At 43.9% G+C, this 288,358-nt stretch overlaps 3 protein-coding genes and 1 long non-coding RNA gene across 15 annotated transcripts; 1 reads left to right on the top strand and 3 right to left on the bottom strand.

The window, feature by feature from the left end:
- Nucleotides 1-24,218: 24,218 nt before the first annotated feature.
- LOC128342152 (uncharacterized) lies at nucleotides 24,219-26,666 on the bottom strand. Its single transcript, XR_008314806.1, has 3 exons — nucleotides 26,540-26,666; nucleotides 25,126-25,253; nucleotides 24,219-24,489 (listed from the first exon to the last, which is right to left on the bottom strand). It is a non-coding gene; the product is annotated as an uncharacterized LOC128342152 (long non-coding RNA).
- Nucleotides 26,667-71,533: 44,867 nt separating this feature from the next.
- Nucleotides 71,534-72,975, top strand: LOC128342150 (testis-specific serine/threonine-protein kinase 6-like). The gene has a single exon (XM_053289079.1). It carries the CDS (start codon nucleotides 71,650-71,652, stop codon nucleotides 72,499-72,501), a length of 852 nt encoding a protein of 283 aa, XP_053145054.1. The 5' UTR covers nucleotides 71,534-71,649; the 3' UTR covers nucleotides 72,502-72,975.
- Nucleotides 72,976-87,646: 14,671 nt separating this feature from the next.
- LOC128347617 (uncharacterized) lies at nucleotides 87,647-92,347 on the bottom strand. Of its 2 annotated transcripts, XM_053302550.1 has the most exons (7): nucleotides 92,130-92,347; nucleotides 91,661-91,684; nucleotides 90,962-90,990; nucleotides 89,765-90,295; nucleotides 89,250-89,584; nucleotides 88,935-89,165; nucleotides 87,647-87,974 (listed from the first exon to the last, which is right to left on the bottom strand). In XM_053302550.1, the coding sequence occupies exons 1-5, from the start codon at nucleotides 92,159-92,161 to the stop codon at nucleotides 89,436-89,438; spliced, it is 765 nt and encodes a 254-aa protein (XP_053158525.1). In that variant the 5' UTR covers nucleotides 92,162-92,347; the 3' UTR covers nucleotides 87,647-87,974; nucleotides 88,935-89,165; nucleotides 89,250-89,435. The 2 variants fall into 2 exon arrangements, with proteins under 2 accessions (XP_053158525.1, XP_053158518.1); XM_053302543.1 differs by having other exon boundaries at nucleotides 88,935-89,584.
- Nucleotides 92,348-116,482: 24,135 nt separating this feature from the next.
- On the bottom strand, nucleotides 116,483-286,609 carry MYO1B (myosin IB). Of its 11 annotated transcripts, none has more exons than XM_053273726.1 (31): nucleotides 286,373-286,609; nucleotides 254,117-254,260; nucleotides 228,072-228,187; nucleotides 200,774-200,868; nucleotides 195,829-195,933; nucleotides 191,285-191,331; nucleotides 185,764-185,827; nucleotides 171,270-171,368; nucleotides 170,978-171,081; nucleotides 167,298-167,445; nucleotides 166,249-166,367; nucleotides 165,359-165,445; nucleotides 164,574-164,639; nucleotides 160,270-160,374; nucleotides 155,287-155,349; nucleotides 151,078-151,278; nucleotides 150,443-150,669; nucleotides 147,777-147,977; nucleotides 146,520-146,613; nucleotides 145,347-145,496; nucleotides 143,016-143,084; nucleotides 141,154-141,240; nucleotides 140,803-140,889; nucleotides 136,999-137,085; nucleotides 134,298-134,372; nucleotides 133,258-133,392; nucleotides 132,199-132,305; nucleotides 128,145-128,277; nucleotides 127,471-127,623; nucleotides 127,144-127,271; nucleotides 116,483-118,208 (listed from the first exon to the last, which is right to left on the bottom strand). In XM_053273726.1, exons 2-31 carry the CDS (start codon nucleotides 254,249-254,251, stop codon nucleotides 118,085-118,087), a joined length of 3,411 nt encoding a protein of 1,136 aa, XP_053129701.1. In that variant the 5' UTR covers nucleotides 254,252-254,260; nucleotides 286,373-286,609; the 3' UTR covers nucleotides 116,483-118,084. The 11 variants fall into 11 exon arrangements, with proteins under 11 accessions (XP_053129701.1, XP_053129711.1, XP_053129722.1 ...); XM_053273736.1 differs by lacking the exon at nucleotides 286,373-286,609 and adding an exon at nucleotides 285,812-286,122; XM_053273747.1 differs by lacking the exon at nucleotides 286,373-286,609 and adding an exon at nucleotides 264,112-264,208.
- Between the last annotated feature and the right edge of the window lie 1,749 nt (nucleotides 286,610-288,358).

Raw genomic sequence — 288,358 nt, 5'->3', positions numbered from 1 at the left:
TACGTTTCATGCAAATGTATGTAAAGAGACCCAACACTGTTTTGTTTTGAAGGAAAGCTGTTTGAGAGGTGGAACTGAGAGCAGAAAAGTGTGTGTGTGTGTGGTGCATACCATTTCTCTGCCCACTTTAATCCAGGGATGTAGCTATAATTGAGCCAATGGGTTCAAAGAACCCGGCCCCCAAGCTTCTGAGGGCCCCTCAGCACTACCCCTTCCTGTTTCCTTCATTATCTCCATCACTCCGAGGGGCCGCTGGAAAGAGGGACAAACTTGGGCCCCCTCTCCCCTAGCTACGGCCCTGCTTAACCTTCACCCTGCCTGTCATTTCTCTGCTCCAAATTGCACTCCCTCCAGTCTGCTCTCCTCCTGATGGATATTATTTGCTGATTAGGGATTGCTGAGAGAACTTTAATAGTTGTATTAAAAGGAAATATTTTCTTCCCCCACCCTAAAATTTTGGTCTCTCTTTGCAATGGCAGCCCTTCCATGAGGTGAGGTAAGACAGTCACCTCAGGCAGCAAATTACTGGGACACTAGCCAGGGGGCAAAATGCCCCCCACTGCTTCAATCATAGCAGGCCTCTCCATTGGAAGCTGCTTTATACAGAGTCAGACCATTGGTCCATCCAGCTCAGTACCGTCTATACTGACTAGCAGCAGCTCTCCGAGGTTTCAGGCAGGAGTCTCTCCCCACCCTACCTGGAGATGCCAGGGAATTAACCTGGGACCTTCTGCATGCAAAGCAGATGCTCTTCCACTGGTTATGGCCTCATCCCCAATCAGACCCTTACAAGGAGCATCTATCCTCACACTCCTTGCACAGCCTGCAAGAAGCATGAGAGGAGAGGAGAGGAGAGGAGAGGAGGCGGCTGGCTATCATCCCTCCTCCCACCCTCCTCACCAATCATCCCTCCTCCTACCCTCCTCGCCAATCATCCCTCCTCCCACCCTCCGCGCTACTTGCAAGGGTTGGGTTTGAAAGGAGGCTGGACCCCACCAGGGGCTTCGGGTAAGTCAACGTTTGGCCCTCTCCTCAGGTAAAGCTTTGTCTTGGACCACCAGTGTCTCTTTGCTATAACTGCATATTGTAGTATGCACATAACTGGAATTATGCTGCTGATATAGCATGGAAAGAGTATCGATGGGCAGGTATGGACATATATGGATGGCCCAGAGAAAAATGGGCTGGGAGGCAGTGGGCTGTAAAGATGGCAGCTGGCTGTGTATGCTGAATGTTTTGTCGAACCACTGACTATTACAATATGTACTGCTTTTAAAGTGTCAAAATATTCATTTTTAAACAATCAGGTATGGCATCTCCCATAACCACTGCACTCTGGTGGAAAAACCTCACCTGGAAAAATTCTCCCTTCAGGCCAATTATTCAAGGTACCGATGACTTCTCAGGTATGGGCCTGGTGAGCTTATTTTCTTTCTGTGGATGAATTATTTTTATTCTTCTCTAATCATTCTAGCTGTTTGTTGCTTGTTTGCCTTGTTTTCATATTATATTGGGGAGGTGTTATTAAAGAAGTTAGTCATGTTTGTTACCAAACAAAACTTCCGACAGTTATATAACTATGCTTCCTCAGTTATTTAGAGTCATAGGATGATTGCTGCTTGTTTTCTGGAAATCACCTAGCCAAACATCCTCTGGAAGGGCAGTTCTGTATGAACAATAGGATACACAAAGAGAATGGCCCCCTTTACTGAAAGGAACATAGGGCTCCTTGTGATATAAGTAGGAAATGTGCATATCAGAGTCTCTTGCAAAACATGAATTATGTTGTTGCTGGAGCATGCAGAAGGTTGAGGTGAGTGGGTAGAAGATAGACTGGGATCTGGGCTGTGGGGAAAGGCCTACTGAGACTGTAATTTCTAACCTACTTTCCAGTAGGCTTATGAGATCACCTGGCAGTGTGTGTGTGTGTGCGTGTGTGTCCGTGTGTCTGTCCATATGTCCTCCCGTATCAACTTTGCAATGCCTGAACCAATATGAACCAAACTGGGTACAATTGTAGAGACACCTCAACAACGTAGTTTGTGATTATGTCATCCACTCCAATCCAAAATGGCGAACGTGTAAATTTTTCAGGCACAAGTAGGCTAACCGATTTGAACCAAATTTGCTACAGCTGTAGGGACACATAGGGATGCCCTAATGACGTGGTGTGTGGTGATGTCATCCACTCCAATTCAAAATGGTGGCCACACGAACACTTGAGGTGCAAGCAGGCTAATTTGTGGACTGCCTAACCCATTTGAACCAAATTGGGTACAATTGTTTTGTTTGTTTGTTTGTTTGTTTGTTACATTTATATCCCGCTCTTCCTCCAAGGAGCCCAGAGTGGTGTACTACATACTTAAGTTTCTCCTCACAACAACCCTGTGAAGTAGGTTAAGCTGGGAGATAAGTGACTGGCCCAGAGTCACCCAGCAAGTCTCATGGCTGAATGGGGATTTGAACTCGGGTCTCCCCAGTCCTAGTCCAGCACTCAGGGACATCTCAATGACATCATTTGTGATGATGTCATCCACACGAATTCAAGATGGCAGACATGTAAACTTTGGAGGCGCAAGTGGGCTAACTTGTGAACCACTTAAGCAATTTGAACTAAATTTGCTACAGCTGTAGGGACACAGAGGGATGCCCCAATGGTCTAGTAGTTTATGATGATGTCATCCACCCCAGTCCAAGATGGTGGATGTATGAACATTTGAGGTGCAAGAAATCTAACTTGTGGACCTCTATCTGAACCAAATTTAGTCCAGTTATAGAGACAGCGAAAGGAAAGTAGGCTGATTTGTTCTCACTAGAACAACTTGTTTTGAATCACATCTGTCTGCTGAATGTTTTGTCAAACTACTGGATTAACAAAAAATGAATTAAACACATATTGGTTTTAAAATAGCAAATAAAATGTTTATTTTTAAAAAATCTGGTAAGACTTTTTCCATAATTCCAGCACTTTGATGGGGAAAGCCTTATCTGGCAAACAAAATAAAATAAATTGCTATGGCCAATCACTTTAATCAAGCCATTTTTGTTTCAGGTTTATCATTTTCTCTGAAGGCTCAAGCTAGAAAAGTGCAAGAACATACCTGATAACTAAAGCCTTGATAAGTTAATATTTATTACTTGATACTTGAGAGAAGTCTTTGATAAGTAAAATATGTATTCTTGGCAGCCACCGAATGAATGGGGGAAATGTTTTCCTAAATACGATGCATGTGTCCGATTTGGGGAAACATATAGCTCACACTGCCCATATGTCTATAAATGCCCATTGCCCACTAAAGCCCTGTGTACTTTTGCCTGGCTCTGGTGTATTTTGAAACTGATGATCTTTGTTAAACTTACATGACCTGACTTGTCCTTAGCGTAACAACTGATGAAAAGATGGTGGATTCTGCAAAGGCACACACAGGAGCCAAAACAAAGCTTATCAGTGAGATCTAGCCAGTAAACTAGTGAGGCACCGACAGGAAGTCTCTCATCAAGTGTGCCTAGGGAGTTAGCCCTGTGTTTTGTTGCTGTAGACGTTTGATCAGCAGGAATCTCCTGTTAGCGCCAGGGCTTGCAGTCTTTCTTTAATCAACCAACCCCTTTTTCAGCGTTCAGGCCACCTATGGCTTCCTCTTTCTCATGCACTCCTTCAAACACCATTAGCACACCAGATAGACAGAGGTGGCCTTCCACTTCTCAGTGGCCATTGTCTGTTCTGCCCACTTGCTCTCACCCAGGTTTGTGATGCTGCAGTGGGGAAAGCACAAAGAAAACCCAGGCAGCTACAGACTTCCGGAGAGGAGAGCTGGTCTTGTGGTAGCAAGCATGACTTGTCCCCTTAGCTAAGCAGGGTCTGCCCTGGTTGCATATGAATGCATATGAAACTGCCCTGAGCCATTTTGGAAGGGCGGTATACAAATCAAATAAATAATAATAATAATAATGGGAGACTTGATGTGTGAGCACTGCAGGATATTCCCCTCAGGGGATGGAGTCGCTCTGGGAAGAGCAGAAGGTTCCAAGTTCCCTCCCTGGCAGCATCTCCAAGATAGGGCTGAGAGAGATCCCCACCTGAAACCTTGGAGAAGCTGCTGCCAGTCTGCATAGACAATACTGAGCTAGATAGACCAATGGTCTGACTCAGTATTAGGCAGCTTCCTATGTTCTTATGTTATTAACCATTGTGCCCTAATTTGACAAGCAGCACAGAGTAGTGGTTAGAGCACTGGACTTGAATCAGAGAGACCTGGGTTCAACTCCCTGTTCAGCCATGATAGTTTTAGAAAACAGGGGCATGTTGGCAGGTATGTCTTGCACTCGCCCAAGGAAGAGAGGAGGACTTAATTAAGGTTGACCTTGGACTACTCACAGCTTCTCAGACTAGCCTCTCTGACAGGGTTGTTGTGAAGATAAAATGGGATTGCCCTGGGAACATTCCCTGTGCTCCACAGAGGAAAGGTAGGAAACTAGCTAATTTGCCTGCCATCCTTACCAAAGGGGTCTTGAAAAGTCCTTTGTTAATGTTCCCTATTGGCTGACATTCTGACTAAATCTGCTTGAGGAAGTTCCACTGAAATTAAACCGACAAGCTACGCATAGTACCTAACTTGTCCATTAAATTTCAGTGGAAATTCCCCAAGTAGATTCAGTCAGGATGTCAGCAATTGCACGGAACACCTAATGCTAAGACCATTCTCAGATCTTGATAGGCTTTGGGCTTCTGACTAAAAATAAGAACTGGGGAAATTAGTAGGAGGCCGAGTGAAAAAAGGAAGTGAGGGTGGCTTGTGGGCTGTTTCCATTCAAGCACTAAAAAGTGAGGGTGAGTCAAAAGATGCTCTGCCTTCCATCACTTTCCCCACATCAGTAGCTATATGGGGCATGTAAGAAGTGGCTTAGCGATGTGATGAGGTGCTAACAGCTCTGCCCAGGAAAAGACACATACCAAATAAGCAGGGGCTAAGGGCAACTGGATGAGGTGCATTTCAATCAGGATTGTAATGGGGGAAATGATTAAACGCCCCCTCCCTCCGTGCTGCCGCCCTGATGCCATTGCCTCTCACTTCAACCACTCTTCCCTAAGAGAGTACAGACCACATAAAGAGCCTTTGATCTCACAGAGGAGGCAAAAGTAGGGGTGTGTGTGTGTGTGTGTGTGTGTGTGTGTGTGTTGTGCAAATACGATTGCCCGCTGTGAAAAACAGCCTCTGATTTGGCCATTTTTATTTTTATTTTTTTTGCATAGGGGCATGAAAGCAGACCAGTGCATTTGCCCATGATGCAGGGGTGGCTACTGGCCAAGGGGCAATAGATGGAACTGCCGTGGCACAGCAAGAGGGCAGGGGAAGTGCCAGATGGCCTGGCAGTGGTTCCCCTCCCTCTCTCCTCCCTCCCTCCTCTCCTCCCAAATAGCCATTCAGAGTGAGGGCAATGCAGCACAGGAAGCTTTGTTTGCCCTCAGTGACATTATCACATAGCAAGTCTCAACTGGCTACATGGCCTCATCCTATCATCACAGTGACTACATGATCCTGATTGAGTGGGATCACTCCAGGAAGCAGCAGAGCTCACACAATGCGCCAAAGAAGCAGCCCAGGGGAACAATGGCTATAAAGAGTGCCAAAGAAGATTAAAACACAAGGACTCACAGCCTGACTAGCATTGCCCTCCCGGAAGTACTTTCAACTCACAAAAGGGGGAGGGGGGAGTGCAAATATATGGGCAAGGAGTGTGGGCATACTAAACATGTGTGATCCTAAACATGCATGTCAACACACTACAATATCATCCAAACAGTAGCTATACCCAAATGAAGAGTTGGCATGGGAGGTGTTTCCTGGCATGCACAGAGGAGAAAAGTAGTTTTTAGCAATTCTGCAGCTGCCTGTGCCTCCTCAAAATACATGCCTGAGGGACCCTTCAACCTTCATGGTCATATTTTTGAGGCAAATCAGGGGGCAGCACTGGGAAAGGGGGATCCATGAAAATAACTTCTAGTGCGGGTAGAAACCATACCTGCCAACAAGTCCCTATTTCCCCATTCAGGTGAAAGGGGAAATAGGGACATATTGGCAGGTATGGGAAAGTACTGCTAAGAGCATCATGTTAGCCAGGATGTGAGCCAATGTTCCCCTCCACCCAGCTGCAAGGACCATTTTTGGCTCTCTCAAAAGGGCAACTTTAATCCTGTTTGAAGGTTAGTACAGCTACTTTTCTGTTTAATTCAAGGAGGCTTAATAAGACAAAGTCTGAAGAACCATGAGCATCTGTAGCGGGTGGTGGGGGGAGCATTTGCACCCCCATTATCTTCCAGTGACACAGCAAAAGGTACATTCGGTTCTCTAATGTCCATTCCCTTAACATAGTACTATTATGTACTTCCCCTCACTAGGCATGAGGCTAGCCCCACCCCCCAGTGATATTGGCCTAGCTTGTACTACAAAATTGGCTGAGAAGGCAGCTACTAGGCTTGATTACATAGTTACTCCATAGCTCAGGGTTGCTCAACTTTGGCCCGCCTGCACATGTTTGCCTACAACTCCCATAATCCCTAGCTATTGGCCACTGTGGCTAGGGATTATGGGAGTTGTAGTCCAAAATAAGCTAGGGGCCTAAGTTGAGCAGGCCTGCTACAGCTCTATAATTCAGAGCAATGATAATTTTAAAAGGAGAAGCCAGCAAAAAGTATAATGCAACAGGTATTTAATGAAATCTCTAAGCAACTAAATAAATTGGATGCATGTGACCCACACAGCTCAGCAGTGGAAGGACTGAAGCTTACATATTATGTCATATTATACCATTTAAAATACTCAGTGTTGCACCCAGTTACTGACACTCTGTGCAAGACCATATTGAGAACCAATATTGTTGAAGACCATTGATTCCAGATTTGCTTTTTGTTGGAGGGGGGATTTCTAAGTAAATCAGCATAACTCCTATTAGCTGTTTTTACATGTCTGTCCAGCTACTCTGACTCTGATACACATCAGGCCTGTTCACCAAGTCATCAGCATTGGCGGGAGAAGATGTTGTACCCTGATTGTATGAGCTCACTGAAATTCCTCCAACCCAAGCTGCTGAAAGCAGGGTAGCCCTGCTTCTATACCCTGCTCTTAACTAAGATAGGAGGAGAGGAGAGCTCTAGGGATGTGTCGGAGCGCGATTCAGAAAGCCAAATCACATGCACCTCCCTTTAAAATTGAGGGCTTACACAGCCCCTTTAAAGCAGAGGAGAGCAGGTCTGTGCCGGTTCCTCCTCCGCCTGTGGCCATTGCTGCCATCCCAGTGCTCCCCCCAGCTATACCCGCACACTAGTGGGGCATCTCCCAGCTGTCCTTGTGTGGCGCCGGCACAAACATGGCCTCTCCATATGGCCTCTGTGTTTTGGCACATCCCTAGAGAACTCTCCTATCTTGCTTTCCTGATCACACAGAAGCCATGTTCCGGCATTATGTTTTACAAATTTACAGATGTCTGTACACAGGTACGTGGTTTTTGGGTGAATGACTGTACCTGCGTTCATTTTAAATGTGAACCTTGATTGTTGTATTGGACATATTTGTTACTTCTATTTTTGCTGGCCAATGGCTGTAATAGAATTGATGATGATGTGAACCTGCATGTCGGCCCCTCCAATACATGGTACAGATAGGAAGTGTACAGCTGTACTTGCATTCAACATAACTTGTGAATAACTCTACCTGTGTACAGATCTTACCTGTGTACACTGTACACTCGTATGAGTGTTCAATGTAATGCATGAATAGGACTGTTCGGACCATTTTGAGTGGGCAACCTCACAGCAAGGAATTATTTTTATCACATTCTGAAGGCCTTACTGGTAGGTTAGGGACGAAAACTAATCCTTTGGTGCAAAATCAAAATGAGTTTCTTGGTATGATGGTCTTGCATAGTGCAGCCTGCAGCCTGCTGCGAAACATTAATTTGATCAAGATATCCAGTGCTGGTTTGCAGGCAAACTACAGTTTGTGCAAACCACAATTTGTCCACTTTGAATATAACAGCAAACTATGGTTTGCTGCAACAGAGGAAACTGCCTGAGGGAATCAGAGTGCACAGATGGGAGGGGGTACAAGCTCCAAGTTTAGACATGAAACTACAGCTGTGACTTTACTAAGGCATTAACAACTATGACTCTGCTAAAGCACCTTCAACTCTCTGAGAAAAACCTGTATCTAGCTTTACAGCAGTGGTTTTCAAATTGTGTTTCAGGGAACCCTGGAGTTCCTTGGAAGATGATCAAGAGTCAGCAACGATGGATGTGCTTCCCTGAAAGAGAGCTTGCTGTCTACCCCCACTCATCTCTCCTGGAATGCACAGCTACAGGAGAACATTGGGTGTGTTCTAGGGTGTACTCTCTGTTTATATTATGCATTGGTGGGAAGCCAGTGAGATGACCAGCACTTTGTATGAGCTGTCTGTACATCCTAGTACACACGTCAGTGACCTCTTGTTTATGATGAGAATAGCAAAACAAGTCTTTCCCTCAACCACATGTTTTGTTTAATCACAGGAAAATGTAGCAATGTAATTAAAACTGTGCCACCGTGGCTTCAACACCATGCATGCTTTGAGCCAAACTACATGTCATTTAAAATGTCCTTAGCCTTGACAGGCTTAATTTTTCTTTAGTAACTAGCAACCATGGAATGATAGGGGGAGCAGAAGGGTTTCAACTCTACCCTCACCCCACTGCAGTCCTGATCCTTTGTGGCCTCCAATCCAGCTGTCTACATCAGCAATGGCTTCCCATTGGCTCCATTTTAAACTCCTTGGGACTTACTTCTGAGAGCAAAAAGAACCATGCTGTTTGGTGCTCTTGTCAAATGGCTCACACTTTGTCCATGGGGAATGGAGACACTTTCCTATCTGAACATGGCAAATTGACTGACTTGTGTTGGCACATTTATGAGTATGAGATAAAGAATTAAAACCAATGTTAGGAAGTGCAGACAGCAGCAAGATAATCCAGCAGAGATTACACACTCAGACATAACAAATCAACCGTGTCTTATTGTTATAATTTATGAGAATGCACCACAGTGAGCCTTGGGTGTGCAATCTTCACTCACCCCACTCCTGGTTTGTTAGCTGTGGTTTGTACAAACTACTGTTTCCTGTATTCAGGCGGAACAGGAAATGGTGGGTTGTTACAAACTGCCAATGGAAAATTTACATGTCCTCCCCATGCATTAAAAAGAGGGGGGAATACAGAAGCCCAAGACTTGTCACAGTGCATTTTCATGGCAAACCATAGTTTGTTGATACATCTGAATGTGACCAAAGAATTATTCAAGACTAAGCTATTGTCCTCCTTCTGACAGACAGATAAGGAGGCTCTTCTCACGATCCGTGAGACGAGCCTGGGGAGGGTTTGCGAAGAGAGTGGGCTAAGCCCTCTTTACCCGCAGATGAGCAGCAGTCTGCTTTGGGCGTCTGCAGCGGCCGCTCACACAACTGCCAGCTCCATCACGGAGCCGGCAGGGGCTGGGGACTTCAGGGGCTGCACGGCCCCCGGAAACTTCAGCATGCCCAGCATGCCTTGCTTTTCAGCCTCCTGGTCAGGGGTCTCCTTGTGAGTAGCCACAGCATGGAGCCGTGCCACAGCTACTCACAATTTTAAAAAATTGGTTTCCGAAGCGCTTGCTCCGCAAACCCAGTTTAAGGGTAGGGGTAGTTTGGTGGGTTAACTGCCTGCGAGCCCATTGGTTCTCACAGTCAGGCGAAATTGGGCTAGGCTCCCCTAGCCTGATTTTGCCTGATCGTGGGAATAGCCTCAAGAACTGTTTGATAACATTATTTCACACACTCACACACACACACACACACACACACACACACACACACACACACCCCTCGTTCACACAATTGTTTGAATCTCAGTTTAATGTGGGTTTGCAACATTTGCATGATAGTGTGACCCATGCCAAGGCAGGAATCTCAGGCTATAAATCACCCTGGCATGGGTTCACAAGATCATTTCAGTGTTGGTAACCCACATTAAACCTAGATTCAAATGATTGTATGAACCAGGCCACTGTTTCCTATTCCCACCTGTTAAGAAGGACTAACGGTTTTGATCTTCCACAGTGATTCAATGTAATAGACCAACTCTACTCTGTGCCTTCACTGATTATCAAATGAAGGGGAGGTTGTTTTGGAACATGCTATCAGAATCAATAATACAAATTTGGTATTTCAATTTATGCACTTCATTTTAGCAGCAATTAAAAATTGTGCATAATTTGTTTGGATAAAGGCTAAGGATGGGGGAAAGAAGAAAGGAAAAAAGATGGAGATGTAAGCAGATTTGGGAGCTCTGTGTTCTCCCAATTTTCTCTTGTTTTGGAGAATATTGCAAAGAATGTTGGACCTTGACCTGATTCACCAAGGCACTTATCTTCTTAAACAAGAACACATACCCAGGAATCTCTTAATACAGATTAGTTGTGCGTTCACTGTTAAAAGATGCTGAGTATACATTGTAAAATTAACACACTGATGGACCACCAATGGTGAGGTTTTAGTAAAAACAAACAAAAGAAACAAACAAAAACAGTATAGTAGTAGAACATCAGCAGGATAGGAGTAGCAGCAATGGCAGACCACGCAAGATGAAAATCAGTCCACACCACATAACCATCCAGAAATCAATGCCTGCTATCAAAACCATATAATATCCAGTTACTTTCTACTTCAGTATTGGATCATGAAATTCAGATAGAGTGACATATTGTTAAGATCTAGCAACTGTTCTGAGATGGTCCTAGTTTGATGACTGATCTAGGGCCTAGTTGTTGACATTAATCCAAATGTCCAAGAGGGCTGCCTTTGACCCAAACATACATTAAAGAGAAATTCTGACAAGTACAGGCCCTCAGATGAGGCCGAAGCAAGATATTGCCCCAACATTGCTTACCTAGGAACAGTGTGCATTTTCTGTGCTTTATACCACCACCCAATATTTTTTCTGAAAAGTCCTAGAACATGAAGGCTGTCGTTCTCCTAGATACAGAGGCTGTTCTGATACGCAACCTAACCCAAGATGGATTTGGCTGTGTGTGAGAACAGCCAGGATTGGGCCTGATCCCAGTGGGGCAGCACAGCCTAGCCCGGCTTTAAGCCCTGATGTTAACCGACTTAACCTGGGCTTGCTGCTTGTGTGCGGGTTGGGCTGCATCCAGCCCGGCCATACACAGAGACGAGCGCCTAGAGCAAGATGGTGTGCAGTGAACTGTGGGATTACCGGAGGCTGGGACATGTCATCCCGGCCTCTGGAGCTCTGTGCTGCAGCACACCGTGTGGATTGTCTGGGAGCACAGTCTGCACCCCCAGAAGCAACCAGAACTCATCTGGGGGAAAGGTGAGTACAACCAGCCTTCTCTCTCTCTCTCTCTCTCTCTCTCTCACACACACGCCTGCCCGTGTGAACAACCTCACACTTTCTCAGAAGCAAACCTCATTGAATATAGTGGGGTTCACTCCTGAGTAAACAGACAGAAAGGCTAACGATGCAATCCAAAACATTTTTGACTGGGAATAATTCTTGCTGAACACAGTGGCTGACCTCCTGATTAAGCCAGCATCCCAGAGCACTGGGAAGATATGTCCATGATGCAGAAGGCATCCAGAATACTACAGTACAGAGCATGTTTTTCATATATCTCTGCTTCCCCTGCACCACCCGAAAATATGTCCCTGAAGGCTGCATGATACCCCCCACTCCCACACACACACACACACACCCCAACCCTGCACGCTTGGTGCTGCAGAGCTAAAAAGGCTCTCTACGGTGCGGACGTGTCCTCCCACGGCAATGACACTGGCTGAGTCAGGATGTCATCCAATGAGAGTGACTCTAAATGAACATGCAGAGGATTGTCCATGCACATGAGCATGACATCCTGAGCATGCATAGGATTGTCCAACATAAGAAATTGTAATACCATATTAAAAAGATCTCTCTGAGTTTCTGATTAGGGATGGCATACACTGAAGAAGGGATAAGCAGTGCCATCTACAGCATGCAATTATACTGCACTTAGCTTGCATTTTTTAAGTCTGTTTGGAATTTGGAAACTGTTTATGGGCATTAGGGATGTGCGGTTCGGTCCGGATTCGGACCGGTTCGTCCCGAACCGGTCCGGATCCGGCGGCTCGATCCCGGACCGAATCGGGCCCTTCCGGGACCGAGCCGGACCGAATTCGAGCCGGTTCGGTACCGAACCGGCTCGGGTTTCCCGAACCGGTCCGGGAATGAAATTGAGTCTCTGGAGTGTCTCTTTAAAGTTCCAAGTGTGTCCTCCATTTTGTGTCTCCTTCCCGAAACTTTTGCTCCTCCTTGCATCCATTTTGTGATGCTATTTCCAGGCATTGTATTGGCTGCGCTATTGATCCTTGATTGGCCAGAATGAGTCCTTTGGTCTGGTAGGCTGCTTGGCTGTTGCACTGTTGAGAGCTGGCACCCTGTTGGCCGTGGGGGGAGTGCAAAGGTGGGGGCTCCCAAAGGAGGGAATTTCAAACCTATATAAACCCAAGCCTCTTCTCTGGAAACTTCTCTTGGCTGCAGTTGTGGGATCATCTCTGAGACCTGCTTGCCCTTTGCTGGCTGCTCTGGTGTCTCTGTGAGTCCTGACTGTGTCCTGTGTCTCTCTGTGTGTGCTCTGTCTAATCCTTTGTCCACCTGCCCTTTGTGACTCTCTGTGTGTCTCCTCTCTCTGTCTGTCTCTTGTCTGTATACTGTGTGTTACTTCACTTTACTTTCTTCTTAATTTCCCCCAATTTTCCCTGTTCCTTGTCTGTCTGCTTTTCTCCCCCCCTCCCCCACTTTCCCTTCTCATCCTTTGGGCCTACCCTCCCCCTCCCCCACTCCCACCCACTGCATCCTCATTGCTTTAAAACTTCTTCCATTAATTATTGCTCTTTGTCCTGCCTTGTTTTTGTCCAACTTTTTGATTTTCACATTGCATTGCATTGGTTTCATTTATATATTGCTTGCTGGTTTTGCTTAAATTGTACCATTTTGTTTGTTTCTGCTGACTGCTGCTGCCCTGCGAGTTGGTTCCCTGAATCCCTCCCCCCCCACCCCCAGAGGATTCTGTTGTTGTTTCTTGTTGTCCCATATAATCAGTTTTGGTTCCCTGCTCCCAACTTGCCCCTCCAAGTCCAACCACACCCCACCCCAACCCCACCCCATCCAGCCTTCTCCCAAGTTTGCTGCTGCCAAACAGAGTCCAGTTTTCTTTGCTTGGTTCCACTTATTCATTTGCTATTATTAATTTGCAGCAATTGTGGTTTCATTGTCTCTGTTCACTTAGTGGCCCCCCTCAGAGTCTGTGTTTGGTTCCCCCTCCCCACACCCCCACCCCCAAGTTTTTTCTGCTGGTTATAGTCTTTCTTTTCATATTTTTTTTTAAACTTCTGGCTTGTGTTCTCTTGATATATATTGCTTTATATATTTTGCTACCCTCCTCCTCCTCCTCCCCCCCTGCCTGCCCCCCCACCCTCCCTCCTCCCAGACCCTAGCCCAGGCCCAGCTCCTCCCCCAACCATCCCATCCAGCCTAATCGCTGCTGCTGCCCGAGTTGTTCCAGTTTCTCCTTTGCTGTTTGTTGTTGCCCCCTCCCCTTCCCCCCAACACCCCTCTGCCACACACTAGCCCCCAACCACACACACCCTCTCTGCTCCCCCCACCCCACCTCTTTTTCTCCTTGCCCCTGACTCTCTCCACTTACCCCAGGCCCCCTGCCACACACTAGCCCCCAACCACACACACCCTCTCTGCTCCCCCCACCTCTTTGGACCGCTGCTACTGCTGTGTCCTCCCCCCACACCTGAATCCCCCCTCCCTGCTGCGCTGCGCTTCTCCTCTCTCCTCTTTCTCTCTCTCCTCTCTATTTCTCCTCTCTCTCTCTTTCTTTTCTCTCTCTCTCCTCTCTTTCTCTTTGTCCCTGCCCCCCCTCTTTTCTCTCTCTCTTAGTCTTTTCTCTCTCTGCTCCCCTTCACTTTCCACCTCCTCTCCCACAGCTGCAGCCGCACACAGTAGCCTACCCACCTGGCGGCTGCCATCGTTTTTTTTCTTTTCTTTTTATAGTTTTTGGTTGATTTTGTCTCTGCTTGGGGGTGAGTTGAGCGACACAAATAGTGTTGTCTCCTCACTTCTGCCCCTCCATCGTTGTTGAACTACCCCGGTCGCCTGTGTGCCTCGTGCGGCCGCCCTGCTGTGTCTCAGCCCAGGGTGGCTGGCTGGCGGCGGCGAATCCGTGACCAGCAGTGAGCGGCAGGAGAAGGACCGGAAGAAGAGGGGTTAGTGCGTGTGCGATTGTGCACCTTTTGTTGCCCCTTTCTCTCCCTAGCTGGCGGTTTTAAATAGGGACACCCCATTCTGAAATGCATTTGGGTGTGGGGAGGAGGGAGGGAACCTTGGAGAGGAGATGTACTGTTGTAAAACTTGTGTCTTCATGCCCATGCCCAATAAAGAAATTGCTGCTGTGTGTTGTGTTGCATTGCATGCGTCTTGCAGGTGGTTTTTGAACAGGTGCCTTCCAGAGTGCTTCCTTGCCTCTGGGGCAGTCTGAGTGGGGTCCAGGGTTCTGATGCGATGCTGCCACTACATGCTGGGCCCATGCCATGCCAGAGTGCTTCCTTGCCTCTGGGGCAGTCTGAGTGGGGTCCTGGCTGGGCTCTGATGCTGCCACTACATGCTGGGCCCATGCCATGCCAGAGTGCTTCCTTGCCTCTGGGGCAGTCTGAGTGGGGTCCTGGCTGGGCTCTGATGCTGCCACTACATGCTGGGCCATTACACACGTATGATGATGATCATGATGTTCAATCCATGAGGCTGCCATCAAGTGTTTGCTGCTGCTTGCTTGCCATGGCATTGGGCAGGCATAGTCACAGAGTGGGTGGGTTCAACCTCTGTGTTGGTGTGACTGGGTTCTGGTTTTGGTTGTGTGCAATTTAGAGTCACTAAATAGGCTGCATTGAGTTTGATGCTCCCCCCACAGGAGCATTACTTGAGAACCACCCCCCAGAACCCACACTTTGTGTTCAAGTTCACTAAATAAGGGTTTCCTCCTTTGATCTGCAGGTTCCCAAGCGTTGACTGCATCCCTCCCCCACCCCTGGTAGGTGCTGTGCCCTCCCCCCATCCACTCTCCCCCCCAAAAAAAGTTAAAAACTTGCCACCCACACCACAACTACTCCACCCAACTGCCCGTGCCACCCTCCCACACTGGGGTTCCACCCTTTAACCCCCTATTTTTCTAAAAAAAACCCTCCCAGACCCATCTCCCCAATTGGCTTGGTGGTTGACTCCCAAAAGGACACCCTCCCCCTCACTTCGATTGGCTTCCCCCCCCATATCAAAAAGTCTTCCTTTCCCCCCAATTGGCTTCCTTTTTTGAAAACAAACTCCCCCCCCCGCCGCCTCCAAATCAGCTACCTTTTTTTTGGCCCCTAAGCCCCTCCAAATTATTTTTTTGACCCTGTCTGGCCTTCCTCCTAAAGTCTCCCTCCTTCTGACCTAGCAGCATGTCTGAGCGCCGTGTGGCGGGCAGGGCTCGCTCAAGGCTGGCAGGCAGAGGTGGGAGAGGCCAGGTGCGGGGTGCGCCTGCGGCACGGGGAGGGAGAGGACGCGGGGAGCCTGAGGACACCCCAGTTCTCCCCATTGGAGAATTCTTTGCTCCGGCCCCATCTTTGGTGCGCAGGATTCAGTTCCCCACGCCTGCTGCCGCCAATCGCGGCAGAGGCAGAGGCACTGTTAGGGCTGTGGCGGGTCCCTCCTCGCCGGCGGCACCAGGTGCTGCTGAGCTACCGCCAGTTGTTGAGGTGGAGGAGACTGTGGAGTTGGAAGAGCAGGTAGAGGGCGGTGAGGACCGTGCGGCTGGCAGCGATGCAGCCAGGTTCTCCCTCCCTCTGGGGCCTCTTCCCCCTATCCTTTCACCGCTCAGTGGGGCCCCCCCTCGTGAAGCCCGACACTCTGGTGGGGAGCGGTCTGGCGAGGTGGTGGAGGAGAGGCCTGCCTCCGATGCCAGTTCAGCCGGGCCCTTCCTCCGCTGTGGAGGGCGGAAGGGGCGGGTTGGGTGGCAGCAGTGGGCAGGCAGCGGCGGCCGCCCCCCCCTAGGACTGCAGCCACCCTGCGAGAAACGGCCTAGGACGGCGCCCAGGGCGCAGGAGGCCAAGGGCAGTGGTGCATGGGTGCATTTTGAGGTCCCTCAAGATGGCCCATTCCACGCCCGCTGTGTCCACTGCAGGATGCTTGTCAGCCGTGGAAGGGACCCTGCGCACCTGGGTACGACGCCTATGTGGAGACACCTAGAGCGTCACCACCCAGGTCTCAGGGGACAGGCTGGCAGCGCTAGTGCGCCTTGTGCATCTGCCACTAGGGCGGGCAGCGGCAGTGTGCCAGCCAGCAGGCAGGCTACACTGCCCGTCCAGCGGTGGACGCAGTCCTCGGGCAGCCAGCGTATTGTTCGCGTGGACCATCATCACCTCACCCGCCTCATAGGGGAGATGATTTCCACCGATGACCAGCCGTTTCAGGTGGTCGAGAACAACGGCTTCCGCCGGATTCTCCAATACCTGGTTCCTGAATATGTCATCCCCTCAAGGACCACGTTCAGCCGGAACGTGGTCCCCTCCCTGTACCGCCGGTGCAGGGAGCTCGTGTCGGCCGAGCTGCGTGCAGCTCCGGCCGGGACAAGTGTGCATTTCACGACTGACCTCTGGACCAGTGTCAGTGGGATGCACGCTTCTTTCCTGGCCCTCACTGCCCACTGGTGGGGACCGGAGAGTGAGGGGACCTCCGCGGGCGATGCTTCCGGGTCCGGCGCGGCTCCCGCTGCACTACGGCACAGGTGGGCCGTCCTGCATGTGGAGACGATGGACACGAGGCACACCGCGGAGGAGGTGGCGGCCGTACTCGACCGCCAGATAGAGGAGTGGATTGGCGGGTGTCCACACCTCTCCCGCGGCTTCATTGTCACCGACAATGGAGCCAACGTTACCGCCGCTGTCGAGACAGTCATGGACTGTGTGAACATACGGTGTATGGCACACACGCTCCATCTGACCGTCAGGGACGCCCTTGGCCTTAAGGAGCTGAAGGCGTCCCAGGAGAAGGGGGCCCGCCCCATCCCAGCTGCTGTTGCTGCCACGGCCACGCTTGTGGATAAGTCCCGCAAGCTGGCCGCCCACTTCCACCGCAGCGAGAAGTCCAGGAGACTGCTTCGCCAGAAGCAGGATGACCTTGGCCTTCCTCGCCATCTCATCCCTACGGATGTGGAGACGCGGTGGAACTCCACCTTCCTCCTGTTCCAGCGCCTGTTGGAGCAGGAGAGAGCCCTTGTCGCCCTGGCGAGGGACGAGTCCTTGGATGTCTGCGACTTCTCGAACGCAGAGTGGAAGCAGATGTCCGAGGCGGTGTCGGCACTCGAGCCCTTCCAGCTTGCCACGAAGGGCTTGTGTGGCGACACCACTCCCTTGAGCCAGGCGCTGCCCACAGCTGTTGGTCTCGAGAAGCTGATGGGTGGACTCCATATCTCTCTGACCACGCCAGAGGGTCGTGCTCTGGCTGGGAGGCTGAGGTCTGGGGTTGACAAGCGGCTCGTTGATGTGCTGGGAGACAGGGAGGAGTATGTCCTCGCTTGTCTCTGTCACCCAGCCCTCAAGGGCAATGCCGTGAGTGCCGACGACTTGCCCAGGTGGAAGGGCATCCTGGTCAAGAAGGTTAGGGAGGAGGAGGCCGCTAGGGCCCGCAGAGACCAGGGTGTTGGTAGTGGTGCGGGGGCAGCCCTCGCGGCCCAACCCGCACCTAGCAGCAGCATGGGCGGCCAGCCGGCGTCAGCTTCCCCTTCCCCTCCCTCTTCCCAGTCCAGCAGCGCGGCATCCCAGGCGGCGCCATCGCAGCAGCCATTTGCTACCGACTCGAGATCCGCCCAGTGGTTTCAGCGGTTCTGCTATGGCGCCATGCCTGGTATGGGGGAGGCTCGACCTGCCAGGCCCCCCTCCAGTGCTGAGCAATGCGTTGCGCAGTACTTGGAGGAGCCTGTGGAGGGAGACGGCGTGGACTGCGCACAGTTCTGGGCGAGCCGCCGCCAAGTCTGGCCGGACCTGGCGGTGGTGGCTGTGCGCCTCCTCTCCTGCCCCCCAACCAGTGTCCAGAGCGAGCGGGTGTTTTCACGTGCCGGGGACGTGGTGACACCCTCTCGCTCCCGCTTGGACCCTGGTCTGGTGGAGCAGCTGGTCTTCCTTAAGGTGAACCTCCCCCTGTTGGGCTACCCCAAGCTGCAGTTTGAGCCGGGCGAGTGATTACCGTGGGTTGCCCCATGGTTGGTCACCTGCCTGGCTCGACCTCTGTGCTTATCCCTACCCTCCCTCCTTCCACCTCTAGCTGAGCTGACGTGACAGATGCTGAGCTGTGCCAGCCAGTCGCAGCGTGTAGTGTGCCCACACAGAGATGCAGTTGTAGTAGTAGTTGTAGTGCTGCGACTGGCCAGATGTTTACAATGCCCACGCCCACCTAAAAAGAAACCCAATGCTGACCAGCACAGGCCCTTTATCTATCCACCTGTCAGCATTTGGGGACCTGGCGTGGGCACGGCACACCCCCCCAAAGTAGCACAGCCCACGGAGTACTAGACTTAGCGGCAGCGGCGGGTATACGTTCTAAAATGCAGTGTAGATATGTAAATACTGTATGTAAATAAACATGTAAATAATTTTTTCTTTAAAAACCCCATGTCAAAATCAAGCCTCAAAATTATGCAAAAGAAAGAAAAAAAGGTGACAGAGGGAGAACAAAATGATGAATGCCAAATGAATTGATTTGATTGAAAATGTTACCAGAAATCATGTGTGGGGGGCTTGGTTTACATGGAGAAAATGATTGGGTGATTTTTTCAAATGAAACGAATGAATTATTATCATCTTATGTTCATCTTGATTGTGGTCACTGTTGATGTTGGCTGATGGCAAAAAACCCAAAACCATCAGAATAGCAATGAACTGGCTGCCAACACAACATATTGATTGATAACTGTGCAGGGGGGGAATTGGGTCTGTGTGTGTGTGTGTGGTGCAGGCGCAGTCTGTCTCTTCCTGTTGTGTGTCTGTCTGTCGGTGTGAATGGATGCCTAGCACTGTCTCTGTGTGTGGATGCTTTCTGTGTGTAGTGTGGTGTGTGTGTCTGTCTACATGTTTTTTTCCCTCCCCCCCATGCCTCCCTCCATCCTTCCCCTCTCATCCTCTCCCCTTCCTCTTCACCACCTTCCATCCTCCCTCCCTTCCAGCCCACCACCGCCTCACCTGCCCCCAACCCCGGTCTGGCAGATGATGAGAGTCTGGTCTCTCCCACCGAAGCACACACGTGAGCACGTGTGTGCACAAATATGTGGCTGACCAACTCTGAGCCGGACCCTCCCCCCTTCAATCCCCTCTACATCCCTCTCCCCCTCCCCTTTTCCTCCCCCCTGCCTCCCTGCCTCCCTGCCTCCCTCCCTGCCTCCCTCCCCCCTCCTAGCTAGCAGCGCACACATACACACACAAAACACCTGTGGTGGCAAACACCACCAGCACACATGCACTCACACTGGTGCCACCACCTCTGCCTTGGGCCTCTGTGTCCTTGAGCAGATATGTGGTGGTGGACCAGAGAAGCATTTCTTTCCAGCAAGGCAAAAGGCATGCACTCACTGCACACACACACACACACACACACACACACACACACACACACACAAAGAGGTGAAAAGACAAGAAGAGGCAACTTCTAGAACCAGCAGCAGCAGGTGAGTGTCGTGTAATTGTGTTGCTTCCCAAGGCCACTGCCCATGCTCAATGCTCAGTCTGCTGAAACTAAAGAACTAGCTACAATCACCCTTCCTCACACGCAGCTCAGCTCAGCTCAGCTGCACAGCACACTGACTAACTAGACACTACAGCTGGTGGTAGAAAAAACAGAAGTCTAGATTCTAGAAGATGTCCTGGTGGATTTTAAACTTTCAAATCTGTGCTAGGATTGCCTCGCCCGCCTCCTCCTCCTCCTCCTCCTCCTGCCTGTAATTGTGCCCTCTCCCCTTGCAGTTGCGCCGTCGTGATGGGTTGGTGATGTGCGTGCGCCGTCTACTTGTTAGCTCTCTCCTCCTCATGTTGGCTGGGCTTGCCAGGCACTGGCTGGCAGCAGCTGTTGGCTGTGTGCTAGGCTCAGGCTGTGGCACGCGTGACTGGACTGGGAATGTTATTGTAGCGGCAACACTGGTTGTGGTGGTAGCAGTAGTAGCTGTTGTTGTTGCTGGGCTGGTGGCTGCTGGCCTGTGCTGACTCTGCGCACTTGGTCTGGTCTGGTAATTTGGATGCAGATGTAGGGTGTGTGTGCATCATCCATGGGGAGCAGCAGAGCAGAGCAGAGCAGGTTGGCTGGCTTCTGTCTGTCGGGCCTAGTCAGTGGCAGGCACTGAGTGAGGCGGTGGTTTCTTTGGGGGTCACATCACCCATCATGCAGAGCGGCAGGTCTGCTGCTCTGCTGCTCTGCCTCCTGCTTCTTCTCTGTGTGTGCTGCTCTTGTGCTTAGTGTGCTGCTCCGCTGCTGCTGCTGTGCTGGCAGGCAGCACAGCAGTGGCCTTTTTGTTAGATCAGAGAGTGGGTGTTGTCTCTCTGAGTGTCCTCCTCTTACTTGCTTGGATAGGAGTGGCGGTAGTAGGTAGGCATTAAGATGGACTGACTAGGTGTTACGTGTTAGGGCGCCCAGAGAGAGGGGCCAAAAAGATGGGGTGGCAATTGTTGGGTTGCTCCTAGTATTATTGGTGAATTTTTGAAGAAAAATTTTTTTCCATTGGCTAGAATGGGGGTTTGGGGCTGCCCCAGACCCGCCTCTGTGGGGTGGCAGCACCGCCAAAGTGGGTCCGGGGCCATGGCAGAAATGCCCTCAGTCCCTCCCAGCAATCCCCGTAGAGATAGGAGTGATGGTTCTGTTGTTTTTCTGAGGTGAGTGAGTGTGGATTCTGTGATAGCAAATGAGAGTGGATTCATGGTGTCTCATTGGAAATCTCATAAGCTATCATAGAATCTACACTCAGAACACCTCATAAAAACAACAGAACCATCACTCCTATCTCTACGGGGATTGCAGGGAGGGACTGAGGGCATTTTTGCCATGGCCCCGGACCCACTTTGGGGGTGCTGCCACCCCACAGAGGCGGGTCTGGGGCAGCCCCAAACCCCCATTCTAGCCAATGGGAAAAAAATTTTCTTCAAAAATTCACCAATAATACTAGGAGCAACCAATTGCCTTGGGATTTTTGGGGTGGAGGACACCCATGGGTGGCTACCACCCACCCCAGCTTTTTTGCCCCTAAGGGCTCCACATTGTGAGTTATGGGCAAGAATTAATTTTTTAAAAAAAATTTGTAAAAAATCAGAGGAAGGTCCAATCGACTTGAAATTTGGGTGGCAGGTAGAACACAATGTCCCCTTCAAAACCAGCCACTTTTTGTGATCCGAACCAGTTCGGTTCGGATCCGAACCGGTTCGGAACCGGACCGGGGGGGTGGTCCGGCAAAACCAAAACCGAACCTCCCCGGTCCGGTCCGGACCCGATTCGGACCCGAACCGAACCGGGAGAACCGGTTTTATGCACATCCCTAATGGGCATACCTATGGTCCAAAACTAGTTTGTTATCCCTTGCCTCAAGGAACCCTGGGAACTGTAGTTTTCCCAAGGGGGCTAGGGATATCTGATTGAGAATTCTCAGAACCATAGATCTTGTTAATGAAATATTTCCTTTCTTCCGTTTCCTTATTTATGCATCTTCTCAGTTCCTTTTCTTGAACAGGTTTCCTTGCCTCCAGGATTTTGTATATACCTTAGATGTGGCTAAATGTCTAGTTATGCTTACCTTTCCCTTGAACAGCTGCAGAACAACATGGAATAGAGCAGGTGGAGTGTTTCCCAGCATGGAGAAATTGTGATGAAACTGAAGCCTGGAAATGGAAGGACCAACAAAAGGAAATGCTTTTTCTCGCTACGCGTAATTAATCTATGGAATTCTCTGCCAAAGGATGTGGTCGTGACCACTAGCTTGGATGGCTTTAAAAGGGTCTTAGACAAATTCATAGAGGACAGGCCTATCAATGGCTACTAGTCTGGTGGCTATAGGCCTCCTCTAGCCTCAGAGGCAAGATGCCTCTACATACCAGTTGCAGGGGAGCAACAGCAGGAAAGAGGACATGCCCTCATCTCTTGCCTGTGGGCTTCTCAGAGGCATCTGATGGGCCATGGTGTGAAACAGGATGTTGGACTAGATGGGTCTGGGCCTGTGATGGGATCATTTCACCAGCTAAATTCCTGCCTTCTTGCAGCTTTTTAAAAGGTATGTGAGTCCTGCCAAGAAAAAAAGTTAGTTACCTTATCTGTAGATACATTTTAATGCTTTCTATGTTGAATATTTCACACTGGTTTTTTCCGGGCAATTACCTCTTTGTATCTCAATTTCACTGTGCCTATCATAGCAGCTTATTCTGCAGACAACAAGGTGACTATGGACCGGACCCAGGTTTAATGGGTGAGCGGGAAGAGCGGGCTAAGCCCGCTCTCCCCGCTCACGAGCGGGCAGGGAGCCCTGGGCAGCCGGATCGGCCGCCCACACAATGGCTGGCCCCGAGACGGAGACGGCGGGGGGTGGGGGGAGCTGGGGCCGCATGGCCCCCGCAAGCCCCAGTATGCCCTACGCGCGCACGCAGGGCATCCTGGGGAGACCCCCGAGTCGGGAGGCTGCTTTTAAGCCTCCCAGCCGGGGGTCTAGTCATGAGTAGGCGCAGTGCGAAGGTGCGCCGCGGCTACTCACGATAGCAAAAAGCCGGTTTGCAGGAGCGCTCGCTCCGCAAACCTGCTTTTTACGAGGGGTTCTCGAGCGGGTTTGCCGCTCCAGAACCACTGGGCTCAGCTGCAAGCCCGGTGGTTCTGACAGTCAAAAAAAATCGTGCTAGCCTCTGCTAGTCCAATTTTTGTTGATCGTGAGAAGCGCCCCTATATGTATTTATTATTATTTATTTATGTATTTATTAGATTTTTACACCACCTCACCCAAATGGCTCTAGTGGTTCACAAATAATAAAAAAATAGATTAAAACAAACAACTCATTAAAACAAAATTAAAACCAGTTTAAAATCATTTCAGTGCTCACTAAAGGCCAGGCTAAAAAGATATGTTTTTAGGGCTCCTATAAAGACTGCTAAAACTCTTAAGCCTCTAATATCCATAGGGAGCACGTTCCAGAGCCCAGAGCAGCTACAGAGCCAGTAAAGCTACAGAGAAGCTTTACCAATCAAGCGGCTGTTAAAGACCCAGGAAGAGGCCAAACCAGGCCAGAACTTTTTCTGATAGTCAGTTGAGAATCTTATTTGTCTGTTGTTTCTCTGTGTAAACTGCCCTGAGCCATTTTTGGAAGGGCGGTATAGAACTCAAATGAATAAAATAAAATAAAATAAAATAAAATAAAAATCAGGGTCTCCAACTTTGTCCTGATTTTTCCATTTGACACTCCTTTGGGTTTTTTTTTTTTTAATCAGCACTGAAGTTTTCTTTTTCTCTTCCCTCTTGCCAAATTGACTTTCTCCTTTATATTCATCTCCTTGTATCTTCTGCAAGCCTATGTGCATGGGGAAAAGAACTGCCTTCAGGGAAAAGAAAGGCTATCCTTTTTATTTTGTGCCTATGCAAAACAACTGTTTTAGAACAGTTTGTCTTCCTTTGTCATTTCTCTCTGCTTTTTATCTGAGCTGTGCTGCTGTCCTTTCTTAATCTGAATTGTACACTCCATCCAAAATAGTGGGGCAGTGTTTTTTTCCTATGCCTCTCCAACCTATTACAAAAAGGAATAGGTCTGTGAATCACATCTATTTTGTCCTCATCTATTTGTTGTACCACCCCCTCAAATATTTGCCTTCATATATAACTTTAATGGGAAAATTTTCATATCTGGATTTTCTTTTCTGTTAGATTATAGAATGGAGTGGGGAGGGCTTCTATTCACAACTTCAGTTGAAAAGAAATTTCTTGTATCTCTGAGGCTCATATTTTGTTGTTCATCTCCTAAAAGGATTTAGAGGCTGCCTTTAGTGAAAATAAAGAGCACAAGTAGCTCAAGGTTAAGTGCTTGTTTATTTTTCTTAATTGAAAAAGTGTCTTCCATTTGGCATAAGAACAGATTAACCAAGATACTGACAGGATATATTATTCTGGCTGTATGCTCTTCCTGTTACATGCAAATATAATGGCTCAGTACAGTATTGCCAGATGCTAGGTTCCCCAATGACAATAGCCCTCAAACTACAGTGGTTCCTAATAGTCCTGACGCAACAGGATTGTGCATTTGTTTTTTCTGATCTGGTCCAACTGGTTTTTGTGCAGACTTCTGTTGCAAGAGCCAAAACCAGCTCCCGGCAGCATGCATCGGACCTTCCTGCAATAGGTAAAGTAAAAGGTAATGTGTGCTGTCAAGTCGGTGTTGACTTCTGGAGCCCACAGAGCCCTGTGGTTGTCTTTGGTAGAATACAGGAGGCGTTTACCATTGCCTCCTCCTGCGCAGCATGAGATGATGCCTTTCAGCATCTTCCTGTATCACTGCTGCCTGATAAAAGTGTTTCCCATAGTCTGGAAAACATACCAGCAGGGATTCGAACCGGCAACCTCTGGCTTGCTAGTCAAGTCATTTCCCTGCTGTGCCATTAGGTGCCTACTCCTGCAGCAGAGGTCTGCACAATTTAGTAGAACAGTCAAAGACTATTATTAGCCCTCTCCATAAAAGTAAGAGAGAGATCTCACTTCAGAATAGGCATCAGGGAAGTTGGAAAGAGCAAGAGAGTGCAGTGCTGCTGCTTCTCTCCAAAAATGAGCACAAAATGTGGGGCAAATGAGGGAGCCTGGTAAGTTCTTGTGTGTACCAGAATGCTTGGGGGCAGAATTTACCTTTTGTATCAAAGTGGATGCCCAGCATACCCTCCTCTGTCACACAGATCACTCTAGGGAGAACCAGGATCTCTCTTTGCTCTGGGCACCTGGGCAAAGTGGATTTCATGCAAGGGGCTGTGTGGATTACCTTTGTGTTGCCTCTGATCCAGAACGGCTCAGATGTCCAGATCCCTTTCCTGTCTCTGGGCCCAGCAAATCCCCAGCCTCTCCAGCCAGGGAAATTTTTCATGGCCACACACTGACCACAAGACAAACCTGTCAATAAAATTAGTTCCCACTCAAGTGCTTGCTGAATCTTCAAGGCCATATTTGGCTTTTCTGACTCATGTCGGTGCCCCTTCTGGTTTGGTTTTGTCTTGTAGCATTTTTTTTTAAACCATTTTTTTTAAAAAAAAATTATTTTCAACAAATACAGGATGTACACCACTTTGGGCATCTGCTGAAAATTGGTCTACACATGTTTAATACATAATAATAAACATTGCCTTATCTTAAAACGAAAGATTTGTCAGAGGACTGGACCTTTCAAAGTCAAGGATGAAAATACATGTACTAGTGCTTTCCATGCAACCTTTGGAAGTATATTTAATATCAGCACAAAGTTTCAGCAAGTCTACATATTAAACATATATATTTTGCACAAATGAATTAATGGATCAAGGGCTCTAAAGCTTAAGAGTTCAAAAACGCAGTCTGTTTGTCATGGACAGTGGGAAGCTGAACTTTTTGCTGCAGTGCTCAACTTTAACACTGTTATCTTCCACACAACAATGGGTTTAGGAAGCTAGTGAGAGAAAGATGGCCATAGGGATCATATAGTGTTGAGAAACTGATTCCATTACCAGATGCCAGTGCTTACTTTTGAAACCAGTGGTGCCAGGGCCCCTGGTTGGAAAGAAGCCATATTCTTTGTCCCCAGAACCCCATTTCCCAGTTTCAGCCATCTTACAGCTTGTTGCGATTACTTAGTGGTGAAGGGAAGGCATTCTGCATATGCTCAAATATGGTCATTCATTATTTATTTATTATTATCTCTTGTTTACACAGTCAGACAGGTGTTATTGACTGGTTTGTTTTTATCCAGACATCGAGTCCTTCCCAAGGACCTGGGATGGCTGAATTTTATTGTCAGTGTTGTTGCTGTTGTTATAGATCGTAGCAGAATATAGGCTGTTCCCAGTAAAGTTGCTTTTTGTAATTGGCTGATGGTGATTTCTGTGGCCCCTATGGTGTTGAGGTGCTCTTCAAGGTCTTTTGGGACTGCACCCAGGGCGCCAATTACCACTGGGATTATTTTGGTATTATTATTATTATTTCTCATGTTCAAGAATTAGCTTTAGCAAAGCTGAAAGTCCACTTAAGATCTCAGTTGCAATAAGCAAACCACATTTGAAATGAAAGCACAACTGGGCTCTGCTAGAAGTGGGAACTGCTGCGGTGAAAACGTCAGAGCAAAATGTCCGGTTTTGTTATTCTGCATCTCACAGAAGGCAAAACCACAAAGGATTCAAAGAACTACGCAACTGCTTGTGTGTACCTACTCTGTGTAGGAGCTTTAGGTTTCTGTCTGTCAAACAGCACCGTCTCCCTCATACCATCTGGTAAGCTTCTTTAGAAATGGAGGGAATTTCCAAAAGCCGTTTGTAATATGGCATGATGATCTACTGCTAAAAAAAAGAAATCAAAGACACCATTGGGCATGTCCAAACTCTCTTTTGCTGGTTATTATCTGTATCTTAATGTCTGTTTTCCCCAGGTGCTTTTGCAGGTATTTGTTTGTGCTTAGCACCCAGAAGTCAACTGTCAACATTACTGATCACTGTACTAACTCCTGCACATTCAAATGTACTATCAGCATTGGCATAGGGTGAACAAAATCAGCTTATGGGGGCGAAAACCACAGGGCTCTGTGGGTGCCAGGAGTCACACTTTACCTTTAGAATAACATCTCTCTCTGTCAAAGATCACTTTCTATTTGCTTCCTTGTTTAGACAGAAAGCTAAGAAAGTGCTGAAGTGTCACACAGCCTAAAACTTCTGGCACCAAATTGAAAAGCCACCATTTGGGTGGTAGGATGGTCGAAGAGAACGGCAAGTGGGGGGAAGTTGCTTTACTTACTCCATCTCTCTATGATGCATAACTGGAAACAGGAAGTTCTATAACAGGAGCAATGACAACCCCACCGTAAAACTCCTACTTTCCAAGGAAGCATCACTGACACTGTAGCAACCCAAGATGTCTCCTCATTGGAATTTGTGCAACATCCAGTAGAGTGCATAAAGTTCTCTGTTGCCTCATCTTTGATTAATGCAGTGAGGACTACAGGTTGAGTATCCCTTATCCAGACTGCTTGGGACCAGAAGTGTTCCGGATTACAGATTTTGGAATATTTGCATAATGAGATATCTTGGCCATGGGATCCAGAGCGCCCAAAGAGATGCCAACAGATCAGGCGCCAAACTGCAGGGAGTGGAGGAGGGGGGCTTTCCCCTTTCCCTCTAGCGCCAAAACAAGAACATCAAAAACATTAAAAAGCTTCACAATAAAAACAGAGCTGCAACTAGAGAGAATTACAGACAAAACCCCGCTCACTAACAGCCTTCTGAAATAAGTAAGTTTTGACTGCATGTTTAAAAGCAGCAAAATTGGGAATCTGTGAGTGAGTATGCTGAGGTGTTTTGTTTTTTGTTTTTGTTATGGCGTTGTGTCCGGATTTTGGAGCATTCCGGCTTTCAGATGTCCGGACAAGGGATACTTAACCTACATTTATAATGCCCGTGGAGTAGACCATAAACACAAAGCAGACATTGGCTGAAGCTGCTCACACAAACCTATTAGTCTTATCTTTAATATCTTTTTCTCCCCTGGATTATAGAAGTTTATAAATTATATTTCCTCCCCAATCCCACACCCCAGCTCTGATTCATCTTGTATTATAATGCAATCAAAATCAAGTCTTTGGCAAATCCTCTTCTTTAGAACTCCTGTTCAGGACACTCACTCCTCAATTTTCATTATCTTTTCGCCTTGCTCATTATGCTGAAACCTAATAAGAGGGAGGAAATGTACCTTCGTTTTAACCATTTTACTTACACACACACACACATACACACACCCCTTTCTCTCTGCATTTTAATATTGAAAACATACTTCAGGCTCCAGTCTGTCTCCATTTAAACATCTTGCATTCCCATTGTGTCCTTGTAAATACTGTTATTATGTAGAAATGATTGATTTTGTTTAATGCCTTCTTCAAATAGTCTACAGAGATGTCTACGCTTGCAGAGTGTCACTCTTGAACTTTAATTATAGTTTTAATCAGCTCTGATCTTCCGCTTGTTTGTCCTGTACGCTAATTATTTCTTGCCATCACCAAGCACTGGGAACTATGACTTAGTGTTAATAACGTTTATTGTTAAACAGATCTGCACATTGCTGCCCTTCCCTTGCTCAAGAGGGAGGAAACAGATCTGGATTTTCAAAGCCCCCTGCTGAAAAACAAACTATTCTCTAAATAGAAAAGCCTTCCTCCCAACACACATTCATGATTTTCTATATTACCATCTTCAATTTTGTACTCCTATTAATAAGGAGTTCTGGGCCTCTGCACTTAGAAACTGCCTGCAGAGGAGGCAAGGGGGTAGCAAGATTGGAGTGGGCCCCAAAACCAAAAGGGAAGGTCCCCATCCTGGAGCTCCCCTTCTTTCCTCTCCCTTCCTCGCCCAGTTCTTTGCTGCAGGAGAACAGCAAGGACATCATAACAACAAAACGTTCTCGGCACACCCCTGCTCTCACTCCTCCTGTGCAAATAATATCGCACACTTCCCACGCGCACAGAGACTTTCACACTCACATTTGTGCACACACATCCCCCTGGCTCAGAAATGTATGTTTTAATATATACACCTACTACAGTATATTCAAACATCAGCAACATTTGTGTCTTTCTTATTCACCCATTCACGCTGTCTCCCCCGCCACCCAGACCCCACCCCCACCCTGCACACATCCCAGTCAAAGTTTTCCATGGGAAACAATCCCAGATTTCGTCCCTGGATTTATGGGTAAACTGAATCCAGTTGCTCAGGAATGTTTTTGGAAAGGCTGGAGGGGTGGGGAGGAGTATTATGATTCTATCCTGTCTTTTTAATGTGGGCAGGATTCAAAAAGGGTCCCTACACTCTTTTAATTGAAGATGCTTTCTGCTCTGTCTTAGCGTTGGGTGGGAAGGTATGACAGGTCACATCCCTTCCCTCCTCCTTTCCTTTTGACTGCCTGGCTGATATATTTCCCTGGCTGTTAAATCTGTCAGTCAGGCTGGGGAAGGGGAGCGGTGGGCTGAACCCAAGCACTAGTTAGATAGCGGAGAGGAGAGGAGGAGGGAGAGACACTGACCCACACTACTACCATCACCTCTTCCTCCTCCCCCTCCCAGAGAGGCCTCCTCCCCCTTGAAGCCAAGATGAGTCCTCTGCTCATGCCAGTAAGTAGTAGCGGTGGGAGAGGAGAGCAAGGAGCAAGCTGTCACTTAACCAGTGGGGTGGCTCTCGCTTGGAGGGCAGGGACATTTGTCTCCCGACTTTGTTCAATTATAGCTGTGCCCCTGGATGGGAGACAACTTGAGACCCATATGAAAAGTGCTCCGAGGACTTCGGGACCCATATGAAAAGTACCTCCGAGGAGGTAGAGTACCATATAAGGCTATTCACATTCAACATAATGTGTGAATATTTATTTTATTTAATAGCCTTATATTTAATAGCCTTTTATCCACACATTATGTTCAACACTCGTACAGTCTAGCCCTATTCACTAATCTAGGCCTTTTCACAACGTATGTACAGCATACTCAGGTAAAAATCTGTACACAGGTACAGTGATTCACACATTATGTTGAACACAGGTATAGCAGTACACTTCCCATGCATTTGAGGGGCCAGTACCCAAGTTCACTTTCAAAATGAATACAGGTATAGGGGCCATTCACACAACTGGCAGGTGGGGGGGAGGAAGGCTAGTGCAACTCACACACACACACACCGACAATCGCTGTAATGTTGCTGGGAGCATGGACCGCAATCCCAGACAATCCATGCTGCGCCACTGGAGGTTGGGATGACACATCCCAGCCTCCAGATATCCCACAATGCACTGCATGACATGCATGGTGCATTAGGGGATTCCCCCAGGAGATGGGCGCTCTAGGCACTTGTCTCTGTGTCCGCTGGGGCTGAACACAACCTCAGCGAAAACACGATTCCCAGGTTAAGGACTAGCTTGAACCTTAATTCTCCCTAAGAGCCAGGTTGAAAAGCTGGGCTAGGCAGTACTCAATGGAGACTCTTGCCTCAGTGGAAGGGGGGCATTTTATCCCAGATGGCTGCCCTCAAAGTCCTTCAGTTCTGCTCAAGCAGATTGCTCCTCCAGCTGTAGAACATCTGGACTCTTTTTGGAGATTCAATGAGCCTGTCTCTGGATCATACTTATTCTTCTGCTTCTTCTGCGCCAACCAACTAAAAGCAAAAGTGGAGTTCCAAAAGGAAGACCAAAAAATAAATAAAAATGGTGAGTGAGCCACTGGTTTAAAGCCAAAGAGTTGCAACGAAATACTTACCAAGTAGATGTTGTGGAACTCTTGTTCTTTGCTCTGGATTGCTTTAGGAGCAGGTTGACTTTGCTGCATCCAGCCAAGTCATTGGCCTCGTGTTGCCCATTGCTGAGACAAGTTCAAGCTTTGGTCTCTTTAGAATCCTTCAGAGCCAGTTCCAGTGGCTTCAAAGATGCAAAGAGATCAGTCTGGTCTTGCCTGGGTAGAAATGGCCCAAAAGTACCATTGCCTTTCCATTTCTGAAGAAGGCAGGGAAACACATTCCGCAGCAGTTGAAGTGGTTGCTAGAGATTTTCTCCATAACTTAACACTCAAGTCTGCTTTCTGGCTCCTTCTTTGCCTTTTTATTTATCTTTGGGCATTTCGCCCAAGGATAAGGCACTGAGCCTATTCACACAAGCAGCCTAACCTGGGTAGGGATGCTCATGTGCAGTGCCAGGATCGAGCCCAATCCTGGCGCTGCCTTCCCACCCAACCCAACTTTTTTATCCCGGCCTTTAACCAGGATTAAGGATGCAAGTGCGCCCTTTACCCTGGCACTGGGGTCATGTGTATGCTCATGCTGCATATAGCCCAAGCATACACAGAGCCGGGCGGCAAGAGTGCTTGGCACAGGGAGGATCCCTCAATGCACTTCATTCCTGGCACAGCGCATTGAGGGATGCTGAAGGACTTCCTCCTCCGGCTCTTTGCTCTGCTACTCGCCCTGGCACTGATTGTGTGTCAGGTGAGCAGCAGAGCCTGCAAACTGAATCCAATTGCCTGCAATCCCCAGCCCTTTGCCCCACTGGGTATGTTGGCCATGTGCATAACCTTACTGGGTCCTCCCCCCAGAGAGGATAAGCAGAGATAACAGCTGTGCTTCAATGATACCTCAGTGCCAAAGGCAATGTCATATTTTTTTAATCCAGTCGCAATGCCTTGAGGCAAATGCTGCACCCCAAGGGGTAGAAAAACCAGATACTCACTGTCCAATCTATTGCTTTTTTTAAAAGGAGGGTCTTAATGAACCCAGCTTGGAAGTTCAAATGATTTAAATATATAAATATAAATATAAATATAAATATAAATATATAGAAAACCTTCAGCCAAGGTTTAGTTTCCTTTGCATGAAAAGCACGGAAAGAATTACAGCATCTTCATCATATCCGTTTTATTTTCAAGTACACAAGTAGAGCATGATGGAAGTAAATGGTCCCCCAAAAGCAGTCAGGATAGCGACTAATCTGGTACCAAAGAGCAGGTGTTGCAACCCCCAAAGGATGCACTCCAGTTTTAACTAGTTCCAGCTAATCGTTTTCATCTCTCTGACTCTCAGAATTGAAACTGCAGAGCTGGCTCCAGATTGCTTCTCTGCCCCTTCCAGTAACTTGAGGATGTCACCTCCCAAAGGCAATAGAGAGATTCCAGACCAGGGTTTCTTAACCTTGGGCCCCCAGATGTTGTTGAACTAAAACTCCCAGAATCCCCAGCCACAAAGGCCATGTCTGGGGATTCTGGGAGTTGTAGTCCAACAACACCTGGGGGCCCAAGGTTATGAAAACCTGTTCCAGACCTTCAAGAAAAAGATCCACAGTCCACTAACACTAAGGTTATTTTGTTAATGTGTGACTACTAATCAGTTGCCCATTAGCAGCAATAGGCAATTCAAAGTAACCAGAATGTCCAAACTCACAACAAAATGAAGCAAACTTGTGTTAACAACTAAAATCAGGCAGACTCCTTCACATAGCCTGAAATTAACCTCTTATCCCAACATAGACTCTCCTCTACCCAACTTGTTCAGGTACAAATTTGTGAACGGGTTCCTGTATGCCTAACAGATTTAGCTCAGGTTTCCCCCACCCTTAAAAATGTTTTTCAGAAATATATTTATCACCCCCCAGAAGGCAAGCAAACCACTTAACAAAGGATAATTTTTGAATGGTGTGTTTGTGTGTGTGTGATTCCAAAAGGCATGTAGACACAAAATGCTTAATAGCAATGGGTGGACAAATAAAGCATCAAGAGATGATTTTCACCATTTTTACGGAAGTATTTCCTAGGCGTAGAGACACTGCTGTGAATACCCTTGTAAGGTTAATTATTGGTAAATAACCCGGGTAGAGATTTTAACAGACCTCTGTAAGTAAAATATCTCTACAAAGTCTACAGGAAGAATGATAAAATGCAGCTTCCAGGTTGCTGAATACATTCTCTTATCACATTCTCTTATCTTGGGGTAAATTTAAGCTTGCCCTGTTGGCACTTTTAAAATGCCACATTTTAGTGGAAAGCAGAGTTTTGAAAATATCTAAAAGTCCCTTCATAAGATTCTGTTCAAAGTAGTGTTCTTAACTGCTTTCGGTCAACCTCCTGCCTCTTTGGCCTTCTGCAAAACCATAAAGGAATCTAATTTTGCCACCCTCTTTACTATACTTTTTAGGGGGAAAATCACAGGAACTTCTTTTTTAAAGCCAGCTGAGAGCAAATGAGCTTTACAAAATAGAAGGTGAGCTAATACTTGCCAGACTTCAGTTGCCAACAAATTCACCAAATGATAGCGTGTATAGCTTTTACCATTTTTATGACTGTTACATATTTCTAATGATACTTTCTAATCAATAGAAGAAATACTAGCATATCTTATTTACTTCATATTAATATGCTGAATGAGTTTTTCCAAACAGGTGTCAGTTTTTACAATCTATATTTCAGGGCACTTTTGCATTAAAAATATTTTATTTATCTATCAAATTTGTATACTGCCCCAAACTTTCATCTCTGGGCGGTTTGTGGCTGACCTGTTTCGTTAAACTGCTGCAGTAATTGTTCAACCCTGCTGAGAATACACACACACACACACACACACACACACACCCCTGAAATGGCATCTCTGTAGTAACTTCAGAGCCCCACATAACTTCTATCTGTAAATCCCCAATGCATGATATACCCCTGATGCATGATCATTCAAAGTGGACTAAGGCTCAGTGGCAGAGCAAATGTTCTGCATGTGGAAAGTCCAATGGACAATCTCTAGCAACTCCAGATAGAAAGCACCTCAGGTAACAGAACATCTTCCTGAGACTTTAAAGAGATTCTGGTTGTCCCTGAGCTGACCCTACTAGGCTAGGCGGATCAATGGTCTGGCTTAGTATAAAGGCAACTTCATATTATTTAAAATATTTATACCCTGCCCCTCCAGTGCACCACTGCTTGGGGTGGCTTCCAACATTAGTAAAATCTAGAACATAGAACAAAAAAATAATAAAATTTTAAAAAGTTAAAAAGCCACACTAAAACTTTTAGATTGTGAGGGCTTCGAGGACAAGGGACCATCTTATTTGTATATTGTTTATTTTTCTATGTAAACCGCTTTGAGAACTTTGGTTGAAGAGCGGTATATAAATATTTGTTCTCAAAGTAGTAGTAGTAAAACCACAATTAAAATGACAAATATATGCTTACTCTTTGGTTCATATACTTGTTTTGGTTTGAGTAGTACTGATTAAATTGCAAAAGTATTTGCTTTTTGCCTACTTTCCTCAAGGAAAGCAATGTAAGCTTTATAAGATCACCCAGTATTCTGTGTATGTGTGTCCCCCATGTGTATGCCCCGCCAATTCACTTCACAATGTCTGGACCATATGAACCAAATTGGGTACAGTTGTAGGGACACATAGGGAAACCTCAACAGTATAGTTTGTGATGATGTCATCCACCCCAACTCAAGATAGCAGAAGCATAAGTTTTTGAGGCGCAAGTGGGCTAACTTGTGAACCACCTAACCAATTTGAACCAAATTTGCTACAGCTGTAGAGACACTTCAATGGCATAATTTGTGATTATGTCATTCTCCCCCCAGCCCCTGATTCAAGATGGTGGACACATGAACGTTTGAGGTGCAAGTGGGCTAACTTGTGAATTGCCTAACCAATTTGGACCAAATTTAGTCCAGTTGTAGGAAGTAGGCAGATTAGTTCTTATCAGAACAACTTATTTAAATGAATTCCCCTCAATCTCAGCTGCCTCTATGCCTTTCTGGGGAGGTCGAGTCGAAGCCTTCTAAACAATATACTGAAGTTAGTAGTCCATTATCATCATCATCATCATCTCACATGCCCACACCTACCTATGTTAGATCTGTGGCACACTGATGGGCCAAAAATTAATGGCAGGGGCAGGGGGCAACGGGAACCAATTCCCTTTCAGTGTACAAAAGCTTCTTTGTCTGGTTGTTGGGAGACACTTATTACTTGCTATGAGAGAAGAGAGGTGAGTGGCTGTTTACAAACCTGTTCTGTGTCATCCATCCTCCAAATAAAAGAACATGAATTTACTTGAGAATTATGCACACATACACACAAACACATGCATATTTTGTAGCTGCTTCCCTCACAAACACCAACTAATCTTATATAGATTTAACTAAAGGTTTGTTCAGAAACAACTCCATTTTTTCCTTCCCCAACCTTTTCCTTTCTCACTCCACCCCGCAACACTCTCTACAGGGTCCCCAGGGACAAACTTCTAAACCACAGAACATAAAAGATTACTAGACAGGATACAACAATGCACATACATTCCAACAATCACCCATTACTGGCATACCTGCCAACATGTCCCCATGTTTCTCACCTGAATGGGAAAATAGAGACATATTGGCAGGCATGACTACTGGTGCCACAATTTTTAGCCTGCTTTCCAGTAGGCTTATAAGATCACCCAGCTTTCTGTGTGTGTGTGTGTGTCTGTGTCCATGTGTCTGTCTGTGTGTCCCCCCTATCAACTTCGCAGTGCCTGGACCAGTATGAACCAAATCGGGTACAGCTGTAGGGACACATAGGAACACCTCAATGGCATAGTTTATGATGATGTCATCCACCCCGATTCAAGATGGTAGACACGTGAACTCTGGAGGTGCAAGTGGGCTAACATACAAACTGCTTAATCAATCTGAACCAAATTTGCTGCAGCTGTAGGAAAACATAGGGACACCTCAACAGTGTAGATTGTGATGAGGTCATCCAACCCAATTCAAGATGGTGGACATGTAAATGTTTGAGGCACAAGTACACTAATTTGAGGGCTGTCTAACCGATCTGAACCAAATTTGGTACAGTTGTAGTGAGTGACACACAGGGAAACCTCAATGGTGTCGTTTGTAATGATGTCATTCACTCTGATCCAAGATGGTGGGCACATGAACATTTGAGATGCAAGATATCTAACTTGTGGACCTCAATTTGAACCAAATTTAGTCCAGTTGTAGAGACAGTGAAAGGAAAGTAGGCTAATTAGTTCTTACTAGAACAACTTGTTGAACATTGATTTAGTGCCAAAGATTGCAAGGGCACTATATGGAACAACAGTTCCTGTCCAGAGAGCTAAATATTTGCTTGTATATCTGCAAATAAAACAAAGAGGCTATTCACACAATGGGATGAAATCGGGCTAGTGGAGCTAGCCCGATTTCATCCCATCGTGTGACTCACCAGGCTTGGCTGCGAGCCCGGTGGTTCCTAAGTGAGTAACCCGCCAAACTATCCCTGCCCTTAAACCAGGCTTGCAGAGCGAGCGCTCCACAAACCCGGTTTTAACAATCGTGAGTAGCCGTGGCGTGGCTCCGTGGTATGGCTACTCATGAGGAGACCCCTGGAGGGGAGGCAAAAAGCCGCCTCCCAGCTCCGGGGGTCTCACCAGCATGCCCTGCGCACTTGTACAGGGCATGCTGGAGCTTCCGGTGGCCGATTGGCCCCTGCTCCCCCCAGCACCTGCCAGCTCTGTAATGGAGCCGGCAGTCATGTGGGCGGCCGCTTCGGCCGCCCAGAGCAGGCTGTCTGCTCATGTGCTGGGAGAGCAGGCTAAGCCCGCTCTCCCCGCTCACCCTCCCCAGGCAGGTCTCATTGATCGTGAGACCCGCCTCAGAGAGTACCATGGGCTGGTTGATATACCTACAAACCCTGGTAAATGAATGATCACCAGAAAGCATTGGGTTCATGGGCCGCCTCCTCCCCACTCCCCTTAGCTTCATGGTCTCATCACTGAGATTTTCAGCTCTGCTCTCTTTAAATTGTGGCTGTTTGGCTCATGAGAAGCTGGGAACTGTGATTTAACTCTGGCTTCCAAACCAGGCTGTGAAACCAACTTCAAACTCTGGTTTCACTTTCTGGTTTGGAAGTCAGAGTTAAATCTCTGTTAAACCACTTCTGCACCAGCCACGGAGCCGTGGTTTAAGGAAACTGGGATTCCTGGCCACGGGAGCAGAGGAGGTACGGGGCAGGGGAAAGAACTAGGGAGCACATGACTGCACAGCTCTCCAGTGCGAATAGTGGGGAACTTTGGTGACATCTGAACCAGCTTCATAACAAGCCAGCGCTTTCTCATCCAAAGTAAACTAAATCCTATATATATTGCAATACATGGGAACATAAAGCTTCTGTTCTGCCACCACCCAAAGGGCACTTGAGGACAAGAAGGCCTGTTGTCAGCTAGAAGCTAATTCCAGCTAATCAAGATCGTATCATTCTTTCCAAGTTTACAGAAGGAATTTCCTACATTGTTGTTTTGGAGTTCAGAAGCAAAAGAATTTTAACTCAGGAGAGAGACTGACCTTCAGATACAGGAACCTGGACTTCACCCAGAGATTTAAAACACATCAATCCTTTCCTTTTCAAGGCACTGAATCCTGGCTCATGGTATATGAAACCACAATTGGACAGTGTGCCGTTTGCAGAATGTTAATGTTATTTATACTTTTTTAGATATCTTGCTGATGATGTCTAAAAAATGAAGAATAAACATGGAGATCATTCACACAATGAAAAACTGTGTCGTACCCAGGTTTGGGAGCTTTGTGTGCTCCCAATTTTTGATTGTGTGGGTGCAAACAATGAGGTAGGGAGAAGGGATTGTATGAAATCAAGGTAGGAGGAAAATCAAGAGTTATTTTTACGTTATTAGTATGTACTGCTTCTGGTGTTGTAAACTTGAATTGGCAATCTCCCCCACTAAGTCTGGTTATATAAAATATTATGTTTACATACATACAATTACCCCAAACCAGCAAAGGAGATCCATGTATAAAAATAGACTTCCATATCTGGATCCCCTGCTAACTGGGCCAAGATGCACCATTTAAAGTGGTGCGTTCCTTAATATTTAGCAGGGAGGGAGCAATTGCCCCTTCAACCCAGCACAGCATCCCTCCAGTGGCTGCTGCTGGTGGCTCCCTTGTGTTTCTTTTTACACTGTGAGCCCGTGGTGGAACTTTATTCTCATCACTTTTGCTACGCAAACTATGCTGAGAACTTTTTATTGTTGATAAGCATTATATCATGGGTTTCAGCTGTCCCTTTTTTCCTGGAACCTGTCCCTGGTAAATCACTATCCCTATTTTGTCTCTATTTATGCCTCTTGGGGATGCCTTGTACAGTTCTTTAACCCCGTGTAAGTTGCTAGAGTTGCCATTCAACTCAGTCCCTAGAAATCAGATCTCCCAGTGGCTGGGCAGATGCATCATGTCTCGAATACTAAGGCATTATAGTATTCCAGGTTACCTTAGAGCAGGGTTTCTCAACGTGTGGGTCCCCAGATGTTATTGGACTTCAACTCCCATAATCCCCAGCCCCAGTGGCCTTTGGTTGGGAATTATGGGAGTTGAAGTCCAATTACATCTGGGGACCCACATGCTGAGAAACCCTGCCTTAGAGAGTGCCTTCTTCTGCATGATCCCCACCGCACGTTAAGGTCATCTGAGAAGGTCCGTCTCCAGCTATCCCCGGTGCGTCTGGTGGCGACTCAGAGGCGGGCCTTCTCCGTAGCTGCCCCTGGGCTGTGGAATGCACTCCTGGCAGAAATCCGTAATCTGAATTTATTATTGGTCTTCAGGAGAGCCCTCAAAACCTATCTGTTTGGTCTGGCCTTCCATGGTTTTTAAATTATTGTGAATGTTTTTAATCTGCTGTAACCTGGGGTTAAAGGGTTTTTAAACTGTGTTGAATGTTTTAATTGTTAATTGTTCTATGGTATTTTATAGTCTCTGTTTTTAACTGTTAATTGATTTTAATTGTTTTGTATTAATGTAAACCACCCTGAGCCATAGAAATTGAATAAATGAATGAATGAATGACTAATGCAGTGCACAGCATTTGGCAGGGGGAATCCCATCTTCAGCAATGTGTAATAGGGTGGAGGGTGGGGACTAAGATAGTAAACCTTGGCCTGTTGCAAGTGTATCCCTATTTGCATCTGCAAAATGTTGGAGGGGGATGATACATTAACATTTTAGATGAAAATGGTGATACTTGATCCAGTGATTGGAGCTGTGTGTAGAGTTCCCGGTGCTGGATGGTCATTTACAGTGCAAAAAACATGGTCAATGCAGATCAGATCTGCATCCATGTTCTAATGCACACCCACTGCATGTCATTCCTATCAGCACTGCACAACATCGATGAGAACGTCACTTTCTACCCATCTTGCACTGCAGATGGCTCTACACATTTCCACAACTTTGATTATATGTTATTAAAATATTGCCATCACTATACACCTCCATTGTTTATTTTTATTTCTTAAAAGCTCACATCCCACGTCTCTCCTAATGCATCTGAAGTAGCTAACGGCAACCAAGTCAATAGAACATCACAATATGAAAACTATAAACACAAAAGGCAGAAGGGGAAGCATACATAAGTGCAACAGCCCAAGTACAATCCGAGCAGCAGAATTCAGTCCAACGGCCTCAAAAGACCAGAAAGATCAAGCAACATTAAAGATTTCCCGGAACAGCCAGGTTTCATAAGCTCGTCCCTACCCAACCAACTCTGGGCTGACATGCTCAGAAAAAACACGTTTCCCACTTGTATTCTCCAAGACAAGTAGATCACTTTTGTTTAGCTGGCTTAATTCTTTCCTATGACCTTGACCAAATGGTATCACAGATTACTTGTGATCTTTTACTTGACCGTGAACAGGAGTGACGGAAAGGAATGTTTCAGTCATACAGGCAGTGTAGCCTTGGCAACCAACCAGCTTCAGCCATGGGCTTTGCATAAAAGCAGGCCAGCCTGAAGTGCAACGCTTTGGTACACTTTTAACATATTATTTACATGTGTAACCAAACTTGATCTCTAGCCTGGATGAACATTTCACTCCCTTCCTCTTCTGTCCTGTAGAAGAGCTTTATATCGTGAAAAAGATTATACTCGTAGATTTATACATCAGGATTCCTCAGTGTTCCTGAGCAGCTGCCTTGGGGGCCCTCACCTGCAGCATTCACCTCTTGCCACACCCCAGTCCTGGCGCTTCTTTAGGATGCTGTGTATGCGGGCAGGCCACATGCAGGTATATCTAGCATCATAAAGAAACATGGGGGCCGACGAGAGTACCAGCAGCTGCTGCAAGGAGCAGAGAAAGTGGCAAGGGCAATGGGGATGAATGGAGTTCGACACATCCCCAGTCCAGGGCCCATAAAGGTGTTGCTGGCTAAGCAAAGGCAGCCAAAAAATATGGCCCATGGGTGGCTTGGTGGCATGGCTGTAAATGGAGAGGAAGAATTTACCTAGAAGACCCATCACGACCCAGCAAGCTCTGGGTCAGAAGGGGCAATATCCTGATTTTCTGGGAGACAATCGAAAAAGCAAGTTCTTGAGAGAAATATCGGGCCGCAGAAAAGCTCAAATTCCAGAACTCCTGTGCTTTCACCTCCAGCTGCCAAGCTACCCATACACACGCTCATCATTAGTTTGGTCCCTATCCCCACCAACTCTTGCTTTACTTTCTTTGGTTTCTGCTGAAGAGGGGAGAAGTCTCTCTGCGCTTGCTGCATTGTGGCTCTCTAGGCAGGGATCCACGGACCATTTCCATGGGTCATTTCTCCCTTCCTTTCCTGATTGAATGGCAGAGGAAAGGGGAGGCCTTCCGTCTCCAGACGTGCTACCCAGTTTTTATAATTCTCAATTTTTAGCTTTTTAATTAACTTTTCATTTGGAATGTAATTCCGATTGTGGTTTCAGCCTTGTTCACTTAATTTGGTTAATTGTATTAGTTTTATTTTATATTGGATCTATTTTATTGTTGTGAACCGCCCCGAGCAGTAGTGTACTGGAGGGGCAGGGTGCAAATATTTTAAATAAAAATAATTCTGTATGCAAGCACCACCACACAGTCTGTGATAACTGAACCAGCATGACAAATATTTATATGATGAATATTTATGTGCCGCTTTTTGACAAAAGTTCCCAAAGCAGTGTACGGAAATATAAGTAAATAAATCAAATGGCTCCCTGTCCCCAAAGGGCGCACAATCTAAAAAGAACATAAGACAGACACCAGCAACAGCCACTGGAGGGATGCTGTGCTGAGGATGGATACATCCAGTTGCTCTCCTCCTGCTAAATAAAGAGAATCACCACTTTTAAAAGGTGCTTCTTTGCTCTGTTAGCAGGGGCCTCTTTGCTCTGTTAACTGGTGTGGTGAGGTGGCTGGACTGGGGCCAAGGTGATCTGGGTTCAAAGCTCCATGCAGTCATGAAGCTCACTGAGTGTCCTTGGACCAGTTACTTACTAGCTCTCAACCTAGCCTACCTCACAGGGTTGTTGTGAGGATAAAAGACAGGGAGAAAGAACCATGTGCTGAACTCCTTGGAGAAAGGGTGGAATATAAACATAATACATAAAAATAAATACTTGTCAGAATGTGTTCATACCTGTGATTGACTGCACATTTGGTTAAGGGGCAAGGCAGAGTTCCACAAGCAACTGAGCTGCTCATTCTGTATCTGCAGTTCATACAAGCAAAGAACATTGTAGGAAGTATTGTTCTATTCGCAGCCTGCTGGGTCAAGTTGATTTGAAAATAGGCCTACTAATGGCAAGTAAACAGTCCAGTCTTTGAAGAACATGGTGAGGAAGACAAGATCTCTTGGCAAAGAGGCACCGTTTAACGTGGTGATTCTCTTTAGTTAGCAGGGGGAGAGTAACTGGCCCTATCCACCGCCAGCACAGTACCTCCAGTGACTGTTGCTGGTGTCTGTCTTATGTTTCTTTTTAGATTGTCAGCCCTTTGGGGACAGGGATCCATCTTGTTTGTTTGTTTGTTTGTTTGTTTGTTATTTCTCTGTGTAACTGCCCTGAGCCATTTTTGGAAGGGCGGTATAGAAATCAATCAAACAAACAAACAAATAAATCTTTTAAATAAGATTCTCCAACTCTCCCACGACAAAAGCCAGGAGAGCAAGCCTTTATCAGGATGCTGACTGCCCCACCAGCTATTCTTGGAGCAAAATGTTAGCAAAACAGCCAATAGAGGCCACACTAGGAACACAGGAACCTAGAAAGCTGCCATATACTGAGTCAGACCATTGGTCTATCTAGCTCAGTATTGTCTTCACAGACTGACAGCGGCTTCTCCAAGGTTGCAGGCAGGAATCTCTCTCAGCCCTATCTTAAAACCTGATTTAGAACGTAAACGCTACAAACACCGCACTTCACAGTACTTGTTGCAACCCGATCACCCTATCGCTCTCTTTAAAGAGAAAAAAGTCCCTTTCCATTTATGGGAAACAAGGTGGCGCTTATACCATCAAGTACTACCACTTAATGCGGCTAAGCCATGGCTCCCAGAGGACCAGCAAGAGTGCCCTAAGATCACCTGCAAACAGAAAGCTAGTGAGCTAGGCAAAACATTCAGGGAAACCCACTCACATTTCTTAAAAGAGTGTGTGGTAGCCAAAAGAGTGTGGCAGGGAGTAAGCAAGCTGTTAGAGTGGCCTGATTTGGAAAAACAGACTTGGGAAGAACTAACCTTGGGTTTGAGCAATAGAACCTCCTTTCGAGGTCCCAGAAAGAAACCTTCAAGGAAACAGGACGGAACGGGTGCCCCCATACTAGGGAATTGGAACGTTCCCCTTCTCGTAATCAGGTTAGTAAACTTGTATGTCATTTATGCAATGCTCGTGCATAGGAATAGGGAGGGAAGACGCGACCAAGAGGTTCATGCAGATGAGACAGTAAATCTTTTCTGGAAAAGTTTGTATGGTTATGTGCAAAAAGACAGGAGTATCTCTTCTAAACAGCAATGGGACAAATTGTGGAAATGGACGTCGGACGTAACCCCCCCCCCCGATTACCTGATGTGCCTTGTAATCCCCCACCCCCGAGTTACAGTACTACCTGCATATACTTCATAACTTGTGTGTTTCCAAATTCTTGTGTGTAAATCTTTGTAGATATATCATGTACAAACAACCACTTTGTATATAATTGTGCTTTGGCAACATACTGTATGCTTTGGTAGTTTGTTGGTTCAATAAAAAAATCTTGTCCTATTAAAAAAAAAACAAAACTTGTCCTATCTTGGAGGAGCCAGGGAGGGAACTTGGGAACTTCTGCTCTTCCCAGAGCAGCTCCACCCCCTGAGGGGAATATCTTACAGTACTCACACATCAAGTTTCTCTTTCATATGCAACCAGGGTGGACCCTGCTTAGCTAACAGGACAAGTCATGCTTGCTACCATAAGACCAGCTCTCTTCTCCAAAAAAATATACCAGCAGGGATTCAAACCAGCAACCTTCTGCTTGTTGGTCAAGCATTTCCCAACTGTGCCACTTAAGGTGACTCTTATAGATAGCTAATCACTGTAGTCCAAATCACAATAGCCAGAGAAGCAGATTGGTGTTTAGGAGACAACATTCAAATGTATACTAAACTAGGACTAAAGTATGTCGCTGAGATAAGAACAGGGCACGTGAAATGTAATTTCGCACTGAGAGAGCACGCTGGATTTTCATATAAGATGGCTGAAGGAGCTAATGGGGATGACTTTAAAGCCTTAACAAAAAATCAAATGGAGCAGCAAAAGACTTCCATCCGTATCATTAAGGTCACCAAAACCTCCAGCAATCTGCCAAGCCTGAAAGCTATCAAAGCTACACTTCCATTAGCTTCTTTTGAATGCTTAAGAAAAGATTCCCAGGAGGATTTACAGTCAGGGCTTCTATCCCGAATCTCCTTCAGAAGAGAGTGTGTGCATTTACACACCAGCCAAACCTATCCTCAAAGTCCCATCAAGATCCTTGGACCCACTCCACACACAAATCGGGCTTTGTCCTGCAAATTCTAGCTTATCTCGAGATATTTCCAGGTTTTTAAAATGCTGGTTTTAAGCGACTTTTTCTGAAAAAGTTGGAGCAAATAGGGAGAGGCACTGATGTAGAATCATTACCATGATAAGAGGGACACTCTCTTTAGAAATGCAGATGTAGCTCTTTTGAAATCTCTCTCCCCCTCCCCATTGGCTAGGAGGAAAACACAGAGGCATGCCATGAGAACTTGCAAAAAAACCAAAAACCCGAGAGCAGAGGGGAGGGGCTGCTTCCCTCAATGCCATGAGTGTGATTCGAAGTGGCTTCACTCAACATTTACCCCGCAGCATGAAGCCATGTGCAAATAACTCCCTGCTCACAATACAGAGGGGTAAAACAAGGGAACTGCCCCCAGGAGCCATCCTCTTTAACTCTGCCCTGGCATCCTTCAGACTCTCCTTTTGACAACAGGGAAAGGGGAGAGAGGGTGATAGAGTGCTCCAGTCCCACAAGCACACTGAGTAGGGACCTGAAGAATTTGTGCAGGTATACAAAATACTAATTGCATCTACTGTTAAAAACATTTGTTTCTTACTGAGGCTACCTCCGTGGAGAGTTTTTGCAGCAGACTTTGGTGTTCGTGAGGCAGAATAGTTCCTTCTTCAACTTGCAGGTCTATTTGCTTTTCTCTCATTTCATCCAATAATTAAACGGAAGACTGGCAGGAACCTCCCCTCTCCTCAACCAGCAGAATCAACATGTATTACTAAAATGTGTAATAAGTAGTTGACTTGGCAATATCTCACTAGGAAATGTGGTTTGTAAGGGACATCTGCCCCCAAGAGGGCAGAGGCAATAATGATTTTATCATATGGACTGTATGAACACCCAGGCCAAGATCCAAAGAGCTACTTAAGTACTCGTAATGGCTTGAGTACCCGGTGTGATTTTTAACATTTTCCTTCTGAATGGCCAGCCTTTGGTCTTTTGAAACACAACTCAGTTGTAAAATCAGTTTTCCTTGTGGTATGGAGAAACTATTTGAGAAAAACAAGCTCAAAGCCCCACTGAGCATCCAGACTTGACTGTGTAGCTCTTTGGATCCCAGAAAATATTCGAAAATATTCTAATCTTTAAATATCTGGGCTTTTATTAAATTTGTTTAGTTTGTCAGATTTGTAGATCGCCCCAAACTTCTGTCTCTGGCCGGTTTACAACAACATAAAACAGATGAATAATGAAAACCTTACAGCTATTTAAAACCACAGTCAACTTTAAAAGCTTGGGTGAAAAAACAAGTTTTTTAAGACTTCTAAAAAGTTGTCAGAGATGGTGAGGCTCTTATTTCAGCAGGGAGCACATTCCAGAGTCTCGGGGCAGCAACACACATCCTGTGTAGCCACCAGATGAGCTGGTGGCAACTGCAGACAAACCTTTCCAGATGATCTCAATGGGCGGTGGGGCTCACGATGAAGAAGATGTTCTCTTAAACACCCAGGGCCTAAGCTGTTTAGGGCTTTATAGGTTATAGCCAGCATCTTGTATTTTCCCCAGAAACTTATTGGGAGACAGTGTAGCTCTTTTAATATAGGAGTAATATGGTCTCTCTGAGATGACTCGGAGACTAAAGATGTGTGAACCGGTTTGGAGGTTCTAAGGTTTAATGTATATATATAACGCGCGCGTGTGTGTGTGTGTGTGTGTGTGTGTGTGTGTGTGAATATGAGTCATAGATAGATAGATAGATAGATAGATAGATAGATAGATAGATAGATAGATAGATGACTCACCGCCGTGTCCACTGTTGCTGCTGAGACCATGGGAGGGTCTCTGCCATCTCCCCCTTTCCCTGCCAGCCTCCCCCCACTCTTCAAAGGGCCATTTCAACCCATTTGGGGGGCATTCTGTAAACCTGGCTGCCGCATTCTGTACCAACTGTAGTTTCCGGACTATGTACAAAGGCAGCCCCACATAGAATGCATTGCAGTAGTCAAATCTGGAGGTAACCAGCATATGTACCACTGTTCTTAGGTCATTTATCTCAAGAAACAGATGTAGCTGGCATAGCAGCCAAAGCTGATAGAAAACACCTCTGGCCATCACCTCAACCTTGAACACTAGGGAGAGATTTAGATCCAGAAGCACGCCCAGACAGTATACCTGTTCCTTCTAGGGAAGTATGACCCCATCGAGAACTGGCAGATCAAAATTGTTTCCTGAGTTCCAAACCCACACAATAAGTACCTCCATCTTATCTGGATTCAGTTTCAGTTTGTTATCCCTCATCCAGCTCATCACCGCCTTCAAGCAGGCATTTAGGGAGGTTATGCTAGCCCTTTTATTTGGGTTTGATCTGCATTTCTTGGGGGTTTCATCATGACATTGCCATGAATTCATCAGCCTGGTGCAAAAGAGTTTGACAGCAATCCCTAGCAAAAGGGAGCAGCAGCTAGCAAAATTCCTTGGAGTTTCCAAACAGTCAAGTACAGGGGTTAGCCCCTACCAAGCCCACATAAGGAATGTCCCAGCTTCAGTGATTCTGAATTCTACAGTCCAGGGTTTCAACCTTAGCCAATGACTCAAAAGACAAAACATAAGTAGAAATTATCTAGCACAGAACTTAGAGGAGATGTGTGGGTGGATGGTTATTAGGCTGGATCTCGAGATAAATGGCTTTATTGTGCCAGGTCTGAGCAGCTGCCTGAAAGCTGACTTTGCATTTTAGGATGGGGCTCTCCAAATTCCCAGAGATGGTTCAAGAGCCTTGCTTTGCCTTGCCAGAAACTCTGGCTTCCTTAGGAACACAAGGAACGTATGTCACCTTCCCAGGCTGCTTTGCCCCTACTCAAGTTTGCTTGATGTTGCTGTTTGCTCCACCCTGAGGTTGCTTCCCTCCTGGCATCAAATGTTTATCTATGCAGGAGTTTTGCTCAGTCTTGCTCAGGTCAGAAACCAACACTTACAGGAAAAGTGTGGTCGGGCAGAAGGCCAGATGGAAACAGTTGCTTCATTCTCGGAAACCATAGTCACAAATTAAATGCAAAATTGTTTTACCAACTATGTATGCTGGCCTTGGGCCGAAATAAACAAATAAACAAACAAAAATACCAACTATGTTGTTGTCAACTGAGGAGAGCAGATCTCTAATGACGTTTTGTCATTTCAGGTTATCTACAATATAGTTTCTTTGGCTATCTGAGGTCCATTTGCTCTGCAACTCTAACATTTTCGTTTTCTAGTTATTACCCAGAAGAATTAGAGGATCTTTTCAATTGCAACATTAATGTCATACACATGTTTGTTAGCATTCCAAGTTTTTATTTAGCTCTGGAATGCATGTTAAATGTATAAATATAATATACTGGATCTCTTGAGTCATCAAATGAGTCCCTAGTCATCTTTCAAAAAGATTTATAGAACTATGGTCCATTGGTTTGTTTTCCTGGCTGTCCCTGGTATCCTCAAAAGTCTTCTCCAACACCAAAGTTGGAAAGCGTCAATACTTTTTCTGTCTTGCTTCTTCAAGCTTTTTACCCAACTTTTTACCCCAGCCTTTAACTGAGGTTAAGGCACAGGCATGCCCTTAACCCTGGTGCTGGGGTCATGTGACCCCTTGGGCTGCTTGCAGCCTGAGCAGACACAGAGACGGGTGCCAAGAGTGCTCTCGTCACACAGGGGTATCCCCCAATGCACTGCGCTCATCACATGGTGCATGGTAGGATATGTTGATGAGGCCAGGATGCATCATCCCAGCCTCCGGAGATCTGCACTGTGTGGGATCGTCTGGGGAATCGTAGGTTTTCTGCAGCCTTCTCCCCCCGCCCACTTGCCCACCCGCCCACGTTGCCTCCCAGTCATGTGAACAGCCTTTGAAGTCTTCTCTCACAGTAAGGAATCGGGCAGACTCATTAGGACTCAGAGAAGACAACTAACTTTATTATTCGCAACAAGGGAATTTGTAACGTGGACAGAGGAAGCAGAGAGAGGTTTGCAGGGGTGTTGCCCAAGGTACTGCGGTGCTTGAACCGAGGCACCCAATGCTGCTTTGCACTATGCTGCTGGCGGGGGCCAGCCCTCCTTCAGAGTGGACCCTTGCAAACACTGGACGTGATGCAAAGCAGTGGGGAGGAGGGGAGGTTGTTAGCTGCCTCCTCTCCTCTCCTTGTGCTGCTTGCACCAGGGGCGTAACAAGGCTGGAGCAGGCCCAGAGACAAAATGTTAAAATGGGCCCCTCGTTGATACACACACACACACACACACACACACACACACACACACTTTTCACAATATATAGTCATGTGACTTGCCTCGGGGGGGGGGCCCTCGTGGCATGGGGGCCCCCAGGCAGCCACCTCCCCTTGCCTAATGGTAGTTATGCCCCTGGCTTGCACAGGGTGTGCAGAGAGGTGCTCCTTACTAAACTTGCAGGGGTCAGATTGGTCCCAAAGAACTGCTCTTACTACAGCCACAGGGTGGTGGTGGGGATCTTGCTGCCCTGCTGAATAATCTGCTGACTGAGGCCACTGCCTTGCCTTGTGGAAGGGCCACTCCTGGAGCACTGGGTAGGCATGAGAGGAAATGGGCTGTTGCAGTCTTTCTTAAAGGGATAGGCCAAAATATCACACTAGATGACCCTTCATTAGTGGATGAAGTAGTGATGGCCAATATACCCTGGGGCAAATGTGAGGAAATTTGCTCATTTCTTAAAGATGTACTAAAGTGCTGCAACAGAGACAACTGTGTTGATTGAATTATAGCCTTAAACGTTTATTCACAATATTAATGGTATAGTTGGCATTCATTTCCCGTGCTGTAAAAAAGCATATTCCTTTACTCACATGCATCCTCCATTAGGTGCATCTTCCATCCTCCTCAGAGGGTAGGCTCAACCATGTTTTGGTCATTTCTCATTGCCAGAGTTAGTGCAGAGGTCATTTTAAAGGTAGCGATAGAAATGCATTGGCATGAAGAAAACAAGCAAGGGCCCTCCCCCCCCCACACACCCCCTCTCTTGATATGTCCGATTGTGTTGAAAGTTCAGATAGCTCAACAAAACAGGAAGGAAGAATTTATGTTTAGGACATCCTACAGGGTATGAGTTTCTAATATTTGGCCAATGAATGTTGCTTTTTGCCATTTATTATACAGATATCACTATCCTATTCATTCCTTATTGTATTATTTTTAGCTTTTACATTTCATTCCATATGGTGAAGGGGCTGGATTGTAATGCATATATTAAAACACCAGAGGGCAGCAAATGAGCGAGAAAAGGAAAGGCACCATTAATGAGCACATAAAACAGAGTAATTCTTTATTCAAATCATTAAATAAACTACTGGTAAAAATGCCTGTTTCCCACTGCAGATTAATTTGATGTTCCTTAGACTTAGAATGAAAATAATATGTACAACAACTAGACCAGGAAGATGATGTCGGTACTACAAACCAGAACACAGCAAATACACTGACTTAAACACTGACAATCCACCATTCATCCCAAAGCACTCCAATTTAATGTTTAAGGCAATGGCACTGTGCCAGGGTCATTTATCTGTGGACGGCAACCCTAAGCTTAGATTCTTGGATCTTGGCAAAAGTTCATTCCACAAAACGTACCTTTGTCATAAAGGCTTTGGTTCAATCCCTCACAGTCCTTCTCCTCAACTCAAAGTATGTGGAAATACATTTGCTCGCCCTCTGCCCTTAAGTATTTCCAAGCGGAGGACTATTCCGTGGCATGAGCTGCCATGGGCACTAGTGGCTCGTTCTAATGAGCTAGGGAAGCGGCAAATGAGAAGCATCGGCCTCTGCTTCCCAGCAGCCCCAGCTGCACCCATCCTGTCCCGCCCTGGTGTTAACAGAGGCCATGCTGTCTGCAGGGTGGCCATTCATCAGGTAGTGCTGCACCAGCTGGTCAATGTTTAACCAGCCTGCACAGCTCTACTTGACAAATGGCTGGCCAGCCTGCGGGCAGCATGGCTCTTGTTAATGTTGAGGTAGGACAAGATGTGAGGGAGAGGTGCAACCAGGGCTGCCAGAAACCAGAGGCAGCTGTGCCTTGTTTGCTACCCACCCACCCACCCCCGGCTCACTAGATGAGGCACCACAGGCAATGAGTTACCGCAATTGTTCCTCTTTCCGTCTGCCTGATTGTCCCCCTTCATGACTAGAATGAGAAATCACCAAAATGCTCATAACTGGTTTGTGGCCCGGGCCATGCAGAGGCCAAGTGTGCAGGTGCACGGGCTCCATAATGGCCACTGCGCTGCCGGGTGAAGGCCGAAAACCAGCCAGGGGGGGGCATGAGGTGGGGAGAGGGGGACCTCTGTGACACCAAAGGTTCACCAGGTTTCACCAAAGTTTCACCATGTTTTGTCAAGGTAAACCAGAAGTGAACCCTGTCCTGAATGACAGGCTGGTGAACTCCATAGCTCAGTCAATCAGCACACCTAGTGGGACCTAGAGAGCCATGAGGAGGAAGAGAAGGTCTCTTTGTTAGAAGAAGCTGGCTGGGAGTGCAGAGAGGAGAACACGTGGCCATGAGCTGCAGGAAAATCTCTCTGCAGGTCTGGGGAAATCCAGGAGGGCACGAAACTTGAATCCTCTACCATGGTTTTGGTGAGTTCAAGAGGGAAGTCAGGGTTTCTGGGCTTCTAAAAGTTAGTATAGGGGAAAGTTTGTTTAGTCAGACTGTGCGTTTGTTTGTTTTTGTGTGCTTTGCATATCCCTGAAACTGTTCTATTTTTATTTACCTGTAATGCAACTAAGTGAAGAAAAGAAAAGCTTGTGCCCATTCAGCTAGGGCGTTGCAAAAGACTGTAAACTTTTAAAGGTGTTTTTGTATGTTCTTTCATCCATGTTCTTTGCAACTGGGTAACCAGAATTTTTAAAGTGTGCCACCCCAGTATCATCTGGGATGCTTTTTGAAGTATTCTTGTAACCACTGAGTATTGCTTTTGTTTACCTGTAACTAAAAGCTGAGAGAGCTTCAGTATGGAAGCTGTCTGTAGTATTTTGAATAAAGTGTGTGGGGGGGAGTTGTTCCTTGCATTTTAAAAGCCTCTCTGAGTGGATTTTTGACTCAGACAAAAGGAGGCTGGAAGGGGGTCTTGCTCTGGTGCACACACACATGCTTCAGGAGCTTGTCAGCTGTTAGTTTTCTCCCCATGTGTAGGTTTGCACGTGGAAGGTTTTTGTATACCTTTCCAGTACAGAGGCGTAACTATAGGGGGGGCAGGGGGGCACGTGCCCCGGGCGCCATCTTTTCTGGTCACGTGGGGGGCGCCGCCATGACCAATTTTTTTTTAAATTTTTAATTTTTTGTTAATACAAATGTTTCCTGCTCAGTGCAGCAGCGCTGCAGCAGTCAAGGGAGAGCGTCGGTGCCCCCTTCCCCACAAGGGGTCCCTTCTGAGCCGCCTGTGCCCCCCCCCCATTGCTTTGCTGGCACCTGGCGGCCAGTCAGTGGCCTGGCTTGGCGGCGGTGGCGGGCGATTGTGAGGAAAAACCTAAGTATAATGTAGTATGTTAGGGGGGCGGGGGGGCGCCATTTCAGTGCTTGCCCCGGGCGCCGTTTTCCCTAGTTACGCCTCTGTTCCAGTAGCAAAAGTAGGAGAGTTTCTCTCGGATTCCCACCCAAGCCCTGGGGGCAGGGGATTTAAACGCTGCCGATAAGTGGGTGGTGGAGGCAGCCATTTTTGAAACTACTAGAAGTACAAGAAAGTTTAAAGGGAGAAGCATTTGCTCGGAAAGCATAGAAGGGATGATTCAGCATGTTTCTTCCCCTCACATGGACTTGCTCTTAGACAAAGGCTGGTAATCCACTACAATGTGGGACAGAGAGAAGCGGAGAAGAAAAAGAGAGATAGGAGCAGAGAGAGAGAGCACGTGCAAGAAGAGGAGAGAGAGAGGCAGAGGCAAGAGAGGAGGGTAGAGAATTTCCCCCACCCTGTTTCTCCAGTCCACCCACTCCCAGCACATGCCAAGGCACCAGCGTTTCTCATCACTTGCTGTTACTTCACTTACTTTCCTCCTGAGGCCGCTGTTTCTTTCCTCCCCACCTCACACCCTGGAGCTGGGGTGGAGGCATTTCTCCTTCCTCTCCTCCCTACCCCCAGCATGTGTGGAGGCAGCAACATTCCTCCCTGCTTGCTTGCTTTCCTTCCTTGTGCCGCCAATGTTTCTCTCCTCCCCACCCCACACCCAAAAGTGTTTTCTCCTTCCTCTTCCCCTCCACCAAGGCACCAAGTTTCTTCCCGCCAAAGAGGTGCTGAGTTACCCCCACCCCCACCCCAGCACTGAGAAGCAGCGGAGTGCCAAGAAGCAGAAGCAGAGGTGAGCGAGAGAGAGTCTACCTGTGCCATGTTCCTTCCCACTTGCTATTTCCTCTCCTCTCCCTCCTCCTGCTGCTGTTGGAGGGCTGGAGAGGTGTTGAGAATTCTCTCTGGTAGGAGAAACCCTTTTTCATTATAGCAGAGTGCACAGAGGCACAACACAGTGGAATTTAGTTAAGGCATGCGTGTTTTGCTCCCGTGGCCATGTTTAAGCTGTGAGCTCCACATATGGGTTTGTCGTCGCCACAGCGCTCACAGCCACTTGCCTCCCGCTGCTTCTCTTTCACAGCCAAGACTGGGCTTAGCTGCCTTAGCCCACTCTTAGCTGCTCGTGAGAGCAGCCTCAACTTGTAGTTTGACCCTCATTTGCCAAACAGCAGGACATTTGCATTCTGTTGTTTTTTAAAAAAAATAAAATAAAGAAGCGAGTCTCACGATCGGTAAGACTCACCAAAACGGGGTTTGCTGGGAGAGCGGGCTTAGCCCGCTCTCCCCGCAGACGATCCCCGGACAGCCCTGGGTGGCCAGATCAGCCGCCCACACGACTGCCGGCTCTGTCACAGAGCCAGTGGAGGCTGCGGGGATCGGGGGCCGTGTGGCCCCCAGAAGTTTCAGAATGCCCCACATGAGTGTGCGGGGCATCCTGGAAAGACCCCCAAAGTCAGGAGGCTTGTTTCAGCCTCCTGGCGGGGGTCTCCTCATGTGTTGCTGTGGCACAGGGCCACGCCGCGGCAATACACGATCAAATAGACGGGGGTAGCAGTGTGCTTGCTCCGCTAACCTCGTCTAAGGGGAGGGGGAATTAGGAGGGTTTGCTACCGGGAGCTGCATGGCTCCCGTTGCAGCAGATGATCGATCGGCAAAAAGCAGGCTAGGCTCCCTTAGCCCGCTTTTTGCCGATCGTGAGAATCTCCTCAAAATGTCTTTGGCAGTAGTTTTTCCAAAGCAAAGTATTATTCTTAAAGTTGACTTTTAAAAAATTAAGTAACAGGCAAGTGATTAAGGTGCAAAACCGTTCTGACCTTTGTTTTGGTTTGAGTTCCGTTTGCTGTGCTGAATAACAATTGGTACTTCAGAGACCAATTAGTCAACTGACATTGCTTTCCCATGATCTAGAAACTCAATGAAAAGGAAGCTGCTGCAAAACACAGTACACAGAAATGTTTGATGAATCTGATCTGTGAGTCTGAGGCTGCTGTTGAATTTCCTGCAATGAGCTCAATCCACGGGGTGATCTTGTTATTAAATGGAGCCATATCCCGCCCAGCTCTGAAAGCAGTTTCCCTGGAATACGATTATGGCGATGACCCACTGCAGACCATTTAAACATCCTGCTCAGATACACAAAAAGAGCCATCCAATTATATTCCCAACCTTTTCAAATCTCCCCTGTCCTTCAGCCTGCTCTTAGGTCAAATGAGCTTAAAGGAGGCTTGAATCAAAAGCTGTTATCTTCCATGTGTGCCTACAGGGAATTTTGCACATATACAGAGAGGTATACACAGAGATTGTCACACACTGACCTTAAAGCACATTTGTGGAACTAGGAAGGTAATTTTCTATTTACTAAAAGAAAACAAGAGGCTGAGACAGCTAGGATCTGATCCCAGAGGTGTTTGTCAAACTGGGATGTAAATCTTCCTAAGAACAAAAAAAAAAATTATATACCCCATTTCAACAAAAGGTTCCAAAGCAGTTTACGTAGAGAAAAGATAGATAGATAGATAGATAGATAGATAGATAGATAGATAGATAGATAGATAAGATGGATCCATGTCCCCAAAGGGCTCACACTCTAAAAAGAAACATGAGATAGACACCAGCAACAGTCACTGGAGGTACTGTGCTGGGGGTGGATAGGGCCAGTTACTCTCCCCCTGCTAAATAAAGAGAATCGCCATGTTAAAAAGGTGCCTCTTTGCCCAGTTAGCAGAGGACTTTCTAGGAAGACTCACATACCCTCCAGTGGTACTGATTTGTCTGGCGCAGTTCCAAAGTTTTGGAGTTACTCACATACCAAGCACCAGTAATCAAATTGGGCACCTGCTATGCCAGAAGCACCATCGAACTCTGAGCTCCCACACAGCTCTTGATGTGGTAGGTTGGCAGGAAATAAGATCCTTTTAGCAAAGTCTTGTGGCATGCTAAAAACGAACACATTTATTGTAACACAAGCTTTGGTGGTCTTCGGTCCAGTGCATCAGACGCATGAAGTGAAATCTTCTGTTTGGCAGGTGTGTATGTGTATACACACATACACACAGAAAAGATATCTCCTCAGTCAGTTTAGAGGGGGCACTATTTCACTGCTTCATGCCTTTAGGCATTTGACAATAAAAGGAACAGAACAATCAACCAAAACAGCAACAGATAGCAACTATTTTCATTGAGTTGTTAAAGTTTGTATGATTACGTCTTCATCTCTGACCTTCTGAAATGTGAGACCTAGAGCCAAGCCAGGAGTAACTCCAGCGTTAAATATCCTGGGGTAATATTGAAGGAAAGTTTAGGTTTCTCACTCAGTATCTGCAGCCTTTCCCTGGAATCTATCAGACATTTTCTTCTAATGGGCTTTTTGCCCTTTGAACTCTGCTGTGCATCTTGGAGTCTTACAACAAGGCAGATGTTTGGGTGATTTTCCACAGAAGAATTCTGTCCACTCCCACCACAAGCAACAAGGATAATGCTAGGCAGGACAGGAGCTGGGGAATCAGGCTTCCCACAGCCGTGCATGTTTGCCTACAGGGAACTGGACTCACAAAATGCCCATTGTAACAAAGCCTTGTTGTGAAACAGAGTGCCATAAACCAGCAAAGCCCTGTAGGTGCTGCTCTCAGAAGGAGCTCTGCACACACAGAGAGAGCTTTATCTCCCTGCCCCCAGACGATGCTGGAGGGGGGAAAGGCAAAGGGGGCTCCCCAAGTCATGCAAATCTAGGCAGTCATTGCCACTGTGCAATGATTAGCTTGGTCACCTCTGGCAACTAGGAAATACCTCCAGCCAACCAGGCAAGGGAGCTTTTATGTATGGGAGGAGAGCGGAGTCTTCTCTTTCTGCAAGTCATTTCAGTATAGGGGTGAGCAGAAAAATGTTTTTGAAGTGTTGTAGAATTTTTGTGAATTTTCTTTTTAAGTATGTGTTATCAAGCTCTTAGAGGTATATTAGGCTCACTTGGATTATATGAGATCTAAATCCTATTTCTCACCATAATGCTAACTTTCTGCAACAGGTCAGGCGTAGCTATAATTGAGTGAAAGGGTTCAAAGAACACAGGGGCCCCCAGCTCCTGAGGGCCCTCCAGCTCCACCCCTCCCTATTTTCTGCATTATCTCCCTCACACTGGGGGGCTGCCAGAGAGGGGGATGAACATGGGCCCCCTCTCCCCTAGCTACGCCCAGAGGCGTAACTATAGGGGGGGCAGGAGGGGCAGGTGCCCTGGGCACCATCTTTTCGGGTCACATGGGGGGCGCCGCCATGACCAATTTTTTTAAATTTTTTAATACACATTTCTCCTGCTCAGTGCAGCAGCGCTGCAGCAGTCAAGGGAGCGTGTCGGCGCCCCCTCCCCCATGAGCAGTCCCTTCCGCGCCGCCCACACCCCCCCCATTGCTTTGCTGGCAGCCAGTCAGTGGCCTGGCTTGGCGGCGGCGGGCGCCGCGGCGGGCGCCTTTAATGCTGCTCACTGCGCCTGCCCTTGGCTGAGGCTCGCTCGCTCCGTCGCTCGCTTAGTCTGGAACAGCCAGAAAGAGGCCCTCTAGTGGCTTGCCAGCCAGAGGGTCTCTAGTCAGTGACGCACGCACGACTCGGCCTGCGTGCCGAGTCGCGCTGCGCATGCGTGCGGTGCGTCCATTCTCTGTTCGCCTGCACATGGTGGCGCGGTCGCCGTCACGGAGGAAAGCGTCGTTGCTGGGGCTGGGGCTGCACTGCAGCAGGCACAGGCAGGACGACGAGGACACACACGGACACCCGGCACGGAAGAAAGGATTCGGCGGTGGGCGGGTGGAAGCAGCAGACCAAGTGTCAGGGTAAGAATGAGTTGCAAAAACTACAGAAGCCACATGTGGGGGGGAAAACATATTAAAGAATCAGGCTTTTATTTAGCTGCCCAACTATGGTCTCAGGTGCCTAACAGGTGTTAATGTTTGCATTATACGCTCCTTTTTCCGCCCCAAAAGAAAGAAAAACAATCATAAAGATTCTTTGGCACTCAATCTTAAATGCATGCATGTATATGGAACTGAGAGTCAATTTCCACAGCCTGGGTAGTACAGCAGTGTGAGTTGACTCAAGCAGTGTAACATAGCTGCCTGTGCATTGTTACAAGGTGTTTCAAGAGAGTTTTACCATGAGTTCTGCTTGCTGGCATGCTCGTTTTTGCACTGTGAAAGCTTGCCTTGTGATCTCAGTTTACGCTGAAGTGCTCCTATAACAGTTCCATCTCAGAAAAACCTGCAGTGTTAGCTTTAACAAGTGCCTGTGGTATCCTGCTAAAGACACAAAGTTTGGCAAGAAAAATGGGGGAGGGGGTTATATGCCAGGACCTTTGGAGATTGTCTCTTGCTTGTGAGGAAAAACCTAAGTATAATGTGGTGTGTATCATCATTGCATCATAATTCTCTTGTTTGATATACAAGCCAACTCTACAGGGTTGTTGCTTGTGAGGAAAAACCTAAGTATGTAGTGCACCACTCTGGGCTACTTGGAGGGAGAGTTCGCATTTTGGGTTATTTATTGCATTTTTGGTTATTTATCGCAATTTGAAATTTTTGGTAATTTTTGTAATTTTTCTAATTTTTAAAATAAAAGTTTTCTGAAACGTGTGTCAGTCAGATGTATGCTGGGGGGGCGGGGGGGCGCGGCTGGGGGGGCAATTTCAGTGCTTGCCCCGGGCGCCGTTTTCCCTAGTTACGCCTCTGGCTACGCCCCTCCAATACACAGGCTAGGCACCTGGGTTGGCACTGAGTAGCTGAAAAGCAGCAAAAAGAGGGTATGATTTGCAGCCCCAAAATCAGTGAATGAGAGGGATTCCTCTGCCAGATGCTTTTTCTTCATGATGAAGCAAATACGTGATCAAAAAACCCTGTTGGGGTTACAGGGGTAAAGTGGCAAGAGACGACAGGGCTAAGCACCCCCTTTCTACTGCTCCTCTCTACAGCAAATAATGCCAGGAGGAACCAGGAGGACATCACACACACCCTCCTTCACTGTTATGCACCTGTCTTGGAAAAACCCAGATCTGCCACTGAACATTTAGCTCTGCCACAATTTGTCCCAATGATATACTGTTGTTCTTCATAAGCATTTAGATAGTAATTTTACAGCTCAGACCTATGTGTGTTTACTCAGAAGGAAGTCCCATTGAGTTCTGTTGGGCTAGCTCCCATGTCATAAGAACATAAGTACAGCCCTGCTGGATCAGGCCCAAGGTCCATCTAGTCCAGCATCCTGTTTCACACAGTGATGCAACAGATGCCAGTGGAAGCCTACAGGCAGGAGTTGAGGAGTTACTCCCCTGCAACTGGTATTCAGAGGCATCCTGCCTTTGAGGCTGGAGGTGGCTTATAGCCTTCCGTTGATAGTAGCCATTGATAGATCTCTCCTCCATGAAGTTATCAAACCCCTCTTAAAGCCATCCAGATTGTTGGCTGTCACCACATCTTGTAGCAGAGAATTCCACAAGTTGATTATGCATATGATCATACATGCATATGATTACTGTCTTAGTATACAAAGGGCTACACAATCATTGAGTTGGTTCTCTGGCTGGCCCAATCACATGTCGTAAGAGCACGTGTGCTCTCAGCAATGATCCAAGACATTTTGCTGCATGAGGCGGAGGACAATATGGTGCCACCCCCATCTGAGGGTGAGGGCTCAGCATTCCCAGGCCTTGTTGGTAAACATTCCCAGGCCATGTTGGGAAATGAACAGCATGCTCCAGTGGGGTGAGGAAGGGCAGTGGCAGCAAGTGGCAGGGAGACCCATGGGGCGGCAGTCGAGGTGGTGGTATAGTGCTTTCTGCCCCTGCGCTCTTCCTCATGTCCACACATGAAGTCACTGTCTCACCTTGCCTCATGGAAGGTTCACTTCCATGTGAGCCATGAGTGCTCACATCCTTTCCTCCACAATGTGCCAGAGCTCCTTTCCTGTGTGAATCAGAGGGTGATTTACTACTACTACTACTATTAATATTATGTAGTAGTAGTTCAGACAAATAGTAATAGTCCAAATATCAACAACAACTACTACTACAAACTTCTCTTCTACACATGCTATGCATGTTAAAAAAAGTGGATGAACCCCTCCCCCACATGATTAAGGAAAGGCACTCTGTCATGCTGGCTGGGGGCAGGGGGTATTATATGTGGCTACTGCAAACACATGGCCTGATCACATGTGGTTGAGCCAGTCAGAGAAGTATCATCTAGAGCAGAGTTTCTCAACGTGTGGGTCCACAGATGTAATTGGACTTCAACTCCCATAATTGCAAACCAAAGGTCACTGGGGCTGGGGATTATGGGAGTTGAAGTCCAATAACATCTGGGGACCCACACGTTGAGAAACCCTGATCTAGAGTATGATCTCCCCCAGCCTCACAATATTTTAAGGAATGCTAACGTTATTCCCATTTTACACATGGGGAATTGACAATCTTAGCACGTGTGTGGAGAGAACCATAGAGACAGAGATGCCCGTTTCGGAGGTTTGCACACCACACTGTTTGTAAAGCAGTAGGGATGGACTGACTTTTTTGTTTTTTCTTAGAACCACCATGGCCCAATATATGGTTTGAATTTGCAGAGAAGGAGTGCTCAGAGAGGTACTCTAACATTTACTGCAAGTCACCACGAATCCATATTAAGTAGCCCTAAATACTTGAGTGTGTTACATAGGCTGCACTAGCATGGAGCAGGGGGAGGTTCAAATTCCCAATCAGCCATGAAGCTCATAGGGACATAGGAAGCTGTCTTATACTGAATCAGGCCATTGGTCCAATATTGTCCACACAGCGAGGCTCTACACACAATCAGTGTGTAGAGCCAGGAGGGGTTTAGTGGGGAGAGCGGGTCAAGCCCGCTCTCCCCTCACAGGAGTGGCTAGCCTGCCCTGGGTGGCCAGATCAGCCACTCACAGAATTACTGGCTCCGTCATGGAGCTGATAGGAGTGGCGGGGATCGGGGGCCACGTGGCCACCGGAAGTCCCAGGATGCCCCGCGAGAGTGCAAAGGGCATGCTGGGGAGACCCCCAACACAGGGAGGCTTGCTGTCACCGCCCAGTTGGGGGTTTCCTTGTGAGTTTCCTTGGGGGTTTCCTTGCCACGGCGCAGAGTCCCGCTGTGGTGACTCACAATTTAAAAAAACAGGGTTAATGGAGCACTCGCTCTGCTAACCTCGTTTAAGGGGAGGGATACTTTGGCGGGCTAGCCGCCATTGAATGACCAGGCTCGCCCGCGAGCCCAATGGTTCTCACGATGGGGGAAAAACAGGCTGGGGTCCCTTAGCCCAGTTTTCCCCCATCGTGAGAATAGCCTCGGCTTCTCCAATATTTCTGGCAGCAGCTTCTTCAGTATTTCAGGCAGGAGTAAGTCTGAACCCTAACTGGAGATGCCCGGGATTGAACCTGGGACTTTCAAACAGATGCTCTGCTACTGAGCTACGGCCCCATTTGGATAAACTTGGCCCAGTTGCTGTTTCTTAGCCTAACCTAACCCACAGGATAACATGTGACGGTTCGCTTGTATATAGCAGGGAGAGAGCAACAATCCCCATAGAATGATGAACACCATGAGCAGGGGCGTATCTAGGGTAGGGCAGGCAGGGCACGTGCCCCGGGCACCACTTGAAGGGGGGGCACCATTTTTTTTAAATTAAAAAATTTTTAAACAAGGGCCACCGAAAACAAAATGGTCCCTGTGCATGCTCAAATGGCCTCTGTGAGGCCCTAGGCCAGGGGTGGGGAACCTTGGCACTCCAGCTGTTGTTGAACTACAACTCCCATCATCCCCAGCCACAATTACTGGGGACGGTGGGAGATGTAGTTCAAAAACAGCTGAAGTGCCAAGGTTTCCCACCCCTGCCCTAGGCCATGCCAGGCCTCGCAGAGGCCATTTGAGCATGCATGGCAGCCATTTTGTTTTCAGCAGCCATATATATATATATATATATATATATATATATATATATATATATATAAAAATGGCCACCACACATGCTCAAATGGTCCCTGCAAATCCCTAGAGGCCAGCGAGGGGAGGGGAACCTTTTCAGACCCACCCCACAGCCTTTAGGAAGCCCCCGAAGGGGCTAGAGGTATTTTTTTTTTAATTAATATAATATAAGTCACTGTACACATATTCAGTTTGGCACTATGTACAGACAATCAGGGCTTGTGAATAATGAGCTGAAGCTTATGAGCTAGGATTGTATTCATTTGCTCTTACTTTGCTTCTTGTGATAAATGAGTTAAATGTGATGTCTTAATAATATGGCTATTAATGATTTTGTCTTTGAATCAGTGTGAAATCCTTAGTATTAAGGCCCACTGGGAGTTTCTTGCTCTCTTTCTCTCATTTTAACTCTCTTTCTGAAATATTAGAATATATTCCAAGCAGTGACACAGTTTACTCTGCATATCCTTTAATTATTTTCAGAGTATCTGGGAAAAGTCAAATTCTCCATTTATTTTTAAAACTTATGTAATAGTGATGCTACAATGCATAGCAGAGAATTAGACAGGCACTTCTGTTTAGTTTTCCAAGTACACCTCCACATAGTATTTGGGTATTTCATGAGCCCCAGCATACTGAAATTTGTAGTTTTCCAGCACTTTTTGGTCTGGCTGCATCCACAACTAAATAGTTTTTGAAATATTAAAAGATTAACTAGCTTGACTTGTATTTTTGAGCTGATATGGTAAAGTTATCTGCAAGATGGGTGTTGGATGTTTGGACAGGGGGCGCAATTTCAGTGCTTGCCCTAGGTGCTATTTTCCCTAGATACGCCTCTGACCATGAGCATCCTTCCTTTGCTAGCATTCTTCCAGTGGCTGTTGCTGGTGTCTGCTTTGTGAGTCTTTCTAGACTGTGAGCCCTTTGGAGGCAGGGGACCACCACCATTCCCTCCTCTTCTTTCCCTTCTATGTAAACCGCTTTGAGGGGTTTTTGCTGCTGTTGAAAAGTGATGTATAAACATTCCTAAATAAATAAATAAAATAAAATAAAGTCATGTTGATTTCATTGGAAGAGACTGACATGTGTTTCAACTCTACAAATAAGACTGAAAAGGGCTTAACTCTGGCTGGATTGTCCCCATTATAAATGACTTGGAAACTGCCGTCACAGGACTGAAAAAAAGAAGTAGACATGTTGGCAGTTGTGCTAAAAGTGAGAGGGCCACCAAAGGGCTGAATGATTCAGGTACTTCATTAGGAGAGCCAGCATGATGTACTAGTTAGAGAGATGGACAAGAAGGAGGGAGACCGAGGTTCAAATCCCCACTCAGTCATGAAGTTCTCTGGGTGACCCTAGACCAATCACTAACTCCCAGTTTAACTTACCTCGCAGGGTTGTTTTACGGAAAAAAGACATAGGCCATCCTGAGCTTCTTCGTGGGGGTAGCGGGGGAGCAAAATATATGCAATAAATAAATTCCTTTCCTAGATCAGTATCAACCCACTTTATGAAGGCAAAATGTGTACCATGGCTTGCACAATGTGAGTGAAAGGGTCGAAACCAGATTCAGGTTAGAAAAAGGGTAGAAAACAGATTCACTGGCATATTTGTATGCTAATGAAGTTAGGAACAGATGATAAGGCAACAAAGGTTTCCTATTTCAGTGCTGCCAACACACAGCAGAGAAAGATGAGCTCACAACTCTTTCCTGCTGCTGTTGCCCCAAACAGAATAAATCCTTCATTCATTCCTCTAGCTAGAGATCTCCAATCCAGAGCTTTTTCTCGGAAAATGTCACATTCCCATATTGCAAACCATGAATCAGAGAACACACTGAGAACTGAGCTGCAGGATTTCTCGAGACAAATAATGTAATGTTTGGCTTTACAGGATGTGGGGGCTTTTTTCCTCCAAAGGGTTGAATTACATGTTACCTTGAAAATGTGTATATTCAAGCTTGCCAAGAAGATACCAATGTGGTTGCAAGGAGGCAGCATTGGCAGGGAAGAATGCTAAGCCTGCACTGTACTGTCTTGTTGATCTTCCCTTGTAAATGTCCCCCTTGCTTTTTATTTGTTTATATCCCACCTTTCTTTCATGCTGCAAATGTAGGCAGTTACACAGAGTTCCTAGGCTGTCACCCATCCAGACACTGACCAGATATAGACCTGCTTTGCTTCAGCAAGGTAGCTTCCTCACATGCCTTCAGAGCAGACCCGGAGACTGATTGTTTCCCCCAGCCACTCCTCCTACTTCTGGTTCTGAAGACTGACTAGGGGAAAATATATTAGAACAGCCTGGGAGTTATTCACATGTGCCTTCATGCCCCAGGGTATCTGAAGAGTGAATCTGCTTTGCAACAGATTCGCATGATGTTTAATTTGAGGATTTAAAGGGACAGTTCACATAGGCTCGGCTACTCTCTGCAATCCCTGGCAGATCTTTTTCCTGTGCGTTCCCACTGGCTTAGTCTGGGTTTTTCTTCCAACCAATCACAACTCACATCAGAGAGAAGGAGATCCAGAGAGCTGTTTTGTTGCTGTTAAGTTGACAGCTACAGAGGAGGAGTGGAAGACCAGCATTGGAGGCTTCACTGCTGCCTGATGGACGATGGAGCGTGGTCCACAGAAGAGGTCTGCAGCAGAAGAGAGCCAGCCCACACGTCTCCACAACACAATCAGTCCCTCCCTCCCTATGCAGGCATGTGCGGAGCATGGGGAGCTCTGGGCATTTTAGGACTGCTTGCTTTCCTTTTTGTGCTTCCTGCCCTACAACGAGAAGCGGGGAGCGGGGTGGGGGAGAAGACAGGGATCCAAGCCTGGCACACGTGTGGTGTTGTTGATTTTGAGTTTGCAAGATGCAGTTGAATGATGGGCTGCAGTGTGTATTTGCTTCCATCCCATGCTTGTGAGGACAGCTGCCACATGCTTGTGTGTGTGTGGGGTGGGGGGGTCTTTTTGAGAGGAATGGGATGTGATGTGACACTTTGCTAGGCACCTGTTTGTTACTGCTGCTGCTGCTGCTGCTGCTGCTTCTGAGCCTCCCTGCTCCCTGTGGGAATGAACCACAGCACCTTCTTGCCGGAAGAGCAGGCACCGGAGGGTTAAGTGGCAGTCGTCCCAGGGGGCTGGTCATGGAGAGAAGGGGCTGCTGAAATGCACGGAAGCTTCTGTGCAACTTTCTCTCTTTCTGCCTCTCTCGACCTGTGCTACTGCAAGGGGAGGAGGAGGAGGCTGGGGAGAGGAGGAGGAGGAGGAAGAGGAAGAAGAAGAAGAAGAAGACGCTTCATGAGGGAAATTTCTGCTTGTGAGCTGAGAAGCCAGCATAGGCGGCGTGCAGCCTGTCTGGACAAAGATCTATTATTTAGAGCTCAGAGACTTTAGTGGGAAGAAGCAGCTGCTCCCCCACTGAATCTTTTGCAGAAAACTTGCATCTTCCCTGGTGTCTCCAACCCCACCCCCCCCCCCCCCCGAGATCACACACTGCCTAGTAATGCAGAACCAGCATCTTGCATGCTCCCCCCCCACTCTTGCTCCACAGCAGCAGCAGCAGCGAATCCTCTGAGGAAGGAGGGGGGCATTCCCCCCCCTCCCAGCCTCCTGGCTTGGCTTTCAGTTGGATTCAGACACCGTTTTGCTCAGTGCTTGGGAGATGGGGAGTAATGATAGCTGGCACCTGAACTGAATTCTGTGTCCCCCACCTTCCTGCCCCCAGCACTCACAAATGCAAATCACTCAGATCAGATGACATAGCTGTCAAACTCTCCTTCGCTGTGTTTTGAAAAAAGCCGAATTACTGCCAGTGGCCATTCCACGTATCTCAGGAGAAGCGGCAGGGAATACTAGAAAGCTCAGCTTTTAAAAAAGAAAGAAAGAAAGAAAAAGCTGCTGCAAATAGAGGATTTTTTAATACCCTGGACATAATTTGGGCCAAGCAAGAATGTGCAGTAATTCTGAACAGTAATTCGAGGAAAAGCAGAGTCAGGTGTGTACTCATCTCCGATAGGCCACAGGGACGTCAGGGTAAATAAAACTAATATGTGGACTGGCACACTCCAATCCGGAGTGGATTCAAATTAAAAGCCCTCTCTGTAAAGCCTCCTGCAGAGATATCTGTAGAGCAGAATTGGAGTGCTGATAGTGGATGGGTTAAGCAGACTGCCAGTTCTCCCTTGCAAATGCTATCACCACCCATCCATTCCTATTTACTTTACAAGTTCACCACAGGATTTGTTTTCCTCCAATGTGTAGCTAGCTTCACCTTCCGTGTCAGCAATGTGTCTGTCCAAGTGTGTAGCCATAACAGCTCTTTCCCACATCTCTAGCCAGGACCATTCTTTCCCAACAACTCCCTCAATTAATCTTTGCCTTTCATAAATGCCATAGACAGGAGGATATGTTGCCACAGTCCCACACAGGTACGTCGCTACGGGAGAGTGGCTACTGTGTGACATTATAAGCAGGGGTCATGCTCAGCACCCAGAAGGGCCTGCATGGCCCTCAGGAGCTCATTTCCCAGCCAGCTTTGTTGTTGGCTGGGTGTTTTCTTCATTCTCTCCCTCACTCGAGCAGAGAACAAAGAAAACACCCAGTCAACAGCAAAGCTGGCTGGGAATGAGGCTGGCTGGAGCATTTCCGAAGCAACAGTGAAGTGAAGGAACGGGTAGCATGGATGCAGGAAGAGACAACAACTCCGTCCAACTTGCAGCTGTTGGAAGTTAAAGGACTTTGCGCTGTCTCTTTGCCTCAGACAGTGGAGGACAGATTAGTAAATCAGAGGGCTAGAGAGTCAAGACATTTGTCATCCCTTCTCCACTGCTCTGATGCTATCCCTTTGAAATGTAGATTGCTACTCTTAGGGGATTCAACTTCCTTCCTTCTCTCTCCTCTTCCTACCTGCCTGCCTACCTTGCAACATGGCAAGCTCCTCTCCCTGCACCATGTGTGCAGAGAGGATGCAGAATCCATCTGAATCCAGCTAGATAGATAGATAGATTAGAGATCCTAACTCCTCACTTTCCTATCTAGAATGGAGTTCCTTAATAAATGCCTTTTATATTGATTTGAAACTATGAATTGGCTCCAAGTTACTTTACTCTCAGCACACACGCATGCTTAACTAATCCGCTGTGTTGTGCCTCTGTGCACTCTGCTATAATGAGAAAGGGATTCTCTCACCACAGAGAATTTCCAACAGCAGCAACTCCATTCACATGACTGGGTGGGTGGGTGGGGAGAAGGCTGGCTCAACTCACTTTCCCCTCAGACGAGTGCCTGACTGTTGCTGGGAGCACGGATTGCGCAACCAAATGATCCACACTGCATGGCGCAAAGTAGAACTCCAGAGACTGGGACGATGCATCTCAGTCTCCAGATATCCCACAATGCACTGCATGACATGCACAGTGCATTGGGGGATTCCCCCAGGAGACGGACACTCTAGGTGCCCATCTCTGTGTCCGCTGGGACTGGACATAGCCCCAGTCTGGGTTAAGGGCTCGCTCGAGCCCTTAATCCTGCTAAGAGCTGGGTTTGAAAACTGGGCTTGGCGGCGCTGCACTGCCAGAATTGGGCCCAATCCTGGTGGCTCTCACAAGCAACCTAACCCAGGCAGGCCTTCCCTAGCCTGTGTTAAGGTGTATGTGAGAACAGCCTCAGGGGTTAAAGAAGGAATACCAGGGACCTCTGCCTATTTTAAAGACACAAACACCTTTGACATTGATTTTTATCAACTGCCACCCAGCACTTTCTATTAAGGTTCCTAGATCACCTTTTACAAAATAACCTCATAGGACTCCAAAAATTATGGGGCAATCCAAAATACCTTACAAAGAATCTCCTTCAACTATGGAAAGTACAAACTCCTTTGTAGCATGAGCACCAGCAGTGATATGCGTAAGAATTTATTGCCAGACACATGTTTATAGTGATAAAAAGTTGTTAAAAAATGTGAATTTAAGGAAACCAGACTTTACAGGTATTTAAAAAGTTAAAAGATGGCAAGATAGAGTCTAATTTCCAAGTGGGTTAGTTGTTCACACTCCAAAACCCATACATCTCCTCACCTTCCAAGACTTTTAAGGGTTCAGAAAACTCAAGCCCTGACATGCCCTCCATCCTTCTATAGAAAACCAGCAGCACTTCAGAAGCAGAATCACCTTTATTGACACTTGAAATAAGTGCCTTTCCATTTGATTGTCATGATGATGTTGGGCACAGCATTTTAATCCACGATTTTCAAGTTGTGCTGCTTCAGAACAGAGAACAGTTACTCTGCTAGAACCACTATTTTCCTCATATGTGCATTTCTCACAGCATCTCTGTCCTGTGAGCAAGAACAGTATTTCCACATTTCTCAAGGGAAACAGTCAAGGTGAGGGGAATCCTGGCCTACCAAACAAGAACCAGGGAAAACGCCTCCCCCAACTATTCAGATCTGCTTTCTCAGCAAGCCTCACACTATTCATTCATGCTGAGAAGGGCACCTTGATGCTCGTCTGAAGTCGCTGTGGTTATGATTCATAGCAAGCGCCTGGAATTAATAAGCTGCCCACAGAAGTAAATGGCTTCCTACAACTGGCCAATTGCTGGATTTCTCCTGTGCAGAAATCATTGCTTTCGTGGCATAGAGCTCTTAGCGAGACTCAAATTCTCAATTTAACAATTTTGGAAGTGGATTCTTTGTTCTCTGCTCCTTTTCATCTGTTTTGGTTTTAATTATTGGCTTTGGTAAAATTTAGCTGCCTGTTTCTTCCATGTCTCGAATCTCTCCTACCACCCCTCCCCCCACACTTCCCATCATTCAGTGAAGCCAGGAAATTGAACAAATGCCTCTGCAAAAAGACATTTATGACTAAGCCACTTCAAGAGAAACACTAGGATTTAACCAAATGGAAAGATTCTGTGGGCCTGGTTTTACATGGGATGGATGTGTTGTCGGACAGGATACTAGCAAACTTCTCCATACTCTTTCTATGCAGATATAGCAAGCAAGCTTTATTAAGCCTGACTGCTTCCTTAGGGATTATCAGCGGGGTAAGCTTGGTTATAGGCAGCCTAGAAAGGCTGCAGGCTGGGACCAGAATCTGAGGGCGACTGAGTAGGTGGGGTATAGCAACCTGGCAGACAGTGCTGGTGCCAGATGCATGTGGACCTTTGGCCAAGCGACATCATGGGGGATGGGCCCTTAGCAGCTGCGGGGGGGGGGGGGGGGCGGAGTGTCAGTCATGCTGGCAACCCCTGTTTTTGTTCAGCAATAATACAATGCACTCTTCCCTACTGTTGTGCCTAGTGACACAACCGCAGGGATGAGAGCATTGCATTGTAGGTAAACTATGATTGCAGCTGCCAGAGAGAGTACTTCAAATCACCACTGCTACTAAAATAGGAAGCTTACTTTGACAGGGGTGAGAGCACTTTGGTGCCTGCCATTTTTGTTTACCCGTCATACAAAGCACTTGTCCCTGCAGCTGCATCATGGACCACAGTGATGGGGACAAGCACACTGCATAATTGGTAAACAAAGCTGGTGGGTGCCAGCAGCACAGCTACCGAAGAGCATTCTGGGCTACTGCTGCTACTGGGGTAACGCCTGAAAAGGTTACATCAGTTTACCCTAGTTACATACATCAGTTACCTACTAACTGATTTACTGAGTAACTGAGTTACATCAGTTACCTAGAAGCGAGTAACTAATAGGAGAGGACCCTTTTTGGTGGTTGCACCCCATTTATGGAATAGCCTCCCCAATCAAGTTTGCCTTGCTTCATCACTTTGTTTTTTTAGATGCCAGGTAAGGACCTTTTTGGTCACTCAGGCCTTCTAAATTTTAAATTTTGATCTGATTTTAAATGACTTTTAAATGGTTTTGTATTGTATTTTGTATTTTCTTTCTCCCACTTTTTTAGTGTGTTATGATTTAATGTGTTGTGTGTTTTTTATCTCATGTTTTAATGAGGTGTAGGAAGCCACCCAGAGAACAATCTGTTATGAGGTGGATAACAAATAAAGTTTGTTTGTTTGTTTGTTTGTTTGTTATTACTGAGAGAATCCTGGGAATTGTAGGTTGGTGGTGGGGGAATTCTGTTAGAGATTCCTAGTCCCTCTGAATGGAATTACAGTTCTTGGGGTTCCCTAGGGAGAGGAAACAGCAGCTAGGCCAGTTTAAGTCTGTAGTGTAGATGTGTGCCCACTAATTTTTTGCTGTGAGGCAATTACTCATTGCTGTATTCTTTCAAGCAGTTAAAGGCTGCCTGGACATTTTTTCTTAATAATGTGGATTCCGGTGCTAGAGTCCTGATTAATGCCCCAATTCTAAGCACAATCTGGAAGCAAAACTCATTGAAATTAATAATACTTCCATATAAGAAAATGTAACTAGAATCAGAGTTTGAATTTCCAACTTGGAGAACTAGCTTTAGTAGTTCTCCAAGTAGTAGTGAGCCAGCGTGGTGTAGTGGTTAGAGTGCTGGACTAGGACCGGGGAGACCCGAGTTCAAATCCCCATTCAGCCATGATACTAGCTGGGTGACTCTGGGCCAGTCACTTCTCTCTCAGCCTAACCTACTTCACAGGGTTGTTGTGAAAGAGAAACTCAAGTATGTAGTACTTCCTCTGGGCTCCTTGGAGGAAGAGTGGGATATAAATGTAATAATAGTAATAGTAAATCATTTAGTAGTAGTAAATCATTTGTTTTATTTCAGAAGCTCAATTTATTGTGTTTTAGGTTGTTCTTCTATATTACATATGAATTTTAATCAATTTAGCCATGATATGCAGTGAGTAAAATTAGGGTGGCCAGCTACATTATAATTTTCTAGTGAGCAACACCAAAGCTCATGTTTGTCAGCAATCTCTGTTTTGCATAGGTAATGAATTCATAAACTGGAAAAAAACATCTGAAGATCTAAGTCCCCTGCACTGAGACAAGATCTTCCATATACTCCGTATTCTGTCATTTAGGACCGGAGTAACCAACATGCAAGGTGTCTGAGATGTCTGTAAAACATTAATAATAATAATAATAATAATAATAATAATAATAATAATAATAATTCGATTTCCATACCACCCTTCCAAAAATGGCTCAGGGTGGTTTACACAGAGAAATAACAAACACATAAGCTGGATCCCTGTTCCCAAAGGGCTCACATTATAAAAAGAAACATAAGATGGACACCAGCAACAGTCACTGGAAGTACTGTGCTGGGGGTGGATAGGGCCAGGTACTCTCCCCCTGCTAAATAAAGAGAATCGCCATGTTAGAAAGGTGCCTCTTTGCCCAGTTAGCAGGGGTAACATAACTTAAATTAAGAAGTATTCATAAAGCACAATTTAGTTGTGCCTCACAATATTATGCAGGTTCATAGCATCCAAGTTCACTAGCCAACTTTGCTTCCTAACTCCACTTTGGGGGATCTTTGGTCCTTCAAGTGAAATCAAACTAAATCTCTAAAACAGTTTTTATTTTCTATTTAGAATTTAGTACATCCTGATATAGGACACCTCGTTTCTAAATTTAGCAAGAAAAAAATGGTAGCGGACAATAACCATTCCCAGGTCCAATTATCTCATGCTTGAACTAGATAAGCTACCTAACCCTGGATATATCAAGAATCCAGCTGCAGCAGATCTGCAAATCATTCCCGGAAGAATTGCTCCGAAACCTATTGGTCAGATATTAGAATGCAGCAATGTTCCACCACAGGTTCAAAGGCTTTTCCAGTGTTGTAGATTGCTGAGCATGTAGAGGCCAGATGCAAAAAGCTTCAGCACATGTATGGCATGATTTGCAACATCAATTAAAACACCAGAATCCATTTGATTCTGGGAAACTCTGTGACAGAATCAAGTCTCTGGACTGTTTTCCTAGAAGTTATTTATTTGTTTATATATCAGATTTGTACATTGCCCCAAACTTTAGTCTCTGGGTGGTTAACAACAACATAAAACAAGTTAAAACATACACGACAATTTTAAAACAATTAAGGGAATCTAAAAATTAAAAACAGGTTAAAACTTAAAAATTTAAAAAGCCGGAAAAGCTTGGCTGAAAAGGTGGGTTTTCAAGTGCTTAAAAAAAATTGTCAGAGTTGGGGAGGATTGTATTTCAGTAAGGAGCACATTCCACAGTCTCAAAAGAATCTAACTGTACAATCTGATACTTACATGTTCTTTCCAGAGAACTCAGTAGTTCTGGCCATCTCTGGCCATAGTGCAAAATTAAAATAAATCAAATAATAATCTTAATAAATTTATCCCGCTCATGAACACAGTAGTACCTTTTCTTTCTTAACATTTCCAGGGAGGCTATTTATCTTCTCAAATAATTTTTAATATCCTTTCTGTGACAAAGATATCTACATGTCTCATGCCTCATTGAGCTATTGCAGATAGGTGCGTGCTCTCTCTCTGATTTTTGTGGGAAGGAAGGAAGGAAGGAAGGAAGGAGCTCTCAAGTACATCTAAAATACTGTAAATCATTTAAACATTATAATATAATCACATGCGAGCACTCAGTTTGCATGAATGGCCATAAATACCTTTAAATATTTCAAACAGAATTCCTACTTCTCTGCATAAAATAAAATTTACTCCAAAAGTGTTTTTGATTCTGAACTGATCCTAGACATGTCTAAAATAGTTTTAAAAAATAAATAGAAAGAAGCAAACTTTATATGAATGTCATATAAAAATAAATGAATTCCCCCCATGGTTCCTTTCTGAGCAAAAATGTCAGTTTATAGAGATTCACCTATGTTATCAAAAATTAAATAGAACAATATTTAAGGAATCAAAGTCATTGTGGCTCTGTAGGTTATAAAGCTATCAGGCTGACTTTAATCTGAACAGATAGAGAAACCTTATACTCAGACTATTTGTCTATCTAACCCAGTATGGTCCACTCTGACCACAGGTCTCCAGGGGTTCAAAAGGGGGGTGTTTCCAACTCTACTACCTGACAGTTTAAAATGGAGATGCCAGAGATTAAATATGGTACCTTCTGCTTGCAAAACATATGCTCATACCATGAATTATGGCTGCTCCCCATCTGTCTGGTTTCTTTTGAAGGATACGTATAGGATAGGATGCTATCCAGAATGTTTGCGCTAAAGCCCTTATTTCCATATTGCCTTAACCCCATACCTAAGTAAAAGAAGTACAGTGGTAAATGTCGGAAATTATCTCTAGGAGTCCCTTATATTTGTGCATGTCCCAATGGGTAGATGAAATGAAGGAAGTAAATACAACAGCCTTGGCAACTCAAAGAGGGAGTGACCCATGACACCCTTAGCACATCACAATACCTGGGTAGGTTGTATAATGCTCCTGCTTTAAGCAGTCAGTGTGAACATGGGGGGGATGAAGATTAACATCTACCACACACAATGGGTTAAAGCCTTCAATCCCAGCTTTAAAATCTAAGGCCCGGTCAAACCCATCAGAGCTCTCCGAGTCACCCTGCACCATGTCGAAGAGTTCTGGAGGGGACAGATGGCTGAGTGAGCTTGGCTACAAGTTGGGCCAAACTCTAGGTGAGGGGAGCTATTCCAAGGTGAGGGTGGCCACCTCAGCCAAGTACAAAGGCCCACTAGCCATCAAGGTGGTAGACCGACGCCGGGCACCCCCTGACTTTGTACACAAGTTCCTTCCCCGAGAGCTCTCCATCTTACGGGCAATTCGTCATCCAAACATCGTACGAGTCTTTGAATTCATTGAAGTTTGCAATGGGAAACTTTACATAGTGATGGAAGCAGCTTCCACTGACTTGCTACAACTGGTGCAACAATTGGGGAAGCTGCCATGTGTCCCAGAAGCTCGGGACATCTTTATGCAGGTCGTGGGAGCTGTGCGCTACTTACATGACCGGAATTTGGTGCACCGGGACCTCAAGTGCGAGAACGTGCTGCTCACTTCAGATGGCCGCCGAGCAAAGCTAACTGACTTTGGCTTTGGAAGGGAGTCACGTGGGTATCCGGACCTGAGCACCACTTACTGTGGATCAGCTGCCTATGCCTCCCCTGAGGTGCTGTTGGGCATTCCCTATGACCCCAAGAAGTATGATGTGTGGAGTCTGGGTGTAGTACTTTATGTGATGGTTACTGGCTGCATGCCCTTTGATGACTCTCACATCCACAGTATGCCACGTCGCCAAAAGAAGGGGGTCTTCTACCCAGATGGCCTCCCTGCCTTACCTGATCCCTGCAAAGCCCTTATTGCCCAACTGCTGCAGTTTAGTCCAGCATCCCGACCTGGAGTGGGGCAGATAGCCAAGAACAGTTGGCTCAAAGGCGGGGTCAAAGACACTTCTACCAGATAGCCCAGCTCTAGGATCAGTTAATACAGTTGGAATTTTGTCTCAATGGAGCGGTTGTGGGGGAAGAAAGGATGCCAGAGCGATATTGAGAAGGTGGAGCTACAGAATAGTCCAGGGTCATGAAGAAGAACAGGAGCCATACTGCAGCATTCAGAGACATCACAACCGGGTATTATGGGAGAAAGCTTTTGAAGGAACCAGATGAAGGTGCAGGGAACTGGATTCAAGGATTTTCATGACTTTGTATTCCAGCAGCTCTAGACGAGAGTGGACAAGTTTAATTGCATGTTACATACAGAATATGCAGCAGTGGTACAACCTGTAACAAAAAAAGAAGAGAGCTGTGATCCTTTCCAAAGGACCTGGGCTTCATCACAGAATCTAAGTTTGCCAATGTGCAGGTGAGACAGTGAGACATACCTCTGCAAAGTGTTGTCTGAAGTCTAATGCACAAATAAACCCTGAAGCTCCCATCTAGCACCTTCTCTGTGCCTTTAGTCCTTCCCTTTTAGACCTATCTGAAAATGCCACTTTACTGTCTCAGACTTGTGATCTCCTTGAGGGCCTTCATCCTAAAAGGAGACATCATAATCTGGGAACCCTCTGATGGCAGTGGCCAGTGTTGTGGGTTTGGATGAGGGGAAACTCAGGTTCAACATTTTGCTCAGCTCCAAAGCTCACTATGGTGATAGATGAGTCATTCTCTCAAAGCCTAACCTACCTCAAAGTAGGGATGTGCACGAACCAGTTCGGCGGTCCTTTTCCAGACCGCCGGACCAGTTCGGACGATTGGCTGGGGTTTTTTTTGGGGGGGGGGTACATTTAAGGAGCAGGGAGGGTGTCCTTACCCTGCCTACCACCGCGTCTTCCATGCCGGCACTCTCGCCAAAATCGCTGGTGTGGGGCGGCAGCATACCTCCTTGCTGCCCCGGTCAGTGTCAAACTAGAAGTGTCCAACGTGCACACTGACAGGGGCAGCAAGGAGGTATGCTGCTGCCCTGCACTAGCAAGTTTGGCAAGAGTGCCAACAGGGAAAACAAGGGGTGGGGGGCGGGCGGGTTAAGGACACAATCCCTGTTCCTTAAAGGTAATCCCCCTGCTGCCGAATTGGCCAAACGCCAGACCATGCACATCCCTACCTCAAAGGGTTATTGCGAGATTCAGATGCTGCTCTGAGTCCTTCAGAGGAAGGTTAGGAAAGAGAGGTAATGGAATAAACTAAAGTTCTAGATTCGAAGAACTTTGTGGAGTGCTGAACCCAGAAGGAGACAAATAGAAGAGGCTGAAGCTGCAAGTCTATGAGGTCATTTACACAATCAACAGCTGTGTTCTACCTGGGTTTGGGAGCTGTGTGTGCTCCCACCTTTTGGTTGTGTGCAAGCAAAGTAGGAGGAAAACCTGAGTAGCTTTTCCTCCCACCTTGCTTCCATACAATCACTTCTACCCAGGCTTTCCTCTTACCTTGCTTCCACACAAGCAAAAATTGGGAGCACACACAGCTCCCAAACCTGGGTATAGCACAGTTTCTGATTGTGTGAATAACTTCTAGGTATACTTATACGAAAGTAAATCTCACTGAGTGGAACCTACTGAGTAAATGTGAATAGGATCTGGCTGCAAGTCACATGTCTGAATCAAACTACTCTGTGAGTGACTTACATCCAAATCTGTGATTGAGCTTCTCTTTGAACCTAATGAACAAGTCATCTAGCACAGCTGTATAGCTGGAAATACGAATGTGATCTTGCTTTCTCCAGAGAAATGCTGACCAAACAGTTCAATTTGATCTTGTTTCTTTTTTAAGTCTGCATTTTAAAATAATCATTAGTTGCACAGAAGATTCAAATAGAAGGTATTAACCAGCCTAAGCCTAAGGGCCTATGGGCATGATTCAGCCAAATTAAGCAAAATGTCCCATTGATCAATAGGAGAGTTAAGCACAAATATCTCCATTGGATAAGATCTGTAAAGGTTGTTTCAGATGGCACTAAGCAGCTCTTTGAAAGAGTTTGCAAGTAAATTGAAGGCAAGGGCTTACTCAGCATCCACAAACTCCCACAGACTTCGGTTGGCTCTTCAAGTGGGGTCACACAGCCAGCAGTGACTTTCTACAGCTCCATCTGCTGGTCAGCTCTTGCTTTCTGATTAACTCCCCTTTCCTCCTATTCATCAGGAAGGTCGTAGTGGAAAGTGGTGGGCTGGTCACAGAAAGCAAGATGGTGTCATGCCATTTCCACAACACCATCTGCCAGCCAGCTCTTGCTTTCTGTGACCAGCCCACCACTTTCCACTATGATCTTCCTGATGAATAGGAGGAAAGGGGAGTTAATCAGAAAGCAAGAGCTGGCCAGCAGATGGAGCTGTAGAAAGTACATGAGTTCTCTGCTGGCTGTGTGTCCTGTGCTTGAGATCCTGCTGGAAACGCTGACAGAAGTGTTTGGAGTGTGTGGATGCTGAGTAAGTTCTTCCCTTCAATTTATGCACAAGCTCTTTTCACAGCTCTGCTTCTTGTTGTCTGGAGAAGCACAAAAATCTCCTCGGTGGTTTCTTGTTGCATATACATTTGGTGGCAAATCTTGAGTTTGCTGCCATTTAATATATGAAATGGATGTTAGGGTAAGGTGGGCAGGAAATCTGGACAAAGCATATGTTTCACATTCCTGATTATTTCAGTATTTATCCTTGAGGAAGAAAGAAAATGTGGGGTCCACCACTGATATCACAAGACAGCAGCAGAGAATTAAAGAAATCAAAAGCTTCTGCTTTGTAAAAAATAGTAATGTTTTGTACCTTGGCTCAAAATGCACCCTGGCAGGGGCGGAAGGAGGCCAGCAGTGGCCCCCTAGCCCCGCTCCTGCATCTGATGGCAGATGTTAAGCCATGCCCCCTGTGTCTGATGTCAGATGTAGCGGGCGTAGCCGTGCTTGCAAATGGGGCCATGCGGCCCCGTTTGCAGGCAAAATCCCCGGCCAGCACCACAGTCACAGTGCAGCCAGAGTGGCTCTCCCTGCCTAAAAGGCAGGGAGAATTTCTCCCAGCTGCACTGCAAATGTGGCACTGGCCAGAGATTGAGCACGCAAACAGGGCCACGCGTCCCTGTTTGTGAGCTAACCCAGCGCCACTTTTAAGGGAAAGGAACTGGCCATCAGAGAATCCAACACCAGAGAATCCACATGTGTTGGATTCTTTGATGTCACATACGGGGATCTCAAATTAATCAGACTGTTTAAAAATGTTTATTCATTTATTCCATACTGGGAGATTGCCCCCTTTTGATGTGCACAAGCATTCACGCAGGCTCAAAATGAGGGGCCAATTTTAAAAGCTCATCTCCGGGCCCACTCCAACCTGGGTACTCCCCTGAGCAGAAAAGTAAGTGCACCAACCAAGAATGACTGGACTGCAGTACCTGAAGGCTGCGGTGCAGTACCTGAAGGGTACTGCACACTGTGCATTAGAGATTCCAGCAAGCAGCACCCCCAGACTAGTGGGATACATGCACGCAGACTGGGCTGAAGACAACGCTGATCGAAAGTCCACCTGTTTTTTTATGGAGATGGAGCCATAAGTTGGACTAGCCAGAAGCAGTCACTTGTTGCACTCTCAACCAAAGAAGCAGAGTACATATCAGTCACTGAAGCTGCATGGATACACAAGCTACTGCTGGACTTTGCAATTGAAGAACCAAAGCCTACCGAGATGCTTGAAGACAACCAAAGTTGTATTCAGCTCTCACTTATGCAGATAGTCAAGTCTCAAACAAAGTACATTGACACAAAGCACCATTTTGTTTGAGATGCACAAGAGAAAGAGCTAGTCAACTTAAAGTACTGCCCAAATGAAGAGATGGTGGCAGATGAACTAACCAAGCCACTACCAAGAGATCAGTTCCAGATGTTTCGTGAGAAGATGGGAGTCGTGAACTGGTGCGACAGGTGTTGAGAAGGGGTGTTGGAGATCCAGCTCTAGGTAGCATCGACCTTCTGCACTAGTAGCCCTAATGACCACTGGGGCATTGGGCGTAGAGATAAATAGTTAGGGTCTCCTTCTCTTTCCTGTTCATCTTTGCCTGTATGACACCTCTACTGATAGAATGTACTCAAGAACTTCCTGGGAGTGACTTCTTCCTCCTCCTCCTCCTCCTCCTCCTCCAACTACTTCAACTTCAACTTCAACTTCTTCCTCTTCCTCTTCCCAGAATGCTTCTAGCTCTCTCTCTGAGTAGCATGCTTCTATAGGGCTCTCTCTGGTCACCATGGAGCCATTGGTTAAATATAGGTCTTTCCTATCATCATGGACTTCTGAATAAAGTAGATTAGTTTAACCTTACATGATTCTCCATACTTATCATTTACAAGCAGTTGCCACAGAGACTCTGTTAACTTCTGCTGTAATGTGAGTGAGTTAGCTCCTGAAATACTCTGATATAAGTAAGGTAAACGTAAAGTTGTGCCGTCGAGTTGTTGTCGACTCCTGGCAACCACAGAACCATGTGGGGTTTTTTTTTGGTAGAATACAGGAGGGGTTTACAATTGCCTCCTTCCACGCAGTATGAGATGATGCCTTTCAGCATCTTCCTATATCGCTGCTGCCCAATATACCCTGTTTCCCCGAAAGTAAGACCTAGCAGTAATTTCTGATGTACCGCTAATTGCCCTAGTGCATTTTTTGGGGCTAAAATTAATATAAGACAGTGTCTTATTTTGGGGGAAACATGGTAGTTGCTATATAAGTAATTACCCCCCAAAAATAGATCAGCCCAGATTGATAACTATATATTCCCCAAGAGAGGAACTGGAAGTTGTTAAAATGGATTTACCACCTGATATTTCTAAAGCTAGACCCTTAGTGACTACTGAAAGTGAATTGGCTAGTAGGAACTGGGGAGAAAACAGAGGGCTCAACTGTAGTCTCCAGGATCAGTAATGAGCCCTTCTGATGGCCCTGTGCCCTCAGCAGCTGCTCAGCAATACTGACCCCTGGTGCCAGCCCTGGAAGTACTGGTCATACAGAGAATCTTTCAACTTAAAAGCAGCAGAAAATGAAAACCAGTTAGCTGGTTTCTTTGAGGGAGCTGCAGCAGCATTTTGGAGTGAACAAGCAGAACTACAAGGATGGTGTACGGCATGGCTGGCTCAGTGATATCACAAGAAGGATATTGGGTGAAGGAGAAAGTGTCAGCTCACACCCGGCCCACCCTGCAGTCCCCAACCAGATTGAGCCCCTTGTGACTGTTTTGTTTATTAAAAAGGGACATTTCCGTCCCACTTCCAGTATTAACCCTGCCAATTAACAATGGGCTTAGTGTAACCTATAGTTTGGCCCTGAGGCTGGCATGAGAAGAGAAGCATCTGTAGGGAAGTGTTAAAACAAGCAGCCCATCCCTCTGGCAAAATATTCAACTGACCTAGACAGGCCCACACAATCCCAATCTCAATCCATCACTCTGGGGCCCAGCAGTTTTGGGAGGGAGGGTTAGAAGCAGAGTCCAAATGTATATTTACCTAAATTGCTTGCTTGCTTGCTTGCTTTTGACTAGGCAAGGGGAATTGGCCTTGCCTCTTCAATTTTTGGCAGCTGGGTTTATTTTTCAGGGCCAGCATAGCATGACTGAACACAGCATTGTCAGACAACCTTGGTTCAGTTCATTTTGACCCAGTCCTGAGACTTTCTTATTTGTAAACAGAGGTGTAGCGATAATTGAGCAGATGAGTTCAAAGAACCCATGTCCCCTCAGCTCCACTCCTCCCCATTTTCTTCATAATCTCCCTCACTCCGAGGAGCTGCTGGGGAGAGGGGCAAACATGGACGCCTTTCCCCTCACTATGCCCCCTGCTTGTAAACACTACCTCGGGTTAAGGAGCTCAGACCATGGCAGTAGATTCAAGGGAGCAAAACCCTCCTGGGTCTGTCTGAATGATGGAGCTTCTGGGGGCAGACAGAGGAAGGTTGTGGGGCTGCCCTCCACTACAAAGACCTCCATATAGATATGAACCCAGCAAGGTCATGTATGCAAAACAAACAAAATCTGAAAATAGCTTACAATTACAGCATTGCCTCTAATCACTGTAAGAAAAATGCAGATGGAGCAATCACGCTTATTTAGGCTATCATGTCATCAGGAGAAATCAAGGGTTTTATAATGAAAGGAACTGCAAGATGCAAAATGATCCAACCAACTTTGTTTTGGATATATCCAGATAGCAGCTTCCCAGAGTATCACTCTGGCATATTAGTAGATATACGGGAAATGGAAAACCCAGGTACCAGGGCACTTTCCAGTCTAGCTGTTCAAAAGCAATAAAATGCTTCTGTTCAGGCAAGTCGCATTCGAAACGTAAACAGCAGGGGGAGCAGTCTCATGGAAACGAACAACCCCCAAAACCCAGCAACTTCCTTACGCTGGATATACGGTGTCCTACCGTAGCTCTATATCGCAGCGATTAAATTCGAAACAAGGCATTGGAAATGTGAACGCCACCCTGCTGTCCACGTAGGGACTGCAGTGTCACAACGCAGGAAGTGTGGAAACACACTTCCAAGATCCACGGTGACCCCATTGTAGGGTCTAATCTGGAAAGCACCCTGGAGAGAAAAAAGTACTTCCTCAAATATGCTGAGAACACCTATCTTGCTGCACTGTCTGAATATTCCAGGTTGTTCTTAAGTGCCTTTATTTGCAGCAAGGACTGGCAGCAGAATTAATGCACACTGCAGTAGTAGATTGTAGAATGTGTAGATTGTGGAGGCTAGATTTATGCTGGTTATACTGTACATTATTGACATAATCAGATGGCAACACATCCTTTACTTCCAATAGTTGGGTGTTAGTAGTAGTAGTTGTTGTAGTAGTAGTAGTAATGTGCAACATAATGTGTAACAAATTATGTGCAAATGGAATATACAAAATCTGAACAATTTTTGGAATTCATACTTGCCTGCATCATCATCATCATCATCATCATCATCATTGCAGGCACGTATGAATTCCAGAAATTGTTGAGATTTTGCATATTCCATCTGCACATAATTTGTTTCCAGGGTGTTTTTTTTAAAACTACTTAACTACACCCTTAAAAAGCTAGCGCTTTTAATCTATTCAACAACAAACTGATGTTGCATCTGTTGAGAAAAACGGGAACGATGGAACATGTGGCTTATGTTTCAAGAGGATGTTCCCCCTTGAGAAGCTTGGGAAAGCAGCTGGGGTTAAAAGGACAAGGAGACACATGAGGCTTGATACCCCACAGCACTCTCTTTGAAACAGATGGTAATCTCGGAAGGTCACTTGTTAATGGTATGAGAGTGCTGGAGTGGGATAGAAAGGCAGGGAGGGGAGATGACAAAAAATAAAAACTGTTACAAATTCCCTCTCTACAAACCTTTAAATGTTCCCCCCAAAATACCCCAACAACCCACCCACAAACCCTCACATTTAAAACACAGAAACACATTGAGCTCTGTTTATGAAAAATAAATTCCTTCTTGTTTTCAGCCATTGTATGATCTTAATTTCTTCACCACTCCCTTCACACCTGCTCCTCTCTTACACAGAGCACTTCAGTCAGCCGTGCCTAAGTCCCCTTATGTTTCTCTCTGTGGGAATGAAGTCATGGCTAATTTTTGATGGATTGTGCCCAAAGTATTGGCTGCACCGACCACCACAATCCAATAGAGAATCAAGCATGTTTAAACCCACTGAAATCAATAAATCTGATCCAAGTCCATGCCTGCCTTCTCGCCCACCCACCCACCCACCCGCCCGCTATTTTGGTTGTGTGCACAACCTCCTTGTTTGTTATGAAAGTCATGCTGACAAACAGCCGCAGGCTTTCATTTAATACTGATTACTTCTTGCCTCCCTTTCCTCCTAAGGCTGTGCCTGCATTCCCCGTTAGTGCTACTTAGAGACAGAGACTACTTTTATGCTTTCTTCATAGGTTTTCTATGCCAGCCAAATAGGTAATGGAACTTGAAGAGTTAACGGAGAGTCCAATAATCAGCTAGCAGGATCTTGGACTGCTAATGAAGATGGTATGACAGGGTAATCATTCCTTGGATGTTCACACGGATTCCATTCCTTTTGTCTCTGTCACTTCTGGTCAAACAAATGTGGCAGGATTTTGAAGCACCACCTGCACGATACCACTGTGGGATGAGTTGATACACCACAAGCAGTGGTGCTTGGCTCATATCACCTTCAGCTTCCTGGAGCTTTCCCAGTCAGCTGGCTTTACCATGGGTTTTCTGTAAGGCTTTACTGTGAGTTCGAAGTAAACCAAAAACTGACACAAAAAGTGGACTTTTTTTAACCCCAAATATAAATCAGGCTACACTCTAATAACGATAAAAACCCGAATTGTGTGTGAAGTGCTCCCTGGTAGCTCTCAGGGACTTTGGAGTAAATTTGGCAACGCAGTAGGAGATAAAAACTAAAAGCCAGGTGTGGAAAAAAATTCCTGGTGCCTTTTTTTTTCATTTAAAAATGTCCAACCTTGCATGAATTGGTCATCACCAATTTCCCCCTGCGTCAGATTTCCTACATACTCCACCAGCAAAGAGTTAGAAGTTAGCTTTAACTCATTTAGGACCAACAAGATTAAAGGTGGGAGGTGCCAAGATGGGCAGTTACTGGGTGCTTGGTAACAGGACAAAAGAGGGCTAATACTGAAAGCTGTAATTATGAAAAGGCTAATGAATTCAAGCTGAATGAGGTATATAGTTGCTTATTTGCTTATATCAACGGCTCAGAGCTATTGCTGCCAAAAGGAGGCAGGGTTACCTAAGAACGCCTGCTATCTACTTGACTAATAAAAGCTGCCTGCACACTGCCTGCCGTTCTGTCTTTCCAGCCTTGATGTAAAACTCTGGCTCCTAATGCAGAACATCAAGTATCTGATTACTTAAAAGTGGTTTTCCCACCATTCATGCATATACTTTTCAGTATCCAGAAGACTTTAGGAAACAAATCCAAAGCTTATCACTCATTTCAATCATGCCCTGAAAACCTTAAAGCCAAATTTTATGTAGCTAGAATTCTTGGTCATTTGTTTGTTTGTTTGTTTTTGAGTGGGGTGTAGGGCTAGAAATGTTGTATCCACCCCAATGCAGCTGAATTTGGAATAGCAAACATTAGGACTTCAAATTAAGGCAGGCTTAGCAATATTGACCAATAGAGAGGCCCTCTAGAATGATCATGTCAACCCACCATCTACAACACCAGCTTGAAAGCTGCACATGCATGAAGTTACCATATATTTTGTATGGTGTCCATCAGGGCTTCGTATTGTCTCTGATGTTGTTTAACATCTATATGAAACCACTGGGAGAGATCATCAGGAGATTTGGTGCAGGGTGCTATCAGTATGCTGATGACACCCAAATCTACTTCTCCATGTTAACATCATTGGGAGGGGGCATAACCTCCCTAAATGCCTGTCTGGAGGAAGTAATGGGCTGGATGAGGGATAGCAAACTGAGACTGAATCCAGATAAGATGGAGGTACTTATTGTGCAGGGTCGAAACTCGGGAGATGAGTTTGATCTGCCTGTTCTAGATGGGGTCACACTTCCCCAGAAGGAACAGGTGTGCAGTCTAGGGTGCTTCTGGAGCCAAGCCTCTCCTTGGTCTCCCAAGTTGAGGCAGTAGCCAGAATTGCCTTCTATCAGCTTTGGATGATACGCCAGCTGCGTCCGTTTCTTGAGATAAACGACCTCAGAACAGTGGTACGTATGCTGGTAGCCTCCAGACTGGATTACTGTAACACACTTTATGTGGGGTTGCCCTTGTGTGTAGTCTGGAAACTACAGCTGGTTCAGAATGTGGTAGCCAGGGTCTAACATGGTCTCTGGGTCATCTCGGACAGACCATATTACTCCTGTATTGAAAGACCTACACTGGCTGCCGATAAGTTTCTGGGCAAAATACAAGGTGCTGTTTATAACCTATAAAGCCCTAAACGGCTTGGGCCCTGGGTATTTAAGAGAACGTCTTCTTTATCATGAACCCCACCGCCCATTGAGATAATCAGGAGAGGTCCGTCTGCAGTCGCCACCGGCTCGTTTGGTGGCTGCTTAGGAACGGGCCTTCTCTGCTGCTGCCCCAGAGCTTTGGAATATGCTCCCTGCTGAAATAAGAGCTTCCCCATCTCTGACAACTTTTTAAAAGTCTTTAAACACACACCTATTCACCCAGACTTTTAAGTAAATATTGTTTAACAGTTTTATCATTGTTTTAAAATGTGGTTTAAAAAAATTTAATGGTTGTATGTTTTAACTTTTACTATGTCATTTATTTTGTTTTAACTGTTTTAAGTTTTTTGTTGTCATTTATTTTAATGTTTTAGCTTTTTGTTTGTTGTAAACCGCCCAGAGATGTGAGTTTTGGGTGGTAATTAATTAATTAATAATTAAGGAGTCAGACCTTTAGTCTATGTAACTCAGTATTGTTTAGCACCAGCTCTCCAGGGTGCAGACAGGAGTCTTTCCCAGTCCTACCTGAAGATAGCAGGGCCTGAACCTAGGACCTTCTCCATCCATGCAAAGCTGGTGCTCTATCACTGAACTACAGCCGTTCCCATCTTTGTTCTTGGAAGGTTTCAACTCCTACATGCAGTTTTCCTTAAATACTAACCAAAGGGGAACATCCTTATCCTCAGAGCAATTGAGCATCATGATACTAATTGATTTCACAAGGATATGCATTCGTAGAGTCTGTCAAGTAATGGGCATCATGCTCAAGCGTAGCAGAGTGCAGGATTACTTTGGTTTAAACATAGTTATGCTCAAAGTCCCAAGTAAGTGTCTTAGGAATGCAGCCTTATAGCCAAATCCTATACATGCTTTCTCAAGAGTAAAAACCCACCAAGAGATTAAGGCACAGCAGGGAAGCAACCTGCCTAGAGAGCAGGAGGCTGCTGGTTCGAATCCCTGCTGGTGTGTTTCCCAGAATATGGGAAACTCCTATATCGGGCCGTAGTGATAGAAGGTGTTGAAAAGCATCATCTCATTTTGTGCAGGAGATGGCAATGGTAAATCTCTCCTATATTCTACCAAGAAAACCACAAGGCTCTGAGGTTGCCAGGAGTCAACACCGACTCGACAGCACAACCTTTTCTTTCCTTTAACTATTTTTAGGACTGCAGTCTCTACAAAATGGGGAATCTAGAAGGAGATAACTTTACTGTGTGGAGAATGCACCTTAGAAGCCAAAGGAAGACTCAACATGATTTCCAGTGGTCAAGAAATCTTCAGTATAGAACCAGAGGCGTATCTAGGGAAAATAGCGCCTAGGGCAAGCACTGAAATTGCGCCCTTGTCCAAACAGGAATGATGGGACTTGTAGTCAACAATATCTGGAAATCCCTGTTAAAAGGGACACTGTACCATCTAGGCATGGTTGTTGATCAAAACCTGAAAACATGAGCCATCTCTGTAAAAGACTTAGAACAACAGTCAGGAGTTATGTGAGGATTCCAAGTGTCATTTTCTCTGTCTCATATCATGCTTTTTTAAAAACATGACTTTGTCCTAGACTAGAGGATCACCTGCCCATATAGCCACTAGCAAAATAGGGGAAGAAGAAGGTGGTGGTGGTGGTGGTGGTGTGTGTGTGTCTATAAACCAGTGAATGATTCCTGCCAGCCTTTGTCTTATGATGACTATTGGCTCATGATGGGGTATATGTGCATTCACCACACTAGTGCTTACTTTGACACCAGGAGGGAGGAGGATACATTAGTTTGCCACACTAGATAGAGGAATTTTCAACAGGAGCAGACAGCCAAGTTCTGCCAGGGCCAAAACAAGCCCCTGCCAGACTAAGAAATCATTGTAATTTGCCCCTTCCCATCACAAGCAGTGTGCTGTTCTTTTATTATTGATTCTAAATCTCAGATATCCCAGTCATGGATGGAAAATTCAAGGTCAGTTTACAAGAGACACATTTTCTACATGGAAGTTTCTTCTGTGCAGGTGTTGTGCAGAAACCCATGTGTAGTGACTGCCAGGGGCATAGCAAGGTTGGAATGGGCCAAGATGAGATTTTAAAATGGGCCACCAGCCCCTCAATGTCCAGGGTCTCCACGCACCCCAGGCCCCCAAGGATTTAAGTCTGATATTTCAAAATAAGTATGCTGCCTGGAAATACATTTCACTGAATACACACACGGACACTTCACAATATATAGTGATATACATCAAGTACTATATATTTGTGCTACTTTTAATGCCTAGAACACACCAGAAACACTAATTATTAAAATGGCCCCCTCGCTGCAGATTAGCAAAGGAGACTTTCAACCATGCAGGGTGAGCCTATGTTTGTTTTCTCAGAATTCTGAACAAATTCAGTCAAGTTTGATTGCAGGAGGTTTTTCACAGGAGGCTTTTAAAGCCCTTTAACACACATCTCCTCTGGAATGGAGGTGCTGCATTCACATGTTGGCCAGATGTACCCTGAAGTCCTGTGAGTTATTGGAGAGCAGTTCACACACAAGAAAAATAAAATAAAATAAAATAAAATAAAAGCACAACACATGCTTCACAGTTCTCACTCAGACCTTCTGGGTTGCAAAACAACTTGAACATAAGTGCATTTAGACATGAATGAATGAATATAATATTGTTTGTTCCAGAGGTTTTTGTAATTTTCTGCCATGAAACAAGCAACAGGCCTTTTTAGATAGTAAAAAGCCAGAAATTTAAAGCCAGAAATTTTTCAATCTGTTTTAAATTAAATATTCAGAGACTTCTCAGTCTCCCCCCCCCCCCCGCCCCTATATCAAAGCCCTATGGCACGCAGATCCCTATATACCTGGGGTGGGTGGGGGGTAACCACAAAAAGGAATTCACAGTCTACCTTGCAAAAGCTGTGTTGGGTGGTCTGGGCAGAGAGTCTGCTGCAGAGAACTCTTCCATCCTGCCTCCTTCCCGGCTTGCGGGGGAATGCCAAGTCCAGGCTTCAGGGAGGCCTACGCAGAGACCTCTCTGGAAGCCCCGCCCACCTGCCAATCAGCTGAGAGGCGGGGAGAAAAGAAGAGCTCTCTGCAGTTTGCAGGCCGCTCGGATCCTAGGCCAGAGCCGGAGGGCAAGGCAAGCAGGATGGCAAGTGGCTGAGGGGCCCTGGGGCCGGGCCGGTGGGCAATGGGGTGGGGGTGGCAGGAACTGGTGTGGTGCCCCCTCCTCAGTGGCGCCTAGGGCACGTGCCCTGCCTGCTGCCCCCTTCACCAAGTTCCACCCTTGAATGCAGGGGGTGTGCCTTTCTCTTGACAAGATGCATCCTTTCTTGCCTCCTTGCAGGCACTGTCATGGTTAGGTGTGCAGTGGCTTGTGATATCCATGTTGAGCTCTGATTTGGCAATTTTGCTGAGCCAAGGCAAAGGGAAGTGTATTAGTTGCTAGTCAACAGCAAGGGACTTTCAGCTGCTGTTTTGTTGGCTCCCCGACCCCTGGGCCAAATATCCCATTTACTTTTGGAGTTGGCCCTGGGCTGGCATATATTGATACAGATATGAAATATTCTCTATCAGAAGGAGAGAGAGAGAGAGAGAGAGAGAAACTATTTGCTAAATGTGCTTTCAAAATTCAGCCATCTGGTCTTGGCAAAATAAGGAAATTCTATAAAAGTAGTTCCATTTTTATTAAGGGGCATCCAAAACAGTCATATCTCCTGGAGCTGTTTATTTCTCTTGAGTTAAAACAATTAGTAGACTAAATGTTGGTCACTCTGGCCAGGAAATTGAATCCTTTTAAGAAAATCAATGTATGACCATCCAGTTAGCATAATGTTAATAAAATGTAATAATGGTGTCAGGATTACAGAAACTCTCTCTTCACTTTTAAAAGGAAACTGACCTTGAAGATTGGATGATATTCCTGAATCATTGCCAGAGGATCAAGCTTGTTGCCTAGAGCTGTCTGAATCAGGCGCACCATTTGTCTGAAACATCACCTCTTTGCATTACTGCATTCATGGGCACAGCACTCCCATGGTGATGTGTTGTTCTAGGTGCAAACACTCAGCCCAATGTATCCCATTAAGAAGGCATCTTCTGTTGATTCTAATGATTCTTCTCAGTGCATGCACAATGAGCCTCAAGAGCAAACATATTCTTGTCCTTACACTTGACCATCTTTAAGGGCTCTTAGAGATGGTCAAGGACAGGCATTCGACCACTGAGTTGTGTAGCTAATGCAGTGTTCCCTGCATTGCTGTCTTATTTCATTGTCATATCAAATCTAACATCTGCAGTGACAAGTGCTCTTTTTCAGGCTTTCCTTCTTCTCTGGCAGAAAAACAGCCTGGAGGCTAAAGGTCTAATCTCATTGCTGATCCTGCATTTGGGAGGGGGCCTGCTATGTAGGGGGCCTCTTCATTCTCTTTCCCTGAAGTATCAGCAGGGATGGATTGCCCTGGGTGGAGGTCTGATACAGAGCTCTCATGATATAAAGGTGGTCTCCTTGGGTTCTTCTGCCAGAGTACAAGCAAGGCTGGAAGGTCCTGGGAGGTGGCCTGATATGGAGGCTGCCTTTTTTGGTTCTTTCCTGTCATGTTCTACACAGATCCACCCCCACGGCTTTTCTTCCTGCAAAGGAAATGGAGGTGCCACCTCCTAGCTGTTCCCCCAGGGCCAATTCAGTCACTCAGTTTGACTCCGCCTGGATCTAAGCCTCCAGCTGCTGCTTTGGCTCTTGGTGGAAAATAAGAGGGCTGGAGAATAACATTTGGCCTCGAACTTGGGCCTTCCAGCTGTTGTTTGATTACAGCTCCCATAGTCCCCTGTAGTCGCAGTAGCCAATAGTCAGGGTTGATGGGAACTGTAGCCAAACAGCAGCTGGAGGGCTGGAGTTGTGCAGCCCTGCCCTAAATCAAGCTTCCTCTTCCGCATCACCATTCCATCCTCTTCCACACGGGGCAGATCCCTCTTCAGGGCCAAAATCCAGCCTCCTAGCCATACATGTTGGGGCAGACAAGCTCTGTATGAGCCTCCTGGCAAAGAACTGTCTATCTTGAGCTACATCTTGAACCTCTCAAACATCTCTTGGCCCTGAGTGGACTGGCCAAGAAAGTCTTTTCTGTAGCTGAATTTGACCCAAAGACTTTTTTACCCAACTCTACCCAAAGAATATTCAAAGCAAGACAAATGTATTTTCTTTAAAATAAAACATTTTAATTTTTTAAACAATAAATATGCTAGTTTTATTGCTGTTCTATCTCTACATCCTATTAAAACAAATATTTAATTTTTTAAAAATATATACACAGCATTTTATTTCTACTTATGTAAATAGTAGCACAGTTGTCTCTTTTAATTTGCCTTCCCCTTCTTCCTCAGCAACGTCCAGCTCCCTTGGAGGAACCACGATCCTCATAGTGGCTTCCACCCTGGCCAGTCTGCTCCTTAGCCGCCTCTATTGTCCCCTCAGTGCCTTGAAGCTTTGTAAGCATTCCTGGCAGCTGCGGAGGTCTCTTTGGCCTTGAAGGAGAGAAAACAAACAGGGTGAAGGGGCCTGTCCTCCACCATGTCAGTCCCTGCACGGACTTCTAGTCGCCTTCCATGCCCAGCACAGACTCCTCCTCTCTGTCTTGAAAACCCTCCATGGCTATGTACCACCCCCCCCCCGGTGAACTTGCACCTCGTCAGGTTGATTTTTGCTCTTCCAGCTTCTCTGTCTTCAGGAGCCACCTGAAGGTCTCCTGCTCTCTAAAACAACTCTTTCTCTTCCCTCTCGCTGACCCTTGGGTCTGGAACAGCCACTCAGATGTGGACCCTCATCTTCCTCCTATCCCTCCAATGATACCTGAAAACCCATCTCCACTGCGCAGCCTTTGGCGTAATGCCTCAGTAGAGGCAGCTCCATCGGCTTGAATTGAATGCCCCTTATGCTTTCCTCTCCCATTCCTCCTCTTCCTCACTTCTCTCTCCAAAGCCCAACTTTAGACTGTATGCTCCTGGTGGCAGGGAACTTTTGCCCATGTACATTGATGACACTATAAGGAGAGGATTTGCAATATGCACAATTGTATATCATCCTCCTTGGTTTCCTGTTTCATCTCAGCTTAAACTCAAAAGGGCTGATATTTGTTTTCCTTTTAGCATTCATATTCTGCTCTTCCTCAAGCAGCTCAGGGAGGTTTATACATGGTTATTTTTTCCTCACAATAACCCTAAGAGGTAAGTTAGGCTGTGGGACAAGTGACTGGCCCCAAGTCACCCAGAGAGTTTCATGACTGGATGAGAATTCAAACCTGGGTCTCCCTGGTCCTAAGGAGGTGCAGCTGAAATACATACACATCTTTCCCCCACCTCAGCTTCCCTCTACTTCTTGTATTGTATCCATGCCTCTGTTTTTAGACTATAAGTTTTTTAGATTGTAAAATCACAATGAGGATGGAAAAGGTAGAGGTTATGGAGTGTTGCCTCTGTGAGACTTACGGTCACACAGCTGATGGACCGGCATCTCTACCAAACTCTGCAGAGTTTCTTTCACATTGCTGAGGTCCGGCTCCAGAGGAGGTGGGGAAGGAGGAGGAGGTGGAGAGGGATGCAGGAGGAGGGAAGAGGTGGAGGTGGAGGGTGGGATGGAGGCAACCGCAAGGGAGGCAGAGGACAATGATGAATTAGACCCAGTGGGCTGGAGAAGTGCAGCAGGGCCTGCAGGAACATCTGCAAGAGAGAAGAAGAAGCAGGAGGTTAGCTGCAAAGGCTGACATCCTACCACACCCACCATCACTTGCCCTCACTGCTCACTCTGAGAAGCTGCTTGGATTACAGGCACTGGAGCTTGGACACATGAAAGACAGAAAACGAAGGAACACTTCAGCAAGCACTGACAACCAAGTCACAGGCCTCCCCCCTGAAACCTTAGATGCAGACTCAAATCAAGCATTTCAACATGAAATAAACAAAAGAGCCGTTCTTAGCCCAGCAGCAATTTCAGGGGCATGTTGTGAACATACCTTCCCTTTCCCACCGCTGCAGCCGAACTTCACTGCGGATGAGCCTTGTCCACATGTGTCCAATTTGCAGGATGATGGCCCGGAGAGAACGAGGGAACTGTTGGAAAATGCGGCGAACCCTCAGTTCTACAACAAAGAGAACAAAAAGGAACAAATGTTGTATGTGCTGACCAGGCTGAGTGCTGGTGACTTGCAAAAAGGGCAGTGTTAGGGCTTAGTCCATCATCTGGGCTGGGTATCAAAACTGCAGCTGATCTTTGTGCTGGGTGTATATGCAAAAGGTTTCTGAGGTGTTGCAATACTTACGCTGCTGGACATAGTCATGCTGTAACCCTTTGAGGAGTTCTACTTCTTGCTGAAGATAATTATCAGCAATGGAAGGCTCTAGTAAGGACTCCGACACAGAAGCTGCTTCCTTTGGAGTGTCTGTGAGGATGGAAGGATGTGGCACTGAGGTATCCTCAATGAGCACTTTCCCCAGTAGGTCATTGGTGATGCAAGGTGTTGGAAGGGGCCCTGGCATAGAGGTTTCCTCAATGAGCACTTCGCCCAGGATGTCATTGGTCATGCGAGGTGCTGGAAGGGGTTCTGGCACGGATGGTTCCTCAGTGAGCTCTTCCCCCTGGATGTTGTTGGTGATGCGAGGTGCTTGAAGGGGTTCTGGCATGGAGGGTTCCTCAATGAGCGCTTCCCCCAGGATGTCATTGGTGATGTGAGGTGCTGGAAGGGGTTCTGGCATGGAGGATTCCTCAATGAGCTCTTTCCCTAGAGTGTCCCCCAAAACATTGGGGAGTCCCCCAGAAAATGGTGCAACATGGGTTGGGTTTCTGGGATGACCTGAAAGAGAGGAAATAAGGCAGGAATCATGAAATAGAAATGGCCTCCCTTTTCTGCCTAATTTAGCCAGCATAAGCAGGAAGCATAGCTGCGATCTCAGGAATGCAGGCCTGGCTCCTAGAGGTAGAAAACTGTGGTCGGAGAAAGAAAGAGGCTCTTTGGTCCAAGCTCAGAGCGCATTGGCCAGGAAATGTTGCCCTTTTTTTCAGGTGATCCTCCAATTCCATCTTGACCCATGTAATTGTCAAAAAATGAGATACTTTGGAAACAATTAGCTTCCTCTTCTTGAAGGCAGGGAGAAAAAGACCCAGAGGATGTCTTTGGGCTGGGTATGGGCAAAGGGTTCTCGCAGGACTTTTTCAGAAGTACACCACCTCTAAAGGACAATGACCAAACCTACCTGCCTGCTGCCACAGCCCTTTCCCCACCTCCTCCTCGAATGGAGGATAGCTAGATGTGACTCACAGAGCACCCGCCCCCCCAGTCTCCTCTAACACTTTTGGCTGCATCAACAGCAAAGGATAGAGGTGGCTGAACCTGCCCTCCTGCTATCCATCCATCTGCCCATCTCTCTCCATTGTCTAAGAGAAACAGTTCTCCAAGGAGGCTTTCCCTGGGGGGCTGGGGAGCCCTGAGGAGAAGCAGGCACTCTCATCATCCACTTACCTGTCAGTGCCCCCTCTTCATCTTCATCCCTGCAGAGATAAGGAGAAATATTCTTAGTAGCAAATCACAGGAAAGAGAGGGTCTCCTCCCTCAGTAATACTAGGGGTATTACTAGGGGTATTACTAGTATGTGCCCTCCCTCTAATTTTAATTCACATGCAGCCAAGTATGTCCTCTCCCCTAATCCTTCTAGCTGGCCCTGCTAATTTTGCATGATTCCATAGCTGGGAGCAGTGAATGTAATTGCCGTTGAATGTCACTCACTGCATTTTGCTCAGAGTATTTTTCATTGAGGATTGACTGGTTGTGGCTGGGCGGGGGGTGGGCCTGCTCTCGTAGTTCACAGTCATGAGGCCAGCTTTCCCACCCCTCTCCAGTGTAGTTTCCCCACTTTTTAAAAATCCCCCCCCAAAGGACACATACATGCTTTTTTGTTTTTTTAAATAGGAGGGAGGCAGCCTGCCAAAGGTATCAAGGGGACAGTTGACGAAATTGGCATTTGATTCAGCAGCCAATTACTGGCATTCTGAACATGGAAAGGAGATGGGCTCACCTTGATGAGGCAATATATGCCACACCTGGGTTTGGGCTATGTCTGAACACCTCCCCCTCATCACTCCCCACCCCCATCCCTTCAGCTGGCCACACCAGAGCCAAAAGCATTAAGAGGAGTCAAGGGTAGAGAAGAGAGCAACTCACTTTGGTTCTGCCTCTGGGTGAGACCTATGGGAACATGAAAGAAGAAAAGGTTAGGCATGTTCTTGGAAATAACATGGGGGTGCTGGGGGGCAGCTTTTGAAGTCAGCTTCAACTGGTGGGCAGGATTTCCCCACAACCCTCCAAGTGGGCCCACAGGAGCCAGCCAGTAGCTCCTGAGTGATACAGCTTCACCGGTCTAGGACCTCCAAGCTTAAGAAACACAGTGGAAGTCAGCCAAACAGGTGACCTTCGAGGGCCGCCTGCATTTCAAGGAGAAGCTGTGTGGTGTGAATAGTGGTGGTGAACTTGTGACCACTGAAGTTCCCACAGGGAGCGCAAACACGTGTGAACACAGCAGGCTGGGCTTCAGTTCTCTGCCCAGACAGGCTAAAACAACGGAAGGGTATCTTTAAAAACCAAGTCCACACCGCCATTAGATTTTGCTTCACCCACCATGCCAGAGACTTACCTGCAGGCCACACATGACCAACAGCCACCCATCTTGACAACTAAGCTGATAAGCTGCTAATAAACTGACAGCCGAAGACAGCCAATTTATCGAAGATGCTTCAGCTAATCTAAAACGCTGCCAAGTGAGCCTGCTGCAGAATCTTTGCAGGTTTCCAAGGGGAACCATGATGGCAGAATTCTGTGGCTGACTGTGAAGTCACAAGTTACTGTTACTGGTCATGCTGGCTCTGGTTTGAATCCAAACACTCTCTTGGGGGTGCAGCTCAAAGTGTCAGAGCACCAGGGGCGAGTCATCCCAGTCCTGCCCTCCCTGCTCCCCACATGTCACTTTCTATTCATTTGGCTTTCCCCTTCTGTTAACAAATTCTGAAGGAAGGGGATGCTTGTGGATAGGGGTGGGCTGCAGCCGCTGCTTGTGCAGTTGGACACAAAGTTTATAATAAGCCTTGCATGAATCCTCTATAACATGTAAGAGGGCAAAGGCAACAGCCACATCCATTGCATGTCCCCAGCTAATTTCCCACCTAATCACTTAGATTAGATTTCCACCTAATCACTTGATGAAGTCCTTTAGCTAGGAAATTCCTCTAAATCACATTCAGTACTGAGGCCCGTCTCTGTTCAGAATACACAAAAAGAAAGCCAGTTAACTTGTGGAACTCACCACCTCTAGATGCGGTGATGACCACTGGCTTAGATGGGCTTGAAAGGGGGTTAGAAACATTCACGGAGGAGGAGAGGTCCCTCTGTGGCTATTAGTCATGATGGCTATAGAGAACCTCCCGGTGCACAGGCTGAATCCCAGATGCTGGGGACATGCAATGGGTGCGGCTGTTGCCTTTGCATTCTTACATGTTACAGAGGAAGCATGCAGGTTTATTATAAACTTTGTGTCCAACTGCACAAGCAGCGGCTGCAGCCCACCCCTACCCACAAGCATCCCCTTCCTTCAGAATTTGCTTACAGAAGGAAAAAGGCGAATGAATCGAAAGTGACCGAGAGCGAGGGAGGGGAAATGAGAAGGACAAAGAAAGAGGGGAAGCACAAAAAATGAAGATGGCCCACAAAGAATGAGAGAGTGCAACAGAAGGCTGTAATGTACTTTTTGTATAAGGTTATGACAATGGAAAGCAAACAATTGTCCCCGCCCCCTCTGTTTCTTCTTAGGAAACAACCCACATCCTTATTAAACTCAGTAGGCCCAACTGTACAAAATCTTAGTTTCTGCTGCATATAGTTTGATGTACTGCGCATTAAAATGAACATTGGACAAAGGGACCTCCTCTCTGTCCTCTCAAAAGACCCACCATGGTAGCTCATGGCCCCACAGGGGATGGATGAATCCCGCTAAGGATGCTACGCTTACATTTTTAGGCATTCTAGCGATTGCCTCCTTACAGCTATTATTTCTGCCACTATAGTTAAACCATATGTTGTTGTTGGAAGTGCTTTTGCTTAATGTTTTGTTGACATTCTGTCAGCTGGTATGTATCCCTCACTTCCTGCCCCTCTGGCTGCTGCCGCCACCAACAGCACTGCAATTACTCTCCAGTATATTATTCTATCAGGAAGCAAAAAGGTGTCACATAGAAATACGGAAGCACTCAGTTGCTGTTGAAAGTCACTGTGCTCAGAGTGTTTTTTGCTCAGAATGTTTTTCCTTGAGGATGGACTGGTTGGTAGGGCGGAGGGGGGCAGAGGTGCTCTTACCCCCGGACATTGGGGCCCTGGTCCATGGCCTCCAAGGGCAGACTCCAAATGGTCAGGGGGGGGGGCCTCCTGCAACCACCTGTGCCCACCTCGCCACACCGTACCTCCGGTGTGTTTGTTTTGTATAATTTAAGCGAGGAGTGGCAGCTGGGGAGTGAGCTTAGCAAGACTTGCCTGCCTGCTCCCCCGGTGTTGTCCGAAGTGACCGCTGGGCTTGTCTATTCAGCCCAGTGGCTCTTGATAACTGCGAGGCGCTCCAGCGCGTGGCATCATGGGCTTGTGGCAATCTATTTTGACTGCACCGGTGCGCTGTAGCGCCTCGCAGTAAACAAGAGCCTCTGGGCCGAATGGACAGGCCGAGTGGTCACTCCAGCCACCACCACCGGAGGGTGGGAGGCAAGTCCTGCTCAGCTCACCCCCCCACCGGCCCACCCCTCAGCCACACACATGCCATGGTGGCTTGAATTATGCAAAAACAAAAACCCAAAAAACAAAAAAAACCAGAGGTGTGGCGGATGCAGGGTGGCTGCTGGAGGCACCCCAATTGCCTAGGTGCATCCCTGGCACGGGGAAGGGCGGACCTGCTCTCATAGTTTACAGTCATGAGGCCAACTTTCCCACCCCTCTCCACAGAAGTTTTTCAACTTTTTAAAGAGTCCCCCCCACAAAAAATAAATAAAAATAAAGGACATGTTTCAGGTGAAAGAATGGCAACAAAAAGAAGAAGGACCTAGGTGAGTCCAATAGAAACTCTATATTGCACCACAAGAACCCACCCACACAAAACCTTTGCTGTATGCAATATTAAATAAATCTGTGAAAAGACATTAAGGGGACACATTCAACTGCCACCTAATATTGTAAGGATTTTTCTCAAAACATACCAAAGGATGAAAGTTGCTGGATATTTAATATATACTGTTTTAGAATTACTCACATATATACTCAAATCAATACATAAATCCTTAAAATCATCAAAATTCACAGATACATACACATTAAAATAACCAATAATACCCATTATGTTAATATTTCATATGGGCTAATACAGAGAATCTAAAAGCACCCAACTATTCTTTCAATAATCCCTTCGTTTTATAGCTTCATGAGTTCCAAACTTCCAAAAGGTGCACAAATGCAAAGAAGGGGTCACAAAACTCGATATGGACTTCTTGTACCACATGTGCTGATGTTTTAAAATCCACATCCAGACACATCCTCTGTCTCAAAAAGGTGATAAAACCAGCTCCACATTCTACAATGCATGTGCAAGCACTCCTTTCTGTACTGAGCTGAAAATGCCATCAGATTATAAATTCTGATTTTCTTTATATCTATAGCCCTATTCAGATGTTAGATTATGTTCATATGTTACAGATGCTACACATGTGCACATTTTTCTGTGAATGCTTGTCCATGGATTCATTTAAAAGCTGGACCTGGGTACAGGCCCCTCAAACACAGGCTACAGATATGGAGTGTACCATTGTTTGTGCATTGAACGTAACTTGTGAATAGGGCTTATTTGTACACATAATATGCTTCCAAGGACACTGATTCCAAGTATGCTTACATGGCAGTCCAAGGAGCACACTTCAATTTCCTTAAAAGGAAACAGCACTAGCATTTTATGCTGTTTTTGTAATATCTTTTATTGACCGACCAATCAATCAAACTATATCAGGGGCTGTCAATGGCCAGTTATGGAGAAGATGGCATGATTCTGTCATGAATACAATGTAGCAACACATGTATTTTGCCATAGGAATGTTTACAAAATATATAATGCATAAAGGTGGCATAAAGGCCCTGGTTGATACCAATGCTGACAAGGCACATGTGAATCCATGTCAGCATCCAGACTGCTGCTGCTCCATCGCACTCGTGGGGGGAGACTGTCCAATGACAGTCAAAATGAACATTTTGACTTCCCCTTCCCTCTGAAGCCCACTGTGTGTCCCCAAAAGATGTCCCTGAGGGTTTCACAACCCTTTGGAACATATTTTTCTGATGCACAAGGGGCTTCATAAGGTAGGGGTGATTGTCAAATACTGCTGCTTCCCCCATGCACAAAATGACACAGTGGTACTCTGGATCTTCAAATTTCAACAAATATTTATATACCATTTTTTAACAAAAGTGTTCAAAGTGGTTTACGTAGAGAAATAACAAACAAACAAGATGGATCCCTGTCCCCAAAGGGCTCACAATCTAAAAAGAAATATAAGATAGACACCAGCAACAGTCACTGGAGGGGTACTGTGCTGTGGGTCGATAGGGCCAGTTGCTCTCCCCCTGCTAAATAAAGAGAATCACCATGTTTTAAAAGTGCCTCTTTGCCTAGTTAGCAGGGGTTAACTAGGCAAAGAGTTAATCCTGGCACTGCTGCATAAGCACAGTGCTAGTCAGGATGTCAGCCTCTGTTAAGAAACTTATCAAGTATATGTGTGTGTGTGTGTGTGTGTGTGTGTGTGTGTGTGTGTGTGTGTGAATAAAAATCCAAAAACCTTCAACCTGAATACATTATTTTAAGCAAATGCACAGGAGAAACATGCAGGAGAAAGCCCACTGGCTAAGGAGAAAGCCCACCAGCTGCGGCTTTCTCCACATCTGAGCAGCTGTTTGGGTCCAATCTGACCCTTGTGATCTTTTGCAAGAAGTTACTGTCCTCACATTCCTTGAAAAGCTTGCAATATGCCCGAGGAAAGAAGAGGAGGCTGCTGGCAACCTGGGTGCTGTTGGGAATTCTCTCTGGTAAGAGAATCCCTTTTTCATTATAGCAGAGTGCACAGAGGCACAACACAGCGGAATTTGGTTAGGCATGCGTGTATGCTGAGAGTAAAGTAACTTGGAGCCAGTTCATAGTTTCAAATCAATATATATGGCATTTATTAGAGAACTCCATTCTAGATAGGAAAGTGAGGAGTAGGATCTCTAATCTAGCTAGCTGGCTAGATGCAGATGGATTCTGCATCTCTGCACACATGGTGCAGGGGAGAGGAGCTTGCATGTTGCAAGATAGAAGGAACAGGAAGAGAAGGGAAGGAGGAAGTGCAAAACAGGAAGGAAAGAAGGAAGTTAGTCCCTAAGAGTAGCAATCTACATTCCAAAGGGATAGTGTCAGAGCAGTAGAGAAGGGATGACCAATGTCTTGACCCTCTAGCCCTCTGACTCACTAGTCTGCCCTCCTATGTCACTGAGACAAGAGACAGCGCAAAGTCCTTCACTTCCAACAGGTGCCACAGGTAAGCATGATGATCACCAGTCATGATGTTTATGGCACTGTCCCCCTCCAGACAAACAGTGCTGTAAGCATGGTTGTTGCGTGCAGGGAGGATGAGTGACAGCAGGGGGCAGAACATCCTCCCTGCTTCCCCACTCATGAGCAGTGCTCAGTTATGATTCATAAAGTCTGAAGAGGGCTAGTGACAGCTGCTTTTGTTGGAGTTGCAGCTCCAGTGGCATCGTCTGTTTGCACCTTTTGTCCTAGTTCCCACTAGCACCATTAGGAATACAGAGAGTAAGCAGGGGTCTCACTCTTTGTCTCCCGCCCCCATTTCTGGCATCTCTTTGCTCTGCCTTCTGATTGGTACACCCAATTGGTATTGGTATTACCCCCCCCCCCCCCGCGCCCGTGTGTCAGGTGGAGTCAGAAAGGGAAAGGAGGAGAAGAAAATGGAGTTGTTGCTGAATAAACTCTTAGTTAAATCTATATAAGATGACTTTGTGTTTGTGAGGGAAGCAGCTATAACAATTGCCAATGAGATTTTGAACCAGCTAAGAGTGTGAGCCTGCAAAGCTTGTGAATGTTCCTGCAACTTCGTTTCATTGCATTACTGAGCCTGCACTGCTTTCTGCTGTTACTGCTGCTGATTGTTTCTCTAGCTTCCCGTCCTGCACAATCCCTGAAGGTACTTTCCCCTTATCAATCATAGACTCCGTTGTTCCCTGGATGTCCACCATATAGAACATTCCCTGTGACTAGCATAAGGTTATGTACATCTACTTGGGAGTAAGCTTCAATGAACACAATGGAACTTACTTCTGAGTTAAAGTGCACAGGTGTAGACCATGTATCATGCAAAATAAGTAGATATAAATAAATGTATTTAACTGAATAATGCATGCAAATAAATTCCATTGTTCATAGTTCAGCGCTTAGTTAAACTTATTTTGTTGGCTGATGATGCTTTTTATTTCAGCATCTTACAGCACATTGTAAGGGTAATGTTCTGTAGATAAGGCTGGTGGGCTGCAAATTACAATACAGTGGTCCCTCAACTTACGAAGCACTCGACATCCGGAGATTTCGACATACGAACGACAAAAAATACCGGAAGTCGTTGCCGGTTTAGATGCGGCTTCCTCGACCTACGAATTTTTAGATGCGGTTTCCTCGACTTACGAGTGTTCCGGACCTCCGTGGATGCGCTTTTCGACTTACGAAAATTCCGACCTACGAACGTGCGTTCGGATCGGATTATCTTCGTAAGTTGAGGGACCACTGTATGCTAAGCCATAAAATGTGTTTCTAGGAAGTATAAATGGTGCAGGAAAATGCTGTGGCAATGAAAGACTGCACAGGAGAAAACCTTAAGTAAATGAATGGGATTGCAAGTGGCAATATGAATATACAATCAGTTGCAGGGACTTGAAAATGATTTTAAAAAATCAAGACTCACTGAAACATTGAGATTTGGGTCCTTGCCAAGATTTACACATTCCTGTGCTTGCTATTTCCGCCTTGCATAAATAGCTTAGCAATGCAGACAACTCAAAACAGATTCGACAGCATCATCTTTAATTAGATCAATGTCCAAAGGAAAAAAATACTTTAGATTACGGGAAGGAAAAATATGCATCAGTACCTTCTAGGGCAATATGTGCGATATGCTTTGCTTTATTTTAGCATTTTCTCAAATCCCAGAGAGATTTAGGTTTTTGTTCTCTTACCCACAATTCTAATACAGTCAACCCCTATCCAACGGCTCCAGCGCACAAAACACCTCATGACTGCCATTAACTTCAGCAGCAGGGAATAAGATGTAGAACTGGACATTGGGAATGTATCCCTATTTCCCCCCCTCATTTATTTCATTAAAACATTTCTACCCCAGCTCTCCAGTCCTCCAATTTGAGGCAGCTTACAACAAAAACAACAATGATAAAATATGACAAAAATAATAAAACGTGACAAAAACATAAAATTGCAACAAAAAATTGAAAACAATCATACAGAGGTTAACATTGTTTAAACTGGGAAACTGACTAAAACTGGATTTAAAATGGCTCTCAAAAGAGGAGGGTTTTCAAGCATCTGTTAAGGTCCTTCCCATTCCGTTTCTCCGCTTCCATTTTAGCATGGAAGTGCTAAGCCACAGGCAAAGTGGCCATCTGGGAAGGCTTTGATTTCAGTCCCAAGAAATACATGAACAACCCTGAGCTCTGGCTCATACATTCAGCTGAAGGCTGCACTGGAATAGCAAACTGGGTGCACAGAGGGGTGGAGCCCATTAGGGGTGTACACAAATCTGGGTTGCCTGGTTCAGTCCGAGTCTGGACCAGACTCGAACCGGACTGGGCATGTTCAGTATTGTGCATCCTAACCGCCCCCTCCCCCCCCGGTTCAGTTTGGGGGCTTCACTCACTGCCACCACTGGCGGGGGGGGGGGCTTCTCAGAGGCTGTGGGGGATTCTCTGGAGGTTCCCCCTCCCCCGCCGGCCTCTATTTATGTCCAAATCGATAATGAGCCATCGAACTGAACTGGAATCAAACCTGTTCACACATCCCTAGGACCTATGCCTCTAGATCCCATTCTGCATAGGTTTCAGTCATGCAGTCTGTGCCTCAGGAAACGGCAGATTGCCCCACTATGTACAGTAGATGTTGTGGTAGATGCATGGATGTCAAGTGCAAGGAAGATTTTGTGATCCTCCCCTTCCCCAGCCAAACATCTCCCATAAGATTGCAGAAGACCTGTCATGAATGACCAACTATGTGGTGGCTCGGTTCACATAGTATTTCCCCTTTGCAGAAAGTCATGTAAGCTGGCCCACTGTATGATCAGCCCTCAAAAGGAGGACTTGGTTCTCCCTGCAGGCTGTTTGATGGAAGGGAGAAGCTCAACACTTCTCCTCCATCATTCTGTTCCAGCACCACCCCGGCTGAATATCTGAACTGGTGCTGAGAACGCCAGCGTTTTGAACTGGCAACCATAACAAATATCCTATGACCTCTTTTTTGGCCTATGCTTGTTATCCAGTGCACTACTTTGGGAAAGTAATTACTAGAGTAGACAAATAATTGCCATGGCAGTTTAAAAGCCAGATCATTGTAGGCAGGATTTCACCGCTGGACTGGTGACAGCAAAAGAAAGTTGCATAGATTATTCCGCAAAAATGGGTTTTCATCATTGAACGGGTAAGTATACATGATGTTCTTAATGTGAGAACAAAAAGGCAGTGTGCAAAATAAGGGCCTTGAAAAGAGAGAGGGAATCAAACATAGCATGGATGTACATTTAGTATTCAAGAGCCATTTAGAGAAAGCTCGTATGTCCATGGACTTCTGATGCTTTTATGAGAGAAGGGAAAATTCCACATAACAGCCATTTCTCAGGGTAGGATTGTATGAAGAAGCTCCAATCTAGGGCAGGTGCTCTGACCACAACTCACCTATTGTTATCAAGGCCCTTTTTAGGGGAGGACAAGGGGGCAAGTGCCCCAAGCCCCACATGTGGAGGGGGCCCCGTCCAAAGTATGGCTGGATATTTGAAAGGATCAGAGTGACCCTTTTCATTCAAGGCAGTCAAATGAATCAGTTAAAATACAACAGCAGGCTCAAGGGTTATTTCAGTATTTGGGATTATTACATTGTCACTGGATGCAGTGGCTGACATACTGCACAGCGTTACACACACAGGGGAACATAACATTGGAGCAGTTATGCAAGCACAATTTTTTGCACTGGTGCAACAGTGCTTTTATGCAATTGCACAAACATTATATTCCACCATGTGTGCAACATTACATGGTATGTGCCGGGGCCGGGGGTGGCTCAAATGGACATTCTGCCCCCAGACTTCTCAGATTCTTAAAAAGCCCCTTGTTGCTATGGCTTTGTGCATCTGCATGCTCCTTCAATGCATCTGCATGCTTGTTTATTTGGTATAAAACAATGAATGCAGTGGACTGATTTAGACCATAATAAGGGAAGGGGACTTAAACCCTTTGCCCGCCCGCCCCCCGTCTTAATCCAGATTTCCCCCTTGCACATGCCATTTGGCTGAGGGAATAGCTCCCATTAGTGCAGCTTTCCACAGGTCAAGTAGCACCTGCAGGCAGCCCTGGTGTGGAATGGGCCCATAGTGAGTGCAAAGGGTTTACGCACCCCTGATGTTCCAATCCAAATTAGGTCTGCATGTACATGCTATTTTATACAGGAAAAAAGCCCAAACATGCAGCTGCATAGCATGTGCTTAAAGTGACATTTGATTTGACCCTAACACTAATACTGGATGAAATATAATTTGACTGGTGACAAATGTCTTTATGGAAATGCAGAGTTACAACCAATGTTTGCATGCCACCAGGAATGCTGATCACATGCATTGCTCAGATCACCAGTGCTATTTTCCAACACTTTCCTTTTGCTAACATTTTGGGCTATTGCAAAAGTTGGAGCCAATGTGTAGAACAGGATGGAAACCCATCATTAAACAAGATAATCTGGTTATGAAGTAACTTCTGCCACTGCTTAAACAGGTGCTCTTTGTTATCCACAGAGGTTCCATTCTCGCCTACAAGTGTGGATAAAGAGATAGTGAGCTTCTTCTCAAGATCAGTGAGAAGGGCTAGAGGGCGGTCTGTGGGGAAGGCAGGCTAAACTTACCTTCCCTTGTTGGAAGTTAAAGGACTTTGCGCTGTCTCTTGTCTCAGACAGTGGAGGACAGACTAGTAAATCAGAGGGCTAGAGGGTCAAGACATTGGTCATCCCTTCTCCACTGCTCTGACACTATCCCTTTGAAATGTAGATTGCTACTCTTAGGGATTAACTTCCTTCCTCTTCTCTCTTCCCTACCTGCCCTTCTACCTTGCAACATGGCAAGCTTCTCTCCCTGCACCATGTGTGCAGAGAAGATGCAGAATCCATCTGCATCCAGCTAGCTAGCTAGATTAGAGATCCTAACTCCTCACTTTCCTATCTAGAATGGAGTTCCTTAATAAATGCCTTATATATTGATTTGAAACTATGAATTGGCTCCACGTTACTTTACTCTCAACATACACGCATGCCTAACTAAACTGTGTTGTGCCTCTGTGCGCTCTGCTATAATGAGAAAGGGATTCTCTAACCACAGAGAATTTCCAACACCCTGCAGACAATTGAGCTGGCATTGCTGGGCACGCTCACCATACACCCAGACAAATCCCTGTGCCGAGACAGCAGGGAGGGTTGAGGGTAGTAGTGTGCATGGTTCAGTTCGGGCACAACTGAAAAGCCCTCCGGACCGGTTCGGAATTCCGGCGGTCCGGCGGTTCGGAAGGGCGGGGGAGTGTCTCTTTAAGGGGGGGTAGTACTTACCACCACCCCCCGCCGCTCTTCCCCCTCTGGCGCTGGTGCTTTTAAAAATCTTCTTGGGGCGGCAGAGTTCCTCCCTGCCGCCCCTGCCCCCATCGTTGTCCTTCTAACCCTTAAACGGAGAAGAGCTAGCGGCGCGCATGCGCCCTGCGCAGCACACGCACTCATTTCCACTGCTGGTGCGTGTGGCGCACACACGGCAGTGGCGGAGACAAGCACGCGCCGTGCAGGGCGCATGTGCACCGCTAGCTCTTCTCCGTTTAAGGGTTAGAAGGACAACGACGGGGGCAGGGGTGGCAGGGAGGAACTCTGCCGCCCCAAGAAGATTTTTAAAAGCACCAGCGCCGGAGGGGGAAGAGCGGCGGGGGGAGTAAGTACTACCACCCCCCCCCTAAAGAGACAATCCCCCCAGTGCCAGACCATGCTTCTGTGGTTCTGTGCACATCCCTAGTTGAGGGCTGGGATGTGTCATCCCAGCCCCCGGGAATACAATGATGCATCACACTAGTGCGCAGTGCATCATGGGGATCTCCCCTCCCAAAGCTCCCCGCAGTGTGGCAGCTATGGCTGTAAGCAGCCGTGACTGCCACATGATCAAGAAAATGGGGTTAAGGGAACTTAGGAACATAGGAAACTGCCATATACTGAGTCAGACCATTGGTCTATCTAGCTCAGTATTGTCTTCACAGACTGGCAGCGGCTTCTCCAAGCTTGCAGGCAGGAATCTCTCTCAGCCCTATCTTGGAGAAGCCAGGGTGGGAACTTGAAACCTTCTGCTCTTCCCAGAGCGGCTTCATCCCGAGGGGAATATCTTGCAGTGCTCACACATCAAGTCTCCCATTCAGATGCAACCAGGGCAGACCCTGCTTAGCTACGGGGACAAGTCATGCTTGCTACCACAAGACCAGCTCTCCACTCACTTCCTTAACCTCATTTTAAAAGGTGGCTACAGAGATGGGTTTGCCACTGTGTTGCCACCAGGATTGGGCCCAATCCTGGCATTTAAAGTGTGTGCAAAACTGGGCTGGGCTCCCTCAGCCCGGTTTTGCATGGGTGTGTGAATTGCCTCCTTGAGTGAATGAGAATTGGGGGGTTAGGTTCCCAGAGGTGGGGAAAAGGCAAAAATAAGACCAATAAAGTAATGTACCGTGCTCTCCGGGTCTCCAGCTGTCTAGCAATGTCCCCTAAAACCCCCAATGCTGTTGATTTACTACAAAAAATAGTGGGGTGGGGGGAGGGTTTAAAAGAGAGAGCCAAAAAATGGCTCAGTTCAGCAAACATGTGGCCAGAAATGATCTCTGAGGTCATTTCTGGCCACCTAGGAATGGTGGATTTCTATTATGAAATTAGAAAGGCAAATTTCAACTATTTTTAGGATAACGAGGATAACGAGGCTGGGTGTATATGGCCCAGTCGCGGATATGCGAAACCGTGGGTTCCAATGAGAGCCACCTTCCAGAGGGTGTCCACTATAGTCTGTAGTAGCAAAAATAGCGAAGAGTCTTGTGACACCTTAAAGACGAATACATTTATTATGCCATTATTTTTGTAGACTAGAACCCACAGATTCTGTCTACATATGCATCTGACTGTAGGATCAGATACATATGAAGCATTCTCACTGTGCAGTGAGGAGGGGAGGGAGTGACGGATGGACAGACAGACAGACACACACACTTCTAGCTGAGTACCATACAGACAAATGAGAGAGTCAAATTCAAGAGAGCCAGCGTGGTGTAGTGGTTAGAGTGCTGGACTAGGGCCGGGGAGACCCGAGTTCAAATCCCCATTCAGCCATGAGACTTGCTGGGTGACTCTGGGCCAGTCACTTCCCTCTCAGCCTAACCTACTTCACAGGGTTGTTGTGAGGAGAAACTAAAGTATGTAGTACACTGCTCTGGGCTCCTTGGAGGAAGAGGGGAATATAAAATTAAATAAATAAATAAATAACTAAGAGACCTATTTCTTCCTGCATTTAACTATTCAGCTTTTAGTCCCCCACTCTGTTCTCAAGTTTATATGCAGCCTGTTGCACTGATGCTGTGACATTGTGTGTGCTGTATTGTGCACATAGAACAGAATCCTTATATACATTCATTCATTCATTCATTTGATTTCTATATCGCCCTTCCAAAAATGACTCAGGGAGGTTTACAGAGAGAAATAAGATGGGATCCATGGGATTCCACATTGGTTTTAATGGGTGAAGTCATTCCACACAAGCTTATGAATGTACAACTCTGTTTAAATGCACAAGGAGTTACCCTAGGCCAGGCCTGCTCAACATCGACCTTTCTGCAGATGTTGGCCTACAACTGCCACAGTGGCGGATTAACAGGGAGGCAGAGTAGGCATTTGCCTATGGTGGCATAATTTGAGGAGCAGCCAATTTTGCCCCTCCTCAAATTTTGCCACCCCTCTCTGTGGGCAGCGGCTACTGCAGCATGGGTGGAGTGGATGAGGAGAAAGTCCCCCCCTTTATCTTATTTTTTAAAAAGGCAAATCTTTTTTGTTTACTGTAAAACGGTGGCAAAGGCCTTTTTGCCTATGGGTGGCAAAAAGCTTAATCCGCCCCTGAACTCCCATAATCCCTGGCAATTGGCTGCTGTGGCTGGGAACTGTAGTCCCCAAACAGCTGGAGGGCCGAAGTTGAGCAGCCCTGCCCTAGGCAGTCACCCTGTGGCTCAGAGCTCACATGCATGAAACAGATCTCTGGACTGGAGCATACGCCCTCAGTCCCAAAAGTACTTAATTCTGGACGAATCCCCTTACAGTCCACAGAGCTAAGCGGTTAGACGACAGGAATATCAACATCCTCGCTATTTACTTCCATGCAAAAACGAATGTTGAAAAAAGTGGTGGTCCAGCTATAAAGTCTGGCTCAGTCGAGCACTGTTCTGCAAGACTTTCCTAGCATGTCATTGCCCTGTGAGTTTTACCTAAGCACAGAGCATATTTCTCTATAAGCTTTGGAGGAGTTGAAAAGAACATTACTTGGAGAGGGCAGAAAAAGTAGAGGATGTAAACAAGGAACTGAGGATCAGTGGAAGGTTGCAAGAGCAGAGAACCAGCACATTCTGTCAAAAGAAAGTTCAGCAACTTTCCCAGCAAACTGAATTGTGAGAACTTCTGTTTTACCAGGGAATAGCTGCGCTATTTTTAACGTTTTTATTATACAGCTTGTCACAAGCTGTCTCAGGAGACTATCAACAATCTGTTTCAAACAAAAATCCAACCCTAAACATTTATCCACTTGCGATGTAGAACATCTGGCGTGAAGGAGCATGCTTTCAAGAGGCTGCTTATTTATTGGTTCTGGTTTTACGTCTATTCAGTTCACACATGTAAAACTGAGTTGTAGAAGCTGAGCAGTTGAACGTACTCCTTAAATGAGGTAAAATTGCTGTTTCTGAGGAGAAAGCAACCCTATTACCACAACCTCCCTGCTAGTGAAAAGAATTTTTGGTCCAATCAGCATACTGCTGAATTCCTAACCATTGCCACACAATTTCTCCAAAGATGGGATTTAAAATGTTGAAGCTGGAAAGAAGCCAGCAGGCACCACCATCCAGAATGCTCATATAAACATTACATCTGCAAACCCTCAAAAGAACTACAGTATGTCTGCGCCTATGCAATGCCCCAGCTGTAGTCACCACACCCTCTCACTCACCCAAGAAAAAGGCTGGCTTCATGACGGCTTCAAATATTTCTCCAACATGCTGTCATTTTTATTCACCTCTAGCCCTGCTCTACCACCCTCAGCGCTACCCATTCCTGGTTTGTATAAGGTTGATGGAACATTACAGGATTCTTGTCGTGAATGTGGCTGCTTCTTGGTGTTGGACACCCAATCCATTCTGATAGGCATTGTTGTTGTTTTGCATGATGTGTTATAAACCACCTTGATTGCCAATACTGGGAGAAAGGCATTATACAGAGCTTTATTTACAATGTTGTGCTGCACATATAGGATCATATTTCAGTGTTTGTGCTTATGCAGCAATTCTATGAGCCCATTCTCACGATTGGAGAATGGGCTGGGATGGGATGATGGGAGGAAGCTGTGAAAAGCTTATCTCCCCCGGAGACGATCCTGTCTATGTTGCTGGGTGGTCATATCGGCTGCCCAGATGATTGCCAGCTTCTTTCAGTAGTAGGGAGGGAGTAGGGAGGTTTGGGGGCCGGGAGACCCCCGTGTGAGTGCACAGTGCATTATGGAGAGCCTCCCAATGCTGGTTGTGAGGCTACGTGTGTGTAGGTACCGCGTGAAGCCACGTGGTATGACACATGGACATTTAGCCCACTTTTTGGGCACCCTTACGCCCCAAACCCAGGCTATGCAGTGGGCTTGCTGCCATGCCACTGAGGAAAGCCATGTGGCTCCTGGTGGTATAGACGTGCTCTGAAAACCAGGCTGGGCTTCCTCAGCCTGGTTTTCGGTACTCGTGTGAATAGCTTCTATACATCAGAAGCAAACCCCCACTGGGTTACATAGGCTTACTTTCAGATTAGTGTGCATTGGACTGCAGTCTTAGGATATGTCTACATCAGAGCTGCACTAGTGTATTTTTCCCCCCTTTCTTTCCTTTTTGTCCTTATCTCTCTGTATTTAAGCAAAGGGGAAAGAGCCAAACCAAATGCATGGCACCATTTTATTTGTTTATTTTTCTGTTCATTTGTTTGTTTTTGAAACTTTGGTTGAAAAGCCATATATAAATATGCATAGTAGTAGTTTTTGAGCTAAAAAGTAAACAGATGAGGTTAACTTTGAACAGGTGCAAGAAAAACTTTGGGCTTGCTCGTAGTGTTTTGATAAAGTCTTCACTGAGGTAACAGGAATGCAAACTCAAGGGGTGGACATCACCATTTTGTGACACATTTTTTAAAAAACTGAGTACAAAATAAAACACGTACAATAGCATACAATAAAGAAACAGGTCATGTAACAAATGTAAGGATTCCTTTTTAGAATGCAAGTTGTCAGCAGACTGGAACATCAGAGATACATGTATCTAATTCCACATGTGTGATTCTTAAGAGTGATTATTCTAATCTTCAAATGTACTCAGATGCTCAGACCCACTGCCTAGTGAGCTAACTATATGAATACAAGCAGCAGAAGAGTTAGAAGAAAAGTGGAGACAAGCTATTTTGTGTGCCTAAAGTAAAGTTGTGCCCTCAAGTCGGTGTTGACTCCTGGCGAACACAGAGCCCTGTGGTTTTCTTTGGTAGAATACAGGAAGAGTTTACCATTGCCATCTCCCGCTCAGTGTGAGATGATGCCTTTCAGTATCTTCCTATATCGCTGCTGCCTGATATAGGTGTTTCCCATAGTCTGGGAAACATACCAGCAGGGATTTGAACTGGCAACCTCTGGCTTGCTAGTCAAGTCATTTCCCCACTGTGCCATTAAAACAAATGTGGTGGTGTGCTACTTTAAGTCAGTGCCCAGCTTTTTGCAAGGAAATCTGTGGAGTTAGCACTAGTGGCTGAGGCTTTGCAGAAAAGTTAGTACCCATGTAATGAAGCCAAAATCTAGAAATAAAGCAAGCTGTCACCCGTCCAGGGATGGAGCTTTCATTTACTCGCGCACGCACACACACACACACACACACACACACACACACACACACAGAGCTGCTGTAAATATATTTTGATTCATATGTATTTGCTCACAAGATGACAGCTTTATATTTTGCAGTCTTTCAGAGCAGACACACTTGGAGTAATTTGCAAAAGTAGGGTTTCCTACTCCCAATAGTTTCACAATAACATCAGTAAAAAGGGGGGTTTCTCTGCTGGGGAGGAGAAGTCCAAAGTAAATCCTGAAGTGGATTTTTGTGTGAAGAAACTGCAAGGTCAGTTCTAGTAACTGGAAACAAGTTCTTGGGCTGCACATATGGTCCAAAGCTTCTTAATTCTAAGTGTATGCCCACCTGCCCCATGCCAAGCCCCTCAGAAGTGACCCAAGACATTTTGCTGCCTGCACCTCCATGCTGCCTCCTCCCATTTGCTACCAGTCCCTTACCTGGCTGGGGCATCAACAGGTAGGCATGTTACATCCAGCAGGCAGGCAGAATCCATCCATCAGTATGTCTAAGCCTATACGATGTTGCCACACAGCTGCATCCATTGTGATGCAAAAATTCTCCTTACCACCTGACCTGGGGGAAGTATATAAACAAAGCCACCTCTGGATTGAAAGTACACTCACCCTGGGACAGTTTGGTTGTTTGGACTCACAATGAACATTTTATTGGGCACGTGAAAACAGCAATATCAGAAGGTCCCTTCTGAGAAACAATTTGATGTTTTAACTCTGTGGGGGAAACCCAGTTCATAAAACTTAAGGTTGTTGAAAAAACAAGCACAATTTACCTAAGTATTATCCAGGGGCGTAGCTAGGGGAGAGGGGGCCCGTGTTCATCTCTCTCTCTGGCAGCCCCCCCCCTGAGTGAGGGAGATAATGAAGAAAATAGGGAGGGATGGAGCTGGAGGGCCCTCAGGAGCTGGGGGCCCGTGTTCTTTGAACCCTTTTGCTCAATTATAGCTACGACCCTGGCTATTATCTCTTGTTTCTAGCCCATCTGACCTACGGCAGTATAAGCCCCTGAGGAAATCATACGAGTCCAACCACTCACACAGACTTCTGCTGAAAAACTGAAAAGTTTCCTCACTACTCATCTAGTACCTTAGTTCCCAAAGCTTCTCTTAGAGGCAGTAGACAACAGATTGCCATGTTGTCACAGCACAATTGGGGACTTGTTGCAGATTTATTGTTGTCACAATGTTTATGTTTAGAGAAGAACATTTTGTACACCATCCTGAGTCTGTGGATTGGGCGTTATAGTAAATAAGAACATAAGAACAGCCCTTCTGGATCAGGCCGAAGGCCCATCCAGTCCAGCATCCTGTTTCTCACAATGGCCCACCAGATGCCTCTGGAAGCCCACAGGCAGGAGTTGAGGGCATGCCCTCTCTCCTGCTGTTATTCCTCTGCAACTGGTACTCAGAGGCATCTTGCCTCTGAGGTTGCAGGTGGCCTATAGCCCTCCGACTAGTAGCCGTTGATAGACCTCTCCTCCGTGAAGTTATCCAAACCCTTTTTAAAGCCATCCAGGTTTAAATCTTTTAATAAACAAATTTATCTCATGTTTCTTCCTGCAAAGAATTGTGTCTCATAAAAAGAAACACAACCACACACAAATATTGTACTATGTGCTAAATTTTAAGAAGCAATTGGAAGCAACCTGCACTCTGAATCCAAAAGCATATTAAGGTTGGCTGGTAGAAATGGAACACTAGGAACAGTGAAAGAGATGTGTGCTGAGCAAGATTCAAGTGGGAGAACAGAGCAATAGAATCCTTAGCAATTTATAAGCATCTAAACTTGCCGCACTTGAGTGACTTGTATCATCACGACAAAATTATATACTTGGCACTTCACCCATCACTTTGTGCAAAGATGAGTGGCTGTTGGCAGAGGAATGATACTCAGGAATCAGTCCTGCAAAGCCTTCTCTCATCTTCTCGGAAGGGGATGGGGCCGAAACTCAGTGGTAGAGCATCTGCTCCCAGGTTCAATCCCTGGAATCTCCAGGTAGGGCTAGGAACGGTGGCATTGCTAGGTATTTACAAGGTCTGCCGCCTGGGCCTGAATCATCTCCTCCCCCGCCCCTTTCTTCTGTAATTCAAATTGATGGCTGAATTTGAAGTCGCCCTATCCTAACATGGATCCCCAGCTTTCTTAAAAAAAAAAAAAAAAAAAGCTAAGCTCTAGTCCTTGTAGAAGTGGAGTTATGGAACAAAATGTGCAGTCATTTTTTTTCAAATGTTTGGATTCTTTGGTGTATAATAACTTTTCCTTATAATAAATCCCTATGAGGATTCATTGCACATCTTCATTTCTTCTGTTCATTTTGACTGTCATTGGACACAGTGCCAATTGTCAACTACCATGTGTCAATTACACCCACCAAACACCCACACACCGAGGTACTCAGTTTATTATTTTAGGAATTTTTGAAGTGTTTAGATTCTTTTGTGTCTTCATTACACACCTTCATTTCTTCTGTTCATTTTTACCCCACTGTTTTGCAGGTGGAGGTGGGTAATTAGTGGCATCTCACGTGCCAACTACTCCCCAACCCACAAGCCACTGGGTACTCAGTTTATATTTTAGGAATGCATGAGGCGTTTAGACTCTTTGGTGTGTAATGAATCCTCATAGGGATTCATTATGAGGAAAGGTTATTAGACACCAAAGCGCCTAAACACTTGAAAAAATTCCTAGAACATAAACTGAACAGTACCTCTCTGCCTTGCAGGTGGGAGGGGGGTGTAGTTTTCACCTGGCAGTTGGCACTGTCCAAAAGACAGTCAGAATGAATAGAAGAAATGAAGGTGTGTAATGAATCCTCATAGGGATTCTTTGAGGGAGTTATTATACACCAAAGAATCCAAACACTTGAAAAATAGTGACCACACATTTTGTTCCATAACTCCACTTCTACAAGGGCTAGAGCTTAGTAGTAGTTGTTTTTAATGAAATCTGGGAAAATTAATAGGAGGGATTCGAATCCTGAATCAATTTGAATCGAATCAGGCATGATTTGATTTGTACCCATATCTAGCCAATGGACCACAGGGGTGATTTGTTTTGTCTCCAAATCACCCAAATCAGCTAGATTTGGGTGCAAATCAATTTGTACTCAAATCTATTTGCACATCCCTAGTAGACAATACTGATGGACCAAGGGTCTGACTCAGTATAAGGCAGCTTCCTGTGTTCCTATGAGAACGTCCCACCCTGGAAACTACAAACATTCTCAGGACTTCTGAAGCTAACTTGAACAATTTGTCTCAAAGAATGCCAGGAGCAACCTTGCTCCAGCTTTCCCCTACAGTCACAGAGGGTAGTTGAGGTCAGTGAGTAACGAGCAGGATAACTCTATTCGCTCTCGTAGTGTTAAATACGAAGAAGGGGGCGAGAATGAACTACAGAATTCCCCAATGATCGGTCCTTTCCCAGTCCGTAGCATTCCACACCCACAGACTAAACTGAAGAGACATCAAGCATGTAAATTCCATGGATTATCAGCTTGCCTCCAAGAATACTGGAAGATGCAACAATCTATGCTACTAGAGTGGTCATAGAAGGACCCAATCAGACATGTTAGAGATCTGCCATTAGAATTCTGGATGTCTTCCTTTCTAAAATATTTGTTGCGTGGGGTGGGGGAATGGGGAGATGCCAATTACAATCAAGCCTGTAGTGGTGAAGTTTGCCCCTGTGCCTCAGCCACAATTCAGCCCTTCCCCAATTATTTGTCTGGAAATGATCTCATCCATTTATAGTCTTATCAGATAACCACAATAGTGTGGTAACACCATTCTTCAACAGAAGCAGCAGTCAGCAGATACCATCAGGACTAGTAGCTGGCAAGAGAAAAGTTTCTGCTTGCGCAAGGGTGTGCATATGAATATTCCTAAACTCTCTTCCTTCTGCAGTCCCTGCACCCCTCAAAATGTCCCCAGTTGCTCAGGGACATGGGGGGGGGCACTGGGGACTGAGAAGGAAGGGGAAGAATTGGTAAAATTTGCTCCTCTCCTCCCTTGTGCAAGCAGAAGAATTGCTCTTGTGCTACTGGAAGTTCTTCTTGACAATGTTTTTGTAATGTAGAAAGCAAACTTTTTGCTGTTCCTCTGGAAGGACCACTCTCTGCATACAGCATGAAATGTAAAAGCTCTCTCTGTATTTCATAATTTCATTCTGGGTTCTGTTTCATAGCCACAGGAATATATCTAAAATCCACTCCCTCCTTTTGATAGATACCACCAAAATGGTAGTTTACACTTCTTTCCTACTTTATTCTTGTTGTTCTTCTTGCTTCTACTCTTAGGTCTTTAAAGGTTGCTGCTTGCTTGATTATTCTCTGCTCATCAAATATTACAAAAAGTAATATTTTGACCATATTACTCATTTGTACTGTTCTCTTGAGCCACCTTAAGTGGCGCAGCAGGGAAATGCTTGACTAACAAGCAGAAGGTTGCTGGTACTATATTGGGCAGCAGCGATATAGGAAGATGCTCAAAGGTATCATCTCATACAGCGTGGGAGGCGGCAATGATAAACCCCTCCTGTATTCTACCAAAAACAACCACAGGGCTCTGTGGGCGCCAGGAGTCAAAATTGACTTGACGGTACACTTTACCTTTACTGTTCTCTCACCTATCTTCACTTTAAGCTTCTAATACTTTTAAATGTCTCTTTGGTCTTCTCTTTTTGCTCCTCATGCTCCTCCCCAGACCCTTCACTCTACAGATATTGATCTTCTTGTTCAGCCTAAGATTTCCATATCGATCTCTATCCAACTGAACAGCAGGCTCTCTTTCCTCTGTGTTTACACTCAAGCACTTCCTTACAATCCATCAGTTTAACTTAGCTTATCCCTAGTGATCCTCCTCCACATTTACTTTCCTTCCTCAAAAAATGTCTTATTTTTAGAGTGCAAATCCTATTTTTAAAAAGCTTTTATACAGCACTAATAATAAGAACTTTTCAATATAGATCTCTATAAACTAGTAGCTATATAGTAGCAATTTAAATACTGTAGTTACTATTATATATACATAGCTGCTAAGATGCGCTACTAAAATCGCAGGGGCGAGGGGCCTATTAGAATGGTCCGCCCGAAGAGGTTACTGGATCCGGTAGGATTCCAAGAAGACTTGGAGAGATTTAATTTTGGCTCTGCTGGTGATCCTGTTGATGCCCTGGTTGAGAACTGGAACAACTTGCTCACCAGGGCAGTAGACACGATTGCTCCTAAGCGTCCCCTCCGACCTGCTTCAAAATTGGCCCCTTGGTATACGGAAGAGTTATGTGGGCAGAAGCGGCAAGGTAGGCGACTGGAGCACCAGTGGAGAAAAACCCGACTCGAATCCGACAGATTACGACATGGAGCACATTTAAAGATCTATGCTCAGGTGATACGTGCAGCAAAGAAGCGGTTCTTTTCTGCCCGTATTGCCTCTGCGAGTTCACGTCCGGCGGAGTTGTTCAGGGTTGTGAGGGGACTAGTATCTGCTCCCTCTCCCTTGGACCAGGATTTGGAGGCATCAGTTACCCGCTGTGGTGTGTTTAATGAATTTTTTGCAGACAAAATCTCTCGGATTCGGGCCGACCTAGATGGAGACTCCACAATTAATTTGATGTCTGAACTGGAGGTGTCCGACAACTCATACGATTCGACTGGATCAATTTCAGTTTGTGACTCCTGATGATGTGGACAAGCTGCTTGGAGCGGTGAGGCCTACCACTTGTCCTCTTGATCCTTGTCCAACATGGAAATCATAAATGCTTCTCTGAGGGAGGGCAGGATGCCTCCTTGTCTTAAGGAGGCAATTATTAGACCTCTTCTAAAGAAGCCTGCATTAGATCCCTCAGAGTTGAGCAATTATAGGCCAGTTTCCAATCTCCCATGGCTGGGCAAGGTAATTGAGAGGGTGGTGGCCTCTCAGCTCCAGGCAGTCCTGGAGAAAACTGATTATCTAGACCCATTTCAAACTGGTTTTCGGGAGGGCTATGGGGTGAAGACTGCCTTGGTCGGCCTGATGGATGATCTCCAATTGGCAATGGACAGAGAAAGTGTGACTCTGTTGGCCCTCTTGGATCTCTCGGCGGCTTTCGATACTATTGACCACAGTATCCTTCTGGAACGTCTGAGGGGGTTGGGTGTGGGAGGCACTGTTTTACAGTGGTTCCGCTCCTACCTCTTGGACAGATTCCAGATGGTGTCGATTGGAGATTGTTGCTCTTCAAAATCTGAGCTTAAGTATGGTGTTCCTCAAGGATCCATACTCTCTCCAATGCTTTTTAACATCTACATGAAACCGCTGGGAGAGATCATCAGGGGATTTGGAGCTGGGTGTTACCAGTATGCTGATGACACCCAGATCTACTTCTCCATGTCAACTTCTTCAGGAGTTGGCATATCCTCCCTAAATGCCTGCCTGGAAGCAGTAATGGGCTGGATGAGGGAGAATAAACTGAAGCTGAATCCAGATAAGATGGAGGTACTTATTGTGCGGGGTCAGAACTCTAGAGACGATTTTGATCTGCCTGTTCTAGATGGGGTCACACTTCCCCAAAAGGTACAGGTTCGCAGTCTGGGAGTACTTCTGGATCAACGTCTCTCCTTGGTTTCTCAGGTTGAGGCGGTGGCCAGGGGTGCTTTCTATCACCTCCAGCTGATACGCCAGCTGCGCCCGTTTCTCGAGATCAATGACCTCAAAACACTAGTACATTTGTTGGTAACCTCCAGACTGGACTTCTGTAATGCGCTCTAAGTGGGGCTGCCTTTGTACGTAGTCCGGAAACTTCAGTTGGTTCAGAATGCGGCAGCCAGGTTGGGCTCTGGGTCATCTCGGAGAGACCACATTACTCCTCTGTTGATGGAGTTACACTGGCTGCCAATAGGTTTCCGGGCAAAATACAAAGTGCTAGTTATAACTTATAATGCCCTAAATGGCTTAGGCCCTGGGTATTAAAGAGAGCATCTTCTTCACTATGAGCCCCACCGGCCGTTGAAGTCACTTGAGGAGGTCCGTCTCCAGTTGCCACCAACTCGTTTGGTGGCTACACAGAGACGGGCCTTCTCGGCTGCTGCCCCGAGATTGTGGAATGCGCTCCCTGCTGAGATACGATCCTCCCCATCTCTGGCAATTTTCAGAAAACACCTGAAAACACATCTCTTCAACCAGGCTTTCTCAGCTTTTTAATACTTGTTTTTAAATTGTTCTGATTATTTAATTGTTGTTTTATGATGTTTTTAATGGTTAATCATTGTTTTATGCTTTATAATTTTTGTTTTAATTATTAACTGATTTTAATGGTGTTTTAATGTAAACCGCCCTGAGCCTTTTGGAAGGGCGGTATAAAAGTTTTAATAATAAATAAATAAATAAATAAATAAATAAACAAACAAATGTGGTTCAATTGCAACATCATCATATGTGTACACTGTGGTTTCAAACAGTTTCATACACTGAGAGCAGTATCCTGGGGCAAAACAGGAAAGGTACTATGCACTACAGGTTGAGCATCCCTTATCCGGACTTCCAAAATCCAGAATGCTATAAAATCTGGACACCACGCTGTAACAAAAACAAAAAACAAAGCGCCTCAGCTCTCTTGCTTGCAGATTCCCAATTCTGCTGCTTTTAAACATGCAGTCAAAACTTACTTATTTAAGAAGGCTGTTAGTGACCGGGGTTTTGTCTGTAATTCTCTCTAGCTGCAGCTCTTGTTTTTATTGTGAAGCTTTTTAATGTTTTTGATGTTCGCGCTTTGGCGCTAGAGGGAAAAGGGAAAGCCCCCCTCTTCCACTCCCTGCTCAGTTTGGCGCCTGCTCTGTTGGCGTCTGTTTTGGCGCTCTGGATCCCATGCCCAAGATATCTCATTATGCAAATAATGAGCCAGTGTGGAGTAGTGGTTAGAGTGCTGGACTAGGACCGGGGAGACCCGAGTTCAAATCCCCATTCAGCCACGATACTAGCTGGGTGACTTTGGGCCAGTCACTTCTCTCTCAGCCTAACCTACTTCACAGGGTTCTTGTGAGGAGAAACTCAAGTATGTAGTACACTGCTCTGGGCTCCTTGGAGAAAGAGCGGGATATAAATGTAAAAATAAAATAAAATATTCCAAAATCTGGAAGAATCTGAAATCCAGAACACTTCTGGTCCCAAGCAGTCTGGATAAGGGATACTTAACCTGTATAACTCTACAGTTTCTGTAATATGTATGAGGTCGTGCTGTAACTGAAAGAGCAAGTTGTAATTTACAAAGATCTTCTAAAACATTTTCATCCAAGATCAAATAGGACAGAATTTGAATTGCAGATGCAGCAGCAGTGATTTTAATGTAAGAAATCCATATGAAAAAGTAAGATGCTATTAATGGATCAGTTCCCGCCAATGCAGTTAATTTTTCTACTGTGAATGTAAAAGAAAGCTTCTTGATACTTGATAAATAACCTGAGCCCAACTACAAGTAGTAATTGCTTCAAAGCTTTTCTTTATTTATACTGGGGCTTTTAGCATTGCACATCTTGTGCAGTAACCTTTCCTTGAAGGCAAGTTCTTGCATCAGACTGAGAAAACAATAAGTCTAAAACCATCCTTACATCAACAAAATCAAAACAGTCACATTCAACAATCTTCTTTAGATAACTTCTGTCTAAACACTAGAATACAGAACTCCATAAATCAATGTTTTCAGCGAATTCTCCTGGTTTATACAAGGCTTTAAGTTGCAATCTGTACTCAGAAAGTTTAAAAGGCAGTTCTTGATTGTAAAGTGTTCCTGTGCACACGTTACATATCAGGCACACAAACGTATATAAAATGGATTGAAATACAAAAATATGGTTATCACAAGAGTACTAAACAGCACAGAATTAGAACAATTATTTATCATTAATATCAAATTTATGTACATCATCCCTCCCACCAAAATGATTTCCCCCCGAAGTGAGAAATGCAGTGTATTTCCAGAATGCCCCACCCGCCCGCCACTCTTCAAATTAACACAGCACAAACCTAACCAGTTTCAGTCCTTAACAACAAATATGCAGGATGTCCCAACCATCTCTGTTACCCACCGAAGTTATTATAAATAATGTTCCACAAGTTTGATGAATGCTTTATTGCACATTGTACAGCACATGCCAATGTCTGGAAAACAATTCTATCCCTTCATTTGACAAGTAGTTAAAATACCGTGCGCTTGATTTTCCCCATGCAAACAATTGCATATTATGGAGTTTTAACATTTAAGGATAATTTTATAGGAGAGGGACCTCCCCACCACCACAGAACAGAATACACACCTTGAGCTGCATTGGCTACTGTAACTACATAAAATGCTTGTTGCCTCTTTAATGGACTCATTCTGCTTCTTACTCTTATAAAGTAATTAAGAGCTGACAATTAAAAAGTCTGCTGCAAAACAACAGCTATGTTTTTCTTTCTTTTTTTAAACTGTAAATAAAAAAATTATGCAGCTGCTGCATATGCAGTCAAACATTCCTTCTGCTTTGCAGAATTAGGGTTTCCTGCCCTATATTCCACTAAAGATCAAATTACATAGTGCTCTATGCGGTTTGCAATTAACCGGGTAACTGCTTCAGAATTTTGCCAGACTCGCCAATCTTGGTTTATGATTAACCTTTTGGACTAAGCTTTGCCACAGAACACCATCAGGAGGCAACAGATGCAACAAACAACATCCAAGATTTTCTGGAACAGTCTATATAGATTGAGTGTAGGATTCTAGCCTAACGGAAAGAATGGATTTTTAAAAAGCATATGGATTTATGATACACAGCACTAAAAAAAAGTGAGGAACAACGAATTAAATGCTTAACAAGACAGTGCCTGTTTATAACATGTAATCAGCAGACAAAGCCTGTATATTAACCGTAACAATCATACAAAGTCAAACATGTGTTTCGATAAATTAGTTGATTCTTTTAGCAAGGGTTTCCCAAAGCTATCAGCAGAATGTCCTTCCTTCTCCCAAACAGTGTCCCCACAAACTGCTAAAATTGCACCTTGACAAAGAAACGTGTCCATGTAAGGTAGGAGAGAATATATAATTAAGGTACAGCAACTTCGAGAAGTCGGTTGTTTTTTCGCTTGCAAGTTGGAATACTGCCATTTTTCTGGTTGCCTTGCACAAACTTCACGCACACTTTGTCTTGTCTAAACTGAACGAGGAACCTAGGAGATGCAATAAAATAGGTTTCAATTAACGACAACCACTACACTTAACAAGCTGAACTTCATATAATTCCTTATCACGTTAGGTGAAATAGCAAGGAAAACACAAGAAGCTCCGACACTTTCCCAATCCACTTTAAATGTGGTTAATAAAAACAGACTAATGAAGTGTATTTAATATTTTCCCTTTCGTTTCATATACTTTCTTGCCTTCCGATTATTTTCTATAGTTCAAAGCATGTGGGACACCTCAAGAGTTAGCTTATATCAGGGCAAGTTGGGAAAAGTGAAGGAGAGTGACTTCAGCCAGCAGATACAGGGGCCTACAAAAGGATAGCAAATTAACACTTAGGGTGTTTTGTTTTTCTAATTATCTGACAGGGTTGAAGGAGATTGGGTGTTCAGATTTTCTGCCTCCAGCCTCAAACATCTTGGAATGGCCCTTGCTTATGTAGTTCTAGACCACTTGAAAGACCAAGTTTGTTTGTTTGAAAGAGGCTAAACAATCATAAAAAGTATTCAAGAACACATTTCCCATTCTGATATAAAGGACTGTGCACCAGTAGTACTAGGACCCAATCTCTGCTCCACAAATGTTGCTGTCTTGTTCTCTGCTGCTATGCAAGGACAGTTATGCTATTCTAGAAGGAAGACAGACAGAAGAGGCAGGATCTCTCTGGCTTCCTTTTATATCACACTATGGGATCTTGACCCACAGAAGGATTTCTGCCCACCATGATATCTATTTCTAAGGCAGGGGCTAGGGCTTTCCTGACAAGCAGAACAGATTCCGGTGCCCCAGGGGCCATCACTAGATTGCACTCGTTTCCATTCCATTAGCAGAATAAATGAAATCTCAAAAGGACAAAAGGTTGCTTTCTTAATTTGAACACTCAAGTATAATAGCAAAGTCCCCAAACCTTAAAGTTATAATTGCTCCAAGAACCTGTGTTCCAACTTCAGCTAAAACTTGGGGGATATTCATACAACAGTCCACAGAGCAATAGAAAGAGCTCAGAGCACTGGCAAGTCAACCAACCCTGCGCATCTGCCATACAAACACAATTCATAATTTTTTTAAATGTGCTGGATCGGACCAAGGTCCATCTAGTCCAGCTTCCTGTTTCACACAGCAATGAACCAGATGCCTCTGGGAAGAGCACAAGATGGACATCAGCCCACCTCCACTACTGCCCTCTCCCTTAAGCAACCAGCACTCAGAACACATGGCCTCAGAACCTAAAGCTTCCCTTGACGCCTTCTGGCTCACAGCCATTGGCAGACCTCTCTTCCACATGAATCTTTCATATCCTCTTTTAAAACCATCACTATGTTTCATGGCAGCAGATGCCGAACAGTGATACACTAATGCTGCATTGTGTGAAAATGTCCACTCTTTTCTTGGTCCTGAAGCGACTGCCAAATAATTTCACTGGGTGACCGCAAGTTCAGTTCTAGTGTTATGTGACCGGGGGGGGGGGGGATGAGAGTGCTCTCTCAAGCTTTTGAAGTTTCATTACCATAATTCAAAAAAACACAAAACAAGTGAACAAACAAACAAACACCAAGCACCCACAAACATTTGCAATGGGATGCCAGAAACTGAATTGTGTGTGTGTGGTGGCAGACACCAGAGGCGCTCTTACCCCTGGACTTTGGGTCCAAAGTCCAGGGCCTCCACACCCCCTGGGGCCCCCCAAATCCTCTTTAGTCTCTCCTGGGTGGTGTAGTTTGTGTCCTCAAGAACCTACGTGTTAAAAAATGATGCTTAACTTGCAACAGGGGCAGTGGGGCTCTAAAAGTCTTTAGGCAGAGGCATAGCTATAATTGAGTGGATGGGTTCAAAGAACCCAGGCCCCTGAGCTTCTGAGGGCCTCCCAGCTCCACCCCATCCTATTTTCTTCATGATCTCTCTCACTCCGAGGGGCTGCCAGGGAGAGGGGTGAACATGGGACTCCTCTCCCCTAGCTGCACCCCTGCCTTTAAGTCTAGCTCCAAAATTACCTAGATGCACCTTTGGCAGCCACACATGACTGGCATTTGGTAATCCTTTGCAGGTATTATTATTATTAATAATTATTATTTATTTTTATTATTATTTCTTGTTTACACAGTCAGACAGGTGTTATTGACTGGTTTGTTTTATCCAGACATCAAGTCCTTCCCAAGGACCTGGGGTGCCAGAATTTTATTGTCAATGGTTATAGATATCGTCGCAGAATATAGGCTGTTCCCAGTAAAGCTGCTTTTTGTAATTGGCTGGTGGTGATTTCTGTGGCCCCTATGGTGTTGAGGTGCTCTTCAAGGTCTTTTGGAACTGCACCCAGGGCGCCAATTACCACTGGGATTATTTTGGTCTTCTTCTGCCACAGCCTTTCAATTTCAATTTGTAGATCTTTGTATTTTCTTATTTTTTCTATTTCTTTTTCTTCTATTCTGCTATCCCCTGGTATTGCTATGTCGATTATTTTGACTTGTTTTTCTTTCTTCTCGACTACAGTGATATCTGGTGTATTGTGTGGCAGATGTTTGTCTGTTTGTAGTCAGAAGTCCCATAATATTTTTACATCTTCATTTTCTTCAACTTTTTCAATTTTATGGTCCCACCAATTCTTGGCTACAGGTAGCTTGTATTTTTTGCAGATGTTCCAGTGTATCATCCCTGCTACCTTGTCATGCCTTTGTTTGTAGTCAGTCTGTGCGATCTTTTTACAACAGCTGATTAGGTGGTCCACGGTTTCATCTGCTTCTTTACAAAGGCGGCTCTTGCTGTTTGTGGTGGATTTTTTGACTTTTGCTCTTATTGCATTTGTTCTTAGTGCCTGTTCTTGTGCAGCCAGTATTAAACCCTCTGTTTCTTTCTTCAAGTTGCCATTCTTAAGCCATTGCCAGGTCTTGGTGATGTCTGATTATTATTATTATTATTATTATTTACATTTTATATCCCGCACTTACTCCAAAGAGCCCAGAGTGGTGTACTACATACTTAAGTTTCTCCTCACAAACCTGTGAAGTAGGTTAGGCTGAGAAAGAAGTGACTGGCCCAGAATCACCCAGCAAGTATTATGGCTGAATGGGGATTTGAATTCGGGTCTTCCTGGTCCTAGTCCAGCACTCTAACCACTACACCACGCTGGCTCTCTGTGTATTTCTGTGCATATGGGCTAACCCTGGTTGACACACTTATTGTGATTTGCATGGCTTCGGCTAGTGCGCCAGCTGCTTACCTTTCTCGAGAAGGCAGATCTGGCCACAGTTAGCCATGCCTTAGTCACGTCACGGCTGGATTACTGTAACATGCTCTACGTGGGGCTGCCCTTGAAGAATATCCGGAAACTGAAGCTAGTGCAAAATGCGGCAGCTAGGTTTTTATTTGGAGCCACCCAGTGGGAGCACATCACACCCATTCTGAAAGAGTTGCACTGGCTACCAGTTTGTTTCCGGGTCCAATTTAAGGTGCTGTTTTTGACCTTTAAAGCCCTTAATGGTTTGGGCCCGGGATACCTGAGGGACTGCTTGCTCCCAAGGGTTGCTGCCCACTTGACGAGGTCATCTGAGGGGGCCCTGCTCCAGGTGCCGACAATGAGAGAGGCCCGGCTGTCATGCACTCGGGACAGGCCCTTCTCTGTTGCTGCCCCCAGACTCTGGAATGCTCTCACAGTGGTTATTTGCTCCTCGGTCTCCATCACAGCTTTTAGAAAGCATGTTAAATTGTGGCTTTTTACCCAGGCTTTTATTTGATTGTCTCTGCTGCTGCTCTTTGTATTTTGTATTGCTTTTATGCTTGTGTTTTAAATTTTTAATCAGATTTGTTTTATATTTTTAGCTTAATATTTTAATTGTGTCTTTTTTACAATCTTGTATTTAAATTTTGCTGTAAACCGCCTTGGGATTGTTTTAATGAAAGGTGGTATATAAATCTAACAAATAAATAAATAAATAAATGTCCTACAGCATTTAGCATGCTTTAGTTTTTGTTTTTATTTTAAGTGCAATGGAAAAGACATGGATGTCGAACTTTGACTTTACTTTCAAGTTTGACTCAACATGGTATGCAGAAGTTCTACCACTGGCTGAAACAATGAGAAATTTGGCTTCAGCTATATTTGAGCCCTCACCACATTTAGTACCAAGAGTTCCCCCCGCCACTCAGTGCAAGGAAATAAATTCAAACACATTTGAATTTTCAATAGTCTACTTTGTTGTTATTTTTAATACCTTCTCTTCTAGGTGTGTACTATTCACTGATGGAAGCCTCGGATACTCTTCATAGCACTATTATAATGCATGGAATCTTATTTTAGCTTCCTGGGGGCAAAATGGACGAATTCCACAAATCTCATTTTATGGAAGCAGGAATATACAAGGGAATTCATTAATTCTCCTCTTGCACAAGAAAGTAATGTTCTAATTGCACACTGCCCATTTACAGATCCATATTTTCATTCATGAAATCACTGCTAGCCAATGTATTCTGGGATGAGGTTATTTTACCCTCCAAGGCAGCTTATTAACACTCTCTTTCTAATGAGGGGATGGTTTACTAGCCCTATAAACAAAAAAAGGTAGTAGCCCATCTTTCCTATAAACTGTTCACTTTTTCTGCGGGGTCAATAGTAGAGGCTCCAGCTGATCTCCAGAATTTCAACGTAGTCTCTCATCTCTGTTCCTCTTTTTATATATGCCCATCCATCCCTGAACTCACTTCAGCCTTTCTAATACTTTGATATATCAGCTACTCACACATCCGTCTTTGCAGAGACCTGCTCCCCTTTCCCCCCCTCTGTTTCCTATCCTCTTCCCTGTTGGAGGAGAGAGACTCCCTAAACAGTCCCTCATCACCTGTAGCCTGAAATATTATAGGACTCTCTGCTCTACAGACCAAGCCCCGTCCTCCTGACGAGAGTAACTATGGGTAGAATCCTGTCAAAATTAATCATATTTAAAATCCTTTTGAGTTGTGCCTAACTCTCTCCCATTGGCATCAATACATCTTGGACTGTTCAAACCTGGCTGCATCATGCCCTAAATGTATAAGTACATGCTGTCATTTTATAGTTGTGTTTGGGGATTCTTTTTGGACACACAGTACAATGATGTTTTCAGAGTTCTCTCAGTCATGTGAAGAACTTCAAGCTTCCTTTTAAAATGTTCTGGTTTTTTTTTTTTTTTTTAATTAATGCTAAGGAACATCTTTGTTCTTAGGTAGAACTTTTCAACCTACTACAACACAACTGGGCAACTTAGTATATACACAGATATGAATAGATCTATGAATAGTTAAGGTTTATTTTAAATCTATTTAATTTCATTGCAAGTCTAAAATCCTCTTTCATATTGTTCTTATTTTCACAGAGCTCTCTGTTTATATCAAGTGCATTTCTTATGCAGCCCTCTCCAAGTTTTAGAACTGCCTGTTGAAGTATACCCATCTCTCCTTGGCTCTATAATATGGTTCTTGAAGCTGTCCATTTCCTAGTGTGTATAGGCAGGATTCCCAGTGGCTTGCAGATAATTAAAGCATTCTTGAATACTTCCCCTCACTCAAATATCTTCTATAGGAGCACCGGAAACAATAAAGATAGCATCTTAACTCTGACAGCACCCATTGGTAAAGAAACAGGGAAACACACTGCATTTTAGGAGAGACAGCCTCTCTATCTAGCATTTTATCTTGAGGGAAGCTTCCAACAGAAACTCAACACACTTCAAAAGGATTTTGGCCTTAAACCAAAAACTACAAATCCAATGAACTGCACTGTTCCTGGGAGAAAGTAGCCTGCACTTTTCAGATCTTTTACAGAGTACATATTTCCCGCTATTCAGCTTGAATCCCAGATGAGTTACTAACCCAGCGCTTCCACAGCAGCAGTGGCTTCTCTTGAAGATTTGACCTGAAGGGGCATTTCTTCACCTGCTCTCCTTTCTTCCCCCTCACACACTCTGCCATTCAGCACATCCACAGAGTGAAAAAACCAGCATTAGGCTGCAATGGACAGCATCATAAACATTGGGGCACACACCCTGAGTTAAAACAACCAGTGACCAACCATGGCTAATGGTCTGCAGGATTGTACCAATATTCTGCAATGTCCTTCAATCACCACTGATACAAAGTGAACATTTATTCAAAGTTCATTGTGCTCTACCTTCCAAAGAACTCGGAGAAGATGATGATTGCTAGAGCAACGATGAACATTAGAATAATACAGGGTGACACAAATAAAATGGATCCAGCTGTTGCTAAACAAGACATTATTTATTGTTAACTAGTAACTAATCTGAATTGCAGTTGTTACAATAAGTTACAAAAGATGTTGGAAATGTCTTCCATTCGCTTCCAGGCATGATTCAACTCTTTTCACTAATCTTCCTGAGACTTCCCCTCGCAAAAAATTTGTGGAGTAATTTTGAATACAGTACTGAAGATATTGTGGAGTTCATTCAGTTTTTCAGTACTCCAGTAAAAATGGTTTGGGGAATTATGGTATACAGGAGAACCTCATTATTTGTGGAACTGCTATTTGCGGTTCTGTGTATCCACAGGGTGTCTTATTGACACCCGTTTCCAGTATCCACAGATACTAATGGGTTAAAACCCATGTATCCACAGTTCCTAGAGGGCCAGAAATGATCATGGAGGTCACTTCCAGCTGCCATTTTGTCTCGTGGAAGCCAGGAAGAGACAGGTAGAGCCATTTTTTGGCAGATTTCTGGGGGGAAACTGACTTTCCCCTGTCGTTTTGGGGGGCATCCCTGGGCACATGGGGGACCCAGGGAGCACATCACAGTAGGTTCTGGCCCATTTGGGGGCTTTTAAAATTTTCCCCCTCCACCCTGGAACCTAACCCCACTTTCCTCATAGACCTAATGCCTCGTTACCCACAGTTCCTTACTCACGGTAGCAGGCAAGGAACAGAATCCCCACGAGTAACAAGGTTCTCCTGTAGTCCGATACAAGCTTAATCAGTGATGAATGTTAGGTCCCTCACATTTTCATCCATCAGATTTTGCTGGAACCAGTGGCAAAATGCCACGTGTTTTGCAGGCAGGCAGCCTTTAATGCATGGGATGACACTCATCTTGTATGGTTTTAACGCAATTATTTAAAGTGCTCTTCAGTAAGATTCCCTATTTACACTCAACTGTTTCACTAATATTTGAGCAGATGTCTTGAGACTACATTTGAAACCCACATGGATTTCATTTAACTTCTCGTCATTCACAGGCTAATTCAGTTTTGGTGGGATAACTGATTCTGTGGTGTGAAATCTTATTCTTAATCTTAACCTGGGTCTGTCTTATTTGTGTCACCCTGTATAACATCATTCTTGGGCAAAAATCTAATGCTTGGTTTTGGTCCTTCTCCTCAGTTACGGGTAGTAGATGTCTGGCAGCCATAACAGCTGCTAAATCATTTTCAGAGCTTTAACATTCTCCACTGTGCAATTTCCTTGTGTGTGGCTGGTAGAGGCAGAGTGGCAGGTCTGAATAAAGGAGTGTGTGTGCGTGTATATATATATATACATATACATTCATATTCTCTCTCTCTTTCTCTCTCTCGTTCTTCTCCCCCACACACACACTTTTTTTAAAGGGCAGGCTCAAATGCACCCCTGCTATTGATGGGCCATGACTATCAATGGACTTTTGAGGTGGAAAGTTTACACACTCTTGCCAACAATCACAAACAACTGTTATGGCTCATAGTGAGAAAAGCCCCCGTTACCATCTCAAGTAATATTAGACTGATAATAATCATAACCTAGGCTATAATGATAGACTAGCCTATGATTTATTAGACAAAATACTTGTAGGGTGACATGTCATTATTACTAGCGCTGCTTCACTCAGGATCCCCATGGATGCATGTAAAGGGAGGCACAGATTGGCAATGGATTACAGAACAACATAGAGAGACAGAATTATCACATGTGATGGTGTGCGCATGGGGCCCAATGCAATTTCCTACATGCAAGTGATCAATCTGCATAAAAGACTTGACTTCTCATTATTAGAGACATTAAAGAAAGAAACCAGACCAGACCTCTGTACTAAATACTGGTCAAGCACAGCCATATTTGATTATAGTAAGCATGCATCTCTCTGCTAAACACTAAACCAGACTTCAAATAGGATGTCTCATGCCTTTAGATGTAAAGGACAGACAATTAAGCTTCAGTAAATTAAGGGCACTTTTATTATATTAAGAAATTAAGCGTTCCCCTTCAAATACACACCCTGACATTTCTGCTTATGCCAAAAATACAACATCTAAATATGTGCAAGTATCCGTTTCTTCCAGACCCTCCTGCAAGCAACCAATTTTATAGCCATAAAACGGAGTGAGAAAGTGATGGAATGTATAAGACTCAGTTTTACAAGAACACACACTATGATTATTAGGAGAGTTTGATTTTATCGTCTCTTATTCACAGGAAGAATGACTGCTTGAGCAATGGAATTATTACTAACATGGGCAGCTGAGCTACAGTGGTTAGGCTTTAAATAGGATTAGGGTGCTGGATACAGGACAATGGCTGGCAGAAGTTCCTTTGTGAAAACTAGCTTGGCCTAGGGAGGAACCTCAACTTTTGCTGCTGCACTTACAACCTCCGTCAGGCTAGGTGAGAAAATGGAGGCACAAAGCAGGGCCTTCTCTAGGGTGGCACTCCATGCCCAGCAAGCTATATCAAAGTTAACTCCTTACATAGTTTCTGAAAGCAGTGGAAGTCTTCCTTGTTTTAATGTGCTTTCTTGATGGTTTGTTTTTCAGCAGCTATCTGAGTTTAGTGTCAAGTTTTTACTTACATGTATTAGATTTTATTTACGTGTGTTTTAATATTTTGATGGTAAATTATTTTTGAATAGAAGCATTTTAAAAGAGGCATTTTTGAATAGAAGCATTTTAAAAGAGGCAAAGCATAAACCATACTCATCAGATATTTCAATGTTGAGCTTCTGCTTGGTTTGGCTGAGTGTAGTACGATAAAGCTTGGTAGCCATTTCAATAAGATGATCACTGCTGAACAGGAAGTCCCCCTTTCCAGCTGCTCCAGATCCCTGGCACAAAAAGGAGAACTAGTGATTGAGAAAAATTACTCAAAGGAATTGGGGCACATACGTACACACATATATATATGTGCATACAGACAGATACCAGTAACCTTCTCTTCATTCCAAATAGATTGCAATTATGGTATTAGCATTACTGTTCTGAATAACATACATCATTTTTCACCACACAGTATTTGATACCCACCTCTCTGAGATGCACAGCAAAGAAGCCATCATTCTGGGAGCTCATAGACACTTTAGTGACATCCCCCAGAGGAACTTCTGATTTGATTTGCCCTGACTTCTGATCGGCAAGAAGGACATTATTTTTTGTGAGCAAGAAAATCCTAGCAGTGCACTGAGAAAGAACAACAACAACTTCTGAGCTCATCAGAGTACCAGTTAAACAGTAAACAAGTCTTCAAGTAGATACATGTGTCAACATTTTTTAAGTCTGGGGGACTAAAGGTGGCACTAATCTGGTACAATGAATAAAGTGTAAAAAGTAGACGTTTCAGGCTAACTTCCTGTTTGTAAAATGGAATTTAATTACCAGTGATTTGGAGAATATTATGAGGAAAAAGCTACTTAGGGTCAAGACAGGTTACAAATCTGATTGATGCTCATGGGTTTAAATATGGTATCACCCACAAGGACAACTATTCTAAATACAACATTAAAGCTAATTTGATTACATATAACATCAGAAATAATTGATTATTAAATGCAACTTGTTTTGCTATCTCTTCAAATGGAGAAAGAGAGTAGAAATCTTATGAATCAAAGAAATTAAATTGGACCAAACAAGAAATCATGATATGCTTTAGGAAAAGTAAATTCTATGACACATCAAGATCCTTCTTCATTGTGTATACAAACCTTCCCATTTGCCCTGTTGATTTTGTTTACTACTTCAGCAATAATAATTTTTTCCTCCACGGCATCTTTAAGTTTCTTGTACTTGGGGTTCTTGCTGATTTCGAGGTAAGCTCCTTGAAAAGGCTGCCCAACGCTTTAGGGGACAAACAAAATGAAGGGTGACTGAAGTTAATAAGGGATTAATAAAAAGAGGAATTTGGGATCACACCAACATATCTCCAAGCAGGCTCTCAAATAGCCACAACTTGGGGCATTTAATAACTCCATTCATGTGATCAAGCAGAGAAGTGTTTGTAAACTGGAAAAGTGTGTTCATGTTTTCCTCTCTTTCAGATCATGAATTGTGCAGCAAGTGACTAATTTAAGTATACAAGGATGGACCCGCTACAAAATGTTGCACTACATTCCTGGTGTACATGTGTTACCTGAGCTGTGGCTGAGCATGGTGGAAAAAACGGAAGAGCTAGCAACAAAGGCAGGAGTCCTTGCTCTAGTTTGGATCTAACTTCAGGTGCAAATTTTACTTTTTCTGTTTTCTTGATGGGGGGAGGATATTGGTGCTCAGTGCCAGTGTTTTTTCATTCAGCCCTTATTGTTAAGCAGCAGGACTCTTCAGTTTTGTGGAATTGCTACAGAGTGGCCTAAGGCCATTTCTTCTGTTAAGTCTTATTGTGTTTATTTGAATCCCTAGAGTGTCCCCATAAAGCTGGGGAGCTGTGAGGAAATGTTCTCAAAATCTGCCCACCAGCACCTGGGAGGGCAATACTTGATAATATTGAGAGATTTTAACTGTCAGACTCATTCCTCTGCAGAAATAGAAGAGGGCTACCTGACTGGTGAGAAAGCCACAGAGTTTCAGCATTTTCTTCTGTGGAGACTATTAAAGAGCTTTTCCCCTCAGAAGAAGGGTTGTTCAAGCTGAGGGGTTTCCTGCTCTTTTTGCTGAAGCCCTCCTTTCCCCACTCCTTGCCACTGAATCCCATCAGATCCACCCATCTTGCTTGCCTTAACTGTCTGAGTTAATGAACATTCTGTTCCACTGACTAACATGTGGGCAATCTGGGTTTGTTTTTTTACTACCACCCCTTAGGGGTATTCTCCCTTCCAATTTTTTTGTGAAACAGATGCATCTGCAAGTCACCCCAAGCCTGCTGGTTTCCTCCATATGCCTGCAAGCACTCCAGTTTTCCATCCATAAGGCCTGTAACATTTCCAGTTCTTTCAGAAATACTATATAAATATTCCCTACTGAAATACGATCCTCACCATCTCTGACTATTTTTAAAAAGCACTTGAAAACCCACCACCCAAGCTTTTTCAGCTTTTAATTTTTTTTAGTTTTAATCTGTTTTTGATATTTAGATTGCCTAAATTGTTTTAAGATTTGTATGTATGTTTTAACTTGTTTTATGTAATTGTTAACTGCCCAGAGACAAATGTTTGGGGTGGTGTACAAATAAATAAATGTGAACATATTTGTGGGCTAATTTTAGATTAGTTTGAGAGAGAGAGAAACATCACAAGACCACTCTTGAACTTCAATAGTTTCACACTTGAAGGGGATGAAACAATGATGCTTGGCACTTCCTGAGCTGGCAGTCCAGTTTTTATGTTTTGCAGTACTCTGTGTGATGCTAGAGCATCATCTCTGGCTACCTTCCCCTCAGATTCAAACCGTGATATGAACGCACAACACACAGTCTTTCGTAAAAAAAAAAATCCAAATGTCCTAGCCACTTGGCCACATTTTAGAGAACACTCCCAACAAACCAAGAGACACACAAAAATATAACAAAATGCCACCAGATAAGTCTTAACTGAAGAGAGACTAACATCTCTCAAAGCAATCATCCCTTAATTTTTTTTTTTAAATTATGTTTATCATATTTATCACATTGGCTAAAGATGCCTGCCTCCAAAGGGAAAAAAAGAAGAACTGTAGCCTGTGTTACAACCTCCTTAAGCAATATGAACTATGTATTCCCCCTTTCTGGAACAAACAGTGCTGGCTGAGATTCATCAGAACACACGCAGACAGGCTTCTACCTGTCCGAGAAACTGATAAGATAAAGCAACAGTCATATAACCAAGTTAAGAACTTGGGTGGTGGGTGGGCGGGGAAATACCCAAGTAGGTATCGGTAGCTGATCCAAACCCACTCCCCACAGATCCACTGGTTTTTATATGCACCCTACATCTTATTTATCTCAAAATTTATGCTGCTGTGCTTTCTACAGAACAGCCTTCCTGCAGTCTACAGCACTAGACAGTGGAACGTGGCCAATGGACATTGCTTTGCTCTGCTGCAGGGTCCAAACAAAACCTCGTGCTATCATCTTTTCCTTGCTCCTCTCTACTACTGCTAGAAGCAGCCAGATGCTGAGGGAGTCTGAGCAGGCAAACAAGCAGGGAGCAGTGCTGGGGAAGAAACGGAACAGAGCTCTCTGCAGGCGGTTACAGCAAGCACTGGAAATCGCTCCTCCAGCCACCAGGAAGCTTCTGATCACATGGAGACTCATCCTTAGTCTCGTGTGAGAACTGCCCCTTCGTTGTTAGCTCAGTGGTGGCAACTGCTGGTCTGTAGACCAAACCCAACTCTTTCCCATCAGGCTTCTTGCAAGTTTGCTGTGGCCTCTAAAACTTAATTCCACACTTCACTGCTTTAGATCCAGGCCCAAGCCCAGCCAGTCAAGCAGCAGTGAATATCTGATTAAAACCTGAGCAAAGGCTGGCTCAGGAAAGAAAACAACAACCATGTAAAGCAGAGCCGGAAGCTTCTGGATGGATTCCCAAAATGCTAAGTTTACTTTATCTCCCCTGAGAACTTAAGTTTCTAAATCAACTCATTACATTTTTTTAAAAAAACCTGCTATAGCTAGGCAGGAAAGGAAAGTGGGTACCTATTTGGTTTCAATACAGCTTTTGGGCATCAGAGGTAAAGAAAAAGGAGGAGACAATACAGGCAAATCTCTTTATTCACGGGGGTTCCATTCCTTGCCGACTACTGTGAGTAATGAGGCATTATGCCTCATAGGGGAAAATGTGGGGTAGGTTCCAGAACGTGAAAAAATAGTAAAAAACCCTTGCTAAAAAAAAAGAAGTGAAAATAATGTGAACTGTTTACTGTACCATGCTCCCATGTGCTCAGGAATGCCTCTCAAAACCACGAGGTGGGGGAGGGTTTAAAAAAAGAAAAGAAATGAGGCACAAAATGGCTCCTCCTCACAAAATGGTGGCCAGAAGTGACCTCCACTGTCACTTCTGGCCCTCTAGGAACTGCGGATACGTGGATTTTAATTCATTAGTATTTGCGGATAATGAAAACAGCTATCAGTTAGATACCCGCAAATTGCAGTTCCGCAAATAATGAGGTTCTACTGTAAGTGCCATATCATATCATCATCTGTCTATGAAATGCAGACTTTCCAAGCACGGATTGCCCCATTTTTACATGGACTGTGCCATTCAATAGTCTATAACAATATGTCCATATTGAACCTCTGCTGAATGAAACCTTCAGCTTGAGGTGCTTTTAAAAAGCAGATCTTCCTTAGAATGATGTTTGTGTGAATGGGCTGAGAGTGGCAGAGCAGGCTGTGCAAATGCAAAACAAAACAGACAAACCTACAACCTGTGAGATTGACACAATTTTAAAATGCAGTCCTTAGAAAGGATCCTCACTCCCAATTCTGGATAATGCTTTTCCTCACACATTATGATGAGATGCTGTGCAAGCAACATCCACTTTTATTCTCCATACTACCTGAATTTAGTGGTCTCATATATGGGCTTTTCAGTGTGCCTACCCAAATTAGCTTTCAATTTTCTGGTGTAAAACCATGGAAGGAATTTTATTAAGCCAATAATCCATGCAATATAAAATAAATTCTCAAGGCAGGGCATTGGGAATAAGCAATTTGATGAAGTGCTAAAATGGGCAGCATCTGCTAGCAGAGATAAGTAAGGTTTTCTAGCAAATTTCCCCCAATCTATGTAAATGAGGCCATTTTATCTTGTAGCCTCAGCAGAGACACCTGAATAATTGGCTCATTACCTGGCTGGATATAAAGCTTTCTTGTCCTTGAAAAGTTCGCTAGCTTCCAGTTTTTCTTCATACACAAGCTTCTTCTGATCCGTGAACTGGTCTCTGTACTTTTTACACTACAAAAGGTGTAACAGATTAGTCACAAAACTACTCCTTGAAATGAGCTTCAAGAGAGGATCATGTCTGCTATAATTCACTTAGTGCTCCAGATACACATTTTAATGCTGTTCCAGATTGATGCAGTGATCCATGCAATTATGAACACAGCAATCAGCAGCAGCAGAAACACCTCATTTTCTACCTACTCTACCGTATTTCTCTGAACAAGCTTGCTACAGAACAGGCAAGACAAGTTGGTGTAAAAAGTCTCAAATTCTTCTGTCTGCATCTGCTGCTTAAGTAACTACTCAGGCTAAAACTCATTTGATACACAAAAAAGCGAACAGTGGTGACAGTTACATTTATGAACTTGTCAGCTACCTCATTTGCAGTTCTGAAAGTAATTATTAGCATACATACCAGGTATACAGCAGGAGTAAATTCCAGAGATTGGATAAAGCACACATTAATTGGAAAATGTGGTAACTGCCCTACATTTGTTATACTTCTCAATTTAATTCAGCCATCTTAAATGACAATTTAAATTCTTAAACGGAATTGTATGATGTATACATCACATATTAGTAAGCAGAGACACAAATATTCCAGCGTCAACCAACCCGCCTAGGTAATTCTAAAACTGTCCAGGTAACGTGTACATGTTGCTCAAGTTGGACTTTGCTTTACTTATTTTAAAGTCAGACACATTTTAAGCTTTTGTAAACAGGATTTAATAGAAAACTCACAAGATTAATGGCCATACAAGAACTGCTGAGACAATTTTCACAGGGAAACCAACCTGGACTCCCCTCCTAAGAAATGGGATCTAAGAGCAACTCATTCTCTTTGGAATGGACCCACTCTATGACAATGAAATATTCTTCACAGTCACTAGAGAACACATTTTTCTTCCTAAAAAGAACCCACTTCATGAAAACAACAACATAATCTCTTGAATAATGCTGTTACCCTCCACAGGTGGAATATCCTCTTTAGTTCCTTATGAGTTGAGTCCAAGAACAGATAAGGCCTTGCTGGCCAGTTTTTGTCTATTGGTGATAAAGAAGGCATCTTATTCTTCATTTCCAAAAAATATTTTTGCATCTATGTTAAGAACAATTAAGAAAGGTGTTTCAATTCATCAATTATTAATACTGAATGATTCAAACAGGCTTCATATGACTCAAATCACTTTGAAAATATTTTTGTTGAATGTTCTTCAATATGAATGTTCTTGACAATATGCAATATGTTGGCTCAAGGAAAATCCACTTTGACCTCTTAAAGAAGCTGAAATATGTGATGTTGAACCTTTAACAGGGAACATAAAGGTTCAACATCACATATTTCAGCTTCTTTAGAGGTCAAAGTGGATTTTCCTTGAGCCAACATATTGCATATTATCAAGAACATTCATATTGAAGAACATTCAACAAAAATATTTTCAAAGTGATTTGCAAAGCAAAAGAAATGAAGATGGCTCCCTGCCCCCCAAAGGGTGCACAAATGCAGGGAAATTCTCATAGCCCCTGAAAGAGTTGCCTTTTGTATTTTCAGCTTAGGAGCTAAGGCTTATGTTTCTGGCACTAAGGGATATTTATTTCCACTTCTAACCTTTGCAAAATTATGCAGGGTCAAATCAGACAATATGTGAGGCAATACAATGAAAAAACTTCAGTAGAATGAATTCTCTGATAGATTCAAGGAGGCAGTTTCATGCTATAGCTTCAAAAGTTAAATTATTTTTGTTTAATACAGGAAAACATGTTGTTCTTTAAATTTGTTACATTCCAGGTACATGCAAAAGAGCACCGTATGTACTGTTTATGTCAGTAGCATAATAATCTAGGTAATTAGAAGCACAAGTGCTACTTTCTAAGTACTATAAAAACAGTAGATTCTTCAAACCATCCATTTTATGTATAATGAGAAATATTTCATGTACCAAGTTTATTATTCTTTTCAAATGAATGGATATAGAACAAAGTTATTGCTGTGGAAATACGTACAATTTTCTGAAGTATAAATTCATAAATTTTCCTTCCAGCATTGGCACGGAAAAATTTCCTGTATTCTCTACGGACCTGGCAAATCAAAATCTCAGAGTAAATAACCAGTTTATTTTATTTTTAACTCACAAGCATAATGCAGGCACTGAATTACAAATAGATGAATTTTCAGGAGTGTTCTGTAAAAGTCAGCATAATCTGGGTTCTCTAGATACAGAAAACAGGATAAACACAGGCAAAGTACAACTACTCCTCAATGATACAAGGCATTCTCAGGCTTACTTCTCTCTGTTGCTGAGCCTGTGCTGTACCATTTCAGACTACAGATAGTCTGCAGACGCAGCTCTTGCCTGTGGGCTTCTCAGAGGCATCTGTTGGGCCACTGTATGAAACAGGATGCTGGACTAAGCCTTGGGCCTCATCCAGCAGGGCTGTTGTTATGAGTCCTCACTTGATTGCACGGTTCTCTATAAATAAAAGTCCCTGCATGTGCACTAGTTTTCTACCTGCAGGAAATTTTGTTTCTTATGGAGGAAAATTCAGCTATGTGATACCCCATTTACAGTGTCTGAAGTGGTACAGTCCGGACATAGATGTGCCATATCAATGAGTACTAGGCCTTGTCACAATTAATGCTGCCAGACAGCATCATATTTATAAGACGTTGGAGACCCTTTCAAGCAATGATCTTCATAGTACTTGGAATTAACTAATTAGCTCAAAATCTACTTTTTCCAGATACAGATTTGATCCCTCTATTCAAATACTTGGAAAAAGTCCATTGTTAGGGAACAGTGAAGTTCACCATTAGTTAGTTCACCTGAATGAGTCACAAACACACAGATAATCATAGATTGGTGATAACCTTTGAGTGGCTTGCTTGTATGCCAGCAAGAGTCAGCAGCATATGCATAAATCTTATTCATTACACAAATATATAGCGGCCAATGGCAAAACTCTCAATGACTTTAATGAAGTAGAAGTGCATGCTTGGTGGACTGGCACCCATTCCCAGCTCTGCCAACAAAATTACCTACCTGTAAATTGTGTTCTTTAAGCACGGCCTATACATAATTTCACTTTCGGTTGTGGCAGGAGGCCTCACTAATAAGTTAAGACTTTTCTAGAAAGCAATAATAGAGAGCTCAAAGCAAGTCCCCTCCCACCTCATCCAACAGCAACAAGACTTTGCCACATCAGCAGGGAGCAGATTACCCCCTCTTCAGTTCAAAATATCCAACCATCCAAAGAGCAAAGACATAGCAATATAAGCCACAAGCAAGTATGTGCATGAGTCAACTCTCAAAGAACAGCCGTTACAGGCTAAGCAACTGTTTTAGCCACTGAACATCTACACACATCCCCACTTCTGGTTGTCTAACACCACTGACCTTCCACTCTGTTACCAATTTTACCTCAAACACAAAATTCCTAAGTGTACTCAAACTAAGTATAAATTGATCCCTAGAAGAAAAGCCCTTAAAAGAAATATGTGGCTGCTTTTACCTCAGAATAATAAAATCTCCTGAGGATAGAAATGTTTTACTACCAAAAATAGTTGCTTGGAGAGTAGCTCCCTTACAGCATATGGAGCTGTGTTCCTTGATGTGGCAAAAGTGTTCTGAGTGGGTGGGTGGGGCTCCTTGAACTGGACCACTGCTTTCTGCAGAAGTCTGGAGGGGCTGGAGGCCACTCCTGTGGATGGGATCCTATTTGAACTCGTAAAAATTGTCAGTTGCAAAAGATACAATGCTTCAGCTCAGATTCAACACACTAAAAAAGGTTTCCTTAAAGGAAAGTGATATCCTAGTTTTTTGTATCACTTTCTCCTGCATATCAATAAATTAAATACACCTTCAAATGCAGACCTGTCCCAATCACATATAAAGTGTGTGTGTGGTGGGGGGAGTCACAGCAGCCCCAGAGCTGTGCCAGGCTCACACGGTGGTGTTGTCCTGTGTGTCAATTCACTTCTTCAGTTGGAAACATTCCTGTGTGACTGCTGCAATTTGTGTGATCACAGCCAAGTGGGAAGTGCTGAAGCAAACTCACAAATTGTATGCAGCCCCCATGTGGAACCACCAGTTCACACAAATGAACATGACTCAGTTACTAGTCTGCTACTGGCCCTGCAGGTTTCTCAGGCGCTGGTCTAGAAGCACCATCCTGCCAGGATCCAGCCTCACTGGAACACTCTGAAGGGAAACGGACAATCCTCTATGCTTAGAAATGCTGGGCTGTAATGTACCAGCAAGGGCAAAGAAAGCTATAAGCACAACCCTTTCCTACAGCAGCAAGGGGAAAGGAAGAAGAGGAACACCCAAAGTCACTTCCTCCAACGGTGTGGCCAACACAGGTAAAAGTCACTAATTGTGACTGCATCCCTTTAATTAAAAACTATTTGGGGCAATTTATTGTCTCAATGACAGTCCACACTCTGGGCAAGATTAGCAATCTCTTCAGACCAAAAAGAGCCACATAATATATTAAAAACAAAAAACCCACACTCATTTAACACAATTTCATACATTCAGTGCAATGGTTTTTTGGATTTGTTTGTTTTCAAGGTCCATGGGAAAAAATAATTTACTTAAAGATCATGCTTGCTTTAGCAACCCCAGAGCACCAGAAGTGTATTATGTGTTAGTAGATGCCACGCTTTATTGAGTTCATTGTTGACACAAGGGAGTTGAGAAAGTACCTTTAGTCCAAGCCAGTAAGCCCAAATGACTGCAACAGCATGCTTGCGCCTAGCCTCCTCCTTCAAGCGTTTCAACTCCCTTCGAGCCTAAAACGTTTAGATAGTGAATCACAGAGACAGCCTGATGCAGACAGCACAATGACCAGAAAGAAGATTCTCTCATTGACAGAGCAGCTGATATAGGAAGATGGCAGACCAGGAGGCAACCTTTAACACCAATAGCTTGTCAGTGCAAAGACAGAGTCAGAGTACAGCTGATAAAGCTGCATATAAAGGACTATAAGTGGCAGAAGTTCTCTTGGTGCTAGCACTCATCGATGGCATGTTAAGTCGGTCAGTCATAGAGGCTGATTGGTTCTGGATTTTAATGGAAAGCTTCCTTCACAGTTGCAGCCCTTAGGAATGTTAATTCAAATCAAGCAGTAGAAGCCAGCCTATATATTCAGTTCAGCAACAGCAGGTATCTGAAGCACAAAGAGACTCAGCCAAGGGTTGAATATAAGTATCATACATGTGATCCCTGATTAGGGCATATCCATCAATCTACAATTTTATACTATTCCAAGAACTTTTATGCCAATGCAGTTTCTTCCAAGATCTTGTAAATGAGTTTGCTTGTTTTTTTCTTTATTGCCACATTAAATTCATGGGTGAATGTCACAGAAACATGACTTCAGGATGTCACAAACTTTACATCACAGAAACATGACTTCACTATGTCATGTTTCACACCACAGAAACATGATTTCAGTATGCCATGAGAAGGGGGGGAAAGGGGAAACAAACTTTTTTTAAAAGCAAAAAAATAAATAAATCAATGCATTCATTGCAGGCATGACTTTGTTATTTTTTTTCCTGGTATTTTTGTATTAGTAAAGGACAGACATCTATCATATCTAAACTGTTGAATAAAAAACATTACAAACAGCAGCTATAGCTATGCACCTGCAGCATTAACACCTTGTATTTATCATAGGTTTGTCTTGCAAATTTTACTATTTGAAAGATCTCCAAAAAGCATGGCCTGTTATTTAGATCTTTATTTAAACAAGAGATCATACAAGGAAGCACACTTAAGTTCTTAGCAGAGGACATAATGATATTGAAATGAATTGCAGTGTACTTGTCCTAGTGTGTTTTGATCAAGAAGAAACAGAATGCCTCACAGCTCCATCCTTTTATCATCATTCTGCAAACAGTGACAGTTCCTTATAAAGGCTTATTGACCTATAGGATTCCTCTCCATGACTGACATCCAGAGAAGCAGCCCGAGGATGCAGAAGGAGCTGCATACTCACAGACAGAGACAGCTCCTAATGCAGCCAGAGACTTCCTGAGCAGCAAAGCATGACATGGGAGGGGGAGGGATTTTTTTTTTAACTGATCTCTCCTGCCTCCAGAAGTATTGTTCACCTTCCAGAAATATGTCCCTGAGGGCTGTGTAACCCTTAGGTAGATAGTTAAGTAGGTCAGTCTGTGTCTCACTCACTTACTCACTCAGCATTGCTGGTTACATGGTGGTGGGACAGCCAAATGATACGACTACCTTTGAGTCACTTCACGGTCAAAGATTCATGTCAAGCCTCCTTTATCTAAATCACCTGAACCTATAAGTCAGTCAAACCTATTTATTTGTTACTTAACATACAGGAAGTATGTTAATCCAGTTCCAAGAAAGACTACCTATGGCTTTATCCAATGCCATTTTCCTTTAGTAATAAAGTAGAACCTTGTTATTCATGGAACTGCTATTCATGGTTCCACATATCCGTGGGGTGTCCTATTGACACCCGTTTTCAGTATCAGTGGATATGACAGGGTTAAAACCCATGTATCAGCAAATCCTAGAGGGCTGGAAGTGACCGTGGAGGTCACTTCGGGGCACCATTTTGTCCGTCAGAGCAATTTTGTGGCTCATTTCTTGGGAAAAGACACTTTCCCAACAATTTTCCATGGTTGGGGGTGGGGGCATTTCACAGCTTTCGGGGTATTCCTGGACATACGGAGCATGGTACAGTATGGAATTTCATAATCCCCCCCCCACACACACACACTTTTAAGCACTTTCCCTCCATACTGAAACTTAACCCTCAGTTTCCCATAGGAATAATGCCTCATTACTCATGGTTCTGTTCCTCACAGTAGTAGGCGAGGAACAGAACCCCTGTGAATAACGGGGTTCTCCTGTATGCTTTACCTGATTCTTTAGACCTGCAACCCTCAAGTAACCTTTTCTGGTATATCACCACTGAAATCTAGATTTCACCTAAGTGAAATTTAAAAATAAATAAATGTATAGCCAGGCTACTGGTGAAATTTTTCTTCCTGAGCAAGTCACTTTTGGCTCATTACAATTAGCAGTTATCTCAAATATCTCAAAACGTGCAAAGTATCCAACTACACCCTACGGATTAGCAACAAGTCTTACACCAGGGGTCTGAAAAAAGGGACATCTACCCAGGCTCTTGGACTACCAAAGCTCCTGATATCAAATGAAGATGCTTTATATGGAGTCAGCTCATTAGTCCACCTATTCTTGAGCTTTCTATGTGGCTCATCATCAGCTCTGCAAAGTCTCACAAAAAGGTATTTTCCAACATGGGACTTTCTGCATGCAAAGCATGGCTCTACTACTGAACTATGGCCCTCCCACAATATAAGCCAATGAGTTCTAGGGTGGGCTCACTGGTGATGGCACAGCAGCTCCGTGATAGACAATAGTACATGTTTTACATGCATGATTTTTCATTGCCAAGCACCACTAGCTTTGATGGGGGATGAGGACCAGCAGTTAGTTTCTTAAACTCCCCCTCCCCCCCACATCAATGTCTCACCTCCTCCCTCTTCTTTCTTGTCAAAAGCTCTTCAGCACTACCAGCAACAGATCCTCCCTCCCCATCAGAGCACTCACCTACACCTTGTAGCTTCCCGACTATACCCCCTGTTCTGTGCCATTGCTTAATTGTCAGAATTCCCTCACATGCAAAAAGGGAGAGCTGTCCCCTAACCTGTGAGCCTGAGCCCTTTTCTATGGACCAATGCCACCATCACGCCATTTCACAACTTTCTCCTATGCTGCAAGTTGCATGTTACACACACTCCAAATTTCTTGACCCCTGCCTGGCTAATTTAAATGGAATTTATAGAGAGAATGATGCTGTGGCAAGCAGTAGCAGCCTTTAGTAGGCCAGCACCTTTGAGCTACTGAGGACTAGAAAGGATATCCTTAAGATGGTTCAACAGCTTGTGGTTATGAAGGAGTGCTGCAGGCCACCTAAAGGGCAGGTCCCTGGGTCTTAAGTTTCAGAGTCTTAACTTATAGTGTCCAATGGAGGAAACGATGTCATAAGTGTTGGGATGAAAAAATCCACACCTGTTGTAAAATGTGAAGTATTGAGGCATGGTTAGAACATACGTGCGCTGCTATGACTATAATTAGATTGAAAAAAGTTCAATTAAACAGTGCAGGAATCTATTAAAAATTACTGCATGTGCATGCTAATAATGATCTTTTGTTCGAAGACATGCAAGTTTAGTTGAATGCATTTTAGAGCTAGAGTCTAATCATTTTCAATCTTGATCTTGAATGGCTCATTAGCAAGCAGTTAGTGTCATACGCTGGGCATGCCTAGAATTTTTTAGTATAGAAATTTTTCAGGTTTAGTGTGACAAAGATGGAAATGAAAGGTTATCAATGATCACATGCTTACATTGACTAAGCTGGTAAAAATGATTCAAGTCTTGCTTTTTTACTACTGATGAGGTTGGATAAAGAAGGGGGCACATGACACTTGCATGTAGTACCTTAAATCCAAGCCAGTAAGCCCAAATAACAGCAATAGCAAGTTTATTCCTAGCCTCCTCCTTCAGCCGCCTCAGTTCCCTTCGCGCCTGTGGTGTATTTGAAAAGGAATTACAGAAAACTTTGAGAAAAGGCTGTTTCAGCTTCCCAATGGACAAAGAAGGAAGAAAGAAACCACATCATTTCATACAGCAAAAATGAAAATGTGTACTGGATTTCGAGACTGAAACCTCTCAAGCATACAGCCTCAAGAAAGAGAAATGCCAACCAAGTAGCCAAAGTTAAACTGAAAAGGTGATCTTTGCTCCATGCAGTGGCTCTGAAACAACAAAAGTCTGTGTGTCTTTTCTTACCTGAGCACCATGCCAGTAGGCTGCAATCGTGGTTACGGCTTCTTGACAGCGCTTCTGGTGCTTCAGTTCTCGAAGAAGCTTCCGAGCCTGTTATCACCCAACCCCAAAGAAAGAGTTAAATACTAACAATACAGCTCTATAAAGGATATGAGTTATTGGATGCCCACCTACCCGCCCCGCCCCCATTAGGAGGGACAAATACTTGGGTATTCTTTAATTGAAAATATAATTCAGTTCTGTCCAGCATTTTCCTGGGCAGATGCTTCCACCCATTAATATACAGTGTTGCACAATCAATGGGAGCAAAATAGCATTCATTTCCTCCGAGTTATTATTGGTACACAAGTAGGTCTGGAGCCTAAATTAGCTTTCCCAGACCTCTCTAATTCTGATCATGACTCAGGATTTGAAGCTACAACCAATCCTGTTTTTAAAATATTCAACAGATGCATGCAATGCAGATTCTAGAGAAAGCTTAAGTTCAACAAGACTTTTGGAGGGGTGGGGGAGATTAGAAGATTTTAAGCATAATAATCCAAACAACATTCCGGTAACCCACAATGCTCTTAACTAGTTTTGCATATTATATTATTTTGGCACAGGCACAGTATAAATTGGTACACTGCTGTCCGGTTTGTTTAAAGAACATTAAGACTAGAACTACATTTTGAACATCAGGGCCTGGCCCCCCTCTAATATTGAAAGATGAGTTCCATTCTAATTGGTGTAAGAGCCTTCATGATAAAATGAGTAGGGATGTGCAAACTGGTTTGGGGGTTCAGTACTTCCTAGTCCCTTCGGGGGGCTTCCTAAAGGCCGTGGGTATGTGTGTCCCGCAAAGGTTCCCCCTCCCCCCGCCAGCCTTGTTTATCACCATCATGGTCTGTAAAATAATCCTTTTTGCCAGGCCTCGCAGAGGCCATTTGAGCATGCACGGCAGCAGGAAAAATGGCCGTTGCGCCAAATAACAGAGGCCTGAACAGGCCAAAAAGGATTATTTGACGGGCCATGTCAGTGATAAATGAGGCCGGTGGGCTTTAGGAAGCCCCCCAAAGGGGCTAGGAGGTACTAATATTTTTAATTTTTTAAAAATTGTGAACCCACCCCCGCAGACCGAAGTGGACTGGACTGAACTGGCCTGGTTTGAGTGCAGTTTGCATTCAAACCGAACCAGGCCAGCCAGTTCTGTGCACACCCTTAAAAATGAGCAGATATGGCCTCTCTCCACAATATCTACTCTCAGTGGGATATGATGCCACCAAAGAAATTATTAAACAACATATTGTGGATATAGAAAAGCAATCTGATTTAAGTTTTGTTAACCTTCGTAGCATTCCAGGTGGCTTCTCAAACTTCCCTCAGCCAGTGGCATACCTTACAAATTTGACCACTCTAAATCAGAGGAGAGCATTCTCATTGGAGCAGTTTAATGCCCTGCCTTCTGCCATTTTAGATGGCAGCTCAGGAACCAGCTATATCCATGAGGTTCAGGCAATATTGAGTCCATCTCACATACAAGTTGATGTTGTCATCTAAGAAGCTGTGTGTACTTTGTACACATCAACATTCTCTGCCCCAAGAAGAGAAGAGGCACAATGTTCCAACATGTTCCATGGAAAGTAACAGCAGAGAGTTATTCCTGAACAGCTTCTGTCTATGTACAGGTGCCACTTATGCGCATTCTTGATCATGATGGTGGTGGAACTGATACCCCGCCCCCCAGCAATAACTAACACCAGGTTATTTCTGACAGAAGGCTTTGGATTCTAGCTTTGAATACTTGGAAGTCTCAATGGATCTCCAGTGCTAAAATCACAAAAGAAAAGGGGAATGGGCAAACTCATACTATTAACCATACTCACCTTCCATCCCCTGATATAAGACTGTACTACGATGGCAGAGCTCTTAATCTGTTGGTATTTCTTTTGTTGCTGTATTGAAAACAAATGTGTGCAAATATCAAATCTGGATTTTTTAAATTTTTAAATCAGAATACTAAAATCACAAGTCATTCTTGCAAATCAGTCTTTGCAAGTATATGTTATTCATTATTTCATTCTATTTCTATACCCCCCAGACACAAATAGCTCAGGGCAGCTCACAGTCAAAAATAAAACCATTTAAAATATTAACATAAAACATGCCAGGCTGAAGAGATGGGTCTTTATGGTTCTCCTGAAGTCCTCCAGGATGATAAACCTCTTATACCCACAGGGAGGACATTCCACAACCAAGGAGTGGCTACTGAGAAGGCCCGGGCCCAGGCTGACACCAAAAGAACTGATGGCACCCAAAGATGGACCTCTCCTGATGATCTGAAGTGGTGGGGCTCTTGCAAAGATAGACGCTCTCTCAGGTAACCTGAACCTAAGCTGCTATATCTTTAAAGGTAATAATCAGCACTTTATATTTTGCCCAGAAACACACTGGCAGCCAATGCAGCTCTTTGTATGCAAGAAACTAACAGGAACCTATGCATATGTATAAAAGAATGGCACTTTTGCATCTCCAGCTTGATGAAGGTGAGAAATATCGGTATACAGAAAATGCTGCAGAAACCTTTTAAAACAATTAAATTAACAGTTTGGTACTACTGCGAGAAGTAGTACCAGAGAAGTACCCAGGAAGTCTGGTACTTACAGAGAAGAAGAGGGCGACCAGCAGCAAGGTGGACGGACTCGATTACGACAGCAATGAATGCACCACTAAGAGACCTTAAAGGCCAAGTGGAAAACAGATCATCCTGGAGGAAATCTACAGGTGAAACTCGGAAAATTAGAATATCGTGCAAAAGTCCATTAATTTCAGTAATGCAAATTAAAAGGTGAAACTGATATATGAGACAGACGCATTACATGCAAAGCAAGATAAGACAAGCCTTAACTTGTTATAATTGTGATGATCATGGCGTACAGCTCATGAAAACCCCAAATCCACAATCCCAGAAAATTAGAATATTACATGGAACCAAGAAGACAAGGATTGAAGAATAGAACAATATCGGACCTCTGAAAAGTATAAGCATGCATATGTATTCAGTACTTGGTTTGGGCCCCTTTTGCAGCAATTACTGCCTCAATGTGGCGTGGCATGGATGCTATCAGCCTCTGGCACTGATGAGGTATTATGGAAGACTAGGATGCTTCATTAGCGGCCTTCAGCAATTCTGCATTGTTTGGTCTCATGTCTCTCATCCTTCTCTTGGCAATGCCCCATAGATTCTCTATGGGGTCAGGTCAGGCGAGTTTGCTGGCCAATCAAGCACAGTACACTGTATACTTTTCAGAGGTCCGATATTGTTCTATTCTTCAATCCTTGTCTTATTGGTTCCATGTAATATTCTAATTTTCTGAGATTGTGGATTTGGGGTTTTCATGAGCTGTACGCCATGATCATCACAATTATAACAAATTAAGGCTTGACTTATCTCACTTTGCATGTAATGCGTCTGTCTCATATATCAGTTTCACCTTTTAATTTGCATTACTGAAATTAATGGACTTTTGCACGGTATTCTAATTTTCCGAGTTTCACCTGTATGTCTGTGGTCGCTAAGAGTCGACACCGACTTGATGGCACTTAATCAAATTAATCAATCACTACTGCGATGCATGCTACATGAGACTACCCTCGATAACTTGCGCACAATGCATGTTCTCATCTCCTAATGGGGACTGATGAAACACTTCAAGATCATAAGCTTAACCACAGCTTTTTTTAGTAGGTAGGACAATAGAAAGAAAGAACGGAAATGGTTAATGCTAACCATGATTAGGTTAGCATAGGGTCCCAGGGCTGTAATGCTATCTCTACAGCTTGTCAAGTTCAATTCAAAGTACTGTTTTGACCTCCAAAGGGTATGCAGAGAGGCACTCAATTGGTGGCCTACATTTGTATTTTCTCTGCTGCAGCAAAATTATAAAAGTCCAAGTCTGAATATTTTCTAAGAATATTTACAATAAAATCAGAGTGCAGAAAAGCAGAAATATTTCCCCCAGTGGGAATTTAAATGAATGATGAATATTGTGTTTCTGTTTTCAAAGTATGTATGTATGTATGTATGTATGTATGTATTTATTTATTTTATCTATAAACTGCCCCATCCAAAAGTTCTGGCTCTGAACGATTGCTAATTGCATTTAGCTCTTGAGATGGGACTTACAAGAGCCTAAATAAATAAAATCATGTCTTACTGCATATCTCCTGTACCAGGCAGATATCACAATTTGACTCTTCTTCATGAGAAGGAAATGTGTCCGGCACTTCCAGCCTCTGTAGATCTTCTGGATTAGCGTCGCTAAATCTTCAAGGCGCTGTTTCCTCAGGTCTTCTAATTTGAAGAGCTATGAAGATTAGTGGCAGTGGAGAGAAAGAGAAGAACAACAAAATATTATTTTACCTCTTAGGTTCTTACTCACCAAAGAAAATAATGTTGTAGAGTGGCTAGAGTACTGGGTTGCAAAGTGGACAACATGGGTTCAAATCTTTGCTCAGCAATAAAGCTCATTGTGTGGCTTTGGGCAAGTCACTCTCTTTCAGCTTAATCTATTTCACAGAGTTGTTATGATATAGTTCTGGTGGAAGAATGGGATGCAACTTCAGTTTTAAGAAGTTGGAGGTTTATTGTCTACAGTTCACAAGTAATGTTTTGATGAATGTTTGCTAAGCTCAGCAGATAGCATGATACTACATTAACTACTACTTATTTTACAGATACTGGCTCAAATCTGGACTGCCCAAGGGGGCATGGAACAGAGCGCTGCACACCTGATTCAGCAACCTTCACCATTAAGGCTACACCCAACATGCAGTGGGGAGAATGAATTTCAGAGCTCCTTCCCCTCAGATCTCTCTGTAACTGGTAGAAATATGTCCCTGAGGATCACACAGCCCTCAAGGACATACTTCCATTTGTAACAGAGCACTTCTGGGGAAGAGTAAAGAGTAACATCTGAACCCCCTCACTGATCTTTATCCCAGAAGCACTTTTTGACACACAGAAGTATGCCCCTGAGGGCTGAATGACCCTCAGGGACATATTTCTACAAGTTGCAGGGAGATCTGAAGGGAAGGAAGCAACACCAAAATTCACCCTTCTCACTGCATGGTAGGCAAAGTACAATTAGTTCTAGCCCTCTGAAGTGGGCACACAACTCACATTATACAACCATGTCGGTTGTATAGATGTGAACCACTTTCCTTTTCCAAATGTGCTAAATTGTAGCCCTTCATTACTTATCATGCTGAGTTTAGCTTAAGGTTAATAGAATACTCTGGTGTCTTATTAAAAACACAGATATTTTCAAATTGACCTTAATTGGTTAATTCAAGCTGCTCTTAACTGGTTAAAAAGTCAGTTAACTTACTGTTCTTGGATTGCGGATGAATATTTTTGATCTACCCAAGGAATATTCCTCTTCTGGAATTTCCAGCTCACTGAACAGTACTTCTACACCAGCTCTAAAAACAAAACACAAAAATTTCAAGCTTCTGCAGCAGCCCCTACACATGTCCAGTTTAACACTTAAACTATATTAAACAGAAAGAACAATATTAGCATGGGCATTGGATTAAAGAGAAAACCCAATAATGTTTTCCATTCAGTTTACAGAACCTCAAAACTCCAGATGTGAAAGTAGTATACAAGTTAAAAGACATTTTTGCTCTGATAAAGTGATTACAAATTAGATAATGCAAATCAGATTATGAAATTGCCAAAGCAACCAAGGAACATTGCTTTGTGGTTTAGCACCTTTTGTAGCACCTACCACAGGTATGAACTATTTCTACAATCACAGAAGGAACACAGCTGCAAATTTAAAATAGTGAAGGTTGGCCCATATCCCATAAGCAATTTTTCATACAATTCAAAAAGCAAGAGAGGTGGTGTCAAAATCTAACTTTTAATTTTCTAATCTTTTCATCTTTCATTAACATTTGTAGAACAAGTATGCACAATGTAATTATGACTGAACTCCCCATAACACTTGCACATGATCCCATGACTACTTTGTACCTGACAGGATATCTTTCTGGCACTGCCTGCATTTCATTACAGTCATGGGCAAATAAGGGTTATCTAATTCCCCAGGAAGAGAGACCACAATTTTGCACACTTCTTCAACTCATGTAAGAAACCTTTATAGCAACATGCAAAATCATGGTTTATGCTCAGAAAGAATAATGCAACAGTTTGTTCTCATTCACACTTTGCCTCTCAGGAAGGCAAAATATGGGAAGGTGGCAGTCTACAGTATGTAGAGGTCAATTATTTGGCTCTCACTGGGCCAATGCAGGTCTAGCACTGCCTAAGCATAGTTAAGTACGTTGGCCTGGGCTGCAGGATTGTACATTCCTTTCCCCTCCATATCCTGGAACACAAAGTTCTCCACACAGAGCTTAGCCACAGTTAAGAGGCTTCCTGTTACATCAGCAGCAATGTTAAACATGGTAGAGCTAGCTTGGATCCTCAATTTATCCGGTATCGGGAACCAAGGTTTGACGCTGGAAAGAGAAGGCAATCTCGCAGCCTGGTCATGACTGCTCAGTTACAGGTAACAGAATTAGACTGACACCATTCCTTTTTAATTCATTAGGATGCAAGTAGTTTTAATAGCTTTTACCTCGCAGGGCCTCTCCAATGTGGCCAGGTCTGTTTACAGAGCATTTTGTATCTTTCTAGGCAAGGCTCATAAGGTTGCCTGAATGCATATCCTGCCCTTCTGACACGGACATTTTCCAGAAGGCCCAAGTAGCGAACCTGATGACAAACTAAAGCCTCATTGAAGGTATGTGCTGCTTTTTTGTCATTGGGCTTAATGCACCTGCAAGTAAAAGCAGCAATCCTTACATTGTACATTAATTTCAACTGCATAACAGAAAGCTGCCCCACCCCCAATCCATTTTTCAACAATAGATTTCAGTTTCAGGTGAATAACTAAAATGAAAGCATCTGTAAAGGTAAAGGGTGTGAAAGCATCTGTACAAATACGATAAAAAATAATTCACAAGATATTACAATATATTAAAACTAATTTCATTCACAATATTAAAACTATTCACAATATTAATTCACAATATTCACAATATTAAAACTCATTAAAACATTATTTATATTACTTTTTTCAACAGTAATTCATCCTCGTATATAAGAACATAAGACAAGCCCTGCTGGATCAGATCCATGGCCTATCTAGTCCTGCATCCAGCTTCACACAGTGGCCCACCAGATGCCTCTGGGAAGTCCACAGGCAAGAGCTGAGAGCATAACCTCTCTCCTACTGTTACTCCACTGCAACTAGTATTCAGAGGCATCTTGCCTCTGAGGATGGAGGTAGCCTATAGCCCTCAGACCTCTTCTCCATGAATTTATCTAAATCCCTCTTAAAGCCATCCAGGTTGGTGGCTGTCACCACATCTTGTGGCAGAGAATTCCATAGGCTGATTATACATTGTGTGAAAAAGTACTTCCTTTTGTTGGTCCTAAATTTCTTGACAATCAAGTTTTGAACTTCATAGAAGAAGTTCCATTTGGGCAATGAGGAAGGGGGGTGATTTCCCTCCATGCCAATGGCAGCCCCTGAAATTCTGCGCCTGAGGTTGGGGAACCTGAAGCCAATTCTCGGGGGATGCAGAGGGAGGATGAATGAAAACTTTATATGCATAACATATAAAACTGTGTCCAAGTAAATATAAAAATCTACAAGATCATTCAAAATATAAAGCTGAGGAGTAAATTTTTCCATAATAGCAATGACCCATATTTTCAAAAACCATAATGTTCCGTTCATGACTGAGGTTTCTCCACTGCTGTGCTATTACTGCCTTGGTTGCCATAAGAAGATGGACTGTAAGCTCCTCATGAAGCAGTTCTATATTTTGCACAATTTCAAGCCTATTAAAAAAACATTGTGTGTGTCTTACAGAGTGGCACTATCAGTGGACTGCTACAGATCCTGTTAAAGTTGCCGAAGCCTTCCTGCCCTCTTCCTAAAGCTGGTGGGAGGGAGGCTCCCACAGAAATCCATTAAACTACTTGGCAAAATGAGTGCCAGGCAACTTCCATAGTTTCCTAAGGAAGACTCTTCTCCAAACTTTGCAAATCTCTCAGAGTGTGAGCAAGGTTGGTGCCAGGGGCTGGCACTATGGGGCAGTTGCTTAAGGCCCTCAGAAGAGCCCAGTGCTGATGCTAGGCCCTGAGGCCACCTCTGTGCCATACCTGTCATGTGGTGATGACAGGGAGAGGGGCTTCCTAGAGGCCCACCAAACTAGGGGGCGGCCCAACTGCAGTTTGCCAAGGGCCCTCTGACCCTTGGGTCACTCCTGAGGGCAAGGAACAACACTTCAAATAGATTAAACAAGCTGGTGGGTATCTGTAAGCAGATGAAGGCAACATGTCTACATTTTAAGGTGCCAAAGCCCAGGGTGCATATAACAATTTTGGCTTGCATGCAAGGGGCTTCTCTTGGGTGCCTCTTGTGACTAAATGCTGCTAGGAGCTGGCTTCAACTCAGCCACCCCCAAAACACTAATAATCAGTTCCAAATCTTTTCTTCTCTCTTGCAGCACATTTAAATATATTTTAGCCAAATCTCTTATGGGATAATGTTTGGCACTTGAGGACTATGGGGGCATGTTTTGAGTCAACACTAATTTTGAACCAAGCCTTGGCACCACAGTGACCCACAATACATTAAAGTTGCTATTAGGAAACAAATTTGTTTCGGGTATCAGACATCACCCAAACTGGTCCAAGTCAGTGTTGTTCACTGCTATCAGGTGCATTGAATTGACCAAGTGCAACAGTATTATTAGCCAAGCAGTAAGTTCTGTGAGAACATGGGAGAATGATTTCATAACCAAAGACACTCATATCATTCTTTTTTTTAGGAAGCAGCACTTGTGGGATTTGCACAAGATAAAGGTTTTAATTCCTGATAAAGTGATGCAAGAGTAGTATTAATTTCATTTACAGAGCACCATCAACTTTGGAAACAGGAAAAAGATTCAACAAATTCACAGAATATACTCCCCTCAACTGCAGGTTCCCGTACAAAAGCTCTGAATACCAATATATGAAGGAAGATTCTGTGTAGCTTGAAGATCCCTTCCAGCAAACTTAATTGCACTTGGTCCAAATAAAATATTCTTGCTTTTAGTTCCCCCAGGCCAATGTTCAAGTAAAAAGGATCCTTCCCCTCTTTAATGCCATCCTCGAAATCTACCAACAGCTTTTCCTCAACTGAATTGAAAAGAGCCGCTATCTAAAGCATTCATTCTTTGAGTTTACCTGATGTAGTTGGGATTTTTTGTTTGCAGGTTCTTCATCAAGGTTGCCACAGAAGCCTTGAATTGTGAACCTGCTGTTGGAGGTCTCTTTAAGTTAATCTTGGCAGGGTTTCCTTCTGGGAATAGTGATTTAATGAGGGAGTGGTTAGCCTTCCACATGGCTTGGGACAGATCACGGTAAAGCAAATCATTATTCTTGTCGACAAATCCTTCTACCTGGTACATCACCTAAAAGGGCAGACCAGGAGTCTCAATAAACAAGAGGCAAATAAATAAATAAAATCAAGAACCAATTGTTCTCATCCCCCAAATGCTCTTTTTGCATACTCATCATTGAGCTATATTCATACTCACAAGTTTCCTTCATTTTGAGCCTAGCATTTTGAACTGCAAAATGAGACAAGCCCCTTTAAACCACACTTTGGATTGTTTCTTCTGCATTGGAACTGTCGCAGTGATCAGGAAGGAAAACTGTGGCTGCCCATGGTTCTCTCTCACCTTCTTAGGATCTTGGGCTCATACCTTTTGCTCGGAGTTTCAAAAGCAACCATGTTTCCAACTGTTCGGTGTGGAAGTGTTAACACTGCATTCCAACAATACAGATAAGACACCCCACATGTACTTCGAATACATTACCTTTCCAGCATAATGCTGAATTCTGAAGCAACAGTGTGGCAGGGAAGTATCATTTAAGAAACGTGAACATTTGCTCATCCTGCTCTCAAAATGCTGGTGTGTAGCACAGATTTGGTTCAGTTTTTCCAGGAAGGTGTCATCAGTTACAGCCCCAGGCCTCAAGCACTCTTCATCCAGCATAGCGAGTATTCCATTCTGATTCTGTCATTTAACGAACAGGTTGATTACATCACTTGACCATAAATAGAACATACTGTACTTAGGATTAATAAGGCAACGACCAAATGACCCCCACATTTTAACAAGGCAAGATCTCCAATCTTAAAGCAGGCTAGAATTAACGGGGGAAGGGTGGGGGGTGGGAGGAAGAAAGCCTGCTTGTACTTCTACGATTCACAGTTATCACCATGTTATTACAACTTGATCTCAACTCAATATGTTGATGAGGACAAACTTTTGTAAATCGGATTCACCTGAAAAGAAGCTCCTCAATTCTATTATAAAAACCTACATAGTAAGCTAGATTGACAGGGATATTTCTCTCTCTCTTTCTCTTTAAAAGCTAACCACTCCTAATTTCCTAGAAATTCCTTATTTTCAACCAAGACACCTGCAATAATGTTCCAGATGTCTGTGAGGGAATCTGAGCGTGTCCATTTGGTGCTTCTAAACCCAAACCTCCTGTATGGGCAAGAGGCATATGTTGGCCTGGTTCAGATTTGACAGGACCCCATAGATTCCCTCAATGAGAACAAGCTTGTCTGCACTCCTCCCCCCCATCTTTCATGTGCAAGAGGAGGAGGAGCACCAAATGCCAGCCCCCAATCTTCCGACACAGGCATACTTGTTTCCTGCCCCCTTACCTGGTATCAGTAACTAGGTGAAGAATGCCAGTAGTTAACTAGGTGAGTGGCGGAACACTGTTGCTATTTGTGCCAGCTGATTGGTCAATGACCATAATAAAGGATCTGCTCTGTTCCTGCCACACTGCCTCTGTTCTTAACTTCTGTGTCAGTAGAGACACACAGTGCTGCTGTGCTTGGTAGCCACAGAGGAGGGAGAGGAAGCAGGAGAAGGAAGGTCTTCCACTCAGAGAGGTGGCTTAGAGTGGTGTCACCTACAGAGCTGGGTTTTCTACAATTGTGCCACTGTCCACAAAAAAGGTAAGTGAGCAGAGATGGCTCCAAAACAGCTTCTCCTCCAACTTCATCACCTGAGAAGACTCACTTTGCCCTGCTGCATGGTAGAGTCAGCCCTGAGTTCAAAGCACAGTTGGAGACCAAACTGGAATCTGAATGCCTTGTACGATACGATACGATAAATCTTTATTGTCATTGTCCTGTACAGAACAACGAGATTAAAAGAATCTACAACAACCTCTACAGGACCTAACAAACAATAGCTGAATATATCCCAATATACCACCCCCCCATCATGCAGAACTATGATTTAGATAAAACTGAAAACAAATGCTCTTCCTTTCCTCCCCCCTCTTACACAAAAGAGGACAAAGGGGTACATGGGAGTCCATAACAATCCCACGCTTGTTCTTGTAGTATAAAATCTCAGTTTTCTGCTGCATCTGAACCTGCCCATACTGACAGAAAGCATGGTAGGGAAGATCAACTCATGAAAGACTTTGGGACTTTTTGCTAGGGAGGAAGCCCCCTCAAATTCCCCATCACTCTAAAAATAGCAGTCAGGAAAAGGCTCTCTCGGTACAAAGGAAGTGCTTGGTGAGAGCAGCACTCAGCAGATAAATCCTCTTCTAAAAATACCAAACTGCTGGAAATGCAGTTTCTACAAGAACGCCTGCCAGCCAGCAGATCTTAGAGCTGGTTTATATCATGCTATACTGAGAGTAAATGTTTGCTCATGCAAGTGATGTAGTTGTGTGAGCAGTGCAATTCCACAGGAGGGACTTTGAACAGGATTACAACTCCTGACCCATGATTTAAAACAAACTATGAGGTAATATGAGCAGGAATCTGTCCTGCTATTAATATTACCTAACTCTTAGTCTTATGTCAGTTCTGGAGCAGGCAAGGAACCCACTTGATCTAAAAACTGTAGGTAGCTATCTTGGTCCATTAGAGGAAAAACCCCAAATGAAAAGTGGGGTAATATCTTTATTAGGACCAATTAATACAAAGTAGTCAGCAAGCTTTCGAGTTCTCCAAAACTCTTCTTCAGGCAGGATATTTTGCAAAACAGTAATGGGGGGGGCAGAGAGAAAAAGCTGGACAAAATGTTGAAACCCCAAACTTTGCAGTTTATAACCATCTTAGGATACCGTGCAGGAAAAGTTACGCAATTCAAAAGTTACGCAATTCATCATACTTCAGTTCATTGTACTAGATGTTAGCTATAAAATGACCTAACACACTGATATTGTCATGCTTAAAAAAACCCAACAACATCAACAAAGAACAGTGGGCTAAGTCAGCCTGAGGAAAGGGGAAATTGCAGCTAGTGATCACATACAGCCATCTTTATGGCCATGTTTCCATATAAATTCAAAACCTTTGACAGGCATCCTGCTAATCATCATCAGCTCAACATTTTTCACAAATGATTCACTAGAACACCAGATGAATATCAAGAATTTACACACAAACACCTGCAATTTAGGATACAGGAACATAGATACAGGAACATTTGGGATACAGGAACATAGGAAGCTGCCATATACTAAGTCAGACCATTGGTCTATCTAGCTCAGTATTGTCTTCACAGACTGGCAGCAGCTTCTTCTCCAAGGTTAAGAACATAAGAACAGCCCTGCTGGATCAGGCCCAAGGCCCATCTAGTCCAGCATCCTGTTTTGCACAGTGGCCCACCAGATGCCTCTGGAAGCCACAGGCTGGAGTTGAGGTTGCAGGCAGGAATCTCTCTCAGCCCTATCTTGGAGATGCCAGGGAGGGAACTTGAAACCTTCTGCTCTTCCCAGAGTGGCTCCACCCCCTGAGGGGAATATCTTACAGTGCTCAGACCTCTAGTCTTTCATTCATATGCAACCAGGGTGGACCCTGCTTAGCTAAGGGGACGAGTCATGCTTGCTACCACAAGACCAGATCTGTTCTCTGTAAGCATGCAGTTGCTCTTCACAGAGCAGCCCCATCCCCTAAGGGGAATATTTTACAGTGCTCGCATGCAGCTTCCCATCCAAATGCAAACCAGGGTGGACCCTGTTTAGCAAAGAGACAATTCATGCTTGCCACCACAAGACCAGCTGGTATCTACAGGTCAATATATCTTACAAATTCCCACCATGTATTACTACTAGCATTCTTGATTTTCAAACTTTTAAAGCCAAAATAATTGTTTTCTAAAAACATTCTCAGAGATTATTTTGCCCTTAACATAAGCAATAGGTTCATTAACAGCTGGGGAAAAGCAGAACAGCGCTTGAAGGTTTTTAGCGGGGTGGGTGGGGAATGCACTGCAGATGAACAATACAGATAAAAGCTCTTACATGTATCCACAAATATCAAACTGCTTCACAACAGAAGGGTTCTCCCTTTTGCACAAAAGGAACATCATGTTTACAAGACCACCACTTCAGATTCCAGGGACAGAGGGAAGGCCCCACGACAGGTTAGGAAAGTTCACAAATTATGAAAACGGGGGTACATTTTAGAAAATCAACAGACAAATCAATTTAGACTGGAGGAATCTGACAGAAGTAGAGTCTGGCCAAAATGTCTACTGCACAGAGGAACACAGGCCGTGCCCTGGAAACAGAAAATGGTTCCCATTATGCATCTGATTGTACATACCCCCTTCTGAAAAGGAGCAGCGGGAGCCCTTCTGTCTGTCGGAAGCAAACCTGAGGGGGCGATTCATACTCCATGCAGGAACACGAGAGCTGCTTCTCTGTGTTAGGATTCAAGAGGTTCTACGAACACATGCATGAAGGAGCCACGTGAATGGCTCTCCTTCCTACACAACTGCCACCTTGCTGGGAGGAGAGGCAAAACGTGTGTAAGAAGGAACCATGCCATCCACACTGCTAACAAGGGCACTTCAATCACACACTTTTTAGAACACCATGGGGTTGCAATGCAAGTAAGCTGCTCTCACACCACTGCCAGGAAATGTGGATTATTTCCAATAGTTCTAAGTAAAAGAGGTGAAATGCTCAAAGTAGAAGGGAATTCCAGAAAAGCAGGTAACACATTTCAAATTTAGAAAACAATGACGACTTACGTTTTCTATTAGGTCACAAATTATAGCATTGTTGAAATATTCGATATGGGTCCACTCGATACCCTATAAAAATAAAATACAGAAACTGAGGGAAATATTGGCAGAAGTACTCTTTATGGGCAACCTGAGACATATAAGGTAATCTTAAGCACTTTTACTCAGAAGATAAGTTCCACTGAGTTCCAGGGGAATTACTCCGAAGCAAGTGTTCATCAGACTGAAGTTTTAAATTGTGACTAAATATAAGAGGAACAATAGAATGAAGTCACTGAGAAGAAAATATAGGTTTTTTAAATGGTGTGTTGTTCATTAACATGTCAAATTGATAAGAGCAGCAAAAAAAGAAAGGTTGACCAAAGGTTATATCTGCTAAAAAATCTTGTATCACATTTTCTCTGAGCTATGGGTTGAATGCCAATCTTGTATCAAGTCAAACTGTTGGGAAAAGTCTCAATAGTCCATATGGATCCCAACCCTTTCCAAAACAGATAGTTTTGTTCATCAGTGTAATGTGCTAACCTCTTAATTGTTAGGTTCTGGTTTTTATACATCCTATTTGGGCTTTAATCTGGTAAATTAGCCTGGTAAATCTTTTCTGACTTGACCACTCAGGGTTAAACATTGCATGTAATCCAAGAGCTGACACTTTTGCCCCCTTATTTGGTGTTCGTAGCTGGACCAATGCCCCTGCCCAGGTAGAAAGTTGGCAAAAGGCAGTAAGAGATGGTTGTGCAATATTTCTGCTTGTAGGAGTCATGAGCCTAGCTATTCAAAGTATGAATGAGCATTTTCCCCCACCCCACCTCTTACAGGGAATGGAGTTCCTAGGATTTCCTTCTAGAAGGCATTCTGATGAGTCACAAGAATAGCAGCTTACCCTCTGGCAGCCTTAACAACACCACTCCAAAGCATCCAGGGATTTTTGACCTAAGTGGCAAATCAGCATAACTGCATACCAAAAAAACGAAAAAGGACAAGCTCTTGCCCAAGCATGCACCTGCCAGCTATACCCCACAACCCAAATAACTCTGAACTTTAAGAAGAGGTCTTAAAGTGGTCCAGCTGTACCCACCCCATTAACAGGTAGGAAGCCCTTTCCAGACACTCATAAAGAGCACCCACCTTGAGTAGCCCCTTTCTATCCTTTGTAATTCCATGGGGAGACAAGGTATATAGGTATATTTCCCTGAGGTCCTCCAAAAAGCAGGGAGCCACATGGCCTTTATCAAGTAGTAAAACCAAATGTTGTCCGATACTCACTTATGTAACAAACTGTTGGTATAGCAAGAGCAGTACATTATTTCCATTTAGAAGGCAAAGGCCTTGGTGTCCCTCCTGAAACCCCACAGGGAAAAAGGCACGGGGGCGGGGGAGGTACCGCTAACCCCTGCTAACTGGGCAAAGAGGCACCTTTTAATGTGGTGATTCTCTTTATTTAGCAGGCGGAGAGTAAATGGCCCTATCCGCCCCCAGCACAGTACCTCCAGTGACTGTTGCTGGTGCCTGTCTCATGTTTCTTTTTAGATTGTGAGCCCTTTGGGGACAGGGATCCATCTTATTTATTTATTATTTCTCTGTGTAAACTGTCCTGAGCCATTTTTGGAAGAGCAGTATAGAAATCGAATGAATTAATGAATGAATAAGTGGGAGAGGCTGCTCAAGCGCAATGATGCAATAGTGTCAACTGTCTTTGCCATTTCCTCATTTCAGAGATTGACAAGGATGTCAACAAAGCTGCCAGTAACAGTAACAGAGAAATCTCCTACAGTCATCAGGAAACTATTTTCTTTTATTCCTGTCCTAATACTCCAGTCTCTACCTACTAAAACACACTACGAAAATACCATTGAATTTATTTATTTATTACATTTTATATCCCGCTCTTCCTCTAAGGAGCTCAGAGCGGTGTACTACATAATTAAGTTTTCTCCTCACAACAACCCTGTGAAGTAGGTTAGGCTGAGAGAGAAGAGACTGGCCCAGTCATCCAGCAAGTATTATGGCTGAATGGGGATTTGAACTCAGGGCTTCCCGGTCCTAGTCCAGCACTCTAACCACTACACCACACTGGCTCAATTAAAGATATAGATCCAGAGGATCCTGAAAATCCTATTTGGAGGATCACAGAGGAAGAAGATCTCACAGAATCTCACAGTTCTTTCCCCCTTTCCCCTATGCACACCAGAAGGAGCTTTCAATACTAAACCATAGAACACCATTGTTTGCAGTTTCATCCAACCATGGCCCTAAAACCAGGATAGACCTTAGTTTGGGATAATGGTTTGAGGGCATATAGTATTTTTTGCAAATTGGTTTGTTGCATTCAGAGAAAATGGCAAACTGTGGTTTGTCAATAACTAGAAGTGGAAGTAAAGGAAGGAGAGAAGGAACATGGGATCTTTTGGCTTGTCACTATTCATCCTAATAATAACTAACCATTAGGGATTTGCAGATCGGTCCGGTGGTCCAGTCCGGGGGTCCAGTCTGGGGTTGAACCGACCCCCCCCCCCGGTTCTGTCAGACCGGGACCGGACTGCTGGGTCTAGTCTGGCCGGTCTGCGGATTTTTTGGTTTTTTTAAAAAAAATTAAATTCGATAATAAGTACCTTTAGCCCCTTTAGGGGGGCTTGCTGAGGCTGCGGGTGTGTGTGTGTGTGTTTCACACGGGTTCCCTCTCCCCCCGCCGGACTTCCTGATCGCCGCGGCCGGGTAACTTGAGAATTTTTGGCCCTTTCAGGCCTCCGTAAGAGCGTGCGGCCGCCGCGCATGTGCCAATGAATGTCCGGCCTCGAATGTCCGGCAGTCCGGCCTCAAACTGAACCGGGCCAGACGGTTCCGTGCACACCCCTACAAACCATGGCTTGTCATTACATCGAAATTTAGTCTCTCTGAATTAATTGCTTTTCACCTAGCAAGCCTTAGGTTGCTCCAGGGATTATTATCCAATTAAAGGTTACAAGGAATTAAGGGCTAATGGGAAACACCATAGGAACCCCTCAGACAGGATTATGTACAACTGATAGTTTCTTCTCCCTTTCTGAGAAGTAGTGTGCTGTAATAACAGTGATTTAAAGAATTCTGAAGTTGGTAGGAGGTGTTTAGAAAAGAGGAAGGGTCTTGTTCAAAACCCCTCTCTGCCTAACAATATAGAACTGTGGTCTTAGCATTTTGTTAAAGAATTCAATATCCCTTCATGTTGCTAAAGTAAATGAGCATCCTTGAAAGGCTGCCAGATATGCTTTCCATTCCATTCTCCCATCCGTGTCAATTTCCCATGCACTTAATTGAAACAGAGCCAAATCCTTGGGTCAGTAATGCTTTGTGCATCCTGCAGAGTTTGTAAGAAAACAATTTAACTGGAAGAACTCCTGAGATTGTTCTGCATTTAATCTTTTTTTGAGGAGGAAAGGTGCTACATTTAGAAGCAACTGTTTGAACAGAATACCATCCAGTTCAGTGGCCATCAACCTTTGTGGCAAGCATGTCAAAACAAGCAGCAACACACAGTGAACTGAGGGTAGCACCTTGCAGTGATTTTGCCTGCAACATTTTGAGTCAGGGAGCAGGTAGCACTGGGAAAGTTACGTAAGTAGTTTGGGAGCTTTTATGAAGCAGTGGCATCTTACGCCAAAGAGCAGATCATCTTCCATTTCCATTCAGTTCAACCAGGTCCTCTTAATCCTCATTATGCAGCACTGGGGAGGTAGTCAAGGTGTTGGCCTGGTTAAAACACAGCTGGGACCAGGGATACTCCCGGGCCTCTCTAGGGGTACCGCAAACTCCTTCTGCCTACTTCACACATTGAACACCCATGCTGTATTTGGTCCTCAGGTGTTTCTAACAGCCTATTAGCAACAGTATAGCAAAAAAGCACAGTGTACATATGACTAGAGAAAAATCCATCAAATATTAATAACTATAACACACAGCTGGTAAATAGCTGTAATTCAATTATGACAATCCACACTGCCAACTTGCTATCTAAAATTGTAATATTTAGGATATTCTCCCTATCAATATAAAATCGCTGACTAGTGAAGGTACAAACTAACATTTTTCTTAAATATGTTTCTTAAAATGTTCAAAACTACTGATATAAAGTATTAATATGCATTAACATTATTTGCATATTGTAGAATTCTGTCTAGTTATGGGGAGAGGCAAGGAAATTGGGAGCAAGGGGGAAGAAAGATGAGCATGGAGGTAGCAGGTAAAGAGCAGAAAACGATGCAGTAGTGGGTAGAAGAGGCAAAAAGAGAGGGATAGAGGACTTCTCTTCCCCCTTTTACCACCATCCCCGATCCTCCCCTGGGCAATTTATGGGACCTCACTTCTATTTTAAAAAATAACAACAACAAAGAATTACAGAAATAAATCCCTTTCTAACCTTATAGGTTGACAAACATATTCTTCATATGTTAGCATAAAGCTGCAGTGTTTAGCTGCAGTAAGTGTCATTTTTCAAGGGTTGGACTGTGGAAGATCCTGTTGCCCCAAGCTGCACCACTATGACAAGAGAGGTTGGAAAATGTGTCACTTTTCTTCTTGCTAAAGTTCCTTTCCTATTAAGTGGACTTTTCCTACAGAAGCGCTACTCAGTCAAACAGGGCGCAGGAACCAAGCTCCCCAGCAAACCTCGCTTCTACGTGTACCCTTTGAGAGCTGTCTCCCACTCCACAAACACTCGTGTCCGGAGGACATTCTTGCAAGCAGGAGTACACATTTCTCTTTCACTTTATTGGGTACCTTTTCATCCATGTATTTGGTTTCAGGGCTACTAACACTCATGCTCCATTAAGAGCACATCAATATAATAGCTCAGTTTCATAGTTGACAAGACCGTCACAGCCGGCAAGGAAAAACATGTTAAAAGCTATTAAACTCAATAGCAACAAAGAGATACATACTGCATGCAAGGACTGGATTCTGGGCAAATGGAGCCGCAACAGAAAGTGAAATGAAAGACACGTAAATGAGTAATACCTCTCGTATGTACTCTTCTTGCTCTTCCTTCAAGGTGAGCTCAATGAAAATCTGCTGCAGTTTCTCGTTGCAGTAGTTAATAATGAACTGTTCAAAGCTGTTATCCTACAAAACAAAAACAAGACAACTGCCACTAATCACACCCAGAGGACTTACAGTAAATTTATCCACAGATATCTACAGCCTGCAAGCAGATTTTACAATTTAACTCTTGTCTTGATTTAGACTAGATGTATATATTCTATCCACACTTGTGATGCTCAGTATAATCACCATCATGGGCATCATCTTTATTTGTTAGCCACCCCATAACAAATTGTTCTCTGGGCATGTTACAAGATCGCTTACACTTCTCAGACAATCTTTGCATTTGGCACTTGGTTAGATGTCCCTGCAGAGTTCCTGTGTCTGCAAGTAGTCCTGCAGACAGGGGACGTGGTACTTTTTGCCCCTTCAGGGAACCAAAATTTCCTTTAACACTTGCCCAGCATGAGGAGCTCCCTGCACAGAAATAAAATGAGCACATCGGTTCATAGTGCACATCCCCATGTTTATGTGGATAGACAAAAGTCAATACCTTTCCCATCCAGTCAGAAGTGATCGCCATGGTGGTCAGAAAGAAACTGAAAGAGGGATGCCTAACTGCTGATATAAGATGACACGGAGCATGCGCAGTAGGCAGTTGGGCGTGTCTCGAGGAGCTAATGAATTTAACCTGGTGGTCTGCGCAGGCGCAGAACCCATTATTCATAACTGTTGTGGGATCACTATCTAGATTAGTGAAATGGACCTATTGTTTAGTGTATTATTAATGTTACATCTGTTGTACCTTGAAAACAAAATTAAAGCCTTGAAAATAGTTTTCAAAATGACCCAATTAAAATCATATTTTAATGTAATATAGATATACTGAAGTCTATACTCAGTCCCTTTAAACTAAACCCATGACCTCCTATTAGACACATCTGAGAGAAAGCCTAATGTTCAATGTAGAAGATGTGCATATCTCAAGGACAAGACACAATAGGTCATGAATTTCAAATGGAGTATCTGGATTGTGACACTCTATGGATGCGAAAGCTGGACTTTGAAGAAGCAAAGAGAAAAGCTTTTGAACTTTGGTGCTGGAGAAGACTTTTGAGGATACCATGGACAGCCAGGAAAACAAACAAATGGAACATAGAACAAATCAATCCAGAATTCTCACTTGAGGCACAAATGACCAGGCTCAAACTAGCATACTTTGAACACATTATGAGAAAACCCAGCTCCCTTGAGAAGTCCATAATGCTGGGGAAAGTTGAAGGAAAGAGAAGAAGAGGACAACCAGCAGCAAGGTGGAGGGACTCGATTACGACAGCAATGAATGCACCACTGAGAGGCCAAGTTGAAGACAGATCATCCTGCCTGGAGAGAATCTATGTTGTCACTAAGAGTCACCACCAATCTGCCCTCATTTGCATTTGAATGGGAGACTACATGTGTGAGCAGAGTAAGCTATTCCCCTCAGGGAACTGGGCTGCTCTGGGAAGAGCACCTGCATGCTTGCATACAGAAGGTTCCAAGTTCTCTCCCTGGCTTCTCCATGAAAGGGCTGAAAGAGATTCCTGCCTGCAACCTTGGAGAAACCGCTGCCAGTCTGTATAGACAATACTAAGCTAGATGGACCAAGGGTCTGACTCAGTATAAGGCAGCTTCCTATGTTCCTATGTAATCCTGCTCAGCACTACCACCACCTAGTTAGTTACAATCCATTTTATCCTTTAGGCATCATATTCTTCTTCTGTGTTGGTTACAATTCACACTTGTCTTGCCCTTCCTGAATTTCAGTATATTAAGCCACTCCCTACTGCCGTATTTCGTGGTAAAGTGGTGGACGGAGTTGTGCACCCGGCTCAACTGACAGGCATGGGGGCCGCCATCTTGTCATCGTCCCCGCCCCATGGCATGTGACAGTGGCTGGCCAATGGGTGCTGGGCTAGAGGGTGTTAAGGTGAGTTGGGAGCAGAGGAACAGCCTTTGCGAGTTTTGTGGCCCTTGGGCTGGGATCTGCTTCTACTCAGAGGCTGGCTTGGGCCCACCACTCAGAGTTTTGCAGCCTGGGTTGGAGTGGGTCTGGCTGGCCTCCTCAGCGGGGTTAAAGCCTTGTGGTTGTGATGATGTCCAGACTTGGTGCTGGGCTGAACCAACAGTCAGACCTTCGCCCTATTGTGGGCAGTCCTCCTTATGAGACACACATGGATGGAACCCAAACACTAGTTAGTAAGTTCCTCGTTGCAGGTTCATTGTACTTGTATTAATAAAGTGGTCCTAGTTTCTCCAATTACACGTGTCTTTATTGGGGCCTGGGTGTGCAAATGCTTGATTAGTTCTCAAGTTCAGCAATATCATTTTGCATTATGTTTTTTTATTTGTTCTACCTATCCAGGGATTTGCTCAAGGAATCAAGAAACATTATTTTTTTTGCCCGTTTTAACCATCTCTGAGAAACTGCCCTTCTAGAGATGATTAACAAACAAAAACCTAGCCATGTAAAAATATTTTGAATGAGACATTGTGTGACTCTGCAACCTTAAACAGATACACCTGAATTTAAAGAGCTACACTGTACTTAAAAAAGAATGAGGAAGATTTCATATGGCAGAAACTAGATAAAGCTAAATATTCCTAGCATAATGGCCTTGGGCAGAAGTAAATCATCCTGACACTTCTCCTTGATAAGGACTGTAAGGCATATTTTGTTCTCAAGCTAAGTATATCCTTAATTCTAAAACAGAATACCTTCCAAAGGGCATTTGAATATAGATCTACATGAAGAATACTACATTAATTCAAAATTCTATGTAAGACACACACACACTTTTGAAAAGGTTAGCAATGCTTCTCTAGTTTGTTTTCTTATGGTTCACGATACATAAGGATAAAAACCCTGAGCTAATTCACTTTTTAGCCCTCTATATCAGAACAGCAACTATTAATAGTACATGATTAATCTAATAAAGAATCGATTAGGGATGTGCATGAAAAACGATTCAGGAACTGAATCACAGCACATCCCTTTAATACGGAGAAGAACAGATCCATACCTGCTCCTCCTCTGTTTGCCACCACTTCTGTAATCCCAGCACTCCCCACACCTATGCTCACTCTCCAGTGGGGCATCTCCCAGCTGCCTATGCAATGCCAGCATGCTCTTGGGCTCCGTGCATGCAGAGTCTTACAGCTTGCTGTTCCTTCCAATGTTTTATGGCATGTCATTTTGGGAATGGGCCATAATGCTTTGTATACAGATTAGATCAGAGAGCAAGGAAGAGAAAGCAGAGGTTGCATTCCTTCCCTCCAAACAAACATAAAGAAGTCAGCAAAGTTCAGACTTACCAACAGCCAGCCTGCTCTCTAACCAGAATAATGATTGGATTCTTCTGAGTGGCTAAAAGAAAAAAAAGACTTCCCCACCCTCTGGAAACTCTTGATTGGCTGTGTGAGAAGTCAATCAGCCTAGTTCTTCTCTGATTGGTTTATAGGGAAGTCCTAGGATTGACCACTATGCAAAAATCAAAGTGAGCATGCTTATTGACTCCTGCCTTATTAATATTATTTTTTAAAAAAAGATCTGGAGCTTTTTATTTGTTCTGTGGCCCACTCTCACAACTCTTAAAGCAGCAGCAGGCTGCAGGCAAGAGTATCAGGAAACAACAGAGGGAGACAATAGCCACACAAAATGGCTGACTGAGAAATTTAAGGTGAGTGCCGCCCACTTTGCCCATAGTTCAGACTGGCTGCACCTGTGGTAGTTACTGCCCCCGGAGCATGGGCTTGTCCCACTACCTCTACTTCTGTTGCAAGTTCCTGTATACTGAGATTCATGGATTTGGATGACATGACTAATACCCAGAATGTTGGGGGGCAATATGCTAAATCATTGTAAACCGCTTAGAGAGCTTCCAGCTATAGAGCGGTATATAAATGTAAGTGCTATTGCTAAGTGCTATCAGCATATCCTGTTCTACTTCTCTGTAATGGTGATTCCGATGTTGGGTTCCCTGAGGAAAGACAGACAGGATATGCCAAGACTGGTGGGCTCAGATGACATGGCTAATCTTGGCATATCAGAACCTACAACAGAAGTAGAGGCTCACACTGGGGTGGGATAGGAATGTTTGCCCCCAAGGTGGTGGCAACCTCAGGGGCTGTTATATCTGAACCCACCCTATATAGCTACATAAAATTGCAGCTAGTAATCCTATACTTGGCAATAGATGCAGCACGTCTTGAACATATACATTACATGTAAAAGAACATACCTCAAAAATTTCAAACCCATAGATGTCCAAAACGCCCATGACTTTCTTCCTTACTTTTGTTTGTGCCTTAAAAAAAGAAAGAAAACACTATTATTCCTTGCAACATTTTTTTAAAAAGTGAAGATTCATTAAAATCACTGAACATTAATACTGTAACAGATATTTTCCTGAATTAAAGAACAGAAAAAGTAACTCATATCAGAATATCTATTATTATCTATAGGTGTACCCTTTATCTGCAGGGGTTCCGTTCCCCCAGGTTTCCGGGGGTAATGGAATTGCAGGTAACGAGGCATTGGGGCAATGGGAATCAGAGGGGGCTAGGTTCCTGCATGGGGGGGAAAGATGGAAAAGGGGCAAAAATAATGGAAATAAAGTGCTGCACCATGCTCTATGGGTCTCCATCTGTCCAGCAATGCCCCCTCAAACCATCAATTTTCCATGAAGAATTGCGGGGAAAAACCATTTCCCCCTCAACAGAAGAGCCACAAAATGGCTCCTTTAAATAAAACGGTGGTGGGAAATCACTTCCAGCCAACTAGGAACCACAAATATGCGGGTATTGACCCTTTCTGTACCTCCGTATGCAGAGGTCAGGTGCCTATTTACACAAAACTGTGAATAGTGGTACTGCATATAGCAAGGTCCACATGTATTGACATCTCTACTGACACAGACATACTGAATATTTATGAACAACTCTGCATTACTATGCTAGAAGCTGATAAACAAACTGTTTTACTGTGCTTATTCTATTCTGATCCAAACATCAGAGAAAATATTACCTTAATGCTCTCGTTGATTCTGGTCACAAGCCAGGAAAATAGTCTACTGTAAAGATTCTTTGCCAGAGCATCCCGAGCATAGTAAGCCTAATAAGAGACATACAAATATTAGAAATATTTGGGACTGTGTTTACTTTCTCCCTCCGGCACAATATAAGGTAGAGACAGTCCATGACTGTGTTCTGTACTGGGTTACAAGTCTAGGCAAGGAGAGGTGTTTTATGAGAACAACATGCAAGGGAATTTCCCAATAAAACATTTTTTGTCATTATGAAGTCATTTTGTGCTATATCAGCAAAAAATAGTCTGTTACAATGTTACAATGGAGCATTGCATTGAATGAACATTTAAACACAAATAAAGCCCAAGTTCTGTGTGCCTTGGAAGACCACAGACCCCTTCAAATACACAACCAGCAGTACAGGAGTCAATTCAGTATAGTGCTGTAGATAATTATGTGTCAACAATGCAAGTACAGGGCCACTCATGTGAGTCTGTCCCAGGCAATCTGTTCTCTGCAGAAGGAGAGTGATGATATGCAGGAGACCCACATAAATTGTCCACAAACACACCTACAGCATGCAAAAGTGGCTCCTATATTGCTGTTACTTGTGTGAAGGGGACATCAGAAAGCTACAGAATGTGTGATATTCAGATATGAATTCTGGAAAGCATTTTCATATAGTTGAGTGTGACCAGAATTAAAGATATAGTACCCCACCTTGGGCTGGAAGTTGGCAAGCTTACCTAGGAACTACCTGAAACAGGTAATTATTTTTTTTTGGGGGGGGGGCTATTTAAAGGCCACATTTAATTTGTTGAGACAACAAGGAAATTCTTAATTCTTACAGAAAGAAAAAGATGCATGCACAATAATAATCTGATATTACCTGGGCCACATTTAGAGTTGTAGACACTTTCTCCTGCTTGGCTTCAACTGTACGGAAGCTAAAGGCTCTTTCTAGAACTGACTGATCAATACCTGTCAGCTCACATATTTCTTTGAGCTCTATGGAAGCAAAGAAACTAGTTTGTTTGTTTTTAAATACTTGGTGCATTAACTCAACAACCCCAGAATAATGTTTGAGCCAACAGATTCATGAGCAAATGACTTAACACACTTCAGGGCTAATATCTCAGGGCTGCGACACACATCACATTCAGAGTGGAGACAGTGCCAAGAATGGCCATTCTGTGGAATCTGATCTTCACCAAACAGTCTCTCCATGGAAACCAATTCTCTCCAAGCCCATATTGTGTGGAGCTTGGCCATAATTGTGTGAGTCTTTACACCTCCTCTGGTGACCATAAGATACATGGAACAGGTGAAGATAACATGCATTAATATTTCAAGCCATATGGAGATGAGTTTCCATAGGGAGACTCTTTCAGCAGTACTCCTATGATGACTAATATATGCTTCAGCCCTAAGTCATAGCTGTCTACTGTGAGTAGAGTTTCCCACTACTCTCAACTTCTGGGGGTGGGGGGCAACCTTCAAACCTATACATACTGATCTCAACAGAATTCTATGCAAGACAGAAACATTAATGTGAAAGACTAACTTTTGGATCAAAGTGCACAAGTAACTCGAAGCCTGTTCCTATGCATGTTTACCCAGAAGTATGCCTTACTAAGCTCAGTGGAGCTTGCTCCTTGGTAAGAGTGAACAGGATTACAGCCTAAGAGTTATGGAATACTGCAAAGTCTCAAAATCTGAGGAGGAAAGCTATACAGTAGTTACTTAAAGTAATCAAATGCTTTACATTTATCATTTTAATAAAATAAATATGTAATTTTGAAAATCATTTTCTAAAAAACAGCACTCAGATACTGTTTTCATCTACCTAGTCAACAAATACATTTAAAACCAAAAATAATTGAATCAATCATCAAAGTGTAGTCAAATCTTAGGAGACAAAAAATGTATTTGTATTACCATTTTTATCTTTGATTTTACTTTCATCTAAACCATTCACTCGTGATTCAGGTTTGAACTCAATGTTTCCCAACTTTAAGACGGCTGCTACAACTTCAAAAACGGATTGTGTTTCATGGTCCATAAATCCCACAATCTGCATGGCATTCTAGAAAAGATAAATCAAGTTTGTTTATTAATTTTTTATTCCACCTTCTTCCAAGGAGCTCAGGGCAGTGTTATGGTGGTTTTCTTTCCTACCCGCTTCACATTTTATTTTATCCTCATAACCACTCTGAAGTAGGTTAGGCTGAAAAATCACCTCAGACCCAAGGGGTTTCCTGAGTAGCTGGAATCGAAACCCACAACTCTCTAGTCAGAGTTTACACTCTATCCACACTGGCTCTCACTACCCGTACTGTAATGCAGGGGTCTTAAACTCAATTTACTGTAACACCAGTACCATTACTTAAATCCAACTAGTGAGTCTTCATGACAGGCTGCTGTGAGGTCATACTAAAACTAAGTTTGCATGGTTTTTATTCAGGTTAAGTTAATTCAATAATGAACACAAAATTGGCTAATTTTGGCCATGGTATTGTCTGTGCGTATCAGTACACGTTGGATGTGGAGTATGCGTTGGAATTCCAGAAGGGCCTTTTTGATCGCTCAGAGCCCTAGCAAGTTGATGCTGTGTTGTTTTTCGTCCACCAACCACCTTCCTTGAGCCAATTTGTGGTGGCAGTGGGGAGCCCCACCCATGCTTGCTTGCGTCCGCGGTGACGATGACCCATGGAGAGTCTAGGAACTCCTTTCCCACTGAGAGGTGTGGGGCTGCCATCCACCAATTCAGGAATTGAAATACTCGCTGTGGCAGAGTCATCTGTCTGTTGGATTTCACAGCAATCTCTGGGTGAAAAGGTAGCAGGAACCATTGTAAGGGCCTTAGATGAAAGCATGCCCACAGGACCAATTCCAAGGTTGCCACCAACAGACCCAGGATACTGGATAGGGAGAGCAATGGCAGCGATTTCCATACCAGAGCCTGTTATACTTCTTCCTCCAGGGTGGCTCTGCACTCTGGTGGTAAGAAGAGCTTATTCCTTTGCATGTCTATCATGACGCCCAGATGTAGCAGTTGGTGAGATGAATAGAACTGGCTTGCTGTTTAGTCTGCTTGTTCTGGGTGGTGAAGGCTGCCCTATTTCCAAACCCCTGTATGGAAGGCCTGGATCTGCTCCAGTAGGGTTGTTGCAACCTGAAACCTTGGTCCCTGCCACCAAAGGAAGAGCAAAAAGGTAGGAAAAAATGCCTCCCCTGTGGGTGCTCCTGCTTCCGCTATGAGGAGGGCATAGCTTTCTTTTTATCTTTTGATTCCACAAGGATTTCTTTTAAAGCTGTACCCCCCAAACATTTTTCCCCATCAAAGGCACGGCAACTAGGTTGTTCTTAGAGGTAGCATCCACTTGCCAATACTTTAAGCACAGGTTTCGGTGGCCCAGCACCAAAGCAGCTCCCGCCCGTGATGCAAATCTAATGGGAGTCAAGGGTGGAGTCAGAAATAAAGGCCTGTGCTTTGTGTAATTTTATCAGCGTTTGCTTCAAACAAACAGGGTCTGAGGTGGGGTCCTGGATTAAATTGTCTAGCCAGATGAGATATGCTCTGGCCACCATAGAGGCAGCTGCTGAAGCCCTCATTGCTAAGGTCGCTGAGTCATGTGATCTTTCCATGGCCCCTTCCATGCACTTGTCAGCAGGGTCTTTAAGGGCGCATTCCCCATCCCGGGATAGGATCAATCCGGAGATCATGGCCACCAACGGTGTATCAGTGGGAGTGTATTTAAAATCTTTCCCCCTTCGTGCTGGAAGTAATACCATTTGTTGGCTACTGCCACCACCTTTCTATTAGAAGTGAAAAATTTCCATTCCCCCTTAGAAGTCTCCACAAAGTGCTTCAGAATTAGGAGTGTCAAAACAAGAGCACCAGGCATGTGGCCTATCAGAAGGTATTTGGTTAAGAGACTGTAGCGCTGGAGTAGACTGGGAAAAACTGGATCCCCCTGAGGGCCCTGGGGCAGAGGGTGTAGTAGTAACAGAAGGCCCAGCATGGGCTAAGTTCACCAATTGTGCACCAGCTCCTGCTGCTGTGCTCCTGGTAGCCATGCTCTGAGTAGCGGTGGAGGTCTTTGTTGTTCCCTGGCCCGATCCTGCACTCCCTGCCGCTGCTGCTATGTGGGAAGCAACACAGCGCTTGCTGGGTGCCGCGCTCTGCAGGCCGCTTGAAGAGGTCAGGCCCAGCTGCCACATGCTTTGCAAGGCTTCGGGGAGCAGGCGAAAGCAGCGGCGCTGTTGTTGAAAAGGGCACTCTGCCCAGGGATCTGAGGGTGGGCAGGGACGAGGTTGGGGCCTGGTCCATTCTCCTGGTCTCCAAAATGCCCGATAGAGCGGGCACAAGCTCCGGAACGCCACCTATCAGCTGCTGAGTGAGGCACACGTGCTGCTCAGAGCTCCCTCCTGAAGGCTCGGCTCTGCAGCCTCAGGCGTGCCGTGCCAGCTGCCTGTAGGGCCTTCGGCTGGCCTAGCTGAGACTTCCCCTTTGGTACCCTTACATGGATCACACGACTGCCATGGTCCATGCAGCTGAGGGGAAGAAAAGGCACGGGGGGAAAAAGCCCAGCAGGACCAAGAGGAGAAGAAGGGAGGGGGATGGGGGGGGAGGGAGAAACGAGAAGCAACGCCAAAAAGGCTTTCTAGATGGATGGATGGATGGATAGATTGATTTAAGGAAAATAAAACAACACAGGCAAGAAGAGATCCAGGAAGAAGGAAGCCTGTAAAGGAAAGGAGGGGAAAGGAAGGATTAGTCAGTGAGAGAGGAGCTGAAAAGAACTGCCTTGGAGCCACGCAGGGCTAAAAGAAGTGAGTGGGGCCATGCTTCTCCAGGTCTTAAAGATTTGACCCAATGTATATAGTCCTGCCTTTAGAGAGCCACGTGGAGAAGCAAAACCCACTCAAGAGATGCACCTGGATTGCAGCAGCAGAGAATGAGCAGCAGCAACAAGATGAACCCCAAACTGGTGAAGTTCAGCTGCCTCCCCAACACAAACACATGTCTGGTTTAGTCTTTTCCATTTTTCTTCATCTGAAGAGACACACTGGAGCAGGGGCAATGAGACAGACCATGAGCAGACAAAGCAGCCAGATACAGAAGCTGCTACAGCATGAACAGCACTGGCGGGCAGAGCACACCCAAAGAGGGGAAGGAGGAAGAGGGGTGCTATCAGGGGGTAAGGCAGGGAGCAGGCAGCACTTTGTGCATTGCTTCAGGCGGTCAACTGCATTGGCCAGCACTGTCAAGGTGCTTCCTAAAGTAAGAATGAATTACATTTAAACAGTATAATTGCCGCACTATGTGTGGGCCTTGTTAACTTTTGCAAAATGTTGTGTGGCCTGGACTGTGGAATGGCGAGGGCTATAGGTGGCCTACAGGCCATGTGCTTGATACCTCTGCTGTAGTGGGACTAGAAATTTTCTCTTTCTGCATTACAGGCAAATGCATTAAGCCAGTAAGTTGCAACAACAGAACATAATAGTTCTTTATTGCCCAGAAGCTAATTTAGGAATAGTGTAAATAAGGCATGTTGCACTTCAAACATAGGTTGATGTGGTCCTGAACTCAGCAGAAACACACCAATACTTACCCTAACTGTCCTGAAGTTTGCAGCATCATCCACTCCATTTACTTTTGCAGAGTCCAAGCTCAAATAGTTGTATTGGCTAAAATCACGCTCCAGTTTAAATTTTTCTAATAAAATGAAAACGTCTTGTTAATAGCAAAGTTTGCTTCTCAGTAGTAGCATTAAGAATGATGGGTATTTAAAACATTTGAGCTGAACGCAGTTCACATAAAGCACCAAAATAAAATTATGGAGATTAAGTTAACTACATATGCAATTCTCTTTGCTAGAAAACTACCACAAGTATTATACTTACTGAGTAGATCTTCTGATGCCCCAGACAATATCTGATAGAAAATGTGAAAATTTCTTTCACCTCTTGGTTGTTTAACAACACGGGACTTCTCTAACAGATCTAAAAGAAAGATACCAAAGAAATTATTTTCCATTCATCTAGTTTGCCTCTCTTTTGCCATTATTTCATTTGTCTCAAAACTGTTCCAGAGGCAAGCAATATTAGGTTAAGAGAGACTGAATGAACAAACCCCAGAGCATGCTCCCAATAATTGAGCATCGTTAGGAGACTGGGAGTGTTACATATGTCCATGAAGTAGGACCATGTCTATACATAAAATCAACGCAGACTCAGTTATAAAATCTGGAACGCTCACCTGTTCTGAGATAGCTTAAAAAAGAATAATCAATTGGTGCACAGGCTCCCATTCAAACATAAGATATTTGAGTCGCCACAAGCAGTAGTTTACTGGAGGGGTGGAGCATACAGATTTCAAAATACATACATACATACATAAAAAGACATAGTGTTTAGGATGTCTTACAGCAATGGCTGTATGAATTTGCTCCTTTATTTCTGATACAAGTGAAATCAAGTGTGCAAAAGTAAATAGCTATTAATGTCTGTATTAAGCATACCTCTGGTATTCTTCCTCTATACACACTAATCTATCAAGTACAGTCTGTGTGGATCCTGCATCAAAGTAAGGATTTAGGCTAGATTTCTTTGAAAACTCCTTTAAGCTTATACATAGCTGGAATGAATATAGGCAATGCACACCTCCCTTTCACAACTATAGTTAGGGCCAGGCAAACCTCCACTGTATTGGTGCCTATGTGTCTCTTAAAGGCAGATTGAGTAGACACTCCCAATGGCCTTAATTACACCACAAAGGTAAGTCATCCCTATCAGACCATGGCTTTGTGTTAAGCACATATCAACATGCAGAACAAGTAGCAGTACAATACGGGTTATTAATATTTTAGCAAGTTACCAGTAGTGTTTTGTCTCTATGCCGCCTGCTGCAATTAGCAAAGTGAACACAAGGACAGGCTGAATGAAAGCACTGTTCTCTGGAATAGCAGACGGCAGCATTAAATTTAAGAGGCAACACTGACCATTTACACCTGCAGATGTGCATGCATAGTTGGATAAAAACACATATAAAACATGGAACATGTATATAGCTCTCCCCAAAAACCTTTAAAAAACCTTAATATTCACTAATAAAAACAGCATACAAACATTTGAACAAACAATGTATTGTGGTATAGGCACTTTACTTTCCAGAGTACACTTACTGGATGTTGATATCATAGTAATCATAGAACTTCAAAGCGGTCAAATACTGCAGTGCAGGAAATTTTCCCCAGCCAGTGCTGAAATATTATTTATTTGAGTAGAAATATTTCCAGCACCTTCTTTCTTTTAAGACAGAAACATCCAGTTCTTCTTTACCAATACATTTTCCCCATTTCCACACCAGTGGCTGACATCCTAACTAATGAAGCATGTGTGTAAGGAGATTCTGTGGGGATGTACTGGCAGCCATGCACAACGCCCCCAGTCCTCCCGCATGTGGGCTGATGAATCATGGGACTAAGACCTCCAAGCACTGCTCATGCAGAGAAGAGAGCTGACCTTGTGGCAGCAAGCATCAATTGTCCCCTTAGCTAAGCAGGGTCTGCCCTGGTCGCATATAAATGGGAGCCACTCCGGGAAGAGCATTTGCATGCTTGCATGCAGAAGGTTCCAAATTCCCCCTCTGGCATTTCCAAGATACGGCTGAGAGAGATTCCTGCCTGCAACTTCAGAGGAGCCACTGCCAGTCTGTGTAGACATACTGCGCTAGATGGACCAATGGCCTGACTCAGTATATGGCAGTTTCCTATGTTCCTATGCTCTGAAAGTGCTCCACAAGACTGGAAACACATTACTGACCCTGGGTTTTTATGACTGCTTCCGAGAGCTTTTGAAAAATAGTTGCTACCCATAATAAAAGGTAATCCTTTTTGAAAAAGACAACACTGTTTAGTACAAGAAGTCAAATACCATGAAAACAGTAAGAGGAGACTTATGGTTCAATTCTAGGCTGTTGATGCATGGCTTTCATCTCACCTGCCCACATAGCCCATTCTCCGGACCTACAACCCTGTGGTATACTATAGACAGGTGGGCCAGGTGAACACCTAATAATTTGGCCTGTTGCTGTTTCAGCTCCAGCTTTATTCTTACTGCTGCCAACATTTTCCCACAAACAGCTGTTATATTTCCCGGGAAGTAGGTGGCTGAAAAATCAGCAGCCAGTACATAAGCAAAAACAATCAGCCACATTTATGTCAAGTCTGTGACAATGAAATAGTACAAAACTCAGAATTTTCAACTACCGACATGGTCCTGCTGACCATTTCCCCCCTGTGCTTTACACCTAGCAAAGTATTATTTATATGAACTTTGTTGAACCCAAAATCATAATAAATAACAATGCAATTTGGGATTTATGCGCTTGGTAAAGTGAAGTAATGACTTTCTGGTAACTTGCGGGCTGTAGCATGTTGTTATTTGTCAGACAGATAAACTGTAAAACCACTGTGAAACACTGATGTGGAACATTCAGTTGTTTACACAAGTGATTAAATGCTTATCGAGTATTGTAAAAAGTAGAGATGGGCAAGCTCCCATCAAAACGATTGAGAATTAGCTCAGTAATTATGAATTATCTCAGTAAGTGTGTCTGATAGTGCTATATGCAAGCATTTATCATATGTCCCTGGGGAAGTGTATTCCCAGCAGCAGCCATGATGGTTATGAAATTCAACCCCACCTTTCAAATCAAACACACCCAGTGATAAGAAAGGGTTTTAGAACTTGATGGGGACAATCACGTCATACTGTACTGCACGTTAACACAAGAGTAAGGGCTTAATAGTCAAGAAAATTGGCACATGCACACAGACATGGGAGGGGCCAATTGCAAGTGTCCTTTCAGCAATGGATTGCCACCTCTGTGATCAGTGGGAAACCCCCATGTGATTGGCCCCGTGCACACAATTGCAATATGCACTCATTTTCTACAGTCACGTGCGAGCTGTTGCACCATAAGGCAGTGGCTCCTACAAGACTATGGATATGTGGGAAAGGTGCTTGAGTGACTGAACACATAATGGCTTTTATTTCAATTTAGTCTTGTATTTTTGTGATTCAGAAATGCTAGGTCCACTTTTCCACTCTGACTTTGGCTGCATTCTCACAATCACAGAAATCCTGGTTAAATAATTAAATTAACTAGGATTGTTGAGCTCCGCAGAGCAGGTTGCGAGAACACCAATTTCCTGGCAATTCTGGTCAAACTGCTGTGATTAAACCACACTGGTTTAACCATGTGGTTTGACCGGCATTGCCCAGGAAAATCGACATTCTCGCAAACAAAACAGATTAGTGGGGCTTAAGACTCCTGGTTCATTCTTTAGCCAGGATAGCTGTGATTGTGACAACACAGCCTCTAATTATTATTCTATAAAAATCTATGTAAGGTTAAGAGGAACTTCAACAGGCATTAATCACAACAATTCAGGGCATGTGTCCATTTGTCCTGGGAGATCTGAAGGAGCACATCACACAGCACTGGACAGAACTGACAAGGAATCTGTGCTATTACAGCTCTGTACTAACTTCACCCGAAGCACCTGGAAGGCTATCCTTCAGTCCCCATATACCCATGTGCTCTTCACACCACATCAGTTATACTGTACAGTTATGGCAGCGTTACACTTTTGGGTTCTCCCTCCCTCCATGCTCAAAGCTGGAGACCACAGCTATTTTTTGCTTCTGTAGAGCACTCCATTGCCATGGCTGCGTTTTTAATGGTGCTGTAAACAGAAATGAGTTGGGAACAGTACCTGAGGTTTCCACATATACATCACAATACAACCACAGGGATTACTGCAAACCTTCTGAGCAACCATCGCTACTGGGCAAAATGCCTGTTTACCCAAGGGCCTGACATAAGTAAGCTGCCTTGTGCCTAGTAATGTACTCAGACTTTACTTTCTAGCCTTCTACATACTTAAAGGAACTGCATGGCAAGGAATTCTGCAGCATGTCTCTCTTTTTTCGTCAGACACTCATGGTTTGCTTGAATGGCATTAAGACCAACACAAATATACTTCAGCATTTACAGAAAGGACAAACTGGTTAAAAAAAACCATACTGGACACAAGCCTGGCTGCAATTACTCACATGCCTCCAGAGGTTTTAACACAGTTTCCTGAACATGTTCAATTGGTTGCATTAAAAGTACCCGTCTCTCTCACATTCTCTTCAGAGCAGTTTTTTTTTTCTTTTAAAAGGAGGGAAGTTAAAGCAATTAATTTTCATATATGAATGTTCACAGCACTGCCCTTACAGAAATTTTCCAGAAAGTAGTTAGAGGCAGGAAACCAGATATTAACTCTAACAAGCAGCCCCTATTCTCAATCTCGTCTGAAAGAGAAGTTGGGTTTTGGAGAGCCCAGGCCTGAGGGACCGAGAAAATTGGGTAAGCAATTGTCAAGGTTTCAATTATCCTAACATCTTATCGTATCAACTGTGTTGCCAAAGTTAAGCAACAATGCTTATTATATTGATGCACATGCATGCAAATATTTCAAAACAATGCTATATAAAAAGATTCACAACTAGAATAAAAATATGTTATGTTAGAAAAACTACCTGCACTTACCAAGGGGGCAATTCCACAGCAGAGTTCCTTGCCAGAACTGGCACAAAAACCTCATTGTGTGATATACAGATATGCAAGCAGGTTGCTAAACAGTTGTGTGCATTTGGAAACTGCCAAGTACCCTGAAGGATCTTAAATTATTGATGCTGGCGCAAAGATAAATCTATTCAAAAGAGGTCACTATTGATAAATAGTTTATAAGCTAAAGACAAAAGCAAACTGTTATTTTGTCACTTTACTCCTACATTCATCCAGTGGAAGACTTAAACCCTGACACCACTTTGGCATTGAGGGTAATTTAAGTTTCCTGGATCCCCGTCTAGTAATAATTGCAGCCTGCTAAACAATTAATGATTTGAGAAACACTTGTGTTACTTAAATCGAAGTGGCTACAAGAATAAACCACATATTTATTCATTTTAAATCAAGGCTGCTTCTCTTTTAAAAATTTTCAGAGAATGGCATGCAATCGTCAAAAATTAAGACAACATATACAAAACAAAAGCAGCAGCCAATTTAAGCAGCACTGCATTTAAGCTTTATTTTTAAAATGCCTTACCACTTGACAGGACAGTACAGACAACCAAACCAAACCACTCCAGGGTGAAAAAGCTCAAGCCAAGGCCATTTGGTGGTCTGCACAGGCCATAGTATTTGTGTACCAAATTAGCCAGAACACTGAAAGCAACGTTCAACATTAATCAACACTATACACATACACTCTAACTAGATGGCTTGAAATTTAGTAAGCTGTGCCACACAAAACGCATTTCCTGCTGTTTTGATCATACAAAACAGCTTTAACTTTCCATTCCTTCAGTTGCATTACAAATTGAATTCACATTTGGGAAAGGAATGAGTATACATCACAAGCAAGAAATAAATGTCACCAGCATAATATACTCTGAATGATCCAGAAAAAGTTATTTTCAGTCACTTCCTTTTCTTCCATTGCACAGTAGGGACCATCCTGGCAAACCAATCTTCAATTCTTTTGTGGCAAACAACTGAGTTGAAAGTTAAATATAAACCTGCAGCCTGACAAACCACACATTTCCTTCCAAGACAGTGTGTCATCCTAAAGGGCTATGAGGGGTGGGGGGGAACTTAGCACAAGGCAACTCTGCCTGGACTAGGAGTACTGACTCACTCTAACCTTCTGCAGAACTGCAGCAGACTCAGAATGGTATTGGAGCGGAGTATTATTAAGTAGGGTTGTTATTCCTTCAGAATAAGACACATGGAACCAATAAAATAATGATCTTTTAAGCGAACAAACCGTTTAAATGCCTTGCAGGCTTTTTGGATCCACATTATTAAAAAGTGAAATGAAGGATGTAATATGTAACATCTCATATTTTTTAACAATATATTAAAAGGTAAAGTGTGCCATCAAGTCGATTTCAACTTCTGGCACCCACAGAGCTTTGTGGTTTTCTTTGGTAGAATACAGGAGCGGTTTACCATTGCCTCCTCACATGCAGTATGAGATAATGTGCAGTATGACCTTCCTATATTGCTGCTGCCCGGTATAGTACCAGTGGGGATTCGAACCGGCAACCTTCTGCTTGTTAGCCAAGCATTTCCCCACTGCGCCACTGAAGGTGACTCAGCCATGTTACAGCTTACAATATTGGGAGAGTTAATGAGTTGGGAGAGAGATTTACAAAGCTCCAAGGGGACACTCTTCTAGGTTATGACCATTCAAAACCTCAGTGGAAGAGCTTGGGTGGGATCTAAAGGCTTGTACAGGGAACTTGTGTGCATGCACAAGAGGCCTTCATTCAGTGTAGGAAAGTAACTCAAGAATCATCCTTGTCGGTTTTCTTATCCTCAGCTTAGAAACTCACCTTGTCATACTTTAGGGAACGAAAAAAAAAATTTTTTTTTACTGCTTTGTGCAGCAAGAAGGAAAGAAGAATCACCTCACATTCCATAGTGGCAAATCAAAGAAAAACATCTGAGGGGCACCTGGTTCAACATACCCTGAATTCTCTCGCATCTCTCTCTATGAGGAGCACATCCTGCATTAGGCAAACCTTTGTCTGCAATCCAGATAATGTGCGAATTAAATAAGTTGAGAATTAGCTGCACCTAGAAGGAATGGGATTAAAATCTGTTTCCATCGACAATGGATTCAAATGTGGACATGATCTCTCAAAAGGCAGGACACTTGGCTGTGTGTGTGTGCTTCTCCCCCTTCCATCAGTTACAGAAGAGCTAAGAGTTGGCAGTGCTCCTAGGTCTCCAGAGCAAAGCATGGACAATCACACATACTATGAAAGGGACACCAGCACATAAACAGGCCCAGGGGATCACACCAGAAACTCTTTTAAAAAAAAATTCAGGAGAAGATCAGTGGCGTAGTGCTGGAGGAACTGGCAGGGACACAAAGCCATTTGCTTTCTAGATGGAAATAATATGCTACTCCTGCTATTCCAACAGTTTGTTACATAAATGAATATTGGACTACAATTGATTTTTATTACCATCCTTCCAGTCTTCTGTTATAAGGAGTACTCCCCACCCTTTGTGGGTGACAATCCAGACTGCTCCTCTGCGTGAATAACCACATGAGGTTCAAATTCTGCAGGATTAGAAAATCATTCTTGACTTCTTGTAACAGAACCCCTAAAATTATTGCATCTATCCAAGTGTGGGGTGTGTGTGAGGGTGACCACTGGGGTGGGTGTAGCTGTTGGTTGGCTGTGGCTATGGGCAGGGCTCAGGAAATCCAGTAGTCTACTAGTCTGTGGTGAGTGAAAATGATGCCTGACAAGTGAAAAAAAATCTTTACAACTAATGTACCAATATAGCTCAGGGAACCATCTGATGAATAAAATATTTTGTCTGGCTGGTGAACTGAGCCAACATTTCTTGACCTGTGGCTATGGAGGCTGTCATGGAGAGAGCCTGCACTTCTGAATTTGCAACAACACTACTGGATAAGATTCACTTATTTATAGGCTAACAGATTCAGCAACAATAGTTCTGTACTTAGTTCTGACTACAGGAAACCAATATAAGCCAATTTAATCCAACAACAAACCATAAGATAACAATCAATACCTACACACAGGGCCATCCTTAGGGTGGGGCGACCGGGGCATTTGCCCCAAGCCCTGCAGTGGGAAAGGCCACGTGGCAGGCGGGCCACAGCACACACTGGCCGAGGTTCCGAGTGCACGAGTCATGCCCACAGCCTGCTACCACCAGCCCGCTGCCACCAGCACAATCTCTCTCCTGCGGTGATGGGGCAGGGGAGAGTATAGCCCATGACGCGCCCAACCCCCATCTGCCTCCCTCTGCAGAGGCTGGGTGAAGAATGGCTTCCGGCTTCCCTGCAGGGTGGGAGGGAGCAAGTGAACACGCAATCTGCTCGCTCACACATCACATGCTTGATTGCACAAGGGCAGAGGGGGAGCAGAGGCTGCTGCAAAGCGAGGGAGCAAGCAGCAGCAAGGCTCCACACCACAGAAGCAGCAAGCAAGGCCGAGGCTCCTCCATAGCAGAGCAGCACTCTCTGTCTGTCTCCCTCCTTCCTTCCTCCTGCTGGTCTGCCTGGCTCGGATGGTCTGCGGCAGGCGGTGTGGCACTAGCAAGTGGCTGGCCTGGATGGTGAAGGTGATAGAAAACAAGTGAGTGAGGAGGGGAGGGGAAATGGCCAAGCTGGAGGAACATGTCTGTGCCGGGCAGCAGGACAGAAGCATCTCATACCAGCTCTGGGGTTTGTGGGGTGCTACATATAAGCTTTAGGGGGCCTGAAAGGACTAAGATGCGGGGGTAGAGGCTCCGTGAGACTGGGAGGGTAAAGGCTGCAAAAGATCTTGGAAGTGGGGGTAGTTAAAGGCTGCACAGGATTTTGGAAAGGGACATTTTTCTAGGCACCTTCCTTGGAGAAAGAGTGGGATATAAATGTAAAAACAAAGTATATACTTGTTTTTAATGCTTCCTTTCTTGTGCGTTCAGTTGCTGTTTGTGCCCCCAAGAACCCATGTGTTAAATACTGTGTGTGTCTTTCACCCTCCCTCCTCCCGCTCCTCCTGAAGTCAGTGGCGGCCGCAGCACCTGGTGGGTGCTCCAGGCTTTCCTTTTAGCAGCAGCCCAGCGCACCCATCGCCACTCACCAGCATGCATCACCCGCCTCCGGCCCCAGAGAAGAACAGCCACCATACCATTCCTTTCATAGTTCTCATCCTGCTCTGCCACTGCTTAGCGGTGGCTTTGAAAGTTGTTGTTTTTTTTAAAAAAGGTGAAAAAGCAGGAGAGATTGCGTCCTGAATGGGAAGCACTTTGGAAAATGAGGGACATGGAAAATGGAAAATGAGGGACATCCCGCTTAATGCGGGACTGCTGGCATCCCTAGTGGTGCTGTTAAGTTGCCGTATACTTTCAGGGGTGAGGCAAAAGGGAGAGATTGAAGAAGGGCTAGGGGGAAGGGAAAGAGCAGGGTTAGGAGCCAGTGTGGTGTAGTGGTTAGAGTGTTGACCTAGGACTGGAGAAACCTGAATTCAATCCCCATTCAGCAATGAAACTCACTGGGTGATTCTGGGCCAGTCATGTATCTCTCAGCCTAACCTACCTCACAGGGTGGCTGTGAAGATAAACATAAGTAACCATGTAATGGGTTCCTTGGAGGAAGAGCGGGATAGAAATGTAGGATAAACAATATTGTGTCAGAAACAGATTGGCTATTTTCTTCCTTTAAAACGGAGGAGCAGAGGGCATTCTGTGAATAATTTGGATGGATGGTGGTATGGTGCTTTCCAACTTGAATTTTGGAATTCAAAGTTTGGAATGCAAATGTGTTAAACTGTGTATATTTGTGACTTGGTTTTACATAAAATGTTTATTATTTATTTATTAGAAGTGTTAACCCGCATCCTTTTAGGACAGCCCTGCCTCTACATATCGTAGTAGATTTTTAAAAAAATAAATCATGGGAATTACCATAACACATTGAACAACATCTTAGTGTATTGTTTTTGTATTTCATACATTTACATGAAGTCAGAATCAAAGAGACTTTGGTTAATTACAGAAGGAAAAGAAATAGTGAAGCCGCTTTAACAGTTTTGTTTGTGTCTGAGCATTCCTGGAGAAAGGTACAGATCTAGTATTTAATTACAGTGTTACACTATCATTTGGATTGTAAATATAACCTTATTGATTAGAAGCTGCTTTTCTAAATAGCCATTACTATACATAGTTTCATAGTTATTGTCTAGTCTATCATTATGGCACTAAAAGGTAGGACACAATCCAGAGATCCTGCCAAGATTAACATTTAGTCCCTCCTTGCAACTGAACTGCTTGGAAAGGAGAAAGCATAAGTTTGTATAGCACTGTCTTGACTTATCCGTACTGAAGAGGTCTGGTGCATGGATGGGAGAAAAACATAATCTGAAGTTCCTTCAAGACTTTTATTTCACACACAAAAATTGTAATTCTAAAATATTAATTTTATTAGTTTAACTTCTTAAACCTGTAAGATTTCTCAAGTGATGTTCCATCCAGCCACAGACCAGACTCCTGCCTAGCTTTAACACAATTGCTGCACTGCTGTTTAATCCGCCTTCAGATCAGATCAGAGAGGAGAGCTGGTCTTAGAGAGGAGAGCTGGTCTTGTGGAAGCAAGCATGACTTGTCCCCTTAGCTAAGCAGGGTCTGCCCTGGTTGCATATGAATGGGAGACTTGATGTGTGAGCACTGTAAGATATTCCCCTCAGGGGATGGAGCCGCTCCAGGAAGAGCAGAAGGTTCCAAGTTCCCTCCCTGGCTCCTCCAAGATAGGGCTGAGAGAGGTTCCTGCCTGCAACCTTGGAGAAGCCGCTGTCAGTCTGTGAAGACAATACTGAACTAGATAGACCAATGGTCTGACTCAGTATATGGCAGTTTCCTATGTTCCTAAGTATGCATACAGTTTCACATGTGGTTTTCGGAGAGGAGAGCTGGTCTTGTAGTAGCAAGCATGACTTGTCCCCATAGCTAAGCAGGGTCTGCCCTGGTTGCATCTGAATGGGAGACTTGATGTGTGAGCAATACAAGATATTCCCCTCAGGGGATGAAGCCGTTCTGGGAAGAGCAGAAGGTTTCAAGTTCCCTCCCCGGCTTCTCCAAGATAGGGCTGAGAGAGATTCCTGCCTGCAACCTTGGAGAAGCCGCTCCCAGTCTGTGAAGACAATACTGAGCTAGATAGAACAATGGTCTGACTCAGTATATGGCAGTTTCCTATGTTCCTATCATGCTCTGTCACTTGAAACTACTTAAATGCTAATAACTAAACACTTTTAAAAATGGATGTGCAACTGCAAGTGCTCAATATATCAAACTGTACAGTTACATGCACCTAGTACATTACCACTCACTGGGCAAGTCAGAGACATGGCTTGAAGGCTGGCTGGCCCCTTGCTTCTCCTACAACCTCACAGTGAATAGTACAACTGATCGACCAGACACAATTCTATGCTTAGCATTCATTAATCAGCCTTTAGCCAGTAATAGCAACACTGACTGCACCGGGATGTATAGGCAAGTGGGATTTTATTAACACTAGCTGACTGGGATTAAAGTTAGACAATTAGCAGCGTAATTAATGCATGATAGAACACAGTGGCTGACATCCAAACTAACACTTGGCGCATTGAAAAACATTTGGCGTGTGCAACAGATGGAGGGCAATTTGCGTATTTCTCGCCCTCCACAGCCCACTGTGCCTCCTGAAAATGTGATCCTCAGCAACCACTTATTCTTGGCAAGCACAGTGGGCTGCAGAAGACTTTTTCCACTGAAGATCTGACTAAAGAGATTTTTCAATTAAAGAAACCTTAGCTGACTGTTGTGGTGACTGCATAACTGAGCAGAATTTCTTTAAGCAGATGATACCTTTAGTTAAACAAAAAAACCTATGAAGTCTTCCCACCCTCCTCTGTTGGTACCTTTCTTCGCATCCTCTTAGAGCACACATTGCCTCCTGACAAAGAGAGGAGCAGAAATGCATCTTTTAAGAAGTTGGCATCTGTGGGGTTTTTAATGCATTTGCATTGGGGAAAAATACAATAAAAAATTAAGTCTACTGCCTTAATTGGGACACTTTTTTCAGCTGCTCACTCTAACCAATTAATTGACTAAATATTTGAAACGATTGTTCAAATATGCTATTTTAAACCAGAATGCATTAAAAAGAGAATTCCACTTGCTTGTTTTCAACTTTAATGTATTTTAAAAGGCAGCCTCGAAGGAAGTGACATTTTCAGATGAAAGCGTTTTAATTTTATCTATTTGCCTGCAGGCTAGTGTGGCAGGAGATGGGGTGACAGCAGGAAGGAAGAGGTTATTCCACTAAGGAACATAAAAGGAAGAAGATTTGCTGTTGAATGAATCTTAGTCTAAGAACAACATGTTATTAAGATCTATGCTTGGCCAGGCCATCTAATGGCACAGTGGAGAAATGGCTGATTATCATGCCAGAGATTGCTGGTTCGAATCCCCGCTGGTGTGTGTCCCAGACTATGGGAAACACCTATATCGGGCAGTAGCGATATAAGAAGATGCTGAAAGGTATTATCTCATACTGCGTGGGAGATGGCAATGGTAAAACCCTCCTGTATTCTACCAAAGACAACCACAGGGCTCTGTGGCCGCAAGGAGTCAACACCAACTCAACGGCACACTTTACTTTTACATGCTGGCCACATAAGCTCAGGACAGGAGAGGGTTCTGAAATCAATTCTTTCTCAGTTCCACAAAATGGAAAATTATTGTTCGCTTTTAAGGACACAGCTTAAGTTAAGAAGAGTTGCAATTTGAATAAGCAGCAAACTTTGGAGACTTGTACTAATACACATGTTCTTCAAATAGAATTGGCTAGAGCAATCTGCAAAACTACAAGTGCACAATGTATTGTGAGTTAAGTACTCTACCATGGAACTCTGTTAAATGAAAATGATCTATTATATTAATTCACCTGGGTGTGCCTTGGAATGTGCGTCCCAGAGCCCAGCTGATTGGCTGGGTGGTGGACACAACTGATTGGCTGAGGCACACCCAGGAGGAGTGGTTGCCGCCGCTGCAGCCCAGCCATAGAGACCAGAGATGGTGGGCCCGGCCCGGCCACGGAGGCAAGGCCCAGGAAGAGGGGAAGAAATGGGGGGGGGGCAGAAGTGGCAGTGGGGAGGAGAGGTGGCTGGGCCTGGAAGCAGAGACTGGGGCAGAAGTGGGGGGAGAGATAACCACCGGCCCCAAAGAGCGCACAGATGCTTTGTGCGGGGTTGACTAGTTGGTTATAATGCATCCAAGAGCTATGCCATCTGTGATGTTTGTGCTCAGTAAGAACAAATCTGTTAGGTTTGATTCGATTCTACGTACAATACATTCTGTAACAGTTCTCCCCCACCCTGGCATTTTTTCATGCAGCTGCTAGTGCCTTTAGGCCTCATCCATTCTCCCCACCACCACTTTGGGTGGAAAAGTAGCGGGGTGTGTGTTTTTTGAGCAGGTAGCTGGCTGGCAAGAAAGCATTAGCTACTTCTACCTTCATGGTATTGATCCTCTGCTCGGCTTGAAGCCACTCACAGCTACTCTGCATGGGGAAATTACAAGTAATTTATAGTTTGGCCTTAGTTTTATTTATTTTTCAATATAATCTGCTTTGAGAATTTTGTTGAAGAGAGGTACAGATTGAGTATCCCTTTTCTGGACTGCTTGGGACCAGAAGTGTTCCAGATTTTTCCGGATTTTGGAATATTTTCATAATGAGATATCTTGGGCAGGGGAGTGGAGGAGGGGGGCTTTCCCTTTTCCCTCTAGCACCAAAGCGAGAACATGAAAAAATATTTAAAAGCTTCACAATAAAAACAGAGCCACAACGAGAGAATTACAGACAAATTACAGCATGTTTAAAAGCAGCAAAATTGGGAATCTGCGAGCAAGTGAGGGGGGCTCTCCTTCTCTCCTCTTCCACTTTTTAAATGTTTTAAATCACCTTGAGCGATCTCAGCCATTTTAGCCGGGGTGATGGGCTCAGCATCTCCCCAAGGGAAGGTGTAGCATCCAGCCAGCGGCGTTTCCTCGTGCCAGAAGCTGAGAGGGGGGAGGGACCCAAGCGGGAGGTGGAGGGGATGGGCTTGCAATTACAAAGGTGGTCTGCTTTTGCTGGCCCACATGTTCTGCTTGTGGATCGGGCACACACGAGGAGAGGAAGGCAGGTAGCTGCACCTTCAGCCAGCTCGGTTTGGGAACTGTGGTGTTTTCCTTTTGCTAGTGAGCTGTGCGTGTATGAGAGTGATTATTACAGCAGTCGTCAAGGCTTTTTAAAAATAAAAATAAAATAAAAACATTTGTAGCTCGTTGCCTGATGGCTTCTGACACAAACAAGGTCCATCAGGCTTGGACTTGCAATGGGTCTTCTAAAGCTGCTAGTCACTGTAGTTCATCGGAGGAAGGCGATCAGGAAATGCATATGAAAATGTGTAAGAAGATACCCCAGCTCACCAAGGTAATAAATAAGTTTTGTTTTTGTTTTTTTGCTATGGCGCATGCCATAATGGTTTCTGGATTTCAGAGCATTCTGGATTTCAGATGTCCGGATAAGGGATACTCAATCTGTATATAAATATTCATAGTAGTAGTAGTAGCTCACTTAGAACACCGTATTATCTTGCCATCATTTTTGCAAAGCAAAATACAGACTGAAAGAATAATCTAAGCCACTTCACACAATAAATTACAGTTTGTTTCAGCAGTATAGTGGAATCTATAAGATATCTACATCCAGAAATCTATGCCAATACTTACAGTTGCTTATAACTCCTCCAAGTGGATCACCTTTGAAATCAAACTCAATGTCCATATATTTTCCCTATGAAAAGAAAAGATTTGAAGAAATTGAAGTACACACAGAAAATTAGATATCTGACATGCAAAAAGTAGATACACACACAGGAAGACAATGGAATTTAAGTATAGCTAAGGAACAAAAGAAGATCTTCATGGCTGCACTATAACTGGGTCAAATTAAATAAAGGATATTACTTTGTCTTTGACAATGCAGCAGAAAAATCTGACTCCCTATAAAAGCAACGTTATTGAACTAGTTTTTGCTGAGGTCAGATCACCAGTAAAGTATTTAGGCAACAGATTTACAGAAACTACGAAACATACAGAAATGAGGATCACATATGGATGTTAACTGTTCAAAGTGCATTTGACATTAACTGGTAAAAGTCAGCTTTTTTTTGAAATTTCCTTTAGGGACTATTAGAATCTAGCAATCTAATAGTATGTGTCATCCTTCACCCAGCTGAAATACAACACACACACAGTGCCAAATATAGTTACCAGACTAGTACGGCATGGGGAATTGACAAGCCCATTACAGGTGTAAGCATAATTGTTCTTGAATGAGGACCTTTGAAAAAAGGTGGTTCATTACAGAAATGATCTTTGCAGATGAGACAAAAACAAACTATCTGAAACAAAATGTCGTATAAGATTGACAGATTCCTGAAAAGCTTTTAAAAATCTGTCTGAAGCCTCCAGTTGGTCAATTCATGCATTCAAACCACTCACACAATTACCTCTAGCACTCCAGAAGACTGCTAGTTTTAGTGCAAGGAAGTTCTCATATGGAGGCGCTGTTTCTATGAACTGTCACCTCTACAACTAAGATAACTCATTACATAAATACAGTATCATAGGGCTAATTGGGAACCAGGTTCTGGTGCAAGTTGACCATGTGTACACACGTACACACACGGCTGATAAGGTCTGCTATCTTATCTCCATATATTGCTTTTAACAAGTATGCTCACAGTATATAATTAGAAGTTATAATCTCTATCCATAATATCTTTGAGCTTTAACACATATCTTCAATTAAAACCATATAGGTTCATTTAAAAAACAAATAAGGCTTTTTAAGGAGAATGGAAACTCAAATTTAAACTAAAAGGATAATTTTGATTAAAAATATGACTTTATATAACTAAACACCACTTATTTTTATCCACCCTGCTGTGCTGGGATGATTAGGGGCAGCTCCTCCCACAACCCACTAAATATGAGAGCCAACGTTTTAAAGCGTTCCTCTCTTCCTAGTTAGCAGGTAATATTTCAGAGATGTGAATTCCAACACTACACTGAAATGTATGGACCACCCTCCTCCCCAACAGCTTATGGACAAAAGACATCAGCCTACTACCAGTAGTATTTCTCTTTCTATAGTACAAGTGTAACTTCTCTTCTTGCCTTCTGGCTTTCCATATCAAAGCAGATTATTTCAGTGGCTGCTGTTATTTCAGTTCATTTACTTAACAGCTACTTTAAACAAGAATGACAGGCATTACTATTTACAAAGACAACAGCAGTAAAGCGGGTATCAAAGAACAGATTATGAAATGGCCACAATGAAAACAATTCAACCCAACTCACAAGTACTTTCTGTGGATTTTCAAACATAAGCGTGCTTTTTAACCAAACTTCCAATGTTCTCTGTTTCAGGTTGTCCCTGGCTATTCCGTTGCTGCAAATTTGGCAACATTTTATAAATATATAAATCCAGTAAGCTCAGATTTATCACACTTTGCAAGCACAAGGCCTACAGTTATGTTCCTAGAAATGCTATGCTCTAACATTTGCACTCAACTGAGCAGAGGGAAACAGCAAGTCATTTGATGTTGGTGCATATATTCATGTTTGAAACATATATTTGTTACACACACACACAGAGAGAGACACACACACACACACACACACAGAGTGCTCTACAGAGCAGACATGATCTGGATAATGCCCAGAAGGTCAGGGTTCAAGAGCTAAGACAATACACAGCCATTATAAAATCCCAGAGTCAGAAAGCAACCAGGGAGAGGAAGGATCAGGGAGGGGCAGAGTACACAGAAATGACAAAGCTGTGTTGATGTAGGATAGATCCTGCTAAAAAGTTAATACTGGAGGATTTGAAGGTGTACAGGGAGGCAACTTGATGGCTACAGAGCAGCAGGCTGTTCCAGGCACAACAGGAGAAGGCAAATGTGAGAGAAGGAGGCAAGAGGGTCAACAACAGACAAGTATATGGTCAAGTATATGGAATTTGTTTGTATTCCGACTTTTTATGGTGGTTGTTTGGTGTTTTATGGTCTTTTACTGTTTAACTGATTTTAAGGTTTTAAATGTGATTTTTATGGAGTTTTCTTTACTTTTGTAAACCATCTTGGGATGCCTTATGAAAGGCAGTATAAGAATTGAACATTCAATCAATCAGTAAAATAAATACTTCTTGAAAACAGAACTTTACCAAAACAAAACCTCTATTTCTGCCACATGGTCTTTAGCAGCCAGTTAATCCAAGAATAGAATTTTTTTTAAAAAAAAAAACACTAACTAAAATATAGTTGCAGTTTTAAGAAGCAAGACAGTCTTAAGTTAAGCCTTCTAGTCACCATTTTGGTGATTTAATCCAATGTTATGTCTAGCTGAAAAAGCAAAACAGAATCTGTAGCCTACACATTTTTATTTTTAGAGCACTTTTGTTACACCTCAAATTGGTATTATTTTAAAAATGAGGAAAAAAAATACATCGACAACATATTTGTTTCAGTTTTCCCCTCACTCCCAAACATAAAATAAGAGTGCAGCTCTTTACCCTGCCTTTCCTTTCCACCCATGCCTCCTCCACTTGACCACTGGGGGCTACTACTGTCCCAGTCTCAGACCTCAAGGAGCTGTTGGCCTGCAAATGCCATTTTCAACATTATCCATCTACTACAAGTTTATCATTGAATGCTACTTTTGACGTTAATCAGGTTTCTTTTTTACTCCAGCATCCACTTAGTACATTGTATTAGAATTCTAATAACTAGGTCATTTAATTCTCCCCCGCTAGCTAAATGTCTCAATAAGGAGGTCATTTTTTCAACATCAGCACTTTACAACAGTGTATTCCCCATACTATATTGATTAATCATACCTTTATACAATCTCTAGGCGGTGTACAAATTTTAATATTAAAAACCACAGATTAAAATACACACAACACAATAAAACATATTATTAAATTATTAAAATTTGTATTTTAAAATTATTTTAAAATTTGTAAATTATTTTTAATGTGCTCTATCTGGGGCTGCCTTTGTACGTAGTCCGGAAACTTCAGTTGGTTCAGAACACGGCATGCAGGTTGGTCTCTGGGTCATCTCGGAGAGACCATGTTACTCCTTTACTGATGGAGCTACACTGGCTGCCAATAGGTTTCCGGACAAAATACAAAGTGCTAGTTATAACTTATAAAGCCCTAAATGGCTTAGGCCCTGGATACCTAAGAGAGCGTATTCTTCATTATGAGCCCCACCGCCCATTGAGGTCATCTGAGGAGGTCCATCTCCAGTTACCGCCAACTCGTTTGGTAGCTACACAGAGACGGGCCTTCTCGGCTGCTGCCCCGAGATTGTGGAATGCGCTCCCTGCTGAGATACGATCCTACCCATCTCTGGCAATTTTCAAAAAACACCTGAAAACCCTTCTTTTCACCCAAGCTTTCTCCGCTTCCTAAATTGTGGGAGGTTTTATTTCTGGTATTTTTTAAAATTCAAAACCCAATTTCGGGGTTTTTAATCATTGTAATGTTTAATTGTTGTTTTAAAATGTTTTTAAATTGTTAATTGTTATGTTGTTTTTTAATTTGTTTTAGCTCTTTACTGTTTTAGTGGTGTGTTTTAATTGTAAACCACCCTGAGCCATTTTGGAGGGGCGGTATATAAATCAAATAAATCCAAAAAATAAATAATAAAATTAATTCTAATTAAAAGCTTGCGAGAATAGGAGAGTCTTGAGGGTCTTCCTGAAAACAAAGAGAGAAGGAGATGCTCTTATTTCAGCAGTGAGCATATTCCAAAACCCTGGGGCAGCCACAGAGAAGCCCCAGTCCTGAGTCACCACCAGATGAGCTGATGGTAACCGTAACTGGACCATTCCAGAAGATTGTAAAAGGCCACAGGGTTCATGACAAAGGAGGCAGTCTCTTAAATAGTCTGGACCCAAGCCGTTAAGGGCTTTATAGGCAATAACCAGCACTTTTTATTTCACCCGGAAACATTTCGGCAGCCAGTGCAGTTCTTTTAAAACTGGTGTTATGTGATTGCTTTGTGTTGTCCCAGAGACCAATCTGGCGGCTGCATTCTGTACCAATTGTAGTTTCCAAACTACGTATAAAGGCAGCCCCACTTACAGTGCATTACAGTAGTCAAGTCTGGAGGATACAAGCATATGTACCACTGTTTTAAGGTCATTCACCTCTAGAAATGGTGACTTATCAGCCAAAGCTGATAAAATGACTCCTGGCCACTGCCGCAACCTGAGAAACCAGGGAGAGCTTTGGGTCCAGGAGCACTCCCAAGCGACATACCTGATCTTTCAGGGGCAGTGTAACCCTATCCAGGACAGGCAGATCTAAACCATCTCTCGTGTCCTGAACCCACACAGTAAGTACCTTCATCTTATTTGGACTCAACTTCAGTTTGTTATCGCTCATCCATCCCATCTTATTTATTTATTATTTCTCTGTGTAAACTGCCCTGAGCCACTTTTGGAAGGGTGGTATAGAAATCAAATAAATAATAATAATACTGCCTCTATACAATTCTGATTGATCACTATCATGTTGCCTACTACAATACCCTGTCCTAAAGGCATAGTATGTATTACTTGACAAGTACCTTGCTGCTCTCTATGACTGCATCTTGAAACCTTTAGGATTTACATTAATGTTTAGGTGGTGTAGACAAGCCCTTCACCCTCCTTTTCAACCCACTTTTTAAAACCCCAGTACTAACACAGAAGCAATTCTTGTTTTGCTTCCAGAGAGTTCTGCAGATATATCTACAGAGCAACATACAAATATGACAAATCTGGATACGACTCAACTTTGTATATATTTATTTATGTGCAATTTATTTCCTTAACACATTTCTTGGGTTAAGACTTGGGGGCCCTCTTGAACATTTCTTTTCTGCCAGGCATTTGCCTTTTAAATTTTGTGTGTGTTTGTTTTTAAAATCTCTGATGTTGTTCTTGTTTCTACACAACCCTGAGTCTGTGAACTGGGTGGTATATTAAATCTCTAAATAAATAAATAAATAAATAAATAAATAAATAAATAAATAATCCAATATGTGCAATTTATTTCCTTAACACAGAGACTAGAAATCATACAAAGCATTAATGATTACATAACATTAAATCCATCATTCCACTGTCATTTCTGTGTGCAGCAACAATCAAGCATTATGAATTTTTAATTTTATTTTATACAGGTACTTACAAATCTAGAGGAGTTATCATTCCTTACAGTTTTGGCATTTCCAAAAGCTGGTAGGAAGAAAAAGAAGAAAAAGTAACATATATACATGTATGAATATTAAAGCTATGCCATATTGTAAGAAGATAGTACTTTGGGTTTGTGCCAGCTTTATCAGCGAGTAAGGATGGATAATCCAAAGTGAGAGATGATACAGTCACAACTCAAAGATAGTGTTTGCGTAAAGGAAAACAAACACAGTAAACAAGTAGGAGCCCTTAAAATAGAGCAAAGGCTTTCTACGGGCATTGTGCTATTATGATTAATTATAATGCATTCAAAATGTAGCTGCTTTGTTCATTAATAAATTTGTTATACAATGGTCTGCATCAGCATTTTTTTAAAAAATTTGGAGTACAGGAGAACCTCATTACTCATGGGGGTTTCGTTCCTCGCCTACTGCCATGAGTAACGGAACCGCGTGTAACAAGGCATTAGGGCTACGGGGACAGTGGGGTTAGGTTCCAGGGGGGATTTAAAGTGCCAAAGTGGCCCCCAAGCAACCCAAAAATGTCCCAGAACGTACTGTGGCATATTCTTTGGGTCCCCAATGTGTCCAGGAATGCCCTCCAAAGGGCAAAAGGCCCCCCAAACTGAAAAAGCACAGGAAAAGGTCTGTGTTTTTTGAATGAGCCCCAAAATGGCTCCACCTGGGCTCTGAGAGACAAAATGGCAGCAGGAAGTGACCTCCACATTCACCACCAGCCCTCTAGGAACTGTGGATATGTAGGTTTTAAGCCCTGTGTATCCGTGGATACTGAAAGAGCGTGTCAATCAGACACCGCGCGGATATGCGGAACCGTGAATAGTGGTTCCGCAAATGATGAGGTTCTCCTGTACTGTGTTTAGGGGATTGTGGTTAAACCACGTTCTGAAAATTTCCCCATTACATTGCAAGAGAGGCAGAGGATAGCTACCTCAAAAAGAGAATTTCTATATGCAGAAGGAGTCATCACATGCACAAAATACCTAATACAAAAGAATGGCTTGAAATAGTGTGGAATTTTACCACTATGGCTAAACTCACAAATTTTACATGAACAAAACGAAGATAGATAAAAGCTGAACAGAATGCCATTATGACAAATAATCACACACCACTCTCTTAGTGTTTCTTGCTCATAAGCCCAGCAACATCAAGTGTCAGAGATGGGTGTGGCACTCCATGACCTTGGATATATTTACCAGTTCTCCGTGTACATAAGCAGCCCACACTAGCTTCTGCCAACAGTGTCATGTACCAGATTGCATGGTTAAATTTGACAGCATGAACATAAACTACACTTAGACAATTACTAGTCAATTTCTTTGCTTTAATTTTAAAAATATGTTTCTCACTGTAGCCCTACCTTCTGGCCCCAGAAAGACCCATACATTCCTATTTAGTTTTGTCACTACTGATCAATTTGGAATTAATGCTTTAGACAGTGCTATGTTGATTAAATAGCATTATGTCCTTCCTCACTAGTGACAAAGCATCAAACAACCACATGGCTGTAAAAAGAAGTGGCATATCTGTTTGCTTAGCCACAAATACAAAATCAAGCGGATATTTTGGTGAGTGGGAAAATGTTGTTCCTGCTTTAGCAAGTTTGTATTTTGAGACTTCCTTGGATGAAAGCACTGAAGTCAGAAGGCAGAATGGTTTCTGTTGTAGTTCAGGGTAAGTGAAAGAATTGTTCTAAAAACTTTATACAATGCAGAAGTTGCAAGCAATAACTTTTTCCAGCAACCAAGTCTCTAGGCTACATATTATTAAACATGGGACTAAACACTAGAATCATTTATAAACATATGCAGAATCAAATACAAATGGGTCATTATAAAAGTTCTGAGACACATTCTTTAGTTTCACCATAAGTTCATTGTTTCCCTATATTCATCTACAGTAGCTACAGTAATTGGAATACAGAGGTCTTTCATTGGTAACTTGAGCTAGCAAAATTCTTAGAAAATGTTTGCAGTCTGGTTTCAAACAGGCAAGGACAACTCAGTTTAATGATAGAAAAATATTTCAGACTGCAAACAAGTGGGGGTCCCCAACTTTCATGACCAATGTTTGGAACACCCAAAATAGTGCTTCACAAAATGAACAATATGGCACAGGTGAACCCCAGTATCTGTGTGGGTTCCGTTCTCTGCTACAACCGTGGATAATGGAACCATGGATACAGAGTCAATGGGACCTGGGGGTTAGGTTCCTGGAGGCGTGGAAAACTGTGAAAAAGGAGCCCCCCAAAACTGCAAAAAGAGTGCCCTAGCATGCTCCATGGGTTTCCACATGTCCACCAATGCACCCCAAAAGTAGCCAATCTGGTATTTATTTATTTTTTAAAAATTACATATTAAAAAAAAAACAAACGAGCCACAAAATGGCTCCTCTCCTCAAAAGGTTACACCACTATGCCCTGGTCCAGTTAAGGGCATTACGTTCATGGAAGGAAGCATGTTTCCACACATGTATCCCCAGTTAGGCAGGAAACTGCATGCACAGCTAGGTACTGCATATTCCATCCCACCCTTGGGTTAAGCAGCTGTGCACGTGGAGCTAATTTTTAAAAAGCTAAAATCTTGGGAGGCCAGCTGTTTCGGAGGGAAGAGAAGGGATGGCGTCAGATTCCCTGCCAAACAACTCAGCAAGGTTTTAGATTATAAAATGGGCTCTGTACACACAACCCTGGCCACTCTGTGCACATGCTTGATTAGAGCAGGGCATCTATCTTTTCAACTTGAGTTCTCATTGAATCAGCCAGTCTGCACTGGACTACCCTCTGAGCAATAAACCTTCTTTACTTCATGCTAAAGTTCCTAAACTTTGAACTTGAAAACAAGATCCTTAAATAGTTGAAACCACCAGGAGAGCTGGTCTTGTGGTAGCAAGCATAACTTGTCCACATAGCTAAGCAGGGTCCACCCTAGTTGCATATGAATGAAAGACTAGAAGTGTGAGCACTGTAAGATATTCCCCTCAGGGGATAGAGCCGCTCTGGGAAGAGCAGAAGGTTCCAAGTTCTCTCCCTGGTATCTCCAAGATAGGGCTGAGAGAGATTCCTGCAACCTTGGAGAAGCAGCTACCAGTCTGTGAAGACAATATTGAGCTAGATAGACCAGTGGTCTGACTCAGTATATAGTTCCTAACCAAGGCCTGGTTTATACATTTTATTTGGGTCGTGGTGGCTACTACAAAAACAGAACCACCCCAAAAACTGTATTTGGAATACTTTCATTGAGTTTAACTGATTTTAACCATAACTGTAAATACATGAGAACTCTGTTAATCGCAGATCCAGTATCTGCAGTTTTGTGTATCCGGAGTCAGGAAATCGACACCCGACCTTGGTACACGCCAAAAACAAACAAACAAAAACCCCACCCAGCAAAGAAGGGTTAAACCTGTGTATCCAAATGATGGGGGTGGCCAGAAATGACCTCAGAGGTAATTTCCTATCGCCATTTTGACTTTGAGAGCCATTTTATGGCTCATTTTAAAAATGGGTTTTAAAAAGCGATTTCTGGCCAAGGTTTTACTCTTGGAGGCATTTTTTGACTCCTTGTTGGCAGAGGAGCATGGTAGGGCACTTTATTTGGCCTGTTTTGTCCAATTTGGGGGCGATTTGGGGCAGTGCGGGAACATAACCCCCAATTTGCATTAACTTTAATGCCCTGTTATTCGCAGATTTCCTATCCACCTCCCCCACCCCACAGAATGGAACCCCCACAAATAATGGCGTTCTCCTGTACAGCAATTCCATTCAAAAACAAGGGTCCAAGTGAAACCTCTTTGCTCACACTTTAGCTAAGACCAAGGGTGGGTGTACATATTTGGATTCCATACAGTCTGTAGCGTTCCATGTGTGCTACTTGGCAAATTTCTGAAGGGTCCTTTTTTCGACCATTTCTGGTAATATGTTAAATGTACAAAACTTTCAAAAGCAGAGCTACCTGAATTGACCTCTTTAAACGTTCAAACAGTATATGCCATAAGGGGCATTAAAATGTACAATCAATAGATTAGCTGCGTGGTGTAGTGGTTAGAGTGCTGGACTAGTACCGGGGAGACCCGAGTTCAAATCCCCATTCAGCCATGAAACTAGCTGGGTGACTCTGGGCCAGTCACTTCTCTCTCAGCCTAACCTACTTCACAGGGTTGTTGTGAAAGAGAAACTCAAGTATGTAGTACACTGCTCTGGGCTCCTTGGAGGAAGAGCGGGATATAAATGTAAATAATAATAATAATAATAATAATAATAATAATATTGAACTGTGCAAATCTACTTGAGATAGCTGGGTCAGATAAGGTTGAAGTGTAAAGAAGCCTGATAAACCTCTGTGCCATTTATTCAGAATTGATCTGTGGAAGTCAGAATTATATTCAATATTTTTTTTAATCAAATATTTGTCAGCTTAGTGATGTATGCCTTATTACTGAAGATCTAAACTCACTGTGCATTCAGCAATCGTTATGGTAATCTACTAAAATCTATAAAAATTAGCGACTTGATTCTTACCTTCAAGCACTGGATTGGACTGCAAAAGTTGTTCTTTTACTTGATTAACTTCTGCTCCCTTGCCACAAACAGCTGCTACATAAGACATTACAAGTTTGCTGGCCTCTAGAGAGAAAGATTGTTTATGAGAGGTTAGAAGTATTCCACGAGTTATAACTATAGTACAAATCCATGAATGACACTAGAAGCGACACATTTTTCTGGTTCTAAGCTTATTTATTTATTTTATATTTATTGTTCTGGGCTTGTATGCTTGGCACTTTTAGCTGACATCAAAGAAAAATGCCATAGACAAACCCATACAAGACAAGTATAATGTAACTTTTTGTTTTACAGTCACATTTTTAATTAATTAATTATTAAAGCATTTTAATACATTTTGTATAATTCTTTCCATCCAAAATTTTTTACTCTAACTCACAGAAAAGAACTGCCTGCAAATAAGATTTTTATGAAGAGCACAAAAAATACTGAATTACTCAGTTATTTTATGAAAGTATTTGCTGTATCTGGTGAAAGTATTTGTAGAATCTGCATTCAGAGTAACCCCCCCCCGCCCACCTTGTGACATCCCAGTCAGAATGTGGTAATAGCCACAAAGCAATATGGAATTCTGTTTCTTCTCAGCTACTACTACTCTGACGGATATTTTTATACCGCTCTTCAACCAAAGTCCTCAAAGCATTTACATAGAAAAATAAATAATATGTAAATAAGATGGGTCCCCTGTCCCCAAAGGGCTCACAGTCTAAGAAGAAACATAAAGGTAGACAACAGCAATAGTCACTGGAGGGATGCTGTGCTGGGGTTGGATAGGGCCTGTTGCTCTCCCCCTGCTACATAGGAGAAACTCACCACTTTTAAAAAGGTGCCTCTTTGTTCACTTAACAGAGGTAAGAAATAGGAAATTCAAGGTTAATGTTTAAATAAATCCATTATGCAGAATGAATTCTTCCTTGGCAGTGCAAACCAAATCATATTCATGCTATCCAACATGACAGGTCTCCCTGAACAATGCACATCCTTTCCTTACCATTTGACAAGTGCTATTTTAGAAACGCATTAAAGAAGCACTGAAGCAGAAAAGCTAGTCAATGAATATTAGGGCACTGTGCCAATCCAATGACATAAGAGTTATCTAGGAATGCAAAGGCCTGCTACATAAGAATAACTCCATTTTTGTTTGTTTGAAGTGGAGAATTTGCAAAGCAGAGAGAGAGAGAGAGAGAGAGAGAGAGAGAGAGAGAGAGAGAGAAAGAGACTGCTCCAATTCTGCATCCCTGATACAGGCTCTATTAGAGGCGATCTACACATTCAGCAACATTATGCCAGATGACTAAAGGCAAATAAAATCCATCTGATTATGTCTTGTGACTGATGGCCAAGCATGTACAGTGGCAGTAGGGAAGCCCTATGTCTGTACCATAGGGTTTCCATAGGGTTTTTGTGACCTTGCTGACAATAAGGCTGATCTTGCTTGCTTCCTTTCTGAGCAACTTACAGTCCAGGCAACTGTGAATGAGAGCATAACTGTTTCGGGTAGTTTCAAAGATGGCAAGACAGTGAAGTCTTTCAATCTCACTGTGGATACAAGTGTACAACAACCACAACCACCACCACCACAAATATGTATATAGCTTTTCAACAAAAACAAACAAGATGGATCCCTGTCCCCAAAGGGCTCACAATCTAAAAAGAAACTCAAGATAGACACCAGCAACAGTCACTGGAGGGATGCTGTGCTGGGGGTGAATAGGGCCAGTTACTCTCCCCCCCTGCGAAATAAAGAGAATCACCACGTTTAAAAGGTGCCTCTTTGCCCAGTTAGCAGGGGTTAGTAGTAAGTGTATCGGCAGATGGACACAAGAAGGATGATACAATAACTGGACTGCATTGTATTCATGCAAATGCCAACATTGCTGTTATGTCATCGAGTGACATTGATGTTCTTATACTACTAGCAACTCACTTCAGCTAAATGACTTGTGAGAAGCTGTGGCACCAACAAAGGCAACAACATCAGCAAGCCAACAACAAAGCAGTATATTCTGCACATACCATCTGTGAGAAGTTGTTGAATTCACCAGATGACCTGGCTAACATAATTCCACTTCATGCAATCACAGGCTGTGTACCATCTCTCACATTGCTAGAAGAGATATACCACATGGCTGTGTACCATCTCCCACAGCAACGGAAAACATATACATCAGCCGAAAATTTTGTCTGCAAGAGTTACAATCGTCCTATTGCAGGCAACTGTGATGAGAGTGGTTTTGTTTGGCAAATGTCGGTCACCTGAAGCATTGCCTCCCACAAATGAAGCACTGAAGTTCCACATACAAAGAGTTTATTATCTACCCATAGTCTGGAGACAAAAAACTTGTAACAAGTTACTAAATAAATAAGAAATATACTAAATAATATTAAACATTCCAAATCTAACATTCCAGTTTTGCATCAACTTCATTGTCTCCCAATTGGTTTCTGGATCCAATCTGAAGTACTGTTTTACCTTTAAAGCTCTAAGGGATAGCTCAAAGACTGCCTTCTCTCTTATTAACCTCTAACTCTCTTATTAACCATAAGAGCCAGCGTGGTGTAGTGGTTAGGGTGCTGGACTAGGACCGGGGAGACCCGAGTTCAAATCCCCATTCAGCCATGAAACTAGCTGGGTGACTCTGGGCCAGTCACTTCTCTCTCAGCCTAACCTACTTCACAAGGTTGTTGTGAGGAGAAACTCAAGTATATAGTACACCGCTCTGGGCTCCTTGGAGGAAGAGCGGGATATAAATGTAAATAAATAAATAAATAAAATTAACCTGACTGCAAATTAAGGCCTTGTTGTGTGACAGCGCCTAGTCTGTGGAGATACGCTTGGTTCCCACAGTACTAAGCATTCGCTCTTAGCACTCTCTTTTAGAGAGATTTAGCACTCTCTTTTTCTCAGAGGGCATTTGGGATAACTGAGATAACGGATATGATAGTTCTGTTATATTGCTTAGTCTGCTATGAACGGATGCTCTTGCTTATGTTTTATTGTTGTAAAAAATAATTATTGTGTAATTATACTAATATACTAATATTTATATTGCTAATAAACCACTTTCTTGATCCTGGTGATCGCAAAGAAAAGGCACAGAATCTATCTATCTATCTATTTCTCTTAAACGTACCCATTGCTAATCCCATGTATGCCAGCTCTCACGAGAGTTTGCAAGCAGCTGCAGGATAGCAGTGGGGACGGGGGGGGGGTCGGCAGCAAGGCCGACAGGGAGGAAAAGAAGTGGTCAGGCTGGCCGGCGGGCGATAAGAGAAAGCAGACTGGAAGGGCAAGAATGGTCCGGGGCTGAAGGGGGGGGCGCAGAACGGACCGGAGCTGAAGGGTGGGGGGCAGAACGGACCAGGCCTGAAGACAAAATGAAGATGGGGGAGAGACAGGGAGAACTAGGGGTGCAGATGCTCTGGGCCAGATCAGCTAGTTTTTAAATAAAAGATAAAATAGAATGTGTTTTCATCTTGTGAGCACTACTCTAGATGAAGATAAGAATGCTTCTGGGGTACTCTCCCCCCCCCTTTCTTTCTTTTTAAAACATTCTTCCTGCCCCCTCATCAGCTCTGATGTAGAGGGGGGAAATACTAAGTGCACTCTTTCTACTATTTCCCGTAAGGCCCCTTTTATATGCTTCCATTTTAAGATTACAATATTATGAAGATACTGTGTACTGTTACAGTGTTATTTTCAAATCAAATCACTTTTGAAAGGCTGCTTTTAAGGGTTGATTGTGAAAATGGATGCACTTTACCATGCACCATTGTATAAAATGTAGAGGTGTTACAATGCCATATTGGCCATATTCAGTACAGACACAGGCACTGAAATCTTTATATGGGAGCCTGTCCCTGTCGGTTGCAATACACAAAGAGAGACCTGTTTACAACTTAGCACAGATCTTATGTGTTCAGGGCTGGTGTTACCATTAAGCAACTCAAAATGCATGCCTAGGGCAGCAGTTTGTATGGGCCAATTGTTTGGTCCTAAAACAGAGTGGGGGGCCTTTCTGCTATCACATCTGCAGATGATCTCCCACTGGGTAAGAACAACTGGGGGCAACAAGTGACCATAAGGAATATGGGAGGGGATTGCTGAAAAGTTAAATTGACCTACAGGCTGGATGTGAAGTAGGAGTGATAAGCAGCAGTTGGTTGGTTGGGCATGCAACCAACAGGGCTCACTGATGCCTAGCTCTCACTCAGATAGTAAGCCCAAGTCTGTGATGTACCATTTCAGACTGCAGGTGGGAGCTCAAACTGAATGCTCCTCCACACACAAAAAGTCTTGGTTTTCTGTGTGTAAGAATGTTTACCTATGGAGGAGCATGCCATCCTGCGAGTTCCTGCTGACAATTTGAGGTGGTACAGCCCAGACTCGGGTTTAGGCTCTAACAGACATATGTTTTAATCTGGAGAACCATGAACAAACTTCAACTGACACAATGGTGCTTTCCTACCCCCTCCTGCCCATTGCATCCCCCTATGCCCCACCTCCAAAATCTGCCCAAGGCTTGGATGATTCTCTGGAATGGCATGGGATGGGACACAAGGAGGCTACAGAAAGGGGGAATAGGCAGAATTCACAGAGGCCACCTCTCAGCACCAGGAGATGGGCCTTTCCCTTCACACAAGGAACCTTTGGTTCCATCTCAGAATAAGGAGGGGCCAGAAGACCATAAACAGGGGGAGGTTCATGCCATGTGAGATAACAGAAGCGGGCCCAAAAAACTTCAGGAGAGCTAAACAAGGCACAGACTGAAGGGCGTGTGTGCTGCCTGGCCCGGGTCTTCCAGGATTTGTTTCCTAGGAACACATTTTAAATACTGCCGATTTAACAAGAGGTTGCAAAATCAGTCCCAGCTGCACTTTATAATAAGAAATTGTATATTACCTGTTTTTCCTGCTCCACTCTCTCCAGTTATAAGTATACATTGGTCTTTATCCTGGTCTCTCAGAGATCGATAAGCCTCATCCGACAGGGCGAAACTATGGAGTAAAACATAATTGAGATGACAGTTAAATACCTACACATCACATCCTTGAGCCGCTTCAGTCAACTGCAAAATGTTTCTATCTAGGTCAATTCCATCAGCAAACAGCAGAAAAGTTCTATTCAAAGAATTGCCCATCAATAGGTTAATAGAATTAGACAGACGAGCAGGAGCCCACAAATGTTGGCTGACCTTACTATTTTGAGATAATGCCCCCTGTGCATGCATGTTTACTGGTAGTAAGACTAACTGTGCTCAATGGGGCCTATTCCCAGGTAAGCGTTCACAGGAATGGGGCCTATTCCCAGGTAATTCCCAATGGGGCCTATTCCCAATGGGGCCTATTCCCAGGTAAGCGTTCACAGGCATACAGCACAATCCTGTGCATGCTGATGAGAAAGCAAGCCCCAGTGTGTTCAATGGGGCTTTCTTTTGTCTGTGCATAGCCCCCCCCCACACACACACACAGCGGGAGTGAGTCCCACTGAACTCAATGGAACGTACTTCTGAGTACACACACCTAGGATTGTGCTGGTCTCCTTCCACAGCTCCTAGTTCAAAGTTGGAGGGGGAAAGCAAAGATCACCCCTGATCTGGAAAGCAAGCCAGATCACAAAGTCACCACCCTACCTTTCCAGCTCAGAGAGGGAAGGCTGGAACTTCTTTGGCTCTGTGCTTGCTGGGCAATAAGAGCACTGAGTGAGTGCTGAGTCAAGCCAAGGAGCCTTCATCCCTTCCAGCTCAGAAAGGGGGTTGTATGCTTCTGGGATACTCAGGAGTGCCTTGGTTGCAACACCAAAAGAAACCCCAGGTATCTCCTGAACCTTGGGGCTTGGGAAGGAGTGGGATGTTCCTTATCCCAGCAGCAAGGTTGGAAAGTAACCTTGAACTTGCACCAAAAAAGGCTGCCTGAGCATTTGTCCAAGCAACCAGAGTAAGCCAAACTATGAAAGCTTGCTGATGGAAGAACGTAATGCTGGGTGTTATAAATGAGGACTACCAGCCACCTTGCAATCTCTTCTATATTCTTATGGCAGTACATAACATCTGGAAAGAAACTCGCATAGGTTGGATTCACATCTTAAATTGAAATTTATGTTTAAATTCTGAAGTTTTTTACAAATGCAAATGACTGGAAGTACGTATGGTACTTGTAAAGCTGCAAATAACATTTCCCCCCTTTTCAGACTCGTTGACTTGCATACATTCGGAAACCACGTTCAGAGGAGAGCCAGTTTGGAAGGAAGATTTAAGAAATTACATTTCTTCCACTCTCAGCAGCATTTTACAGTACACTGAACACCAAGCAACCCAAAATCACTGGCCTAGCTCACGAAACCCTGATGATGTGGTGTTGTTGCGTGGCATCATTTATTTGGGGAAACTCCCTGGATACAAATGAAGGCTGACTTTCTCCACCAGCAATCTTTTTAGTCTGACCACAAGCAGCATCTAATTCCTACCCATCAGCCTTTGCACCACACTTGATGATTCAGCATTTAGGGAAGCCTGTACAGTTTAAGCCTCAGCTCAGACAGGCTCAATATGACCAAGATGAGCAGTCTCTGCTCTAAGATGCTGCTGAATTCTCTTACAAGGCATCAATTATAGGAACATAGGAAGCTGCCCTATACCAAGTCAGACCATTGGTCCATCTAGCTCAGCATGGTATCCTGCAGCTCAGTGTTACAACATGGGAAGCTGCCTTCTACAGAGTCAGACCATTGGTCCATCCAGCTCAGTACTGTCTGCACAGATTGGCAGCGGCTTCTCCAAGGTTGCAGGCAGGCGTCTTGGCCCTATCTGGAGATGCCAGGAAGGGAACTTGAAATCTTCTGCATGCAAGCATGCAGATGCTCTCCCGAGAGCAGCCCCATCCCCTAAGGAGAATCTCTTACAGTGCTCACATGTAGTCTCCCATTCAAATTCAAATCAGGGCAGGCCCTGCTTAGCAAATGAGACAATTTGTGCTTGCTAGCACAAGACCAGCTCTCCACCCACAAAAGCATGGTAGGAGGTGGGCAAAGTGATAGTCTGCGAGGCTCTCATTGAGTAGCAGGGCTCTGTCCTACCCAGCAGCTGTAAAGTAAAGTTGTGCGATCGAGTCAGTGTCAACTCCTGGCGACCACAGAACCCTCTGGTTGTCTTTGGTAGAATACAGGAGAGTTTTACCATTGCCATCTCCCGCGCAGTATGAGATGATGCCTTTCAGCATTTTCCTATATTGCTGCTGCCCGATATAGGTGTTTCCCATAGTCTGTGAAACATACCAATAGGGATTCGAACCAGTAACCTCTTGCTCCTAGGCAAGTTACTTCCCCACTGCACCATAAGGTGTCTACCCAGTTGTTTAAGGAGGTAGGGGGGAAACATATCCTACCCAGTGAGAGTCTTGTACATGACAGGAACATAAGAAGCTGCCTCATGCCCAGTCAGACCATTGGTGCATTTCGCTCAGCATTGTGTACATCAACTGTGTTTACTACATTTGCAGACCCAAGTAATATGAATGAAGAAGTTTATTAGAGCAGCACGTTTAAGGATGGAAGCACAAGTAAATCTGATGAAGGTGTTATCAAGAGGATATCACTGTGGCTCTGGCTGATGAAAAGAGTTAATCAATTATAACTTCCTTTCCCCTTTAGATGGACCAGTATTCTGCTCTGTTCTCGTGGATCTATACTGGTTTACGTCATATACCAGTTTCTGCTGACACCACTGATAGAAAAAGAGCACTTCCGATGTTCTGAGCCAACAAACTGAAGTGATCTAACTTAGTGATCTACCTATGAGTGGTACTCTATTTTAGCTTTGGGAATTAACTTGTTTTGAGTATTCCTTGGTATTACTCTAGTTGTCTTGAACAATTAAAAAGTTACATGTAAAGCTTCCAGTGACATACTGACTACACATTTATTCACTTATAGAGTGTCCACTGTGTCACCCCAGTCCCATTTTACACCTTCATTTACATGTTTTACTATTACCAGATACTTACCAGTGGATTCTCTTAGAAATTAGTGGGGTGGGGGAAGGTTTCCTTCAACCTAGCCAATTACATGAATCAGACTATTAATCAAAGCTCTTTGAACACACTTTTTAATGCACCCTTTGGGAAGCAAAGTGCATCTTACAATTTCTTCTGGACATCTATCATTTGATACAGTTTCCAGCCATGTACAGTTGCATCAAGTGTTTTCTTCAAGTAACACCATGAACTAATCTCTTCCCATGGCTAAGATTAAGGTTCAGATCTTCCATTACCTGTAAGGTGATTTTAACCACATCAGTACTCTAGCACACAGACACACACGGTTCCACTTCCATGGTTGAAATTTCACCCTTCACCTATGCTGCTGAAGTCCCAGACAATTCAGCCTGGCAAGAGCAACCACACAGTAAAGTAATGCGAGACCTGGACTAAGAAAGGGCACTGATCCAATGGTGGGAGAGGAAGGATGTGGAACACCACAACTTTGCAAGGAGGCAAAATTCTCAAAAGGAGTTCCAGATGAGCAGCAAATTGGAGTACTTAGATTTCCAGTTAACAAAACCTCCCACCCCCCACTGCTGTATATAGGCAAAGGATCAGAGCTGTAAGGGGCCAAGGTCATCTATTTTGTCAACGCCACCCGTTTGCACAAAGACAACACCAGCTGCCACTAGCCCCACTCCCCAGATCACTCTGTACAATCCAAACAACTGCCTGGCACAATTGGAGAGCAGGTGCTCTGTTGACAAAGAAAAAAAAGCTATCGTGCCTGTATAGGTGAAAAGCAAGAGCGCCAGACGGTACCATACATAGGAAGCCATGTGATCTGCGTGTAAACCTAGAAGTAACAATTGATATATAGAAAATAATTCTCAATATTGATTCAAAGAAAGCATAAAAGTAGGCAAAGAAATGTGAATAGTTTCCAAACTCTTATTGAACAGAAAATCAGCTTCTGTACTAAGCATCAAGGATTAATCTTCAAGTCACAGATTCAAAATAACTCCCAGACATACTGGGCCGGATCCCAAAGCCACACAAACACTGAGGCTTTTCCACTGGCCTTTCCACTAGAGTCCTCTGGACCCCTAAAAAACTGGGGAACCCTCAGAAGTGTTATTTGATGTGGCACATTTGGCTGCAGCCAAAAAGGAAAACTGGCAATTAAAACACACACACACACACCAAGGAAAAAAACAAGAAGTATTTTTGGCTCATGTACAGAGATCTTTGGATATTACCCACTGCTGAACAGAGTGTGGTGTAGAGCCAGCATGGTATAGTGGTTAGAGTGCTGGACTAGGATCAGGGAGACCTGAGTGCAAATTCCAGTTCAGCCAAGAAAATCACTGGGTGATTCTCAGCCAGTCACTTATCTCTCAACATAACCTACCTTACCTCACAGGTTTGTTGTAGGGATAAACATAAACCAGTAGAAGAGCAGGATATAGATGTAAAAACAAACAAAACAAACATTGCCAATACCTGCCCTTATGTAGGCTAAACTAGGCACCTCAATACCACCATTTCTGCGTCAACAACTCAGCACCTAATATGTGGAAAGGACTACGAAAGAAGACTATGGTGAGCTGTCTGGGAAACAGGAAGGGGAGGATAAAGGATTTTATTATATTTGCTGTAAAGTTAAGCAGCTTAAAAAGATGTGTAACAGGGATATTGATTATTCAAGAGCACTGAGATATGTGCATGAAAGCATGCCCACTACTTCATATTTTCACTCAGTGGGGAGGGGGAGAAAGAGAATTCAGCAGACAGTTACCAGTAGCCTTTGAAATAATTCATTGCTTCAAAAAGAAAAAGGGAAAACTTCATATAAAGGAAAAGCAACTTTACATTTTGGTTCCAAAGAAAAAGTCAGTGTCTCATCTCAAAGTCATTCATAAGTTATCCTTGAATATCACAAAATAAACATCACTTTATTTTATCCTAGGTGACCTGCATATATCTCTAGAAAAGACATATTTGCAGGATACTGGGAAGTCTAAAGACATTTACATAGTGTACCATTCAAGGAAAATGGGTTACATTTTGAACACAGGCAGTATGTTCACATGGAACAGTTTACAGCAGGACTGCACAACTTCAGTCTTCCATGTGTTGTTGCACTACAGCTCCCATGTGGCCGATAGTGAGGGATGATGGGAGTTGTAGTCCAACAAGAGCTGGAGGGCTGAAGTTATGCAGTCCTGGTCTAAAGCTTTGGTCATTTTGATCTGCATGCCATGTCTCTTGTTTAGTTAAACCAATTATTATTAAACCTGGCTGTAATGTAGACTACTGTTCCACTTGCTTTTGCTTACATCACCTCCCTCCATCACCCACATTAAAGCCCTCTCTATGGGCAGTTGCTTTATAGACTTGTGGCCTGAAAATGAACTCCTCCCGCATTCAGATGCAGATGTACGAACCCCAAACAGGATGGGAAGCACTCCTAGATAAAAGGTAGGTATTGCCCAGTGACTAAAATAGGAGTGTTTTGACTGGCAAATTTCTCAATGAGCCAACAGGTGAAAACAAAAACATAGCAACAATTACCCACTGTCTTTGAATTGAATTGAATTTATTTATTTACGGTCTTTGACCAAATAGTACAATACATTTACATGAAAAACTTAAACACACTTTCAGCAAATATAAAACCAATTAATCATTTATAATGGAGTATATATATATATATATATATATATATATATATATAAATAATAGCTTCTCCAAAGCCTCAAAAACTCTGTTTCTTTAAGGGCCGTAATCTTAAGGCCACATAACAAAACTTCGCTACTGCGGCCGAGGTTGCTGTATCCTTGTCATTTAATAGAAACGTTACCGTCTGGTCATCATCTTTTCCATTCAGGTCTTTTAGTAATGGGCCAATTAGTTGGTGCCTTATGTCCTGATAGATAGGACATTTCAGTAAAAAATGGGCCAATGTTTCAACTGCTTGATCACAAGGACATTTCCTTTCTTCATAAGGTAGTTTTGCATATTTCCCATAGAGTAAAGCCGATGGGAAAACATTAAACCTGGCCCTAGAGAAGGCCCATCTAAATTTTCTTAAGGTGATTGTGAATAAATATAATGCAGGAGTAAGGTCCGCCTTAGCATAAATTGATTTATAGAAAAACGGTAAATTGGCCTTCTCAGTTTGTATATCTATATCTATCAGTCTCTGTCTTACCAGTCTACGGGCTGTATTTTCGCCGGCCTCCAGCAATAGGATGGGAGATAGTCCGCTTTGACTAAGTTTATCTGTTATGTCCCTACTCCAGGATGATTGTGTCTCAGCCGATAAGAATTTAGGGATTAGTCCCATTGGATAAAGGTGGAGTTTAATCCAATAAAATATTCTTACTAGCCATGCCCTGGATTCCAATTTGAGTAGACCCGCCTCCCGGCGAACTGCCACGTTGGGCACGTTGGGTAATATTTCACTTTAACCCCACACATTAACTACGTCAGCACTGAAGTTGAAATTAATTCAGTTTTCATACACTTTTGTTCTAGAAAAATAGCTTTCTGCATTTTCCTCTATTTTCATCACGGTCTTGTGGATCACCTGAAATCACACTGCAGACCATTGTTTCACGAGTCAAATGACAAGCTAGACCAAAGCTTTTCAAACAGTCTTGAGATTTTAGCAGACCAGTGAGAAGTTCATGATGCAGGTCTTTATATAAGCATTCTCATCCTAGTCTCTTGGGAGACTTTTTAAAAAAACAAACAGAATTTTTATAGTTATTACCGCCTATAAAAATGCAAAGGTATGTTAATCAACAGTCTAATTTATAGCAGCAAACATTAACTAATGCTGCATGTGTGTCAAATGAAAACATGTGCAGCAGATGTGCTCCTGCTTCTGTAGCATAGACAGGAATATGCGCGGGGAGGGGGCGTATTCGAAGAGGGCCAATTCCTGCCCATGCTGCTTCCGCACAGAATGCAGGGTGGGGGCAGGATCTCCCATTCCTCTGGAAGTGCTCTGTGCTAATATGTCCCTGAGGATCACACAGCCCTCAAGGACAAATTAGCAGGTTATACAGGGTGCTTCCAGGGAAGGAGAGATCAGCAAAAATTGCCTTCCCCACGTTCGATTACCCACACTGCAGAAGCAGGAGTGCCTCTGCTAAACGTTTCTTTTGGCTGAGCATACACACCATTAATCAGGATGTATGCAATATGTTTGCTGAAATGAGTTTTATTATAGTGTCTTAATCAGTACAGTAATTATGATGCCTTTCAGCATCTTCCTATATTGCTGCTGCCCGATATAGTACCAGCGGGGATTTGAACTGGCAACCTTCGGCTTGTCAGTCAAGCATTTCCCCGCTGTGCCACTAGGATGTAGCCAACTGTAAATCCCAAGCAAACCTCTAACACTCTTTCACTGCACATGACAACCTGTCAGTGTATAGATCTCCATAGTGCTAACATCTATAGCTGTAAACCTCAACTACATGCCAGTCTTCTGAGCAACCATATAATTACTGAACCAAATAAATCTTTCGAGTTCTTCTCATTTAAGAGTTTCAACACATATGTTTCAAATTATTTTGCCAGGATGTCAGCAAGGCTATGCATTGCACTTTAAAAAAATAAAAATGAAAAGGGGGCTTGTTGTAAAGTATTCGTGTAAAAGGCAGCCATATTAGTCTTCTACCACATCAAGAAGAAAACCTCCCCACAACCACCGAGTTTCTTCCAGATGAAACTTAAGTATTGGAACAACTTGACTCTAGAGGACTACCTATTTAAAGTCGCTCCATACTGAACAGGCACATTTTCTCTCTGCAAAAAACATTTTAGATATGCAAGAAATCAATCACTTTTCCTCAGTTTTTATTTACCACCTTCCCCACACTACTGTCTTTAAAACCTATAAGCAGGCATCCACTTGCCAGGTTGCCAATGGCAAGTGCCCCCAGCCCTCTGGCAAGCAGGGCACTCCACCTCGCACAGATCTCCTCCCTAGAGGTCTCATTTCCAATACTATTTTTGAGAATAGAAGACATCACTTTTGAGCAATAGGAGAGAGCTTGCACTACTCTTTATCCTCTTCTTATCCCATCCTGCCCCGAGTATCAGGGATTTTCCAATTCATTTTATATTTACACATCTCCACAAAATCAACTTGCACTGTGCTTTCTTGACCAACTCTGACCCACTTTCTCAAACATTGTTCCTCTAATAGAGAGAGCCATCTTCAGAATTAAAACATTTGTCCAAAGGCAACCTTTGGATTGGACCTCCAGGCGGAAGTCCAGGCCTCCACACTGGGGGCGGGAGTAGGTGGCAAAAATGTCTCACCAGGGGCTGGGGTGGCCATGCTACTGGCCCAGAGCATGCAATGCTGAGGGTGGCTGTGGCCAGCCTGCAGCCTGCCCGCCCACCAATCTCCTCTCATCCCTTGCTGGGGCGGGGGCCCTCAGGGCCAAGAGGACCTGCCTTCGGCCCGCCGGTGGCTGGCCACCTCCATGGCAGCAGTGGACCTGGGCTGGGCAGACCTTCGTCCCAGGCCTCTCTAGGAGTTTCCTCTCTCTCCTTTTAACCTTCCACCTGCCTCTGCCCTCCGGATCCCCTTCAGCCTTGCCATGCAAAAGTGAGAATGCAGTGCAGACAAGGCGTATACTGGACGAGATGGGAGGGAGCTTTTCCCACTCCAGAAAAGCCCCCACGGCTTTGCCAACACTGTTGTTCCTCCTAAGATGCCCGCTGCCTTTATCCCCGGCTTTTCTCTCTCTCCCCCCCCCAGACCCAACAGCACATGGGAAAGTTAACTGAGGATCCCTTCCCGGAACAGCCAGCCACCCTCCAAAGGAGGACAGCATCCTGGATCTATCGAAGCCCCACTTCCAGCCTCTCCACTTGGGCAGGGGGAGCTTGGAGAAGCTGGAGGGGTCCATGTGCACGGAACATGCCTGAGGGAGACTGCGAGCTCCTCGTTGTCTGAGTGAGCCACACAGAGCTCTCCTTCCATGCTGCCCTGCATGTGTCGGGCAGATGATCCCAAACTTGCCACCATCTAGACATTGCCTCTAATTTACATTTCCTTCCATGTTATCATGCAAAGATTCAACTTTGATGGGCTTGGTGTTTGTTTTTAATGGACCAGTGCAGTGGTTTTTGAATTTTTTGTTTTTGTTTTTATTTATTGCATTTCTATACCGCCCAAAACTTGTGTCTCTGAATGCACATGTCGACTTTCCTGATTCCTCCCCACTCGCTGGGGCTTGTTTCCTCCGCCATGTTCTTCACACACCCCATCCCCACCCCCACCTGTTGAAAAGTTGCTTCCTGCCTCAGAGCCGTGTTTCTTCCCCACCCACTCCCACTTGCTTTGGGGCTCCAAACAGAGGGGGAGGGGTGGCTGGACTGTATGTGCAGGTCTGTGGGAAGTGTCCGATTCAGAATTTCCTCTAAAAATAAAAATAAAAGCTTCATACTTTTCCTGAGCATATTGTGACGTGAAAAGTCGCGCATTCAGCTAATTTAAGTAGCAGGATTGTCCATGCAAAATGTGGTATCTGCATGTCAGTAGGAAGTGCCTTATTCAGAATTTCTTCTTTAAAAAAAAAAGGTCTAACATTTCCCTAAGCATATGATGATGTGGGCTAATTTAAGTAGCTTTACTGAATCTGTGTCTGTCACTGCATATTTATGCAAATATAATGCATATCTGCATAAATACACTTGTTTTAAAACCTTGCATTCTTGTAAGTTCAGGTGCTGCTTGGGCCCTCAAGAACCCACATGTTAAAAAGTGTGTGTGTGTGTGTGTGTGTGTGTGTGTGTGTGTGTGTGTGTGTGTGAGAGAGAGAGAGAGAGAGAGAGAGAGAGAGAGAGAGAGAGAGAGAGAGAGAGAGAGAGAGAGTGTTCTCTTGTGGTGGGGGGGGGGCGGTGTCTTTAGGTCCAGGCTCCAAAACTGCTTAGGTGCACCTCTGCACTTGTCAACATTTTTTAATCCTGCCCTTCTCCAAAGCCTCAGAGGTGACATATAAAAATATTACCCTCTCCTCCTCTCCATACTACTGTTATGATACTCACTTCCCTTACAAGGATGAGAGTCTCACACGCTCAAAGTTGGGATCTATTGAGTCTCCAGTGAAAGAAGGTCTAATGTAGATATTCTCTGTCATATCATCATCATCATCGTCATCATCATCATCGAAACAGCGATGATGGTCCCTTAGTTTTAAGAATAAGTCTTTTAGAGCTTGAAAGTCAAACTAACTCCTTTTAAAATGCTCCCCCAAAACAGAAAGTAAAGTATTTTATGCATCAAGGGAAAAGGGGATGTGAAAGTTGTAACTATTTTTTAAAACAGATGGAAGAAGTATATACCCCACCTTATCTGCATAGTGTTGAGAATAGCTAACAATAAAAAGCAGTGAGTACAGTATTTAGCAAAACTAAAAGCAGTATTTGCTAAAATGGGATGTGTGCAGCCATGCACACTTCTTAAATTCTCTCTTTCCCCCTGAATGCTATTAGATCCTTCATTTTTGTGTGGAAATGCACTTTTGATTTCTAAGAACTCTTCATTCTATAGTTGCTTCTAGGGGCTTCAGTGTTTGATTTTGAAAAGTGAATGGTCTTTCTAGCATTTAGACATTGTCTTGCCAGGACACTCCTTCCAAACACAACCCTGCCCCCACTTTTTCTTCCACAGCATGTTCTCATCACTAAGCAAACAGTGTGATTTGTCCCTGCTGCTTACCCATAGCAGGTGGCTGATCTTTCTTCTACAATGCCTCCACCATCTGGAATACCCTCAATGCCTTGAGCCTAATTTCTCTTTTCAAATCCCACATTAAAGCACACTGTTCCCTTTGGGCTTGCAAGTACCAACTCTTAATGCTCTTTGAGAGGAGGGGAAAAATTAATGTATATATATGCCCATGCACCATTCTAATTCATCTTCTCTTTCATCATATCCTATAATCAGACACACAATGCTTATGCATATTTTCTCATCCGCACACATAACATAATTTACTTGTTACTTTCCTGTTCCAGCTGGATGAGCCACATTCTCAATTATTTGAAATGTTTCCTTACTGAAATGCAGCTGAACAGGTACATGTTCAGCAGTTTAAATTAAAATCAAGATGAGAACTCACCAAGATTTCATATTATTAGAAACGGAGGGGGAAATACACAAATTGCATTAAGACTCAATATGAAGAATTCTAAAATGTCACATTTATAAATATAAGATAGTCTGCTGCCACTCCTACTTCTTTCTCACACACATTGCACACTGAGGAAAAGCAAACACATAAAAACACATAATGAATTTATTTGTATTAGTTGGCATGGGATATCACTGCTCATGTCGATTTTAAGTATATAACAACTACAAATATTTATATACCTCTTTTCAACAAAAGTTTTCAAAGCGATTTACATAGAGAAATCAATCAATCAATAAAAAAAGATCCCTGTCTCTAAAGGGCTGACAATCTAAAAAGAAACGTAAGATAGACACCAGCAACAGTCACTAGAGGTACTGTGCTGGGGGTAGATAGAGCCAGTTACTTTCCCCCTGCTAAATAGAGTCACCACAAAGAGAGTCAGCTACTTTATGTAATTGGCTGATGGTGATTTCTGTGGCCCCTATGGTGTTGAGGTGTTCTTCAAGGTCTTTTGGAACTGCACCCAGGGCGCCAATTACCACTGGGATTATTTGGGTCTTTTTCTGCCACAGCCTTATTATTGTTGTTGTTGTTGTTGTTGTTGTTAGGCCTGGGCAAATCAGAGCTTCCTGCGTAGTCATCAGAACACTGCTGCAAAGGGTTGCAGTCATTTCGTGTGGTGCACATATCCTTTGCCTTTCAGCTTGAAATGGGCTACTTCAGGACTAAAACAGCAAACTCCCGAAGATGCAGAGATCTAGAAAGCACTGGCATTTGTTGTAACAGTGTAACGGGACAAACAAGTGTGCACAGTTAAGCAAACTAAACTTTAAACAGTTGATGGTCCTTTAGAAAAGAACCAGATAGGAACTAGGCAGCACAAGGCCTTATCACGCTCACCATGGTTTGTCCCCACAAGAGGCAGCCCCAAGCTGATACTACACACTGATACTCACGGGGATCTTCTGCTCCAGGGAAAGGACAGAGAGGGAAATTGCTTTTCCAGGAAAAGGTCTTGGTAAGTTTTTCATGATCCTTATAGCTGTGGTCAAAACCTTGATTGGGTTTCATATGTTAAGCCAGATGCAATAGAGTTCATCCTTTAATCTTGGACATTCATACTACCTCACAGCCCAACCCCTTTTTAAGCACAAACTGCATGGCAGGCTAATGGCCTTAGTCAGGATTAAGGAGTGCATTGGTGCCATTCTGTCCAAACTCTGGAAACATTCTACTAGATGACAAATTAATTTTGCCCCAATGGAAAGTTTCAAAACTTCCATCTCTCCTTGTAAATCAAAGAAAAATCTTTTCTGTAGGGGCAAACAAAAATACACACACAACTATTCTTCAGGTATAAAAATCTAGACAACAAATAAGATGGATCTGATGAGCTAGATATTTATTAAGGATTAGGGCTGGATGGGCTCAAGCTTCTTGGAAAACTGACTGCTTCTAGAGATTTCTTGCTGCCACTTTTATGGTTACTTTAAATAAGGCACTTAGGGCAGCAGATGGATGCCATTAGTACACTGCAAACTGAAGAAGAAGAAAATTAAAGGGCACATGTTCAGTGAAAGGGACTGGCAGCTGTTCTTAATTGCAGTTAAGTCCTCAACTACTAATTGGCATATTAGTGATTAGAGGTTATTAAGAATAAGGAGCGAACAATCATCACTATTCTAACCAAACATTAGTTTACATTTGTCCAACTCGTACAATTTTGTACAGACAGTGCTTGTCTTTGCCTATCTTTTAGGCTCAACAACTTAAAACCACTTAGCAATTTTTATTCCTAGATTACCTTATCCCTACTAAATGTCTTGCTTTACAAAACCACTTCCCAAGCTGCTTTGAATTCATCTAGGAATTCATCCACAGAAACTGCCGGGTTTTCTTTTAAAAGGGTGGGGGTGGGGTGGGGGTCCTTTACCTCGAAAAATGAATCATTCTGTCATTCTCAGAATTCAATTTAAACTCCACTAATATAAGTAGCATTTAAGTCTTCTTCAGCTTTACCAAAATTAGGAACACTTCACATTTAACATTCATGCAATTTGTGGTACAACCACAAATCAATTCAACTTTATTGTCTGAAAGATTATATATCCAACTGTCTTTATGACAAAACTCACAAAAGAGGTTATCATGAATTATCACCTAGGAAATTGGTTGCATCGTTTTCTTCAAAACATCAAACCTGAAATTAACCACTTGCCTAATCACCTGTGAAGAATTAGAATCTTATCCAAGCAACTAGATGAAAAAGCTTTACAAAAATTAATTCTTTTAGAATATATCTGTCCCGAATGAAGTAGGGTTAAAACCCAACTAATTACAGCTTGTCTGGCTGAGGGGCTGGGAAATCCCACCCCTTCCTAAAACTGTGCAGCTTAGGGTGAATAGACAGATTTTGCAATGAGCTCCACCCCCAGGCAAGACAATACTAGAGCCCACCCCTCGCTCCACCCCCAAACCACCCAGGGCTCTGCTGCTTTACCCAAAGTGCTCCTGCCTTCTTATAATTATTTCAACAGCTGGCAACCCTAGTACTGTACTTTCTAGTAGAAAGGCTGCATCGACGTAAAAGGTGCACCATTGGGGAAAAACAGCTGGAATTTTTTAAAAAATCACATCAGAAATGCCACCTCGGCATAAAGGCCGCAGCTAAAGCACCCTTGGGAGGGGGGAGAGAGCAAGAGGCAACAATGCCCCCACGCAGAGCGCAAACGGCGCTCCATGGAAAATGGAATGGGGGGGGCATGCAAACCCAGAGCCAGGAAGGCCCAACAGCGCTGTCACCACTCCTCTCCTGCTGCCTCTGTTCCTTCCAGGCCCTCTTGACCATGTGGAGCCTACTGTTGGTCAGAGGGTCCTGCTGAAATGCTACCGCATCTCCTTCCCTCGCCACTTAATTCTGGGGTAAAGGCCTCAGGCGCCCTAGAGAAACTTTTTAAAATGTATGTGCCGCGGCCTTTCTGTCAGAAAATACAGTACAAGGAGGCAGTTTAGGAACACTTTTTAATGGGCTAGTAGCCTAGTAGCTTTAAAAAAAAAGTCCTATTTGCAAGGCTACATGGAAGTGCTTGTGCTAAATTAATATGCAGACAGTACAGATCTGAATATAAGTTTAGAACTGCATTGCTTAGTCTTCAGGGCCATCTCTAGGGGTGTGTGGGGCTAGGGGAGAAGCAGCACATGCAGGCCCTCCTTAACATTGGGGAGGGGGTCCAGATCTCTCACCCCTCATTTTACTGAACTCCGACAGCAAAACCTAATCACCCATATCTTCAGTCCCCAAAGCATGCTATTCTCTTCCCCCACCATGCAAAACGTATCTTTCCTCCCCCACCCCACCCACCCCCCAAAAACCCTGAATTTGAGGGATGGTTGGTCCTCAAGAAGCAACCTCCTGGGTCTCCAGGAGCATTTCCAGACAGGGCTTTTAGCTCTCTTCTCCTCCGGAATGGAGGGTGTGCTACTGGGGAGCACTTTAGACAGATCTGGGCCTGTGGCAGCCAGCAGTCCTGCACCAGGGGTTGTGGCAGGACCCAAGGAGGAACCAGAGTCCTGGCTTTGCTCAGAGGGATCTGAGTGGGAGGGGGGCTCAGGACTCTCTTTGTGTGCTGTGGAACATTGGACCTTGCAGGCTATTTTTGCTGTCAGTGCTTTGCCCTGGCGGGAGCATCCCAAGCAGAAGGACAGGGGCTGAAGGGAGGCTTGGATCTAGCAGAGCTCAAGTTGTGCTCCCGCTCAGGTGAACCCAGAATTCTGGCCCCTCTTTCCAGCCTCTGTCCTCTTCCAGACAAGCCGCTAATAATGGGGATGGGGGCGGGAGCTGCAGGCTAGACCAACGAGCCCTGGGAGAGCACATCTCTCTCCTCCTGTTGGAAGCTGAGCCTCCCTCTGCTTCTGCGGAGCTTGTTGGACTCATTGAAAACTGCCCATTTGAAGGGGGGCAAGTTCTCGGGCAGCAGAGCAGGGAGAAAGAGTGCAGGTGGGGGAGCGCAAGAGAGTGGGGGCCGGAAGGGAAGTGCATAGCCCAAGCATCCTCTCTGAGCAGCTACTGCCCGCTGGCTGGGCAGAGGTGGCACGGGCAGGGGAAACAACAATTGCCTGCTCTGTGTACTGCTTCTGGATGGCGTGGCCATGGTGGAGTGGGGTGGGAAACTCCTGGAAGAGCTGCTGCTCCTGAAGTCTGCAGACGGAGGGAGCAGCGCAATGGGCAGGGGCTGGCTGTTTGGCCAGTGTGCACCCAGCACAGGGTCCAGGGCAACTGCACCGGTCGCCCAGCCCCAAGGACAGCCCTGAAGCTCCTCTGGTGGGCAAAATCTTCAACATAATGCACTATATTTTGAATTCTGAGAAATAATTTCTACAGCCTCTGGTTCTACTCTCTCTCTCTCTCTCTCTCTCTCTCTATATATATATATACATACATACACACACACACACACACACACACACATATATATATACACATACACACATACATACACACACACACATGTGATAAGATACACACACAAGGTAACAGAAATAGAAAAGAGACAGAGAAAAGATAGATAAAAGTAACTTTACAGTTAACATTTCTTAGACATCTCATAATTACATACATCAATCAGGCGGGTTCAGCAGCCCTCTGTTCTCCACCTTCCAAAAAAAAAAAAACCACCCACACAAAACTGCCCTTGACAAGAATCGGATAAATAAATAAATAAATAAATAAATAAATAAATAACACAGAAATACCACTTTAATTAGCCGTCTATTCGAGAATGAAAAACCAAATTTTGGATGGGGGTGTTGACCGCGTGCTAAATTGTAAATTATGAAAGGCTCCCAAATAGAAATAAATGTTTCATCTGAAGTATTCCGTAAGTAAGCAGTAACCTTAGCCATAGAGGCATATTCCCATAATTTTAATAATCACTCATGTACAGTCAGGCTTATCTGTTGTCTCCTTTTAGCAGCATATAAGATCCTGGCTGCAGTAATCATATACAGCTCCGAGTACTTGGTAGGAATATAGGATTTAGTCATGTTTAACCAAAAACAAAAACAAAACCCTCTGGAGAATAAAGGGAATTTATGTTTAAAATTTCTTGCATCTTACAGTGAATTTTTCCCCAGGATTGTTGCACTTTGCTACATGTCCACCACCTATGATAAAATGTCCCCACATGGATCTTACACTACCAAAAATCTCCAGAGTAATTACTATCCATCTTTGCAATCATCGTGGGAGTAATATACCATCAAAAATACATTTTATACCAATTTTCTCTTAAAATGTATTTCCTGTAAATTTAATGTTCACCTTCCATTGTTGCATATCAATTGTTCTACTGAAATTTTGCAACCTCTTGATAACTTAAGTACAGCCCTGCTGGATCAGGCCCAAGGCCCATCTAGTCCAGCATCCTGTTTCACACAGTGCCCCACCAGATGCCCCTGGGAGCCTACAGGCAGGAGTTGAGGGCATGCCTTCTCTCCTGCTGTTACTCCTCTGCAACTGGTACGCAGAGGCATCCTGCCTTTGAGGCTGGAGGTGGCCTATAGCCCTCTGACTAGTAGCCATTGATAGACCTCTCCTCCATGAAGTTATCCAAACCCCTCTTAAAGCCATCCAGATTGTTGGCTGTCACCACATCTTGTGGTAGATAATTCCACAAGTTGATTATGCATTGTGTGAAAAAAATACTTCCATTTGGTGATCCTAAATTTCCCAGCAATCAATTTCATGGGATGACCCCTGGTTCTAGTGTTATGTGAGAGGGAGAAGGATTTCCCTCTATCCACTTTCTCCACTCCATTATTGATTTTATAGACCTCTATCATTTCTCCCCATAGTTGTCTTTTTTTCTAAACTAAATAGCCCCAGGTGTTGTAGCCTTGCCTCATAAGCAAGGTGCTCTAGGCCCCTGATCATCTTGGTTGCCCTCTTCTGCATCTTTTCCAGTTCTACAATGTCCTTTTTTAGATATGATAACCAGAATTGTACACAGTACTCTAGGCATGGCTGCACCATAGTTAATAACTATATCATAATAACTTGATCATAAGGTCTTTTATCGGTTCTGTTTCTGAATCATATTTCAATAGCAACATATATCAATCCCAGTAAATAATTGGTATTTTTAGTAATTAATATTTCAAATTCTGTTAAGTGTTTACGTTTGCCACATTGTCTTTGTATTTATTTCTACACTATAGTACTTATTTGTAGATAATGAAACCATGAGGGCTCACTGGACCATTCTGAAGCAAGAGTCTGGATGGATTTCATTTTTGTTTTTCCTGTGGCCTTTGGTTGGGAATTATGGGTGTTGAAGTCCAATTACATCTGGGGACCCACACGTTGAGAATCCCTGTTCTAGAGTTTTCTTCTCCATGAAAAAAAAATGTTTATGATAGGTGCCAAAGGCAATAGCTCTGGACTTACCCTGTTCTTATATTTGTCCCAAACATGTAATAAACTACTTCTAATTGTATGGGATTTTATGTCATGATCTTTCCCTTATAGAACCCTCTGGTTCTATTCAAAAAACAAAATGGAGTTAACTGTCATTGTGTCTATAATCCTAGAATACTAATTAATCACAATGGATTATATGTTGATCAGTAAAGAAGAGCACAGCATACTCAGAACCATTAAAATATTCAAGCTGCATAGAAGCTTGCATACACAAGGAAGTTTAGCACACCAAACACTCATTATTTAAGAGGAATCTCTGAACATTACTAAATATCTCAGTCTTCAAAGCAGGATTGACTGCTCACTTGCTGAGCAATAAAAATTCAGGCACACAACAGGAAATGCACACAAAGTATTTTAACTATTTCTGATTCATAATCCTGACATGTGAGGAAAGGAACATTATGAACTTTAGAAAAAAAGGGAGTATTGCAAAGTATTTTTGCAGAGCTCTTCTGTTGGAGACTGTAAACTGGAATTTACTTTAGGAACCCACGCAACAGTTTTAGATTAATTTTTTGCAACAGGACAGGAATGTAACAGATGGGCCAGTTATTTGATTTGCAAAAAGGTACCGTATGCATGAATTGTTTATGGTAAATTTAGAATACAGCCCCTAATTTGGCCTCTTCTTAATTTCTCCATACACAATAAACAATTCTTCTCTCATTAAAAGGCTTTTGTTAATATACAGTCTAACAATCCCAACTAGCCCAGAGACAATGATCTATTTAGCTTTTTAAAGAAAAGATCAGCATTCCTCAAATTTTAAATTTGGTCACAGCAAAATGCTACTCAGGATCTTGTCTCAAAATCTCAGGATGTTTCAAGGAAACTTGAAGCCACTCCTCACCATGCTCACTAATTTTATATTTATGACAGCTATTACCACCATATAGTAAAACTATCTGTGGCATTTTACACAAGACAACCACCAATAATTTCAAAAGCAAACAGCTACACAAAGCGGTAAACCCCTCAGATAAAAGCAGTGTATCAGATCAACAACTGCACAGATAATACTAAGAAAGTCTTTGCCAAATAGGAAGGTTTCTGCCATGCCTTCAGCGCTGCAGGGCATGAAGCAGCCTCCAAAGAAGGGAATTCCACAAATTCAGGGACAACACAAAGTATTTGCATCACCACACCATTAAATCCACACAGATCTGAATGGCCTGAGGTGGCATTACACACAATGGATTCCACAGCCGCCACATATTCATCTGCAATACAAGTAGCTTTTCTAAAGAATGCTGCATGCACTTGGACCCTTCTGGACTAGAGATCTGCAAGTGACAACAGAGAGACATGCAGTCTGAATGAGTCCGTGTTCTCTAAAGCTATCAAGCACATTCTTATTGTTTTGAGTAGCCTGATTCAAAGGTATCTCAAGAATCACTCTGCTCCCCTGCTGCAGGTGTAGCCACAAGGTGTGCACAGGTTTACCAATTCCAACTGAAACTGTTCCTAGAGATTCCCTCCCTGCCTCCCAGTACTTTCCCCAATTTTTTTCATAACATCAGGCCATTAAAGTGTCCAGGATTGCTTTCAATAGTTGCCTAAAGATTGATGCCAATTCCTAGAGAAACCAGGCCAATCTGGGAAGTTAACAGCCCTAAGTGTGCACCAAGGACAGGGTATTTTCACTGAGGTGCACAAACCATGAAACAGCTTCCAAGAAAGTGATGCCTGGCCTGGTCACTGACCACTTCTAGGCAGGCAGTGAAGACTGTCATCCTAGCAAGGTTTTAAGGAATTTGCCCTCAGGGGGGTGTTTATCTGCTGCTATCTGTCCAACAGTGTTTTATTGCATAATGTTATGTTTTATTGTATGTTCACAGAAAGATGAGATACACATTATAACAAAATTATATCAATTAACCAAGTTGCATCTATTTGCATTTATACTCCAGTAGAGAATCTGAACACTGTTGTGTAATTCAGACTGTGTCAGCAATCCTCAGTACTGCAAACATTCTGGAAGGAAAGAAAGGTTTCACAGAGAACAGCAACTGGCTACTTTACAAAGATTTTCTCAAGACTTCTGATGCATGGACTACATTAGCCACAAAAATGCATATCAGTATTCGTATAAGAAGTATTGCTCAAGGATGAAGTTTAATAGAATAGTTCTAGCCCACTTCTTTACCATTTAGAAATATCAGTTCCTAGTAAGACAAAATTGGGCTATAACTAATATACACAAGCTGAACCATATAAGAAAAAGCATTCAGAACATCTCTAATCATTATGCAGAATGTCATTACAGGAGGCTCACAAATCTGTCACATCTTCCAGAGAAACAAATATTAATTTTGAATACAGATAACATTTTCATTTAAGAAAATGCGCCCTAATTCCTTGGGATTTCTTTTTAGATTGTGAGTCCTTTGGGGACAGGGATCTGCCATTTTTGGAAGGGTGGTATAGAAATAGAAAAAACAAAACAAACAAACAAACAAACAAACTACATAAAGTAAAGAGGCTAGGTAGCAAACAAGGAAACAGACACCATTTTGAACTCCACCAGTGGTCATCAGTACTTAAGAAAAAGGACAGATTCTTTATTTGCACTCTGCTTTCTCAGGTGTACTCACATAGGACACCATTTCCCTACATACCACTAATATCCTCTCACGTCCTTCCACAATTCATGCACTCCAAACATGAGAAGTAGTATGCAATAAACTAGACACAGAGAAGAAGATGATCCCAAGTTGAGGGGGGGGGGGACAACTAAGGAACTGAATCACTTTCCTGGTGTCTGTCCCAGGCTTATTCTCCGCTGCGTTAACTGAACATCTCATATTAGCGGTGGGGAAGGAAGTTTTTCTTGTCAGGCATCCATCCATCCATCCATCCATCCATCCAACATATTTCTATACTGCCCAAAACACAAGTTCTCTGGGCAGTTTACAAGACAATAAAACAACCAATAAGAGTTTAAAACATTTCAACAATTAAAATTTAAAAAGTTAAAACTATTAAAACACAATTAAAACAGTATCTAATTAAAAGCCTGGGTGAACAAATGCATGGCATTTGTTTCTTCTCAGCATTTTCTTCCATTCTTGTTAAGTGGAATCAGGCAGATATAGACTAGAACCACACAAGCCACCCAAAACAAGTTAGAATAGGTTTTATACATAACTATAGCAATAGGAGGGCAATATCTCTCACACCACAAAGATACTTCTTAGATTGAGACTTAGTTGAGAATAGTGGGATGCGGGATTCATTCGCTCCAACCACAACCACAACCACCAACCACAACCATGGCCAAGAGCAGAGATATCAGAATGAGGTAGAACACACCACCCTCCAAATAGCACCCAAAATTAGGAAATGTTGTTTCAAGGACTTTGGTATGAGTAGACTTAAGCAACTTTCAAAATCCAAGAAGTAATTGATATTGGCTGGATGTTGCCATCATTTCTTAAAGGCATGATGCTCTCCCAGGACAAGAGAAAGGAGCTGCAGCTTTCTAGCTGTAGTTCCCCAGTTGAAGGAGGGGAAGGGTTAACAGTAATGCATCAGAAAATGAAAAGGTTATCTGGCTGTAATGCGTACACTAGGCTGCATCAACAGTCCTATTTATCAGAGCAACAATAAGCCAGAGCCACACTAAAAGTAAAATGTGCCATCAAGTTGATTCCGACTTCTGGCACCCACAGAACACTGTGGTTTTCTTTGGTAGAATACAGGAGGGGTTTACCATTGCCTCCTCCTGCACAGTATAAGATTATGCCTTTTCAGCATCTTCCTATAACGCTGCTGCCTGATATAGTACAAGCAGGGATTCGAACCGGCAACCTTCTGCTTGTTAGTCAAGCATTTCCCCACTGCACCACTTAAGGTGATTTGGAGCCACACTAGAGAGACTTTAATAATATTATGTTCTCCCCACCCCCATAAATAGCATGTATTGGGGTCTACTGTAAATAAGGATTGCAGTGATGTAAGGACCCTGCCCTGGTCCTGAACCATCAATTGCTCACTCACTCAAAAAGGGGGAAATAAGCATGCTAGGGCCAATACTGCCCAGAGATGCAGGTTTGGGGCGGTATATAAATATGTTTATTAAACAAACAATCAAACCAACAAAATGTCGTGAATAAAGCCATGTCTAATTCAGCCCTCAGAGAGTAACATGCCACTAACCAATACTGGACAGCCAACACTGTCCAATATTGGCCAGTCAATTTGTGAGAGTAACCGGGGAGAAACACAACTTCTGTGTGAGTATAAAGAAAATAAGAGTGCTTCCAAGTTTGAATCAGCTGTAGAAGTCCCAAAGTGACTTTAAAGACCAAAGTTTGGTCTTTAACTTGTGTAATTTTAAACTCTATTAGGAGTCAAATGTATGAAAGTAGATACAATACATAATGGCTTCTTATTCATGGAGAAACTGCTACTTATGAGCCAACTCAGGATGCAGTTTTTACTGCTATGGCCCATGTTAGTTCATGAAGCCTAAACTAATTGATAGCACCTACAATTACAACGAGTGCTTGACATTTTCCAGTTGCCTGTCCAACAACCTGACAACTCCTACTTGTACAGATTAACTATGGGAACTGTCAATCAGTGTCATTATCCATACATTCAAATCCAACTTCTGCCAACTCACAGCAGGCGGGATCAGACGTAACACTTGGAACAAGCCAGGATTTCTTGAAATGTCTGAACTGAGCAATTCTGGCCTATTTATTCTAGCTAGAGTTGCAAAATAAACCAAGAACTGACACTCTGGCTAGAATAAGCCAGGATCACTTGGTTCAGGTATCACAAGCTATCCTGGCTTGCTCTAAGCCAGGATCAGAAGTAGAATCCCTCCTTCCCCTCATCCACGGAGGGGTGGGGGGAGCACAGGCTCCTGAATCAAGAAACTTGTCACATAAAGGCAGAACTTAATCTTGGTTCTGTGCTATAGCTGAACCAGCCCAATGAACCAGTTCAGACATCACACAGAATCAATATTATTACTACAATTATACACCACTTTTCAACAAAGAAATTCCCAGAAGTGGTTTACACAGAATAAATAAATAAAGTCTAGCTGGGTTGGGAACAGAGCATTTGCACCTCCAGCCAGCCCACCCACCCGCCACCACCTGCTTCCCCAGCCAGCCCGCCGCCCAGAGCCTTTTTCTTTCTCCACCCCACTCCCCACCCCACTGCTTTCTGGTCAGCCAGGCACTGCCCCCTTCTCCAGCCTGCCTCCCTTTCTGGCAGGCGGGCTTCTTCTCCCGCCATCCTCCCCCCTCCAACTTCTGGCCAGTCAGCCACTTATCCACTCACCACTTTCTGGATGGCCAGGCGGCGGCTTCTTCTCCCGTCCGCCACCCACCACCACTGCTTTCTGGCTGGCTGGCTTCTCGCTCGCCCGCCCGCCTTTCTGGCCAGCTGGGCAGGTGCCAGCTCTTTCTCTCCCCCACTAGCTTCTTCTCCCGCCCGCTAGATAGGTCTATCTAGCTCAGTATTGTCTTCACAGACTGGCAGCGGCTTCTCTAAGGTTGCAGGCAGGAATCTCTCTCAACCCTATCTTGGGGAAGTCAGGGAGGGAACTTGGAACCTAGATGCTCTTCCCAGAGTGGCTCCATCCCCTGAGGGGAAGATCTTACAGTGCTCACATTTCTAGTCTCCCATTCATATGCAACCAGGGCGGACCTTGCTTAGCTAAGGGGACAAGTCATGCTTGCTACCACAAGACCAGCTCTCCTCTTCTACTTCTAGAATTTGCTACGAACAAGCCAAGATCTGTACTGATATTCAAACAGACTGATCTTGGCTTGTACTAACCACAGAAGTAGAATTCCCCCCACTCATGTGCAGGGAGGTACATGTTCTTGAGGCTGATGAATGGCATGTGATACCAAGGTTTAATATCAACTCTGCACAACATTTAGACTAACCCACCGTGGCTAATTTTGCAATGGCTTCATCCTAGCATAGTGAGCCTCCCTTCCATTGCTATATTTTAGTCTGTCTGAAGAGACCCTCTTAGTAGTACTATCAATGAGCTCAAGTATGTCCTAATGCAAGTCCAAGTATGTCCTAATGCAAGTATGTCCTAATACACAATTATCTCTACTGCTGAAATCAATAGGACTTAAAAGAGCTTCACTTTGGCTGGATCGGGCCCCAAATTAATTCTATTCTTACAAAAAGCAAGAATGCAGTGCATAACACAAAGCAGCAAATCCCACTGAATTAACCTCCCATCTAGGAAAAAATGTGCTGGTTTTTCAGTGTGCAGCCAATGGCTTTGTGATGAGGGCATATTCCGCATACTTCAAACTTAGTTCTAACAAAGCATTTTGGTAGTGAAAAAGAATTCTATATCAAAATATAAGTTATGAAGGAAAAAAGGCAAATAGACACAATTTGACATGACAAATAATGCTTTTATTGGACATAACTGCTGTATACCATGCTTAGACTTGTCACAAAGAATCTGCCATAACTAAGAGTTCCCTGGCAAAGGATCCATTCCAGGACACAGTTGATCTATTTTCTAGTGAGGCAAATACATTGCTTAGGATTCCTTGGTTTGTGTGTGCAGTGATGCTTATATAGCATACATATCGTAGTATTTCACTGCTCTATAAAATAGATTAAGAGTTTCCACTGCAGAAATCATCCTATGTCAGTAAACTGATAATTTGATTATGCCTATCAGAAAGAAACATACTGAACTAAGACTAGAGTAAGAGACATCCAACTAAGCTACTTTCTGGAGTGACTAACACTTAAATGGGTGAAACCTCCATGGCACTACTTGTGTTATTTCCAATGTAACTTGGGCCAGAACAGACAAGGCATGGGACTTTTTCCCAACTTTTTAATTATTATTTAAAAGCAGCTCTGATTTTGATCTGAGTTTGCAGTGTTGGAGATATAATCCTTCGCACTGCCATGCTGGTTTCCCAATCCAAATTGTCCATCTGAAGGGCTATAACCCTGCTTGGGGACAGGGGAAGAAATACCAGCTGCAACCACCTGCAACATGCCTGTATTTTGCCCTCAGATGGTAAAGGTAAGGGTAAAGTGTGCCGTCGAGTTGGTGTCGACTCCTAGAGACCACAGAGCCCGGTGGTTGTCTTTGGTAGAATACAGGAGGGGTTTATCATTGCCTCCTCCCATGCAGTATGAGATGATGCCTTTCAGCATCTTCCTATATCACTGCTGCCCATTATAGGTAGCAGGGGGATTCAAACCGGCAACCTCTGGCTTGCTAGTCAAGTCATGTTCCGATGCACCATTAGGTGGTAGTCACAGGTTAAGATATGCTTTTCACAGCTTATTCAAGCCTCTGGTTCAATAAAGATATATTTGCACATGTTTAAATATGAATTAGCCTCCCTAAAGAGTATTTGTATTGAGACAGACATGTTACGATACAAGGGACTACCACCTAAAGCAGCAGCTGCCCCGTGAGCCCTCCTAATCATGCACTTGAAATAGCCAGTCATGCTTATAGCATCCAGCTTCCCCTGCCCCACTCTTCTTCACTGGCTGCAGTTTGCAGAGGCAGGGAAATTGAGCACAATGGCATAAGGTCACATGTTGTTGCCAGGTAGCCTTGCCTCCATTTTGGAATTTAGCATTCACTGAGAACCAAACTGTAGCAGACACACAAGCCTGATGAAGAAGGCCCAAGAAAACTGGCAATCAAGAGTCTGTACAAGCCTGAGAAGGCACCGACTACACCTGTGGTGATCTGTATTCTAAACAAAGCTAAATTTCCATTGGGAATAAACAAGAGTGTCAGGACAAAAGGCAGGGCCAGGGAGACTGATCAGTTGCACCCTAAAATGCAATAGGAGCAAACTTCCTAACAATTCATTAGATATGAATAACAAGGCCCTTTGGATGTGATCCTCTCGCTTGAAGAGCAAACTCTGTGCCTGCACATCTCCCCAGGACCCCTCAAATAAAGAATGCTAATTAAAAGATTTCCCCGCCTCAGAAATCCCCTCAATCTGTAGTTCTTCCCACCTTTGCAGATTTAGAATTCATGCTGTCGAGTCAGTGTTGACTCCTGGCAACCAAGGAGCCATGTGGTTTCCTTGGTAGAATACAGGAGGGATTTACCATTGCCTCCTCCCGCGCAGTGTGAGATGATGCCTTTCAGCACCTTCCTATATCGCTGCTGCCCGATACAGGAGTTTCCCATAATCTGGGAAACACACCTGCGGGGATTTGACCCAACAGCCTCCTGCTCTTTAGGCAGGTTGTTTCAAATCCTATAAATAGTCTTTGCTTGCAGACATGTGTGAGAGATTCTAGACACGAGATTGTGAGGGCAAGGTCGGCCCTTTACTGTCTTGGAGTTCTGCTTAGCCTGCCTGTGTTTGACCTCAACTGCTTGCCCCTTGCAATGGCTCATGTGAGGCCAGAAGTTGTTTCTCCTCCCCTGAGCAAACTTGCAAATCACTCAGCTCCTGATGGTTAGTCACTCTACACAAGACTGCCTTGGATATCCCTGAGTTCAAAGCACTGGAACCCCAAGTACAATCACCGAGTCCGGATCATTCCAGCAGAGGGCCTGCTATGGGCTAACCCATGAGTAGGCAACCTTGGCTCCCCAGCTGTTGCTGAACTACAACTCCCATCATCCCCAACTGCAATAATAATACAGCTGGGGGTGATGGGAGTTGTAGTTTAGCTACAGCTGAAGAACCAAGGTTGCCAACCCCTGGGCTAGCTCTGCATCCAATTGTCCTGATGCTCCCTGTGACTAGTTGTTGGCACATAGAGTCCCTTATCCCACTTGGAACCTGGCAGCCTCACCTCCCATTTTGGCAGTACCCGTTGTGCTGAGCAAACCCTGGATCTCCCCTGATGAATTCCGCCTTCTTGGCATCAATCTCAAGACAGCAGACTTCGGGAAAGGTATCAAATATCTTCTCTCCCCTCCACTACCCTCACCGGGTCTTTTTCTCACCCTGGTGAGAAACTTTGAATATTCACATTTATGGCCAAATATAAGGCCCCAGAGGGCCCTCTCTTCCTCACCTCTCTCTCTCCTCTTTTGCCTTGGGAGCTGCCTTCACTCTCACTATTACACTTAATGCCAAATACCAAGTTTTTGTATTGCACAAAAAAACCCCACCATTTCTCTCTCTTCAAAAAGTTCCATTTCTGGTCTGTTTGCCCCTCTGGGAGACGCTAAGGAGACGCTGCATTGTCTGGATCTGATCCATAGTTATTCACACTTGCACATTTCAGTGCTAGTGATTCTGGAATCACTCTACCAGGTATATAGCTCCCTGCTTCCTCAACTGGTTTTAGAAAGGAAAGGGTTCTCCTGAGTATCCTCAGTAATTCCCTGTAGCTTCAAAGTGCAGTTGCCAAAGAACATTGGCTCTAAAATCAAATTCTAAGACTGTCACTGAATAAAATATCCAGATTTTTGCCCTTGAAAAAGTCTAATGACACACTGTATTCCTGGAGCTACTAAAAGGCATAATAGATCAAACACATTCTGTGAGTTATAGGAAACAGCTATTCCCATCTATAGCTGTATTACTTTCAAGAATAAAAATAACCTAAAAGTTTAGCACCATACTTACATGTGAGGTCTGAGTTCATAGAAGTTTCTATTTCTGTATTCTTCCACTTTCTCCGGTGAATAAATAGGCAGCAATCTGTACGGATTTATTGATATCACCACACTACCAATGTAAGTCTGCAAGAGATTAAGAATGTACAGTAGAGTTTTAATAATAGATATTGAGATGTATCCTACACAATATTTTTAGGAATATTTAGCTCTACCATAGCATTTGCACTTATTCCTTTTCCTTTGTTGTCTTAGCTGAGAACATGGGAATGTGGCAAATAAATATTTTAACATGGGCATTATTGATCTAAAGTGGGGGTCAACAACCAACTGCTGGGAGTTGTAGTTCAACAACAGCTGGAGTGATAAAGGTTGCCTACCCCTGCTCTAGTACATACTTTTGTACTTTTGACAGCCTGCACTGGACAGTGGGAAGAAGTACAACAGTATGCCCACAGCCTTTTGCTGTATTTGGGACTTCCTGGATTGAATTTGTATAAACGGGTAGCAATTTACAGGGATGTGCATATGCTCTGATTCAGTAGGAGTGCAGAAAACCCACAGACTGTGGTACTGGGCACAGAACTCAGCTTGCTGAAAATCTTGGTCTTTCACTTTTAAAAAGTTTCTAACCCTTAAGATTGCAAAGCTATACTTGACAGTGTATGGGCAATAATGCTGTCAGAGTCTTGGCTGGAAATACTCATAAGGAACCCTAGAATTCTAACACAAACAAAACTTTCCATGGTTATAGGCAGTGCTCTGCATCCCTCCTTGTCTGATCTATGATTAGCAAAACCAGCATTAGGAAAACAAAATGGCAGCAAAAATTATGCAAAGTAAGAGAAAACATGAATATTTGCTTGATGGGCATAATTTATACAGGACACAGGGGTTTGGGGCACATAGTTTTAATTAGCTTGGTGAAGAATTTTGTTTGTTTTTCTTTTCGTGCAATGCAAACACAATTATCATTTGCTACAGAAAAACTGCTTGAATTCAGAAAATTGTGAGGTTGCTTCTGTTTGCACCAGGGGAAATCATTTCCCTTCAAATCACCTAAGGTTGGGAGGCCCACAACAGCACCCCTTGAGATGTGACTGTCCCAGTTACAAACATCTGCTACCACCATTTCATGTGCACATGGAAGTGCTCCATACATGCACATTACTCTGGATACAGCCCAGTCTCTCTAAATGAGTCAAATGAGTTTTTGAATCTACTACAGCAACATTTTGTAACCAAAAAGAAAAAAGAAAAATGAAGGAGAGCAGAGATGTTCAAGCTCCTGCCCCCACACCACACATGTGAGTAATTTTTGCTTTCACCCTGTGGTCATATCCATACGGGAGCTTAACTGCACAAGGGATCTCTCACCCACTCTCTCAACCACTCACACAGCAGGCTTTGGGTAACCTTCAAACAGTTCTACATAGATGCCTCCATGCAGCAATCTAGAAAATCACACATTGGGATGGATAAAATTGTAGATTTTCTCAAGCTCAAGTTTTAAACCGAACTTTCTTGTTCTTTAGGGCAGAAGAAAATAAGTGAACAATAGTTTTGAAAGTGGGGACATTTGTTGCTTTAGGAGTTAGTAACAGAGAAAGATTCTGGAAGAAATTATAGAAGGACAGGCTGGCCAAGCCAACTGCCTCAAGCAATATCACCAAGCCCTCATTCTCTTGACAATCAGTTCTAACTGGAGATGTCTGAAGGGGCACAGTTCTGAAGATCCCTACTGCCGTTTTCAGTCTAGCTCAAAACATATTTTCACTGGAGCTGTATTCACTATCTTAATTCTTGATCATATTTTAAGTGCAGCTGTATTCACTGTTTTAATCTATGAAATGGCAAGACCCTGCATATTATAATTAGAAGCTGTTCAGATAATGAGGAATAGCGGGATGTTAAAAAAATGTAACACACACACACTCATCTTCTCTAATCTTCTCTTCTCAGCACCAGAGACAGTAAAACCATAGAAGCAAACCAGGCAATGTTCTGGTGGACCTGCCACAGCTATGCAAGTATCTGGAGGAAGAGCTGCTGACTGCTGGATTTACCAGCACTTTCAATACATGCCTATTTATTTATCCATCACATTTCTATACTGCCCCATCTGGTAACCCTGGGCAGTTCACAAGCAATAAAACAAGAAACAAACAATCCACAGAACAACTGAACAGTTAAAAAGTTCAAGTAATTTAAAAATAACAAAACTTAAAGCCTCATCCATCCCATTACCTCTTGTAGAGAGGCATTTAGGGTGGCTATGATATTACCCGACAATGAAAGATGTAGAAGATGCTTATAAGTGAGATGAGAATTCTAATCTATGTTAGTGATAGTGTTGAGGAATCTGGGGGCAGTATGAGGGACATAAATATCAAAGTTAATGAAATTAATAATAGATTATATTCTAAGTAGCATGAGCACAATGGCATTCACCCAATGACCGACTCTGTCTCCTCCTCCTTAGGGCAGCTAGCTGAGCTCCCTTTTAAAAAAGCTCCTCCAGGGGGTCAGCAGGGAGGCTGTATCATTGAACATGTGTTTTTTCATATACAACCCAAATTTTTAAAAGGCCAACTTTTGATCATTTAAAGTGATTATTTATTATTATTACTACCACTACTATTATTAGTATTACTACTACTACGGTGCTGCTTGATATACGATGACAGAAAGCAAGATAATTATACTTCAACTAGGGCAACACCACCAAAAGCTTCAAACCATACCATCTCCAATGTTCTAACATCTATACATCAGGAGGTTTGGTGCAGGGTGTTATCAATATGCTGACACTCAGAACTATTTCTCCATATCGACCTCATCAGGAAATGGCATAACTTCCCTAAAGGGAAGGCAGTAATGGGTTGGATGAGGGATAACAAACTAAATTTAAATCCAAATAAGATGGGAGGTACTGACTGTGGGGGTGTGGGGTGGGACCCGAGAGATGGTTTATATCTGCCTGTTCTAGATGGAGTTACATTTGCTTTGAAATATCAGGAATACTGTTTGGGAGTGCTCCTGGATCCAAAACTCTCTCTGGTTTCTCAGGTTGAGGCAGAGGCCAGGAGTCATCTTTAATCATCTTTGGCCAATACGTCAGCTATGCCCATTTCTGGAGGTAAAGTAAAATGTGCTGTTGAGTCGGTGTCAACTCCTGGCAATCACAGAGCCCTGTGGTTGTCTTTGGTAGACTAAGGTAGAATACAGGAGAGGTTTATCATTGCCATCTCCCATGCAGAATGAGATGATGCCTTTGTGTGAGCCAGTGTGGTATAGTGGTTAGAGTGCTGGACTAGGACTGGGAAGACCAGAGTTCAAATCCCCATTCAGCCAGGATACTTGCTGGGTGACTCTGAGCCAGTCACTTCTCTCTCAGCCTAACCTATTTCACAAGGTTGTTGTGAGGAGAAACTTATGTATGTAGTACACCGCTCTGGGCTCCTCGGAGGAAGAGTGGGATATAAAATGTAAAAATAAATAAATGTAAAATAAATCTTAAATGACCTTAAAACAGTGGTGCATGTGCTGGTAACCTCCACGCTTGACTACTGTAATGCACTCTACGTGGGGCTGCCTTTTTACATAGTCTGGAAACTACAACTGGTACAGAATGCGGCAGCCAGATTGTTCTCTGGGATAACCCAAAAAGACCACATAACACCAATTTTAAAAAAACTGCACTGGCTGCAGATATATTTCCAAGTAAATTATAAAGTGCTGGTTATTACCTACAAAGCCCAGGATACTTAACAGAGCACCTTCTCTGTCCTAGGATAGGATGGGAACCCTATCGCCTATTAAGATCATCTGGAGAGGTCTGGTTATGGTTGACCACCACCATTTGCCTGGTAGTGACTCAGGACCCTCAAGACACATCTGTTTTCTCTGGCAAACTTAAATTAATTGTAAACTGTTTGTTTTTATCCTATAAAATTTTTTTTAACTTTTTATTCTGTGAAATCGTCGTTTTTTTACTTTTATATTTGTTGTGTTTTAAATTGTGTACATTGCCTAGAGATGCACATATCAGGCAGTATATAATACAAGAAATAATAACTAAATAAGTAAATAAATAAATATAAGGAGCTTCATGTTCAGATTTGGCAGCCAGGTGTGCAAAGGGACCCAAACTTGAAATGACACTAGATTGTCTAGAGCAGTGTTTCTCAGCTGCCAGTCTGTGGACTGGTGCCAGTCCGTGAGGAGTTGAGTGCCGGTCCATGATGAATTAACTCCTCCCCACAAGCCAATTCTGAGCCGGTGGGGGCCACCACCGTTGGGAGCTCTCCGGAGCTCATTTCTAGGCAAGTAGCCTAGTGCAAAGGGGGCAGGGCGCAGGATCCAAGGAGCCCAAGCGAGCTCTCCAGAGATCATTCCTAGTCAGGCAGCCCTTGCTACTGGGATTATGTTCATTTCAAGGAATATAAGGGACCCAGGAGAGCCAGAAGAGCCCCTGGTGACGCAGTGGTAAAACTGCTGCCCTGTAACCAGAAGGTTGCAAGTTCGATCCTGACCAAGGGCTCAAGGTTGACTCAGCCTTCCATCCTTCTGAGGTCGGTAAAATGAGTACCCAGAATGTTGGGGGGCAATATGCTAAATCATTGTAAACCGCTTAGAGAGCTTCCAGCTATAGAGCGGTATATAAATGTTTAAAAAAAAAAAAAAAGGAAGCAAAATGAACATTATCCCAGCAGCAAGGAATGCCTGCCTAGAAATGAATTCCAGAGAGCTCCCAGCAGTGGTGGCCCCCACCAGCTCGAAATTGGTATTTTTTGGGGGGGTGCCTGGGAGTGGGGGCAAGGAGGAAGACCCCTTTACTAACTGCTAGTCTGGGAAAATGCACACAAAGAATGTACCAGCCCATGACTTCAAAAACAATTGAGAAATACTGGTCTAGAGAGACTGAGTTCTACTCTTAAAATTACATTAATTCACTTTCAAAATAATCTGAAAGATGAAGTGGTAATTCATACTTCATTATCTCCTAAACAAAGGAAGCAGAGCATTAGTTAATAGAAAAATTAGTGTTCAGATGAATATGGGATTTAAGATATTTGCATCTTCATCACTATCAATTTAGAACAAACAATACAAATCATAGTTTCATTTAATGTGAGAGAAAATAAAAATATAATTCCAAAAAAATTGACTATCAAATATGATGCACTAGTAGGTGAGGCCCGTAATTGACCGGGCAAAGTCATTTTGCGTAGATTACACATATATTTAATGTTTTGAACTTTCATATATGTAATAGGTTTTTATTAAAATTAATGTGCTTGCAAAAGTTTGAAATTTGTAAGATTTTAACTGCAAACATTATTCATTGTATTGAGAAATCACTATATTGCTGGAGATGCGGGTCCTGATGGCATCGACTCTTAGCACCAGCAGTCCTATTGACGACTAGGAGCACTGGGGTAGAGACAGCCAAAAAGGGCATTCCCTCTCTGACCATGTTTTCTCTACTCTACTTGCCCTTTGTTAGGCTGATAGTCTCAAGTTTCATTCTCTCACCTGGAGAGAGAGACTTCCTTCTTCTTCCCTTCACACTTCCTTTATGTAGCTAAAAGCCAGGCACGTAGGCTTATCTATCTCCCTGATCAATTTCCTAAACAAACTACTTTATTTGGAACTTTAACTTCATGCCTCCAGACAATATTAATTAGCAGTGCTCTCCTTACCTGTGCACTTTTGCTGCAGCTGGGGTAGATAGAGAAATCTCCCCTCCAAGTTATCTAACACATATATGGTAAATTTGAATCTGAGAAGAATAGCCTCCTTTTCTTGGGCATGATGTCATTTTGGAATTATTGATTTGATTTGAGTGTTAAAAATCTGTTGAGAATAGTTAAAATATGATTACATTCAGGATGTCTTATTTAAATCTTTCCCCAAGCATATTCCAGTCTAAAAGTAGTGTGTTCAACTAATCTCAGTGGCATGATTGTTCATGCAAAATTTGGTATCTGTATATCATCAGGAAGTATATGATTTTGTTTCGCACAAACATACAAATTCTTCAAACTATGCAATAGATTAATTTTGCTTTTAAGACCTCAAATCAGCAAGAATATTTCTGAGTTTATCTGGGTGTATGTGTCGTGAAGTGTGATGTTGTAAGCCTTCTTGAGGGCTCGGTTGACAGAATATAAATCTTCAAAAAGAAAAAGCCCCCCAATATTATTAACTAGTTCTGAAGAACGACTTGACAAAACTACATCTTCATATTTACAGAATGTTCAGAAAGCACCACAACTTCATCTTTCATTACTGAATGGCAAGAGAAAGACAGCTGAAAGTGAATACAGTACCGATGAATTGCTATTTGATACCATATAATCAGCAAAACAGAAGAAAGGTTTCTCAACTGACCACACCACAAAGGCATATGCATATATAACATGGCTTCTTGGCAACAGTGAGTGAGTGTGTGAATGAGTGAATGAGAGAGTGCGCACACGAGCTCCTTTAAGAAGTGGGGGGCAGAGAACCTCTTCGGACACACTTAAGTGGAAAATAGAGCAGGGTACAACAAATGGGTTGAAAGGTCATGCCTAAGGAAGATTATAAAAAACTAGAGCTATTGCAGTTTAGCTATTCTGGTATACAACAAGCAAGGAGCCAGCTGTTCACCAATGCAGTCCAAATCCAGTATACCACATCCTAAAATAACCAATATTTTGAAAGGTCAAAGAACTACGCCTAAGCAAGGATGCATACATGTGCTCATGTTTAAAATGAAGTTTGTCATGAAATTGTTGCTTTGGGTTGGGTGCATCACAGGACTCTTTGCCTTCAAAGTGAGTCCCATTACTATAATTTAGCAACCTACACCTTCATGCTGACGTTAACTGCATTGTATCCTTGGAATAACCAGGAGAAAGGAGGACAGAAGCCCAGGGAAAAGGGATCTTTCCCACACAATGCTGTCTTCCCACCAGGACTCCAACATAAACAAATAGATATAAATGACTTAATTCCTTGAGCAAGGAATGAGGGCAATTGCATTCCAGTGATGAAAACAGAACTCCTGGGGTAGGGGAAGAAAATGCCACAACAGCATTCAAGGGATTAGAATATCCTTAGCTTGCTGTGTGTTCTTATACTGCTACTATTTTAGAACTGCAGCCCCAAAGGATTGGTCTTGTGAGTAAACAACAGAAAAACAGAAGAGAAGGATCTGGATTCCATTCTCTGCTTCACCACAGGACTAGTTAAAAGTCTATTTAGGTTCTCTGTACATCAGCTGCCACCAGCTAGTCCAACTCAAAAACTTCAAAAGTATAGTTGCTCCTTCACCCTACCCAAAATCACATGATGCATGCCTTCTGGCTCTTTCCCCTTTACACAGGTTTGGGGGTGGGTAGGGTTGCCAACACTGTGTTGGCTGAAATCAGGACAGGAACTCGGAGGGGGCCGGGGGGAGGGGGATGTCCTTTTGCTTTTAAAAACTGAGCGGTGGCGGAGCAGGATGGCAGCAAGAGCTCTCCCACCTCCCAAAACTATGGGAAAGGAATATCTGGGATAGGGCTGGCTGGGGTGGGTGCGCTGGAGACAGGCTGCTAAAAGAAAGGCAGTCAAGCACTCACCACCGCGGCCACCACTGACTGACTGCAGGAGGGAGGGAAGGACGGACAGACGGATGGACCGAGTGGGAGAGAAGGTGGGCAAAAGACTCCCTTCCTCGGCCCTGCCTTCTTCCAAAATCTTCCTGCACCAAATCTCCTGATAATCTCTCCCAGCGGTTTCATGTAGACGTTAAACAACATCGGAGACAATACAGAGCCCTGAGGGACACCATACAAAAGTTCAGATTTTGAAGAACAACAGTCTCCAAGGGACATCATCTGGAACCTGCCTGAGAGGTAGGAGCAGAACCACTGCAGAGCAGTACCTCTCACCCCCCCCCCGCACCCCCTCAGACACTCCAGAAGGATACTATGGTCGATAGTATTGAAAGCAGCCGAGAGATCCAAAAGGACCAACAGAGTCACACTTCCTCTGTCAATTCCCAATTGGAGATCATCCATCAGGCTGACCAAGGCAGTCTCCACCCCATAGCCCACCCGAAAGCTGGTCTGAAATGCATCTAAATAATCAGTTTCATCCAAGACTGCCTGGAGTTGGGAGGCCACCACCCTCACAATTACCTTGCCCAACCATGGAAGGTTAGAGACAGGCCTATAGTTGCTTAACTCTGAGGGATCTATCTTTCTTCAAAAGAGGTCTAATAATTCCCTCCTTAAGGCAAGGAGGCATCCTGCCCTCCCTCAGGGAAGCACTTATGATCTCTACTAGGCCTTCTACAACAACTCCCCGCCAGATAGTATAAGTCATGTCGGGCAATGGTCAAGAGAACAGGTAGTAGGCTGGACCACTCTAAGCAGCTTGTCCACATCCTCACAAGTCACAAACTGATCCAGTCTGACCATATAAGAGGAGTTGCTGGACATCTCCGATCAGATACTGTAGTAATTGTGAGGTCTAAATCCAAGCTGGCCTGAATATGGGAGATTTTATCCACAAAAAAGTCATTAAACATGTCACAGCCGTTCTACCCCTCCACCTCATGAGGCCCCTCCTGAACCAGTCTGCAAGCTGGGAGCCAAGCATGACATCTGAACCTGGGATCATCAGCAGTGGTGTTCCTGGGGATCTGGTGGAGACTATAGTGGTTCCTCTGCGGGGGCTAGGTTCAAGATCTCCAGAATATGGCCTTCCCCAGGAATGTGGTCTTTCCCAGGTATAGCCTTGTCCAGGTGTTCTCTAGAGCTATGAGGGGTAGGGTTGCATAGAAGAGGAATCTCAGACTCGGGGCTCTACTGGCCACAGGCCCTCTCTGAGGACTCCCCTGGGTTTCAGTTAAGAGGGTCCCCAACAACTACAGAGGGAAACGAGGCAGTAGCTCAGAATAACAGACACAAAGTTCAGGAGCAGTAAATTAGAATGATCAGAATATAGACCAGAACCAGAGAGAAACAGCCATGAAGCTTGCTGGGTGATCTGGGGCCAGTTACCATCTCTTAGTCTAACCTATTTCTCAGGGTTGTTGTAAGGATAACAGGGAAAGGGGAAGCTTTCATCTCAAGCTCCCTGGGGGAAGGTTGAGATGATAATGTAATAAATATTTGTGGTTTTTTCTAGGTGCACCAACCAGAGAGAGGTGCAAAATTGTAGCTTGTGGTGAGGACAGATATGCATTTAGATTTAAGGAACAAGGTGCCTTGGGCTGAGCACATGTAGACCTTCGCACAAACCTTGTCACAGACCTTTGAACAAAAAGGCACTCCAGATTAGTTTTCTCCTCAAACTCCCTTTGTTTCAACAGTGAAATCAAGTGGGGCGGGGGGGGGGGAAACACATTTTTGTTTTTGTTAAATAAAGCTTTTAGTAGATCACAACCCACCTTCTGCCAGCCTTGGGCTACATAAGCAGAGGTTTTAGATTATGATCCATTACCACACCACCCAACACAAAATGGGTGAACTGTCCCAAACCAGCAACTACTGAGAACTAGAGATGTGCACAAACCGGTTGGAGGCCCTTTTATGGACCTCTGAACGGGTTTGAACGTCCAGGTACTTGATATAAGAATAAGGGTATTACAAGCATGTCTTCATCCATTAAATGCTGGAGGCTATAGATGCCTCATGTCTGCAACCTTTGTGTCAGGAAGGTTTACACAAGCAAATCTGATCACAAACCAGGGCAATTGCTACAACCATGCTCTCTTTTTATTGAGAGGTATCCATGTAAGCAAAGCCATCATATCATTTGGATATATGAATCTATTGATCTGAAAAAGGATAAAACCATGAGTTGAGAGAACATTCCAGGTCACCAATTTAATTTGATACTGTTAAAAAAAAATCCCTTTTTATTCCAAGCTCAATGCCTAAGCTCAATCCACAAGGAAAAGCTAAGATACAAAACAGATTACTTGCTTGCTGACTTCTGCACACCACACAGATTATTTGGTGTTTTGTAGGATGCCAAGGATGGGAAGTTTTGATTCCAGATTAGATTCTAGGTCCAGAAAAGCCCTCTTCAGAGGAAGTAGAGGAAGATATTCCAGGTGTGCTAGCAAGCCCTGGTAATCTGGCACTGACATTCTGAGAAGCTTCATGCTGCTACTCAGCACTTCCCATGCTTGCAGCATTTGTCTGAAGAGGTAGATGACATAGTGTGATGGTGGTTGCTTCCGTGATCTGAAGGCTGAGACAAGCACAGCATCCTTTTTTCTTGGCATACTAAAAGAAGGCTAAAGACTTGCACCAAGGCACCTGAAGAGCAACGTCATGTCCATTTCTCCAATTATGGGCAAGATTTGAGGGTAAGCACCAGCAGTTCATCAGGACTGGGTGTCACAGAATTGTAAAGGAGGAGGGGTGAGGAAAGGATCTCGAGATGCAGCTCAGTGGCATTACTCTACTAAGGAAGGAGAGGTCAAGACGTGGACATCTTGCCAAACCTCCAAAAACCACACTGTCTGGAAGTGGAGAGAGGAGCCCAATAAGCACCATCGCCCTGGACTAGGATAAGTGCTCAAGTCTCAACCAGCGTCTCTTCTGGCAATACTCTCAGATGCAGGAGCCATTGGGTTCTCCTGGCAGTATTATGGTTCTGGGAGTGAAAACATTGGTATGGGAAGGGTCCACAGTGGGAGTTCCTCCCAAGTGGCCCAGGGTTTCTCAAAGCACTCTGCACTGTAAGAAGGAGCTGAACTACAGCAGCATCCACGCAGTGAAAATAAAAATCAGAAGGCCCTTGGAGGTTTATAACAAGAATAGCACAAGGTCGTGCAGCACCAACTAACTGCCACCACCTCTCTTTCTCCATGATACCTCCACCACAACACCTCCAGCTCACATGGCAAAGGAACTGAACAGCATGCCTGATGTGCCAAAGGCCAGCTGGGAAATGGCACATGTGCGCCCACCACTTCCCAGCTGACATTTCACAAGCTAGGTGTGCAGTTTAGTTCCTCTGCTGCTAGTGCCACAATGGCCAATGACAGGAGTAGGCAGCAGAGGAAGTGGCAGATTCGTTGAGTTCCATAGCGCCTGGCTCAATCTGGGGTGGGAACAACCGCCCCCTCCTCCCCTCACCAGATGCCCTTGATTATAGCCTTTTATTATGTCTACAAATCTCTCTGAAGACTCTTCTTCCTTAGTAGGTGCTACTATTTCTTTGAAAAATTCACAGCACCAGAGATTTGGATGAATGCCCTGGATCATGCACAAGTAGTAAGCTTCTCTAATAAATTCTCATTAACACTTCTTAAAGAAAGTCATCATCTACAGATTTTGTTGTGAATATGCAAACAGCTCTAGACTCCATTAATAAAAAGATTTCTAAGGCGAATACAGCAACCAGCCTCAGAATTGATAGTGAAGACACTGAAGTGGTGGATAGCTTCTGCTTTTTAGGATCAACCATCAAGAGTAAAAGATGAAGCAGTCAAGAAATACGCAGCAGACTAGCACTTGGTAGGGTTGCAATGAGGGCCTTGGAAAGGATATTTAGATGGTGTGACGTGTCTATACCTACAAAGATTAGAATCGTCTAGACAATGGTTTTTCCCGTGATACTCTATGGATGCAAAAGCTGGACTTTGAAGAAGGAAGATGGAAAAAGCATTGACGCTTTTGAACTTTGGTGCTGGAGAAGAACTTTGAGGATACCATGGAGAGCCAGGAAAACAAACAAATGGATCATAGAACAAATCAATCCAGAATTTTCACTTGAGGCACAAATGACCAGGAGCAAATTATCATACTTTGGACACATTATGCGAAGACCCAGCTCCCTTGAGAAGTCCACAATGCTGGAAAAAGTTGAAGGAAAGAGAAGAGGACAACCTGCAGCAAGGTGGATGGACTCGATTACGACAGCAATGAATGTACCACTGAGAGACCTTAAAGGCCAAATTGAAGACAGATCATCCTGGAGAGAATCTATCAATGAGGTCGCTAAGAGTCGACACCCACTTGACGGTACTTAATCAATCAATCAATCAATCAAGGCCTGGTAGATATAACATAGACACTAACCAGATTTCCTTATAACAGCGGCTTGCAAACCCACTTCAAACTCTGATTTGAAAGACTGGTTAAGAGGGGAAATGCAGATAACAGATAACAAACCATTCTGTAGCAGCATTATTAAAACAAACTCTGAAAGGGAGGAGGAGAATTCATTCAGGGAGGAAGAAGCCTGCAAGCCTGCACTAGGCTCCTAATTTCCTAACAAGAGTTATGCAATCTGGAATGTTACAACAGATCTTCACAGGGTCTAAGTCAGAGGAACAGTAGAAGGCAGACTGATCTTGTTTTCTAGCCAGAAAGCCATGCACTATTGTAACCCATGGCTAGCCAAGCAATTTTATTTCAAAGTTTAAAAATCCAGTAATCAGATTACAAGGTCATGATGATCTGGCCATACCAGTATAACTGGCATGCGCATTCGTTAATGACTTACGGTTTACATCAGCTTTACAAACACATTGTAATCAATTAGTTCTCAATAGGCAGATCACACAAAATGGTCCTTTAAAAATAATGCCTTTCATCAGACATTCTTCTTAAAGACCCATTTCACAAAGCAAGAGAAATAGAAACAATAGAAAAATTAGTCCAGTTAGTACAGGAGCCCAAGGCAAAAAATATTTCACTTCTGGATACCAGCTGAATATTTGTTTCAATGTTTTCACATTTTTAATATGAAATCATGTATATGTATTGTGCACTTTCTCCCCAAATTTGAAATTATATTGTCCTATAAGGTTGAAATGAACTCAGAACTGTGGTGCACTCTCTGGTAACCTCCAGGCTTGACTTTTGCAATGCATTCTACATGGGGCTGCCTTTGTATGTCCAAACTTCAGTTGGTCCAAAATGCAATGACTAGACAGGTCTCTGGCAGTGTTCCCTCTAAGACGTGCACATGTGCACGCACTCACACCTTTTTTGATGTCCGCTCAGTCAATTTTAGATCCTGTTCAAGTTGAATCAGGAAGGCCCCACTCTGAAGGCACACGCGCACACACTGCCTTGTTATTGCTGCCCAAAACAAAACTCATTCCGCACACAGACGAAAAAAATTAGAAGAAATATTGGTCTCCAGTGTTTCTTGGAGAGACCATATTACGCCTGTCTTAAAAAAACAGAATTGGCTGCCAATAGGTTTCAGAGCAAAATACAAAGTACTGGTAATTACCTTTAAAGCCCAAACAGCTTAGGGCCGGGCAAGCACCTGGGAGAGTGCTTTTGTCTGCATGATCCCCACTGCACACTAAGGTCATCAAGAGAGGTCCGTCTCCAGTTACACCGGTGCGTCTGGTGGTGACTCAGAGGCGGGCCTTCTCTGTAGCTGCTCCTGGGCTGTGGAATGCACTCCCTATAGACATTTGTGCTTTGACACATTTACCAGCCTTTAGAAGAGCCCTTAAGATGTTTTGTTTTGTTTTTAAAGCCTGGCTTTTAATAATTGTTGAATGTTTTAAATTATTTTAAATTGTTGCTTTAATAGCTGTTTTGTACCGTTCTTATTGTATTTATTTGTGTGAACCGCCTAGAGCCTTTGGAGTCAGGCGGTATGTAAATAAATGGATATAAAAATAAATGAATAAATAAAATCATTTTTTAAAAATTAACACTTAAGAAAAGCAGTTCTTCTTCAACTGTGTATGCATCAGTTCTCAGTAAGCTGGTTGTCCACATTCAAGACATGGAGATATACAGCTCCGGAGATCCTGTCTTTGGATTATCGCTCCTTGTCAAATATGCTCATGTAAAACAGCATGGGGGACAGAACTGAACCCTACGGGACCCCACAGGCCAGTGGCCAAGGAGCCGAGTGGTAGTTCCCCAGCACCGCCTTCTCAGAGCCTCCCCCAGAGAATGGATCAAAGCCACTCCAAAGCAGTACCTTCAACCCTGTACTCAAGAGGTGGTGCAGAAGGATACCATGGTCAATGGTATCAAATGCCACTGAGAGGTCCAGCAGAATCTCCTCATCCTGACTGGCTCTCCTACTGGCCAATAGTACCTCCAAAGCATTTAGTAATGATTAAGGAATATATGGTAAAAGTGTTGTGGTGATCTTAGGCCAGTCACCACAGCCTAACCTATCTCACCAGGTCGCAGCATGTGTGGAAGGGAGGACAGATCACATGCATTACCTTGAGTTATCTGTAAGTAGGGTGGGATAAAAGTGTCATAAAATAATAATAATAAAAGATCAAAATGGGAATAGAAGTTTAAAAATGGATATTAGAAGTTCCTTGGCTCCACATGCATCAAGAATGTTTGCTCAAAATGTTGTCTTAATTGATTTTTCCAAATTACCTAGGGCAGGGATGGGGAACCTTGGCACCCCTGCAGATGTTGGCCTACAATTCCCATAATCCCTAGCTATTGGCCTCTGTGGCTGGGGATTATGGGAGTTGTAGTCCAAAAACAGCTGGAGTGCCAAGGTTCCCCATCCCTGACCTAGGGTAAACTCAAGCTGTTCACAAGCAGGACTTGAAGTCTCATTGAAAGGTTTTAGGTCTGTATGCTGCATTTTATCCCATTTTACCTGCAGTGCTTTTGCTTCAAGCCCAATACACTCAAAAGGTCTTCTTGGCTTGTCTGCTGCGTCCAGCCATACAGTAACTCTCAAGGATACAGAGAGATACAAGTACATCTTGACATATATCCTTTCTCTGAAGACTTGGCAAAGCCTAAATTTGAGAGTCACTGCATTGCAGGACCATTTGATTTGTGCTGGCTACGGGAAGCCAGGTTTAAGCCTCCAGGGGCTTTGAGAAACCTGGTATATGATACCTCTATTTTAATTTAATTACCTTTTAAAACTTATGTTTTCCTTAAATTAATTTTTGTTTAACACAACACACTCAAGTCATGGCCCTGAACAACTATTAAAATTAAACAAAAAATGGAAGAGAGAACAAGTGGGCAGAACTATGATTTATTTTGTCTAACTGTGGATAGTTTATAAGTCTGAATCTGTGCCAATCAACAAACTGATTTATTTTGGAGAGTCAAACCACAGTCTAACCCAAGATTTGAAGTTGGTTGGTTTGTCCTAACCATGGTGTTGCGCAAAATCTGAACCTGCAATCGTTGTTTAATCTTGGTTTGTTTTAATGGCTCTGCTCTTGCAGGACTCTTGTAAAGAAAGAAATAAGCCTATATATTAGGGGGTAAGGAGAAGGGGCGGGACCTGAACAAACCACAATATGGCAAAACAAACCAATATTTGCTAAATGTCTATGGCATTAATCCAGGTTAAATAAACTTTAGGTAACATAAACCATGGCTCCGTATGATGCTCGAACCCACTAAATATGCAAACTCTGCTGATCAGACCATAGTTTGGTTCAATATAAATATAAAGCTTTTTAACAAGGAGTCCTATATGCACCATCACTTTAGTGAATACAAACTCACGTCTCTGGGAGCTCCTATGCAATTCAGTACAAGTTGATGGAAAAAATCCTACAATCTTTAGTATACTCCTGGCCAAATGCCAATCAGCAATTTTGCCTGTTTTTGTAAGCACAGTTTCCAACTCTGTAATGCAACTGGACTCAAATCCTGTGAAGTTGCTATGGAAGTAAAACGAAAAATGTAACTAAATTCAGAAGCGGGTTCCATAACTGTTTAGAGCATTTCCTTCCTTTGCCCAAACAACAAATGGCTCCTTTTCAGTGAACTTTAATATACATAGCGTGCCTTGGTACCTATGTTTAGAGACCAAGTGCGCTGCCACAGTACACTGCAAAACCTTGCCAGCTAGGGGAACAAAGTTTTTTAAAACGAGGTATTCCTTCCCCACCCTAGAATATTTGTAACATAGTTCTATAATTATCCATCCAAAAGAGACACTGAAATGGCAAACCTTTCATTTATACTACTTGCTCTGAAAGCAACTATAGTACACAACTATAGTTTTAAATCCACATTTAGCTATCATTTCATGGATAAACTGCTCGTTACACACAAAACTGGGCCACAAAGCTCTAACTATTTTTAAAAAATAAAAGACTCCCCAGGGTGCTGCAATACTGAGTGGTGGGTGGGAGGCAGGGAGACAGATACACACGATCCTTGTACTCATATCTTGAACCTCACAAAGGAAGTAACCAATCTCGCAGCTTCCTGGGTTCAAGAATCATATACGCGTCAATTGATGCCAAGATAGGACTCAGAGGACTATGGGAAAGTGACTGTATTTCCAAGCCCTAAAGCTTCGTTTTGACTCTGTCTTTAAAACAGATTAGTCAATTTTAAACATCACTTACTGCAATTGTTCCCAAATTCTATTTTTATTTTATGAGGAATCATTTGCTACACTTACAACCTGGGACCACCATCAGCGGTTGGCGTTGTTGGCAGCTGCCCAGGGCCTGCAGAAGGGCTCACGACCAATGCCTGAGACCACCTCTGTGCATGCAGTCTTGATGTGGCGATGGGGGAGCGATACGCTCAGGGCCCATTCAGAGGAGGGGGCTCATGGAGGGTCGTTAGCCAAAGGCAACCAATTCATCAATAGATTAAAACTTTAAAATATACAGAGGGTATACTTTTAATTCATTCTTAAGAGTCAGAATTTTAGCCCTTCTATTTAGGGAGACAAAGAGGAAGATATGCAGGCAGTATTGAACTAAATTGCTAAAAAAAAAAAAATCATTTCCAGCAGTCTGGCAAATGAGTGTCAAGGTACTTGGATGACTGACATAAACATGAATGCTTCACATCTTTATTCTCATTAAAGTTAAACAAAATAAATAGCTTTAAACATATTACTTTATTTGGATGTTTTCTGTCGTATGTGATGTGACTTATGGTACTCCCTTAGTGTCGTGGGCCTTTAGGCTTCTAGCAATGTTCCCTCTAATTTTTTTCATCTGTGTGCAGAATGAGTTTTATTCTGGGCAGCAGTATCAAGGCAGTGTGCGCGCATGTGCATTCAGAGTGGGGCCTTCCTGATTCAACCTGAGCAGGATCTAAAATTGACCAAGTGGACATCAAAAAAGGTGTGAGTATGTGCACACAGTCCGTGCGCACAGAGGGAACACTGGCCTTCACTCACCACAACATTCTTCTTCTACTTTGGTCACAGCCATAAAATATAGAAGTTGAAAGAGCTCAGCTAGAACAGCCAACCATTTGATACTGGCAGTTATGCTGACCAGTAAGTTACAAGTCTGGGCCTGTAATTCAGAAAATCAAATAGGATTTAGAGATACACATAAAATTAATGTTAGCTTTCTTTGAACTCATAGCTGCCATTAAGGTAAACATACTACCAGAAGTGTGTGTTTACTCATAGGAAGCTGCCATATACTGAGTCAGACCATTGGTCCATCCAGCTCAGTAATGTTCACACAGACTGGCAGCAGCTTCTCCAAGGTTGCAGGCAGGAATCTCTCTCAGCTCTATCTTGCAGAAGCCAGGGAGGGAACTTGAAACCTTCTGCTCTTCTCAGAGCGGCCCCATCCCCTGAGGAAAATATCTTACAGTACTCACACTTCTAAAGTCATGCTTGCTGCCACAAGACCAGCTCTCACAGTATATCAATAGATATACATACACACTCTGGGACGGGTAAGGTACGACAAGAGTCACATGGAATAAAAAATATTCCACAATAAGGCAAACTAATACAAAAAATAAGACACGGCGTTGAAGAACATATATGCAAACAGCTAGTTGTTCAAAATAGACTGCAGAATGGTTCAGATGGTTCAGTCCCTTAAATCCCTGGAAATGTTCAGGTGTAAACAGTCAAGCATTCAGACTTCCCCCTCATACCAAGTTGCCTTGATAAAAGAGAGGGGGGTATGAAGCCATGTGCACACACCCACATGCTCAGGAGGAAAGATCATGTCCAACCCACAGGCTGACAGTGGCAGATGAAGAGGGTGGGAAGAACCTAGGCTACGGCACAGTTCATCCTCAGCAAGAGCTCTCCCATACATCCAAATTGATGCAACCCCTCCAAATCAGTGGAGACTCCTTACATTTTAAGGCAGCATGCCAGCAACTGGAGCCAAGTCAAAGACAGCAAATGGTAAAGTGGGGGTAGGGGGTCATTCCCTCTGCCTTGAAAGAACCAGAATGCACAATCAATATATATGATGCACTTGGTCGAGAAGGAGCAGAGGAAATTCTATTCACCCGTCTTCCAGGAAAACATAAAACGCAAAATGCATTAACTCCATTCCTTGGGCCAAGAAAAGATAACCGTTTTGCATTAGGTCATATTGTATACCAGATCAGCTTGATTAGCTACTATAGTTACACAGACCATGTTGCCAGTTGAACAACCATGCTATTTTAAATGAAAGGATACAGATCTAAACTGGAAAGAAACAACAAGAATGTGTTTTACACAGTTCAAAGCTACAGAACAGAGGACCTGCTTTTTGAGTAAAAGAAAACAGAGACTTTGGAACAATTTTATCTAAATGAAGCACTTCTTACATGGAGATTTCAATTACTACTCTGCCCAGTTCACCATACAGTCACAGCTATTTCCATCTTGGTTAGTTCCTCTGCATTCCCATTACACCAGCCCTGGATCTTATCAGAGGGTTTCCATGCACTCAACAATGTTGCATGGCAATGATCTCCATCACAATTCAGTGTTTTCACAAGTCAAAGTCTTCAGTGTTTTCACAAGTCAAGGATGATTTCTTCGCCATCATCCACTTGCAGGTAGACCATGGAATTGGAAACATGCCTTATATTCCCTGTCCTATATATTCCCAGGCTGCCCTGCTGCTCTGCGTCACTCCCTGCCTGCCCGCCCTGAAGCTCCCAAGAATCGCTGTGCCATCCAGCCACCTCTGCTGGGCAGGTAATTAAAGGCGCGCTGCCCCCCAGCACACTACTTGGGGCACTTTCCTGGCAATCTGATGCCTCTTGGTGGTGAGGCAAGGGATTTACATCATTGGAAACCCCCCTTTTCTGATGTCAGAAATAGGGATGTGCACGGAACTGAGCAGGGGTGGTTCTAAGGCAGGAAGGTGCTGCTTTAAGGGCAGGGTAGGGTGCACTTACCCCTCCTGCCTCTCTTCCCCCACTGGTGCTCCCGTTTTCTAAAGTCTATTGGGGCAGCAGTGTACCTCCCTGCCACCCCATTGCCCCCGTTTACCAGGACTATCTGGAAGTATCTGATGTGCAGGTGCGCACACATTGGGCATGCCAACACATGCAGGTGCGTCGGATAGTTCCAGTAAGTGGGGGCAATGAGGCAGCAGGGAGATACGCTGCCACCCCGATGGACTTTAGAAAACCGGAGCACCAGTGGGGGAAGAGCAGTAGGAGGTTAAGTGCACCCTCCCCCACCCTTAAAGCAGCAAAAAAAAAAAAAAAACCCACCTGCCTTCGAACTGGCCACCGTTTGGACCGGTTCCATGCACATCCCTAGTCAGAAACCCTCCTTTTTCCAACGTTCACAGCGCTTCAATAATTATGACACCATGAAAAAGGTCTGCCATTTATGTAGTCCATGAAAGCTTTGCAAGATCAAACTGAACAAGTTGTTCTTGTAAGAATAAATCTGCCTACTTTCCTTTCACTATAATACTAATTGATAATAACCATCTTCACAAGTTAGCCCACTTCAGCCTTAAATGTTCACACACCATCTTGAATTGGGGGTGGATGACATCATCGCAAACTATACCGTTGAGGTGTCCCTATACGTCACTCACTACAGCTGTACCAAATTTGGTTCAAATCGGTTAGGCAGTCCACAAGTTATCCCACTTGTGCCTCAACTGTTCATGCATCAGCCATCTTGAATCAGGGTGGATGACATCATTATAAACTATATCACTGAGGTGCCCCTATCTGTCACTCACAGTAACTGTTCAAATCGGTTAGTAGGGCTGTGCACAAACCATAGTTTGAGCACTTTTAGGAAATTGGGCTGGAAACCTTAAGAAAAAGGAGCACAGATCCTGACTTTCTCTCTGTTGCCTTCCTGCTGGAGTGGTATACATCCCAATAACCCCCAAGGTGGCACCAGCACGCACATGGCATCCACATATGCGTAGGTGCCATTTGCATGGTCAGCATGGTGGTCAGTTGTAGCAAATTTGATTCGAATTGGTTAGGTGGTTCACACATTAGCCCACTTGCACCTCAAACATTTACATGTTCACCATCTAGAATGGGATGGATGACATTATCACAAACTAAGCCGTTGAGGTGTCCCTACAACTGTACCAAATTTTGTTCATATTGGTCCAGACATTGCAAAGTTGATAGCCGGGGGGGAGGGGGGGCGGAGAGACACAGACAGACACAGGTGATCTCATAAGCTTACTTTCCTTAAGGAAAGTAGGCTAAACGTGGATTTTAAGTGCTATCAAACCTTCTTCAGTTAGTGCTAAGTTTTGGTTAAATGCTTCAGAACTTTCAGGGTTCAATTCAATTCTTTTTAGAATTCTTCAAGATGCAACTCTAAGACAGGACAAGATTATCAACAGAGAAATCATGATTCAAATTCCAAATTATTTTTTCAAACTTAAAGTGTGTGCACATACTATCGTTATACTCAAAAAACAGACAATGGATTTTTAGAGATGATACCCATTTTCAAGCCATTAATTCTACTATTTGGTTTAGAGTCAAATTTTACTTTCTGGACAGATACTATTATCACCATGACTGTGTTGCCTTAGGATGAAGAGGCAGACTACTACATGCTAACCTTACATTATCATGTTTGCAGATTCAAAGGAGAGCTGGTCTTGTGGTAGCAAGCATGACTTGTACCCTTTGCTAAGCAGGGGCCACCCTAGTTGCATATGAATGAGAGACTACATGCATGAGTACTGTAAGATATTCCCCTTAGGGGATGGGGCCGCTCTGGGAAGTGCATCTGCATGCTTGCATACAAGAAGTTCTGAGTTCCCTACCTGGCATCTCCAAGACAGAGCTGAGAGAAATTCCTACCTGCAGCCCTGGAGAATCCACTGCCAGTCTGTGTAGACAATACTGAGCTAGATGGACCAATGGTCTGACTCGGTATATGGCAGCTTCCTATGTTCCTAAACAGAACATAACTGAGGAACAGAGGAAGAAAAGGTCTAGTGTTTGGGCCAAACACATTCAGGATGAAGGAAGAGTTGGAAATTGGAGTTAAAGCATAATTGACAAGCAAATAAAGAATGCAATTTGCTTCCATTCCTGTTAATAACACATGTGATCCCCATGATATTCACAGTGGACCAATTCAGACATAGTGGCTCATAATTTCCTGCTACGAGAATGACCTCTGTGAGATGTGGGCTCCTGCTCACTCACTCTCCTCCACCTCTCTTACATCCAGAACAGAAAGGAACACTTTCCCTTTGAAAGCAACCACATTTCCACTTTGGGTCTGAATTGTGGTTCACTTAAAACCAGAGATGGGGAAACCAAATCAAGCACTGAATTCACCAAGTTTTTACTTTAAACCACAGTTCCCAAGTTCAGAAATAACATGGAACTGTGGTTTCATTCAGAGTGCAAGTAAAATATTTACCTCCTTTCCTCAAGCCTAATGGGTAGGGGAACACACATGGGTGTCTGGAAGGGGGCAAAGGGGGCAATTCCCCCCCCCCCGATATTGAGAAAATCCAATTAATGGGGCATACTCCCAGGTAAGTGAGTATAGGATTGCAGCCTTTGCCTACCCCCAGAAAAAGTCCTGCAGATGCCCATAGAAGCATGTAGTTCAGAGGTTTGTTCATGTAGCAGCAAACCATAGTTTCCCATTACATCTGAAGTAGGCATCTGATGATTATTTTTTTAAAAATGTTCCCAGCTTTTAAAAAGTTTCATTTATATTTTATCAAAGTTTATAATTTCATGTATGCAGTTTTAAAATACACAACTTTTAAAATACATTATCCACTTTCTAAACTATACTCTCTAAAAACAAACAATATAACAAGCTAATATCTAAATAAAGAAAAAGCGAACAGGGGAATGTGGACTACTTCAAGCAAAGCGAGGTACAATCAAGTATAGGGCACAGGACAGAGTAAGGAAGGGGGTGGGGAAAATAAAATATTTATGATACTACTTTGTCTTATAATTTTTATGTGCGCATGTTGATCTTAAGCACAATCTTTAGCCCTCCATCTGTTGTTGAACCAGAACTCTCATTATCCCCAGCCACAGCAGACAACCATTGGGAATGATGGGAGTTGTAGTCCAACATCTGCAGGAGTGCTGAAGTTGTGAAGTCCTCATCTAGCACACATTCAGCACTTCCCTGCAGCAGATCTGCTTCCCAGGTACTTGCATTGGAACTGCCAGACCATTTTTCAACCTCCCACAAATTTTAAAAGTATCCAAGGGCCTTGAAATGAGAGCTGTAGAAAGGGAAGGGACTCTAGTGTCCATGTACTTTGTACACTGAGTTGCTTCCACTCAGCTAGGTACATTGCTCACATTCAGTTTAAGAACTCAGAGTTTGAAAAGCAGTTTCCCATTTACAGAGGAGAGGAACTGCTGGAATGCACTTCTGGCACTCTTTTGATTATTAAATGTCATTTCACTGCATTACGTTCACTAAAGAATCATAGCCTATCCACAGTCCCACATGCATAGGGCATTCCTGTTGTGTGAAGAAGAAAACCTTGGAGCATGTAGTAGGGAATGTTTTGCATGCACTGGGCTTCTTTTCATAGAATAGCACAGGACCACCATGTACTCATGCAGAATTCTATCTCATCATGACAAGGCCTATACATCAAATTAAACATTCTGACAAATATAACAGGATGCTTTGCATTTCTAAATCTTAAGCCAAACAAAGGTTCAAATTTCAGAATTCAAGAGCAAAGTGCTCAGGCTTGTTTTGCAATTAAGCAAACAACAGTTAATGGTATTCTAATAAAGAAAAACACACACACACTTGGATTAAGTAAGGGAGGCAAAGAAGCAAGAGCAGCAAAATTTACACAGCAGCAGAATACAGTTGTTTAGGAATAGAGACAACATTCCTAGCATTACTTAGAAATAAAAGTTATGAAGCAGCACAAAGAACATGACCTGGCACCTTATGGAAAAAGGTATTTTGTTTGCACTGGCAATCAAAAGGTATTACTAAATAACATCAAGTGCTTTGCTTTCATCTCAGAGATCTTATCCTGAAGAGCAGAAATGAGTTGACTATATTTTTAAGGGCAAAGAATCAGTCAGGTTGGCTATTCTCTCTTTTCTCTTGAATATATGAAGATCAGAGTTGTAATACTTGTTCAAAAGTTCCTTTTCTAAAACAATTATGGCATCAGACCAAATTTTTCAACACAAGTCTGTTTAAGCAGCAGGCAATACCACCTAGAAGGCAAATTGTTCCTAAGCTAATAAAGACAATTACACTGGTTATTTTGCCAAAGCAAACACTACAGCAAATTTAACTGCTGCAGTAGTTTGCAATTACCCCTAGCAAGTTTCACCTACTTACTGGAAAGAAAAGTGTCTAAAAAATAAGACTGGGAACGAAAGAGATAAGCCTGGCACCTTACTTCCCTAACTGCAAGCCATACTAGGCATTGAGTTTAGCACTTAAGTCTATCTACAGAGGGCTTGCAGAATCATTTCACATCTAAAGGGCCATGTCACAATGCAGAGAAGCAAACTCTGGTTTGTACTCAACGAGAAACTGCATGCAATCGTGCCTCCCTGATGAGTGTGTAATTAGGAGGTGGCTATTCTCACGATGGGAGAAAAATGGGTTAAAGGAGCCCAGCCCCATTTTCTCCCATCGTGAGAACCACCAGGCGAGCCCAGTGGTTCTCTAGCGGCTAGCCCACCAAAGAAGCCCTCCCTTTAAATGGGGTTAGAGGAGTAAGCGCTCCGCTAACCCCGTTTTCCCAATCGTGAGTCACTATGGGATGGCTCCGCACCATGGCAACACATGAGGAGACCCCCGCCGGGAGGCTAAAACAAGCTTCCCGGTGTTGGGGGTCTCCCCAGGATGCCCCAAGCACTCATGCGGGGCATCCTGGGACTTCTGGGGGCCAGGCGGCCCATGATCCCTGCAGCCTCTGCCCACTCCATGTGACAGTGACAGTAGTCATGTGGGCAGCCAATCCAGCCACCCAGCAACCAAGCGCTACACATGGATCATGTGTAGAGCCTCAAGGACTAAAGATATCCATTTTCAACAACTTAATTTTCTACAAGCTTTAAAAAGCGGGGTGGGGGGTGGGATATTTGATTCCATTGATTTATGATGGACAAATACAGGAACTACTTGTGCACCACGCATTCAGAGCCTTTGTTTTTATCCAGCGTCATAAGCAAGGTAAAAATGGATGACTCTAGTGTTTTGCACTGATACCAAGAATTCCAAGACAAAAGTGCGAAGTCAGCAGAAGAAGTTTGGACAATTGAACAAAGCTGGCTTAAAAAAAAAAAAAGATAAAAGGCAGTAAGTTCACAAGGACAATGCCTCTGCATGTCAAAAGCATGTGTGATCCTCCTTCCTTCAGCTTTATTAGTAAGCACTCCCTGTCAGTCCACAAACAAATTTTTGTGTGTGCATGCCAATTAGCATACAGCCCTCACAGATTCCTTAAAAGCCGAATGTTGAAAAAGAAAATAGGTCGGGGGGGGGGGAATGAACAGGTGAGTTCTTAAACTGAGAGCAAGACTAAATCTAGTTTCATTTAAACCTGGTTGGTGATGGTCACACAATGCCAAACTCTGGTTGAGGGAGATGAATGGGATTTACCAAGCAGAAGCATGCAGTCCTGTGGCCCTGCATCCCCTAAACCCTTGCTGCTGTATGTACACCAGGCTTACAGATTGCCATTCTGAAGTAAAGCTACCGGGATGATTCTTAAAGAATCATCTGCCTTTTCTGCTTGGCAGAACCTGTCAAAAGAACACACACATGAGGCTGAGCAGACAAGTCTGCAACTAGCCTGAGTCACAGAAGACCCCTCTCCTTATCAAAGGAAGGATGCCCTTTGAAGAGGGAAGAACGTGGCCATCCCTTCTTTTGAAGCCTTAAGAATAGCCATTTCCAAAAAGGTTTAACAGACAAATCTGCCCAGGGAAGGGCAATTTTATGCTCATTTGCATAAGCCAGCAGTGTGGCCAACAGATGGGACTTCCGGGCAGGTTCCAGAAAGATTTTAAGGGAACAGAAAGTAAAAGTGAGAATCATTCAGTACACTTTCAGGAACTAAGAGCAGCTTGATTCCTACACAATTTTTACAATCAAGACAAGTTATAAAATACATAACATTTACCATCAAAACCCTCCAATTTTTTGGCCCTTCTTTCCCCATATCTCTCTACCTATGACTTCTACCACCTCGAGCCACTCCAAATTATCCTGCTCCCCTACCACCATTTCTCCTTTAATGCCTCTTATATCTCAACCTTCCTCCCAGAACAATTACATTCTCTTTATTTAGCAGTGGGGAGAGTAACTGGCCCTGTCCACCCCCAGCACAGTACTTCCAGTGACTGTTGCTGGTGTCTATCTTATGTTTCTTTTTAGATTGTGAGCCCTTCGGAAACAGGGTTCCATCTTATTTGTTTGTTATTTCTCCATGTAAACAACCCTGAGCCATTTTTTGGAAGGGCGGTATAAAAATCAAATGAATGAATGAATGAAACTACCCTCCTCCTTACAAACCCTTCTTAAAAACCCAGCTGTTCCACAAAGCCTTAACTTCAGAGGGTTTTGCTATACTGTGAATATACTGTAAAAAAGTATATTCTAGTATTAACATCTATTAAAACATTTTATATGGGGGGAGAGGGATGTAAAAACTGATATTACAATTCATCTTGTATCACCTTAAGATGAGATACTGTATTTCAGGATTGCCACCACATCATCAGCTAACTAGATTTGTCTATTGTTATGCATTTAACTATATACCTTTTGTTTAGTGGCTCAAAATAGATCTACAGAATTCCCAAGTGAATGATTTAATTTCATAAAGAGATGTCATTCAATTCTGATATGGAATTTTTTACAATGCAGTATACTCACATATATCTCATTGTGACCAAAACGCTGTTGGAGATTATTGATAAAGGATTCCTCAGAAAGGGGCTCCAGAAGCACCATATCTCCAACCCCAATCATATTGTCAAGAAGCGACGTCTTCACCTCCATTTTTGTCATTTTTCTCTACTGTAGGAAAAAAGTAGAAGTAGGACGGTTAAATTTTAATATAAAGTTCAGGATACCTAAACACAAGCAGAAAATCCTTGGGCACTTTAAAGTGACATTTATAGTACACTGCGAGACAGGGAAAAAATATTTAGGAAAAGATTGCTCACAGCAGGCAGCGTAATCAAAGATAGATATGGAGCAAAAGCACTCAAGAGCATAGTTTCAAGGTCAGAAAACAAATGTTCCCACTATCTGCTTTTGCTATACAGTACAACTGTTATGAAAAAAAAAAGTTATTCAGGAAGAAGATGCCGACAAAAACCCAGATTTCTTACATCAATAAATGACTTGTTTTTTGGTTACTCTTTTAGGCCATCTCAAAACACTGAGGTCATTCACACAAACAAAAACTGTGCTCTACCCAGGTTTGACAGCTGTGTGTACTCTCAATTTTTGGTTGTGTGCAAGCAAGGTAAGAGGAAAACCCGGGTTGAAATGTTTGTGTGGAAGCAAGGAAGAAGAAAAACCTGGGTAGCTTTTTCTCCTATCTTGCTTCCACACAATCACTTCTACTCAGGTTTTTCTCTTACCTTGTTTCCACACAACCAAAAATTGGGAGTGCACACTGCTGCCAAACCTGGGTAGAGCACAGTTTTTGATTGTGTGATGGCCTCATTCTTTTACAAATACATAGCTGAAATAAACAGGTACATGAACTTATAAAAACTGTAATGACCATATTCTCCAAATAACCAGACTTCAATCCTCAAATCTCTGAAACAAGTTTCTGATTATTTTTATGTACCATTTATTTTAGCAGATCATAAGTGTGTTTATTTATAATGTTACCACGTTCAGTTTCTTAGAGTCTAGATTGTGGCAGTCAATGGTTTGATTTCAGCTTGATTTATTAGTTACTATCAATTGTGTTAATTTTTTTTTCCTGCTAGCCTCTGGCTGTAATAAAGGAATTCATTCATTCATTCAATGTTTTCCTGGTAGACTGTCCTATCACAGGAGTAGCCAGCCATTCAACAAAAGGGCCTCTACTTTTAAACATATACAAAGGTGATAGAATTATGGTCATGGGAGCTTATCTTCTCAATAGTGCTGCAAGGGTCTCAAAAGCTGCCCTGCAAGAATTTTTCCTCTACCTAACTAACTATAGGTGCAAGAGATCCAACACTGAAAGACTGCCCAACCCAGACTTAGCAAAGGACATTCTACTATGCATCAATATATTTCTACATCTGAAATTGCCTTAATTACAAGTTTCTAGAAAACAATTATATGTATTCACAGTTCAAACACAAGGAAAGAGTTAAATGTGTATGTGTGTGATTGGCATGAGCAGCTAGTAAAGGAGTTAAGGGGCAGCCCAGATGCTTAATCGGTTGCAGGTGGTTAATAAATCAGGTATTTGCACTTGAGTACAAAGAACATCCTGCACAACAGAGAATTCATTGGAAAAGACTAGAGGAATCCCAAAGGACACCACTGGCTTGTGTAGGCTTGATTAAAAGTGATCAACAGCTTAAGGTTGCTCATAGAAAGTGGAGGACATTTGGAAAAAGAGTCAGAAAGAAGAAGAAAGTGTTCCTAAGCAGACTAGTTATGAGAATGCAATAACTCTAATAAAGTAAGTCAGCAAAACAAAAATGGGTGTTTGTTTGTTTGTTTTAATTGAACCTTGTGGAATGGCAAAAGGTTCTCACTGACAAGAGGTTTGTGGCCCTTCTGTTCTCTTTATTGCCATGGATTCCCCAAAGAATCCTGGAAACTAACTCCATATTCATGGTATTTTATCAAAGGCTAGAAGCCTGCAGCCAAAGAACTGACGGATTAGTTCAAGCCCATGTGTGAAATTCAGCCCCACCACACATTACCTTTTGACCCTTCTTTCAGGGTTGCCAGGTCACAAGGCTACAGTGACAATAAAAACCACAAGTGGCAAAATTACCTCTCAGGGTAGCAACCACTTCCTTTAGCTGCCCAATCTCTTGAGCCTCATAAGAACATAAGAACAGCCTTGCTGGATCAGGCCCAAGGCCCATCTAGTCCAGCATCCTGTTTCACACAGTGGCCCACCTGATCCCGCTGGGAGCCTACAGGCAGGAGTTGAGGACATGCCCTCTCTCCTGCTGTTATTCCCCTGCAACTGGCAGAGGGATCCTGCCAGAGTTGTACGCAGTACTCCAGGTGTGGCCACACCATAGCTTTGTATAAGGGCGTTATAATATTAGCAGTTTTATTTTCAATCCCCTTCCTAATGATCCCTAGCATGGAATTGGCCTTTTTCACAGCTGCTGCACATTGAGTCGACACTTTCAACAAGCCACGACCCCAAGATCCCTCTCCTGGTCAGTCACAGACACTCAGATCCCATCAACGTATACTTGAAGTTGGGGTTTTTCATCCCAATGTGCATCACTTTACACTTGCCAACACTGAAACACATTTGTCGTTTTGTCACCCACTCTCCCAGTTTGGAGAAATCCTTTTGGAGCTCCCCACAAGCAGTTTTGGATTTCACTACCCAATAGAGTTTGGTATCATCTGCAAATTTAGCCACCTTGCTGCTTACCTCTACTTCTAGATCATTTATGAATCAATTAAGAAGCACCAGTCCCAGTACAGATCCCTGTGGGATCCCACTTCTTACTTCCCTCCATTGTGAAAACTCTCCATTTATACTTACCCTCCGTTTCCTGTCTTTCAACCAGTTAGCAATCAACACATGCACTTGTCCATTCATCCCATGGCTGCTAAGCTTCCTCAGGAGTCTTTGATGAGGAACTTTGTTCAAAGGTTTTTGGAAGTCCAGGTATACTATGTCAACTGGATCACCTTGATCCACACACTTGTTGATACTCTCAAAGAACTCCAAAAGGTTTGTGAGGCAAGATTTACTTTTGCAGAAGCCATGCCGGTTCTCTCCCCGCAGGGCCTGTTCTGCTATGTGCTTTACAATTTTATCCTTGAGGATGCTTTCCATCAATTTGCCTGGAATGGATGTTAAGCTGTAATTTCCCAGATCGCCCCTGGATCCCTTTTTGAAAATCAGTGTTACATTTGCTACTTTCCAATCCTCCGGTACAGAGCCTGATTGAAGGGATAAGTTCTATATTTTAGCAAAGAGGTTGGCAATTTCACATTTGAGTTCTTTGAGGACTCTTGGGTGGATGACATCTGGCCCTGGCAATTTACTAGTTTTCAGTTTTTTCCAGACAGTTTAGAATATAATCTCTTGTCACTTCTATTAGTCTCAGTTCTATAGCCTCCGTCCTCGAAATGCCTGGTTCAGGAACAGGTATATGTTCAGTATCCTCTGCCGTGAAGACAGATGCAAATAACTCATTTAGCTTCTCTGCAACCTCCATATCCTCCTTAATAATCCCTTTTACTTCCCCCATTGTCTAATGGTCCAACCGCCTCCCTGCTTCTGATATATTTAAATAAGTTTTTGTTATTCCCCTTGATGCTTTTAGCTAAATGTTCCTCAAACCCTCTTTTCACCTCCCTTATTGTCACTTTGCATTTCTTTTGCCAGAGTTTGTGTGCCTTTCTGTTCTCTTCATTTGGACAGGCCTTCCAATTTCGGAAGGAAGTCTTCTTCCCTTTTATGGCTTCCTTGATGGTACCCATTAGCCATGCTGGCATTCTCCTGGACTTAGTGGTACCTTTCCTCCTTTTGGATATACAATCCAACTGGGCTTCTAGTATTGCAGTTTTGAGTAAACTCCATGCATTCTGGAGTGAAGTGACTCTCCTAATTTTCCCTTTCAGCTTTCTTTTCACCATACTCCTAATTTTGGAGAAGTTTCCTCTTCTAAAATTCAAAATGTCCATGTTAGACTTCCTTGGTGATTCTCTCCCTGCATGTATCCTGAATTTGATCACACTATGGTCACTGTTCCCTAAAGGGTCGATGACACTGACATCATGCACCAGGTCCTGGGTGCCACTCAGGATTAAGTCCAAGGTCGCCTTCACTCTGGTTGGTTCCAAGACCAACTGTTCTAGGGCACAGTCATTCAGCGTATCTAGAAATTTGACCTCTCTGTCATTACCTGACTGTGAATTTACCCAGTCTATGTGTGATTAATTGAAGTCACTCATTATTACAGCCCTGCCTCTCCTTGACGCCTCCCTGATTTCCTCCTGCAACTCCCAGTCGTTGTCAGCATTTTGATCCAGAGGGTGATAGCATGTCCCCAGTAGCACATTTCCTTTTGGGCCTTGTATTGTCACTCACAGGGTTTCTGTGGAGGACTCTGGTCCACCTAGGTTTTCTAGCTTGTTAGATTCTATCCCTTCTTTAACATACAGTGCTACTCCACCTCCAAGGTGCCCCTCCCTGCCCTTTCTATAGCGTTTATATTCAGGGATAACATTGTCCCACTGGTTCTCCCTGTTCCACCATGTTTCTGTTATGCCCACTATATCTATTTCTGAGTTAGCAACCAAGCACTCCAGTTTGCCCATCTTTCCTCAGAGGCTTTTGGCATTAGCATATAAACACCTATATGCTGAATCTCTCACTTGGTGTATGCTATCTTTCTTTTGACTCTTTGACCAGCTGGCACAGCCTTCTATCTGCTCTTTATGTGGTTCTGCTCTGTCCCCTTCTGTTTTATCTGAATCCTTTGCAGCCTCACACTTTAAAGGATGGCATTTGCCAAACCGGATACTGCCCAGCACCTGTCGGTAATTCCCCAGGCGTCATTTTAAAAGCTGCTCTGCAACCTTTTTGATTTTAAGTGCCAGCAGTCTGGTTCCATCTTAGTTCAAGTGCAGCCCATCCCTTTTGTACAGACCTTGCTTTCCTCAAAATGTACCCCAGTGCCTAACAAATCTAAACCCCTCCTCCCGGCACCAATGTCTCATCTACACATTGAAACCCCTCAGCTCTGCCTGTCTCACTGTACCTGCACATGGAACAGGTAGCATTTCTGAGAATGCTACCTTGGGGGTTCTGGACTTCAATATACTACCTATCAGCCTAAATCTGGCTTCCAGGACCTCCCAACTACATTTACCCACATCTTTGGTGCCAACATGCACCATGACAGCGGTCTCCTCCCCAGCACTGTCTAACAGCCTATCTAGACACTGTGTGATGTCTGCAACCTTTACATCAGACAGGCAAGTCACCATGCAGTCAACACGCAGGTCACAAACTCATCTCTCTATACCCAGCCTCCCTAACATTCCCATCTCAGTGTCCTGGATATTCTTTATTGCTCTCTTACTCTATTTGTTCACCAACCCCAAAACCTTTCTGATTCGATTTTCAAGCTTGTATCATAATCAATGTTCCCTCTAACAGGGATTTCCAGATGTTGTTCACTACAACTCCCAGCATCCCCAGCTACAATGGCCCATTTGGCTGGGGATTCTGGGAGTTGTAGTCAACAACATCTGGGAATCCCTGTTAGAGGGAACACTGGTTGTAATTTAATTTTTTATTGTTTGCCCGTTTATAGTATTAGCAATTTTATCTTCAAATTCCTTCCTGGTCAGCTTCTTGTGAATTTATCAGAGCGCGCGAGCGAGAGAGATTATTCTGGCAAGACTACCAATATTTAGCATAACTAACTGCTACTGAGCCACACTAGCATGGAATAGTCTGTGCGGTTTTTTCCAAATCTATTGCATAATTTTACCTGAGCCTCTATTACAGCATGTTTATATTTCCTGCAGAGATTTTATGCTCATCATGGTATCTTTAATATATTGATAATAGAATAGTCCATGTTATGTGTTTGGGAGTTTAGGTGTAAAGATTTTTTAAAGAAAAAGTGAAAAATTAGAGAGTGTAATAGGATAAAACTCATTATCCTACCAAAACCCATAATTGGCTTTTTATGGGTAACTGCAAACAGGAAAGGAAAAAGAGAACTGAGCTAAAATCTTCAAGAGAGCTAAAAACTTCAAGGGAGCATCTGACAGCAATTAGTTCAGTTCCACAGCTGTACTGAAAGTCAAACCTTGTCTCCCCACAACAATGCAGAGAGATTTCATTTAACAATTGAAAGCTAAATTGTTAAGAGCGACAATTAGGTTCTATATTCTGTATGCATGATCCAGAGATTTCTTTTGTGCCCATATATGCACTTAACCTACACCGAAAACTTAAACTTTTCAGGAAAACAAGCCCTAGAAAAGGAGGGGAGGTCAAAATTTCCATGGAATTCATTATTATTGCACCCGCTCTTTAGAAAAGGCTTTTCCAAGTAATATAAATCCTAATAAGGTCATTTGTGGTTTAAATTTTTAGTCAGAAGCAGTGTCTCAGTTTTTACCACTCTAAAATTACAAGCTACCTACCATACTAAATGCATCACTGCTATGGAATTTCAAGTGCAGACATAGCCAAACCATTAAATCTCATATTCCAATACCACTAGACAAAGAGGTATGCTGTAGAAGCTGCAGTATAGGTTGCATATTTGTGCTGTGGGTCAAGTTGCATGGGTCAGACCCTGATGCTCTGCCTGTGGGAGATGGCACAGTGACAAAGTACCTTTCAGTCCCAGAACCCTTAAAGTTACAGGGATAATCTCTGCTAGATATTGAGCCAGCAAAGCGAGACTTTTTATAAGGTAGCTTAAACAGTTAGACAGCTTTGAAATACTCTCAAGGAATAATGTGCAACACAAGTTATAGCCAAAAACTTTATACAGTGGTCCCTCGACTTACGAACTTAATCCGTTCCGAATGCACATTCGTAGGTCGAAAAGTTCGTAAGTCGAAAAGCAGTTTCCCATAGGAATGCATTGGAAACGGATTAATTCGTTCCGGAGCCTAGGAAAAAGACCCAGACACCCAGTTTTTTGTGCAAAACTCTTTATCAAGTGCACTTTAAAGGCATGCAAACTGCACAGCAACATTACTTTTCAACAATAAACATTTACAACAGCACTTTATCATTTTTTTGGGACCTGATGCAGGTCACTTCAGGGCACTTTAAAGGCAGGCAGGCACACTCAACATGCCTCAGCCTCAGCCAACATTTCTAAACCTTACTCAACACAGTTTTTGGACCTGATGCAGGTCACTGCAGTGCTTTTCAAAGACAGGCAGGCACAATGAACATGCCTCAGCCAACATTTTAAAGCATTACTGTACACACCTCAGCTTTGGAACATGTTAAGGACACTTGTGTGCAATTCTAGGGCAGGCACTCTTCGAAGGAGCATGCCTCTTTCTTTACACCACACATCTCAACTTGGGAACATGTTAAGGACACTTGTGTGCAATTCTAAGGCGAACATGTTAAGGACACTTGTGTGCAATTCTCTTCGAAGGAACATGCCTCACCCTCAGGTTACATTTCTTTACACCACACACCTCAACAACTCCAACTGGCTCCAAATCTCTCTCTCTCTCTCTCTCTCTCTCTCTCTCTCTCTCTCCCCAACGCCGCTCCACACCTCCTCACTCCACGCCTCGTACAACCCACAGAGGTCTGGAAGCATGGCACAGGGGTTTTAAAGCCTCCCATACGCAAAGCGCCATGGGAGAAGCAGTTTTCGGGGGGAAATATTCGGAAAAATCCGTAAGTCGAGGAAACCGCATGTAAAACCGCCAACGGTTTTCCATTCGGATGCCAAAAAATTCGTAAGCGTGCGGCCACTTTTTTCGTTCGTAAGTCGAAAAATTCGGATGTCGAGTAGTTCGTAAGTCGAGGGACCACTGTATTCAAATCTACTTTTATCATCATCATCAACATCTATATTCTGCTCTTCCTCCAAGAAACCCTGAGCAGTGTGCATGGTTATGTTTATTCTCACGACAACCATGAGAGATAGGTTAGACTGAGATATAAGTGACTGGCCCAGGGTCATTTATGGCTGAATGGGGATTTGAACAGGGCCTCCCCAGTTCTAGTCCAGCACTCTAACCACACACATTTAGCACATGGCTCTGTGCATGCAAGGGTGTATTTGCATGGTCAGCATGGTGTTGCTGAGCAAGCAAATGGCACCTGCGCAGATGCCATGTGTGTACTGGTGCCACACAGGGTACTTGGGCCAAATGCCACCCCAGCAAGAAACTGCATGGGATGGCGGAGAGCAGGTAAGAGACTGCTTTCCTCTTTCTTAAAGCTCCTGCTCTGGCCGGTGCTCGAACCACGGTTCGTGCACACCCCTACCATCTAGACCACCATCCCGCTTCCTACCATGGCCCACCAGGTATATCAGCAAAGTTCACAAGTGGGGGAAAGGGCACCCGCCCCCTCCAGTCGGTGTTACATTATTTCAATAATCTAAGTGATCTAACTAACTAGGACTTATATTAGTCCTCCTTATCTATGACACATGTTGGATTCCCATTTTAGCTTCTTTAATGAAGAAGTGCAAGACACCTGTAAGGTGGAATAGTTTGTCCTCAACTGAGTTCTCAAATACTATTATTTTCCCTCCATCTCTGCTGTCAAAATAACCTAACCTGAAAATACTGGGAAAGGTGAGTGGAGGGGCAAAACCTTTTCACTTTTGTTTTACACTGGCAGCCACCCACTGATGCCTGGAGATAAGCACAATTTAGACATGTCTTACTAGCTCTACCAAACAACCAAAAACAGAACCACCAACCCACACCAAGTGAACAGATACTCAATGAACCAATCAAAAAGTTCACCAATCTCTAACTTTTAAGTGTTCTTGGAAAAAACAGTATCATCTTCCACATATATTATAATGCAAGAGCAGTAGGACTGGCCCTAGGATAAACAGAGCACCCTGGGCAAGAAGTGTCTTCTGCACTCCCCCATAGCAATTGATGCAAGTTCATTTTTGTAGTTTGAATCCAAACAACCTGTAGAACTTTGAATAAAAGTTTAAAAACACGTCTCCCTCACCCCTCACTGCAGACAGTATATATACACACAAACAGCAACCCACCAAACTCAGCTCAGTATCCCCCTTCAGGGAGCCACCCTGAGAGACTGCCTGCCTCAATCACCCCTAAGGCTGACCCTGATCAATAGTTCCACATCTGTTTAAAGACAGTCCACCAGGACAAAAGGTATAAGTGAAGAAGAAACCAGTCTTTGATCCACCAAGGTCTGCAAAACAGATACATTCTTAAGACCTAAAAACAATCAAGTTTACCAGCAAGATCTGTTCAAGTTCAGGGAAAACTATTATTAACCTCTGTGAGCAAGAGCCAATCTAAATTAGCCATGTTTGAATCCCACTGAAATGAATGGGACTCAACTTACTCAAAGTTAGTCGTGACTAACACATTTCATTTATTTAAACAGGGCTTAGTTATGACTAACAGCCTGGAACCTGCCTATTGATTTCTGTTACTTCATGGTATTTTAGGATGGTTTATAAGCCAAATTTACCCCACTGACAGAAGATATTTTATGCCCCAGACTGGTAAAGCCAAGCTTTGTCACTCAGAATATGTTCAACCAGTCATAACATATTTTGTTATGAACCACAATATTCTGTTCAGACACACACTTTCTACTAAAGTACAACCTTGGGAAGCTGTCTTTCCAACATGCAAATCTCTCACATGAATATGCTGAGCTAGAGGTGCTTTCAAACAAGTGATTCCCCCACCCCATGCACAAACACATAAAAATCCTGAATGCATGGATCAGTCTGTTTTAGAAGAAACAGCAACTCACAATTATTGTAATACATTTCATTAGTAAACATGGACATGAAAAATTGTGTCTCCCTGCTTCACATTTTTCTGGACCCAAGGCAAATATTTTGTTCTATGAATCGTGTGTGTGTGTGTGTGTGTGTGTGTGTGAAAACAAACACAACTTATCAAAAATCGATCTGCATCCAGAGAATGAATGGGCCACCAAAATATTTAAAATCTATCTTCTGGTTTTGTACCTTTGCAAGCTCCCTGTTAATAATCTTTTTCAGAAAGACCATTTCAAATATTCTGTCTCTGGAAGCAGGGCCAACTGTTATGTTCACTGCCGCCATGCTTAGTCACACTCACCTCAGGTGACGAGCTCTGTGCATTTTGTATGACACAGTGATGTCACAATGCCATTTGTGTGGGCCTTTCCATGGAATGCCAAAGTGAGCCCAAGAAGATGAACAGAGCAGGTGTCGGGTCAGCACCTGCCAAGGCCTCCCCTGTTTGCTCCTCAGCTCTCTTTCTGGCAAGAAGCCAAGCACCTGGCAGCAGTGGTGGAGAGGCTGTTGAAGGCCCATTGAAGAGAGAGGAGCCCACCACTGAGGCATCTTTCCCAAGGTGTCCCCTCAGCCATCCCTCAAAGACAGCTGACCTGGAAGCATGGCTGAGCTTTAAACTAGCACTTTTAGTTACAGAAGCTGGCAGGCATACTTTCATTTCTAGCTAGTGTAATAAAACCTTACTAAAGCAATTCCCTGCCATCACCCCATATACTCATGGCTGGAAGGGGAGGGGTTTGTTTGTTTGTTTGTTTGTTTGTTTTAAAAAAACCTTTTTCACCACAGTTGTGACTTTAACAGCATTCTCAGCAGCTGGGTGGTACCAGAGACCATGGGTTTTTTTAGTGTAGACTGAGGCAGGAAGTGACCTTACGAGATGGTGTCAGTTATTTCCAGCCTCATTCTAGTCTAACAGAGCATGGGAATTGGCATCAGCTGGCCACAAGGAATGCTGTTAATGCCACATCACGGTGATGAAAAATGGTTGTGTTTTTTTAAGAAATAAGACACCTTCAATACCATTTGCCTAAAAAAAATTCTAGGTCGCCAATGGCAATCAGGAGAGTACTTAGGGACAAGACTGTAATAACCACAGATCTCAAAGGCTAAAAGTTGATTAAATGAGTTTTCCATCTTTGAAGGTAAGTCACATATAACTTATATGCACACACACAAAGGTGAGCAACTTCAATAATTCTATTGCTCTGTATGAATTTTCCATGCACGGGTTTGAAAGCAACAGCAAATTTTGCTTATCTGACAGTTTTACTGGAATATTGCCGTGGCACCATAAAATCCATTTATATTAAAGCTCTAGTGTTCTGGAACATTAAGTTGACCTAGAAACAATTACACCTAATATCCATGCAGTAATTTTAAGGCTAGGACACATTCCTGAAGATGCACCAGTGTTCAGTATGTAATATAGTTTATACAATCAGAGATTTATCAAGCAAAGTTGAGGCAAAGCTAACCTAACAAATCATGAAATGATAATAAATCAAATCCATAAACAGTGCTTCACTTCAGACTCTACTAATTCTGATGGATATCATACAGGAGCAGTTTTTGGTGAGGTGCACTCATGAGAAAAACACAAAAACAGAAAGAGGTATGCATACTTTTGCAACACTGGCGACATCAGCTGCACTCACAAATAGTTTCTGGTATTTTTGCAACACTAACGTAAAACAGATTCATCCTTTAGTGACTGCAAATCATGCAGACAAAACATTTCCCCCACACTTCTTGTCTGCATAGCTGTTTTCATCAGATTTTACAAGCATGCCCAGCCCACATGAAAATCTTAACTGTGCAAACTTTGCTTATGTTCTCAACAACATTCAGTCCCACAGAGGTCTTGCAGAGCACCCTCGTGCAGTAAGAAAAAGGTACACAGCAGGCTCTATCACACACAGAGAGCAGACACACAATGTTCACATATAGTCAACTAATGCTAGAGGGACTCCATAAGCATTTAAATCCTCAATCCTGCCTCATCTGCCAAATCCTAGCACCTGAACATCCCAATGCCAATGGAGTTTCAAATTTTTCAGAATGTGTCAGTGACATCAGCTTCAGCCTTAAATTTTAAAAGTAATTCAAGCTGAACTTTGAACTCCATTCATTTCTGGGACATAAAAGTATTTTCCACTGAATTGTATGTAAGTAATCTGTAGGGCTCTGTACTGGGACCAGTGCTTTTTGATTTATTCATAAGTGATCTAGAAGTTGGGGTAAGCAGCAAGGAGGCCAAATTTTCAGATAATACCAATCAATTTAGGGTAGTGAAATCCAAAAGAGATTGCGAGGAGCTCCAAAAGGATCTCTCCAAACAGGGGGAGTAGACAACAAAATGGCAAATGTGGTTCAAAGTTAGCAAGTGTAAAGTGATGCATATTGCGACCAAAAAAACACCCAACTTCACATATATGCTGATGGGATCTGAGCTGTCAATGACTGACCAGGAGAGGGATCTTGGGGTCGTGGTGGACAGCTTGTCGAAAGTGTCACTCAATGTGTAACAGCTATGAAAAAGGTAATTCCATACTGAGAATAATTAGGAAGGCAACTGAAAATAAAAATATTAATACCCTTATACAAATCTATGGTGCAGCCACATTTGGAATACTGTGTACAGTTCTGGTCACCATACCTCAAAAAGGACACTATAGAACACTATAAAAAAGGTTCAGAAGAGGGCTACCAAGATGGTTGGGGCCTAGAGCACCTTCCTTATGAGGCAAGGCAGCTGGCGCTTTTTAATTTACAAAAAGGATGATTGAGAGGAGACATGATAGAGGTCTATAAAATTATGCATAGTGTAGAGAGAGAGAATTTTTTCTCCCTTTCTCATAATACTAGACCCAGGGGTCACCCCATGAAGCTGATTGCCAAGAAATTCTGGACCGACAAAAGGAAGTACTTTTCACACAACTCATAATCAACCTATGGAATTCTCTTCCACACGATGTGGTGACAGCCACCAGCCTGGATGGCTTTAAGAAGGGCTTAAGTAAATTCATAAAGGACAAGTCTATCAATGGTTACAAGTCTGACAGCTATAGGCCACCTCCAGCCTCAGAGGCAAGATGCCTCTAAAAACCAGTTGCAGGGGAACAGCAGCAGAACAGCAGGCATGCCATCAGCTCTTGCCTGTCAACTTCCCAGAAGTATCTGGTGGGCTACTGTATGAAACAGGATACTGGTCTAGATAGGCCTTGAGCCTGATCCAGCAGGGCTGTGCTTAAAATAGTTTTATAAAGAAAAATAAAATACAAGGAGCACACTACTACCACTGATAGTTCCAGGCCATTAGCACTACATGGCCTGAATTTAAAATATAAATGTATCTTAAAGTTTCCTAAAATCTGAGCATGATGCAATCTTTTGGTCTGATGTTACAAAGGCCATGTTTACACAACTGTTGCAGAAGAGAAAAATGAATGTTATGCTAGGGATTTTGTTTATTTTATGTGTTGTGATTTGAACCAAGCAGTACATGTTTTGCAGGCACACAAATACATGTTGGACAGCATACACTATTAACCAATCTTTGCTAAATGAAAACTCTTTCCTACATAACATTCAATACTATAGCCTGATTCAGATATGGGAAATGGTTTATGGAAATCTCTACAACGAGATGTGCCAAAATGAGAGGAAAGACCAACTGTGGTGTTCCCCTAAAGCAGGTGTAGTGTTCCTTAAAGCAGCTTGGCCCTCCAGCTGTTGTTGACCTACAACTCCCATCATTCCCAGCCATACTGTGGGAGTTGTAGGTCAACAACAGCTAGAGGGCCACCCCTGCCCTACAGTGTGGTGTCATCTGGGTCACTGCTTGAGAATGCCACGAGGGCAAGGGCACCCCATTCTTTCTCTCCTCAATGTGGCAGTCACTCATGAGGCGGCAGTAATTAATCATTAGAGAAGGGAGTGGGGTGCATAGCTTTCGGAAGTGCCCCAACTCTCCTCCCTAGATGTTCCTTACAATAGAAGACCAGAAGTTGGGAACTGCACAACTGAACATACTCTTCCAACACTCCTTGAAATTTAATTTGACAGCTATTGATGCAAATGTTTTATTTCAGATGAAACATTGATGCATGGGAACAAGACCTAGTGTGCATGCTGCTTCCTGTTGCACGCTGCAACATAAGCTCTTTATGACTGCAGATCATTCGATTCACAACCTGTTTATCTAGCCAACTTGTCTATTTATGCTTAAAAGATCATGCAAATGAGACAGAGTGCACAATTTGTCTATTCTAGTCATCCCTATGGCTTTCTCCTCCATAATTCCTAAGGGGCATAGATAATGAACAGCTTCTCTGAGTCAGTATGTCATAAAGGATCCAAATCCAGCACACCTTTCCTTTACTTTCCCTCTCATCTCTCCAGAAGTACCTTGTCCTGCCCATGCCCTCAAAGTAGTTCAGGAGGAGGAGGTAGACAGGTAGGTATATAGACTGGCACATATGTGGATACACATATACAGGTAACCTTTAGAGACTTTACTCTATGCAATTCCATCATCTGAAATTGAGTCATCCTTTGTTGTGGTGACCAACCTACGGGACGCTCTCCCCAAGGAGGCCTCTTTGGTTCCTACTCTCATGATTTTTCTGCACCAGGCAAAGACCTTTTTAGTTTCCCATGTGTTTGTCCCATAATGGAAGCTTGTTTTACTTACTTATATTAATACTACTCATTTATTGTTTCATTACTGTTTTTACTATTTGTTCATTTAGATTTTATCCTGTAGGCTGCCTTGTGAATGTTTTCATCTTGAAGAGTAAGAGATAGATACACAGACTATTTTTTTAAAAGCGGGGGGTATTTGGAGCAATCAGTTAATAAACCTGCCAACCAATAAATATAAGGCTTACAGTTTATTATATAGTGCTACTCTTACAATTACGGCTAGCATACTTGAAGTCTTCTAACTTAGGTTTTAGTTATTTATTCAATAAATACACATGCAAGCTAGTCAAAATACTGAAGACACCTCCAAAACATATTTCAGACCAACAGCATTCATTGCAGTTACCAGATAGTAGTACAAACTGTTAGCATTAGCATGAAAGTCTAGAAAATTAAACAAAGTCTACTAAACAAAACATAAAAATTATGCTCTCTAAAAAAAAAAAAAAAGACAACTTAAAATGAATCCAGAAGATACAACAGGGAAAAAAGGCTCACAGACAAAACTACACACTGAAACCCTTTTAGCCAAAGAGAGAAACCAAGGGATATTTATACTGATGTGGATTTTTCTCAAAACCAATCTCCAAGAATTTTTAAAACTCAGGTAATGCATTTTTAGCAATGATTCACCTGCAATCCCTTTAACAACCCACACTTGACAAGTTAATTTATTTTAGATTTACTAAAAGCATTGCTTCCTCCTGGGGTTTGCTTGTGACCAGGTATTGAGAAAATATTCACGACAGATGCCTCTCCTAAGCTTCCCTCCCACTTTGACTTCCTAACTCAACCCACATCTAATGCCAACTCCTTATTTCATGCTCCTTATTTTATGGAGAGTTCTCCTCTCCATAAACATTAGATCTGAAGCACTGAAAATGTTACATTTGTACAACATACCAATGATGAAAACTTGTTTGCAATAGGCTACTACAGGGATCTTTACTATTTTTCAAGTGGAGGCCATTTTGGCAAGAAATCTTCTGTGTGAGACCCATTTCCCACTGTACCGCACCGTATTGCACTTTTCTCAGTGCTGGGAGGGCCCAGTCTTCTCTCAAGTGCTCTAGGAGGAAAGTACTGGGAAGGGCTACACTTCCAGCATCCCATGCATAACTTCCACGATGGTGCAGGGGCTCAAGTTGACTGGCGTTGGGCAAAGTGAAACACTGCACAGTGAAAAGGGTAGTCTCCGTATGGTGCCACGGGGATTGTGCAGAGTATTCAGGTTTGGCTGAAGCTTCACACAGGCTTAAACAATTAGTAAGTGAGCCACACTTAGGGTTGATGAGGGCTGCCAGGGCCTTACAATTAAGAACACAGGGCTACTATAAACAGTAAGTTGACTACTTCCACCCTTGTTTGCTGCTGTAATATCAAGGTGCCAACCTCTGCAAAACCTCTCTTCTGTTATGAGAACCAGAAATGGCTAGTAGTCATGATGGCTAGTTGGAATCACCATGTTCAGAGGTAGTATGCCTCCGAATGTCAGTTGCTGGGAAGCAACTGGGAAAGTGGGCCATTTCCCTACATGCACCACTTCTAGGTTCCCCAGAAGCATCTTTTTGCCAGCTGTAGGAAACAGGATGCTTGACTAGACAGATCTTTGTCTGATCCAGCAGCGCCCCTTCTTAAGAAACCAAGCATCCCTACTTCTGGTCTCCTAACTCAATAAGTCACATGATGAATAGTGATCGCTCTTGGCCACACAAAAAACAGTACTTCTAGAAACTACAGCTGAAATGCTGTTTTCATCTTCAGAAATTGCCACCCAAAAATGTCTGCAGCAAAGTACAGTTAGATAAAGTTACCCTTTAGGTTCTACTCACAAAATTCCATCCCGCAGGCACAGCTAAGAATAGAAATACTGATATTTAGATAAACAAGGTACTCTTGATGGTTATCAAAACCATTGTAAGCTTACTCTTTAAAGATCAAATTTACTAAACAGTCACAGACCCATCACAAGATGCAAATAAGGTGCAAGAAGCACAAGACAACAAATCAGAACAGCTTAGGCTTAGATACCATAGAGAAGCTTCAGCAGTGTTGCTTATCAAACTTTTTGCAGATAGCAACCAATCCTTAGAAGCAGGCAAACCAGCACAAGAGCACAAGTCAAGAGCAAACCAGCACAAGAGCACAAGTCAAGACTAATACAGCACTTCTTCAGCCATAATGTCCTGAATGCCTCATGAGCGGTATTACATAGGAATAGGTTTATGAAAAGAGGGCATCAGCCTATGTTCCGAGAATAGTTCACTACTCCCCTAAACACTCACTTCCCAAACATGCCTTGCAATTTCCCTTGTTCTGGACAGTAGCTTCTTTTCTTTAAAAAATAAAGAGGGGGGGAAAGCAATACTAGTCCAGCTCTTGCATATGTTTGCAATGGAAAGGTCAATGAAATGTGTGTTGTACCAGGGACAAACTAGGTCAGACTCCAAACTGGTCCCTTCAAATAATCTGACTTATTTACTGTTACAATTTTAAATAGCTGTAGGCATTACCAAATAAGTTATTTATTCTTAAAGTGCCATTTTCTTACTTCAAGAAATAATCAGGGCTACTTTGCTTATTTCTCTGTGTAAACGGCCCTGAGCCATTTTTGGGTGGTATAGAAATTGAATAAATAAATAATAATAATAATAATAATAATACTTCAGAGGATGAAAGGTGTAAAGAAAGGAGATAATTCTAAGCAGATCATTACTGCTGTTTGCAGATGCTGCTGCTATCATCTCATGAACTCCTGTGAGCCTTAGGAGAGCCCTTAGGCTCTTGGCTTCTTATCTGAATGTAGTATAATCTGTTTGTATATATAACTGATCACTGATCATAATAAAGCTATTCAAAGCAGATCATGATCTAGAAGTTAAGCATTTCGTCCAGAAAATTCAAACTCAACATACACACAGAAAATATAGCTATACATATTAAAGAATCAGGGTTATCTACAGCTCCTGTTGAGTAAAATCTCAGCGGTCAACCTGAGTTTACTGTCGTGTAATGTGGGGAAAGGCCCTCAAATGTGGACAAATTAACACTATGAACACCAGCTCTTAAACCACACTCTCTCTTGAATGAGATAAAGGGCACTATATCAAAGCCAAACTAGACACGATGCTGGAAGATACGTGATCAAATCTTCAACATTTTTTTCTCGAGTTCGAAGGAGATGTGGGGAGTCCTAAATTGGATTGAGGAGCTGGTGTGGGAGGAGAGGGTGTTTAACTATTTCTCCCAACGCCATTTTCCTGATCTTAATGGCTCCCCAAAGCTGATATTTGCCCCACAGAGAAAACATGCAGGGACCTGTACATCTTTCCGCATGGGTAATAGCTGGTTCAGAGGACCATGAAAACTGGAGTAAAGAGTACAATGGGCATCACTCCTCCCCAGATCCACTTCCCCAATGCGATACACCCCCACCCCACCCCCCAAAGCTGCTTTTGATTTAAGGGAAGCAGGAATCTAATTTGGTCCTTAGTCAAGGACTAGTCAACAGTGTTCCCTCTAAGGTGTGTGCATGCTCACTTTTTTTTTATGTTCGCTCAGTTAATTTTAGATCCTGCTCAGGTTGAATCAGAAAGGTCCCACTCTGAATGCATGTGCGCGCACACTGCCTGGATACTGCTGCCCAGAACAAAACTCATTCCACACACACATTAGAAGAATTAGAGAGGACACTGCTAGTCAAATGTAGAAGTTGCACTAAAATAGCGTTGCTGTTGCAAGTTCAGCTCCTCCAGTTCTCCTCCTTCCCTCCCTTCAACTCCTCACCTATTCTCAAATAATGGAATTTTCAGAATATTTCTCGGCAACACCTTTTGTCCCTCCACCTAAAAACAAGGACAGCTGCTCAGACCTGAAACTTCTCTAACAGGAATATCCCGAAAGCACCAAAATAAGCAATACTAGCACTATTAATGGCAGCACACCATGCAAATAAGACTGGGCGATTGCCTGAGGCAGCAAAAGCACCCTATCTGCTACAAACCTGCAGACCACATGAGAAGCTTCCTGCTCCTGTCAGCAGGGCTAGCAATTCTAGAGACTCATAACTTCATTTAAACAGCCAAGACCATCTGTCCATCTGCTTACGCTTAAACTGCTCCATGGACAATTGTCAAGGCTGGTGGTCTATAGGTAAAATAAGCACTGAGGAAGAAGGTAGAGAAGACGACAAGTAGGCAAGGAAATAGAGATAAAATTGGTAACAAGTTCCTTAGAGTGAGCAGCCCAACTCAGATCTGAGACATTATAGGGCCAAAAAGCAATGAGGGAGTTGAATGCCACCCATTGCTCCTTCCCCCGGAAACGCTTTGCAACACACAGAAGTATGTTCTGCAAAAGCTGCACAACCCTCAGGGACATATTTCTACCATTTACAGAATGATCCAGAGGCAAAGTAGGAGCCCTGAAATTCTCCCCTCCCTACTGTGTGCTGGGTGTAGCCTTTGCTGCCCAAGTGGGCACACAGGTCTCAGTTCCAGACTGCCAGAGTGGGTATTGATCTGAGCCAGAATCTCCACCCTTCCCCAAATCAAAGAGAAAGATAGGCCACAAGCAAAGATGGGCCCTAGGTCTGTGTGTCCTCTAATAGAGGAGACAGTGTGCCCTCCGAGGGCAGAAATGCATCTGAGATTTGAGAGGTCTACATAACACTATAGTATAAGGGCTTTGGATTGCAATATTGAATTCATTGTTGTACATAAAACAACTTCATATTACTACAGTTGTTAGCATTTTGAAAGAGCAACAGGCTGGAAGTGATAACTGTATTTTAAAACCATGGCTTGCAAAGCACTTCATGCATTATTCTAAGAGAAAAAATTCCATGTGTGTGTTTTGGGGTGTGTGTTTTTTAAGTTTCTAATTTTTCAATCTCTAGACTTGGAGGAAAACCCCAGTTCCCCCCCTCTACCCCCCATTTTCCCGCAGGCCTTCACATTGCTACACCCAAGCACAGCAGACAGGAGGCCAGCTCCACTATGGTGGTTCAGAAAATAATGTCACTGTGTCTTGGTTGTCTCAGGTCCCGATTCAAAATTCACAGAGCCTTACAAATGCTTTCATTTAAAAAAAACCAAAAAAAACATACAGTGATCTTGCCATCAGGCATTGAGATGGCTGACAAGCCAGCAGCTGCAAAATGCTAGTGATTCATAATCTGAATGTATAGTGAAGCAAAACGACAAAATTCATCTCCACCACTTATTCCGTCACCTACATCTCACCACAGTCAAATGGCTCTTTGACCAAAGCTATAAACAGAAGTAAGATTGTAGTGCTATTCAAGGGAACTACAAATTCAGCAAGGATCCGAAAACCTAGAATAGCAAACTTCCTCGCCTTGAAATATAAAACAGGAGAACTATACTTATACAAAGTAAAAATTTCCCATTCCCTCAACTACAATTCTGGAAGTCTACTGACTCTTGAATTCTTTATGACATTCTAATTTGTTTCGACTTACAATAAGGATGGACAAGTATGATACAGCAAAATGGACTGGTGTTAGTCCACTCCAATTAAAAGAAGCCATCCGGTGAATTAATTCCAGTATACTTCTCTTCCCCTTTTGTCATGTATATTCCCTTGACACAGCTCTGGTATTATTACTGCTGTTGAAGAAAGATGAGATTTGAAAGGAGTATGAGGAACTCCTGTTCCCACCATGCTCAGAAATTTGATAATCTCAGTGGACCTTGTGAAGACAGACCCTCCCGACACTTTCAAATGGCTAAAAATATCTTCTGTATTCAGCCAGCCTCTTACAAATCTCTGGTGGAAAACTTAATGACGATCATGTTTCCAACGCCTATTTCTTAATTACTTTTTCCTGCTGCAAGTTGTTCCTATCTCTTGGTAAATGAGATGTCTGGATTCAGATCCCAGCTAACCTGTGGACTTACCCTGAACAACTGAAAAGGGAGCAGCTTTTCAGATATCTGTAAACAACACCATGAAACTTTCATTGCCTGTATAGACGTTTTCCCCCTTGCCCTGCCACAGGATATGGTCGACACAGTTTGCAAGTTTTTACAGCAGATTCATGCTGCATCTTGGAAAAGCTGCCATAAACACAATCCGCTGGTGCTGAAACAAACGTATTTTCATTTCTGTCTGACTGCTGCAGGCACCCACTGGATAGTGCCCATGAGAAGACGTACCACTTTCTGCATCCTCCTCCTATCCAGAGCAGTTTTAGAACTAAGGTTTTTTGTAGGTGAAAAAGTGCAGGTGCTTATCACATAGCACACAAGTAATCATGGGGTTCTTTGAAGAGAGAAAGGTTCAAGGCAACCCACCCCTCTCTCAGAGACACCATGTTATTAAAAAAATATGTTTGCTTTTGCTTCCTTTATAGATAGGGGAGGACTACAGGAGAACGACAAAAGAAACTGCTTACAACCCAGTCTAGTCAATGCCACTACTCCAGACTCGGAGGACAGCAAGGACAAGCAGCTAAAATGAGGACATAATTCCTCCACTCCATGAAGCAAGCAGACTTTTACCCTGAAATCAGATGGTCCTCTTTCCTCCATTATGCTTGTTTAGTTATCATGCTACTGATACTGCCATAATAGTGGAAGAGAGGAAGTCGCTCTCATTGATCCACAAAAATAAATGCATATAGCTTCATTTAACATCAGTTCTCAGGAGAGCTGATCTTGTGGTAGCAAACATGACTGTTCCCTTAGCTAAGCAGGGTCTGCCCTGGTTGCATATGAAAGGGAGACTAGAAGTGTGAACACTGTAAGATCTTCCCCTCAGGGGATGGAGCCGCTCTGAGAAGAGCATCTAGGTTCCAAGTTCCTTCCCTTGCAGCTCCGAGATAGAGCTGAGAGAGATTCCTGCCTGCAACCTTGGAGAAGCCGCTGCCGGTCTGTGTAGACAATACTGAGCTAGATGGACCTACGGTCTGACTCAGTATATGGCAGCTTTCTTTGTTCCTATCTGTACAAAGGCTATAATATTGAACTGTAACACAGCACTGATGCAAGATTATTATTAAAATATTTATATATCACATTGTAACAAAAAAAATCCCAAAGTTAGTTACACACCAAAAAAAATGGGGGGGGGGAATGGGGCTCACAATCTCACACACCCCAGCAACAGCCACTGGAGAAACACAGCTGGACGTTTCTCCAGCGAATAGGGACAGTCACTCTTCCCCTGCTAAATATAAGCTAGTCACCACTTGAAAAGGTACTTCTTTGCCCAGCTAACAGGAAGCATTCTGTAAGGTGGCACACTGGAAACGTCACACAGAACAGAAGCATGGCTACAATTTGGAAGTATGTTCTTGTCTACGTATAGCTATTTTCCTTGGTACTGAGCACTTTATTTTAATGAGTTTATTGCAATTCAACTGCAATATGTTAAGCTAATGCTTCTGACCTCACTCCTTTAGCATTAAATATCAACTAGAATACATATTCTGTATATTGCAAGAGCCCTTAAATAACACTACCCGAGAATGAGGCTTAGAGACAGATGGGGAGCTCACATAAAACCAAAGTGGAAATGTGTCATGAACCAATTTGCACAAGCATATGAAAGCAATAGCCAATGGAAATGTAGTTCCTGTAATGCATTTATTCAATATTCTGCTTATTTGAGATTCCTAGGCATTTCTTTACAGCTATATATTTCAGTTTCAGCAAACAATTCCTGGCATGCTGGAAAATGTGAAGTCCCAAGCTCATTCGATGAGGCTTGCTACTGATAACCCCAAATGTTTAAACGTATGAGTCAGACCCACAAGCATAAGTCTCAAGTCAATGACACCGGAGTGTCATATCATCACTGGACTATGAACAAGCACTCAAAGGGAATGTTTGGAAGGGCAACAAGTAATGGAAGAGATTTTGGAAATGGAAGAGATTTTAGATTGTGGAGAGAGAGAGAGAGAGAGAGAGAGAGAGAGAGAGAAAGAAACTGACCATTTGGCTATCTAAGGTCACCACTGCATTTGTATCTCATCCTTCCTCCAAAGAGCATTATGCAGCACAATCCTATGCATATACACTCAGAAAAAGTTTCACTGTGCTCAGTGTGACTTAATCCCAGGTAAGTGTGAATAGGATTAAAGCCTTCATCTCACAACTCCCCAAGGCAAGTTACACAGTCACTACACAGTGACTGCAAGTTACACAGTCACTATAACTTGACCACCACTAATAAGGAGCTTCAAAGCAGAGTGATAATTTGATCCTGGATTCCTCATATTCAAGTACAACATTCTATCCACTACACCACAACAGCTCACCTAATCAACCCCTGATGGTATGCAATCTCCAGTAGGGATGTGCGAGCAGGGTCGGAACCGAACCAGTTCGAAGTCTAACCGGTTCAGTTCGAAGGCTCGGGGTCAAGCCAAACCACCGCCAGTTCGGCTCAATCCTGGACTGACCCCACCCCCTGGACCAGGAACGCAGCGGCCCACTGTGCACACATGGCAGCCTCCAAATTGGCCACTGTGCCGGGGGAAAGGCCCGAATGAGCCGAAGAACAGTCGAATGGGCCATTTTTTAAGGAAGGTCAGCCGAAGGAGGAGGGGAGCCTCCATGGGAAACCCCTCCCCCAACACTGCCTTGGTGAAGCCCCCCGGAGGGGTTAAGTTTTTAAAAAAATTCGTAAAAGGTCCGCAACCCCCCCCCGCCGCCGGATCAGACCCAGGGGGATTCGAGGGGGTACCGGACCAAAAGTGCCCGGTCCGGTTTGGGCCCGGTTTGAACTCAAACCAAACTGGACCAGACGGTTTCATGCACACCCCTAATCTCCATGACTCCAGCAGCTGATGTATATGTATATGTATATGTATATGGCCCCAAGGCCAGCTCTAAAGCAGATTGCTCTTCAAGCATACATGTTTGAACTAGTTATCAGTAGAAGAAAAAGGAGATGCTATACACACCAGGGTTGATTTTTTAAAAAAATCTTTAAAAAATAAATCACATTTTATAATTTAAATTGGATTTTTTAAATTTACATTGATTATTTTAAAAACATTCATAGGCAACCTAGGTCAAAGATATCATCATGAGTATTAATCATAATTTATATTCTATGAACATATCAATCGCAGTATATGGGGATGAGAGATAACAGACCTGATCAATCCTATTCTGCAGATGGTGTATATGCAACACACACACACAATCAAGCCCTTGTGCGCACGTGCACACACACGCACACACACCAAGGGCGAAGAAGATCAATAAATGAATAGAGGATTTAGGGGAGTAGAGTAGATCTGAGCAAGGAGGATGAGTCTGGATATAAATGCATTGGATGGGGAGGGGAGGGGAAGGGAATAGTAGGTGAAACCGAAAGTGAACGTATCATATTCATGCAGTCCTGAAGAAACTCTTTCCAGGTGTAATTTCCATTGTAGAAGGGAAACATTTATCATGGCAGCAGGCTGAAAGAAAAGCCCCATTTGGGAATATTTTAATGAAGTTCCTGTACCTGTGGGTAAGGAAGGCATTCGTGAGAAATGCAAACAGTGCAACAATGAAATGCAAGGCCTGGTTGCCTGAATGAAACAGCATTATGAGAAGTGTGTCTTCTAAAATTGAAACCTATATCTCTAAATATGTATTAGGGTTCTATTATGTACCTTTATGGAAAACAATGATTAAATAGAATCTTCCTGACTAATAATTTAAATCATGATTTAAATTGATTTGATTTAAATCAAATCAACACCAATACAAACTAAGGCAGGCCTGCTCAACTTCGGCCATCCTGCAGATGTTGGCCTACAATTCCCATAATTCCTGGCTATTGGCTGCTGTGGCTGAGAATTATGGGAGTTGTAGTCCAAAAACAGCTGGGGGGCCTAAGTTGAGCAGGCCTGTACTAAGGGCATGTCCTGAAGCTGCAGATTTAGGGGTCAAATATGTTTTAAGACTCTTCCCAAAATTACCTTTAGCAGTGCCAGCTTCAGGTTCCAGAGGACCTTCAGCAAACTGTCCTCTATGGACTCACTCCTATCTGGATAGGCTCCAAGCTGATACGCCAGACCACATGGGGACTATGGGTACATGGATGGCTACAGGGATCTTGACAGCTGCCCAACAATGCTGACACACACCCCTGACCTCAGCAATATGGAAACCACTAAAGTATGGCTTCTTCTCTACTAAAGGGAACTTGGGTTTTGGTTACCAAACGTTTGGTTACTGTTCCAGCCCCGAGAAGTGAGAAACATCAATGGTGCGGCCCTAGCTTCTTCCATGCCCAAGCAGTATGGAAAGAGCTACACTGCAGCAGTTCCCACACCACTGAAGCCAGCACTGAAAAGGGCTTCAACATACCCCAAATCTCAGTCCCTGTATTGTGCCTACAGTGATCCCTTCCCACTTGCCATCATGACACCAGAATGGAAGACGTCCAGTCATGAGACTCATATCAGTGGACTCATACTCCCATTATACATTATTCTAGCATGAACAAATGCATATTTTGCAAAATGAAATATGAAAAATCATAAAATTGCCAAGGGTACTACAAATGGGAATGGGGATAGTTTTGATGCAGAACTGAACAGCAACATTTCTGACTAGAGAATACATCAAACCACCAAGCACTGCACATTCCACCAAAATGTTTTAAAAGTGGTCTTTGCACCATTTATGTAGAACAAATGCCATTAAAATAAAACATCCATCTTTACTCCTTTTCCCTTTGAAAATTATACCAATAATAATGAGAAACTGAAGAATCAGATTCTTGTGTGGTCAGTTTTTGGCAACAAGGATATAACATATATATTAATTATTACCAGAGAATATGGTCACTACCACAGCAGCTGTCTCTCCAAATAAAGCTAAAGCACAGCACAGCAGAGAGGCATGGTATGAAGTCAATCATGGACAACCAAAATAGGCATAACAACAGCTGGGAATAAAAACAGGCCGCCTAGGAATTTTTTATTGCACTATAATCAACTTAAAACTGTCTTAGTTTAGCAGATGTGTCAGACCAATGGGAACAGTCTCCCCTTTGATATAGGGTTTGACAAAGCAATGATTCACATCAGGAAAAGCAGGCCGCCTAGTGCCAGATGGAACTCACAATTGGATAATAGGAAAGACTGACACATTTTCAAAAGTCATGACTTGGCAGTAAAACTGATTGACTTCGCACTTTTATAGGAACTATCCGAATTTGACATACTTTCACAGGGTGATGATCAAAAAATCGGAAAGAACCAGAATATAACCCAGTCCAAATTTCTGTTTGAAGACAGAAGAGCCGGGGAGACGGGGGAGGATAACTTCATCTCCTGCATCTTTGGGGGGAACTTGTGGGTTCACTAACTTACTTGGAAATTCAATTAAAATCTATGTGTAAGGTAAGGCAGTAATGGTGGCCACGTATGACTGACACCATTGGTTTTAAACACATACAGTGATTAGAGAACATTCAGCGTGTGGCGCTATATATCAGACCAGACTACGAATTACAGAGACAGGAAACACTTAACAATTGTACTATCATCTCTTCATATGATGCCCCAAACTACTCTACAGATACATAGGGCAGACCTACATAGCTAAGAGAGGGAGCTGCTTTACACCACTTCACCTCTATTCAACTTCTTTGGACTCAGCTATCCGTTACTGAAGAGCCACTGCGGCCATATGCAAGGAGTCGTGTCTTTGGACCAAAGTTCAAACCTTACTTAACTAGTTTTCTCAACCTCAATTTTCCAGTCTATGCAATAATTCTATCTCAAAAAGTTTTACAAAGATTGATCAGGACTGGTGAGCAATTATGGTATACTCAAAGTGTGAAAGAAACAACAATGAGGGGTGTTTTTCCATTGTGCTCAGACACAACATAAAAACCATCAAGGCTTCAATCCTAAGCACACTCACTAATGAAGGGACACCATAGAACACAATGGGGCTTTCCTCTAAGTAAACATGCACGGGACTACAATGTAACAGAGAAAAATGATTTAGATGTATTTTATCATTGCAATTTAAAGTGTTTGCAAAAAAAAAAAAAGATAGTTGAGAGGAATCAAATCCACTTATGCTGAAATAATGCCATGGTTTCCATTTTAAAAATCGTTAAATGTCAAACGTGAAAATGAGATTGCGCATAGATATTTGTGACAGATGTAGCAAAATTGTACTTGAAGATGTAACATGCTTCAGTTGATCTGCTTCTAATAACTGTTCCTTCTTGAATGTCATTTCCATTCAACATTATCTCCTTGTGATTTAGATGCCAAAAGTTTAAATACCCTAACAATTTCCACTCATATCCCTTCTTTATAAATACATCTGCAGTACAATTACTCATCCTGGAAATGGTTTCATAGATGATTTCTCAGCTTAGCCCTCCTTTTAGACTGTATCTTAACATTCAACCCTGGTGTACAGGACAGCAGACTTTAATGCTTTAAACTGAACTGCTAGATATTTATGACCAATCACAGGTCACTTTAAAAAAAAAAAAGGACTGTAGCAGTTAGAAAGCCATTTCCAGACGGCTCTAATCTAGAGAATCCAACGTGTTTCCTACAGCATTTCCCATCTCTGGAAATCAGTCAAATGACTTCAGTCTAGGGATGTGCATGGATCGACTGGCGGTTCGACTGATGCATGCCAGGTACTTCCTTTAGCTTCCGGCCGAGGAGGACACTGGGGCGGCAGGGAGGGACTTATTCAATGGAGTGCCAGCGCGGGGGGACGCAACGGGAGGGGTAAGGGCACCCTCCCCCGCACTTAAAGGTATGCCCTCCCCTTCAAAACACCACCCTACCGGTTCCGTGCACATCCCTACTTTAGTCCATGCAAGTCCACCTAGCTGTCAGGGATCAAAACATATACATTGGGATGCCACAATGAAAGGAGGGGTATGGTACCCCAGGGGAGAGGGTGCTTTTCCTAGAGATGCTTCCTGCACCCAACTGGGAGCACAGAAAGCACCTAGTTAGATATGGCCTTAACACATGCTTGCAATAAATAACCATCTGCCTGGTAACCTTAACCAAGTCTGAATAAGGGATGTGCCACAGTTCGGCAAATGGGGTAGATCTTCCAGTTCTGGATGGGGTTACCCTCCCCCAGAAGGAACAAGTTCGCAGTTTGGAAATACTTCTGGACTCAACCCTCTCTCTGATACCTCAGATGGAGGTGGTGACCAGGAGTGCTTTATATCAGCTTCGGCTGGTTCTCCAACTGTGCCCTTTCCTGCAAGTGAGTGACCTTCAGTCAGTGGTGCACATGCTGGTAGCCTCCAGACTTGACTAATGCATTGCACTCTACATGGGGCTGCCTTTGTACATAGTCTGGAAACTGCAACTGGTGCAGAATGCTGCTGCCAGATGAGTCACCAGGACATCCCAAAGAGACCATATTACTCCAATTTTAAAAGAACTACACAGGCTACCAATAGGTTTCCAGGCAAAATACAAAGCACTGGTTATCCTCTCTAATAAAACGCTTGGTGTCCGTCCGTGGACGGACACCAAGTGTGTGTCCGTGCCTCCCTGCCCTGTTCTGCGCCTGTACAAAGCGCAGGCGCAGAACAGGGCAAGGGAGACATGACGGCCGGCACCCGGTGGCCATCTTGGGCGGCCAGAAGCGGCTGCCCCGAAGAAGCCGGGAATGCGGGGAAGGAGAAGACTGGCCGAGGCGGCGGCAAAGCCGCCGCCTCGGCCAGAGGACGCAGCGTGGCCAAGGCAGCGGTGGAGCCGCGCCGCCGAAGCCGGGCGGGGGGAGGAGGCGACGGGGTAAGCCGGCCGAGGCGGTGGCAGAGCCGCCGCCGAGGCCTGGCGCCGCCGCCGCAGCCAGGCGGCTGCGAGTCCTTGGGGCCCTTGCCCGGCCGGGGAGACCGGCCGGGAATGTGAGGCGGGGGCGGACCGGACCGGCAGCGGCGCCCCCAGAGTCTGCCCAGCCGCCGCCACCGCCCACTCTCCCGCCCTCCCAGCTGCCCAAATACTCCTTCCCCGCTCCCCCCCGCAAATGATTAAGGGCCAAAACGGCCCAGAAGAATGCCTCCGCGGCCGCCGCCATGGCCGCCAACCGCCCTCCCAGCTGGCCGAGACTTCCTTACCCAAAGCAGCCCGCGACAGTCGGGCGATCTAAAATCCATTTTTTGCGAAGAAGAGAGGAGCTCCCGAACAGAGCTCCTCTCTGTGCTAAGCCAATGCCCAAACTGCTGCTATGGACGCAAAGGACGCCTATTGCGTCCTTTGCGTCCATAGCAGCAGTTTGGGCATTGGCTTAGCACAGAGAGGAGCTCTGTTCGGGAGCTCCTCTCTTCTTCGCAAAAAATGGATTTTTGATCGCCCGACTGTCGCGGGCTGCTTTGGGTAAGGAAGTCTCAGCCAGCTGGGAGGGCGTGGGGGGGGGGAGGCCAGAGGAAGTGGGGCGGGGGGGGGGGAAACTCTCCCCTACTAGCGCCCGTTATCACAACGGGCCTGAAAACACTAGTTACCTATAAAGCCCTCAATGGCTTGGGCTCAAGGTATTTAAGAGAACATCTTCTTCGTTATGAACCTTACCGCCTATTAAGATCTTCGTGGAGGTTTGTCTGAGGGTGCCACCAGCTCATGCGGTGACTCAAAGGTGTGCCTTCTCTGTAGTTGCCCCAGAGCTGTGGAATGCACTTCCTGCTGAGATTAGAGCTGCTCCATCCCTGTTGGCTTTTAGGAAACAACTAAAGACACATCTCTTTAGCTATTTGGTAGTTTTTATGGGTATTTTAATTGAATATTTTTAATGTTTTAATTGTTTAAAAAATGGTTTGGTTTATTGCTGTAAACCGCCTAGAGATTTAGTAGTAGGTGGCATACAAACATGTTGAATAAATAATTGTGCCAAAATGCAATTCAGCTGGTCAAATCGCAGGCACCTCCCTTTAAATTCAAGCATGGACACAGTCCCTTCAAAGTGGAGAAGAGCAGATCCGTCCACTTGCTGCCACAGGAGCCCTCCTGGTGCTCCCCTCAGCTATACCCACGCACTGCGAGGTGTCTCCCAGGTGCCCCTGCACGGCACTGGCACGCACATTGCCTCTGCACAGCCGCAGATGCCATTTGTGTGGTCAGCAACCATGCAGGATCGTGGCAACAGTGCTGAGCAGAGGAGGAGCAGGAACGAACCTGCTCTCCTCCACTTTAAAGGGGCTGCGTAACCCCCTGAATTTAATGGGAGGTGCCCACAATTCAGACAGCCGGATCGCATTTCAGCATATTCCTAGTCTGAACTGCATTCAAGTTAGGGATGTGCAAGAGCCACGGTTCGAGCACATTTTGGTTGTGGGGCCCAGGAGCTTTAAGAAAGAGGAGAGCAGATCCTTACCTGCATGGGGCGGTGGAAGCTGCATGGGGCGGCAGAAGGCAGGTAAGGACCTGCTCTCCTCTTTCTTAAAACTCCCGGGCTCCACAACCAAAATGTGCTCTAACCACAGTTCATGCACGTCCATGCCTCAATTGACCAGCAAGGGAAGCTTTAAGAAAAAAATGGAAGATTGATTCACTCGTCACCAGTATGCTACAAATTAGTAGCACAGACGCATGGGCAAGCAGGCTAGTAAATTGTGTGGACTTGCTTGCAAGTCTGACTTAATCCTTTCAGCTTTAAATATGTGATAGATGACTTGGAAAGGAATTCCAGAGGCCTTGACAAATTTTCTTTGGCTCTTGGAACCAGTCCAAAAAAATCAGGCACCAAACAATGGACACTTGGCAAAATCAGCGAACTTATTGACAGACACTGTGGGAGGGAGAAGAGAGTAAATGGGCTTCTCTTTATCCCTTTTACAAGCAACATACTTAGAACAGAAACAGGGCTGTCCGGAACAAGTATTTTATTAACTGTCTATCCTAGTCCAGGCACCAAAATTGGGAGCCATGCCTTCCTGGCAACTGGGATTTGTCAAGCTGTGCTGTAACATGAACGCAACAAAATCCCTTTGATTTTACCACTCAGGCACTCCCCTGATGCCCACCCAATCTCAATTTATGATTAACTTAGTGTAGTCCATTGTCAAAGAGATGCACTCTCAAGAGCAATTTGGCTCTTTTAAAATATATATTAAGAAGAGGAAAGCAATAAGAAATAGAGTTATTTGCTTGCTTAATGACAGAAGTTCTGTGCCTTGAACAGCTGCAAAAGATGCTGAAAAGAAATGAAGCTGCTGCCACCACTGCATCTCCATGCCAGAAAAAGCTTCACTTGTTGATTTCTGCCACTCGTGCAGCTGTTTACAGGCAGCAAGCCTCTGTTCATAAGAACAGTGACAATTCTAGAAGAAGCAGCATGATTCTATTGCCATGCAGCAGCTATGCCACTAACAGAGAACTTGTTGCAACTAAATAGCGCCCTCAAGATTCTTAAACAAAGGAACAAACCCCCAACAAGGCGCAGATGTCCAGATCTGGGACAAAAGGTTCCTAATGACAAAGAGCTACATGCACACCCTAGTGGCTTGAAGGCTCAACCGCCTGAAATCTATGGTCTCAAAATCTGGTTTTAATCCCTTTGCAGGCGCCACAAAAAAGAAAAGAAAAGAAAGGGGGGGGGGAGGACCAGGGACAGAAACACACACTTTGTACTTGAGACTAAACAAAGACCAGGCAAGAAAGGAGAACAAGGGTACGAAAGGACAAATTTCATAGGGAAAACCCCCAATCTAACTTTGCCCAAAGGTCACAGACAGCTTGAAACTCTTTTCTCCTTCTCTCCCTTAAGAGTTTTTTGTCCCAGCAACATGTTTCCAAGAGTTCATTTCAAAACCAAACTGGGGGGTGGGGGAGGGGGAGGGATAGATCTGGATGTGTAGTGACCTAGTAATATTCCATTTAAACCTATTTTCCAGCTGCCATATCTTAACCAAGCGCAGATCAAGATAACAGCTCGCTCCCATAAACACACAGTGTGCTCACCCCACAGACCCCTGTCTCTTTGCCCATCACTACAGCTCAGTCCAAGCAGCCTGCTTTCCTATTCCAACATCTCCGGACTCCAGCCACATCTCCCCTTCTTGCCCAATATTCCAAACCTCAGACCCCAAAACATCCCACCCACCGCCATTCCCTCCTCCTGCACCACCTCCATTCAATTCACTTCTCCTCTCATCACCATCCCCTATCCACGCACTATCCCCTTTAATCCTAAACTATTCGTTATCCAAAGCCCACCTTCTCACCATGTATTCTTCATATCCCTCTGTATCCTTCAGCCATTTCCACGCTTACATTACCCATGTCCAATCTTCGCCAAGAAGGTGGATCTACACAAACGCTTAGTTGCCCCCAAACCATTCTTTTCCAATTCCCATAATCGTGCGTTCCCCATACCCATAACCATACAAATCCCTTCACACCATCCATCTTTCTCTCTCTCTCTCTTTTTTGGGGGGGAGGCGGGGCTGAGCTGCCTCAAAAGGAGTAAGAAGCCTCCTAGAACGGCATCGCTCCATTCTCTGCTTGCGCTACCTCCACCCCAAACCTTTTCTCTCCTTCAGAAGCCCGACGGCCCGCCACCCACCTCCTTGTGCCCACCACCATCTCCAAGTCGCCGCGGGCGCCGCTTTTTGCAAGGGGGAAAGCCGGAGCCGGAGCACCTGGAAGGAAGCGCGCGCCTGCAACAGCGTCCCAGGGGAAGAAGAGGGAAAGCGCGAGCCCCTCCTCCACAACAAAAGCCACCCCGCAGCGAGCGGGCGAAGAGTTACAACGGGACCGCATCTAGCCTCTCCATACCTTTCTCTTTCCAATGAGTCCTCGCCGCAACCCTCCTCGGTCCAGGCAGCTTCCGACCCCAATGAGTGGGGAGAGGCAGCTCCTGGCGCCGCCGCCGCCAAACTCCAACAGGCACTCACACTCTCTGCCACCCACAGAAGCTTCCCTCTGACTGGAGCTTGTTCGACTCAGTCTCTCCTCTGCAAAGAAACTCGCTCCCCGGAGGCGGCGGCTGCTGCTGCAACGGCAGCCACTCCTCTCAGCCTGAGAGCGCCTAGCAAAAGCATGACGGGCGGGAGCCGCGACCTCCTAGCAGGGAGTGGCCGAGGAGCTCGAGGCGGGGCTGCGAGAGTCCGCCTGAATCCCGCACCTCAGTTACGGCAGCAAGGTCGTCGCAGTCGGAGGCGAGCGCCTCCCAGCGGCACGTGGGAGGCATGACAAAGCCTTAGGTGGAGGGAAACTTCCTTCAGCGTGAAGAGGTTTGAGGCAGAGAAGGGCTGGATGGATGAGCTATGACTCGCTTAAATTCTAGAGAGAGGAAGGATGAGGAGCGTCAGTGGGGCCATGCCCTAAGAAACAGGGCTTTGTGAACCCAGAAGTTCTTCTTTTAATCCTTTATGCTGCATGGATGTTAGTTGGTTCTAACATGCACTTACATAGGAAGCTGCCATATACTGAGTCAGACCATTGGTCTATCTAGCTCAGTATTGTCTTCACAGACTGGCAGCGGCTTCTCCAAGGTTGCAGGCAGGAATCTCTCTCAGCCCTATCTTGGAGAAGCCAGGGAGGGAACTTGAAACCTTCTGCTCTTCCCAGAGCAGCAGCTCCATCCCCTGAGGGGAATATCTTGCAGTGCTCACACATCAAGTCTCCCATTCATATGCAACCAGGGCAGACCCTGCTTAGCTATGGGGACAAGTCATGCTTGCTACCACAAGACCATCTCTCCTTTCCTTGCTCAAGAGCACTCTCATCCAGGGGCTTATCTAGGGTGAGGCAGGCAGAGCATGTGCCCCAGGCACCACTTGAAGGGGGCGCATTTTTTAAAATTAAATTTTTTAAAAACAAAATGGCCACCAAAAACAAAATGGCCACCATGCATGCCAGGCCTCACAGAGGTTATTTGAGCATGGCGGGTGCCATTTTGTTTTCAGCTGCCATTTTTTAAAAACAAAATTTATTTTTTAAAATGGCCACCACACATGCTCAATTGGTCCCTGCAAGTCCCTAGAGGCCAGTGGGGGGAGGAGGAACCTTTGCAGACCCCCTCCCCCAGCCTTTAGGAAGCCCCCCAAAAGGGGCTACAGGTAATTTTTTTAATTTAATATAATATGTCACTATACACATATTCAATTTGGCACTATGTACAGAGAATCAGGGCTTGTGAATACTGAGCTGAAGCTTATGACCTAGGATTGTATTCATTTGCTCTTACTTTGCTTCTTGTGATAAGTGAGTTAAACATGATGTCTTAATAATATGGCTATTAATGGTAGGTTTGTCTTTGAATCAGTGTGAAATCCTTAGTAATAAGGCCCACTGGGAATTTCTTGCTGTCTTTCTCTCGTTTTAACTGTCTTTCTGAAATACTAGAATATATTCCAAGCAGTGACACAGTTTACTCTGCATATCCTTTAATTATTTTCAGAGTATCTGGGGAAAGTCAAATTCTCCATTTATTTTTAAAACTTATATAATAGTGATGCTACAATGCATAGTAGAGAATTAGACAAGCACTTCTGTTTAGTTTTCCAAGTACACCTCCAAATAGTAATTGGGTATTTCATGAGCCCCAGCAGACTGAAATTTGTAGTTCCCCAGCATTTTTTGGTCTGGCTACGTCCACTGCTAAATAGTTTTTGAAATATTAAAAGATTAACGAATTTGACTTGTATTTTTGAGCTGATATTATGGTAAAGTTCTCTGAAAGATGGGTGTCAGATGTTTGCACGGGGCACAATTTCAGTGCTTGCCCTAGGTGCTATTTCCCCTAGATACGCCTCTGTT

The sequence above is a fragment of the Hemicordylus capensis genome, chromosome 1, assembly GCF_027244095.1.
Source record: "Hemicordylus capensis ecotype Gifberg chromosome 1, rHemCap1.1.pri, whole genome shotgun sequence".
In the NCBI taxonomy this organism is placed as follows: domain Eukaryota; kingdom Metazoa; phylum Chordata; class Lepidosauria; order Squamata; family Cordylidae; genus Hemicordylus; species Hemicordylus capensis.
This window is presented reverse-complemented; position numbering and strand designations above follow the sequence as displayed.

What these genes read in the sequence shown, in the direction of transcription:
- LOC128342150 (XM_053289079.1), top strand. Translation starts at nt 71,650, where the DNA reads ATGTCGAAGAGTTCTGGAGGGGACAGATGGCTGAGTGAGCTTGGCTAC.
- LOC128347617 (XM_053302543.1), bottom strand. Translation starts at nt 92,161, where the DNA reads ATGGGTGGCTGTTGGTCATGTGTGGCCTGCAG. An exon ending in TGGTCATGTGTGGCCTGCAG is followed by an intron (nt 91,685 to 92,129) that starts GTAAGTCTCTGG and finishes ATGTTCCCATAG; the next exon opens with GTCTCACCCAGAGGCAGAAC. An exon ending in TGAAGAGGGGGCACTGACAG is followed by an intron (nt 90,296 to 90,961) that starts GTAAGTGGATGA and finishes CCTCTCTTTCAG; the next exon opens with GTCATCCCAGAAACCCAACC.
- MYO1B (XM_053273726.1), bottom strand. Translation starts at nt 254,251, where the DNA reads ATGACAAAAATGGAGGTGAAGACGTCGCTTCTTGACAATATGATTGGG. An exon ending in GGCATCAGAAGATCTACTCA is followed by an intron (nt 171,082 to 171,269) that starts GTAAGTATAATA and finishes TCATTTTATTAG; the next exon opens with AAAAATTTAAACTGGAGCGT. An exon ending in GAATCAACGAGAGCATTAAG is followed by an intron (nt 164,640 to 165,358) that starts GTAATATTTTCT and finishes TCTTTTTTTAAG; the next exon opens with GCACAAACAAAAGTAAGGAA.